This window comes from Cynocephalus volans, chromosome 3 (genome assembly GCF_027409185.1).
Source record: "Cynocephalus volans isolate mCynVol1 chromosome 3, mCynVol1.pri, whole genome shotgun sequence".
In the NCBI taxonomy this organism is placed as follows: domain Eukaryota; kingdom Metazoa; phylum Chordata; class Mammalia; order Dermoptera; family Cynocephalidae; genus Cynocephalus; species Cynocephalus volans.
In genome coordinates, this window is record NC_084462.1 from 86,113,840 (window position 1) to 86,320,562 (window position 206,723).

Sequence of the window (206,723 nt, forward strand, 5' to 3'; positions counted from 1 at the left end):
TTAGGCATATCTTTTCATCCTACGCAGAACATTTCATTTTGACTTTTATGAAAATTTCAATTCATATAATTTATATAAACTTTTTTAATGTGGAAACCTTTTACTTCCACACTCAACTTTGGGGACTCTGCCTTCTGTTCTCCAGCTCCTCCCCCACTCTGTCTTCTTTTTGTTTGATTTTTTTTTTTTTTTTTGCTTCAAATGGTATCTGGCTGTTTGGTCTATGTGGAAGCATAGGAGTCTATATCGTTACTCTAAATTTGCTCTGCTGAATGCTGTATTTTATAATGCAATAATGGTGTTTTTCTTCTAATTTCTCAGTTAACCACTCTTAATCCTTTATAATTACTAATATTTGACAATTGTTTAAATAAAAGGAACTTAATAATGAAACAAATAGTTGATAAAACTGGCCCAGGGAAGCTGGCATGTTAGCTACCTGGGAGAGCATGGTACTAATATTACCAAGGTCAAGGGTTCGTATCCCCTTATTGGCCAGCTGCCAAAAAAAAGATTGGCCCAGTGACAAGCTGTCAAGATGAGCTGAATTCTGGTAAATAATTTTAAGTAATTATGATGAGCTCAGTGAATTAGGCTTTATGACAATTAGAATAATTTACATGATGGGTAAAATATGAAAATTTCGATATTTGCTTCTATAGATGTCACTTTAATAAAATCAATTTTATCTAGTTAGTAAGAACTTTAACAGACTTTATTGGGACAAATTTACTGCTCTTTTAAAGAATTTTTCCTACAAGTCGTAATGCTATAACATGATAATTATCAATAGCCTGAGATGATACTATTTTTCTCTTCGTCTTTGACTTGCACAGAGCCTCCCCTCTTTTTGATTCAGGAATCCTTTCTGAATCTTGCTTCCATTTGTATACCTGCTTTCCTATGATCCCAAATCATAGTAGATGGTGCCTTGAACATAGCACCTGCACTTAAAGGCTGCCTAGCACTCTGAGGAAAGCTTGCTGATTACCTTCCTTCTCCACCCACCCCAAAAGACAGAAGAGCAACAAAATCAGTAATGTGTTCATTTGTAATTTTGAGGATTAGTTATATACAAATCTATTTGTAATGAGGGCGAGTAGGCTATTCCACAATATGTATGCTCATTGTAGGATTGATTTAAGAATTTTTTTAAAATCCCAAAGTAGAATATTATAGCTAGTCTTTTGTTTTTTTCATGACTATTTGCAAACTATCACCATTAAATTCATACATCAAAATTAATCTGAAAGATCAGAGACCATGTTATTCCTGACCATGATAGGACTCCTCCTGTAGTTTGGGACAAGTGACATATTTGCTTGAGTTTCAGTTTGTAAAATATAATGTTAATATTTAACCTACCTCAAAACTTGTTGAGGATTTGTGAAATGCTGAGGAAGTGCTCAAAATAAAATATTGTTGTCTTTTTTTAAAAAGTAAATTTCCTCATTTAAGCCAACCTGCCTTTTGTAAAGTCAGTGCTTAAAAATCTCAGGATTTTCCATTAGGAAAGACCTGTCATTAAGGATTTGTAGATATAATTGCTTAGCCTCCATTCTTGGTGCTTGGGATAGAGAGGTTTTAGATTTTGCCTCAAAGCTCAGTTTATTGAAAACGTTTTGCAGGCTGTTTGATCATTGCTTGAATAAAGATTTTAAGATCATTTAGATGAGCTTAATTGTCCATTTCTATGATTCCAAAGATGTGGTTTGAGAAATGGCTCATTTTAACCATCATCCAGTTCATCATAAATTAATGTTGGAGTAAAGCAAACTTGGGGATAAAAAATACTTCATGAAAACTGGCTAAAGTCAAGTAAATTACCCATTTTGTGTCTACTAGCTCTTTTGATAGTAGGGGTTTGAGAAACATTTCATTCTTGAGGGCTGCATCTAACTATATTATAGTTCTTGGCAAGTAAGAATTGTTGGATTATTTTTGACAGATTGGAAGGAGCATGTTTGTAGTCTACAAATTGTTCAATAATCTCACGCTGCTGACCTAAAAATATGTCTTAACTATTCTACAAGGCAAGCCTAATAAGGCCTCTATGTTTATTACTTGCAACAGTAGTTGCTCTTTCTACTTCATGTAACAAAAGTGTACCTCTAAATATTTATGGATACTTTTTACTAAATCGGACTTATATTCTTTCTCAATCTAAATTAACGAAGTCATATCAAAGCTGAAATTAGTATCTTCTAAAATTGGTGTTTGGTGTTCAGGAGCAGTTAGCCTATGGGAAGAGCACTTCTGAGTAGTAACTAAAGCAATTTCTTTGGTGGCCTTTTCACATTCCCCAACATTCAACATATTTTCTTCCACTTTTCATTTTCCTTCTTTTACCTCATTTTGCCCTCCTCTCCACGCACCCATCCCTGCAATTATTTAAGCCTACCTATGGCACCCATCAACTGGTGTTTAGGGCTGTGCCTCAATTTAGGACACATTTTTAATTCTCTAAAACATTGTCCTAATCTGGATGACTAATTTGAGCCACTGTCCCAACTCTGTCAGCATGCACTGCCAGTCTTCCCCTTATCTCTTCTCCCCTGGATTCCCTACCACACCTTATAAAATTGGGATCAAAGAAATCTCACTCTGATTGTTAATCTAAGCGTAAAAACGCCAATTTTAATACTGTTTTGCTAGTTTCAGCCTTCTAGGCAGTTAGGCCTATAGGTTTTATTCTGCAAATCACTGGTGGTCATGATAGCCATTAATGTATGTTTGTGTTATGTTATTTATCAACTTAAATAGTTGGAAGAAAACATCTTATTCTTTTAATATTATGCCCTCAAATCTATTATTGCATCTCCAGCATTGTGGTGCAATAGGGACACTTCACCTATATTAAAAAGGGCCAAAAGTAAATGCCTTTTTTTGTTAAACATGTCTATAGAGTTGGCAGTTAATGCTGAAATTTGTCAAACAGCCCTTCCAAAATTATACTTGTGAAATATACAAAAATAATAATAAATTGATTTACCTAATTTCTATTGAAGTAATTTGTGGTTTTGTCTTCTTTAAGTGTTACATTGTTTTTCAGTATATTTTCTGAAGTGAATCCCTTTAGATTTCAGGTACTACTAGATGCAGAAAGAATTTGACTATTGTAGTCTTAGATTTTGTTTTAATTTAAATAATGTGTGTTAGTGAAATTCTAGCAGTTTTAACTTTTTTATATGTAAAGACTTTGTAATTAAGGTAAAATTAAATGTTTACAGATTGTGGGTCTTTTCCAAATCATGTATGAAATATTCTAGTACAGTGCTGTTGGATGTAGAAAGATGGATGAGACAACAACTTATATTCTGAGAAATGAAACATATATGTGTGTATATCATTTAATACAAGGAAGAAAATATTACATTCTAAGAGAGGTAGAAATAAAATTCCAGGAAGTCTAGGGGAATGAATTATTCAACTTAAGGGTTAAATAGGATGAGTGGTAGATCAGGGAAGAGTTTTAGAGCTGACTGAGAGATTAGTTTCTGTAGGTATGGATGAGGGTAAAGGCAGGAAGAAGAGCATTTTAAGCAGAGGGAATGTTATTTTTAAAAAGGCAAGGAGTTGGGGAAAATGTAGACCTGTATAAGAAAGTTTGGTTGGAGAACATGGCATGTGCTATGGTTTGAATGTGTCTGCTAAAGTTCATGTGTTGGAAACTTAATCCCCAATGCAACGGTGTTACAAGTCAGGACCTCTAAAAGGTGATTAGGTCATGACGGCTCTGCCCTCATAAATGGATTAGCACCGTTATCTCAGGAGTGGGATCCTGATAAAAGAATGAGTTCAGCCCCTTTCCCTTGTCTGTCTCTCCTGTGCTCTTCCTTTCCACCTAAATGGGATGGCACAGCAAGAAGGCTCTCACCAGATACTGGACTTCCCAGCCTCTAGAACCATGAGAAATAAGTCTGTTCTTTATAAATTACCCAGTCTCAGGTATTCTATAATAGCACCACAAAACAGACTAACACCGCATGTGAAGGAACTCTTGATTTTTCTCCCTTAAATCTACTTTTTCCTCCAGTTTTTAAAACAATAAATGATACCACCATTCATTCACCCACTCAGGTACTCAAACCAACCTTGAAGTCATTGATTTCTCCCTTTAACAGGCAGTGACCAACATCCACCAAAATATACAGAATTTGTCAGTTTCTCTCCACTGATGGCACCATACCCAGAGCCACTAATATTTCTTACCCTGGACAACTTGTATAGCTCCTAACATTACTCCACTCCTGCTTCCTCATTCACATCCTGTGTGCCTTCCTCCCCCACTTCCATTCTTAATGTAGTAGCCACAGTGATTTTTTAGAAATATAAATTATATCATCTAACCTCTTAAACCCTTGAAGCTCATTGCTGCCCCTATTCAACAGTTAAACACTTTTCCTACTTAATAGTTTGTCTAGCTCTTTTTCATTCTCAGCTCAACTTTTAACTTCCTTAGAGGAAGGTCTTATTATTGTATCCTTAGCACCCAGCAATGGCTTATACATACTCAAATACTCGTTGAATGAATTATGTGAAATGTAATATTGGGTTGAAAATGTAAGTGGGAAACCAGCTTAAGGACTTGGACGCAAGGAGATTTGGTTCTGGGTATATGCCCTTATATTCAATGTGTCTGTGAATAAGGACATGTCAAAGATGTTTGCTGTCATAAACCACACATCAATGAAATTGGTATACCTCATTTTCCACGGTAAGGACATGTTTAGTGTTCAGTGCTTCTCTGCTCTTTTTTGTGATCATAACCTTGTGAGCATTCTGTGTCTGATTTCCAAGGCTACTTCCTGCCCCATTACCAACAACCAAATAAGATAGGCTAATTAATCCTTGTTTTTCTCTTCTAAATCTATACAAGCTAATAGTTCTAATAACTTTGTAAGTGTGAGTTGCCGGTTGTTTGAATTATTGTAGAAATCATTTTAGAACAGCTGTATTTTAATAGGATACAGACCTAAGGCAGAGACACCAATGGGCAGCTTTCTGCCACCACAACTGTAAGTTATAGAACACTGACCTTATATATTTTCCTTGATTGTCAACTACTTTAATATCAATATTATGAGAAGTTGCAGTCACTACGAATGTGCTTGCTAAAAGAAAGACTAAAAATACGTTTTTTTTTAAATTGGCAGACAATTACTACTGATTATAAGACATTTGACTTGACTACCTATATATATGTTAGGTCTATGGCTCAAGTGTTGCCAACCAGGATAATTTAAGATGGCCTCATACATATATATATATATATAAAATATCATACCTACCAAGTTTATATTCTCATATGTTTATATGTAAACTTTAAAGAACTATTCATTATACTTGTTTCACATTTTGTATCTCCTGGATATAGCGTTACAATATTGACAGCTGATTGCAATATATTGGAGTTCCCCTGGGAGATCAGTTCTACATGTGTCAGAAGTAAAGGGAGGAAAAAGTTTCAATGAAAGATAGCAGTGTGGAGTAGCAGAGCAGTGAGAAGAGTGGGGCCCGAGGAAAGTTCAGTAGATTTGCAAGTCGGTATCACTGATCATTTGGAGAGCAATTTCAGTAGAGAAGGTGTGTATGGGCATGGGGCAGAGGAATATAAGGAATAACAAGCAACTAAAGATAAATTAGTGGTGAGGATACAGTTCTCTTGAGAGATTCTGTGGCATATATGACAGAAGGTTTTGGTTGAAAGAAGTTTTTCGTTTTGGTTTTGCTTTTAAATGTAGGAAAAAAATCTGAATATGGTTATAGTTATAGGCAAAACAAAAAGAATGAAAGAAAAACCAAAGATGCATTGTAGGCAAGATGGTAAGAGCTGCAATGGAGATCATCCTTGGCATGTCTTTCAAAGACTCAGCAGGTGAGTAACTAGAGGTCAGGGATGAAAAGGGACACTGAACGAACTTCATCCTTCCCATAGGAGAGAGGGTGGTGAGTCATCTTCCAGGAGGTATGAGGGGAAGAAGGAGGTTTGAGAAGTGTGCTGATGGTTCAGAAAGATCTTTACAACTTTGTAAAAGCACACACGTTAACAAAGATCCAAAAAGGATCTCAGAATTTAAAAGTGATTTCTATGGGATCATTGCTTAAATTCATAATTTTTTTAAATGAATGGAGCAAATGCCATGAAGTAGGGGACTCAACTATAGGATTAAAAAAATGGAAAAAAACAGAACTGGAACTGGGTTCTAAATTAAATTTCTATTAGACTTCTTTTCCTGCTCCTTTCATCTTTTTAATCAAAATTATACTTGCCTGTGACATACAAGTAGACATACTTGTGAAGTCAAGTAGTAGAGAAGGACATAGTGAAAAGTCAAGAGTCAGAAAATACACCTCATTGCCACCAAGTTTAGCTCCCAAGAGGGAGAACTACTCAGAAGTTTCAAGCAACTTTGTGGTTTTTCTGGTGTTTGTCTCCATATCTCTCAGTATTTTAAATAACTTTCTTGTTCTCTTCCTTTAATTTTAGACATAAATTAATGGCTTTCCAGACTGATAGGGGAGGACTTAGCTCACAACACATCTCCTTTCCTCTCTCCCACCTTCCTTCTAGTATTATAATATCACTACTTTTGATTCCTTGATAGGCTTCTTTTATAATGTTTAATAATACAGTTTCACCTTTATTTCTTATTCCATCAGCTATAGGCAGTGTTTCTTGGCTCTCTACTGTGTAAGATGGCAATATTAACACTCTTATACTTCCCTTTGACTCTCTTCCCTTCCCTCAATTTTTGTCATCTGATTTTACAATTACACTGTCAAAGCTGATAATATTTGCACTCTATTTTATAATCATAATTAGTAGCCCACTCAGCTTTATCTATAGGTTGATTTAGTTTGCTGCAGATCGCAGTTTATACTACAATTACATTTCCATATGTGGTTTTTTGTTTTTTCTAGTGTTTCTAATTATTTTTCCTCTTGTACTTTTGGCCTCTTTCATACCCCAAATTATTTTAATATCTTCTATCATATCAAGGATCTGTAGAGTCTTCCTTTTGCTCTAGAAAACTCTCCACCAGAAGCCACTTCTCCCTTGCTTCAGTCTGAACTTTGTGCTTTCTTAAAGGCACAGTTGTCATCTTAGGACTTGACTGCTTTCCTGAACTGAATCCATTATTTAATGGATTCCACGTATGGAAGCCATTGCTTTTTGCCTTCATCTTAGGTCAGGTTCCCTAGAAGAAGTGGAAGCTCTTTATTTCTTTCTTTTTTTTTTTATTTTAAAAAAGATGACCGGTAAGGGGATCTCAACCCTTGGCTTGGTGTTGTCAGCACCACGCTCAGCCAGTGAGCAAACCGGCCATCCCTATATAGGATCCGAACCCGTGGCCTTGGTGTTATCAGCACCGCACTCTACCGAGTGAGCCACGGGCCGGCCCGAAAGCTCTTTATTTCTTAAAAAATTCTTTAGTTGACTGGTTAGCTCAGTTGGTTAGAGCACAATGTTATAACACCAAGGTCAAGGGTTCAGATCCCTATACTGGCCAGCCACACACACACAAACACACATACACAAATCCTCTGATAGTTATATGCATATAAATATCTTTCCCCAATCTGTGGTGTGTGCTGTCTTAGCTGGTGATATCTGTTATATTCCTACTTATATTTTAGAACTTAAACATCACTCTTCCTCCACATCATGTTAATTGTTCCAGCCTCTGAGACACAACAAGGATTTCTACATAACACTGTTTTCGTACTTAATTGCAATGCATTGTAAGTAGCTTCATTCAATTAACCTCCCTTACAGAACAAGTATCTAATTATTTTGCCCTAGCAGTTATCCCAGTGCCTGGCCATATTAAGTACCCAATAAATATATTCTGAAAGAAACTGTACTCCTGAAATTATAGCCATCACCGTTCACTCCTGCTATAATGGTCAGGGTTCTTAAATCATAAATACATAATTCTGGGTCATTTAAGCATAAAAGGGATTTATCAAAAGATATTAGACCACTTAAAATTGTTGAAAGCTGGGAAACAATCTTGATATAAATCTTCCAGGAGCAACCCAGAAGCATGGTATAGTAATGACCAAATAATGAAAACTGCTGCTGCTGCTGCTGCTACTGTTGTCGCCAAAAATTGAAAACCAGGAGAAGGACTTTGATTTAACCATTGTTGTCACCAAAACTTGCCCACCTCTGCTGCTACACTCATTGGCAAATGGAAGTTCTGGGGAGAGCCTGTTTCCTCACATTTTCTCACTTCCAAATCCTAAGTCTTGTGCAGATAAATCTGATTGTTAGAGCTTACTTCATATGACTGCATCTGAACTGTGGAAGAGGTGGGAAATTGAGTCCTGATTGTTCTATCAGGAAACAGGAGCAATGCAGAAATTGTCCCAAAATATAGGAAAGATGACAGGTAAACACAAATATGATAGATGTCATTATACCTCCCTATATGCTTCTTCAATACAACACACAATGTTGTCAACTACTTTAGTGTGTGAGAACTTCAGAGAGTTATAAGTATCTAGTATCTCCTTATTCATTTTGATTTTGACATGTCTTAAGTCATTAAAAGGGGCTCTTAAACTATATTTCCAGGTAGTGTGCCCCAATATATCAATACATTCTTACAGTCTTAATATTTGAGTTACTCATCTTTTCTGGCTGACCCCTAAGTTCATTTTGTTCCTCATCAAAAATGCTCTTTCTGAAGTCACTCAATTGTCAATTCAGCTTCCATTAGAGTATCCTGCAACATGACAGAATCGGGCAGTCCAGGACAGGGAGTGAATATGCAGAGAGAGGTAGGACTGAAAATTTGATTAATAATATCTTAAAATTGTATTGCACAGTCCAGTTTTCAATGCACTTTCTCATTTATCTCATTTGAACCCCTCCGCAACAATACACATAAAAGTTGTCCTGTCTTTGCTGATTAAAAAAGATAGGCTCAGGTTTCTCACTATTGGAATGAGAGTTTACAAAAGGCAAAGCGGGGAGGTTAGAATCTTCCATATAGTAATTAATTAGAGTTGGAGACATTAGTATGAACTCATATTTAGCTTAATATAGACACAGGTGGCTACATATAGAAATATTTACAGATATGTGTGCACACACAGGTTAGTATACATACATTGTTTCCTTGCTCTGTAGCTGCAAGGGCTTGGAAGCAACAATACCCCAGTAGCAATGAAGCCCAAATCTTGGTTTCTAAAACTGTTCTCCAGTGGAAGGAACCAGGCTGCTTGGAGAAAAGGTTGATTCTAGGTCTGGGGAAGGAAATATACAAGACGAGCCTGGAGCATTTTGTAGTGCTAGAAAGTGAAGAAGTGTTCCAAAACAACACAACACACATTGACGGGGGTATGTCAAAGGGAAACAGGAGCCAAATGGAAGAGCTCCCAATGGCAAAAGTGTCAATAATTTGAGAAGCAAAATAAAATAACATTGGATTATAACCAAAAGTATAAGTATCCCTGGGTCTACACTGATGTAAGTAAATGAATGAATGAATAGATGGGGAGAGATGAGACAAATCTCCCATGAAAAAGAATTTCAAATAATTTATGTAGATACTTCATCCTCAAAGAGGTGGAGCATAACTCCCCACTCTTTAGGTGTGGGCTACATATAGTGACTTCATTCAAAAGAGTACAATATGGAAAAGGGGGGTTTATCTGCTAAGGCTGCAATAACAAAGTACCATGAACTGGCTGGCTTAACAACAGAAACTTATTTTCTCACATTCTGTAGGCTAAAAGTCTGAGGTCAGCAAAGTTGCTTTCTTCTGAGGCTTCTCTACTTGGCTTATAATTCTTTTTTTCTTCCTTCCTTCCTCTTCTTTCTTTCTTTTTTTTGTTTTTTTTTGTTTTTGTTTTTGTTTTTGTTTTTGTTTTTGGTTGGCTGGCCAGCACAGGGAACTGAACCCTTGACCTTGGTGTTACAAGGTGGCACTCTAACCAACTGAGCTCACTGGCCAGCCTTCTTTGGCTTATAGATGGCCATTTTCTTCCTATGTTGTCACATGGTCTTCCTTCTGTATATGTCTGTTTCCTAATTCTCAGATACTGGGAGATAGGACTACAACACAAATTTTTGGGGTAATTCAATTCAGCCCATAGTAGGGGGGAGAAAAAATAACTTTATAGTGGAGAAACCTGATAAACACTACCTGAGCCAGGTGATCAACGTCAATATCCACAGTGGTAAGTAGTGATAATATGAACCTTGATATGATGTGATAAAAATGGCACTTTTCCTCAGGGTCTTCCTCACAAAAACCTATTACCCTAGTCTAATCAGGGTAATCCCAATTGAGAGACATTCTACAAAGTAACTGGCCTGAACTCCACAAAATTGTTATCCAAAACTAAATCTAAGAAACTGTCAGCTAGGAAGATCCTGATGAGATATGATGGCTAAATGTAATGTAGTATCTTGGATGGGATTCTGGAAGAAAAAAAAGGACATTAGGTTAAAAACTAAGGAAATCTGAATAAAGTATGTATTCTGGTTAATGATAATGTTCAATATTGGTTGATTAATTGAAACAAGTGTACCATATTAACATAAGATGTTAATAATAGAGGATACTGGTTGCTAAGTGCTATGGATTGAAATGTCCCCCAAAACTCATTGAAGCTTCATCCCCATTGTAACAGTGTTGAAAATTCAAACAGTATTCTCAGAGAGTAGGAAATCAGACTGTGGCAATGTGGAAAGGTGGTGACCTTAAGAGGTGATTGGATTGTGATGACTGTGCCCTCGTGAATGGATTAATCCATTCATGGAGTAATGGGTTAATGGTTTCATGGGTTATCAGGGAGTGGTTCCAATGGCTTTATAAGGAAAGCAACTGAGCACCTTAACTTTCCTGCTCATGCCATGCTCACCATGTGACACCCTGCATTGCCACAGGACTCTGTAGAGAGCACCCACCAAGGTGATCTTGATCACCTGGCTCAGGCAGTGTTTATCAGGTTTCTCCACTGTAAAGTTATTTTTTCTCCTCCCTGCTATGGGCTGAATTGAATTACCCCAAAAATGCACGTTGTAGTCCTATCCCCCAGTACCTGAGAATGTGAATGTATTTGGAGATAGGGTGTTTAAAGAGATAATTCAGTTTAAAATGAGGTCAACTGGACCTTAATCCAATATGGCTGGTATTCTTACAAGAAGAGATTAGGAATCTCTTCACCGCATGTACCCCCTGGACTGTGGACTTCACAGACTTCAAAACCGTAAGAAGTAAGCCTCTTTTCTTTATACATGACCCAGTTTCAGGTATTCTATTATAAACAACAGAAAACAGACTAATTCACAAAGCATATGGGAATTCTCTTTATTATCTTTGCAATTTTTCTATAAATCTAAAACTGTTCTAAAATAAAAAGTTTATTTAAAAAAAGAAAAAGCTCACATTGGCTAGGTGGCTTTCCCCAGGCTAGGGACTGGAGTCCAAGTCATTTGAATCTAAGTTGTCATCACTACTCAAGAGCTTCCACTACTACCATATGGAAGGCAGATGTGTGTTTGCAGTTGTAGGTATAGGCTGAGAGGGGCTAGCAAGTACTATAAAATTAAGTACTTCAGGAAGATCAAGGCAATATAAAGCAGGTAAGTGCTAGGAATTTGGGCAGAAAATATTTCAAGATCCAGAAAAATCAACTGATTGAAGAAATCAGGTGCCATAGAGCTAGGCATAGAGATGCAGAAGCTGTTCAAATAGCAGAGTCAGGACATAGGCTAGAAGACTGGGAAACAAAGAACCAGAGATCAGACAGATAGTTTAGGAGACATAAGATTAGAATCTAGAATTAGAGTAATGGGTATTGGGAATAAAAATAATAGTAATGAAAATAATTTACATTTACAATAGAGTTTACATTAAACATTTTCACATATTTCATTTGATCTTGAATTAAGTTTTGTACCTGTTGAGTTAACTACCTCCTTGCCCATGGTTGCCTTAAAGTGGGGCTAGGGCTAAGTTCACAGGTGAGGGGGAGCTAGGAAAACTGGCTGAAGCTGGGGAAGTGAAGCGGTGGGGAGCCAAGCAGGTCTTGATGCTTGCCTTCTGTCTTTCGAAAGTCTTTTAGGTCAGCCTTACCCTATTCTTGATGTTTTTCTGCTTCATAGCTTAGCTCCCTCATGCTGTTCCTCTACATGTCCTTTCATCATGAATGACCTCCCATCCATATCACCATTTGGACCTCTCACTGAGCTATTTGGAGTTCTTCCCCACCCACCCAAATGTCATCTATGTCCAGTACCTAGTCCTCTGAAACATTAAGTATAAGGATATGTAAAAGCCAAGTAATATACTATAAACAGTAACACTGTATTTTGCTGCTGTCTTTAGACTTGGGCCAATCTTACCGAATTAGCATTACTACTTTATGTGACCATGCAGCATGGACTGACTCTTCCCCTACCCCTGAAGCCACCCATTGCAGTGAGCTCCCCCAGGCCAGAGACCATATTTCATTCATCTCTATATCTTTACTAAATGCTGGCACATAATAGGCCCTCAATCAAGAAAAAAAATTTTTTTCAATTTGAATACAGCAGTGACCATCCTACTTCAAATTACTGGTTTCCCCACATCCTCTCTTCTCTGTTTAGTTTTTCTACATTGCACATTGTTATGGGTTGAACTGTGTTACCTCAAAAGATACTGAAGTCCTAACCCACAGTACCTATGAATGTGACCTTATTTGGAAATAGGGTCTTTGCAGATGATCAAGTTAAGATGAAGTCATAGGGCCAGCCTGTGGCTCACTTGGGAGAGTGTGGTGCTGATAACACCAAGGCCACAGGTTCGGATCCCTATATAGGGATGGCCGGTTAGCTCACTTGGGAGAGCGTGGTGCTGATAACACCAAGTCAAGGGTTAAGATCCCCTTACCGGTCATCTTTAAAAAAATAATAATAATAATAAAATAAAAATAATAAAAAATAATAAAAATATATATAAAAATTTTTTAAAATTAAAAATTAAAAAATATAAATAAATAAATAAATAAATAAAAATAAAAAAGATAAAGTCATTAGGGTGGGCCCTAATCCAATATGTTTGTGTCCTTATAAAAAGAGGAAATTTGGACATAGACACACACACACAGGGAGAATGTCATGTGAAGATGAGGGCAGAAATTGGGGTAATACAGCAGAAGCCAAGGAATGAATGCCAAATGCCTAAGAGTGCCAGCAAACCACCCGAGGCCAGGACAGAGGCATGGAACAGATTCTCCCTCACAATCCTCAGAAGCAACCAACCCTGCCAACATACTGATCTCCAACTTCTAGCCTCCAGAACTATGAGATAGTAATAAACTTCTGTTGCTTAAGCACAGTTTATGGTACTTTATTATGGCAGCCTTAGCATATTAATGCACATACTTACCATCTTGACCCTCTAACTTTATAATTGTCTGTCTCCCTCACTAGAATGTAAGCACCATGAGGTCAGAGATTTTTGTCTGTTTTGTTCACACATGAATCCTCAGCATTGTAGAACAGTGTCTGGCACATCACAGCTCTCAATATTGGTTGAAAAAAGCAATATCCTGAATACTTTGGAGGAAAGGGATTTCTACATAAACTTGGAATAGTTTTCATTTGAAAACAACTTACATGAAAATGTTTTCAATTACAAAGCAGTGATTGAGAATTTATTGATTTAAAATAAAATATACAATGTCCTCTGGCTACTCTTTGAGAGGGTGATCCTAAACAGTTGGAAGCTGGATCTATTGCAGGTTTCTATACTTTGCTCATGACAAAGTGCTTGGGACTGTGATATACACGTGTAAAGCAGAGGAGGCCATCCATCAGGGCTTCCCGTTGCTTCTTCTGGCTTTTAAATCTGCTCTTTTTCTGAATGAAGTAAGCTAAGGTCAAGAGTAGAAAACCCTTCTCCTCATCAACCTCACTACCTTCATCTTACTACCCCAAATATTTGAGTGATTGAATGCATGTGTTCAAGATTTTTTTTTTTTTTTTTTTTGGCAGCTGGTTAACTAAGCCCTTGACCTTGGTGTTACAAGACTGTGCTTTAACCAACTGAGCTAACAGGCCAGTCCCAGGAATTTTATGAGAATAATTCCAGTTTATTTTTCTCCCTGTGATTAAAAAAAAAAAAAGTATTTATATATATAAGAACTTCCAGTTTTTCAGTTTATTTCCTCAGCATACTCAGCATTTCTCAACAGTCCTAAGAGGTGTCATCTGAAGGGTGAGAAAACAGGAAAGAGCAGTTACCACCTTATACAAGGCACGAAGAAACTGCAAGTGGTAGAAGCCAGGGTTCCTAAATCTCAATCCAATGCTTTTTCTGTTCTGCAGGTTTTCTCTTTCTGTGCACATGTTTTCTCTCTCTCTCTTTCTCTCTTATTTTTTTTAAGATGACCGGTAAGGGGATCTTAACCCTCAACTTGGTGGTGTCAGCACCACACTCTCCGAAGTGAGCTACCTGGCCATCCCTATATAGGATCTGAACCCATGGCCTTGGTGTTATCAGCACCACACTCTCCTGAGTGAGCCACGGGCCAGCCCTACACATGTTTTCTCTTTTTATGCCTGGGCGAAGAAAGGGTGGGACCCAGAAACGTGAAAGAAGTTTGGTTTTAGAATGGGAAGGAACAGAGACAATTCAGAAGGGCTTTGCCATTCCCTCCAGCATTTCTGAGGAGACTGTGCGCCAGGGAGCAAGAGAAGGAGAGGTCTGAGTTCCAGGGAGTGAAACCTGGCGCATTTCCCTTTCAGTGAATGGTCTTCTTTCAAATACACATGCCAGGCACATGCACAACCAGGGGTCCCAGATGATGGTCTTGATAGAAACGGCCCCAGATTCCCATGACAGGCACTGGGCACTACTTATAGTTCAAAAAAATAAATGAGAGATGAGCACACTAAAAAGAGGCTGGAATAAATACACACACTCATATATAGATTATCCAACCAGTGGTGGGGAGGAGATATAGGGTGAAGAGAGCATGGAGCTGGGGGTGGAAAGAACATTTTCTTGAGCCTGATGTGCAAGGATATCCGTGAGGAGAGTGAGGGTTTTGACCTTTTGATACAGAGTTAAATTGCAGCTACTCACTTTCCACATAATTCCACCGCCAGCTTCAGGTGGCACCATGGATCTGACAATCACCAGGGGGGAAAACAGGATGGGAAAGAGGGCTGGGACAGAGAGAAATTGCACCTCTGCAAACGCCCAGGTGTAGGAAAAGAGGTGCCTGGGCTCTCCCCTGGGGGCATCTTGTTTTAAGGCTCCCTTAAATTTCCGTAGCTTAGAACCAGCACCTACCCTCTGGCTTCAGGAGACAACCCTGCTGCCTACTCCGAGATGTTCGGAGTGACCTTGGTGAACTTTCACCTCAAATTTTTGGTCCTGCACTGCCCAGATTCCAGGTCACTACTGTTAATAGGATCTTCTGGAGTTCTAGGTTATTCTTCATACTTTCAAGAAGACTTGCCCTCAATCCTCTCACTAGAAATGCTTGGAAGGACAGGAGAAGCAGCCTGGAGGCTCCCAGTCGTTTACCTGGACGCAGTAACAGCCCCTGCTATCGCCGCCCCTCCCTCGGGGGCTGGAATCTTCTGCACTGTCCAGCGCTCGCTTGGGCTGGGGGTGTCCAGGACGGGTGTCTGGGGCAGGTCTCCGTGCCTGGTCAGCGCGGGAGGCGGCGGCGGCGCTGGCTGGCGGGCTGACGACCTCGGTGCCCGCAGCCGATGGGAGGCAGCGTGAGCCCGAGAGAGCCCGGAGCAGCCTCGGTGGCAGCGCTGGAGCGCAGCCTCCTCCCGCTCCCACAATGCACAGGGCGGCGGCGGCGGCGGCGGCGGCGGCATCGCTGGCCGCCCAGGGCGTTGCGGCGGCGGCGATACCGAGGACCCTAGGCGCGCTCAGCGGCCGCGGCTGCTCGCGGCGAGCCCAGGAGCGATGGCGAGGCCCCCGCGGGTCGCCCGCGCCTGAGGGCCCCGCCCCGCCACGCCCGGTGCGGCCCGCCCTGCCCGGCCCTGCCCTGCTCCCTGCGGGCGGCTGCCTGGGCGCTTCCGAGTCGGCGCGGGCGGCCGCCCAGGCGAGGTGAGGCCTCGGCTCAGGCGGGGGTCGTCGGCGCGCCGGGCCCCGCCATGGCCGTGTCCGAGCTCTACACAAAGGTACGACGCCCCGCGGGCCCGCGCCGTGGGAAGGGCGCCGCCGGCCGTCGGGCTGGGGAGGGGGCGGGAGCGCGAGGGCCCGGACGGACAAGCACCATTCCCTTCCGCGCGTTTCAGAACCCCCGGCCCTGCCCGCCCGGCCGCCCGCCCGCCGCGGCATCTTCCTCTTTCGGGTGGTGGATGAGGCGGCTGAGGGAGGCCAGTCTCGGGGTCTCCATGCCCCCTGCCACGTTTCTCGAGCTGGGGGCAGACGGGTCTCTGAGTGGAGAGAGGGCCCGCGTGAATTTGGTAGGGTGGGCCTGGACCAGGATTGCCTAGCCCTCCTACTCGGTTTAGGGAAAATCCTGGCTGGTGGGACATGCTTGATGTGGTAGATCCGTTGGTCCCTCTCGTGGGGACACGCGCTTAAAATACCGCCTTGTGTTGGTATGCGGCGCCGCTTTTACCGTCAGCCAACCTTTCTGTGAGGTTATTGTGGAATCCTGCAAACAGTGGCCAGCCGATTTTCACCTTCAGCTGCCCGGTTTCTGATTGCTGCCCTGGGGTGGTGAGCCCCTCGGAAAGATACTGCCGGAAAAATGCGAGCTGATTCACGGGTTGAGGTGGTTGGTACACATTTGTCGCTGGGGGTTTGCAACCTGCGTGCAATCCCTTAGAGGCTTGTTAGGCTCCATGTCTTCATCATCCTCTGTGGCGAGCCTTTTCCTTCTGGGTTTAGCTTAAGGAAAGTGGCAACCTTTTCTTTCTTAAACTGACAGCAATATTTTCTGGATCTTGTAATCTCTGAATGCAGTATTTTGGAGACCTGTCCCTTTGCAGACTGTTCTGAAAAATGTGTCTTGGGCAGTGTGTGGTGCTCTTTGTGAACATGTGTAATCATATAAATTCAAACGGAGGTAGGTGTTTCCAGTTGACAGAATTGCCTTAAGTTTTCAAGTTCACATTCCAGCAAAATCTCCATTTAGGATCATGAAGTCATTGCTTCCATAGGTGACCCAAGTTAAGACCAGGGCCCAAGTTGCCGCATGTTATAGAGGAAAGAGATTTGGACTCGGCATTAAGAGACCTGAATTCTAGCTGGGACATTTTTGCGTAATAACTCTGTGACCTTGGACAAGTCACTTAACCTCTTTGGTTCAGTTTCCTCATCTGTAAATGGAGTTAATTATACCTGCCCTACATCCCTTACAAGCTGTTGTGAGGATCACAATTAACAGTAGTTGTGAAAACTTTTTATAACCTTTACATTTCCCTACAAATATGAGGTATATGATTCATTTATTTAACCATGAAATGAGGCACTTGCGTGAATCATTCTCTGGGATCTCTTTCTAGCCCCAGATTCTAGGACTGCAAAGTCGGAACTTCTCTCTGAACCTGGTAATTTCTTTAGGCAAGTAGATCTCTAAGGTATGAATGAGTACAACTGGAAACTAAAAGTTACTTGATTAACAAACACTTATATCGTGTTCTGTTTTACAAATTTTAACTCATTTAATCCTCGTAATGAAAATATGATGTAAAATCTAAGAAATAGTCATTTTCACATAAAGAGGTATCAGTCTGTAAAGATTTCTTAGTTACTTTGTTCAGGCCCTCTCCCTCCAACTCTTCTCTTGGTGAGCAGTGCATCTTTGAGCTGCCTGACTAATAGCAGGCTGCTTAACTAGGGACTGATTGGATAATAAATTGCTGTTGGATTTTGGATCCGCTTTTTCCCCCCAAGATAATCTGGGAGATAAAAAATGAAATGATACTGTAATCTTTAAATTGTAAGGTTGTGAGCTTTGCTCCCAGCTTTATCACATCTGTTTTAAAATTCACTTTTTAATCATTTTAAAGACAGCTGGTTTAGACATCAAGAAAGAAAAAAAAAACTGGTTTATACATAAAGTTGGGGTTTAAGCTGCCTTCTCCTAAATACACTTATGCCTGAGAATAGTCTGGTCACTTGGCTATTTGTTGGCAAATTCTTTTTGTGAATGGGCCTTTGCTTAATGACAGGCAGAAATATTTATTGAGCATTCTGTGTGTCAGGTACTCTGCTTAATGTTGAGAGGTTCTAACAATCAACAAGACACATTCCTTTCCCTCAAGGGGCATGCAGTCTGCTTCTTATATTCATGACCCACACTGAATGAATCTCCAAGGGCATTAACAACCAGCAGACAGCTGGTATGGTATTTATTAATAGAAGTTAGGGAATGGGTTGGGACATGGGGAAAGTTGGAATGATTCCAGAGATTAAAGTTGAGGTAGTCATTATTAGGGGATGAGGAAATCATTAGAAGCAATATCAGAGGATAAAAACATGGATCTTTCCTTTGCAGAGGATTACAGAGAAGGAAGTTATGGGGTAGATTACAAGGAAAGATGTATTAACGACATGCCATAATTATTGTATTCAACATTGTGGTTAAATCTGAAAAGTGCCCTCTTAAAAAATGTCATTGAGAGCTTAAAGGCAGATTTTGATGTGTGATACAGATCAGCTTCTATTACAATGAAGGGCAAGAGACTGTTCAATTTCTTCTTTTTAGCTAGAATGATAATGGTTTTGTTGCAGTAGTTTAGCAGGGCTTCCATTTTGTAAATTTTTCCAGCAGTATAAACATTTTAAGGGCAATAGCTAGGTCCCTGGGATATAACATTTCTGGAAACTAACATTTTGGTTAAAACGTGTTTGTTGGGTTTTTTTAAATAACAGCTATATTGAGATATAATTCACATACTATACAATTCTCCAATTTAAAGTGTATAATTCAATGGTTTTTTGTATATTTACAGAGTTGTGGTTGATTTGTTATTAGGTCCACCTGTCTTGTTCCCAAAGAATTGAAGGCAGCTGTGATATCTCATTGCTTTTGATTTTGAAAATATTTGCTAGTCTTGACTTGCCATTGGAAATCTGTATTATAACGTCACCCAAAGGTGCTTTCAGCAAGTACAAAGGATTCAGCATTTGTGGAGCAGGGGTTAGCTGTTAGATCTAGAAAGATCACCAGCAGCAATGTAATGAATGACGTGCTTGTCCTCCTCACATGAGGTTCCCAGACAGCATGGGTAGCACCATTAATGCTGTGGAATGGCCGAGGTTACCTGAAGCTGTTTAATTAGGAGGTCCGCATTGTGTGTTAAGATGCTGAGTATTGTAACAATAATAAATGCAAATAAAAACAGTGCAAAAATAATAATCTAAAACCCCATGTTTGCACAGCCATATAAACTTTCCTAGATGAAACTGCTGATTAGGCCAGTAGATTGTACAGTTGTAACCTTCCTTTCCCACTGTATTCCCTCATACCTACTGAAGCCACATGGCCTAGATTTTTTTTCTGGGATAGTTCCATTTTTATATTCTATGCCATTGTCCCTTCAAACCATCAGTCCTGGAAATTCTAATATTTTCATGTTGAAACTACATTTCTCAGACTGCTTCCAGCATCTTAAAACAGAACAGAAATCTCATCTTTAGTCATATGACTTAATTTGGAGTTTGGCAAGCACATTCGCCGTCGTCAAGTCTCCTGTTACACATCTTCCATTTGTATTTCCTCCTGCTGACACTATGCCTGTTAATGGCACTGCTATTCTAATCTTTCAGGTTGGAAACCTCAGCATCCTTTTTCTTGTCTTTCACATTCTACTTCTTTTATACCAATGCTAACTTCACTTGGCATCCAGCCGACAGTTCAGATTCTGAACCCCCCATGAGCACTTTTTCCCTGTCTTAATGACCCATCCACATTTCTATCTTATTATAGTTGTTTGTGTTTATGTTTATCACTCCCACCATACCATGAGCCCCCTGAGATGCTGTTTTGGTCATTTCCTGTAGAGCCTAGCAATGTCTTACACAGAATAGGTGCTTATTGAATATTTGTTGAATGAATGAATGAACAGTGGAGGGACAAATTGAAAATAATGGTTTGGGATACTTAATCCACTTGTAGTAATGAAGCAGGGTATAAAGAAGTGGTTAAACAAGCAAACACATTTTCAGGCATGTTGAAAGGATGAGTAATAGGAGAACTGGGAGCCAGGGAGACCAAGGAGACTGCTTCAGGAAACAGAATGTGAAGTCTGATCTGAGGCATGGGCAGAACATGTGGGAAAGAAGGGGACAAATATGAGAGACAGGTCTCTGAGATGGATTAGATATAGGATGGAAAGGAGAGGGAATAGGATAAGATAATGCCAGTAGCTCCAGCCTTGGAAAGTGAAAGTTAATTTCTATTTCATCATGAATTTTTATTGCAGATTCTGTGGAACTTGAAAGCTACTCAGAAATACTTCTTTAAACTGCTTGAGCAAAGCAGAATGCCAATGATTTCCTCTTGAAATTCATTACTATCTCTAGTAAGTGTGAAAATTCTGTGTATTGCCCAGTGGTTAAGAGTACAAAAAGGTTCTAACTCTAATGAGAGTTGCTACTGCCAGATAAAATAGTTTAAATCTTCCTGGTGCTTGTAGCTTTTTAAAGTAAGGGAAAACTGGAGGAAGCTCTATGAATGGGGTTCCAAGGATTTAATTACAACCTCATGGAAGGAGTGATGGGAATGCTAACATTTGTACTGTATAGGAGAATACAGGAGAGGAGAGATGATTCCCCTCCGAAGGTAATTTGGCTTCTCTGTTTTCCATTTTATGATGAATTTTTCCTTCATTGGGAGAATTTAGGGGTAGTGGCCCACTTGAGGATAAAGTCAGATTTATTTGTCTCCAGGCAATTCCTAGTGAAGTGCACTGTGTTAGTGGAAGAACAAACTTCTGACTGATCTATAGAGTAAGGACTACCCCTAGGCAAAATATTGCATGGGCAGCTCCAGTTCTCCCACCCACCCTAATAGGCCTGTTCTCCATCCCACAGTGGTCTTTCCAGACTTTTTCCATTTGTCTGCCTGGGGAGTTTGTCTCTCCTTTCCTTCTGGCACCCCCCACCCCTGCCCTCCCTATTTCTCATCAGCTATATTGAGGTATAATTTACATGCAATAAAATTCACTCATTTAAAGTGTACATTTTGATGTGTTTTGACAAATATATTCTGTCATGTAACCACCACCACAAACAAGATATGGAACATTTCTATCACCCCCAGAAATTCCTTTGTGCTTAGCTGCTTCTCTTCTCCAACTTATTCAAAGTGTTTATCAGAGTTGCACTTGCCTGTTAGGGCAGAGAAAGAGTTTTTTTGTTTTTTTCAAAATGACTGTTATGGTTCCACCTTAGCCCAACCAATAGAGACTTAATGCAAACATCTGGCCTTGGATGTCACTCTTGTGGAGTTTCCTTTTCAGTGGGAGGTGGGAGCAGATGGAAAAGGAGTTCAGGTGATTTATTTGATCTTTCTTTACACACTTGCCACTTTGCCTTTATCAGTGATATTTGCCTTTGATGCCTTGTTTCCCTAGGTCTTTAGTGTGTTTAAATGCCCTTTGGTAAATTTTACCCTTTAATAGTTTTTCTTCCCCATCTATCTTGGTTATCATGTCAGTCTGAGTTTGTGCCGATACAGCTACATTTTGCAGAAACTTATCCCTGGCTCTTCATGCCTCAGGAACTCTCCATTACCCTTCTAAGCTCACCTCCCTCACGGTTCTCCTTAACTAGCATTAAACATCTCCTTGTACAACAGGAGTTTGGCAAGCACATTCGCCGTCGTCAAGTCTCCTGTTACACATCTTCCATTTGTATTTCCTCCTGCTGACACTATGCCTGTTAATGGCACTGCTTTTGGCCAGTTGTAGAACTTAGTGGTGAGATAATGATGTTTTGATTTCAAGATATAATGGCTCCAAACTTGATTGAAATCAAAGGAGAAGGGTGTTATACTTTCTAAGTGTTCACAAGGACCATCTATTTCCTTTGGTCTGATATGCTGTGCTGCTGTGGCCAAAAATGTAAGAAAAATGCTGAACTGAAGAGAGACTGGACACAAAAAAAGATAAGTTTTGTCTGTTCTTGTTCAGTTATACAAAAACATGCATTGTCCTGGCCAGGAATCCTGAATGTGTAGTTGGGGTTTCTACTTCTTGGCAAATACACACTGAAACTAAAGAAATTTCAGAATAGGAGAAATAAAATGATCAGGACAGTGCAGAGGGTAGAAGGATTAGTTCTAGGGGAGAACTCTAGTTCTAGGTGGCCAGTTAGCTCTGTTGGTTAGAGCATGGTACTGATAACACCAAGGTCCAGCGTTGTTCAATCCCTGTACCCGCCAGCCACACATACACACACCAAAAAAAAAAAAAAAAGAAGGATGAAGGTAAGCTGGGAATGGTGGAATATTTACATTAAGCATAGTAGAATCTCAGTTTAGTAGGGATACTTGTTAGATCTTGAAATAAATAAATGTTTGTCATTTTATTTATTTATTTATTTTTTTGTCTTTTTGTGACCGGTAAGGGGATCGCAACCCTTGGTGTGGTGTCGCCCGCACCACGCTCAGCCAGGGAGCTCACCGGCCATTCCTATATTGGATACGAACCCGTGGCGGGAGCGCCGCTGCGCTCCCAAGTGCTGCACTCTCCCAAGTGCGCCACGGGGCCGGCCCAATGTTTGTCATTTTAAATGAATTTCCACCTTTTTTTTTTTTTTTGGTGGCTGACTAGCCATCATGGTGATCTCTACTCTTAACCTTGGTGTTACAAGGTGGTGCTCTAACCAGCTGGGCTAACTGGCCAGCCCCCTGAATTTCCACTTTAAACATTAAGTTTTACATTTATGAAACATATTACTACCAAGTTATGATATCAGCTGAGATATAGTATGTAAATAGAAAGGGCCTGGGTAATTCATGGATGACAGTTCTGACACACCAACTTACCAAACCTCTCTTTGACAGTGTTAAACAGTTTACCAGCTGGAACTGATTTATAGAAGTAACAGAAATCCATCTCAAAGCCAGAAAGAGTTTTGTTTTATTATATGGCCTAAAAGTCTAGGCATGGCTGGATTCAAGGCTCAAATGTGGTCTTTGGGGCTGTCTGTTACTGACTCTTGTGTGCTGTCTGACATTGGTTTTATCCTCAGGACAGCTCTTTTAGGAATGAAAAGATGGTCCATGGCACTTGCAGACCACATGATCTTATAGCTCTGGGCCTGAGGGAAGAGAGCCTGATGAAGGAATTCTGGTTGCCCTTGCTTGGAGTCATGTGCCCTCTCTTTCATTATGCCCTGTAGGCAGTCAGGGAAGAATACCATTAGTGGTCAAGTCTATGCTCACCCCAGAGGCTGGGGGAGGACAGAGCACCCTAATTGATAGTCCCAGTCTGACCTCGTGAGATGGCTGACGGCTGTTGCCCATCAGAAGGAATAACACTGTGTAGACAGGATGAAACAACTACTCCCAATCAATGTCTGCTGTGAATAGGTCACCAAAAATGACAGTGATTGAATTCTGCCCCTACTCTTCTGATATTTGAGCACAAGAATGGAAGAGTTGTGAATGACCAGGAGAACATTAGGTATCTTTCTTCTAGAGAATCATTTTGAATTAAAAGAGAAAAGAGAGAAAAAAAAAGCCGTGGAGAATCCATACAAGCAACTGTTACTAATAGCACATCAGAGATTGAAGATTTGAAAATTATTTTTTATTCAGTCTTCATTAATTAGGTGACTATGAATCCTGTGTCACCTTTCCTGCTGATCTTTTTCTGCCGTATTTTCTCAGCATTTTATTTCTCCTTATTTTCTTCACTTCCTTGCTTATTCTCTTTCCTTGTTTTCACCCAGAAAAGATTTATGGTACATAAATCTTTGCTTGAATTGCTTGTGTGACCCAGAGATATCACACAATTTCTTGTTCACTCTTTTTGTCTATGTCATCCCTTGTTGTGTTCTATCTTCTGCTGCTCTCTTCCTTCTGTCTTGTCATCTTCTTTATCCCCCTTCTATTTTATTTTTTGTATCTACCTTTTATGCTCTGTTGTGATTTGTTACATCCAAATTATACACCCATATCCATATCTGTAAAGGAATAAAATAAATTGTTGTAGAGTGAATTATTTAGTAACTTAGATTGAGGAGGGTAATTAAGTAAAAAGATTGAGGAGGATTTTCACTTCCTTAAATCCATGTACTTTGCTTTGTTGCCATGCCTTGAATCTGACATTGCGATAGGAAGTTATTTTGTATGAGTTTGCATAAATTTTCTGTGTATATAAGCATGTGTGTGTTTCAAACAATTAAACACTTTTGTGTTGTACTAGTTTTTAGACTAGTGAGACTAGACTAGTTAGACCTTGGTTTTTCAACTTACCATATTGGAGTACATACAAAAAGATGACTAGCTATTCCTTTAAAGATATGACCTCACTTTATGACATTTTTGTACCAGTATTTAAACAACATTTACACAGGATTGATCTCTATATGCTCAAGCTGAGAAGAATCTTACTTCTAATTTGACAAGCAGCATGCTGAGGTTGGGAGCAGAATTTCTGGAGATGTTTTCCATAAAATCAGGGAAATGTGTATCTTAATAATAAGAAATTTGGCTCAAAACCTGGATTAAATTTTCATCAATTCAGAATGTATGTTTCTTATTTTAAAAGTGAAGAAGTGACCCCCCCCCAGAGTTAAAATTGCATTTTAGCTCACTCTTACTGTTTATTTTTCATCCTACACCAGTATTTCTCGACCTCTGCACTGTTGATAGTAGGCTGGATAATTCTTTTGTGGGAGGCTCATCCTGTGTATTTTAGAATGTTTAGCCAAATTCCCGATCTTTATCCACTAGATCTGGTAGGACCCGCCACCTCCAGTTGTTACAACCAATATTGTCTCCAGACATTACCAAATGTCCCCCAGTGGGCAAAATAGCACTTCCCCTTGAAAACTCTACCCTAGACCTAGACTTAGACTAAGGCAAGAAAAGGTAGGAAAAAGTTGAAAATAGAAAGAGGGATTAACTGGAGAATTTTTTTAAAAAGTTGACTTATAAGCAATATTTTTTCTGGTTATGAAATGATACGGTATAGACAACTTGAAAAATATGGAAACATAAAGGAAGAAAGTTAATATAAACTAATTATACTACCCAGAGATAATCATTGTCAGCTGTTGATTTACTTCCTTAGGTCTTTTATTTATATATATAATGGTAATGATTTTTTAAGTTAATTTATATTGTGAGAATTTTTGTATAAACAGATAGTCACTGAAAATATTTTTAATTGCTGTATAATATTTCTTCATCTGTATGTACCAGAGTTTATTTACTGCTGAGCATTTTTCATTATCAGAATTACTGTACTCTGATGAACATCTTTGTACATAAATCTTTGCTTGAATTAGTCAGTTTTAGAATCCAAGTCTCCCTGGCCAGAATTGGCATTTGTATTTATGCAGGGTATGGCATTCACATTCATTTCATTTTAAAAATAGCACTTTTTATGTGCATTGCCTCAGGGCTAGGGTGACCAGATGTCTCATTCTGGGAGATGCTTTTTGCCATTAAGTACCTTTATTCTGTTTTGAGAAATCGTCTTAGAATAGAAATACATGAATTTATTTTTAAAATTTAACCTTTTGGAAATCTAAATTGTTTTCTTTTTCTGACCATTTTCATCATTGTTTCTCTTTCTCACTGTTTCTTCTTGATCTTGGATGAATCTCTGCTAGAGAGAATTAATTGAATTAGAAATAATTTTTAAAACCTAAAAAAACCATAAATCTTTTATCTTAAGAGTATAAATGATATCATTTTAACTTGAAAACTACCTAATAATATGGTATCATTTAATTGTAGACATGTCCTCCAAATTAGAATGAACTAACATTTGTCTGGAGGAGTCCAAGGGTATATTTGTTTTCAGGGGGCAGTTGAGAATCTGAGAGTTCTTCAGCATCAACTGTCTGCCTTAAATCAACTAGAATGGAGCAAAATGCACCCAATGCTAAAGGTAGCACCCTAAAATGGAATCTTCTAAAGCACTCAGAAGGTGTCTTGGAGTTTATGATGCCTTCAGTTTATGATGGATCACTGTGTACAGCAGCCCTCCCTAAGGACTTGGATCACAGTGGTAGCCACAAACCTGGAAGAGGTTGATTGTGTGGGGCTTCAGATATTAAAGGTATAGGAAACTGGGTTGAAGCCTTAGCATCCTTGAAAGTTTCTTTGCTTTTCTTCCTCCACTAAAACCTTGATTTTTACCTTATTTAGTTGTCATTTATTTTCTTCTAAAAACTGTGGCTTGGGAAAATGCATGACTCCATGGCAGTATAATTATCAAATAATGATGATTAATATTTAGTGAGGCCTCATTGCAGGCCAGACACTGTTCTGAGGGCTTTGTTGCAACTGTTTCCTTCCTTGGCTTCTACTGTTCCCAGTTTGAAAGAGAGGCAGTGCATCATCACAGTCAAGGGCATGGACTCTAACTTCCTTAACTTTGGTGTTCATCTGAATCACCTAGGAATCTTGTTAAAATGAAGGTTAAAACTCAGGTCAGTGGTGGGGCCCAAGACTCTTCATTTCTAACAATTCCCAGATGATGCCTGTGCTACTGGATTGAGGACCCCATCTTGAGGAGTGAGGCTGTAACACACAGGTTCTTCATGACCTGCCTTTACCCTGGGCCTGCCTTATCTCTCATGTTTCCTTCCTGGCATTCAGGTAATCATTTTAAGTCAACAGCTCATCAGATTTACCTTCTTCTTGATTGCCAGCATTCCCCTTGCCTTGCTTTCTCTACTCTTTGTCCATGAATTAGTTCTTCTGGACCTCAGTGTGGCTAAGATGTTCCTTCTGTATGTTCACATAGCCCAGTCTGTTTACCTCTGTCCTAACACTGACAACACCACATTGCAGTTGTCTATCTACCTCCCCAGTGCTTCTCTGAGACCCTCAAGGACAGGGAAAATACCTCGTGTTTTAATGACAACTTTATTGAGATAAAATTCATATACCATACAATTCATTATATAAACTGTATAATTAAATAGTTGTTATTTGTTTTTTGACTCAGCATCTAGTGTTTGGTATGTGGTAAGTACCAAGTCAGTGACAGAATGAATAAATGAATTAAATGATATTGACATATCATTGGAAAGTTTTCTTCAGATCTTCCTCTTCATATCTGTATTTCTGGGGTTTAACATTTCAGCATTCAAATCATCTTATTTATTCATCAATAACTCTTCATAAGCTTCCTCCCTTTCACCCCTCTTCTTGGCACCAGGGAAAGGAACCACTTTATTCTTCTTTTGGCCATCTTTTAGTGCATCATTATAGATCACTTTCCTTAGTTCTTCAGTGCTTCTGGTTGTTCTCTTTTTCTATCCACGCTGTGATGAGCAGTACTGAACCAAAGCACAGATCTCAACATGTTGCTCTCTAGCTCAAAACCCTTGACTGGTACCCATCCCTTCCTTCCCCACCCTAATTATCTATACAAAATTAACTTAGCCTGGCATTCAAGACCGTGATCTTTTAGTAACCATAGTCTCTTGACTTGATCTTTCTTAACACTAGGGTTTCTCAAACGTCAGTGTATGAAGCAGTCATCTGGAATGCTTTTTAAAAAGCAGATTTCTGGGTCTTGCCTCCAGATATTCTGAACCAGAGCCCCAGGAATCTGCATTTTATTTATTTATTTATAACCAATTTTATTAGGGGTTCTGATGCAGGTAGTCTGTGGAATCCCACTCTGAGACACTGAACTAACCTTTCCCCTTGAGCATGTGTTCAAGCTTTGCTTGACCCTGTTCACCACACACCCTCTTCCCAGGATCTCTCACCTGGTAAGTGCTCAATAAAAGTTAGTAGAATTGAGTTATCTACAGTATTTAGGGGTGGTGGTGACTCTTTAAAATTGTAAGGTGATATGAGTGTAGACATATTGTCAGCTACAGTTTTTGTTTTTTGTTTTCCTGACTATCCTTAATGTTTCACTTTTAATAGAATATGTAAGAAGACTGGCACATGGTAGTGACCCAGTAATTCTTTTTGCTATTTTTAAAGGCAACTGGAAAAACTGCCTTACTTATATTAAAACATAATTAAGAGTCTCCTATGGCAAAAGATGTTCTATTACATTTACTAATAATAGGTGTGAAATAGTATAGGAAATGACTCGCAAAATTACTTTGGTAGCTATTTAACTTTTTTATAAAAAGCTGTTAAAAAGTATAAAAATAATAAGTGTCCAGTGAAGAATCTTGAAAAATTCAGAAATGCCGGAGAAAAAATTGCATGTACTCTCACTATCCTTAGATATTCTTAATATTTTGAAATATGTCCTTTTACTCTTTTTTTCAGTGTGTGTATTTTCTTCAGCAAAATGGTTTATTTTATGCATACTATTTTGTAGCAAGATTTTTTCTCTAAGTAGTAGATTGTGAAGATTTTCCATGCCAATACATATTCTTCTACAATATGATTTTTAATGGCTCCAGAGTATTATACTACATGAATTAGTCATATGTTACTCAACCAGTCCCCTATGATAAGTACTTCTAATTTTTTGACAGTTTACATTTAAACTGGAGAAGCAAAAGCCTTTGTGTTCCTTTAAAAAGAAATCAGTTGTTATTGTTAATGAATTTGACTGAAATTGCAAAACATCACATTTTTCTACAATGACAATGTTAGTACAAAAACTCGGTGATTATGATACCAATGTTAAGAAGATTAATCAGGTTAGAGCTTAGAAGACTAAAAACCACAGGAACATCAACGTACTTGTTAATAAATCTTTAAATATAATTACATATTTGGGATCTCAGAGTGTGCCAGCAACAAGAGCTTACTAGAAGGAAATTGTCCAGACTGTAGAGGTAGATAGATCAAGATTGTTAATCAGTAGACCAGGCAAATCAAGCTGTAGGCGAGCTCCAACTTGAGAGGAGAAAGGATCCCTTCCTTCTCCAATATTCTGGAAACCACATAGCTAGATGAATTGTATTATAATTTACACATTCTCATGTTAACCGAGGAGACTATCCCTGACTAATAAATGCCACTCAGAATTTGTCAAGCCCCTCCATCCATATTTAATGGCAGGATAGCCTGGTTGCTCAGAAGTTGTTGGCTTTAGAAATGGAAAGGTTGACTTAGGCTGAAGGGAGGAGAAATATAGCAGAGGCAGTTATTCAAAAAAAAAAAAAAAACACATGTATTGAATCAAGAGAAGTAATGTGGGAAATAATCTTTGATACATAAGACTGAGATCTTGAAAGCTCTGAAAAGGAGTTATTGAATTACTACATTTCAAATAAGCGCCCTGGTTTGCAAATACCATAACTGAATTTTTTTTATGATGAGTTTACAACTGAAATGTGTCTGTGAAGCTGGCCAGGGATCTTAAGGGGCCCAGTTCTTCAGAAGATGTCTACTTTGCATGGGGCAGAGGTGGCATCTCCTTGGGTTCAAGAGTTTTCTGAGTCTGTGTCAGGACCAGTGCCTTAGTCTCAGGAAAGTTAGAATAAACTATATGGAAATTGCTTCCTCAGCCACTGCCCACAGGAGTCATCAAGGTCCAGTTTGTCTTTTGGAGCTGAGCCTCTGCTGTGGTGTGTTTAAGCAAGATCTGGACAAAACATGTAGAGTACAATGTAACTGGTTAAAATGAGGATTGGGATGTCTCATCTGAGTTCATAAAAAAATCTAACTGATGGGGACATTTAAAAGAAAGTGCCTATTTAGCAAATCTGTAAACCTTAATTGTAATCTGTGCTATTCTGTACCTTAGACCTAGAGTTTTAAAATAATTTTGTTAGGTTAAACATCTCCTGTATTCTTATTCTACTTATCTATTTGTTATTTTTCAGGATTTTCTAAGGTAACTATCATAGACTATGGTGAAAGTTAATAAATCTGAATGAGTAGAGGTCAAATTAAGTATTTAAAAAAATATATATAGGTGATATAGGTGAAATAGATGGAGTAGTTCATTAAATATGATTCCAGCTTGAAAATGACTTCAACTGGGCAGCAGTTAAGGTTTTGTTAGTCTGAAATTATGTAGATTGATTTTATTAAGAATGTGGTGTATAAGTACACAAATAGAGTCTCAGCCAGAGCACTGGAACTGCTTCTGTGGATGCTTTTCATTTTAGTCAACTTAATTCCTTAAGTAGCCAGTTGTTCTTTGGTTTTTATTCTTCACTGCCATAGCAGTGACATCAGATGCAGCTGGAGCTTAAAACAGAAGAGTTATGTTAATTAATTCCAGTGAAACAAAAACTGCCTCAAATAATTAATGGAATAACAGTCTCATTAAAAGACCTTAAGCTTTTTTCTGCCCGTTTTTTTCCCCAAGAGACTAGAGAAGGAGAATGGCATAGATTGTTCATTTGAGAGGATTTTAAACTATTGATCCTTTTTACAGTCTTCATCTGATGGTTCTGACTTCAACAGGAATCATTCAGGCCATGTAGTGATTTTCTCTTATTTCCTCTTGAGGCTGCTCTCTGTTTGTCTTTGGTGACAGTTTTTGAGAAAGCAGTACATGAACTTTGACTTGTCAGAATCTAAAAATGGTGTGTATGTTATTGTTTTATTTACAGCTGTCATATTTTATTTTAAATGCAGTTGACCTAGCAAGCAAACATTTGTAGGTACAGTAGGGTGGCAAACACCAGATAGGATTGCCTGCTGCATTATTGGTGCAAGGAAGAGGTTTCGTATATTCCCATCACTATTTTCTTTAGCTAATCATGCTGTCTGTCAGCTGATCTTGCTATCATGGATTCTGTTTTGTTTTTTTCTTCCAAATAGTTAAAGAAAGATGAATTATTGGGCAGAGTTAGCCAGAGTTAGGGAAAAGCAGGTGGAGAGACAAGTAGGAAGATTCTTCCCTTCATGTGATCATTGATCACCTTGTTTTCCAACCCAACATGAGGACACTGCCTTTGAGCAAACAAAGGAATTTAATCCACTTCTAACTTTAATAATAGATGAGAGTAGGAGGAAATTAATGTATAACCTATGGTTTGCAGTTTTTGGCAAATAAAAAGGTATGGATTTTATCATATTGTTGAAAATATGATCAGGATCTTACATCTGTTCAGGAGCTACATTTCTGGGAGAGTAATAATAGAGATGTAAAGAAAAAAGTTTTTTTTAAAAAAAGAGAGACATAACAACTAAAAAAATTAAAAGCTGAAGAAAGGGCAGTTTGAGACTGGAAATTTGGGTATAATTATCCAAATGGGTGTTATCAGCTATGTGTGGGGCAAACAGGGTTAATGTCCTGGGGAGGGAAACAGCCCAATAACTCAGAGAACCAATGGCATGCCTACAAATAATACTGGCCAGTGTGCTATAGATGTAGCAAACTCAGAGTAGATTAAATAGAGGAGGGATTAGAACACATAGGACTAATATAGATGTATAGTTATGTTTCTACTTTTGTTGTTCGTACATTGTGTTGCAGTGTCTTTTTTTGGTGGTTTGTTTTGTCAGGTTAGTAGTAATTTTTATCTAAGCTTTTCTAAAACTGGCTATAAAATCTATCTGGATTATCTGACTCTAGGTTTTTGAAAGATGTGATGGAAAGAGCTTTGCCACATTAGGATTTGCGTGAACCAGATATACTGTGAAAAGGAAGTAGGGAAAGACTTTATAATTTATAAACAAGAGTTAAACTTTATGAATTTGAATGATTAAATGACAGATACATGAAATGAATAGGAAATACCAAGGAGAGCATATAAAACAACAAACAGTAATGTGATACAGTTAAGACCATGATTTCTAAAGTTAGGTTGAGTTTCCACTTGTGTGACTTTAAGCAAATTAGTGAATGTACTTATCTCATAGGGCAGCTGAGAGATTAGAGATATATGTATGTAAAGCCCAGTACTTGGCACATCGTAATGGAGTCCATTAATTTTAACTCTTAGGTAAGTATTATTGGCTTATCTATTTTAAATGATTTGTAAAAATCTGTTTCCTTATTAAAAAAATCATAGCCCTAAGGGAGGTTTCGGTAATGGGCCACAATAATCAACCACATTGTATATTGACAAAAATAAATAAATAAGTAAATAAATAGATAGATAAATAGATAGATAGTGGAAATTAAAAATCATAGCCCTAGATAGATCTCTACTGATCATACTCTTAAAGCTTCTGGAGGTTTCAGGATGTGAGTTATGCACATTAATACAATTTTCCATTCACTCTAGATATGGTTTGGTTAGAGATACTCTTTCAGTTATAATTTATCTGCAACTCAGCATTGTCAGTATTATCTGAAATAGCTGTAGCTTCCATTCCAGTCTTTTTCATCTATATTCATCAGCAGCATTCTCAACCTTTTTTCTGCCAGACAAAGGAACTGTATTCTAAACCAGGGCTCTTAAAGGTCCTGCACTCAGTTATGATTAGCATAACTAGCATTTTATGTATGATATAGATATGTGTTATAAACTGTTGGTTGAATCCCAAAAGCCAGTCCCAGCCCCTTTTCTCTTGCCACTACAGAGGTTTGAAAGACAAATATGCCTTTTTCTAACTTCCCTTGAAATTAAGACTAGCTATATGATTCAGTTCTGGCTAATGTGACACAACTAGAAATCTTCTGGAGGGCCTCTACAAGGAAAAAATTGCTTCTCTAGCAAAAGGAACAGAAGCAAGAGAACAGTTTGGATGCTCTTCTTTCTTCCATCTTTAAGTGTGGAATATGATGTGTGGAGTGGTTGCAGCCAAGTTGCAATCATGAGGCAGCAAGCCTGAGAATGAAAAGCTAACCAGCTAAGGTGGTAGAGTAGAAAGATAGAGTCTGGGTTCTTAATGACAGTTTTGAGCTTCCAGAATAACCCTGAAATAACCTTCTCTGGATATCTTGGAAAGCACACAATTAAAGTCCAAATAGTTTAAGCTACTTAATCAGACTTTTCTGTTCCTTGTAGCTGAAGGCATTCCTAACTTAAACAAGATGTGGCAGCTTTAATGTGAATAAAATTAATATAAAATTGGAGGATTTGTTGAATTTATAGAGTGTTATTTATGCACAGAACAAGTACAGGCAACATAGGAATACGAAGGAATTCAGGAGGTAAAAGATGAATTCTAGTCATGATTTGAACATTGCAAAGCATGGCCATTAATATAACATAATCCAGTCCTACTCATAATTTCTAGGTTCTCTGGCTTTCTCCTGAGTCCTTCTCTACTATACTTATGGCTTTTTGAAGTCTTGCTTTCCTCAGGCTTAGCAACCTGAACATGACAGAGGCAAGGATTGAAGTTTCAATAATATGGGAAAAGCTGGGTATGAATAAGAGCGAGTGAGTGGATAACATCAGTTAAAGGATGTGTGTGTAGAGGCTGTACCAGTCTTCTAGCCAAGGTTGTTCCTAGGATATCCAGTTTATGGTAGCTGCATGTTCTTGAATTTCAATAGGGAAAGAGGAGAACAAGGTATTCATAAGACCAAGAAGGAGAAAGAGCAGCAGCAGTTGAAGGCCTAGAAAATTTTCTTGCAAGCATTAAAAGCCTCTTCAACTTTGGGGTTTACTGCCACCTGGTCTACCAACTCTTATGTGAAGTTTATGGTAAAGCCATGCCAACCACATGCTTAACCCAACCCTGTTAGATTATTTAATGATAACATGTTTGGTAAGTTTGTCCATTTGGTGTGGAAATTTAAAGTAGAGATAGGCAAGGAAAGGAATAGAGATGAGAAGATACAGAGGACTCTTGTGGAAAAAAAGGAGTTAGGAAAATAAGAAAATTTGACCATATCAGGAGATGAATGGGCTAATTACATTTTTCACTTAAATTGTTCTTACTTAAATTTTCTCATTTGCTGATACTCAAAGGCAATGTCTCATTTACATATTTTAAAGTTAATCATAAAGAAGACACTAGTTCGTTGTGTAACTGAAGAAATAAATCAAAATATTGTTTGCCAATGGCATAATGAGAAAACTATACTTTATATGGAAGCTGACACATGCAAACCCTATGCATGTTTACCTGGTTTTTATATTTGTCAGTTGCGCTGTTAGCCTCTCTGTTACCTCACTAAAGTTTTGGAAATGGCTAGCCTTACTGATCAGACGTTTCTGTAGATGCAGCATGGGTAGAAGAGATGTTATTTCTAGTTCAGAATGGGGAAGTGAGTTTGTAAATGCAGCATAGGTAAATATGAGAGAGCAGCACCATTAAAGATTTAGATCTCATGTACGATGATACAGAGTGATTACAAGCTCCATTTTCTTTTCTCTCTTCACCGTTCAATATTAGATCCTGAAGTACTTTTGATTTTATTAGAATCTATTTTGTCTTACATTTTGTGAATTTAAAAAAAAATTAGTTTATGTGTATAGATACTATACTGACTGCTATTTTTAAAAGATAATTAACAGCATCTCATATTGATCTGAATAGATGTCCACGATATATTATTAAGTAGAAAAAAAGTGGAATGCAGTATATATGTGTATTAGTCCTTTTTGTGTTGCTATAACAGAAATACCTGAGACTGGGTGATTTATAAAGAAAAGCAAAATTTATTGCTTACAGTTTCTGAGGCTGGAAAGCACAAAGTCCATCTAGTGGTGGTGACAGTGACCCAGGGGTCTCACATTGCAAGATGGTGGGAGCAGAGAGAGCAAGAAAGAAGACTTCTCATTCACTCTCTTTTCAGATCCCTCAGAACCACACTCCTGACCACCATTTTTAATCCATTCCATAAGGCATGATCCTGCAATTTAATCATCTTTTCAAGGCTCCACCTTTCAATTATCATAATAGTATTTCCCACCCTCTTAACAGTCACAGTGGGACCAAGTTTCTAATGCATAAAACTTGGGGACACAATTCAATCTTCAGTGAGTTTTGGGGGGACATAGTTCAGTCCACTACAATATGTATGTGGGGTGTGTGTGTGTGTGTGTGTGCGCCTATGTTTGTGGAAGAGTTTATAGTAGTCTGTTATGATAGAGTGATAGACTGTTTAAAAGAGTTTTTTTCCTAGGGGGTGAGATTATGGGAGACTTTCACTTTCTAATTATCCATTTCTACAATATTTGGATTTTTATAATCAGCATACATTTCTTTTATATTCAGAAAAAAAACAAATATATTCTTTCCTTTTTTTAAGTAGTGTAAACAAAGATGTTTCAAGGGCCGGCCCGTGGCTCACTCGGTAGAGTGCGGTGCTGATAACACCAAGGCCACGGGTTCGGATCCTATATAGGGATGGCCGGTTTGCTCACTGGCTGAGTGTGGTGCTGACAACACCAAGCCAAGGGTTGAGATCCCCTTACCAGTCATCTTTTAAAAAAAAAACAAAAACAAAGATGTTTCAGAGACATTTTTGAGTTTAAAAAAGTTTCCTGACTATGTGTTTAATATATACAATATATTAAAATATTTTGTAATATATTTAAAGCACTGTTTGATGCTTTCAGAACTGAGATGCCTTCTGATCTCTTCTTGGTGTTGGGATTATCAACATGGATTAGGCATGAACAAAGAATGTTTTTCAGGAGAGGGGAGAGAGAGGAGAAGGCTGCCTGTATAGCCTGTTGTGTAGGGTACTAAGAGAGGCTACAGATAAAAGAAAATCCATAAAAAATTCCTATAACTCAACAACAAAAAAACCAAACAACCCTATTAAAAAATGGGCAAAGGACTTGAATATACGTTTCTCCAAAGAAGATATACAAATGGCCGATAAGCACATGAAAAAATGCTCAACATCATTAATCATTAGGGAAATGCAAATCAAACCCACGAGATACCATTTCACACCCATTCTGATGCCTACTATTAGAAAAACAGAAAATATGGAGAAATTGGAATCCTTTTACACTGTTGATGGGAATGTAAAATGGTGAAGCCACTATGGAAAACAATGTAACAGTTCCTCCAAAAATTAAACACAGAATTACCATATGATTAAGCAATCCCACTTTGGGGTATATACCCAAAAGAATTGAAAGCAGAGTCTCAGAGAGATATTTGTAACTCATGTTCATAGCGGCATTATTCACAGTAGCCAAAGAGTAGAAGCAACCCATGTGTCCATCAATGTATAAACAAAATGTGGTACATTCATATGACGGAATATTATGCAGCCTCAAAAAGGAAGGATTATCTGATATATGCTGCAACATGGATGAACTTTGCTGAGTTAAATAATCTAGTCACAAAAAGACAAATACTATATGATTCCACTTATATTAGGTACCTAGAGTAGTCAGATTCACAGAGACAGAAAGTAGAATAGTGGTTGCCAGCAGCTGAGGGAAGGAGAAAATGGGGAGTAGTTGTTTAAATGGGTAAAGAGTTCAGTTTTGGAAGATGAAAAATTCTGTGGATAGGTAGTGGTGATAGTTTCACAACAATGTGAAAGTACTTAATACCACCACTGAACTGTACACTTAAAAATGGTTAGGATGGTAAATATGTTATGTGTATTTTACCACTATTAAAAATAGTAATCGAAAAAAAGAAAATCCATTAATGCCTCAGAATCTTCCTTTCTAAAACTTTTCCTGGGCATCCTCTTTGCAAGTTGTTATTTTAAGAGCATAAATACTTTTAGTGATCATAAATGCCGTGTATGGTGAACCAAGAACAGTCCTTTCTTAAGTGATAATGAAATAGCTAGCTGGAAGACACATCTGGGAATTGGGGATAGAGGAAAAGCTGCTTCAGGAGTAAAAAGGGCAAAGAAAAAAGGAGATAAGTTACATCGTAATTTTTCAGTTACATCATAATTTTGCCCTGGCTCAGCCCATGATGGAGTTTGGATGTGTTGTCCCCTCCAAAACTCATGTGGAAATTTGATCTCCAATGTGGCAGTGTTGGAAACTGATTGAGTTATGGGGGCAGATCCCTCATGAATAGATTAATGCTCTCCCCGAGGGAGTAGGGGTAGTGAGTTCTCACTCTATTAGTTCCCATGAGAGCTGATTGTTTAAAGGACCCTGGCACCTCCTCTCTCTCTCTCGCTTCCTCTCGCCATGTGATCTGCTTGTACCCACCGGCTGCCTGCCACTTTCTGCCATGAGTGGAAGCAGCCTGAGGCCCGTGCCAGATGCAGCTGTCCCAGAATCGTAGGCCAAATAAACCTCTTTTCCTTATAAATTACCCAGTCTCAGGTAATTCTGTTATAGCAATACAAAATGGACTAAAACAGCCCACAAAGCCTAGAATCCAATCATATGTCTAGTATTTTTTAAAATCTTAAATATCTTAGTTTTGATATGCTTTATGGAATTCCAGATTACTTTCCTGAGCCAGCAAGACATTTGTAGAGAGTCATCAAGTCTTTACCAATGCATTTCCATCAGGAGTTAATATGGGTGAGTATTTACTTAATAATCTTGGTATAGGACTGGTATTTCTAAACATCAAATGAAGAAAAACCATGAAGGAAAAAATTGACAAGAATATAAACAATTTCAACTCCTCTACAACAACAGAATACAATAAATGACATTAACAGGTAATCTGACAGAACAGGAAAACATTTTCAATTCTCTGGTTATGGACTCAATATCAATATATGATAAAGTAATGAAATCAATAAGAAAAAATAACACCCTAATAGAAAAATAGGCAGTTCACAAAAGAAGAAACTTAAATAGTCTGTAAACATTATGAAGGTGTTCAACTTCATTAGTAACCTAAGAAATGCAAATCAAATTGATGATTTTTTTTTAATCAATCAAATATTTTAAAAAATTGTGCCTGTTATTTAGGGAAGTAAACACTATCATAAACTGCTAGTGGGAGTAAAATTGGTTCAATCTTTCAATAGGACAGTTTGGCAATATATGTATTAAAAGTCTTAGAGTTTTTCACACCCTTTAAGCCAACAGTCATACTTTTAAGAATTTATTTTAAGGAAATAAGCATGAATGAATACTACAAGGATGATCATTTCAGTGCTGTGGAATAGTGTGTCTAATTGGAGAAAATGTAGATGTTCAACAATAAGGAGTTGTTTATATAGATTATGCCTGTACAAAAATAGTGGCTTATAATTTTATTAGTCTTTTCAAAGAATCAGTTTTTGGCTTTGTTGATTTTTCTTTGTTATACAATTATTATCTAATTTGTTGATTACTTATATGTTTATCTTTGTTATTTTCTTCTATTTTGTTTGAGTTTAATTTGCTATTCTTTTTCTAGCTTCTTGGGATGAATGCTCAGACATTAATTTTCAGCCTTCCTTTTCAAATAACCGTGTGTGTGTGTGTGTGTGTGTGTGTGTGTGTGTGTGTGTGTGTGTGTGTGTGTGTGTGTGTGTGTGTGTGTGTGTGTGTGTGTGTGTGTGTGTGTGTGTGTGTGTGTGTGTGTGTGTGTGTGTGTGTGTGTGTGTGTGTGTGTGTGTGTGTGAAATAAACCCCTAAACAGCTTTCCATTTTTAAGGTTGGCCTACTTTATCCTAAATCATAGATTTAAGGATATAAATTTCCCTCAAAACACCACTTTGGCTGTATTCCTCAGGTTTTGATATGTTGAATTTTTATTATCATCGAGTTATTTATTCTAGTTTCCCTTAAAACTTCTTCTTTGACTCATTAGTATTTAGAAATATGTTGCTTAATTTCCAAAAATTTGGCAATTTTCTATTTATCTTTCTGCTTTCTATTTCTAGCATAATTTCATTGTCAACAATTGAATATACTCTGTTGTCTGTGTATATTCTCTAAAATTTGTTGAGACTTGCCTTTCCAACACCTTATTTCATCTGATAACAGATGCTTTTATGTTTTTTTCCTCTTTGTTTTTGATTTTCAGCAGTTTTACTATGATATGCCTAAATTTGGTTTCTTTTTATTTATTCTGTTTGGGTCCATAGAGCTTCTTGAATCTATGGCTTAACATTATTTCATCAGTTCTGGAAACTTTTTGGCCAGTATCTCTTCAAATATTAGTTCTCCCCTATTCTTTCTCCTTCCCTTCTGGAACTAAATTAAATATAAGACTATTTCACTTTTTTCCATATGTCTCTGATCCTCTTTTCTCTATTACTTTATTTTTTCTATTTTTGATTGAGTATGGTTATTTTCTACTGACCTATCTTTCATCTCACAAATTCTCCCTTCTACTGTGTCTAATCCATTTACTGAATTCTTTATTTTAGTTACTCTGTTTTTCAGTTCTAAAGGCTCTATTTGGTTTTTTAAAAACATTCAAGTTCTCTGGTAATATTATCAATCTATTTGTATATTTTAAAATATATTAATCAATTACTTTGAAGTCTGTGTTTGATCACTCCACTGTCTGGGTCACCTGTGGATTCTTTTCTATTCTCTATTTATTCCCTTGATTTTTGGTCATTTAGTCCTTTTTTCCTGGCATGCCTAGTAATTTTTGATTGAATGGAGTACACTCTATATGAAAAATTGCAGGGGCTCTGGATGACATCTGCTTCCAGAAATGATTTAACTTTCTTCTGGCAGCTGGACAGATAACCTTCTCCAGTGAGAGATTGTGGCATTTCACTGTGTTTCAGGCTTTGTAATGGCTAGTCAATTTCCAGTTTGTCCTTAATCTTACCTTATAATGTTTTAGGGATCCCAACTGAAAGGCTGGGGTATATTCACCAGACCTCTCTTCCTGGCTCTGAACTCCAATTTTTGTTTTCTTAGCACTTGAGCTGCAAACATTTCTACTTTGCTGTTTAGCTTCTTAGTGTTGCTTTCTGTTCAGTTTCTTAGCCACTTTCCCTGCACATCTACAATTTAGAAACTTATCAAGTGCTCAAAGGGGAAATTATATCCAACCAGGACCATCTCTTTTTCTCCAAGGTCTTAGCCTCTCCAATCTTGGAATTCAGAGCTACTGATGCAGCCAGTTTTTGTCTTCTTAGACCAGTGAGACTACCACAAGTTCTGCATCAAACTCTTTACCAGCCTCCACTTCCCATAAGGTGAACTGGCAAATGACCTGAGGAGAAGATGTAGCAGCAAATAGTCTTACAGGCTAACTTCAGTGCATTTCCCTTCTCTGGGATCTTGGTCTCTCAAATCATGGTTCTTTTGTTGCCTTTAATCTGTTGGGGTTTTTAAAAAATTATATCTAGCTTTCATAGCTGTTCTCAGTGAGAATGTTAGTCTGATACTCTATCACATCTAGAACCAGAAGTCCTTTGTTGAGCTATTTCGTAAGTGTCCATTTAAGTATTTATCTTATTTAGATGCAGTAATTATTTAGATCATTTAATGTAAACTTTCTTTTGAATTATTTTAAGGAACCTTTCTGGTAGGTAAAGTTACAGTTTATGAAAACCTTATTATAGATATCAATCATTCTAAAAATGCATAACCATTTGTGTGTGCGTGCGTGCGTGCGTGTGTGTGAGAAACACCTAAACAGCTTTCCATTTTTAAGGTTGGCCTACTTTATCCTAATATTTTTGAAATATTCACATTTTTGTTGGTCGTGTGGCATACACAATAAAAACCTAGTTTGGGCTAGTATTCCATTTATGATCTGTTTAAGAAAGCAGTTTTTAAATTTTTTATAATATTTCTTAGAAAAAATTTGTTTAAATTTATCTCAGAAATAGTTTAAATTTTTTAAAATTTGTGTAAATTTAAAAATAATGAAACATTAGCTATACATATAATTTTCCATAACTAAGTTTTCTGTATACTAGTAGTTATTCCTCTTAAGGAAGTTTATTTTTCCATTATTTGGTGTGAATCTTTCTAAACTATGTTATTAAAGATAGGGTGTAATTTATTTTTTATTTGGAAAACACAGAAGACTCGTGTGAAGAATTTAAAAAACAAAACAAAAAATTACCCTCCAAAGATAACCATTGCTAATTGTAAGTACTATGCTGCACTGCCTAGATCCATTTATCAGGACTTTCCAGCTCCATCTTCCCAGCTGCTACAAGGTTACTGGGAATTCTCTCAGCTTAAAAAACTGTTTTACCCAAGGTTACACCTACATCCAATGACTAGTTGATGCACAGGCCTGGCACCCTTGTGCCAACTCAGGACAATGCTGAAGAGCCATCCCAGATTTACAGCTCCTTTGGGGTTAACTGGGGGAGGAGTTGCATTCTCCTCAAATTGTGTATTGAATACAATTTAAACTTTTCTGAGTGATGGGTCATCAATAGTGGAATGGGACAGTGAAGCCCTCATAATCTACTAAGGTGTTATGGGATATTTGCCCATATACTAAATTACCTCAGGTCAAAATTTTTGGAGGGCCTACTTTCTTTATTACTAGGCCATAAACTCTTACTTTTTGCTGTATTTTTACAGTTTCTCTAGTTCCCTGTATTTTTACAGCTTCTCTTCTTCAGCAGCAGATACCATTTGGAAGGTTGTTCTAGATTGTAATGAACCTTCTTTAATTTCCAGCCATTTTGTATGAATCAACATCTTCTCTCACCTCAGCCACAGTGGCCGGCCCAGGGGTAGCAACCTGATCATTCTATGTTCATTTCCTGGGACTTTTCCATAGGAGGAAGCTTACTCCCTATTGTTAGATCTGTAAACTTGAAGCTTAGGTGCTGTGCTCTAGACATCTATCACCAGCCATGTAGTCCAGAAAGTTGAGGATGCAGAGATGAGAAAACGAGAGGGACTGATTAGCTGTCTAAGCCCGGCTTCCAGTCCTGCCCAAAGCCTTTGTTCTTGGGCTTTGTGAAGAGACCCATCTCTTTTTTTTTTTTTAATTACTTATTTTTGATTGATACATTAATATGTACTTGTACATATTTATGAGATACAATTTGATGTTTCAATATATATATATGTTGTATACTGATCAGATCAAGGTATTTAGTGAATCCAGCCCTGTATGCATTTATCATTTCATTATGGTGAGAACATGTAAAAGCCTGAAAAAAAAGAGAGACCCATGACTTTATAATCCTCCTTGCTTGCTTAAGTTAACTAAAGTGAGTTTATGCTACTTAGGACAACATTAATTTTCTGCCTTTAGATGAACTTGGAAACTGTGTGATAGATAAAATTGTAAAGTAAGACTAGTGGTAGAGTTTTTTAATGAAAACAAGGAGTTCCCCACCAAGTAAAGCTTTAGTGCATACAAGGGCTTTGTGCCTTCTCTTTTGACCACTGAGAGGCCATTTTTGCTTATTCTTTTATTTATTTATTTTAATTGACGAGTAAAAATTGTATGTGTTTATGGTATACAAGATGATGTTTTGATATATGTATACATTTTGGAATAGCTAAATCAATCTATTTAACATATGCATTACCTCACATACTTATTTTTTTGTGGTGAGGACACAAAATCTACTCTTTTAGCAATTTTCAAGTATACAATATGTTGTTATTAACTGTAGTCATCATGATGTACAATATACAATAGATCTGTTGAATGTATTCTTCCTGTCTAACTGAAATTTTGTATTCTTTGGCAACTTCTCCCCAGTCTCCCCAGCCTCCCACCCCAGACTCTGGTAATCACCATTTTACCATCTGTTTCTATGAGTTTGACTTTTTTACACTCCACATATAAGTGAGATGTGCATATTTGTCTTTCTGTGCCTGGCTTATTTTACTTAACATAATCTCCTCCAAGTTTTATCCATGTTGTCACAAATGACAGGATTTCCTTCTTTTTTAAGGCCGAATAATATTTTATTGTGTATATATATATGACATTTTCTTTATCCATTCATCTGTTGATGAACACTTAGGTTTGCTTTTTATTCTTAATCGTGTTCTGATGGTTGAATTTTAGCCAATTTTAAGTCAATTTAATTTTTTTTAGTACTTTAGGATTAAATATGTTTTTGGTACATATATCTCGAGAATGACTGATTACTTGTTAACGCTGGAACTTGTAAATAGCATAAAGAAAAGTAATTTGCTAATTGGATATTGTTGAGAATTACGTTATTGTCAACCTTCTACATTTATCATAAAGTCCCTGCAATAGTTGATTTCCTAGATATTGAAGTGCTCAGATAGATAAATTCAGCAAAATCGTTAACACTTGCCCAGCGCTTGGCACCTACCACCTAGATAACAAATAACAATACATTCTTCCTTCTATTTAATCAGAGTGTTATCTTGAAAAGAGCTCTATAACTAAATACCTTAGTATATTTGTAACCCATCACTAAACGATTTCCATTGGTGGGAAAGATCTGTGGATTTTAGTGTAGAACCAAGAAAATCCTTGGTCCTTTGTACATCTGTAGCCGTTGTTCTGGTCACCAGCCAAAGATTTCATCTTGGTTTTGGTCATATTGGATAAGAGAGTGTGGATGGATTAGTGAAAAGCCATTCTCACTAATAGGGAATGTTTTATTGATGATGCATTATTAATACCTTTTGTTTGGAGAACGAAGATGGCACCATTCAGTGATAAACATGTGTTTTATTCACATAATTGAGGGAAGATGTTTGTGTCTGTATTGCTGTTTGATCTGGTCCTACCCTTCTCATTCTTTTCTGTGTATTACAAATTGAACTAACATATTGTGGAGTGAGTGTTAGAGACAGGGGCCAAGCAGTGAAGCTTTTTATGCTGGTAGTTCACCCTTGGGCTTTTAGTTGGTTTTTGGTTTTGGGTTTTTTTTCCATTTTTGTATGATACAGGCTAAAACATGGTTTCATATTCGTGTTTCAAATACTTTATTATTAAATACAGATTGTAGTTTCAAAAGAAAGGATATACTTTTGCTCATATTTCTCCTACTTCCTTCAAGTCTCCTTTATATCCCACCTAAGTAAACAGTTTTTTGTGTGTGTGGCTGGTAAAGGGATCTGGACCCTTGACCTTGGTGTTATAACACTGTAAACCAAAATTTAAGGTTGTCTGTTGAGGTTGTGCAGCAGTGTCTCAGAATGCTTAATATCTCTAGTGTTTGGAACTTGATGTCATGGTTTTAGTCATGCTAAGGCTAATGTCTTTTAGAGTGAAATATTATAGTATGAACATGTACCAGTGCTAAAAAACACGTTTTTGAAACGGGAGAGACATTCGCCATTCTTTGTTAATGTGCTGTGCAAAAGAGTGGTTACATATTTATTTTATAGCTCAGCATTCTGATTTGGAATGTTGTATAGATTAAGATATTTAGCCAACCACTTAATCTGTGGCTACAATTATTTTCAAACTTCTGGCTCTGAGATATAGTTTGCCTTGGATAAAAAGCTACCTATTCTATCTCTGTCTCACAGAACATGTTAACTGACTCTTGAGTGTCAAGGTTCAAAGCTTTTTACACACATGGCCTGGGACAACCTTTCTTCCCCCAGGCCTTGGTAGCGGTCCAAGGGTTCTATAAGCTCTAGTTCTCATCCCCCAAACTATAGGCCCTGTTGATTCACAGCCTAAACACTAGTTCTGAGTTTTCTCCTCTGATTAAAAACAAACAAAACTTTTTATTATGAAAAAATCTAAAACACATACTGATTTACAAAGAACAGTACAATAAATTCCCATGTACCTACGCCCCAGCTTGAACAATATTGATTCATGGCCAATCTGATGTCATCTATACCCTTATCTACTTTTGCCCTCCCGTATTATTTTGAAGCAAATCCCAGAGATACTGTCATTTCATTCCAAATATTTCAGTATGTGTCTGTACAGAAAGGAACTGCCCTAGGAGCTCTCACTGCTGTCCTCTGAAAGGCCTGTTTACAAGCTTGGTCCTTTGCCGGAACCTGGGAACCCGTATTTTGAGAGGGTTCTCACCACCCTAGCTGGTAGTGTAAACTTTGTGTGCAAACCACGAAGTTTATGCTGAACACCTGCTTTCCTTCTAGGTGTTTGGAATTTTGGTATGTGCTACACAGAGTGTACCTATGTAACCAGCCCCCAATAAAAACTTCGGGCTTTGAGTCTTAGTGAGCTTCTCTGGGAGACAACATTGTCATAACTCATTGCTGGGGGAATTAAGCCCATCCTGTGTGACTCTACTGGTAGAGAACTCTTGGAAGCTTGTATCTGGTTTCCTCTAGACTTCACCCCATGCTCCTTTTCCTTTTTCTGATTTTGCTATGTTATACTCTGGTTTCTCTTCAGATTGTATAAATCTTTCGCCTTTTCCTTTTCCTTTTTCTGATTTTGCTATGTATCCTTTTGCTGTAATAAATCTTAGCCATGAGTACTGTTATATGCTGAGTCTTGTGAGCCCTCTTAACAAATCACAGAATGTGGGAGCAGTCTTGGAGATCCCTGACAGAGTATCTCTAACATAAGCACTTAAAAAAAAATCTCTCACTGTGTATATAGAGTGATAGATGCATATAACCACAATATCCTTATCATACCTAAAAATGTTTATAATTTCTTAATATCATCAAATATCAAGTCATTGTTTGCACTTCCAATTGTCTCATAAATGTTATAATCTTTTTTACAGTTTGTTCAAATCAAGGTTCAGATATTACTACTAGTTCATACTTCTTTTGAGTCTCTCAATCTATAGGTTTTCTCTCTCTCTCTCTTTTTTTTTCTTGAAATTTGTTTTGTTGAAGAAACTGAGTCATTTTTCCTGATTCTGGTTTTTGCTGATTATATCTCCATGGTGTAGTTTCGCGTGTTGCTCCGTAAATCAGTAGTTGGATCTAGAGGCTCCTCATGTGAGTTTTTGAAAGCCCATGCCTTCATGTATCCTGAGGATATGCTTTAATTTCCATTTGATTAATGTTTGCCAAGCACATTAATGTACTTGGATAAAAGATATTCTAACAATAAATATCTTTGCTTTTATTAGCATGAGACTAGATCTCTTGACACTTGGAGCTTGACTCATCGTACTTTAGAGAATCCAATCAAAAGTACACGGCTTAGTGTTCATTACCTGCCTTTTAGATACTTAACCCTGGCAGAGATCCCTCAGCGAAACCTGGCTGTAATTATCTGGTGTTTGTACAGTGCCATTGTGACCAGATATTATGTTGGTGGAAATGTAGGTCTTTTTTTACTGCCATATTATTTTTTCAATACTGTAAAAACTTAAATAGAAAAAATCAGAACCCTACTAAAAACTGTGGACCCCAACATGCATTAATTTGCTGTGCAACAAAATCCTTCAATACCTCAGTAAATAAAGTTCTAATTAATGACTTACTAAGTTCCTCTTTTTTTAAAAAAAAGAAAAGATGACTGGTAAGGGGATCTTAACCCTTGACCAGGTGTTGTCAGCACCACTCTCCCAATTGAGCTAACCGGCCATCCGTATATAGTGATCCGAACCCATGGCCTTGGTGTTATCAGCACCACACTCTCCCAAGTGAGCCACTGGCCAGTCCTTAAGTTCCTCTTAATTCAACTCTATAGGAAGAATTGAACAACAAAAGTCCAATGTGCTTTTTATAGGTCATCTCTGGAGATGAGCCTTTTTTTCCCTGTTTTTCTTTTTTGTTTTTTTATTGTACGTATTTGTGGGTATAGTGTGTTGTTTCAGTACATGCCTGTACTGCACAATGATTCACTTAGGGTAGATAACATAGTTTTGTACCAGTTAATCCACCACTTCTCCTGTCTCCCAACCCCGCACCCCTCCTGGCCTCTGGTAACCATTATTCTATTCTCTATGCCTATGAGAACCACTTTTTTTTAGATTCTGCATATGAGTGAGGTCATGTGGTATTTGTCTTTCTGTGCCTCACTTACTTCACTGAACATGATGTTTTCCAGTTCCATCCATGTTGCTGCACATGATAGGATGTCATTTCTTTTTATAGCTAAATGGTAGTCCATTGTGTATATATACCACATTTTTTTTTGTCTTTTGTGATTGAGTGGTTTTCTCTAGCAGTGTATTTGAATTTCTCACTATTTATTTTTAGTATATCTTTTAAAAGTTTTTGTGTTATGGTTACTGTGAGGCTTAAAAAACATGTTATAGTTATAACAAATTATGTTAGATGAATAACAACTCTGACATCTAAGAAAAAAGAAAGAACCAAAGCCAACTCTACACTTTGGTGTCATTCCCCCTGACTTTTTGACATTTTGTTGTTTCAAGTTACATCTTTTAATATTGCCTATCTCTTATTTGGTTGAATTTGTTGTTGTCTTGTTAGGTTTGTCCTTTAAGTCCTCATACAAAGGATGTAAGCAGTTTATTCACTCTGCCTTATGATACTGGAATATTCTGAAGTTGTCTGTGATCTTACTTTACTAATGAGTTATGTACCTTCAAATGTTTTCTTGCTGCTCCTTAATGTCATCTTTTTTCAGATTGAAGAACTCTCTTTAGCATTTCTTGTAAGGCAGGTCTAGTGTTGAATTCCCTTAGCTTTTGTTTGTCTAGGAGTCTTTATTTCTCCTTCATATTTGGAGGTTAGTTTTGCTGGATAGAGAATTCTTGGCCAATAGCTTTCCTTCAGCACTCTGAATATATCATCTCATTCTTTTCTGGCCTGTAGGGTTTCTACTGGGAAATCCACTGGAAGATGTATTGGGGTTTTGTTGAATATTATGTTTCTTTTCTCTAGCTGCTTTCAATATCCTTTCTTTGTCTTTGGTTTTTGATAATTTGATTATGATGTGCCTTGAGGTGTTCCTCCTTGGATTGAATTTGGTGACCTTTGAGTTTCCTGTACCTGGATTCTGTTGTCTGTCTCCATACTTGGGAAAATTTCAGCCACTATTTCTTTTAATGTGCTTTTTACATCTCTTCCTTTTTCTTCTCTTTCAGGTATGTCAATTATGCGGAGGTTATTTTGCTTCAGGGAGTCCTATATTTGGTGTATTTCTGTTTCATTTTTTCTTATTCCCTTTTTCTTTTTGCTCCTCTGATTTGATAACTTCATGTGTTTTATCTTCAAGCTCACTGATTCTTTCCTCAGTTTGATTAAGTCTGCTGGAGCTTTCTATCACATTTTTCAATTCAGATAATGTATTCTTTATTTCTAGGATTTCTGTTTGTTTTAATTGATTCAGTTCCTTTGTCAATTTTCTCATTCTGGTCCTGGATTGTTTTCCAGAATTCATTTAATTTTCTATCTGTATTTTTTTTTGTGACTCCCTGAACATCTTTAAGAGATTATTCTGAATTCTCTGTTAGACATTCCATAAATCTGCTGTTCCTCTGGGTTCATTGCTGGTGCTTGTTTGTTGCCTTTTTTTTTTTTTTTCTTTTTTTTTTTTCTTTTTTTTCTTTTTGTGGGAACAGAAGTTTGTTGCCTTTGATGATGTTATATTTCTCTGTTTTATGCTGATGCCTGGGCATTTCAGGAGACTGCTACATATTCTATGTTTTATAGGTGTTCTTTGCTGCTGTTAAGACTTTTACTGGTTAATATCAGAGCTTTGTCTCTTTTCTTTGTTTTGTTTGTTTGTTTGTTTCAGTTCTATGTTGGATTATTAACTACCACCACCACTTAAACGCTGCACTGCAACTAATTTGTTGCCCTTTGGTTATTTCCAAAATTTGGAGAAATTCCTATGGGGACCAGCACATGAACCTTGTGGTTGAGCTAAATTGCTGCTTTGCTGCTGATTATCTGGGAAAGGCTTTTTGTGTGGCTCAAATTTTAATTGTTGGCCCTTTAATCACTTCTGGGTCTTGTGAGGCTGAATACACCTGGGCTGTGTGGAAATTCTGTCCCGGGACTAAGTCTTTCCCTCTCGATGACTCACCGGCCTCTTGGTGGCTCCTGTCTTCAGTTGGCCCCTTGCTTCTATGTGGGTCCACGGGAAGGGCTTGTATGGTGAGCACCAAGGCCTTCTTCTCCCCTGCAGATTCCAAGCAACTTCACACAAAGGGCACAAGCTATGGCTTTTGTCAACTCCTGCTCCATGTGCTAGTCTCTTCCTGCCCCTCACCAGGCCGGCCCTGAAACAGCTGGGCCTCGAAATAGTTGAATCAGTCCCTCTCTCGAAGAGGCTCTTCCTGCCTTCGCAAAATCTATGGGTTTCTCCTCCTTTTCCCCCGAGCTCCAGTGGACCCAGGTTGGCAGTCTTTGCTTTTTAATAGTTGTTGATATGCCTTTTGAAATGACTGAATGAGTGGGCATTTATTAAACATTTATAATATAGATGTACACTTTTAAAAATTTTTATTTTTAATTGTTAAAGTACACATGACATAAAATTTACAACTTAACTATTTTTAAGTGTACAGTTCAGTAGTTTAAGTACATTTATATTGTTGTACAATCAATCTCCAGAACTCTCTTCATATTGAAGAACTATAACTCCTTACTCATTAAACAATTCATTACTCATTAAACAACCATTTTCCTCTTCCCTCAGCTGCTGGCAACCACTATTTTACTTTCTGTCTCAATGGACTTGACTCCTCTAGGTACCTCATATAAGTAGAATCATACAGTATTTGTCTTTTTGTGACTGGCTTATTTCACTTAATGTCCTCAAGGTTCATTCATCCAAGTTATAGCGTATGTTAGAATTTCCCTCCTTTTTAACACTGAATAATATTCTGTTGTATGACTGTACCACCTTTTGTTTATCTGTTAATTCATTGATGGACATATGCGTTGCTTCCACTCTTTGGCTTCTGTAAACATGGGTTACAAATATCTCTTTGAGGCCCTGCTTTCAATTATTTGGGATATATACCCAGAAGTGAGATTGCTGAATCATATAGTAATTCTATGTTTAGTTTTTTTGAGTACTTACCATACTGTTTTCCATAGTGTCTGCACCATTTTACATTACTTTCAATGGTGCACAAGGGTTTCAGTTTCTCTACATTCTCTTCAACATTTGGTCCTTTCTGGTTTTTTGATAATAGGCATCCTAATGGGTCTGAAATGATATCTCATTGTTGTTTTGATTAATGATGTTGAGCATCTTTTCATGGGCTTATTGGCCATTTGTATATCTTTGGAGAAATGTCTATTCAAGTCCTTTGCACATTGTTTTTAACAGGGTTGTTTTTGTTGTTGCTGAACTGTAGAAATTCTTTATATATTCTGGATATTAATCTTTATCAGATATGTGATTTGCAAATATTACCTCCTATTCCATGGGATGCCTTTTCAGTCTGTTTATTGTATCCTTTGATGCGCAGAAGTTTTAAATTTATCTAACTTTTTCTTTTACTGCTTGTGCTTTTGGTGTCATATCCAAGAAATCATTGCTAAATGCAACATCATGAAGCTTTTCCCCTATGTTTTCTAGTGAGTCTATAGTTTTAGCTCTTATATTTAGGTCTTTGATTTATTTTGAGTTAATTTTTCTATGAAGTGTAATGAAGGGCTATCTTCAGTTTCTACAGTTACACTTTTGCACTTTGGTTTAATAATGTGTGAACACACCATCTAGAAGGTGTGGGAGGGCTCTAATGTCAGTTATGCTTGCTGTGGAAACCTTGCCTTCATACTTTTTCCCATTGGGCAGTTGTTACTGATCTACCTTATCTTTCCCCAAAGAATCTTTCTAAATTTTAAGAAGGTAAGAGAAATTGTTAAATATTGCTTATTAGTTATTAAGTGTTAATTATTTATACTTTTCAGTTTATATTCTTAAACTTTTTATTACGAAAAGTTTTCAAACATACACAAAGTAAATAGTAAAACAAACCCCCAAGCTCACAGCTTCAACAAATAGCCTTCTGCACATCTTGCTTCATCTATTCCTTTCTCAACTTTTTTTCTTTCTGAAGGATTTTAAGGTGAATGCCAGTCATTTTATCATTTCACTCATATTTATATGTTTAAGGTAAAGATAGAGATTTCTGATCAAATATATATTATGTCAGAGTACGTTTTTCTATGTACTTTATAGTAGAGTACTTATATAATCAATATGTATTGTTTTAAACCCTAGTACTAGGACCAATAGCATAATTTTGATATTTGAAATTGGTTTAGAATTTTATAATTTTGCATGTTTGCTTTATGGCGTTTCTTTGATCATGTCTATAACTGATATGCTGTGTATGCCACACGAATCCAAATCCCAATTATAACATTTGCTCTCCTCAGAAAATATGAACTGTTTTACAACCCTCCACATTAGAATGTAGTTCCCAAGAACTCATTTACAGACATCAGCTATATATATTTATAAATTGCTTAGAATAAGAACCCACAGGAAAGATTACAGAAATATGCTTCTGGTTTTTTACTCTTTTCCTTTGTCTTTTGATTCCTGGTGGATACTATATCACAAGAGCATGTAACTGATCCATAATTTTTTCAACCCCTTAACTTTTTTATTTCTTCCTGAAGAATTTAATAAAGTTCAATAAAGTAGAGGAAGTTTTTGCTGTAGAAGTACTACATGGAAGTTAAGAATTTGCAAATACATGACCACTGTAATGAGAAATAATCAGAGGCTTCATCCCTCATCCTAGGTTATGAAGTTTTCTTCTCTTAGTCACAGTCGTGCGTCACTTAATGATGGGGACACATTCTGAGAAATGCGTCACTAGGCATTTTTGTTGTGTGCAAACATCATAGAGTGTACTTACACAAGCCTAGATGGTACAGCCTGCCTACTACACACCTAGGCTATATGATATAGCCTATGGCTTCTAGGCTACAAACCTGTATAGCATGTTACTGTACTGAATACTGTAGACAATTGTAACACAATGGTAATTATTAATGTACCTAAACATAGAAAAAGTACAGTACAAATATTGGTATTATAATCCTATGGGACCACTGTCATACATGTGGTCCATTGTTGAGCAAAATGTTATTATGCAGTACATGACTATTTATATTATTATCCAGTGCTGCTGGAACCCAAAGGGTGGGCTCTCAGTAGATCATCTCAGCAGGCTGTTTGAAGTAGAGCTGTTTGGTAATGAGAGGAAGAATTGTTTGGTAAGGGGAGCGGGGATTGGGAAGCTCTTGCCATACAAGTAAGCTGGTTTCTTCAATCAGCCAAGAATGATGGTCAAGAACAATGCAAACCTGAAACCAGGAAAAGTCAGTGTGAAACCCATTTTAGCACACTGGTCCATAGGTAAATAGTTTTGTGTCATATGACCTATTTATCCTCTCTGAGAGACCCTAAATTTTTATTATTGAGGTAAAAACTTATATTACAGAGTCTTCTAAAAGATATATAAGAAGTATTCATACATAACTCAAACACTAATTCATTACTTTCTTAAGAAAGCCCATGCTGACATTTCAAAGTCTGCTTCACCTGTATGCCTAAGGCATGTGTGTATCTTTTTGGGGAATCTCATACAGAACCTCAGTTATAAGCATCTGATGACACTAATGGGCATGATGGTGCTCAGGTATGTATGCTTGTCCTTTAGAATTGGACACTGTCTTAGTCCATTTTCTATTGCTATAACTGAATACCTGAGACTTGGTAATTTATAAATGTGTCACTAGGAAATATTTTCCTACAGTTGTAGAAAAGAAATTTTCCTACAGTTCTGGAGGCTGAGAAGTTCAAGATCAGGTGGCAGCACCTGGTCAGCTTCTGGTGAGGGCCTCATGCTGTCTCATATCATGGCGGAAGGCATCACAGGGCAAGAGGGGCACAGGAGAGAAGCCACACCAGCTTTTATAGCAGACCCACTCTCATGATAACTAACCCACTCCTGTGATAACCCATTAATCCATTAATTCAAGAATGGATTAATCTATTCATGAAGGGCTGTGCCCTCCTGACCCAATCACGTCTTATTACTATTACACTAGGGATTAATTCTCAACATGAGTTTCAGAGGGGACAAACATTCACATCATAGCAGCCCTCATTCCTCTTAACCTTTCAATGAAGCAACAATGGAGAAAGCGTAGTGCTGTTTTTCTTTGTAACATCGTCCTTATTTTTCTCTGCCTATATGTCATTTCCTTTCCCTTGTTCCTCTTTTTGAAGAATTTTACATGACAATTTTTTAAAAAAATCTGCAAAAGGCTTTTGTTTGTTTCCAACTGGGAAAGACCGATTCTTGGAATTTACTAATGGGTGAAAATAAAGCTACCAATTTTAAAAGATTGCCTGTCTGAGAGTAACATTTGAACTGAGTTGAATAAAAAAGATAGAGTATAGTGGAGAGAGAATGAAAGCTGGGACCAGACATTCTTGGGCCAAATCCTGGTTCTACTAGTTAACTAGCCATGCCATCTTGGCCAAGCTACTTTGACTCTCCCAACCTCAGTTTTTTCATCTATAAAACAGAGGTCCTTAGGATTAAAATGGGCTTGGTTCTTTGACTTCCTTTTGACGTTGATCAGGAAGAGAGGCCTGGACCTGGCAATCAGAGAACAGGCTATGCTGTCACACCCCTTGTCCCCCAACCCATTTTAACTGCAGAACCTTGCTCATAAGAGGGACTTGGTTAATACATGTGGAATTAGAATTTGATTGGAAATGAATAAGAAAAATATAGAAGACGAATGTGATTTAAACAGTTCGTAAAAATGAGAAACTATTTACCATGGAAATGTTGATAGACCTGTGTCCTCATGACTGTTTGTTTATGGTGATAATTAGCAACTTAAAATAATTTTTTGTAGTTGTTTAATGCCAGGCACTTGAAATCGTTTCTGAGGTTTAGCCTGACAGATTTGCCATAGTGTTTTTTGTTTTATTTTTTGGCTGCTGGCCTGTACAGGGATCGAACTCTTGGACCTTGGTGTTGTTAGCACTATGCTCTACTCAACTGAGCTAACTGGCCTGCCCATCATAGTATTTTTAAAGGAGCAACATTCCGAGCTGACAAGTAGATTTACTTTACATTAAAGGAAGAATTTCAGAAATTTAATCATTTAGCATGTGTATTAGTCCATTTTTGTGTTGCTGTAACAGGATACCCAAGACTAGGTAATTATAAAGAAAAGAGGTTTTTTGGCTCACAATTCTGGGACAGCTGCATCTGGCACCGGCCTCAGGCTGCCTCTACTCATGGCTAAAAGTGGCAGGGCAGCCAGCAGATGCAAGGAGATCACATGGTGAATGAGGAAGTGAGAGAGAGAGGAGGGGGAGGTGCCAGGCCCCTTTTAACAACCAGTTTTCACAGAAAGAATAGAGCTAGAACTCACTCACCTCACCTACCTCGCAGGGCATTAATGTATTATTCATGATGGAGTCAGTTCCCCTGTGATCCAAACACCTTCCAGTAGGCCCCACTTCCCAACACTGCCACATTTCAACGTGAGATTTGGAGGTCCAGTCAAACTGTAGCAGCATTAATATTTAGTATTACCATAATGCTAAAAAACAGGGCAACAATCTTGTCTTTTCTGTTGTGGAGTTTTTTTCTACCAATAGTTTGTGTGTTATTTTTTTTTAACAATCTGTCTAAAACCCATTCTTCTTCCTGGCTATGATGTGTAAAATTATATTAGTATAGTAGAAACATGTACTATAGTTTCTATACAAGATAAATCTAAAAACAGAAAAGTATAAAGATTATGCTGATTTGTTTTTCTTTTTATTTCATTTCAGTAACATCGGTCAGTACTACATAGGGTAAGGATTCTAAAAAGAGACTTTGTAATCCTAGAATTCAGTATCTCATGATCTGATCAGAGGTCTCATGTACAGATCAGCTGACTTTTTAAACAGGCTACTTAACTTGTGTGACAGAAAACTTGAACTCTCTGGGAGTCTAATTAATTGTAACTTTGATTCCGATAGTTTTTGTTTATATTCTACTTTATTCAAATTCAATACCCTAAAATATTTTTTGACATTACAAATATTCATCACCTGATAATGTTTTCTCACATAATGAACTCTTTATTTCTTTTAAAGATTAATGTTCTGTCATTTACAGATAATTAGTTGAGAAAGAGTAATATAAAGTGTCAGGAACTTCAGTATCAGTTGAAGATTTATCAGAAATGGAAATCCTAGGGCCAGCCTGTGGCTCACTTGGGAGAGTGTGGTGCTACTGATAACACCAAGGCCACTGGTTTGGATCCTATATAGGGATGGCCAGTTAGCTCACTTGGGAGAGTGTAGTGTTGACAACACCAAGTCAAGGGTTAAGATCCCCTTACCGGTCATCTTATAAAAAAAAAGAAAGAAAGAAATGGAAATCACTTGTAGTGACTGAGGTACTTCCTAGCTATGAAAAGTTCTGTAATCATTCAACTTTGCCCCTCTGTTTTTATATAATCACTCAAAGGAACAGACCGTTCATTTGGTTAAAAAAGACAATATTGAAATCAGAAAATATTTGAGGGAATAAGGAAATACCTGCAAGTTTTGGTTTTGTCTATAAAGTTGTTTTGTTAATTTAAGATCATAAAAATGCACTGTCTTCCTTAGTATCTGATATAATGATCACCTTGGAAGATCTGCAAAAGCCTGTGAAGACTGAAACAGAGTTCAGGGTTAAAGTTACTGTTGATTTCACCTTTGCCCTGTCTTTTTCTGTTAATAAAAAAAACTAGGAGGGCAAAATGTTTTTCCCCTGAATATCCAGTGTACCCTCCCTGGCTGCTGAAACAGATCCACATTTCTTACTTTCTAAAACAAAAAAAGTTGGGGGAAGAAAGGGGCCGGACAGTTAGCTAAGTTGGTTAGAGAATGGTGTTATAACACCAAGGTCAGGGGTTCAGATACCCATACTGGCAAACCACCAAAAAAAAAGGGGGGGGGGGTGTTTGTGTGTGTGTGTTTTCTCCCATACTACCCAGCTAGCCAGTTCTAGTTCTTTGCGTTTTAATTTACATACACTTTTAAGGAAAATGTAAAGTGTAAAAGCAAGGCTCACCTATAAAATGTTCAGCTTGCTACAATTATCGTTAAATACTTTGCTTCTGCTTATATAGTCATTCAGTGAATAAATCTAGTCACTTTAATTTTTCTTAAAATGAGGCCCCAAAGATTAGTTACCTCTTTCCCTGGCCCACTTGTTCACATGTCAGAATTCAGCAATTCCAGTGTCCACTAACAAATGTTTGAAAAGAGATAAAGAAAGTGGTCTCCCTAGTTCTGACTTCCTAAGGAGGCTTCCAGAGCCCCCATTACTGGATGCTTCCTTATTTGGAGGGAGGCTCCTTGCAGTTGCTTTAAGAAGGGATTGATGCTGCCAGAAGCAAGTGACTGTGACATTACCTGAATAGACCAGACTATTTTTCCAAATCACTGTGTTCTAATAATAGAAGTTCAAAAACCACAATTAGGGCTGCGATAAGGGTGTGGATACAGCCATAAGCTAGGAAAAAGTTCATCTAGTTTTTGGATGGACCTTCAAATCCTTGCTTTGGTGTCTTTTAAGATCTCATTTGCTCAGTTAAAATGCCTCAGTCCCTAGAATGTTGGAGAGAGGGACAGATGATTTTCTAAATTATGGGATTGGAATGGATGAGGAAAGAATACTGAGTGCTGAGAATGGATTTTTCAGGAATGTCTAGGTATGTCCTGGCTGCTAAAGGCCTTGCATCCATACTTTTATATTGCAAAGTCTCTACTACCACTCGGATGTCACTTTTTCCATTCCCTATTCCTTAAACATCTGCTAAGGCGTTGCTGCCATCAGTGTATTGTAAGTGAATTCACAGGGCTTGCCATATTCACCGTCCCTTCTAAGGGTAATTTGAACTTCCTTGCCACCCTGGGCCCCTTCTGAGAAACCAAATGACCCAGCCAAACTGACTGGGTTAAGGCCAAACTGACTGGACCAAGGGAGGCCCAGACCCAAGGATGGCTCACTCACAGGCTGGCAAGGACCTTTTTGATGTGGCCTGGTCTCAAAAGGTCGGTTTAAACAGAGGTAGTAGTATTTAACTGAGCCTTTCCAATGTTCTGTTTTGGGACTTGCAACTGAGGCGTATAGAAAAGATAACCCAGAGAACAGTGGTATAGACGTTGATAGTATAATGACCCTATTAGCAGTAGAACATCAGAAAGGCCACAGATTTCTACTGCTGAGCTTCCTGGGCCTGCCTTGGAACTAACACTGTGCTTCAGTTTTTGCCTCTGTGAGACATGGCCCTTTCCTGGTTACTTATCCTTTTGTTTCCCCTATATTCTTAATATATGCCCTGCTCATCCTTCACCTGAGTGAGCTTAAGTGAGTATCAGCCCCCTGCAATCACAGGAGACCTTAGATACTTGGAGAAGCCAGGAACAGGTAGGTGGTCGAGGAGCATCAGGTGCCAGAGGCACAATTTAGGGCCGAGGGATTAGTAACCTGGGCCTCAGGCTCCCAGCTTTACCTGCTACAACTTATATACTGATGGACCAGTTTCACTTTTTTTTTTTTAAATAGGCTTTATTTTTTAGAGCAGTTTTAGGTTCTCAGCAAAATTGAGCAGAAGTACTGAGAGTTCTCATAGGTCCCTGCCCTCCCCTCACAGTTTCACTTTTTATTTAAAGAAAAAAAGAGGGGCCGGCCCGTGGCTCACTCGGGAGAGTGTGGTGCTGATAACACCAAGGCCACGGGTTCGGATCCATATAGGGATGGCCGGTTTAGCTCACTGGCTGAGCTTGGTGCAGACAACACCAAGCCAAGGGGTGAGATCCCCTTACCGGTCATCTTTTAGAAAAAAAAAAAAGAAAGAAAAGAAAAAAGAGGACACATCATGAACAGAAAATCAGTGCTAGAGATATCAGAAGGATCAATTTCACCTTGCTGTTTTTGATGTGAGTGTAGAGAAAAGTGTTTAGAATTTACAGCCAGTAGTTATGGGGTTGACCTCCCTTATTAACCTCATTGCTTCTGTTTTCTTATACTTATTGAAAACGTACTCTGGCCCAGAATTCTTGTGTGTTTCAGTAGGTTCCATATGGAGTTAGAGTATGGGTCATGTTGACTTCTCTTTCTCCCACCATGGGGTATCCTCTTCCCTCTTCAGCAGCAGCAAAGGACTCAAGCCCACTCACAAAAAACAACCACCTGAAATAGTAGTTCTACTCCCTCCTAGTTCAGGGTTTCTTTCATTTGATGCCACGAAGAAGGACAGGTAGAGTCACAGATACTTGGTTTATTTATATTGATTGTATCTAGGCCAGTGGGAGAAAAAAAGAGATGGTTGCTATGTACAAGAAGTTCTCAAGCTCACAGACCCTGAATTTCCCACTTTTATCTTTCTGCATATAGTCTTAGGCTGTATCTTCTATGCAGACACCACCCCAGCTCTTCTCTCTCTTGTGGTCACAAGGATATCAAAACTGTCCAGCCACTTCCTCTTTATTATGCCTGAGTCTCATGCTGAGTGAGCCATGTTCTTGCTGACTGAGTCATGTTCTTATAATTCTGATGTAAAATAATACCGATTATATTCCATTTCTACTAACAAAGTGGACATACCAAATAGGCCCAACATGCATAACCACATGCTTATATCTTTTCCTTAATGAAAGCTCTAGCCAATTCTTTCATCAACAAGTATTTATTGAGTACCTACTGCATGCCAGTCTTTTCATGATCTGAGCTCTGGGGATCTTTCTGGCTGCTGCTCATTGTTTTTGCTACAGTGATTCTAAATTACTAGGTGTTCCTCACATCTTCATGCCTTTACTCATGTCTCTGTCTGGAACATGCATCCTTCATTTGCCTGACTAACTTCCATTCGTCCTTCTAGCCCTAGTCCAGGTGTCCCCTTTTTCAGGAAGCCATAGTGTATTCTATCCCTTTGCCCAAGCTGGGTGAGGTTTGCCTCCACTGGGCTCCGATGGCACCTCATGCATACCTCCATCAGAACTCTTACCTCATCATATTGACAATTCTGTTTGTGTCCATGTCATCAGCAGACTGTTGAGGGGAGGGACAACATCTTACTCATTTTTGTTTCTGCAGTGCTTAGAATAGTACAAGGAATAGAATATTCATGTAATAAGCACTTGTGGAGACAATCAATTATGGTATAAAGTCAAATAGAAAATCTTGTAGAATCTTTAGGCAACCTGTGGTTGTGTTAAACAATATTTTTTCATTCCTAGAGACCTTTTACCCGGATCTCCAGCAAGGACATGCCTAGCATCTGCTGCAGCAATACAATGACTTGTATGTCAGTCATGAGTTATGGGCATACTACCTAGTTTTTACTGTACATGGGCTGACTGGGATTTTGGAATGTGGATAAATGCACTTGAACCTAATGCTAGTCCCAACCTCTGAAGTCAGTCAGCGAGCAAGATTATAATGACTCTTAAAATGATGAGTATATACAGTGTGGTCCAGCACATGACCAAATGCTATGACTCTTGCAGACCCCCTAGTACCCTAAGAGGATGGGCATATAGGAACCCAACCATAAGCCTAGCTGTCAGCGCAGGTGTATCCCACAATCTAGATCTGTCCAACTGTGCATATGCTTTATCCCAGGATCTAGACCTCTGCCTGGCATAAGAGTCAGTATTCAGTAAATACTTGTTGAGTGAATAAATACATTTGGATAAATGGGTTTAGCTATATGTAAAGAAAGCTATGGTTTCGCACTTTGTAGCTCTGTAGATTTTGAGTTTGCTGGAGGCACAGCTAAGGGTTGAAGCTAGGGGAGATGATGCCGAAGAAAATATTCTCTCCTGGGACAACTCCTTATACCACAGTCTCCAATGCTAACTCTGTCTAGGAAAAGAGACTTGGGAAACCAAGTTGTGAAATAGTATAATGGAATTTTAGTTGAGTCCTGATTTTGCTTTTCACTTGCCATTTGTGCAGCTGTACAATTTCTTACAGATCTATTAGGTTTGATTATGAGGGGAAAGGGAAGCCGGAAAGATCCTCAGTGCTCAGGATTCAAGGCAAGCTGGGTTTCGTGCAGAGTCTGGGCTGAGGCAGTCTTGCTCTTGGAGCTTTAGTTTCCTTGTAAGAGAGGTGTTTGGACCAGATCGTCTTTAAGCTTTCTTCTCATTCTGTGATTTCACACTCTAAACAATTGTGGGGTTTGAAATAGTTAGGGGTTTTCCTAAATTTGACAGGTGTTTCCTAGGCGGATTCAAAATTAAATATAAACAGATCAATTGTAGGTGATGTTGTTGAGGTTCCTCGGGTTTTAGCTAAAGACTTTGTAGTTGTTTGGCAGTGAAGTTTCCATGGTGATTCATATTTAGTTCTTATTTGTTCCTTCACACATGAAAAACCAAACAGACATATCGTAGAAAATTAAAGGAATTTCTTTGTAAGTTTATTGAGATATAATTGACAAATAAAAATTGTGTATATTCAAGGTGTACATCGTGATGCTGGGTGGGGATCTCTCTGTCTTCTCTTTTGCCACAGTGATTCTAAACTACTCGTTATTCCTCACATCTTCATGCCTTTACTCATGTTTCTGTCTGGAACGTTCATCCTTTATTTGCCTGACTTCTGTTTGTCCTTCTGTCTCCAGTGTTCATCAAGAGATGAATGGATCAAGAAAATGTGGTATATATAAACAATGAAATACTATTCAGCCATAAGAAAGAATTTGAAATACTGTCATTTGCGGCAACATGGATGAGCTTAAGGGACATTATGTTACATTATGTTAAGTGAAATAAGCCAGGCACAGAAGGATAAATCCTGCATGTTCTCAGTCATATGTGGAAGCTAAGAAAGTTGATCACATAGAAAGAAAGAGCAGAATTGTTAACAGAGACTGGGAAGGGTAAGAGGTAGGGGAGATAGGGAGAAGTTGGTTAACCTTCAAGTAGTTTCCAATTTTTCAGTTTTACAAACAATGCTGCAGTACATCTTTTGAAATAATTATTTGTATTTTTGAATATCTCATGGGAAAGATTCCTAGAGATGGGCTTCCTGAGTCAAGGATATGCATATTTTTTAAATGTTTGGCTTTATTACAACAATAGCACTTACTCCTCAAAAAATATAAAGTATGGAAATGCATAAAGTACAAAATTGAAAGTTTCAGGGCTGACCTATGGCTCACTCAGGAGAATGTGGTGCTGATAACACCAAAGCCAAGGGTTCTGATCCCTATATAGGGATGGCCAGTTAGCTCACTTGGGAGAGCATGGTGCTGACAACAAGTCAAGGGTTAAGATTCCCTTACTGGTCATCTTTTAAAAAAAAAAAATTGAAAGTTTCTCCTTCTGCTAGTTTGGTATGTATTCCTGAAATATACATTTTACATTGTACAAGAAATTACCAAATTTCTCTTTTAAAATGTTGTGCCCGTTTATCCTATCACCAGCATATGAAAATGCCTGATTGTCCCCTTTTCCCAACACAGCTTATTTTTCAATCTTTTAAATCTTTTCAAGTCCAATATGTAAAATTTTAATATTATAAATTTTCATTTGTTTAATTATTGAGATTGGACATCTTTCTTATTTTAATGTTTTTTAGTGATGCTTCTGTTAGTTGCCATTTTTGGTTTTTGTGTATTTGCTGCTGAGTTGTTTATCTTTTTCTTCATACATTAAGAAGATTTGTTTTTTACAGATATATTTTTTGTCAGTATGTATTTTGATTTTGTTTTTGATATATTTTGTCACCCAGAAGTTTTTAATTTTTCTTTAAAGTCTTTTGAGCCAACCTCTCTTCCAAATATAAGGCCTAGTTCAACTTTCAAAGCTGCTTTTCCCAGGTAAAATTCAGCTAAAAGGACATTTTTAAAAAGGCATGAGGGGATGTCTCCATAAGAAAGCAGCATGGAACCCAAAGTTTAACATTTCCTTTCAGAATAGACCAACAGGGTTCTTTTGCTTAAGGTGACTCAATCAGCCAGCAAGGCCTCCTGCTCATTTGCCCTCACCAAGCCAGCTCATTATGGAGTCCTCTTATCACCTCTGCCCTGACTTTACTCCTAAGGCTTTTGTGTCCTTCTTCAATCTAGAAAGATAAAGAATAAACTTTTTATCTGGTGGAAGCTGAGAAAGCTAAGAAGCACCTGAAGCGGGCAACATGGACTTATTCACTATATAAATAAGAACACAGGGGCATCTTTTGAAGCTTCAAAGGAGTAATTGTAAGTCAAATAAAAGGAAGTACTTTTTACACAGTGAGTAGCCGATTATCCCAGATACAGACTGAAAATAAAGTAAGTTTAGAGTAGCTTTTATGAAGACTAGAGTGAGTTAACAAAACAGAGAATTTCTTTTGTATGAAGCATGCTAAAATACCAAGGAAAATGTGTGTAATAGAAGCTTAAATAACTAAGAAAATCATTGAAAAAAATTAGTATGGGGAAACTATGAAGTTTTATAATAAAAAATGAGAGCAATAGTAGATGTGATTATTTCGTAATATTTTAAATTTTTTGTTTTGTTTATATTAAGAAAAAATACATAAATTCATGGATTTTTTTTTTTTTTTTGAAAAGCCACTCTAGAGGTATGAAAGGAAATAATGTCCTTCCTCAGTCCTTACAGACAGAATGAAATTTTTATTTCCAGAGAATTTATTTTGATCTGCTAGAAGGATGTGGTCAAACCACTGCCATCTTGACATCTGGGGAAAGGCTGAGGCACAAAGTCTTCTAGAACCTCTGCTTGCTTGTGCTGCATTTCTCTTTCAAAATAGTCTCTCAGCATATACAATTGAAGTAATTCTTGCTCAGGCCAAATGCCCTTTAGATTATGAACTATGACATTTTTACAACCTAAAACAGTCTGACAATCAATTTTGATATTTTTGTTATGATCCCTACTGTCCTGTCAGTTCCTCTCAGTCCTACTGAGAACCACCAGCCACTCAATTTGGATGATCCTCTCTATCAATCAGTCATACCATTTAACCCCTTAGGGCTGTCCTAGTTGAAGAAAGCAGAGTGTACACTTGGTCTCACTAGGAGTTTGGGAATTTCTGAATCAGAATTTCATAACCTCAGGCCGGCCCATGGCTCACTCAGGAGATTGTGGTGCTGATAACACCAAGGCCACAGGTTCGGATCCCATATAGGGATGGCCAGTTAGCTCACTGGGTGAGTGTGGTGCTGACAACACCAAATTAAGGGTTAAGATCCCCTTACCGGTCATCTTTTAAAAAAAAAAAAAGAATTTCGTAACCTCAATATCTAATTATTTCCGTTTCTTGGTTCTCTGGTAATTGTCTCACCATGATCAAGGTGTGCACATGGCCAGCAGCTGGCTTGGGTCTAATACCACTTCTGTGGACTCCTCTTCCTTTAGAGTGACTCTGGGGGCACCTGCCTCCTTGGTACTTAGCATGCATCTAGTTGTGCTTTCAACATATCAAATGAACACTGCAGCCACATATTACTGTCCTAACTTGTATATACTTTTAAAATATTAATGCTACAGAGTAGGAATTGTGGATTTTGTTCAAATGGTTTTTTATGGGGATCAAAAGACTACCCAAGCTATGGGCAGAGGGATAGGCAACATATAAGATATAAATATGAATAAGTTTTACTAACCTGGAGACACATTATGTTTACGCATGTTCTGTTCATCACCTTCAAATCAATCTCTTATTGTGAAATACTGTTTCATTTGAGCAAGCTAGCCTTGTAGTTTTAAACTTGACTTACTGTTTTTCACTCATGCTTGTAGTTGATAGCTAATTAAATTATTTTAAATTCCCTTCTGTGTCTTCTTCCATGACTGGCTTTTGTTTTTATGATTGCACTTCTTCACACTTCAAATCCATGGAAGTTCTGTGGCTTCTAAAGTCTCATTCATTCATATACTCAACAGAAAGCTCATGAGCATCTACTCTGCTAAGCACCGGTTCAGGTATGGAGTGATGCCAATGGATAAACCACAGGTCTTGTCCTCAAGGAGATTACAGTTTCATCAGAGAGAAAGGCCTGTGAAAAGATAATAATGATAAAATATGTCAAGTTCTTAGATAGCGATAAAAACCAGATGTTTTGGAAGCTCTAAGCAGGAGCCCATACCTTAACTTGGTGGTTAAGGAAGGCTTTCTGGAGGTGATAACACTTAAACTGAGTTTTAAAAATGGTGCTGTAGATTGGATGCCCCCATACCTCACCCCCAGCCTCACTGAAGCTTAATTCCCATTGTACCTTTTGAGGGTGAGAAATCCTATTATGGTAACTGAAAGGTGAGGCCTTGAAGAGATGATGAGATTGTAGGACCATGCCGCAGTGAATGGATTAAAAATGGTGGTCACGGGCGTGGTTTGGAAGACTTTAAAAAGAGAGTAAATGAAGAGGTTAGTCTCTCTCTGCTCTGCCATTTTCTGCCATGTGAGACCCCTGGGTCACTGTCACTACCACCAAGGCCTTCACCAGTTGTATTCCCTAGACTTTGGACTTCCTAGCCTCTGAAACTGTAAGCAATAAATTTTGTTTTCTTATAAATTATCCAGTTCCATGTATTTTGTTATAGGCAACGGAAATGGACTAATACAAATGGGTTGTTTTATTTTTTTAATTCTGCCTTATTTAAGAAAGGCTATGAGTTACTTTTAAACAAAAGTTTAAAGAGTAGAAGAAAAGAGAAGAAAATTTTGGAGACGTAAAATAGAGTCAGAGGTGAAGCTAAGAACAATGTGTGCCATAATGGTTTCCTGTATTTACTCATTTCTCATATGCACATTAGGAATGCATCTTATCATTGACAGTGTCTTAGATTTAATGAAATAGAACATTCATAATAGATAATTATTGTGTACTTTTTATAGATCAGACACTATGTTGAGCCCTGGGCATCAGTTTTGAGCAAAACAGACATGGTTCCTGTCTTCATGGTTTTTACAGTGAAGGGAAAGTACAGCATTATGTGAGAAAACATAATGGGGGGCTTGATTTAAATGGAGAGGTCAGGGAAGGTCTTTCCGAGTAACAAATATTCAAGCTTGAGATGTAAAGTGTGAAAGATAAGCAGGAATCAATCAGAAAATGAGTGAACTAGGGGTTCTAGGCCAAGAGAAAGCACAAAAGTCTTGAGGCTTGAGGTAGCATGGATTGTTTAAGCAGTTAAAGGAAAACCAGTGCAGATGGCCCTTGGTGGGGTGGAGAGAGGGATTAAGCACTGGGGTGGTGGGGAGTGTCGTGAGATGAGGCTGCTTCTTCAAAACTCTCTGAAGGCAGGTGCCAAAAAATGCAAAGCTCTAGAGGTTATGTAAAGTTTTACCCGAAATTATTAAAGGATTTTAAGCAAGGGTAAGAAATCATCAAATTTTTCCATTTCGAAAGATTACTCTGGCTACTGAATAGAGAAGCGGGGAGGGAAACTCAATAGAGAGCTATTTGCAGCATCAGGGTGGGTAATGGCTAAGACTTGCGTTGTGGCTGTGGAGATGGAGAGAGGGGAACCAAATCTAGCTATATATTGTGGGTAGGACTTAGTGATGGATTTGATATAGGGGTAAAGGAGAGGGTAGTACTAAGAATTAGTGTTTTCCCAAAGCAACTAACTAGCCGGCTAGAAGTATTTGTCTGTTACTGAGATGGAGATGCTGCAGGAAGGACAGATTTAAACAGAGGTGGGAGAAGATTTTTGTTTTGGACTTGTTAAGTTTAAGATGCTTATGAGACGTCTAAATAGACATCTTAGGGCTGGCCGATTAGCTCACTTGGTTAGAGCATGGTGCTGATAACACCTAGGTCAAGAGTTCGGATTCCTGTACCAGCCAGCTGCCAAAAAAAAAAAGCAGATATCTTAGGCAGTAATATGGGTTCAGGGGTCTGGAGTTCAATGGAAAGGTCTGGGCTAGAGATTTGGGAAAAAATTGTTATTTAAATAAATGAGAGTGAATGGGATACAGTGTAAATATAAAAGTAATAGTTCCATCTAATCATCATAATGTTAATGAAAATAGTTAACACTTATTGACTGCCTTCTATGTGTTCTAGTAATTCTGTATGATAGGTATTATGACTACTCTCATTGTATAGGAAAGCCACAGAGCTAGTAAGAAGCAAAACCCAGAAAATCTGGTCTTAAAGCCTGAATTCTTAATACCACATTAGAAGAGAAGAGAGACTTAGTTTAGAGGTCTGGGCAATTCTAATATTTACAGGTTGGATAGAGAAGGCAGAGCTGGCTTGGGAAACTAAAAGGAGTGATTTGAGAGGTAAGAAGGAACCATGAGAATGGGGTGTCTCAGAAGCCAGGCAGAGTGTTTCAGATAGGTTGCAAGATCAGTGGTCAAATGCTGCTGAATGATTGGCCCTTAGTGGACACATAGGCATTACATTGGTGATGAGGATAGAGAAAGGGGAAAGGAATAGAGAAAGACAGTGTGAATAAAAGAGTTAGATATGGAGGAACCAGCTGCTGTGTGACTTTGTTAGAGGGTTGAGTACAAGGCCAGGTTTGGTGAGAGATGAGACTGGAGAAACTGGCAGGGGCCAGATCACAAAAGACCTGTAAGGTGCCCCAGGTTAGCAACAGACTGTGATCTCAGCCTAGAAGTGTCTGTCCCCAAAGCTGGGAGCAACACAAAGGGAACTAGGTGTTATAAATGAAAGAGAACTACATATTAATACCTGCCTATTATTTACCAGGCACTGTTTTGGGCACCTTATCTATGTTGTCTCATATACTGTATGTGTTCTTTGATGTTTAATTTCATGATTCCTTACAATTTATCATGTTGAGACATTTTATTAAAAAAAAAAAAAAAATTACCCATGACTTCTTTCAGCACTGAATCATTTATCGGGGTGGTAGATACTCTTTATGTGGAAGGAAGACATCTATACACAGCGGTCTGTATGTATTTCAGATGACCCTCTTTTTATACTCTTCTCTGAACTGCGAGTAAGTGTTGCAAATGGTAGGAAAGTGTGAGTTGTTTTACTTAATTGGGCAACTGTGGTCACAATCGGAAGAAAGTGGTTTGATTGGTTTGTGTTTGTCTTACTCTTCCTTATATATTCTAAGCATTTTGAAGTCAGAAATCATCCTGGGTTTGAATCCTGCCTCTGTCATTTATTAGCTGAGTGGCTTTGGGACAAGTTATTTAATCTCTTTCAGACCTTTTTTTTGAATGAGGGACTTCTCTAACAATTATAAACTACTGCAAGAATTAAGTAAAGGAAAGGAAAGTTAGGACTTTTCTTCATCCTAATCAAAGCCTTGTGATGAAAATGATCAGTATGGTTCCTTTCTTTGTTGGCAATTCTGTTTTACCTTTTTTTTTTTTTTTTTTTTTTTTTTGTCTTTTTGTGACCGGCCGCACCGCTCTCAGCCAGTGAGCACACCGGCCATCCTTATATAGGATCCGAACCTGCGGCGGGAGCATTGCCGCGCTCCCAGCACCGCACTCTCCCAAGTGCGCCACAGGGTCGGCCCCTGTTTTACCTTTGATTATTTACTTATTTATAATTTTTTAATTTATTCTGAAATACCACTAGCTAATTGTAGACGGAAATAGTAATTTCTCTTGATGTGCATATTAACACTGTTCTAGTAAAGTGAGACCTAGTTCCAAAAATAATCTTTACAGGAATACTAAAGAACTGTAGTGCCCAAAAATATTCATTCCAAAGCTCTGCTATCTCACATACAATTCTAGAGAAATAAAGTTATTTAATTTTTGCTACTTAGTGGTGATAAAACATACCCATTAATTTGCAAGTTCTTGTTTTCTTCATAAATTTTAAATAATTTTAATATCTGCTAGAAGCTGACTTGAACCTCATTTACTTTTAAACCATGCACATTTCACAGTGCATGTGAGGTAACTTCAAGAGTTTCCAAAAAGTTAAAAATTTTAAATCAGTTCTTTTATTTTGTTCATCTATAAAAGTTGATGAACCTGGAATTATTCGTTTATTAAAATTTTAGTCCTTCGCATCCTCAGATTGTGTTTTGCTGTTTTTCCCTAACTTTGCTTTTGGCAGAGCCTCCTGCAGTCAGAGCTCTTTTGAATACTCCAGGATGGATGCCAGGCTGATTGCTGTGGCTTTGACACATTGTCTTGGGTGAGACATTCTTAAGTTTCGCCTGATGACATGGACCAGCTTAATAGCTGTTTCCATTAGGATATCAAGAGGAACAATTTTGGGGTGAGTGAGGGGAGTTTCTTCATAACGAAATCTACTATTTTAACAAGGGGAAAGTGGTGGCTAGGAAGGAATGTATGGCTTTTATTTATTTATTTATTTTTTTATTTTATTTATTTATTTATTTATTTTTTTCTTTAAAAGATGACCGGTAAGGGGATTTTAACCCTTAACTTGGTGTTGTCAGCACCACGCTCAGCCAGTGAGCAACCGGCCATCCCTATATGGGATCCGAACCCGTGGCCTTGGGGTTATCAGCACCACACTCTCCCGAGTGAGCCACGGGCCGGCCCGGAATGTATGGCTTTTAGAGAAGACATTTGAACCCCATCTCTATCACATTTTAAGGTCTAAGCCTCAATATCTGTTCACATGAGCTAGTCATGAGATTATTGTGATATTTGAATTCGATTATACATGTAAAATACCTGGGTCTCTGCTGGTACACAGAAAGTGCTCAATAGATGTTACCTGTTATTACTTACAAACCTTTGATAAGTCCTGTCAAGCAGAGTTGGTTGTTATCAGCAGCATTTCTGTAAAGTTGAGGCAGGGCACAGGACATGTCTGTTCCTTCACAGTCCAGATTGTGCCTTGTGTTCAACACCCCCCACCCCCATTTTGGTGTGACCCCTCACTTTAATGTAGACCCTCTGGCTTTCCTTTCTTGCCATTTATTTCCCTCTTTGCTGCTCAAGGAGATTGCTGGTGGAGGTGGTGGTAGCAAAATTTGTTTGTCTTCTGAGTGAGGAATCTGTGGCAGAGTGGGGGTGGGGACTGAATCTCTGTTGTGGAGGTGAGGCATAGCTTCCACTCTGAACACACACATTATAAAGGGTTAGAGGTCTGGGTTTGTGTGGATGGAGAGAAAAGGATGTTTAATTCATTTTCTGCTCCCTACATGCCTGCATCTTCTGCCTTCTGTCACATCAGCATTTCCTGCATAACTCAATGGTTGAATGCTTCATGCATCTTTCTCTATTTCTGGATATTACAGAGCCTTTCAGAAAATTTTGGGAGGATTTGGCAAGACCAGTAATTCATTTAGTCTACATTCATGGAGTATAATGTCTGAAGCCAAGAACATTTATATAAGAAAAGTTTATTGAGAAATTATTATAGGCCCTGTGTTAAGTGCTAAAGAGACAGAATGAAAAAGATCCAGCCTTCTTCTCAAGCAGCTTACGTCTCTGGAGATAGGCACCCAAGTCATCACTTAGTGGGATAAGGATTCTAGCAGAAGATTGTGTGAGGTAATGGAAACATTAAAAATGAAGTGCTGAGGAGTTCTGGTCAAGATGGCAGAATAGACGGTCCTCAACATCACTCCCACAAATCAATCAATTTACAACTATAAAAATGTAACAACAGCCAAGCTGGGGCCGCTGGACCTCAAGGAAAGAGGAGGAGAGACCTATAGAGTTCATGAAGGGGGAGAAGCCACAATGAAAGAAAGAAAAAACTGCTTGGAGCATTTTGGGCCACAGCCACTTTAAGGCTGGAGCGGATAAGTGCATGGACCAGGAGCTGGCAGAGGCTGCAGCCATGCCCTTCGGATAGAGTTGCTTGGAGGTGGCAGGGGAGAAGAGGGCCTTGGTGGCCCCCAGGCCAGCAAGACCACTAATAGGGTTCCTGTGGAACCATGCAGGAGTGAGGAGCCAGAACAGCTGAAAAAGAGGAGCCATTTAGAGGCTGGTGAGTCACCACAAGGGACCGGTGCAGGGCCCATCTCATGGGAAGTGTTTGGAGCATGGGCAGTGGGGGAGATGGGCCCACCAGGAGAACACTAGGACACAGCAAAGACAGCCTATCCGTCCTCCTATCAGTGTAGGACCACTCAAAGGAGACTGGTCAGGAATGCAGAATTGCATGGGGTGTAGTTTGATGAAAAAACTCAGGCCCAGATCAGAGATTTTATACAACCCAGGTGCACCCAGTCTCTGGAGAGCTGGAAGTACCTATAAGGTCAACCATTAAACCCTGAGCTGCACAAAAAGTCTTCCCTAGGGAAACAGCAGCAAAGCAGCAATTTAGCTCAACAATGCAGCTCAAGTACTGCTTCCCACAGGAAGTTCCCCCATTTTAGAAGTAAGCAAAGAACAAAACATTAGTTCTGGCCCAGGCACACTGCCAGCGCCTCAGGGCCCACCTGGGGACCTGAGGCTTGGAGCCAGGGACTGGACCCTACTCCCACATCCAGGCATGCTGCTAGTGCCTCAGGGCCCTGCCTGGGGTATGGAGCCAGGGACTGGACCCCCTCCTCCCGCTCACAACCAGGCACACCACCAGCGCCTCAGGGCCCCACCTGGGGCCCAGGGTATGGAGCCAGGGACTGGACCGTCCTCATAACCAGGCACACCACCAGCACCAAGGAGCATGCCAAAAACATCACCTCCATGTGGGTGGCCCACCACAGCTACCACAGTAACCAAGGCTGCCACAAAAGTGGCTAGATGTCACAACCACCACGCAGATGTTCTACCAGCCACTGGAGTGCATTAACACAAGGAGAGTCACCAGACGAGACCAAAGAAAAGAATAGGATGTGTCTCTCCACAGGTCCATTTCAGAGTGACAGAGGTGCATCTGCTCTATGATAATATTGGGGGACCTGAACACACCTTTCAGCATTGGACAGATCATCTAAGCAACAGATCAACAGAATAAATATTACTATTTCAGAGGGAGAGAAGAAATCTAGGGTTATCAGTGGTGGTGAGGGGAGGGAGAAGGGGATAGGGAGAGATTGGACAAGGGGCATAAAGAATAAGTACAATTTGTAGCAATATACATACTAGTAATATTGATTTGATCAACATATGTTGACACTGAATCCCCAAAATATGTGTAATCAATTATGATTCAATTAAAAATAAATAAATAAATACAATACAGTATAATAAAATAAAATAAAAAGAGAATGAAGTGCCAAATGATGAGAAGAAGTCAGGAAAGGCTTCCTAGAAGAGGTGGCACTTAAACACAGATAGGAAGGATAAATGGGAATCAACTGGCTAGAAAGGGATGGGATTATGTTCCAGATGGAAGAAATAGCTAAAGCAAATGTGCGGAAGTATGAGACAGCACACCTTGTTCAGGGTACAGCAAACCCATAGTTTGGCATGACAAGAATAGTAGTGGTGAGTGAAAATGGGGGGAAAATGAAATGTTTAAGAATATATTCCTTTGAGGGGTTTTAATAGTATTAATAATGTTCTATTTCCAAATCTAAAAGGTATGTGGGAGTTAATTAACAAATACTTAAATTTTTTAATTTGTTATATTTTTAACAAATATTTGTTGTGTGTATATCTATATACACACATATATAGTCTCTTGCATGTATGACATATAAGAAATTAAAAAATAAAGTATACAATTACTAAGAGTTCCAATTTTCTAGATTTCCTAATTTCTTTAATATTTTTTGTTTCGTTTACTCTGGAAAGCCCATTATATGCTTTCAGAGAAGTAGTTCCTGGACTTTTTACACCAAAAACATGCCATAAGGGTTATGTGAATTACTTAGTAACCATAGAGTATTGATGTTAATGTCAGGTGTCAGAAGAGAGGGAGGTCATGACAACTTAGGATTTCTCTCCTGCTTCAGTTTGCAACCCATGGGGACACTTACTTTTTATAATAGGCTTGTTTGAATTGTCACATAAAGCATTCTCTTTTGCAAGCTTTTACAGTGGGATATCAAAAGCCAACCAAGGCAGATTCCAAGTCACCAAGCTGCTTGTGATTTAATAGGGAAGCTGGGAAAGACGTGTATATGTACTATATGAAGCTAATAATGTATGTGGGAGTTTGGAGGAGAAGAGAGAATCACTTGGGGCTGATTCTCTGGGTTTCCAGGGCTGGTCAATTCACTTTGTTATTGCTGTCAGTCTTCCTCCCCAAGTGTCTGAGGCATCAGAAACAACTGCTTTTGGTGGCCACACCTCAGAGTTCCTTGAACGACAAAGTGCAAGTTAGTAAAGCTTCCAGTGAGTCATCTGCATTGTGTAGGATACAAAAAGAAAGATGACTGGTGCCTCATTAAGCATGCAAGGATGGGTGGAACCCCTGAGAAGGAGTAAAGGCCTTGCTGGGTGAGCTGGCCCTGTTTGGTGTCCCTCTCTGGCTTGTACTAGTGCAAGCATGTCCCCAGAATCCTTTTTTCCAGTGCTCTTCCACTACACTGTCAGAATTGCCTCATCACTGCCAGGCAGGCCTCACTGAATTATATTGTGGAAGGACAGATGGCTTTTATTTTCCTTGCAATTTAAATCCATACTAGCATTATTTTCTCAGAATTTAACTATTACAAAATTTAGCCCATCTCCATTTTGTCCTTACTCTCATTTCTAATCAAGTGGTTCTTTTGAATTGTCACAAATCTTTGATATATGTTTACATTTTAATTTTATCTATTTTAAGTTTTTTCTCATTTCTTCATCTCCTAGTTTTTTTTTTCTTTCTTTAATCACAGCACCTCAAATCCCAAACCCTTGCTTTTACTTCTCCTATTAGTTCCTAAATCATTGTTTACTCTTTCTTTGTCTATTACTTCATGTCTTTTTTTTTTTTTTTTTTGGCATTTAGGGGGATCTGAGCTCGTGACCTTGGTGTTAGTATATTGTTTCTTTTGACAGTTTTTTACTGAAACACAAGTGACTATACATTTGTGAGTATATTGTTTCCTTTTTACTATTTTATTTTTGGTATATGATCTTTTTATTGTTTTATTTTCTTAAAACATTTTTATTTTATTTTGTCCCTTGCTTTTATTTTTACTTTACTTTTTAAAACCTTTTTACTATGAAAAATTTAATACATATTCAATAAATCTGACTACAGCAATCAGCAACTCATGGCCAATCTTATCTTATTTGTAAACTCCCCCCCGCCACTTTCTTCTTTCCCCCTGGATTATTTTGAGTAAATCCCAGTATCATAGCATTCATCTATATATATTTCAGTATGTGTTTCTAAAAGATAAGAACTCTTTATAAAAGGTATAACTGCAGTAAATAATCACATTTTAAGAATAAGTTATAATTCCTTAATATAATCAAACATTAAACATGTTTAAATTTCTCCAATTCTCTCCCCCTTCCTTTTTCTTTCTTACAATTGATTTGTTTATATCAGGATCCAAATAAGTTCTGCTTGTTGCATTGGTTGCTATGTCAGCTGTCTGTTAAATTTCTTTTAATCTATAGGTTCCTCCTTCATCTAATTTTTTTCCCTTTACCCCATAAAGTTTCCCAGTCTTTTTATTTGCTGGCTCCATCTAGTAGTGTCATTTAACATGTTCCACTGTCCTTGCATTTCCTGATGATTGGTTGCTGGATCCTGAGGCTTAGTCCCACTCAGGTTAGATTTAGCTTTGTTATAGGCATCGGGAGAAAAAACACCCTTGGAGACCGATATAGAAAAAGAGAAAAAGATTTTTATTTCCAGCAGCTGGGACCGCACCAGCCAATTCAAGGTGCAGCCATGAGCCGTTTTTACTTTCAGTTTTTAAAGCTGCAAGCATGGCAATTTGGTCACCCGATTACCGCGCTAGGAGTTATTAGCCAATGCAAGCAAGCCAACAGTACATAAGCTAATTTTGTAGTTAGCATGGCTCCTCCCAGCCCCTCCCACATTTTCCTGCCTAACTTTCACACAATGGAGGGGCTATCTTAAGTGGCATCCGTCCTTTTAGAAAGAGGGAATTACTTCAGCTTCAGAGGTATATGTTCTTACTGTAGGAGGCCCATTATGTCTGATTGTCTCTCTGTGACATTAGCAGACATTGATGATCATTTACTCCTAGATGATCATTACTAGATCCATTATTTCAAGAGGGCTTTGCAAAATACCGTATTCTAATTATTTCATTCCCTCTTTATTTACTAGCTGGGATATTTCAATAGACAGAAATGTTTCCTCCTTAGCTATTTATGGTTACCCTGAAGAACAAGTCATATATGAAAGACAGGATAAATTTTTGACTTTTTCCTTTTACTTACTTGTTTTAGAAAAATGAATTGTTACCCTGTCGTCTTCCAAAGAGACATAGAGTTCGTTTGCTTTTGTTTCATTGTCATTTTGGCTTTTTGTGGTGGTAAGATTTAGTTTCTTTCTCTTTCTCATTTGCATTTTTGTTCTGTCAGTGGGTTTTGTTCTTTCTAGTGTATTTGGGGTATGATTACTCTTTTTCAGATTCCAGATGCAGGACTCCCTTGAGGATTTCTTGCAGTCTGGTGGTGAACTCCCATAGTTTTTGTTTGTCTGGAAAATATTTCTCTGTCATTTCTGAGGGACAGCCTTTCTGGGTATAGTATTCTTGGCTGGCAGTTTTTTCTTTTAGAATTTTAAATACTAAAATACTAAAAGAAAGTACATCCCATTTTCTTCTGGCCTGTACAGTTTCTGTTGAGGAGTCTGGTGTTAATCTGATAGGGGCTCCCTTACAGATGACTTGACACTTTTCTCTTGCTTCTTTTAAGATTCTCTCTTTGCCAGTTTGACTATGATGTATCATGGAGAAGATCTTTTTGGGTTGAATCTGTCTGGGGATCTTTGAGCCTCCAGGGTCTGAAGGTCTGTGTCTCTCCCTATACCTAGGAAGTTTTCTGTTATTATTTCATTGGCTAGGTTTTTCATGCCTTTCCCTTCTCCTCCCCTTCTGGAACACCCATGACTCAGATGTTTGCACTTAAGGTTGTCTGCTAGCTCTTTTAGAGTTTCTTCATTTTTTAAAATTATTTTTTTCCTTTTTTTTTTTGTCCATCTGGGTTATTTTGAAAAGACCATCTTCAAAATGAGAAGCTCTTTCTTCTGCTCATCCTAGCCTGCTGCTTAAGCTCTCAGTTGCATTTTTTGTTTCATTGAGTGAATCTTTCAGTTCTGTGAGTTCTGCTACATTCTTTTTTAAGGAATTAATCTCTTTATAAATTTCCTCCTTCATATCCCAGATTTTTTTTCTTACTTCATTATGTTGCCTAACTGAGTCTTCTTGTATCTCAGTGAGTTTCCTTAAGATTGTTGATCAGAATTCCTTTTCAGTCATTTCAAGGGTTTCCTTTTCGGTAGGCTCTGGTATTTGAGAATTACTGTGTTCTTTTGGTGGTGTCATATTTTCTTGGATTTTCATATTTTTACTATCTCTACATTGATGTCTGGTCATGTGGTGGAGCAGTTGCTGCTGCTTTTACTCTGAAGTGAGCTTTGAGGAGGGAGATGCCCTCTTCTTTTTCTGGTCTTCGCTGATGACTCTCCTTGTGTCACTGTAGTTGAGTGGCAGGCTGCCTGCATGGTGGCTGTGGCTACTACTGTGGCAGTGAGCTGCTACTGGGGCAGTCATGGCTGTGGTGGTAGCTGTGGTGGGCCACCACATGGAAGTGGTGTTTTCGGCATGCCCCTTGCTTGCTTCCAGGCGGGGAGTACTGCCCTTGGCTCCTTACCTGCTTCCAGGCAGTGGGGGGCTGCCCTCGGCTCCTGCCTAGGACCCTAGGAGTCTTAATCTCTCTTCTCTAAGTCTCTGACTAATGCCCCATTTCAACCACACTTTGTGACCTTAAGCCCTGGTGTGGCTCTGGGGAAAATCATGAGCCAAGCCTATAGAGTTTGTCTTTGCTACCTTTCATCTCAATTGTCATATCTTTTCTTTCCCTTGCCCTACCTTGGTCTTAAAATCAACTGTTATGTGCTGCCCACCAAATGGTGGCAAGGAACTTGGCCAACCTTAGAGGGAATTTAAGGATGGCTTTAAAGAAGTATATAGTCTATAGTGGTACATAGTGGGAGGTGATAGATCCATAAATAAATAAAAGTAAGGTCTTAAAAGTAAGGATGTGTAAGTGAGATATTTGAGGGACTCTCACAAGGTAACGGAAAACTACAGCTAGAGTAGTGTGAGTAGAAAAGAGGGAATGAGAGCATTGCAAGAAATCCTGACTCTTAGTTAGCTAACCATGACAGAGCTGAGGTCCATGACAGAGGTCCTTCCCTCACCTTGCTGGGGGCTGTGTCCAGTTTGATTCACTTTGGCCAGGGTTATCTTTTCCTAATTGCTGTTGTTTCACCAGGAAGCCCCTCAGCAGACTTAGTGGGCAAAGGTCCACCCTGTTAGTAATTCCTGCCTGACTCTTACTGTTGTGTCCCATTTCTAGTTTTCTCACCAGATCTAGGGCCTTTGTCTTCTTTCCTTCCTTCCCCCAGTCTTCATACTTGATGGACAATTTTAGTGCTGTTCTTCAGGGCTGCCATGTATATTTGCTTTGGGGCATGGGGGAAGAGTGGGAGGTAGGGTCTGAGGTGACAGAGGCAATAGGAAGGGGCATGTTAGGTTGAGATTTCCCTCTGTTTCAGCACCTAAGGTATATGCCCCTAAATTGACCCAATTCTGGTATAGTTGTTTCTGCAGTCACTGAACTCTTTAAGGGTTAAGATGGGAAAGAACCACAAAAAGGCAGTGGTAATAATAGACTGGTTTCTGACCTATTTCTTTTTGGATACTTTCCCAAGAGATAGAGCTAACATAAAGGGGAAGTTGGTTATTGGGTGTTGTCTGGTGTTTAAATATCTTACCTCTGGTGAATGCAAGGGCCTTAGCCTCCCTCTGCTTATCTGGAAGGGTTGTTAACATCTAGCTCTTGGAAATTTAACCTTTGGCAAGGTACCTACTTGTTGCAAAATGCTTTTGGAAATCTGAGCTAGAGCTTACCCACTGACAAAGGCTTTCTAGATTTAGTTTTAAAGTCTTCTCATGTTTAGGTGCAGTCATGCTTCTGCAAACTCACTTGGACACATTTTGCTTTTTCGTGTTTTCATCAGTCAAGGCAGTAGGTCATTTAATGACTCTGAACCTAATATACTTATATATCTTTTCTAGAACCAGTAAATCCTTCCAGAGAAAATTATAAAAATGTTGGCTTTGTAAAGTGAGCCTCAGACTGAGAGCAGTTGGTACATGGACGTATTTATTGAATGAGTAAGATTTTAGTCATACGAATAGATATTACTCTGTTTATAGACTGTGTATCTGGGGAAAAAGTTATAAAATAAATTTCAGTAATATATTTGATGTGTGACATTAGGAATCACTTCCTATGGATAAAACAATAACAGTACCACACTGTGCTTATATACAGAGCAAAAGTTTATATGGGTCTAACAGTAAGAATAAAATAAAGCAATTGGGTGAGTTTTTCACCATACTATTTATATTCAATTTAAGAAGATGTCTTTTATTCTGAGCTTCTCTCAACAAATAGTTACTAAGCACCAGCTGTGTGTCAGGTACTGTTGTAACACTGGATATAATGTTGAAGAGCACAGACACAGAGCATATGTTCTCATAGGGAAAGAGAGATAACAAATAAGTAGACGAATAATAACATAACAGTACATAATTTCAGATAGTAACAAGAGCTCTGAATAAAATAGAGAACAGTAATGGTAGTTGGGAGTGATTATAGCTAGAAAGATGTGGGAAGGCCTCTCTGAAGAAATTTACATCTGAGCTAAAATCTAAATAGTGAGAAGGAGGCAGGCATGAGAAGATCTGAGAGAACTACATTGCAGGCAGAGGGAATAGCAAAGGCAAAGGCTCTGGAGACATGAACAAACCTGTGTTCCTGAAGAACTAAAATAAGGCCTGTGTGACTCCAGCTCAGAGATAGGAAGGGGTAGGAAAAGACAGACCTTGAAGGCGCTTGTAAGACCATCGTAAGTGATTTGGATGTTACTGTAATGATTATTTTTCCCATGTTGTAGTGTTAAAATGTCCTTTGTTTTATAAAATGATGGTGATATTTGATTGTAGATTTGTATTTAAATATCATGCCTCTGATAAGTGTAAAGGCCTTAGCCTCCCACTATTTATCTCTAAGTACTGTTAACACTTACTGGTTTTGTAATCTTACTTGGCAAAACTAAAAGTTGGTAGCTTTATGGCAGTCCCCAAACTTTTTTTTTTTTTTTTAATTTTACCAGACCTGAAATTCAGTAGTTAGAGATTACTACACTATAATACAGCAGCTTCCCAATAGGAAGCTTAAAAATCTTCATTAGTAAAGAGGTTAAGGTAATATCTAGGACAGTAGCATTCTGACATGTTTTTCTTTCAGGAGATATTTAATTTAAATTCTCTAGAATCTCAGATCTTCCTCTACTTTCCTTCACACTTTCTTTTCACTCTCCTTCTCCCATCTTTAAGGCCATCACTAGATCATATAAATTTCTCTTTCACTTGGAAATGGCCATATTACAAGCTTTTAGAACATCTTTGTGCCCAGTACTTAGAATATCTGTTGCATTATCACAGTTCAGCAGGAAGTAGCCCCATATGTAACATAGTCAAATCCAAATGTTCCTAAAGCTTGAAGCTCCAAGTGGATTAGCACCCTGGTCATTATAAAAAATGAAATCTAGAAGGAAATTTACATGAAATAAGTGTACAGATACAGGCCAGAGACCAGGTTCAGTCTGCCCCATGTCAGCCATGATTGTCTTCCCTTTGCCAACTGACTCTAGCATGTCCTGTTTTCATATGTGGTCTGTTCGTGATAACGGGCATTAAAGGTTTCATGTGCACGTTTTCAAGGAAAATTCCTTCCTGGAGATGCCAGTCATAAAACACTTCTTCAATGAGGTGTTTTGAAGGATTCGTTAATGTTAGTATATTTTGTTCTTTTTCTTCAAAATGGACCATGTAATCATCTGGATTAAATCCAGAGAACATCTAGTTGGGCTAAAGAGTTGCCGCTTTAGGAACAAACCCCTGATGATTACCATGCCTCTTTTCATGGTATTGAACTCACGAGAGCCAAGCTTATTACTGGCCAAACGTACCATTTTTACTGTTTTCCACTCATCTTGATAGAATAATGAAGGCGAAATACTAAATAACAATTTTTTTTCAACTTTTAAAAAAAATTTTTATTATTTTTTTTTAACTTTTATTTTGTCGATATACATTGTGGTTGATTATTGTTGCCCCTTACCAAAACCTTTTTCAACTTTTTTATTAGCAAAACAGAACTCTTTCTTCAAAGAAAACTCCAGACACCCAGTATGTAAAATAGCTGTGGCTCCAAGCCACAAGCTTACTCCTCTTCTCCCCTCCATAGTGGCTCCTGAGGTGTATCTGAGAAATAAGAGGCTGTACAGAGCACAGGATGAAAACCACAGTCAAAAATTCAGATTGTAAACCCTGCCATGAAAAAAATAGCTTTGCTGCCTAAACTCGCAGACCTACCCCACCGGAGCTTCAAAAATAGGTTTTATACATATATTATTACCTAAAATTACATTTTCAGATGGTATTTACTATATAAAGCAAAGTCAAGCTTTAATTATAGCTATTTTTTCAGAACACACTTTTTGGGAATGGTAAGTACTACTGGGGCAAAAACACTTTTTGTTTACTAATTTAAAAAGTAAATTTTATATTGGCCAAGGTCTCTTTTTTTGTAAATTGTTTAATTATAAATAAAGTCATGATATGTTTTATGTATCATTGTAAAGTAATTGATATGCTAGTTTAATTTTTTTTCTTTTTGTCTTCTAGTTTGCCAGGGTTTGGATACCTGATCCTGAGGAGGTTTGGAAGTCAGCAGAGCTGCTCAAAGATTATAAGCCAGGAGATAAAGTTCTCCTGCTTCACCTCGAAGAGGGAGAGGTAAGAATTTCCCTTTTATATCTTGTCATTGGCCTAAAGTAAAGTAAGTTCAAAAGTGTAAGTTTATTGTGACTTATTTAAGCCCTATTGGAATTTTAAACTAATCTCCTATTTTTACTCACTAAATTGATAAAAATGGTAAACTCAGTTTTCTATCCTAATAGTTGTCAGTGACATGTTAGTGAAAATAACAGACACTTTAAAAATCCATTATTTTGTTCTATGAATTTATTATGATTATCAGGTTTAAATTTACATTTAATCCTTCCCCAAATATCTGGATTTTGTTTAGGCTAGCATTAAAATTATTTCATATTAACTAAGAAAACATCATCTAAGGCACCAGCCTAATTAAGATTTGATATTTGCTACCACCAATCATTTATAAATATTTACTAAGAAGCTGTTATATATGAAGCACTTTGCTAGTGACCAGAAAAGCTTAAAACCAATTGTATGTCTATACTTTTCTGTCTGCATTCACTGTATGAAAGAACTTGTCTTAGTTCTACCCTTTTTAATCTCCCCTCTACATTTGACAGAGAATGTTATACTCTTTTCTTAAAAACTTTTGTGACATTAATTTCCTATAAAGAATCTGTAGTCTAGGTCTGGCCGGTTAGCTCAGTTGTTTAGAACATGGTGTTATGCCACCAAGGTCAAGGGTTTGGATCCCCATACTGGCCAAATAACAACAACAACAAAGAATTTGTACTCTAGCCAGGGAAACTAGATATAAATACATGAAAATTTAAATAAAATACAGGAGATAAAGAGTAGTTCAATAGCATGATTCTAAAGATGTCAAAAGATAAATATGTGATAAACTACCGAATAAGTAACACTATCCTAACAGTTAACATGTATTGAGTACTTTCTATGTGCCAGGCATGGTTCTGGATGCTTTGCATGTTATATAACTCATTTAATCCTCACAACAATGCTATGAGATAGGGCGTTATTTTTCTCATTTTACAGATGAGAAAACTGAGGCTCAGAGAGTTTAAATGACTTGCTCAGGGTTTCATAGGTATTAAGGAATCAAGCTGTGATTTGAAGCTAGGAAATTTGCCTTCATGGTGAGTACTCATAACCACTCTGCTATACTACGAGGACAATAAGGACTTTAGGATCCTAATACAGGGAAATATTATAGGCTGCTTTGACAGGGAAGGCTTCAAGGAGGAAGAAGAATTTTTTTTTTTTTTTTTTAAAGATGACCGGTAAGGGGATCTTAACCCTTGAATTGATGTTGTCAGCACCACGCTCAGCCAGTGAGCTAACCGGCCATCCCTATATGGGATCCGAACCTGTGGCCTTGGTGTTATCAGCACCGCACTCTCCCGAGTGAGCCACGGGCCGGCCCCTTTTTTTTTTTTTTGGAGGAAGAAGAATTTTGACGGAGTCCTCAAAGCTAGATAGAATTTGAATTCATAAAGAGAAAAGGGTAGACCCTGTGAGGATTGGAATGTGTTATGGAGATAGTGAATATCACATTTACTGGAGTGGAGATTTAGAAAGGTGTGTATTTTAATTCAACAAATAGATGTTAAGGTACCTCGTATGTACTATGTTAAGAGGTGGCTAAAGGTATGATCTTTGATGTCACTGTCAGATAAGAAAGATGGACATACAAATAGTGCAGCACATGTTATAATTAAAATATAAGTTAGAAACAAAAGTAGAAGAGAGGAATGAGTAGTCAGCAGCTTATTGAAGGTGAGGGGTCAGGGAGGCACTGTCTAAAAAATGAGTAGACGAGGGGGAGTGCATTTTAGGGATCTGGGAAAGATGTTCAAAGGCAAGGAGGCATACAAAATAGTGTGTGTTTTGGGAACCACACAAGTTCTGTGTTGTTGGGATGGGAAATGAGAATACAGTATTGGCAAGAAGATGGGGGTGGAAACCAGATCACAGAGGGCCTTCATGCTAAACTCTTGGACTTCAACTGGTATGCTTATGGGAGTGCTTGTAGTGTTTTTAAACAGGAATGGTGCCAGGTTTGTGTTTTAGAGAGAACTCACTGGCAGCAGTATGGAGGACAGATTTCAGGAGAGCAAAACTTAGACGAAGAGACTAGCTGGGAATAAGGCAGGGAAGAAGTAGGCCAGATTGGGAGGGGCTTGAATGCCAAACTGAGGAATGAACTTATTCAACATTTATTAGTCATCTGCTCTGCATTAGGTACAATGTTAGGCACTTGGGGCAGTATTTTCTCATGTTAACGATATTATCACTACTTTCCAAATAAGGAAGCCAAGGCTTAGAGACATTAAGTAGTAAAAGCTTGAGGTCACATAGCCAGAAAGTGGCTTTGGGGATTTGAAGTGGGATTTGAACACAGAATTTTTTACTCTAGGGTAAGTGAAAGGAAGTGAGCCGAGATGCCGGGTACTATTCAAGCTTTATTGAAGAAAGAAATCTGCCGGACTGTCCTTAAAATGAAGGACAGCCCCAACAATGGGTTTGCGAGAGTTTATATTAGCTTTTGGGCATGAAATGTAGTTGGGGGAGGGACCATTAGGTGGAGAACTGCACCAATGCGGAAGCCGGAAAGTTGTTTCTAAGTCAGGAGTCTTCTCGTAAAGGGAAGGGGGAAGGGCTGGGTGCTAGAGTGGAAGACGAGGCCAGCGGCTGGTGCTTATTGTGTGCACAATGGTGCCAGCCACGTCCAAAATCCATCAGTAAGTGTTTATTCTACTTGACCACAGTGGATTTTTGCAAATAGTTTAAAAAGTAGATGGCTCCAAGATAGACATTTGACAAATAGCTGTGCTTAGTTTTTTAAATAGTTTTAGATTTACAGAAGTTACAAAGACAACAGAGTTCCCATATACCCTTCACCCAGCTTCCCCTAATTTTAACACCTTACATGGCCAATATACAGTAATCAAAACTAGGACATTAACATTGCTATAACTAAACTACAGACTTTGTTTAGATTTCACCAGTTTTTCTAATACTTTTTTTTGTTTGTTTCAATACTGGGTCCCACTCTGCATTTTAATTGTCCTGCCTCCTTAGTCTCTTCCAACTTGTGACAGTTCCTCAGTCTTTCTTTGCCTTTTATAACCATGGTACTTTTTAAGTGTTGGTCAAGGTTTTGTAGAATGTCCCATCATGCTCTTTCCTTATGATTAAATTAAGGTTATCACTTTTGGGGAAGAGTGATGTTACTCACTTATAAATTAAAAACTTTTGGTTCAGTAACTGGGTAAAAAAGGTGTAGGCTATGACTTCTCAAGCTATATTAGCAAAAATTGTTAATACAAGTTAATGTGCCTAATGAAAAAGAAGTTTCTCTTTATTGTTTGCATTTCCACCAGTTTCTGTGATATTGGAAGGTGCCAAGAGAAGAATGCATTTAATAGCTGAGATGCAAATCAAGAATATGAAATAAGCGAAGTGCATGGGCCTGTTTCGCCTTCATTGCCATAATTTATCCAGATGCTATGTCTTGTGCATTTTCAGGATTTGGAATACCGTCTAGATCCAGACACCAAGGAGCTGCCTCATTTACGAAACCCTGACATACTTGTTGGTGAAAATGACCTCACAGCCCTCAGCTATCTTCATGAGCCTGCTGTGCTCCATAATCTCAGAGTACGCTTTATTGATTCCAAACTTATTTATACATATTGTGGTAAGTATGCCTTGCTGTCTGAGTGGACTGTGAACTCTTTTCTCAAATGGACATAGCCATGATAATATTGTGCATGGGGAAAGCAGGCTGTGGTTGGATTTTTTTTTAAAGACAAAATCACTTCAGAGTTATCAAAAAGATTTACCTGTATTCATTAGCCAAGTTGCATGTCACGCTGAATAAACTCATTTGTGAACTTATATAATTTTGCTCAAGATGAAAAGGACTGGCCTATCTTTTGTTATTTTTTCTTCCCCCACAGAAGTCATATGTCAGATTCAATGTCAAATTCACCAGTTATTTTCATCTCTTACAAAAACTACTTCATGAAGAATAGATGTCGGGGCCGGCCCGTGGCTCACTCGGGAGAGTGCGGTGCTAATAACACCAAGGCCCCGGGTTCGGATCCCATATACGGATGGCCAGTTCGCTCACTGGGTGAGCATGGTGCTGACAACACCAAGTCAAGGGTTAAGATCCCCTTACCGGTCATCTTTAAAAAAAAAAAGAAAAAGAATAGATGTCCACGGACTTAGCTTTGGAGGAGGTTCAAGAAGTTTAGTGTTGTCTTTTTCTCAGTTACTTAGAAATGCAGGATTGACTTGACTTGTGGTAGCTCTTCTTGCTTGCTGCTGCCTGCCTGGGCCCCTGTTCATTGTAGTATTAGCTGCCAGCAACCCAGCTTATGATGCTTTCTATCTCTCTTAGAAATGAAGCATACACACGGGTGTATGTTTGTGTTCCTTTGCTCCCTTTCCATCTTTCCTTCTTTTGTCTTTCTCTCTCTTTATTTTGTTCTTATCCTTTATTTTATTCCTGTTCTCTGGCTCTTTTTCTCTCCACTGACTTCTTATCTTTCTTTCACTGATCATTCTCTCCTCTGAAGATCAGATGTGGATTTCCGTTTATTTCCATCTAAGATCATTTGCTTAGTGTTCCCAACTCAGTGCTCATCATTTCTTCATTACTCTTCCATTTTGGACATGAGGAAACACCTTTTCTTCTTAAAAGAATTTTCATCTTTTATATCCTTGGTATTAACTCTTCTTCTTCCCTATTAACTGAATATTTATTTTTCTCAATTTTTGTTTTTGTTCAATTTATTTTTTTCTTGCACACATGTGACTTTTCACTGAAACCTTCCCATTCTACTCTATCTTAATCATAACTATCCTCCTTCCCCTCCTTACTGTCTTCTTCCCTTGCTTTATTTTTCTCCTTTTTCCATACTAGTATCTAACTTATGATATATACGTTTTTTTCCCTTACTTGTTTATTTGTCTGTTTGTTTTCTTTTTCTTTTTTTTTAATTATTATTTTTTTTTACAATCTATGATGTGGTTGTAGAGCAGTTGAGAGGAAGGGAGAGAGGGCAAGGAAATAGGATGGAGGAAGGAGGAGGGGCAGGATTGAGGCCTGTGGCACCCCCTCATTCCCACAGGGGAGACCAGGGGGCTTCCAGTGGTGGCTTGGTCATTGCTGGGCTGGTTGCAGATGTCAGGGGGGGTGGGGCAAAAGCCCTCCCCCCTCACCACCCCAGCTCGGGAACCTGGGGCCCTTCTTGCTGCAGCTCAGTGGTCATCATTGGGGTGGTTGCATGTGTCATGAGGGTGTGACCATTAATTTTTGGATTAAATATTATGAAAATATTTAAAGTTCTAATAACATTTCCACATTATATTAACCAACCTTGTCCAGTTTTTAAATGGTGTTTTAGTTAGAACTACTTATAATGGGTTCAGAAGCAAAAGCTATAATATCTTTTGATCCTTGAACAATTTATTGCTTTAGTATTAACTAAAATTGAAAGGAGGTTTCGTGTTAACTGTGAGTCTCTACCAAATTTGATCTGCCCATTAGGATATTATTGACTTTTATTTTTCATTTTTGTCCCCCTCTCCCAGGTATAGTCCTAGTAGCTATAAATCCTTATGAACAGCTGCCTATTTATGGAGAAGATATTATTAATGCATACAGTGGTCAGAACATGGGCGACATGGATCCACATATCTTTGCAGTAGCTGAAGAAGCTTACAAGCAAATGGCCAGGTTGGTGAAAGCTGTCTTTGTTATTTCATGTGATGATTTCTTCTTTGCTAAGTTACAGATATTTTAAAGAGAATGAATGACAACTTGTAAGTCATTACGAAATAAGCAGCGCCAACCAATTTGTCTGAGATGGCCTGGATTATTATTAAATATTAAAATAATCTCTTGTTTATAAAAGGGCATATAATTTTTAAAAACTGCCTTTATAATCTCATCATAATCCTGTGACTAGGCAAGGACAAATGTTATGTTTTACTAGTGAGAGGATCAAGGTTTAGTAGTATTAAGTGACTTGCCTAATGTCACTAGCCAATGAGTGACAGATCAAAACTGAAAGTCCTAAGTGCTAGAAAAAATCTGTCTTTATGCTAGAAAGTTAAATCTAAAAGAAAGTGTGAACTTTAATATTAGTATTATATGAGAGGGCATCAGTGATCCTGAACAGCATCTGCAAAACGTCTCTGATATTGACCATGAAACTTTAACATTTTGAGGTTGGAGAATGGGGCGAAGGTACTTTCAAGACAATAATAATAATATAATATAATATAGTCAGCCATCTGTATTCATGGGATCCACATTCAGGGATTCAACCAACCAAAATCAAAAATATTCGGGAAAAAAAAAATTGTGTCTGTACTGAACATATACAGACTATTTTCTTGTCATTTTTTCCCTAACCAACATAGTATAACAACTATTTACATAGTATTTACATTGTATTAGATATTATAAGTAATATAGAGATGATTTAAAGTATATGGTGGATATGCATACATTATACACAAATTCTATGCCATTTTAGAGACTTGAGCATCTGTGGATTTTTGGTGTCTGTGGGAGGTCCTAGAAACAATCCCCCACAGATACTGAGGGATGACTGCAATAAAATACAAGGGGTCTTCAAAAAGTTCATGGAAAGATTTGTATTATCTTTTAATTCAATTTTTCCATGAACTTTTTGAAGTACTCTCGTATAATATAATATAATGTAAAACTATGAATGAATACAAAAATATTATATATTTAACTTATAATATTTATTATATTTATTTAATATTATATATCATGTCTACTGCCTACAAGGCAGAACTTGGCGTATTATAAATATGATATGGGAAACCCTCAAGCAATTTATGAAGTGGAGAGAAAACTAATACTTCAGAAGTTTTTATTTTATCCTCTCCAGCCAGGGAGAGTGTTTGTACATGACTGGACCAGTGGACAGTTATTGAACTATTTCAAAGCCCATACAAGTCATTATATCCTTTTAATAATAAAATAATATTAATAATATTTCTAATAGCAGCTAACCGTTATCATGTGCTCTCTCTGTGCAAGGCATTATTTAATTGCTTTCTATTCATTAATTTTATTCTCACAGTACCCTTCTGAGTTTAGCATTATTATCAATCTTCATTTTACAAATGAGAAAACTGAAGCACAGAGAAGTTGTGTAACTTTTCCAAGGTTACATAACTAGGAAGACCAGTTTTCAAATTCAATTAGTCTAACACTTTGAAATATTAACATATTAAATATAAAATGACTAAGCATAGTTTGCCACTATATAACATGCCATATTATGCCAGATTCCGCTTTAAAATAGTAACGAGTGTCTAAAGTTTAAGAAAAGTTACTTTTTAAGCTTGAAATTGAGAAAATTTCATTTATCATTATAATTTTTTCCTTTAAGTTGGCAAAGTCTATCGATATTTGATTTGTATAGTATTGGAGCATTGCTGTACAACTTTGGCACCACTCAGTAGGAATCATATGGAGTTAGACACTAAAAATAATCTCTGAAAAATTTCATACTGCTCAGGAATTATATGACTTCTTTGAAAATACCGTTCTTAAATATGAAAGATTGGCTCTTACCATTTTTGTTACTGGTAATCCATGAATGGTGTTACATTTATATTTTATCCTGAGATTTACTTTGCTTTCCTATCATCCCCCCACCCCCAGTATTATCACCTGTGACTCAGTCACTTAGTGTGATTTGTTAACTGAAGGTTTGTATGTTTTTTTCCTTTGCTCAGTTTTCTTTTTTAGGCAATTTAAAAATACACTTTAATCAGTTATGGTATTATATTTACCATTTATATGAGTAAATCTATACTCAAAATCTTCCATTTACTGAGATGGAGAAGATTGCTGGAAGAGCAGGTCGTGTATGTGTGGGGGATGGGGGAAGGGAGCAAAGGATGGAGTTCCATTTTAGGTCTTTAAGGTAGAAATGGCATTTTAGATATCTATCCTCAAAGCAAAACCGACACTAGTGATTCTTCCCAGGCAGATATATGTCCAGTGATGGTAGGAATAACTGCAATCCTTGGCTCGTGGCTCTTTTCTAAACATGCTCCTCCCAGAGAACAATGACTTTATAAAACAGCTTAATAGAATAGCTTCTTAACTTGAATAGTCCTGTTGACTTATAGAGGAGAAAAACTCAGTGAAGTGCTGTGTCTATTTTTCTTCTCATATTCTTGTTTTACAATTTTGCTAGTCTTTTCTCATGCTGGAACTGATTGTTCTCTATCAGCTAAGTCACAATATTATTTTACTTAAAACATCAGATTTTTGAATTTTGTTTCTTAAAACTAGGTTGTATTGATTGCTTTAATTTGCTGTTTTCTCTCCGTTGTGAATGGTACAGTAAACCAATTTTATTGACTGAGCTTCACTTATGGGTTTTGTTGAAATAAGTTAGTTATATGCAAGTAATCGTGATATAGTGAAAAAGATCTGTACTAGTTTAACCTCTACCAATAACTATTTAAGCTTAAGTCTCCCTGGATCTCAGTTTATTACCTGTAAAATGGAACAATTTCACTATGGTCTAGTTGTGCATTTACAGCATTCTGTGGCATGCACTTGTTATCTTTCTGTTTGGTGGAGACTAATGCATAAGCTTTTTTTTTATTCCTTGTGGAGTGCAGACCATGGTAAGAAGCTATGTAGTAAAGCAGAGGAGCATAGTATACACTTTCCCTAGAAATCAGGAGACGTGGGCTGTAGCAACCCAGCTCTGCTCTACCACAGTAGTCATCAACCTTGGACAAGCTTCTAACCTTATTGTGTTATTGTTTCCCCCAAAGAGGAAAAGATAATGTCTGTCCTTCTTACTTTAGAGGTGAAGGTTATATCAGGTGATAAATACAAAAGCACTTTGGAAAATACTAAGTAATATTCAGTTATGAGCTGTTTCTGTCATCATAGTCATCATCATGTCTACATTTTCTTTTCGTCCACTTTAGCCTCATCTGGTTTTAATATTCCTGACTTTATTTATTGCCAGGCCTTTTCTTGGGGTGGCCCTTTCTTTCATTTGGTTACGTGGTCTCTGAATGCTCCACTCTCCTAAGGTGTGTTAGCCAAGTAGAAGCTGGATGTTACAGATTATAAAATCTCTCCTGTTATCAACTGTGACTCAGCTGCCATGTGGTGCCAAGTATCCTATTTATGCAGATAAGCTTGAATTAATGCATGTTGCCAAATAAGGAAAATTTTATATATTGTATCTAAAAGTGGATTAACATATACTAATTAATAGCTACCATGTTTAGATGCCTACTATGAGCCAAACATGGTGTCAGGCTTGTTACCTCTAATTCTCATTACATCTCTGGGAGCAGACACCATCACCCCTGCTTTATAGGATAAAAAAAAAAAAAAAAAAATGAAAGAAGTAACTTGTTCAGGCCATAATGCTAATAAATGGTGTCTGGGAGCTGACATTTGAAGCCAGCTCTGAGACTTCAAAGCCCTTCTTCTTTTCTTACTTTCAACTATCTGGCTCTATTCTAACAGGTCTGTTCCCTCAAATTAACATTGCATAGTTTTATTTCTGCACCTCTTATTCAGCCTAGAATACCCATCTCCATGCTCCTTTAGCTTCCTAATCTATATTTATCCTTCATGATCCCATTCAAGTTTTACTTTCAGACATCCCAGTTCATAGTAGATGATTTCTCTTCAGAATTCTTTATTATATGGGCCGAGCCCGTGGCGCACTCGGGAGAGTGCGGCGCTGGGAGCGCGGCGACGCTCCTGCTGCGGGTTCGGATCCTATATAGGAATGGCCGGTGCACTCACTGGCTGAGTGCCAGTCACGAAAAAGGCCAAAAAAAAAAAAGAATTCTTTATTATATGAGCTAATCATTTGGGACTTACTGCCAACTATCCGCCCCATAATGTTACAGTAGGAATAAAATACAGTATATATTAGAGCACTACAGTGTGTAAAAGTTACAAACAAATGTAATTGGCTATTTCTGTTATGGCATCATTGTATAGGCTCTGTACTGATAGAATGGAAAACTCAGGCTGACATGAAATGAATGACAGAAATTGAATGATCTCAGCAAGTATCCCTAGGGAACACTTGTTTTCATTTCCTGAAGAGTTTCTCTGCTTCTCTAAAGCACAGCTTTCAACACTGCCAGTACACTCTTACATAGTTAGTATTTATACTTCAAAAATAAAACTAAATATTGTAATTGTGAACTCATTGTCTAGTATCAACTTTAGAGTTTAAGTCTTTTCTTCTTGGGACTAATCAAAAGTAGAAATCAGAAAGATAGAGCAGAGCAGCTTGATTTTGATGAGTTATAATTAAGAAAACTTAGTGTCTCTCTAATAAGAGAAAGCTTGTCAAACCACAGCTTTGGAAGAAAGCATTTTACCACACTAACTGAATATTTTATCTTTTTAATAAAGGATCAAATAAAGGGAGATGATTAATTAGACTGATCATCTACAAAAAAGTAAAACCCTAGATTTTATTTCATGTGCATATGCCCACTTATAAGCTAAAAAAAATTTAGACCTCGGTGCTTGCACACTTTACCAAGGTACATGACAACACCCAGTGGGTAGTTATCAGAAAATTAACATAAACATGGGTGGAAATATTAAATTGTGTTTCATGTTAAGTAGGTCTGAGGCCAACGTTACTTAATTTCCTTGTTAATGACATGGATGTGAATTGAAAGTATGCTCCTTAAGTTTATAGAAGACCAATTGATAGTCTTAGACAATACGAATAGTATTTTGTATGACCATGGTAAACTAGAGAGATTACATATTTTTAAAAGGTAAAGTTCAAAAGGAAAATCAGTAAAAGAATATACTTGATACAAAATGAAACCTTTATAGATATAAGGAAAGGCTGGACAGGTCAAATAGATATGTGGTCACTGATTACCATAAAAGGAAAATAGATTAAAATGTAACACCTATTTCTTTCATCCTTGAATAATTTTTTCCTGGGGTTTTAGGTGCCTATACATAGTATAATTCTCATATTCTTCTTCCCACATAACCTGGTTTTGTCCTATCATATAGAAGTCAATTCAGGCAGCAACTTCTCTAGAAATCCTTTTCTGACATTCCTTCCTCACAGCGTTTGCTAGTTAACATGCCCTTCCTTCATGCTTTCGTAGTATCCTGGGTAGAACTTTTTTTAGTAGCCATTATTCCTCATTGTATTTTATGAGGAATTAAAAGACTGTAGGTTATGACCCTAGAGTCTTTTAATACCATAAAGTGGTTAGTACATTGTTGCTGCTCATTACATATATGTTGAGTGAACGAATGAAGCAGTAGTTTTAGATGGGATCTTTTAGTTCATATTAGAGCCTCAGGAACCACCTTTGACTGAAACAGGTCAGAAGATCCTACCTCTATTCCAAAGCACCCAGAATCCAAGCTATTTAGAATCATTGTAGAGGCCTTTGAGAGGACTGGCCAAGCCAGAAATTATAAACTTTTAGTTCATGCATCCAGAGGGTGCTCCAGATTGATTTGTTCTTGGTGAAGTATGGAGGATCTCTGTCCCTTAACCTGATTTTATCAGGTCCTTGAAGTGATATCTACATCCCAAAAGTAGAAAGAAGGTTCTTGTAATGTAAGAGCAATAACACCCAGAGGATTGTGAATGTTGGCTGATCAGCTAATCAGAATTTCAAGGAAGAACAAATTATTATTTACATACATGTAACAGTCTAAAGCCTACAGGTCAAATGAATAGAAAAAGTGGACCATAAAACTTTTATCCCTCTTTTCTTTGTCTGTGTTCTCCCTATCTCTATCATACTCTTCTTGGATTTCCCTGTGTTATGTCTTTATCTCTTTCTTATGTATTGTCCTCCCTTCTGTGTCTCTGCTTGGGTCCCTACTTCTATCTGTCTCCTGTTCTTACTTGTCCGTTCTTTTTGGCATTTCTTCCACATAGAACTAAAATACATTTTATAGACTGTATGTACTTATTTTACAATGATTTCTCTTTCCTGTTCTTAATTTAAAAACAGGTCAATGGATTAGTTTGCATTTTTCCCCTTTGTAGCCCTTTATTGATTTTGGCTGCCTCTGATTTAGGGGCCCTCCAGAGGGAAAATGTCCATCTCAATTACAGCCATTCAAGACTACTGAGTATCTGTAGAGCTATCCTGTTCTGATTGTCTTTGGTCCCAAGAGTTCACCCAGGATTAGAGTATAGGCTATGGCCAACCCGACATCTGAAAAATCAACCCCACAGTTAGTTTGACTTTTGGATCACAATATTTGAGAATTTGAAAGGACCTTAAATGCCATTTATTCTTAAAGGAGGAGAAAACTATGACCCAGAGACATTATGGAATTCCTCAAAGCCATAAAATTGGTAAATGACAGAGCTAGGACTAGAACCCAGATTCAGAGAAATTTATGTAATAGAAGAGTAGTACTTATTTATATATTGGAGTTATCTACTAAGCATGGTAAAAAAGGGAAGTCTCCACCAGCAAGTTAGGGAAATAAAAGAAACATAAAGGTCCTTTAAAAACATTTAAGGTCTCTTCCCTTCGGTGTGAAACGGCAGGTAAGCTGACGTCCCGCACGAGAGCGTGAGGAAGTCGCTGCGCCACCTTCCTCACTCATACCTGGGGCTGTTTTCTGAGCCCCGGGGCTTTGGGCAAGGAGCCGGCCCGCTCATGACCCCTCAGCGCCTATGGCACGGAGGGGTGCGCCACCGCAGCCTAGGTCCCTCCAGGCGTCTGTGCATCCTACACTTTCCAGCAAGCCTGAAGTGTTTCACATGAACTAATCCTAACCCATCTATTTGCTCATCAAAACAACATATGAAGGAAAGCACCAAAGCTATGATGGTCTGGACTGCAATCAACCATTCTTAATAGGAAATTTTACAGACTTTTAATAAGATAACCTCGGAGGAACCGGCGGCAGCGGTGGCAGCAGAGGAGCCAGCAGCAGCGGCACCCTTGACAGCAGCGGAAGCAGCGCCAGCGGTAGTGACGGCAGCAGCAGCGGAGGAATCGGTGGCAGCAGCAGCGGCGTAAGTGGCGCCGGCAGTAGCGGTGCCAGTGGCAGCAGCGGGGGAAGCGGCACCAGCGGTAACAGCAGCAGCGGCGGGAGCGGGGGGAAGCGGCGACAGTGGAGCCAGCGGCAACAGCAGCAATGGGGGAAGCGGCAGCGGCAGGAGTGACACACTGCAGTACTGCCCCATCACCTAGCAGCCCGGCAGAGTCCAAGCTGATGAGAGAGGTGGCTCCCCGGAGAGGCCCAAGACCCAAGGCAACCACACATGCAAGGCACTAGTGACCAACTGAGTAGTCACTGAGGTAGCCATACCAAATTGGCAACCACAGCAACATCTTAGTCAGTCAATAGTGTCAAACCTGTGGACTGTGAAACCCCCTGCCACAATGAATAAACATCCAAGAAAAGGTACCAGAAATACGAAAAATCAAGAAAGTATACCACCCAAAGATAATAAATCTCAAGCTCTAGATCCTATAGAACAAGAAGCCCTTGAAATGACTGACAAGGAATTTCGAGTGATAATTCTAAGGAAACTGAATGAGATACAAGAAAACTCACCTAGACACATGATGAAACGAGGAAAAGTATACAGGACCTGAAAGAGAAAATGTACAAGGAAATCAATGTCCTGAAAAAAAATGTAGCAGAACTTGCTGAACTGAAGAAGTTATTCAGCGAAATAAAAAACACAATGGAGAGTTTAACCAGCAGGCTTGTGGAAGTTGAAGAGAGAACCTCTGAACTTGAAGATGGGCTGTTTGAAATAACACAAGCAGACAAAAAGAAAGAAAAAAGAATCAAGGCATTGAAGAAAATCTGGGAGAGATATCAGACAACCTTAAGCACTCAAATATCCGAGTCATGGGTATTCCAGAACGGGAGGAAAACGGAGATTCCATGGAAAACATATTCAACAAAATAGTGGCAGAAAACTTCCCAGGTATAGGAAAAATCACAGATCTTCAGATCCAGGAAGCTCAGCGATCTCCAAACGTATTCAACCCAAAAAGGCCTTCTCCAAGACATGTTATAGTCAAATTGGCAAAACTCATAGACAAAGAGAGAATCTTAAAAGCTGCAAGAGAGAAGCGTCAAATCACCTATAAGGGAGCCCCAATCAGGTTAACATCAGACTTTTCATCACGAACCCTAAAAGCTAGAAAGGAATGGGATGATATATTCAAAATACTAAAAGACAAAGATTGCCAGCCAAGAATACTCTACCCTGCAGAGCTATCCTTCCGAAATGAAGGGCAAATAGTATATTTCTCAGACAAAAAAAAACTGCGGGAGTTGACTACCACACGACCACCCTTACAAGAAATCCTCAAGGGAGTACTGAGTTTGGTTCCTGAAAAATAACTACCACTGCCATAAAAACCCAAGAAAAATCAAAACCCACTAGTATAATAAAAATGGCATTCATGAAGAGAAAACAAACAAACAAAAACGCTATCTGCAACCTAAGGAACCAACAAACACAGAAAACAAACAGTAAATCAGAAAGCAAGGAACAAAAGACACCTAAGACAACCAAACAACCAATAAAATACTAGGAATAAATCAACACCTTTCAATAACAACTCTTAATGGAAAAGGCTTAAATTCCCCAATCAAAAGACACAGACTGGCTGACTGGAGTAAAAAGGAGGACCCAACTATATGCTGCCTACAAGAGACCAACCTCACCCATAAAGATTCACATAGACTAAGAGTGAAAGGATGGAAACAGATTTACCATGCAAACAGAAAAGAAAAACGAGCTGGAGTAGCTATTCTTATATCTGACAAAGTAGACTTTAAACTAAAAACCATAAAAAGAGACAATGAGGGACACTACTTAATGATAAAAGGACTGATCCATCAAGAAGACATAACAATCATAAATATGTACACACCCAATGTTGGAGCAGCCAGATGTATAAAACAAACTCTATTAGACCTAAAGAAGGAAATAGACACTAATACCATAATAGCAGGGGACCTGAACACCCCATTGTCAATATTGGACAGATCATCTAGGCAAAAAATCAGCAGAGAAACACAAGATCTAAACAATACTCTAGACCAATTGGACATGGCAGATATCTACAGAACATTCCATCCAACAACCTCAGAATATTCATTCTTCTCAGCAGCACATGGATCATTCTCCAGGATAGATCACATATTAGGTCACAAATCAAGTCTCAACAAATTCAAAAAAATTGGAATTATCCCATGTATTTTCTCAGACCATAATGGATTAAAACTAGAAATCAATAACAAATGAAATTCTGGAAACTATACAAACACATGGAAATTAAACAGCATTCTACTTAATGACATATGGGTCCAAGAAGAAATCAAGCAGGAAATCAAAAAATTTATTGAAACTAATGAAAATAATGATACATCATACCAAAACCTGTGGGATACTGCAAAAGCAGTATTAAGGGGGAAATTTATTGCATTAAATGCTCACCTCAGAAGAATGGAAAGATGGCAAGTGAACAACCTAACACTTCACCTTAAACATCTAGAAAAACAAGAACAATCCAAACCTAAAGTTAGCAGACGGAAAGAAATCATTAAGATCAGAGCAGAACTGAATGAAATTGAAACCCAAAAAACAATTGAAAAGATCAATGAATCAAAAAGTTGGTTTTTTGAAAAGATAAATAAAATTGACAAACCATTAGCATGGCTAACAAAAAAAAAGGAGAGAGAAGATTCAAAAAAAAATTAGAAATGAAAAAGTTGATATTACAACTGATTCATCTGAAATACAAGGAAACATTCGAGACTACTATAAACAACTATACGCCAACAAGTTTGAAACTATGGAGGAAATGGATAAATTTCTGGACACACACAAGCTCCCAAAACTGAGCCATGAAGATGTAGAAAATCTGAACAGACCAATAACAATAAAGTAGATTGAAGCTGTTATCAGAAGGCTCCCAACAAAGAAAAGTCCAGGACCAGATGGATTCACAGCAGAATTTTACCAAACATTCAAAGAGGAATTGGCACCGATTCTTTACAAACTATTCCAAAAGATTGAAACAGAGGCAGATCTCCCACATTCTGTGAAGCACACATCATCCTGATACCAAAACCAGGTAAAGATATAACCAAAAAAGAAAACTACAGGCCGATATCCTTGATGAATATAGATGCAAAAATCCTCACTAAAATACTAGCAAACAGAATACAGCAACACATACGTAAAATTATTCACCATGATCAAGTGGGATTCATCCCAGGGATGCAAGATTGGTTCAACATACGCAAATCAATAAATGTGATACACCATATTAATAAAGTCAAACACAAGGACCATATGATCATCTCTATAGATGCTGAAAAAGCATTTGATAAAATTCAACACTCATTCATGACAAAGACCCTCTATAAGTTAGGTATAGACAGAAAGTATCTCAACATAATCAAAGCCATATATGATAAACCCACTGCCAATATCATCCTGAATGGGGAAAAGCTGAAAGCTTTTCCTTTAGGAACAGGAACTAGACAAGGATGCCCACTCTCACCACTCCTATTCAACATAGTGTTAGAAGTACTAGCCAGAGCAATCAGAGAAGAGAAGGAAGTAAAGGGCATCCAGATTGGAAAAGATGAAGTCAAACTATCCCTGTTTGCAGATGACATGATCCTATATATCGAACAGCCTAAAGCCTCTACAAAAAATCTCTTGGAGGTGATAAATGATTTCAGCACAGTAGCAGAATACAAAATCAACACACAAAAATCAGTAGCATTTCTTTTCTCCAATAGTGAACATGCAGAAAGAGAAATCAAGAAAGCCTGCCTATTTACAATAGCCACCGAAAAAATAAAATACTTAGGAATTGAGTTAACCAAGGATGTGAAAAATCTCTATAATGAGAACTACAAACCACTGCTGAGAGAAATTAGAGAGGATACAAGAAGATGGAAAGATATCCCATTCTCTTGGATTGGAAGAATTAACATAGTGAAAATGTCCATACTACCCAAAGTGATATACAAATTCAATGCAATCCCCATCAAAATTCCAATGACATTTTTCTCAGAAATCGAAAGAACTATCCAGACATTTATATGGAATAACAAAAGACCACGCATAGCCAAAGCAACGCTGAGCAAAAAAAATAAAGCTGGAGGCGTAACACTACCTGACTTTAAGCTATACTACAAAGGTATAATAACCAAAACAATATGGTACTGGCATAAAAACAGACACACTGATCAATGGAATAGAATAGAGAATCCAGTAATCAACCCACACACCTATAGCCATCTGATCTTTGACAAAGGCACCAAGCCTATACACTGGGGAAGAGACTGCCTCTTTAGCAAATGGTGCTGGAAGAACTGGATATCAATATGCAGGAGAATGAAACTAGACCCATACCTTTTACCATACACTAAAATCAACTCAAAATGGATTAAATAATTAAATATACACCCTGAAACAGTAAAACTTCTTAAAGAAAACATAGGAGAAACACTTCAGGAAATAGGACTGGGCACAGACTTCATGAATACGACCCCAAAAGCACGGGCAACCAAAGGAAAAATAAACAAATGGGATTATATCAAACTAAAAAGCTTCTGCACAGCAAAAGAAACAATTAACAAAAAGACAACCAACAGAGTGGGAGAAAATATTTGCAAAATATACATCTGACAAAGGATTAATATCCAGAATATATAAGGAACTCAAACAACTTTACAAGAAAAAAACAAGCAACCCAATTAAAAAATGGGCAAAAGAGCTAAGTAGGCATTTCTCTAAGGAAGATATACAACTGGCCAACAGACATATGAAAGAATGCTCAACATCACTCAGCATCCAGGAAATGCAAATCAAAACTACACTGAGATACCATCTCACCCCAGTTAGGATGGCTAAAATCCAAAAGACTCTGAACGATAAATGCTGACGAGGTTGCGGAGAAAAAGGAACTCTTATACATTGTTGGTGGGACTGCAAAATGGTGCAGCCTCTATGGAAAATGGTATGGAGGTTCCTCAAACAATTGCAGATAGATCTGCCATATGACCCAGCTATCCCACTGCTGGGAATATACCCAGAGGAATGGAAATCATCAAGTTGAAGGTATACCTGTTCCCCAGTGTTCATCCAGCACTCTTTACAATAGCCAAGAGTTGGAACCAGCCCAAATGTCCATTATCGGATGAGTGGATACGGAAAATGTGGTATATCTATACAATGGAATACTACTCAGCTATAAAAACGAATGAAATACTGCCATTTGTAACATGGATGGACCTTGAGAGAATTATATTAAGTGAAACAAGTCAGGCACAGAAAGAGAAATACCACATGTTCTCACTTATTGGTGGGAGCTAAAAATAAATAAATAAATTCACACACACACACACACACACACAAAAAAAAAAACCGGGGTGGGGTGGGGTGGAGAAGACATAACAAATACAATTCCTTGAAGTTGATACGACAAGCAAACAGAAAGGACATTGTTGGGTGTGAGGGGGGAGAGGGAGAAGTGAAGGGGATTTCAGTAATGGGCCACAATAATCAACCACATTGTATATCCACAAAATAAAATTAAGAAAATAAATAAATAAATAAACCATTTAAAAACTGTTGGTCATATGGATCTAGGATCCATGGGTCCTAGAAAAGAAAATATAGTTATCTGTGGCATGTGCTTGACATCACTGTTTGTGTGTATTTATACAAAGTCTGTGTGATTTGTTTGAACAGTCCTTGATTTTATTGCCTTTAATGTTTTTCTTCTTCCCCACGTTTTAAGAAAGGGCTATTACACATGAATTTTTAGATTTTTTGGTACATTTTGTCATTAGCTCTTGAAATAGCCTTTCAAAATCAGTAGAGTTTAAGATAGCATTTTCCATTAAGATTTTCTTTTTCTCAGATTTCTTGGCCTGATTGCTATTGGAAGGAGTGCTCGGGGAATTTTGTCAAGTTAGCTGTCACACAAGGTATCTTGACAGAATCGATCATGCAGGAATTAGGAAGAGTTTATGTTTTTGGTGGCTGGCTGGTATGGGGATCCACACCCTTGACCTTGGTTGTTATAACACTGCACTGTGACCAACTGAGCTAACCGGCCAGCCTGGGAAGAGTTTGTTTTTCTGATCATATTGTGGAAGGGAATCCAAAGACTGCTGATACTGACCCTTGATAAATGTATTGAAAAAGATAAATTCTGAGAGTATTTTAAGTGATTAAATATAAAGGACGTTGGCAACACAATGAGAACTGTTTTTCTGGAGTGACTCATCTTGAAATCAGCCATGAACAAACAGAGGCAATGGGAGTACCCAGTTCAGTCTAGAAATCCAAACAAAAAGGTGAAATAGTGAATGTGAGGTTCAAGAAAGTTTCATAAAAATTGGGATTACATGCAAGCTTGTTCTATAAGAATTAGCCATTTCTTAGTGTCACCTGGGTCCTCCTGATTTTCCCCACAATGTGAAAATCAGAGCGTCAGGAGTAGGCTGCTGTGTACCCAGTACTATAATGTGAATGTACTGAATTAGGCCTGAACTGGGTACTCCCACTATATTTTTCTTATCTTTTTTTTTTTTTTTTTTTTTTTTTTTTGCTGGCTGGCACATGGATTGAACCCGGCCGGACCTTGGTGTTATCAGCACTAAATCCATCTGTAAAATAAGGCAGCATGCTCCTTTATTTCTCAAAGAAGCCAGAACCTTTTCCTTAAAAAAGTTCTAAATTTCTTCTTTGGAAATTTATTGCCAAGTGCTGTTGATGCTACCACTTTGGTGTCTCTCAAATCTGCCTCTTTTGATGCCGACCACCACAATCTTTGTTTAGACTTTTATAATTTTTCATCTGGACCCATGCCACCCTTACTACAAATTGCTGCCAGAGTGATTTTATTAATTGGGTGACATTATTCTCCTGTTTAAAACCCTGCAATGACACTCCATGACCTTTAGGTAAAGTTCAAATTCCTTAACATCTTGTATAAGACCTTTATGATCTCATCCTTGCTAACCTCTTTTTCCAGCCAAACTGAATTATCTGTTCTTTCCCACGTACTTAGGATTCTGAGCCTTCATTTATGTTGTCCTCTTTGCCTTCTTGACTTCCCCATTCCTTGCTTGCTTTTTCCTACTCATCCTTCTATACCTTGCTCAAGTGTCATCTCTAGGGTACTTTCCCTGATCACCACTTCCTCCTCTCAATGCCCTACCACATGTATATATAATGAATTACTGGTATCTTTCCTATTAGACCATCAACTACATGAGGACATGGCTTAGAGCTTATTTAACTTGTCTCTGTAGTGTTTTGCACAATGTTTGGATAAATTTGATAGTCATAATAGGTTTTTTCAAGATCTGAACTATAAGCTTAACCTATGATCTTATAAATATCTTTCTTTATTTCTGTCAAGCAAATCATATAGCTATAGGTTTGTAAAAGGAATTCAATAACCAAGTTCTTGAGAGGGGAAGAGCTGTATGGACTTTCAAAAGTCTAACACATACTCAAAGTAGAAATGCCTTTGTCAAAGAAAATGCCATTTTTCTCTTGTGTGAAAATATGAGTATTCTAAGATACTAGTTATTTTATAACTAGAGGACTATTTGTCTATTAATACGATTTTAGGAAGTAGTACTAGTGTTTGATAAATATTTGTTGGGCAAATAAATCTCTTTTAAAAGGTAAAAAGGTATCTGTAATGGAACAACCTCCCTGTCTTTGTGGCCTTGTAAGATAGTTCTCCTAAAAACCTTTGAGGTCATCTTGTCTCTTTGTAAATTAGGGCACTCATAACACCACTTTTATGTACTTGTTCAACTATTTTGATGAATTAAAGCCCACTGCTAGGTTTGTCTCAGGAAATGGAAATTTTCTGTTTCTCTTCTAGTAGGAATCGTAGCCAAAGTGGAGAGGTTTATTTCTAGGCTAGGTTGCTCATTAAAGTTCTACTCATTTACAATCAGTATACACTTATTGAGCATTTGTGATGTGTCAGGCTCTGGACTAGATGCTGGATATTAGAGATAAAGAAGACATAGGCTCTCAACATCAAAGAAATGGTAGTCTTGGAGGCACATTCATCCTTAAGAGTTTTTGCGTCACTGTGTGAATGAATTAAAGATGTAATATTAGATAGTCTTCGAGTTCTGAGAAGATTAGTACTAGGTAAATACTAGATGGACTCCATAGCCTTTTTTTCCTCCTGAAAAAAAAGGTTCATTTTGAGGTTTTACTGTACTGCTGGTATGCAATACATATTTAGATATGCATTCTTGTTATAAATCTTTTAACGTAATAGTAATTGGTGTGCTATCACAGTATCTTCTGACATGAGTTGTGGCTTGACATATTTGAGTGAAACCCTCCAGCAAATGTACTATTTCTTCTCTAGTGATAAGGATATTCTAGTAGGAGCTAGAGTTTGTGGAGGATACCACTTTATAGACCGTTAGCTAGTAGACAGTTTGAAATACTTTAAATGCTTTTGTAATTTTAATTAAAAATTTCTTTTAAATTCCTTTGCTATGACTCCAAAGAATATTTTTTTTATCTTCTGAGGTGGATGATAATAGTACTGTAAGATATCAAAGTAATTCTCTAGGAATGAAATAATATGTTTGAGATATGTATGCACAAAAAAATTGAGACCCTGTATCACAGAGTCATTCTTAGATGTAGTGCTCTCTAATTTAATGCTTGACATCCTCTTTTCCCTCTCTGTTCATATAAGTTTATAAGTAGATATTCTTATTAGGAAGAACCATTCTTAGGTTCCTTTCCACGTCGTTGCATGTAATAACTAGCAGAAACTCATTGTGCCTCATCAATGAGAACAGAGGGGAAATAATGTTAATCACATCCCAAAGTGGGCATACTGGCAGTTACTCTTCTTTGTTTTACAGGGATGAACGAAATCAGTCCATCATTGTAAGTGGAGAGTCTGGGGCAGGCAAAACAGTTTCAGCTAAGTATGCCATGCGATACTTTGCAACTGTGAGTGGTTCTGCCAGTGAGGCCAATGTTGAAGAGAAGGTCTTAGCCTCCAACCCCATCATGGAGGTAAGACAGCAGCATCCTCAACCTTCTTACCATATTCTCTTCTTAAGAAACATGCTCAAAAAATTGATTGTTACAACACGTGTTGGGAAGTCTGGGGTCACCCAGCCTCTAAAATTAGGAAAATACTTTCTACATGTTAGTAAGAGATCTAGGAAAAGTGAAAATTCAGTAAGATAGACATTCTGAGTAAAGGCCAGCTATCGAGAAATTGACATTAGCCCATAATCCTGCATTTTTAACTTACCAACTGAATTGATGCTTCTAAATACCAGGCAGCAGTACTTCATTTTCCCAGATTTCTTTCTCATTTCTTAATTGACTCATATCTATTGTTCCTTGTATCAGAAGCACAGGTTACTCATTTCCCCCAAGTCCTGAGTTCTTATTAATGCTCCTTCCAAAACATAGGATTCACTGTGCTCAAGCATGAATGAGTTTCATTATTCCTTTGCCCACAATTCATTTTATATGCTTAGTCCAACCCATTTATCTGTAAATTTTAATTTTTTCCAGGTTTGAACTGTAAACTTAACTTATGATCTTATAGACATCTTTCTTTTTGTTTCTGTCAAGCACATCACATAGCTATAGGTTTGTAAAAGAAATGCAATTAACTGTAAGTTCTTAAGAGGGGACGAGCTATGAAAGGATGGACTTTCAAAAGTCAAATACATATTTAAAGCAGAAATGCCTTTGCCAAAGAAAATGGAACTAGTTGTGTGAGAATTTGAGTATTTTAAGATTTGAAACTAGGGAATATTTGTCTATTAATATCATTTTAGGAAATTTATAGTATTATAAGAAGTTCCATTAAATGGAGAAAAATAAGTTTAATTAAATGGAGAGAAGTTAGTTTGGACATGCAGAAACAAACCTACCTTGTTGAAAATTCAAATCAGCATTTTTTATTCCTGTCTTTTTCCTTTGTCAAGCTTTATTTGTCACCTAAACACAGATGGAGTTAAAACTGGCCTGATGAACCTGTGGTATAACTGCTTTTTGCAATAATCTGTCCAGAGGTAACTGTGCCTGGTTTGCAGTGCTGTGTGAGACTTTAAAACAGAATGCTGTGACCTTTTCTCTATAGGACTGCCCTCTAGAGCAGCAGGACTTCTGTTCTTGGGATTGAAAGACAAGATATGCTGGGGAAGTCTCTTGAGAGGCCTACTGCTGGGCGTGCTATGGAAAGAAAACTGGAAAGGTTTTCTGAAATAGCATGGACAGGAAGAAACAGATGTTTGTGACAAAAGAGAGTAGTGAAGGTTTTAAGCAAATACTAAGATTTTGAAAGAATTTAAGCTATAGATATAGTGATGGATGCCACTGGGGAAATACAATCTATGGAACCAATTTTAGTTTTAGGTCAGAAAACAATAGGACTTTGCTTCCTACCACGGTTTTCACTGGTTTGGGTTATGATAACAAATTCTTGGTATTTGGCAACAGTTCAGTTCATTCTAGTCTCTAATGGTAGAATATGCCAAAGTTTTGATTATGATGGCATTAGGGAGTCCCAGCTCTTCTAGACTCGGACCTTATAATACTAAGATTTGAAGTTTTTGTGAGGATAATTTGTCTCTAATGAACCTTGTAGAATTTGTCAAAAGTAGAATGAACTATTTTATGACTTTTTCAAAAACAGCTGCATTCATTTTTCTACAACACAGATTTGAGTTGTGTTAGTAGGAATTATATTAAAAATTTGGAATGACCATAGATACTACTTTTTAATATGCAGTTGTAAGGAATTTTCCATTTGCTGGGATGAACAGAAAAAAGATGAAGGGATCAGTTTATACTTAGCTACTTCGTTCTATGTTATTGTTTAGTCTACACGAATTTGGATTAAGAAAACTTTGGTAGAGTTAAAGAACTAATTTTCAACAACTACAAAAGAGGTCATCTCAATTTGAAAGACTAAAGTGGAATTTGGAGCTTAAAAATGATGACAAAAGGTTTATAGTTACTGGAAGAAAACAGGTAAAATATGGAATTTGTAGCCTAGAAAATTTGTAGCTTTAAACCTGCTTCAAGACTGTGTTTCTATATCCTAGCCCCTTACTGTGATGTCAAGAAAGGGATGTCCAGGTCCCCAGTGATATGATGAAAGTCCTCATTGGATAATGAGCATCCTACATGGTTAACATCACACATAGTGGCTAAAGCGATTTGCACATTATCCTTTAGAAAGAAAGTTTCTCATCCTCCACATAGGCTCCTTTTGTGAAATATGAATGATGTAGAGAGGAGTGGTTCTTTTTGCTCTATTTTATCCACTTTATTTTTCTTGGAAATTCTTATCAGAAGGTGGGGATGGGGGGGTTCTTGGGGCACGCTAGATCTTAATAGTTCTTTTTTATTTTCAATAACCATAGTTAAAGACATTCATCTCTATTTAGTAAAGAAAAGTAACTCATGCAGTATTTCACTAAAATAATAGTAAAATTAAGATCACAATATTTCTCCTTTCCTTTAGCAATTTCTTACTGATTGAAATGAAAATAGCATTAGGGACTCTGTCATGAATACAGTACTGGTTGAGCATGCCTAATCCAAAAACCCAAAATCCAAACTGCTCCAAAATCTGAAGCTTTTTGAGCGTTGATGTAACATTCAAATGCTCATTGGAGCATTTCAGATTTTAGATTTTCAGAATAGGGGTGCTCAACCAGTGTGTATTCTATAAATATTCTAAAATAACGCATCTAGAAATACTTTTGGTCCCAAGCATTTCGGATAAGGTATGCTCAACCTGTATTTATAAGGCAGAGGGAGCAACTAGGGGATGGACAAAAGCTAGTATTTATATATAAAACTTTCTTTCCGTATCAGGTTCAGGGTTTAGAATCATATGATTTTATTTCCAAAAAGAACCCTAGAGCTCATCCATCCTAATCAATTTATACTTGGAGACACTAATGCTTCTCAGACTGATTAAATGATGGCAAATTGGTAGTTGGACCTGGTCTAATACCCAGTTCTTCAGACTTCTATTTCACTCACTCCTTCTACCATTCTTTGCTCTGTGTTTAAATACATTTTACTCAAAGACAAAAGGGGCTGTTTCAATCCTAGCCTATTCACTGCATCTTCTCACAGAACGAAGTATTCTTTTGGCAAGTTGGCCACTCTTGACTCCTAGTCTACGTAGAAGGGGGAAAGATGACATGTGAAAGGTGGGATAAGAATTGGAGAAGGAGAAGAAGCTGTGGACCAGCCTTCTGCTACTTGCTTACTTACTGGCAGGGAAGTATGTAGGACTAGTAAGGAGTCAATAAATATTACTGCTGCTGCTACTTCTACTGCATGTAACCTTTCATCTGCTCCTTGACAGAATATAGTGTGTTGAGAGAAAATTCTGCATTTATAATTAATTTTTTCCTAAACAAAATAAAAATAGTGTGACTGTATGGAGACTTTTTGTTATGTGTGTTATGGTTTTTATAATATCATGATAGGTAATATCTTATTAAATGTTTGTATAGTTAAATTATCTCAGGCTCTGTTAGAGCACTCTGTAATTTTGCTGGGAATATATCTTCCACTTTTTCTTATTTAAAAAGCATTTAAGGGCAGGCCCATGGCTCACTTGGGAGAGTGGTGCTGATAACACCAAGGCCACGGGTTCATATCTCTGTATAGGGATAGCCAGTTCGCCACTTGGGAGAGCGTGGTGCTGACAACACCAAGTCAAGGGTTAAGATCCCTTTACCTGTCATCTTTAAAAAAAAAAAAAAAAAAAGCATTTAAAGTGTTAATCTAAAATATAGCAGTGTCCTCATTTCCAAAACAAAATAGGATGATATCTGCCCTCCACTTGAGAAAGTGAAAGTACATTTTCTTTGACTGATCAGAGAATCTAATGTATTGACTTTTGTGGCTATGTTACTACTGTTTTCATCACTTATATTTGTACTGCAATTTTAAAATTCCAGAATATTTTCACATCTTTATCTCTGATATGGTTTCTATATACTAATCCTAACACAGGCTTTGCACAAGTGAAGATATTAATCTTATATGAAGTTACCTTATTAAACATATAATATATGCACTGTGTTAACACTTTTCTAACTATACTTTTTTTTTTTTTTTGCTTTGTTTGAAAGGAAAATTTATATGAGCATGTTACCTAAATCAGAAAGAACACATATGTCATTTAAAGTTTTAAGGTTATATAAAAAATTTAGCAAAAAGTTACATTCTCTGCATTTTGTAGCAGTTGTTCTGCAAGTTAGGTACAACTACCAAAATCCAAAACCAAATTTTATTTGCTCTGGCTTCTTAAAATGGTGTTTAAATTGACAGGGTAATACTAATACTCTGCTAATAAGCAGTCCTACTGGACCTTTGTTGACACAGGATAAGATGATAGAAGCTTCTGGCTAAAGAGACCCTGAATACCAGAGCATTATTTCCAGGAAAATATTAATTTGTTTGAACCATCTTATTTATATAAAACAGACAAGGTTTTTTTCAGATATGAAAACCTTGATGCTGCTTGACTAACAAGGCTCATGCCTTGGCAACTTCTAACCCCATTTGATCTCTTTCTTTGCTGGCATGAATGCATATATTCAGATACCCCAAATGGTGTGTGAAAATCTCCCAGCTGCTAGGCTCACCTTTGCTGTTTCTTAAAATCATTTTTGTGAGAATAGCAAGACAAATAAGAACTATTAGTATATATCTGTGTGGTTGTGCTGGGGGGAAAGCATATATCTGTGCCTGTAGGGACAGAATTGGTTCTGTTCTTAAAATAATTCATTTTAAGGAGTTGTGTTCTACTCAGTCCTTTCCCTCCCTGAACAAACTCTGTAAATGTCATGCCGTGAATTGTACTTCTAAAATCTTATTTTCTCCCTTGCTTCTTAGTCAATTGGAAATGCTAAAACAACCAGGAATGATAATAGCAGCCGTTTTGGGAAGTATATTGAGATTGGTTTTGATAAGAGATATCGAATCATTGGTGCCAATATGAGAACTTACCTTTTAGAGAAATCCAGAGTGGTGTTCCAGGTAAGCCAGACACATACACATATATTCTTGTGTTAGATTGCCATTTAATTGCAGAGCCCATACTTGCTGGTATGCATTTTATTCTTAGATACTCTTGAGCATATTATGACAATATTGCTACAAACCGTAATTGGATTGAAGCATGCAAAATGATACCTGTCAGAGGCAGGGGAATACCTCTGAGAATAATAGTCTTTGGGATTGGGCACTGATGTAGGTTTAATGGCTTTGACTCTTCCTTATGGATGCTTAGTTAAGAAGAGGTGCTATTAGTTTAGATGTGTTACTCATATTTTCCAATTGATAGGGAGGGCATTGATCTATGCCTTCAGTAACTTACATTTTGAACTCAGTTCAAACAACAACAAAAAATTATCCTTGTCTACTTTTCTTCCTTCGTCTCCTCTCTTAGAATATGACATTATTTAGATCGAATACTGAGAGTTAAAAAAATCTTCACAACCCAGTTTTGAATTGTCAAAAAACAAATTCAGTTGATGCATCTGTTTAGGGTTTGCATTCACACATGCTCTTGGTCCTTGTTGATCTGAAAGTGTGAAATTCTGTACATCTACAACACTTGCAGGCATATATTTACATATTTACAGGCATACTAAGGAAGTGTGGATTTATCATTGGAAAACTCCCAGTATAGGGTTCCTGATAACCCACTGCATACCTCATGCTGTGAGATCTGGGGTTGCATCTACCCCTTAATTGTATGCCCACTCCATCGAGGTTCAAATACCCCAGCATTGCCATGTAGCATGGTCAATTTCCATTGTCTAAGTCTGCTGTGACTTTGAAAGTGTCTGGGACATATAGAAAGTCATGAGTTTGGGCAGCCTGCAGCTACCTTGGCTTTGACTTTAGGGTTGTGTCTGGTTTGTGGCCACCTAAAATATAGTAATTAATTTATATAATAAGGGTAATAGTCACTCTCCTCCATTGTTCTAATATCTAGGTACAGACAGAGCATTGTTAATATACACAGACACTTCTATAGGTTTTTTGAAAAGCATCAGATTTTTTTTTTTTAATTTTATTTTGTCGATATACATTGTGGCTAATTATTGCTCCCCATCACCAAAACCTCCCTCCCTTCTCCCTCCCCCCTCCCTGAAAAGCATCAGATTTAGTAGCCAGAAGAAAGAATGGGTGAGATGTAGGTAGATTTAAGAGAGAATTGAGTCCAAATAGTAGAAATTTGATTGATAGGTGAGTAAGTAAAGTTGAAATGGACAGGAAAAACGGTCCTTGTTTAGTATGTTGGCCAAAGGCTATTAGTGCTTAATACAAAATGTTAAGGCCTAATCCTTATCGTCCTGTCTAGAGACATTGAAGCAATTCTAGCTGTTTCCCAGTCCCCAGGACTGTAGGATATTGAGTATGTTTGGTATGTCAAAATGAATCATGCAGTAAAAAAAAGAAGACTTGATATTGTCCTTTTTGTACAGAGATGACCAACTATTTCTGTAGACCCACCTGCTTTTCTAGTTTCTGAGTACTGAATCATCTGATCTCTTGCCTAATCATGCTTGAGATCATTTGTGTATTTATAAGTTTTTCAGTGTCTTTTGTTCTTAAAAGTTTTCTTTACCAGACATCAGCTTCCTTTGGGCATCAAACCTGACCTTGTTCTTAGGAGTACTATTCTTTATCAACTAAATACACTGCAAAATTCAAGGATATGATGATAGAGTATTAGGATTCAATTTTGTTTGAACAATATTATTGCAACTGTATTTTTGAGGTATGTATATATGGAAAAAGACTTTCAGGAGGTGCTGAAATTTGGCCTTATAGTTGTAAGTAATTTATTTTTTATATTTTATAAAAGTTATTGGTTTTAAAATGTATAATCTAAAACAGTATAGATGATATAGCGCATTTGTGGATTTCTTACAAACAACCACAGTAGATGGTCCACTCTAAAATATTTTCAAAGATGGGATTATTCTTTTCCAGTCAAAGTGCTAGGAAGACCATGAATCTAAGAGATACCATTAGAAAAAAAGTATTGAATATTGCAAAGAAATGGTTTTAGCTTCTCCCTAAAGCACTGGTCTCTTAAGTCTCATAAATCAAGCTGTTCACTAATTCAAAAAGCATTACTATTAGGTATTTTATATTGCATGTGACCAACACATGTACACTCATCCATATGCACATAGACTATATAAATCATAATGCTTAATACTAACTAAAAAAATTAGGAAATTTGGGAAAGGACAATTTATTTCACTAAATGATATAATTAAATATTAAATTTTTATTTTATGATAGAATTTTCTGATTTTTAGATTAAAATGTTGCAATTGAAAACTCTTCTTGTTTCAAAGGCAGAAGAGGAGAGAAACTATCATATCTTCTATCAGCTTTGTGCCTCAGCAAAGTTACCCGAATTTAAAATGCTGCGATTAGGTATGAATATGGTGTTATATTTATTGTGCTGATACTGTTTTCCGTTCATTTCCAAGTTCCTAAACTTACTTGTTAAAATGGAGCTTATCTCATACTGAAATATTTATGGATAATATGATAAAAAGTCTCCAGTTGGCTTGAAAACAACCCATAGGGTGGGGAAGGAGTGAGTGGCTCTGTAAATGGAACAAGACTGGCCTTGAGGTGATACTTATTTAAGATGGGTGATGAGTACATAGGGGTTCATTATACTAGCCTCTCTACTTTTGGATATGTTTGAAATTTGCCTTGATTAAAAGAAAAAAAATTGAAAGGAGTTTATCAGATGGAGGCCTGGAGGTTTCTGATGAGGGGAGTAAACTGTTTGAGGAAATTATCATAGCATGTAGATTGGAATAAAACCTTTAGGGAAGGACTGTTCATTTCACCAGTTAAGATAAATAAACTATAAATATTTCACTCCATTTATTTATTTATTTATTTTTAAATTTATTTTATTTATTGAATCAAAATCGATTATACGTTTTTTGAGGGTTGAACATTGAGATATGTTGATCAAATCAATATTACTAGCATATATATTGTTACAGATCATAATTATTCTTTATGCCCCTTGTCCAATCTCTCCCCTCCCCCCTTAATTACCCTAGATTTCTTCTCTCATTCTGAAAGAATAATGGTTATTCTGTTAAACTGTTGCCTAGATGATCTGTCCAATGCTGAGAGGTGTGATCAGGTCCCCCAATATTATCGTAGAGCAGATGCTTCTTCTGTCACTCTGAAACAGGCTTTGTGGAGACAGGCATCCTCTTTTCTTTATCTCTGCTGGTGACTCTCCTTGTGTGAATGCACTCCAGTGGTTGATGGACCATCCGCATAGTTGTTGTGGTGTCTAGCTGCTTTTGCAGCAGCTATAGTTATTGTGGTGGCTGTGGTGGGCCACCCACATGGAGGTGATGTTTTTGGCATGCTCCTTGGTGCTGGCAGTGTGCCTGGTTGTGGGGTGTGTCTGGTCCCCTTCTCTATGCCTCTGGTCCCCAGACGGGCCCTGAGGCACTGGCACTCTGTGCCTGGATGTAGGAGGGGGGTACAGTCCCCTTCTCCGTGCCTCGGGTCACCAGGTGGGCCCCAAGGTGCTCACACAGTGTGCCTGGTTGTGGGAGGGGGTTACGGTCCCTTTCTCCATGCCTCGGGTCCCCAGGCGGGCCCTGACGCACTGGCTTAGTGTGCTTGGTTGTGGGAGGGGGGTCTGCTCCCCTTTTCCAAGCCCTGGGTCACCAAGCAGGCCCCAAGGCACTGGCATAGTGTGCCTGGTTGTGGGAGGGGGGTCTGGTCCCCTTCTCCATGCCCCAGGTCACCAAGCAGGCCCCAAGGCACTGGCACAGTGTGCCTGCTTGTGGGAGGGGGGTCCTGCCCCCTTCTCCATGCCCTGGGTCACCAGGTGGGCCCTGAGGTACTGGTGCGGTGTGTCTAGTTGTTGGAGGGGGGTCTGGTCCCTTTCTCCATGCCCTGGGTCACTGGGTGTGCCCTGAGCTGCTGGTGTGGCATGCCTGGTTGTGGGAGGGGGTCCAGTCCCTGGCTGCATGCTTTGTGTGGCTGGGCAGGCCCCAAGGCACTGGCTCGGTGTGCCTGGTTGTGGGAGGGGAATCTAGTACCCTTCTCCATGCCTCAGGTCCCTGAGCAGGCCCCAAGGCACTGGCATCGTTTGCCAGGATGTGGGAGTGGGGTCCGATCCCGGCTCCAAGCCTCTGGTTCCCAGGCAGGCCCCAAGGTGCTGGTGGTATGCCTAGGCCAGAACTAGTTTTTTGTCCTTTGCTTACTTCTAACACGGGGGAACTTCCTGTGGGAACCAGTACTTGAGCTGTGTGGTTTAGCTAAATTGCTGCTTTGCTGCTTTTTCCCTAGGGAAGGCTTTACGCAGCTTAGGGCTTAATGGTTGACCTTATAGGTACTTCTGGCACTCCAGAGACCCGGTGGATCTGTGTTATGTAGAAACTCTGATCTGGGCCTGAGTTTTTTCATCAAACTGCACCCCATGCAATTCTGCATTCCTGACCAGTCTCCTCTGAGTGGTCCTGTGCTGATTGCGGGGGCAAGTCAGCTGTCCTTGCTGTGTCTTAGTGTTCTCTTGGGCACGTCTCCCCCACCGCACATACTCAAAACACTTCCCATGGGGCGGGCCCTGGGGCGGGCCCTGCGCCGGTCCCTTGCGATGACTCACAGACCTCTGAATGGTTCCCTTTTTTCAGCTGTTCTGGCTCCTTACTCCTATGTGGGTCCACGGGAACCCTATTAGTGTTCTTGTTGTCCTGGGGGCCACCAAGGCCCTCTTCTCCCCTGCTGCCTCCAAGTAACTCCATCTGAAGGACACAGCTGCAGCTTCTGCCGGCTCCTGCTCCATGCGCTCAGCAGCTCAAGCCTTAAAGCAGCCGCAGCCCAAGATGCTTAGAGCAGTTTTTTCTTTCTCTTATCGAGGTTTCTCCTGCCTTCATAAACTCAGTAGGTCTCTCCTCCTCTTCCCCTGAGCTCCAGCAGTCCCAGCTTGGCTGATGCTACATTTTTATAGTTGTAAATTGATTGATTTGTGGGAGAGAGTTGACGCTGGGAACTGTCTATTCTGCCATCTTGACTGGAAGTCACACTCCATTATTTAATTTTGAGTTTTATATTAAAATAAAATTGAAAACACATGTAAACTCCAGATCCTGTACACCTAGCTGTGCTATCACTCTCTTTTATTCAGAGTGGACATAAAAGTGGAAGCAAGACTTTTTCATAGACTGAAAAACTTTTTTTTTTTTTTTCATTTCAGGAAATGCAGGTAACTTTCATTACACGAAGCAAGGTGGCAGTCCTGTGATTGAAGGAGTGGATGATGCAAAGGAGATGGCACACACCAGGCAGGCCTGCACTTTGCTAGGTAATGTCATTTTATTCTTGAGCTCTTATGAGTAATAGCTTTTAGACTCAATCAACCTTTGGAATATTGGCTTGGCTTTGTGTTAAGTGGTGAGTATTGCTGGGAGATTTAACATTCCTTATAGAACACATTTATACAGCAAATAGGCATGAGGTTTCTTTTTGGGGTGTGGGAACTGTTCTAAAATCAGATTGCAGTAATGGTTGCACAACTTTGTAAATTTACTTAAAATAATTGAATTGCACACTTAAAATGGGTGATTTTTATGGTATGCAAACTATTCCTCAATAAAGCTGTTTAAAAAAACACATTTGGGGCATTAGGGGAGGTAGGACTAACTATAATTCTTTGCTTACATTTTTACTAAAATCAGAAACCTAAAGCTAAATGAAATTGTTTCCTGTACAAGCTTACATTTTGTGGGGGTTTTCATTTGTATGTTTGTTTTCAGGGTATTTTTGTTTCTGGGAAATGTGCTGAGCTGGCATGGTGACAGAACATTTTATTATATGTAGTTTATTCTAACTTTTTTTTTTTTTAAGTTGACCTGTAAGGGGATCTTAACCCTTAACTTGGTGTTGTCAGCACCACGCTGTCCCAAGTGAGCCACGAGCTGGCCCTTATTCTAACATTTTTTAAATAGTTCATATGTCACTATCTTGTTTCCAGGGTTTAAAAAATGTTCAGTGGACATGTGGATAAATTAATCTTTAGAACTGTAGTCTACAACTTTTAGAGATGAATTTTGTCTTTTAAAAACCTCAGAATATAAATAACTCTAAAATTATATGTTGGTATTTTGAGGAGTACCCTCAGGTAAATTAATTTGAAAGCATTGCTAATCATTGTGTGGTCCAGGACCACTGTGGAGCCTGCTAGAAATGCAGAATCTCAGACCTCTTCTCAGACCTGCTGAATCAGAATCTGCATTTCAACAAGATTCATTGGTAGTTCATGTGTGTATTAACGTTTGAAAAACACTAGAAAACACTTCTAGGACTAAATCTGTTTGTAAATAGAAAATTGTGAATTTGAAAAAACCATGATGCAAGAGAGGGCAAAAATATTCATTATAAAGTCAACTCTCAATTACTTGGTATAAGTTTACATATTTTAAAATAATTTTACTACTTCTACTTGCATATAATTATATCTAATATTCTGATAATTCTTACCTTACTGAAAAATGAAGCCAGATCTGATAAAAGCCAGAGGCTGTCCAGCTTTCTCTTCCTGCCTTATCCTTTAGGTCCTGCTCTAATGCTACATTTGGACACATCAGGCTGAGGTACAATACCAGCCTAAACACTTCTGTCTTGGGTTCTCTTTGACTTGTATTTGCTCTGTAATTAGAAGAAGTAATTAAATTATCTGACTTAAAACAGCCTTATTGGGCTACCACTTGCATTTGGAGTAGAGATAAATAGAAATGGTAATAATGTTAATAAAATACTAAGTCCAGTGTGACAGTGATGACAATCATTTGTTTATCACTTACCATGTGTCACATAATGTGTTAAGTATGCTAGGTGTGTTCTCTCTCTTAATCTTCACAAACACCCTTTGAGGTAGTCGCTATTATCCCCATATCTCAAATGAGAAAATGGAAGCATAGAAGGAAGGGTGAGTTTACCTGCCCATGTGAGCTAGTAGATCAGTAGCAGAGGCACACCAGTCACACTCCATAGCCATGTAGCCCCCATGATGCTAAACTACCTAATGTGTTAATGTCAATGAAGATGAAAGTGTTATTATCTATGACACAACGTCTGGTAGTATTCATGAATTCACAATAGGCCTAAAATGATCTGCTATAATTGTTTAGTTGATGTTCTGAAATTAATCACTTGTTCATTTACTCTGTTGTTTCAGGAATTAGTGAATCTTATCAAATGGGAATTTTCCGAATACTTGCTGGCATCCTTCACTTAGGCAATGTTGGATTTACATCTCGAGATTCAGATAGCTGCACAATACCTGTAAGTTCAGAATAAGCTTAGTGTGATGGTAGTTGAATTGCATTTTAGTTTTGTTGATTCTTTATAGAAGCAATATATTTGAAATCTCTCTATTAACATTGTCAGAGAGATAATTATCAAAGAGATACATTATCCAAAGGAAAATCTTGAGCTGAAAATAGAGAAAAATGGATTCTGCTCCCTGTTACACAGTGTATGTGTGTGTGTGTGTGTGTGTGTGTGTGTGTGAGAGAGAGAGAGAGAGAGAGAGAATGAGAGAGAGAGAACTTGATACATATCTGATCTCTATAAAAGAGGCAGGAAATATTAGATATAAAAGTTGGATCAGTGAGCCTAGAGAGAAAAGTTCATTTGGCCCATGACATAAGTACCAAGAATTGGTAACTTTATGTCTTCAGCTGTGGGAATGTAATATGGTTTAAATATTATTGAAGAAACCATTAACAGTGGTTCCTCCTGGGAAGAGTAACTAGATGGTGGGCAGTAGGGGCATAAGAAATTGACTTATCCCTTTTAATCTTATTGTATATGGTACAGTATATGCATATCTATCATCTAGTAAAATGTATAAATTCTCTCTCTCCTCCCCACATATGTATATATATACCATCTCTCTCAAGAGAGATGAGGGATCTTTGAGGGATAATGTCATCCCCCTACTTAAATCCTTCAAGACTCCCGACTGCCTTCAGGAACAGGTCAAACACCTTACTTGGCATGACATGGAAGGCCCTTCATGATCTACCATGGACTTCCTATTCAGCCTATCTCTCACTATTTCTCACACTCTGTATTCCAGCCATTAACATGCCAAGCTGCCGCTCTCCTGCCTTTGCTCAGATTCTCTCTGCTGGGATAGGTTGATTTCTGTATTAGTCCATTTTTGTTGCTTATAACAAAATACATGGAACTGGGTAATTTATAAAGAAAATGAAACTTATCACTTACAATTTCTGAGGCTGGGAAGTCCAAAGTCCATCTGGTGGTGGCAACAGTGACCCAGGGGTCTCACATTGCAAGATGGTGGAAGCAGAGAGAGCAAAGAGAGAGAGCTTCTCATTCACTTTCTTTTTAAGCCCTCAGAACCATGCCCCTGACCACCATTTTTAATCCATTCACTACAGCATGGTCCTACAATCCAATCACCTCTTCAAGGCTCCACCTTTCGATTACCATAATAGGATTTCCCATGCTCTTAACAGTCCCAGTGGGGGCTAAGTTTCTAATACGTAAAACTTGGGGGACACAATTCAAGCTTCAGGGAGTTTGGGGGGTACATAATTCAATCCACTACAATTGCTTTTCTTCTCTGGTCAGCTCTTATTCACTTCTAACATGCAGATCTCATAGTATCTCTTCTAATATACATCCTACCCCTTCTGATTTCCTTTATTGTAGCTCAAATTACACATTCTGTAAAGGTCTCTCTTGCTTGTCTTTATCCACTGAGATTTGAGGTCATTGTGGATGGAACCATATTATTTTAACATTCTTAAGGCCTTAATTTAGATTGTTTTTTATTCAACTCATTCTTGATTGCCTTTTTTCTCTGGATCTATATAGCCCCTCGTGTAAAAACAGATTTCCTACTCCTGTGAGAAAAGAATCTATTTTCTGCCTTTTCTGTATGTAGTAGTTTTGTGCTACATTGGATGCGTGAGATATAAAATAAATGACTTTATGATTTGAAGAGAAACCCTGTATTATGAATGATTTATTAGTCAAAGGACCAAGAGCTAAGATGGGCAGGGAATCTGATTTACAGAAAGCTTGATCTTCATGATTTCTTTTATGGATATTTGATGTGTATTTTCCTATGTCATGGATCCTAATTTTAGATGCATGATTTCTGCCCCCAGCCTCTTCTCCTAATGTCAGTTTTTTAAAAGCAAAACAATAATTCTGATTTAAACACTAATTTCTTCTAAGGAAACATTACTAGGCTTTTTTTAAAAAACCAGCTTTGTTGAGATATAGTTCACCATACCCATTTAAAGTATACCATACCCATTAAAGTATACCATACCCATACATTTAGAGTATACAGTTAAATGATATTTAGTATATTTACAGATAGGTGCAACCAGCACCACAGTCAGTGTAAAATATTTTTATTACCTCAGAAAGAAACCCTGTACCCTTTGCCTGTTACTCCCTTACACCCCTATTTCCCCAGCCCTAAGCAAGTGAATCTATTTTCTGCCTCTATGGATTAGCCTATTCTGGACATTTCATATAAATTGAGTCATATAAAATGAGGTCTTTCGTGACTAACTTCTTTCAGATTCCATCCATGTTATAGCATGTATCAGTACTTCATTCTTTTTTTTGGCTGAATAATAGTCTATTGTATGGAGATACCACATTTTGTTTATCCATTGATTGGTTGATGGACATTTGGGTTGTTTCAACTTTTGGCTATTATGAATAATACTACTCTGGACATTAGTGTCCAGACTGGCTCTCTTTAAAATGAACTCATTGATTTTTGCATTTCTGTCTCCGCCAATGTGACCTTTCTCCAAATGTCAGGATTCTCCTAATCGAGAAAGTCATCATTAATGTTAAATATTAATATATCACTTCACTGAAAGTCTTTCCTAAAATTTCAGTTTACTGTTTTCCTATTTGAGATGTCTAGAATGATTATCTTGGAGGAAGAGTGCTTATAGTCCATGGAACTTGTCTAGAAGTTACTTCCATCTAGTTCCTATTGAAATTTTGTAACCTTTTTTTAACCAGCACTTGTCAGTTTTGTTGATTTGATGATAACTGTGAGTACTACAGTTTCAGTATTTGGGATAGGTGGAAACTAAATGAGCTTTATAGGTTACTGGTAAAACAACATCTCTTTTTGATAGTTCTGCCCCACCTTGGGGCATTTGCTGAACCCAATGACCTTGAACTTCGGTTTTCATAGCCAAGGTGGGGTGCAGAAGACAAAAATAAAGCCCAGAACTCATGTAAACAGGGAATCAAAAAGGAGAACCCCTGCCTAAAGCTGACACCCTAAACGGGGAACTAGTAGTAAACTTGCCCACCACCCACTCTAAGAGTATAAAGAAATGTTAGTCTGACCAACACCTTGGTGCTAAGTGGAGGAGGAAAAATAGTTCCCTGAAAGTTTATGACAATAAACTGACCCTCACACATATTCCTAGCCTGATTTTATAGTTCCTGGATGGTCCCAAAAAGCCATGTACAGAAAACTTGACTTAAATTTATCCTGGGCTGGTAGTACCCAAGGTGCCCAACAGAAGCAAATGCAAATCTACTTTAGAGGATCCACCTTCAATCTAGGTCTCAAGAGGTCCTGTGGGAAAAGTTACAAGAAATATTGGCTCACAGTCAAAAATCACAAGTCCCATGATGAAACAAACTAGAAGGATCTAGGAAAAACAATAAATAGAGTCAAGCCTACTAAGAATGTCAAAAGAAATTAACAGCAGACTTGACACAACTGAAGAGAAAACTGATAAGCTAGAAGGTGAATGTGAAGAAATTACCCAAAATGCAAGACAGGGATCAGAGATGGAGCACTTGAAACAATAGTTAAGAGGGGGAAAGGATAGAGTAATAAAGTCTAATTTCAATCTAATGAGAATTCCTAGAGAAGAAAAAGAATGAGACAGATAGAATATTCAAAGAAATAATTACTAAGAAATTGAGAACTTGTGAAAATAACATTAAACCACAGACTCTGAGTCAAAAAAATCCCAGTCAGGATAAACAAAAAGAAATCTACCCCTGAGTACATCATAATGATACCAGAGAAAGAGAGAAAATCTTAAAACAGAGAAATAAGACAAATTGCCCTTGAAGAAATAGCAGTTAATCTGCTCACTCACTTCCCAACTGCAACAATAAGAACCGGAAAACAGTGGAATAATATCCTCAGTGTGCTTAGAGTGAAAACTATTAACTTAGAATTGTATGTTCAGTTAAAATATCTTGGGAAAATTTGTCACCACTAAGCTCTCACTAAAGGAAACATTAAAGGATATAGTTTAGGTGGAAGGAAAATGATTCCAGATAGAAGATCTAAGATGCAAGAAGAAATGGTGAACTAAGAAGCTAGTAAAATATGGGCAAATGTAGATCAAATTTAATTAATTAAAACAATAATAATGAATAGTGTATTGGACTGGAAAAAGATAGAACTCCTGACAAGATACTTATTAATTATAAAGGGAAAGATAGTTATTTTTAGAGTGGAGAATTCTGGCAGACATTTCCTTAACCAAGAGATCACAGTCAACATTACCAGCAATGGGGCCAGTCAATATCACATAATTTTTAATATGACACACTGAGGAGACTGCAACATCACTTCTCTGGTAAGCAACATCATACGAACTGAAATTGAGGGACTCTTCAAAAATGTAAGGGTCACGAAAGACAAAAAAGAGTAAAGAACTGTTCAGATTAGAAGAGATGAATGAGACATGGTAAATAAATTCATATCCAGATTGGATCCCGAACCATTAAATTTTCTTCTTTTTTTCATAGAGGTCATTATTAGGTCAGTCGGCAAAAAATTGAATTAGATCTGCAGGTTTGATAATAGGGTTTTATCATTGCTAATTTTTAAATTTTGTTCATTACATTGTAATTATGTAAGATAATATCCTTGGTTTTCAGAAAATGTGCATTGGGATACTTAGGGCAACCAGAGCATTGTGTTTGCAATTTACTCACACAAGTTTCTGAAAAAATAATGTGTATGTATATGTATGTAAAAAAGTGAGACAGAAAGAAAATGATAAAAAGCAAATGTGCTAAAATTAGTATTTAGGGAATCTGGGTGAGGGGAATTCTTTGCATTATTCTTGCAACTTTTTCATTAGTCTAAAGTTAGTTCAAAATAAAAAGTTTAAAAAAGTGAATCATCAGTCCCCCCAACCCCCACTCCAAAAAAAGTAGAACTGAAATATTTCGTAGCAAAGCACATAGATTAGGGTGATTGGAGTTAGTGTTATTTATTTAATTATATTAAGTTAATTATGCTGATTAATACTTCTATTATAAAAAATAGAAACAGAAAGTAAACCTTTAAAAATAGTAGAGAGGAAAATGGGCTGAAAAAAAATATAGCAAGAAAGGGGGAGGGGAAAAACTTAGGAAAGGTGGAACAAATAAAAGCGCAAAATAAGATAGAAATAAATAATTTAAAATGGGTTAAATGCTCCAGTAAAAATACATGGGTTATTTGACTGATTAAAAAATTTAGATCTAAGCTTTTGAAAGAAGTATTTCTAAAAGGTAGAGGTAACAGAAAGTTTGAAAATAAAAGGTTTAGAAAAGACATACCGTACTAGCTAGAATAAAAGTGGCAGAGCTATGTTGATATTGGACAAAATAGACTTTGAGGCCAAAAGCAGTACTAGAGAAAAAAGAGTCACTTTGTAATAATAAAATTTTATTCATTAGGAAGTCCTAAACTTGTATGTACTTAATGACATAGCCTCAAAATGTATAAAGCAAAAATCAACAAAAATTTCAAGAAGAAATAGACAAATCTATTGTAGGGAGGTTATTGACTTCTCTCAGTGATTGATAGGTGAAGAAGTCTGAAAGTGAGTAAAGTTGTGGAAAATTTGAACCAAACAGTTAACACCCTTGATCTAATAGAACAACATAGTAACAACATTCAAATAGAATATGTTTACAGAGTGCTGATATATAGCTTTATATATTATAAAGGAGTTATATATATAGAAGTTCTTTAAGAGAGTTGAGCTAGATTGTTAGTGATGGTGCTAATTTCTATCTGAAGTGGTTTCTTGGGAGGAGGGGGGATGAAGGAAGGAAGAGCTGAGTAAGAAGGGATATGAGGTATGAGGGTGGCAGGGGACCCAGGTTCTAATGCCAACTCTGACATAAATTGGCCATGTGATTTTTGATAAGCTATTTGTTCAATTGGATCTTATTTCCTCATTTTTCAATTAGAGACAACAATGTTCACCTTGCCTATTCCCCAAGAATGTTACCAGATTCAATTGATACATGTGAGTGAAGATGTTGAAAAACATAATGCAGTAACATGGATTGCATTAAATGAGTATGGAACAGATATTCATGCAAGGCCCATGGAAGGCATTCTAAGAGATACAAGGGCATGAAAATCATTAGAGTTTCTAATTAAAGAAGTCATACAAATAACTACAAAGTTATCTGCTTAAAACTGTTCAGTGGCCTCTTACTGCTCTCAGGATAAAGGCCAGCCATGGTGTACCCTTTGCCTATCTCTATGGATTCATCTAATAGGTAACTTCAAAAAGTAAAAAAAAATAGAATTAAAAGATAAAAATAAAAAATATAAACTTTATTTCTCAACATAAACTCCATCAAGTTCAAGACTCTTTTATAAGTGATGATACCAGTGATTTAGTCCATCCCCAAATACTGAGGGTCCTAGGAATTTAACCATTTCAGTACAGTCTTTTTTACAATCATAACTGAGGGAAATGAGTGCCCTTTAAATATTTTTTAAGATTAGGAAGCAAAAAGAAGTCAGAAGGAGCCAAATCAGGACTGTAAAGTGGATGCCTAATGATTTCCCATCAAATCTCTTGCTAAATTGTGCTTGTTTGATGAGAAGAATGACCAGGAACATTATCATGGTGGAGAAGGACTGTCTGGGGAACATTTCCTGGGCATTTTTCTGCTAAAGCTTTGGCTGACTTTCTCAAAATAGTCTCATAATGAGTAGATGTTACCATTCATTGGCCCTCCAAAAAGTCAATGAGCAAAATGCCTTGAGCATCTTAAAATACTGTTGCCACGATCTTTGCTCTTGACTGGTCAACTTTTGCTTTGACTGGACCACTTCCACCTCTTGGTAGCCATTGCTTTGATTGTGCTTTGTCTTCAGGGTTGTACTGGTAAAGCCATGTGTCATCTTCTGTTATGGTTCTTCAAAGAAATGCTTCAAGATCTTGATCCTGGTTGTTTAAAATTTACATTGAAAGCTCTGCTGTCCTCTGCAGCTGATCCGGGTACAACTATTTTAGCACCCATGGAGTGGAAAGTTTGCCCAACTAATTTTTCACTCAGAATTGTGTAAGCTGAACCAGTTGAAATGTCTGTGGTGTTGGCTATTGTTTCTACTGTTAATTGTCAGTCTTCCTCAGTTTCCTCAGTTCGGGCACAAACAAGATTAACTTGTTTCCCTGCAAATTGATGTGGATGGTCAGCTGCCACAGGCTTTATCTTCAACGTTGTAATGCCCCTTCTTAAAACAAATTATCCATTTGTAAACTGTTAATTGGGAGGGGGGTGTTGTTACATAAACTTTTTGTAAATCATCAGTGATTTCACCATTCTTTGCTCAAGCTTCACCATAAATTTAATATTTGTTCTTGCTTCGATTTTTAGCAGAATTCCTGTTGCTCTGATAAAGGCTCTTTTCAAACTGATGTTTTATCCTTCTTAGTGTTTCCAACTAAATCCTATTTGGGCATATTATACCAAGTTAGTACACGTTTTCATTGGTGCAAAAAAATTTTGCAGTCCATGCATAGTTTTTTTGTTTTTTTTTTAAAGATGACCAGTAAGGGGATCTAAACCCTTGACTTGGTGTTGTCAGCACCATGCTCAGCCAGTGAGCGAACCGGCCATCCGTATATAGGATCCGAACCCGGGGCCTTGGTGTTATCAGCACCGCACTCTCCCAAGTGAGCCACGGGCAGGCCCCATGCATAGTTTTTTTCATAATACTTATTTTCCATGAACTTTTTTTTTTTTGACCGGTAAGGGGATCACAACCCTCAGCTTGGTGTTGTCTGAACCATGCTCAGCCAGTGAGCGCACCGGCCATCCCTATATAGGATCTAAACCCGCGGCCATGGCGCTGCCAGTGCCACACTCTGCCGAGTGAGCCACAGGGCCGGCCCTTACCATGAACTTTTTGAAGACCTCTCATACATTTTCCCCTTCACTCAGCTTCAATCCCTCCTGTTGGTGGTTTCTCTCCCACAGTAGAATCTTTTAACCAACTATTCCCTCGACTTGGAAAACCCTTTCTCACCCAGTCAGCACCTTCCATTTCTTCAGATCTCAATTCCATTTCTCAAGACAACTGTCTCCTGCCTCCCTGGATAAAGCACAGTCCTCTCATATGGACTCTTAGCATAGTGTCCTTTTTCTTTGTAGTATTTTACGTTTTAGGGAGCAATCATTTGCTTAAGATTCATTTCCTCTAGTGACTGTAAGCTCTAGGAGGTCAGGGACCATGTCCATTTTTATTTACTGGCACATAATAGTTACTCAGTAAACACAGGGGTACTTTTAAAAGTTCATGGAAAAATAGAATTAAAAGATAATACAAATCTTTCCATGAACTTTTTGAAGTACGCTTGTATTTGTTGACTGATTTTCTGATTGAATGTGGATGTGCCTTAAGAGAGATACAAATACAATAGAGTTACAAAGGAAAAGGTAATTTTGAAATGAGCCCTAAAAGAGACTGCAAAATGCTGCCTAGATGCTAATTTAATGGATGATTGAGATTATTATCTCTGATCAACTTTTAGTGATCTTGGTGTTCATTATAACAAAGAAATTGCTGAGTTTCGTTTGTTTTCTTTTTTAACATTTTTCAGGAAATTCTTACTTGATTGATCTGATCATAAGAAATAACCCATTCTCTTTTGGCAGCCCAAGCATGAACCTCTCAGCATCTTCTGTGACCTCATGGGTGTGGACTATGAGGAGATGTGTCACTGGCTCTGCCATCGGAAGCTGGCTACTGCCACAGAGACATACATCAAGCCCATCTCCAAGTTACAGGCCACTAATGCCCGTGATGCTTTGGCCAAGCACATCTATGCCAAGCTCTTCAACTGGATTGTAGATCATGTTAATCAGGCTCTCCATTCTGCTGTCAAACAGCACTCTTTTATTGGTGTACTGGACATTTATGGGTAAGTATATTTGACTTACTGGTCTACTGGAGAGCTTTTCTTTCTAGAGATTACCTAGTAACTGTAGGTGGATAGTTGATTCTGTCTCCTACTGGTAAAGAGAATGGACATCCTGCTTTTCACAGTTCAAAAGTACCTTGATGACAGTGATGTAGTTGCATGTTGCTTAAAATTTCACTAAAACTAAAAAAAAAAAAAAAAAAAATCTGGAGCTAATTTACCAAGCTAGTAGATGGAATTAATTGATTTTCAGACTCTCATGTGGTAAATTATCACTGAATTTCTAAAATTCTTATTTCACTTGCTATTTACCTTCTCTGGATACCCTTCTTTAACTGTTTAAAACCTTTGTTTGATAACTAATTTTTCATTCTCTGGTTCCTTTTTTTAAAAGAACCTATGGGAACTCTATTTCTATTACCCTTCTAAGTATGTGTGACACTGTGAGTCTGTAAGTTGACAAGAGCAATGGCTTTATCATAATTCTGTTGTTCCTCATTTGTGGATTAATGAGACCTTAAAAACTCATAGTGTTGAATACCTCTGCATGCTGCGGGCCTTAAAAAAAATCTCTCTGCTCCTTGGCTGATGCTCATTTACTAGGTACATATTCCCTGTTACTGACTTACAAACCTTTAACTTCACTGACATGGAAAGAAAGTTTCACCATGTTGGAGAATTTCCCATTTCTTTCTTCCTAATGTTCACCTTTTGAATATTTTTTAAAAAGCTATTCCTTTTCTCACCTTTTCATATTATTTTTTTATAGATTTGAAACATTTGAGATAAATAGTTTTGAACAGTTTTGCATAAATTATGCAAATGAAAAACTACAGCAACAATTCAACATGGTAAGAATTTTCTTTAAAATATTCTGCTGTAAATTATTCTGTTGAATTTCTAGTCTTTTTTTAAAGCCTGGTGATGAATTATAATTATTATATGAGGTTTAGAATAACTAAACTGCTGAGGAACTGATGATTAATAAATGATGCATCATTAGAAAAATGTTTTATGGTCCAGATGGAATTCAAGGTCATCTTTGAATTGCTGTCTGAGAGTAATGAAAATTTGGGGTAATTAAATAGCGTGAGAGTAGCAGGAAGTATGTTAGGTAGAAGCATAGGGAATATGAAGCTTTGAGCCCAGGGATTCCTTCAGTTGGTTATTCTGAAGCTAATTGTGGAGTTATAACTATCTTAATGCTTATTTGCTGTATTAGCAAGATGTCAGAACTAAAAATCAGAACTTCACATATTCTCTTTTCAACAGGTTGCTACATTTAGTGAGACAATGGCAATGGGAATATTCTGAATGGTTCTTGTGAAGTAGTAATGTAAACTATCTTAGAGTATTACCATGGTGATGGGAAATTTGGAGGTGCTTAAAAAAATGAGGGGCAGATGATTGTAATAGTGAAGGTCACAGACCCCAGAGGTGAACTGCCTGGGTTGGAATCCTTCTCTGTATTAATTATCTTGGGGACCATGGGCAAATTAATTGACCTCCCTGGGCCTTAACTTTCTCTTCTGTAAAATGGAGATACTAATAGTACCTGCTGCATATGGTTTTATGGATTAAATGAGCTGGAATATGTAAAGTGCTGATCATGTGCCAGGCACAGTTTTAAGTGCAAGATTGGGGGTGGTTATTATTGATGAAAAAGGATATTAAAAATTAGTCACCTGTAGAAATTGGAAGACAGAGGAGAAAAGAGCTGATAGGCAGGAAAGACACCCTTAATATCCTCATCTTATAGAGAAAGAGGTCAAATGGTATGGTCTATATTTGATGAACAAAAAATAGAAGTTTAAAGATATTATTTTAAGTTGCAAAGTTGAAAAGGATCTAAAAATAGTAATATTGGGCGGATAGCATAGGAGCAGCAGAGAGGTGGTATATGTGAATTTAGCCTCATCTATCTTATCACAAAATGAATAGATAATGTTTTATTGATAAATAAGAAAGTAGCTGATAAGCATATTCTTTAGAAATATGTAAATAAATATCAGAAGAAATAGCTAAGAGAATTACAAGTGGTTTGCCTCTAGGCAGTGAGCCAGGGGTTGTGGAGGGATGGGGCAAGGGATTGTTGCATGTCATTATAAAACCTTTTAGACTGTTTGATTTTTTAAAATATTGTATTTGCTTTGATAAAAATTTGAGCCATCTTTATTTAGCAAATTAATCTGCTTAGCATAGTGAAATAATGTAAAGGTGATTTTAAAACCTTAGGCTTATGACTATTTCTGTGTTAATATGATTGATGTATTTTTCATCTCTGCATAAGGAATATTAATAAAAACCAATCAGAAATGAAATTAAGCATTCTCATTTCTCAAGGTTTTTCTGAGTTTCTTAACATTTTAATCAATGCCCCAGCATTCTGCTCTTTCCCAGTATATTTTGGCACAAAATGACTGGAAATAAAAGGAACCAGTGCCAGCCGCATTGGGGACTGGCTAGTTTTTCTATTTCTCAGGGGCCTCGTGTCTCTGCCTGTGTGTTTTGATCTCTCTTGTTTCTCTTTCTTTTTTCTGCTGTCTCTATCCACCTGTTTCTTCCCTCTCTCTTCACACACACCTCTGTCTCATATTGTATGTTAGCCCCTCTCTGCATAACTACCCCACTCCCTCCTACTATCAGATAGCATATTCTTTCCTTCTAATCTGTATATATTTTCTCTACCTCAGGGATTCTACTTCCTCACTCTTTAGACTTCCTATGAACCAGCAGTGATTGGAGTGCTCTTCCCATCCACTTATCTCGCTTAGCTCTCTCATTCATCTTGGCTTCTTTCAGCTTCAGCTCCCACAGCTAACTGCCTGATTGTTTCATTTCTCCCAGTTCAGAAACCTGAGAGAGAGAAGCTGATTAACCTTGTTCACTTTTTTCATCAGAGGTCCCTAGCAATCAAGTGCCCTCATATACTCACACTTGCTTTATTTAATCAGCTATGACTAGGAACATGGAGTCTCACAGTAAGAGACTTGGCTGCATAGGGCTGCTCCCTGAGCTGGGGCAGTTGGCATGAGAAACTGATTGGCATATTTAGTGCTTGGAGGCATTACTGTATTGACTAAGGATCTCTTGCCATATTGAACCTCGTGCCCACATTCTTTGACAATTGAGCATTCAAAATTTCTGAGACCTCATGGACTTTTCCAAACTAGGTATAGAGACATGTGAGAAATAAGCTCTATTTAAAGTCTAGAGCAGTGCTTCTGTTGTCAGTGTGGAGACTGCATATAAATTAATGAAATTTTTAAAAGCCAGAGCTCATTGTTTTGGAAGATATTGGTACCATCCATGAGGGCATCCTGCTGACATATGTGCCCTATTTGCCTACTCACTAATCAAAAGAACAGAAGAAATTTTCTTTTTAATTAGCATGATATAAATATTCATACGATGACCATTTTTTCACTAATGCTTATTACAGCTGATTAGACTGTAAATGCTGCAAATGAGCCAAGAGTAGCATTACAAGAAGTATAGAATAAAGTGGGAAAGTTCCAGGTGTGTGAGGAGAGTAAGTACTGGAAATCTCAGTGGCATCTAAGTCTCTCTCTCTCTCTCTCTCTCTCTTTTTTTATTCAAAACATTTTAACATTTACTGGTACATATTAGTGGGGTACAGTGTGTTGTTTCAGTACATGCATGTGTTGCACAGTGATTCACTTAAGGTAGATAACATAATTTTACCCATTAGTCCACCACTTCTCCTCCCATCCTCCTGGCCTTGCACATATGAGTGATATCAGGCACTATATGTCTTTTTGTGTCTGACTTTACTTCACTTAATATGATGTTTTCTAGTTCCATCCATGTTGCAAATGATAGGATATCATTTTTTAATGGGTGAGTAGTATTCCACTGCATTTATATACCAGTTTTTTTATCCATTCATCTGTTGATGTATAATTAGGTTGATTCCATCCCTTGGCTATTGTGAGTCGTGCTGTGATGAACATGGGAGTGCACGTGTCTTTTTGATATATTGATTTCATTTCTTTTGTGTATATACCCAGTAGTGGGATAGCTGGGTCATAGGGTTAGATCTATTTTCAGTTATGTGAGGAACCTGCATACTGTTTTCCACAGTGGTTCTACCAGTTTACACTCCCACCAGCAATGTAGAAGAGTTCCTTTTTTTACTCATCCTCTCCAGCATTTGTTATTTTTTTGTCTTGTTGGTAATAGCCATTCTTACTGGACTGAGATGATATCTCATTGTGGTTTTAATTTACATTTTCCTGATAATTAGTGACATTGAGCACTTTTTCATGTGCCTGTTGGCCATTTGTATGTCTTCTTTTAAGAAGTGTCTGTACTGGTCATTTGCCTGTTTTTTAATTAGGTTATTGTTTTTTTTTTTTGCTGTTAAGTTCCTTATATATTCTGGATATTAGCCCCTTGTCTGATGTGTAGTTTGCAAATACTTTCTCCCATTCTGTAAGTTGTCTCTTCACTTTGTTGATAGTGGCCCTTGCTGTGCAGAAGCTTTTAAGTTTGATGTAGTCCCATTTGTATATTTTTGCTTTAGTTGCCTGTGCCTTTGTAGTCTCTCTCAAAAAAGCACTGCCCACTCCCATTTTATGTAGCATTTCCCCTATGTTTTCCTCTAGTAGTTTCATAGTTTGGGGTCTTAAATTAAGGTGTTTGATCCATTTTGAGTTGATTTTTGTGTGTGGTGAGAGATAGGGGTCTAGAAGATATCCGCGTGTAGATATCCAGTTTTCTCAGCACCATTTGTTGAAGAGACTATTCTTTCCCCACTGTATATTTTTGTCACCTTTGTTGAAAATCAGTTATCTGTAAATGCATGGTTTTATTTTGGGACTCTCTCTTCTGTTATATTGGTCAATTTGTTTGTTTTTATGACAATACCATGCTGTTTGGATTACTATAGCTTTATAGCATATTTTGAAGTCAGGAAGGGTGGCATCTAAGTTTCATGGGGCTTGGGGCCCTAGAAAATATGTGCTATTAGGTCATAGCCACAAAGGACTAATCTTCCCTGAAAAATAGCAAGATGTGTGAGAGGACCAAAGGAAACAGAAGAAACAAGTAGAGGAAAGCAGAAACCCCTAAGTAGTAGATATTAGCATCTAGAGACTAGAAGTTGTTGGTGTCAAGCTGTATTATCTGGGGCAGCGGCCTGAAGCAGAAACAGCAGCAGTGGTTGGATTACCCTTCCCATCTTGACTAGCTTAGCTCCCACTCATCTTCAGAGCTCAGATCACACAGTCCTACCTCAGGGAAGCTTATCCTGACCACTCTGTATCCAAACTAGATGAGGATTCTTGCTTCCATAGCTTGCATCATTTTCCTTTGTAATATTATTACAGTTTGTAATTAAATTCTTTGTGATTATTTGATATCTGTCTGCTTCTCCCACTAGTTTCCAGACTCCATGAGGGCAGAGTCCATGTCTTTGTTGTTGACCATGTGTAGTGATGGGCACATAGTAATCAGTACATATTTTAGCTTTAAATGAGTGAATGAAGATTAGAAGCAATGGTGAGGACAGGGGCTGAAGCCTTTAGCAGAAATAGCAATGGATTGGTAGTGGTTGCAGCTGTTTGCACACTCCAGAAAAGTGAACCATAGATCCCCTGATTGTGGAGAATAATCAAGGCAGACACAGAAGACCAACTGTTGTCTAATTCTGAGGCACATGAATTTCAGCACCATTCTCCTTAGGAGAACTACTTTGTTATGCTGAAAGCATTGCCCAGTACTCTTCAGTAGTCTGGGGGGCATCCACTCTGCATAGTTGTTTAATACCAGGTAAGGCATTCCTGTGTTCCATGTTATTAGCAGCACTGTGCAATAATTTATGACGCTAAAAGTGTATAGTGCAGTTTTGGAAATATACATAATCAAAAAATCACAAAAACTCCTACATTTGTCAGCTATTTAAAACATTTACATACCTAGATTTACTTGTTCACCAAGAATCCTCTACAGCCAGATTTTAATGTCTGTAGTTTTTATTTGCTTTCTCTGTGTAAACCATGCTTCTCCCATAAGATTTTTGTTGCTGGAAGCCATGGACTATCTCGAATTCTGTTGGTATCCTCCTAATGTTTTATGTAAACATTGTTTCTTGAGTACAATCTTTATGATAATGATCCAGTAATGATTGCTTTTTTATTTTCATTTAAGCATGTCTTTAAATTAGAACAAGAAGAATATATGAAGGAGCAAATTCCATGGACACTCATAGATTTTTATGATAATCAGCCTTGTATTAATCTTATAGAATCTAAACTGGGTGTTCTAGATTTACTGGATGAGGAATGCAAGGTAAGTATGATTTTCTGGTATACTTCATCTATCAAAATAGATGTATCAAGTTCAGAAGATAAGTGGGTTCAAGCAGAAATTCATTAGTATACCATGAGCTGTCATTGTGGCAACAATTGAGGGTCACTCTAACTTTCATTTTGAAGAGCCATTAGACCCCAAGGATTCTAATTACAAGTTAAGCTAGGAAAATTTCCCTTCTCTTTGCAGCTGATTCTAAATTATGTGAAAAACTGACATTAGATATTATTACTACCAATTTTAGCCACTGTTGTTTTCAATTTGCTTATATTTAGTACTTCTTGTTCAATGGTAGGATATATTTAAAGAAATGCAAGCAATTGTGCAAAAGATATTTTGAATAGTTCTAAATAGCCATAATTTTTAAATTAATTAATTATTCTTTATTACTGTCATAAAGGATAGGGATGGAGCTTTAGCTTTAATAGTTGAAGATGTAGCATGTTGGAAAAAATATTTGATCTCCAGCTTTGCCACTAACTGAGTAATCTTAGGCAAATAATCTATCTTTTCTCTTAATTTCTCTTTAGTTTATATGCCATGTTACAAGCTATCACAGGTTGATTCTTCTAGGTATCCAGATATCCTACAGTATTAATGCATGTAGGGCTTACCGGTTAGCTCAGTTGGTTAGAGCATGGTGCTGGTAACACCAGTGTCCAGGGTACAATCCTTGTACCCAGCCAACTACAAACACACACACACAAAAGAATGCATGTAATGAAAAGGTGTTTAACCTCATTTGAGACTTAAAAAAATGCAAAGCCAAGGGAAAATGGCATACAACTTTTTACCTATCAAATAGGCAAGTTTGAACTTGTTATGATTCATTTGATAATAGTAAATGAATACTGCACATATACTCTTGACGAAGGGTGTGAATTTATATAATATATTTTAGAGGAAATTTAACAACATTTATCAGAATTATAAATACATATACCCTTTGATCCAGGAGTGGCACTGTTGGGAATCAACCTATGAATGTTCTTACAAAAGTATCCAAAGTATATACATATAAGAAGAAAACAGTGGCCATTTTCATAATAACAAAAAATCAGTAACAACCTAGTGGCCATAAATAAAAGAATGCTATTATTAAGAAAAATTTAAAAATGCAAGGAGTGTATAGAATGATCCCATTCATCTACCTGCCTTAAAAGACAGGGAAAGATAATGAAGGTGGGAGAAATGGTGAGAGGAGGCTACTCTCCATTTTATACCTTTCTGAATTATATAAATATTTCACTATGTGCAAATGTAACCTTTATTTAGCAAAATTTTTAAAACGTATGTTACAGCCATGATATTCCATCTTTAACTTGTGAGGCTTCTGTTGTTTTAAAAGCAGATCAAAGATTTATGTAATGACTCCTGGCAGAGGCTGATTGAGTCACCCAAAGTTGGGCTGGGTTGCTTATGGGAAGGGCTCCATCATGCTCCTCATTAGTAATTAGTTTTTGACCTCTAAGAGAGAAATGTAGAAGGAATCAGTTCCTAAATTGTACATAAAAGTTGTTGGGTAAAGCCTCAAAATGGTCTCTTTGCAGCTGATGCATCAGCAGAGTCTCCATATTCACCTTGTTTTCTTTTTTTCTTTCTTTAATTTCCCTTAATGTAGATGCCAAAAGGCACAGATGACACTTGGGCCCAAAAATTGTACAACACACATTTGAACAAATGTGCGCTCTTTGAAAAGCCCCGTCTGTCAAACAAAGCTTTCATCATCCAGCATTTTGCTGACAAAGTAAGGAAGCTTTATATCTTTTTTCTTTTTGAATACTTAGGTTAAACGAAGAAAAAAAAATCAATAGGTAAGGGGTATCTTTTTTTTTTTGCTTGTGCTTGCATTCTTTAGGGCCTTAATAGGAAAAGCAATCTTCAGCATTGGCCTGTTGGTTTTCTCTTCCTTTCATATATATATATGAAACAAATATGGGTCTACAATCCTCTATCTATATCATTCTGAAATCCCGGAAACTCTTAGAACCAAAAGTATTTGTATACCTCATTTAGTGGCTAACTATGATCTCTTAACCTGAACTAACATGAGGTTATTTATAGTCTTTATCCTAGTTAGGCTGGATATTTACATATTTCAATGTAGAAATATTAATGTGTTTGATTAAAGATTGCTGCTTTAGACTCTGCTAGAGGTATTTAAAAATGGTATATGTACATACTACATCTCTAAACACCTGAAAAATCTGAGTGTTTCTAGTTATTCTAAAGCATAGCTGATCCCAAGGGTTTCAGAATAGAGATATGGACTTCTGTTACCCTCTGTGATTGATTCACGGGGTCTCTACTAACAAGGCGTGCTGACTTGTGGCTTCACAAATTCTGTGGTATACTTAGCAAATCAGGAGCCATGAGACTGTATTTCAAGGAAGTTGTGGGATAGGCTTCTGGGGTGAGCTTCCTAGAGTCCCCTTCGGGGATTGAGGACTTCCTGAGTCTGCTTTAATCCTGTTTTGGGAATAACTGTAGGTAGGGCGAGCCCCTTGAGTGGCAGATGGAGGAAGTTGCTGGGGTTTTAGAAGAGAAGTAGTTCATTCTCAAGTAGTTCCACTTTACCAAGTAATGCACTATTTCCCCAGCCTCCACCTCCATCCACTGTCAGCTTTTCACCTCTGCCCAACAGACAGCCATTTGTTACTTCTGCTGCTCTCTCCCGCTTTAATGTCTTCTCTCCCAAGAAGAAACTTAACTCTGCTGCATGTTGAACTAGATTAGAAGGAGATATGTTGGGTTATCCTTGGAAGAGCTCTCTTTGGCCAGCATGAGAAAATAGGATCAACTTCTTATGAGTCTGTATACCCATGAATTGGGAAGATATTTTAGACCACAGTTAATCAGCACTACCACTGTTCCAGAGGAAAAACAATATTTAAAAGTTTTATTCTGGAGTTAACATACTCCTTACCAGGAGTGGTACTGGTTTCTTAGAAAAGATTGCTGATACTGCTTTGCTGAGAGCTGGTTATATAGCCTGAGCCTAAGTATTGTTGTTGATGATAATATCTATTCAAAAGTTTTATCAGTTAAGGAGATATTTTTCCATGTATTTTCAGGTGGAATACCAGTGTGAAGGCTTTCTGGAAAAGAATAAAGACACTGTTTTTGAAGAACAAATTAAAGTTCTTAAATCAAGCAAGGTAACCATGGATAGGCTTACTCTAATTAGGATATTTTCAGTAAAATGTTACTTATTTAAGCATTAGCTTTTTAACAATAATAATTTTTTTCTAATGAAATCAGTCTTTTAGCTTTTAATTTATCAGATATGTAATACTACATGTTAGGTCCTGTTTTAAATGCCTTACAAATGTTAACTCATCTAATCCTTATAATGATGTGGTATTATCATTATTCTCATTTTACAGTTGAGGCAACTGAGGCACAAATACTTCGTGGCTAGTGAGTTTTCAAGCCAAATTAAAACCTAGGTTATCTTTCTCAGAGTCTGTGCTCTTAACCACTGTACAAAGTTTTCTTTCAGTTTTATGTGAAATTATTGCCTCCACAGTGGTTCTAGACTTTATTGTGCCTTTGTGAGTGACTATAAGAGAAAGTTCTTCTGCTATTTCACTGAAGGGATGTGCTCGAAACATGGCCCTATGCACTCCATCCAGATGGAGATTGACCTCTGGGTCATCATTGAGTGCAGTTCCAGGTGTGACCCAAAGCACTTCAAAATTATTTTTCTTAGGCATAGATACTAGAAACACAACTTTCCAGTGGGAAAAGAATATTTCAGTTGCCAGAAAACTATGATGGCTCCACCACATTGATTGTTGGGTGGATTCACACCTCTGCCTACAGAAAGGATGGGGAGGGAAATGTGGCTCCTGCTCTTTACACAGGGAGCAAACCAGGAAGCCAGTTACTTATTTCAGCCAAATGAATATTCAGATATTCAATTAAGAAGTAGAAATCTTCATGTGAACACTTCTAGATTACTAACTGGCACTCTTTGTATTTCTGGTTTATTCTAAGAGAATCCTTTTAACTTCAGTGGAATAGTATATAAACATTTTCTTTTCTTCCTTTCTTTTGGAATAAAAACTTACTTTCAATTACTAGGGTAATATTAAGATCGCGTAAAGATCAAATTTCAGTTTTAACCTTCAGAACACAATGAGTCAAAGTGTTTATAGAAAAAGTCATTTTTTTCCTTAAACAGGCACTAGGCATTAATGCTTTATATTGGCGTGTAGGAGAAAATTCTCACAGTGCCAATCCCTAGTATTATTTAAATATTTTGATTATTTTGATTTATGAATAGTGATAAGAACTATGAAATTCTAGTGTTATACTTTGCTAAAATAATTTAGCTTAAATAGAACATTCACAGATTCTTATTCTCAAGGCACACATAATCAGTTGGGTCTTTATTCTGACTTAATTTTCCTGATTGGCTAGTATGTCCTTAATCATCAAAAGTTAGCTATGCTTTCTAATGAATCATTTGGAGTGACTGCCAGTCTGTGTAGCATTGTTGCAGTTGTAGGGGGGACAGTGTGTGATTTACCTAATATAGCTTAAAGGCTTTCCCTGCTTTGCAGAAACCCAACTGGGGGTATAAACTTTATAATTTCTCTGTAACCTGATAGGAAGCAAGTATAACAGGGTTAATTTGTTCTCTTGGAAGTACTAGTATTAAAAGATTAATATTTGTGTTATGTATTTTGAAAAGAATTCTTTGTGTGTTAATACAGTGGGGGTCTGTTTGTGTTTTGTCTTTTTTTGAAGCCTAGCCAAACTTACAACTTGAAAAGGAATTAAAAACTTAACAGAAGGTATATTAATTTATGTTTTTCCACCATAAAGAAATCTGTTGCCACATCTCTTATCAGGAAGTACATAAATGAATTGCTACTCAACTAAATACTAGTAAATTTCAACTCTACCAACTACCATTAAAATAAGTTTTAACCCCCACTTTCTATATTGCTGATTGATGAGGAGAAGCACAGTTTAACTACTGAGTTTATGCCTCAGATCTCTCATCTATAAAATAGAATCATGATAGTATCTACTTTATGGCATTGTTATAAGAATTAAATAGGTTGTATTAAGCCCTTAGAACAGTGCTTCATGTATGAAAACTTCTTGGGGAATAATGGTGGTGGTAGTGGTGTTTATTTACCACATCTTCATGAGGTTATTACTTGGATTCTACTGTTTTCTTTTATGCTGTTTACTAGACATATAAGTTCAGTCTTAAGCAATCCACATCTCTGTCTTAAGAACAGAGAGATAGATCAAAGAAACAAGATGTAATGTCCAGGCAAGTATACTTATCTCTCTATTTATCTACCTATCTTTAAAGCTGGCATTCCAGTCAGCAGGGAATGGATAAGTTTTTTAATTAACAATTTAAGAAAATTGGAGACCAGGTAAATGAGACAGATAGAGGTTCCTGCACTTATGAAGTTAGGTAATAACCACTTAATCAAATAGTGAGATAATATCACATCATAAAGTAGTAAATTTTGTAAAGAAAGTGAAACAGTACCAAGCTAGAGAGTGACTAAGCTGTCGCAGGGGTGAGGTGCTACATTAGCTGGGGTAGTCAGAGAAGGCCTCCCTAAGAAAATGACATTTAGGCTGAAACCTGAAAATGGGAAACAGCAAAGCAAGGGGAAGAGCAAGTGAGGAGAGCTGAGACTGAATAGGTGGTTGTGTTCGAGGTCCAAAAGAAGGCCAGTGTGGCTAGAGCATGGTAGGTGAATAGGACATGAAGGATGAGTGGAATGGGGCCACTTCCTAGAGGGAGGGCCTTGCAAACTTGATAAAGGATCTGGATATTTTCCCTGTTGTAGTGGAAAGTCGGGAAGGTTTTCAGTTGAAGATGATATGCTGCTGTGTGGAGATATATTTGGGGTGGGTGGAGATTGGCAGTAGTAATGTAGAGGAAAGAGCATGGACTGAAATACTTAGATTGTAGCAGTGGAGATGGCATACAATTTGTGGGTTGAGTTGACAGGTCTTGTTGATGGATTGGACATGGAAAGTGAGAGAAAGGGAGAAACTGAGGCTGACTTCTGAATTTTTCGCCTGAGGTACTACATGGATGGTGGTGCCATTTATTGAGGTGAAGACTAGTAGATCAGACTGTGGGGGAAAGATTCAAGAGTTCTGTTTTAGACATGTTTTGCTTGAGATGGCAATTAGATAGCCAAGTGAACATGTCATATAGGAAGTTGGAAATGAAGTCAGCAGGTCTGGGAAAATCAGAGCAGCCAATAGAGACTTGGTAGTCCTTAAAATTAGATGGTATTTAAAGCTATGAGCCTGAATGAGATTGCCTAGTGACAACATGTAGATAAAAAAGAGTAGAGCTGACGCCAGAGTCTATAGGCATTCCAACTTTTAAAGGCTGGCCAGAGGAGGAGTCAGGAAAGAAGTCTGGGGAAAATGGCTGTGAAGAGGCAGGAACACTGACTAAAGAAGAAATTATGGAACAGTTTTGATACAGCAATTTAAAATGTACTCTTTTATGGCTGGCCTGTTAGCTCACTTGATTAGAGTGCGGTGCTGATAACATCAAGGTCAAGGGTTTGGATACCTGTAGTGGTCAGCCATCAGATAGATGATAGATAGATAGACAGACAGACAGACAGATAGATAGATAGAGACAGACAGACAGGTGAAATGTACTTTTTTTTTTTTTTTTTAGGAAAAGTCAATCTGTGTGGAGAAGAAGCCACACACACACACGTGTGTGTGTGTACGTGTGTATATGTATATATTCTGAACTCTGAAACTAAGCTGTTTTCTGGTAGATATTGTAGATATTAAATTAAATTTTAGTACCTACTGGTGAATGTGATATTGCAGCTCAGCTCTATTCACCATTTCACACAGAAGAGGAAGACAAAGTTTAGACAACTGCTAATATAGAGCCAGCAGTTTGTTTGGTAATAAGATATTAAAGATAAGATTGAGGAGTACATGGCCTATCTTGAATAGCCTAGCATTAATTGGTAGTTGCAAATATAACTTGACTTATAGGATTGATTTTACTTATAAGGGATGTGGCACTGTTGTAAAGGTATGTACATATATCAAGGTGTTGCTGAGGATGAGTTTGACGTCTCTTCTGTTTCATAAAATTTCTCCCAAACACATTGTCTAATAACATTCACCCACTTATTAAGTACCAGACCTTTTAACAGTCTTTCATATTGCTAACCTGATAGAATATGAAATTGATTACAGGAATCATGCAATCAAGTTATAAATCCCTTGAAGACAAATATAAGAGCTTACGAGATAAGGGCAGGGGTTTTTTTTACTTCTTTTTCCTACAGTACAAATTATTTTCTAAAAATTATTAATTCGTGATTTTTTTTAATCTTATAATATTGTAGAACTAGTTCATGACACACTTCCTGCTGAGATTTTCAGTGATATTTTTGAGTTAGTGCTCTGCACTTGAGTTAGCGGGTAGAGAGATGAAACAGGTGAGTAAGCACTTGATAACGTGCAAACTTGGACTAGTGTTTTTGTCCACCTGTTGATAAACCATTTGGTGGAAGTGGGGTAATAAGATAGAACTTTCAAGTAATATTTTGCTCATAAAATAATTACAGTTCAAAACCAGTGATGTGTTTAAAGTGGCCATTTCCTTTGGATTAGGTTTTAAAGTCTGGGTACAATAGTGTTGATTTTGTTTTCCCCTAAACATGATTATAGAATTATTACATATTCCATCTATATTTTTGTAACATTTATCTCACTTTTCTCTCATATTTTTGGCTCCTAACACAGATTTTTATTATTCTTGGAATGTGACTCTGACAGGGTTACTTAGGGAAGAGAGTCACTATTTATTGAAAATCCTCATAATGTTTCTTCTGAGGTTTACATTGAAGTTTGGGCTTAGAGTGTAGTTTCCTTTTACTATTTCTGATTCAGTTTAAGATGCTACCAGAACTATTTCAAGATGATGAGAAAACCATCAGTCCAACCTCAGCCACTTCTTCAGGGCGCATGCCCCTCACCCGCATTCCTGCAAAGCCCACCAAAGGCAGGCCAGGCCAGACAGCCAAAGAGCACAAGAAAACAGTGGGACACCAGGTGAGTTCCAGGAGTCAGCTGCTGCTGCGCTCCTTCCCCTCTGGCTCACCTGAAGCCTCAGGTCTTCCTCCTTCAGCCTCCCAGGAGAGATCCTCAGGTGAGGAGAGGCTAGAGCTTCCACTGTTGGGAGCATGTAACACCATCCACTCATACTTCTTTCCACCCAGCTTTAGACCCGTCATTCTGTGTAAGCCTTTCTCAAAGTAATTTTCCCCACATCTTAGTTCTTCTAGTGCATATTATCTCTCTCAGATCACTGCTGTATTTGTTCTGTTCTCTAGTTCTTGTGTCTCTGGATTTGTACAGAGCATCAGTGAGCTCCTTCAGTGTGAGAACAGTGCCCTCTTATTTCTTTCATGTCTTAGACTCTGTGGGGAGTGTGAACGTTACACACATGCTTAGGGCCTGAACAAGGGGTGGGGGCTTTGGATGGGAGACTGAGTGCTAGTCAGCTTGTTTTCCTGTGCATGGGACATTGTGCCCCAAGTAGATAGGAACAGGGCCTGACACAGGTCCACAGCCTCTATTCCTGATCCCATGTCCCTAATGGTAAGCCCTCTCTGGCTGTCCTCCCATTCTCCCACTCATTTTCTATACTCTTTTAAGTCATCTGCTACTTTTTTCAACAAAATTTCTAACTTTATTAATATTCATATTATTCTTCTGGGTTTTTTTGGGGGGGGGGCAGCTGGCTGGTATGGGATCCGAGCCCTTGACCTTGGTAGCACCATGCTCTAACCGAGTGGGCTAACCAGCCAGTCTAAATGGCCTTAAAGTGAGGTTATATTGTTAGTCACATATGACTGAGCTCACAACAGGAAGCTACAGAAACCTATATTAAAAAGGAGTGGGAAGAGGTGTGGGAGGAGAGCAAATGTATATTTAGCAGAGTAAGCATGTAAATGGTAAAGTTTAGGCAAATTTTAACCAAAAGTCCTAGCATTCTTGTTTAATAGCAGCTCTCTTTCTGAAGATGGGTCAAGTTTTTAGGTGGCAAGTTATCTCTGTTAGTGTCATAAAAAGAGAATTGTAAGTTGTTTTACATCATCTTTGGCTTTTGACAAAACATTGATGCCCCTTTTCGTCCTTTTTCATGCAGTTCCGAAACTCCCTTCACCTGCTTATGGAGACCCTCAATGCCACTACCCCTCACTATGTGCGCTGTATTAAGCCTAATGACTTCAAGTTCCCATTCACGTAAGTATTTCTCAACTACTGAATAAAAAAGTGTCCATATCTCATAAGGATTGTCAACCCAACATAAAGAATAAAATACTTAAGTAAATCTTCATATCTTAGAGTGGAAAACTATTAGTTAATAGAATTTTTTCAGTTTTTGTTCCCTTTTGAGAATGTGAGAACGAATTAACAGTTAAGCTTTCTGAGAATTTGAAAAGTTTAGGTAAGCCAAGCATTTCTAGTTCCACTTTCTGTTTTGACTTTACCTCAGTTCAAGATCTTTCTGGCTTTTTGTCAATTTGGGATAAAGCTGCTTAGCGAAGGCTTACCTGCTACTTTTCAACTGTTGAAAATCAGAAAATTTCTACTCTTACCAACATTTCATTCAACTTCAAATACCATGTATGAGGGGAGAATGAATCTTTTTGGAGGTTTTTTCCAAAACGGAAATATTTCTCTAATTTTTTTTTTGTGTGTGTGTGACCGGCCGCACCGCGCTCAGCCAGTGAGCGCACCGGTCATTCCTATATAGGATCCAAACCCGCGGCAGGAGCGCTGCTGCGCTCCCAGTGCTGCACTCTCCCGAGTGCCCCACGGGGTCGGCCCTCTAATTTTAAAAATAATACATGTACATTGTAAACACAATTTTCAGGAAATAAAGAATAGTATAAAAATAAATGAAAAAGCATCCATCATACCCAGAGAGAGAACTGGTATAACCTGGCATAGATTATTCTTAACTAACCAACATCCCTTCCTTTCTTCCCTGCTGTACATGGTAGGGGTGCAAGGGGAGGTGGAACAGCTAACAAAGGGGAGGGGCTCATGCTCTAATTGTTGTTTTGTCTCTGCTTTTAACTTAATAGATGTGGACCCTTTCTGTATTAGTAAATAAATAACCACATCATCATTTTAATGGCTGAAGAGTATCCCATTGTTATAGACATACCATAATTTATTTAATTTATTCCCTATTGATAGCCATTTAGGTAATGCTGTAATAAACATCTTTTGCCAAAAATTTCCTTAGGATAATATACTTCTAGAAGTGAACTTTGTGGGTCAAAGACCAGGCACTTTTACTAAAGGTTGTAATAACTCCCATTCCCACTCCACAGTGTGAGTGCTGGTACCCCTGCTCCCCTGCCAGTCCTCCTCTGTGGAGATTCTGCCTTAGACTGGAGGGCATTTCTAAAAGATTGCCATCCTTCTATCCTCCTCATCATCCAGAAGCCCTCTCTGGAGGAAGTGAGAAGCAGGAAGAAGTTCCCATGCCCTGGGCTGCCCTCTTGGGCAGCCATAAGCACCATGACCTTCCATCAGCCAACCCCATCTCCCACCAATGGAACACCTGAGAAGATAGCACAGGACAAGGCTTAGATGGATCGCTCAGAGCTTAACTGTGGGAGTAATAGGAGTGGTCACTTGGTGGGAGGGAGACCTTTCTACTTATTCTTTTAGCGTCAATTTAACTTTAAGATGCAATGTGCTTAGAGTGAAATAAATATATAATGTAATATAAAATCAAAACATTTCTCATTGATGGAGACACTATAAATGCTTAGCATGTGCACATTAAATAGCTTCTAGAACACCAATAATTTTTATAAAAAATTAACTTGTCCTTCCTGTTAGAGAAATCTCCATGGCTGGCCAGCCTTTATTCCAGGGAAGCTAGGTGTGATGAGCTAATAAATTCTCAGAACTTCTAGTCAGGCCAAGCCATTTGATGAGTATGGGCAAAGTGCAGAGGAATTTTGTGTTGTTTTTAATATGTTCAATAGACTTTCTTATCAGCTTGTGGTCTGAACCATAGGTAATGTTTATGGCTCTTTATTTTTACTGCTAATTGTCTCCTCCACACTCTCATGGAATTTTCCATTTTGATCACTGCTCCAACTTTTGAATGCTTTCTTTTCTGATTTATCCTTTGGCTTTTTTAAAAAGAATTTGAAACCTGACTGAGGAGAGTGATTTGTGGCTACAGGTAGGTTCTTGTGCATTAAAGACTTTCATTTTTATGCATAGGTTTGATGAGAAGAGGGCGGTGCAGCAACTGAGAGCGTGCGGTGTCCTGGAAACCATCCGAATTAGCGCGGCGGGTTTCCCCTCACGGTCAGCCTGGCATTTTTCAAATACAGGGAACCTAATGGGAGAGGTTCCTATTTCTTTGAATAAGCTGACATGCTTTTCCTTTTAAAGGTGGACTTACCAAGAATTTTTCAGCCGCTACCGTGTCCTAATGAAGCAAAAAGACGTGCTGAGTGACAGAAAACAAACATGCAAGAATGTGTTAGAGAAACTGATACTGGTGAGAAAGATTTTTCATTTACCTTTATCTGAACAGATATTAGCCAAAAGTTTTGTGGTTCTGACCTTTGGAAGCCCTGGGAACTTCCATGTAAAATATCACTACTCCAGATTATTTGGTGGGGGTGGGGAGCGAGGGAGCACACTGTCTTGGAGGTCGAGGCTCCCTGTGTTTAAGATGTTAAAACTAGAGAGGATGATGGTCCACTATCCAGAAACAGAATTGTGAGACCTGAAGCCAGACTTGAGACACACTCTTTTTAGAATTTGATCATTATTAATAAAAATTTACCTAGTACTTACTTACTTATGGAAGACACCAGGCTAGATGCTCTGTGATTTTTTAAAAAATGTCTTGCACTTAGGTAATATAGTCTATATTGCAAAGTAATGCATTTTAAAGATAAGTATACCTTAATGTCTATATCAGATGCTGAGTGAGTGGGATAAGAAATCAAAGCAAGGCAAAGCCACACCCACCTATGGGAGAGAGGAAAAATTTCATGAAAGAAGTATGTTTTGAGTCAGGCCCTGAAGAATGGGTAAGATTGTATAAAACAGAAGGAGAATATTCTAAGAGGGAGCAAGGCATGAAGAAGTAGGAAGGCATAGGTTTGCTCAGAACACAGTAAAGTAGTTTTTTGCAGTGTAAGATTTTTGTATGGGGCAGTAGAAGTAGAGAAATGCTTAGGAAATGTAGGTTGGCATTACAGAGAGTCCTGCATGCCAGGCCAGAGAGTTCTAAAACTATATTGTGCATCAAAATCACCTGGAGGGCTTGTTAAAACAGATTGCTAGGCCCCACCCCCAGAATTTCTGATTCAGTGGGTCTGGGATGGACCCAATAATTTGCATTTCTAACAAGTTCCCAGTTGATACTGATGCTGTGTGAAGACTACATTTTGAGAACCACTGATCTAGGTCTTGGAGAATTTAAGATTCATGAAAGATTTTTTTAAAAATATTTTCATTTGTTTGATACTAGTCTGAATGGATTACCTCACTTTGAGGTAATTAGTCATAATTAGTAGCTCATAATTACTAACTAAATGTAATACCTTTTCTTTGATAATATTTTTTTCTTTGAAAGAGCTAAGACACTTTCTTAGTAATGTGAAAAAAATATGGTGCTTTTTGAGTTTGGCACAACTCCTTTCTAACCTGGGTTCCAATGGGAATGAAGAGCAGAAAGTAGAGACTGATGCCTGGCCTCTTCACCCAGACCACTCCAGGCCTGGACCCGGGCTTTGGAGGGAATTAGGTGGAAGAGGCCACTAGATGGGGGGTGGTTGACTAGGAAACCACTTTCTAGTTAGGGTTCCTATGTAAACTTTATTGATTTAAGTTGACGTAATTTTATATTTTTTAGATATATGTGGAGGTTTCTGATTTTCTGGTTTTATGTAGGAGATAGGAAATATCTGCTTATAGAGAAAAGTGATTTTCTGTGTATTGGCTTAGAATTTCAGATCCCAGTAGTGATTATTATATGTAAATTCCACTCTTCTTTTGATACAAGAATGGTTAATAATTTGCATACATCTAGATAAGGTAAATCACAATGTGATAGACCAAAATTAGCATGCATAATTGGGTTTACTGCTCAAGTTTGAAAAGTCAATGCTGAAGAATCAATGGACACTATAAATGATTATATGACGGTACTTCAAAAAGTTCACAGAAAGATTTTTAATTCTATTTTTCCACGAACTTTTTGATGTACCCTTGTATTTTTGTGAAATGGGTTTGAAATTTGTAGAAGAATTTTAAACACATTTATAGGGTTTTGTTTGTTTTCAGATACTTTTGATAAAGCCAAGAGATAACTATTTAGAAACTTTTAATGTGAATACCCAGGGATTTTTGTTTTTTAAGTTTTATTTTGTGTGTGTTTCTTCCTGCCTTATTCTTCATGCTGGTGTTTTTGTCCCTTCAGCTTTCTCATGGAATATACAGCCTGATGTAAACGTTACAGCCTGGGTCAGTCAGAGGGAGTGTCAGCATCTCCATTTCCTTGAGATGTTTAAAATACAAACGAGCAAATAATAGCTGCCTATAACTCACAACCAAGTTTTGGGCCTCAGATAATAATTTCAGGTAGAATAATTCTGGAAAATAATTCTTGCACTACAGTTTTCCTTAAAATCCCTTCTATTGCTCAATTTGCGTAGGATCAAAAATCTGGCTCCATTAGTTAATTGTGATATAGCCCAAGTTTTAGCTAATAGATTCATCCCTTTACTGATTCTGCTTTTAGCCATTTTTTTTTTCTCTTTTAAATTTCATTTATATGATCATTATTTCTGAGTATACAATTTCTTCAAAAAATAGGACAAGGACAAATACCAGTTTGGTAAGACAAAGATCTTTTTCCGTGCTGGTCAAGTGGCCTATCTAGAAAAATTGAGGGCAGACAAGCTGAGGGCTGCCTGTATCCGGATCCAGAAGACAATCCGAGGGTGGCTGCTGAGGAAGAAGTACCTACGCATGCGGAAGGCTGCCGTCACTGTGCAGAGATATGTGCGAGGCTACCAGGCTCGATGGTAGGTCTCTTGGGAACCTGTATACTCTTGTGCACGGGCCCCTAAGATTGGGGTGCCCATTTAATTCATTGTTTAACCTGGGACAGTTATGAGTGGACACTCTATCCAAAAAGACAACACCTCATCCCTTCAAGAGCTTAACAAATTAACTCCTAAGACAGCTAAATAGAATAAAATTTCACTTAGCCTTATGAATGATTCAGATTCTTCTTCAAATAATTATAAATTACTGCTTATTCGGGTCCTCAGAATTTTCTTTTTTTTATACTTTCATATGTGGCTTGAAGAAATCATGTGACAATTAAAACAGTCATGAATATGAGCTAGTTAATAATGACTCCTTTGAGGAGTTTTTGAGAGCAATTAACTAAAAAGTCTGGAAGAGAATTACACTTCAGTGTGATTACTTATTGGGATAATTTTAATTTAGACATATAAGTAGAAATAAATTAATGATTAAGAACTTAAACGGATAGATCCAGAAAAGTATGGTACATTAACGATGCATAGATCTAAGAAAGCTGGTGATAAGTAAGCATGGGAATACTCTGTACATGGGTCTGCCATGTAAAGAAGACAGCCTGGAGTAATAAGCCCTGTCTTAGAAAGAATGAACCTTTATGAACTTTCTTTATTGTAAAATTCAGCAATATGGGCCATCCCACTTTTCAGGGTTAGGGAAGGCTCAAATGATATCATGAATGCAAAAATATTTTTGGAAACTATAAATTGCTATACAAATGTAGTTATTAGTAAATATAAATGTTGATTTAATGTGCACATTATTAGAATAATCCAGTGGAGGTGCTACCTACTCATTATGTCTAAGACATTGACACTCTTAAGTTTCCTAAAATGTATTTCTGCATTTTTCTGATTACTGATAATACACCACTATTTTCTCTGACCAGCTACGCTAAGTTTCTACGTAGAACCAAAGCAGCAACCATCATTCAGAAGTACTGGCGCATGTATGTGGTCTACAGGAGGTACAAGATTAGACGAGCTGCCACTATTGTTCTTCAGTCTTATTTGCGTGGCTACTTGGCCAGAAATAGGTATCGCAAGGTGAGGTGTTATTTTCAACTTTGTCTATTCATTCTGTTAACATTAATCAAATTCCATATCTATACAAAGTACATCAGGAACTACTGTGGATGTAGGAACCGTGTGAAGACAACCAACAATTGAAATGTATTTTAAAATGTTAAATAATTACATCTGTTTATTTGCAAGACCACGGGGGAAAAAATTCACCTCCCTTTTTCCCCTTTGTCTATGTAAATGGGAAAAAAAGTGAGTGTGTTAGTTTCCTGTGGCTGCTATAGTAAATTATCACAAACTTGGAGGCTTAAAACAACAGAAATTTATTATCTTGCAGTTCTGGAGGCCAAAAGTTGAAAATTATTATCACTGGGCCAAAGTCAAGGTGTCAGCCATACTACATTCCTTCCAGAAGCTCTAGGGGAGAATCCATTCCTTGCCTCTTCCAGCTTCTGGTGGCTGCAGCATTCCTTGTGCTTATGGCTACATCACTTCAGTTTCTGCCTCCGCCTTCATATTATCTTCTCTGTGTGTCTGATTTCTCTTCTCCTGTCTGTCTCTTATAGGAACAATTATTATGGCATTTAGGTCCCACACATGTAATCCATAATAATCTTCCCATTTCAAAACCCTTAACCTAATCACATCTGTAAAGACCCTTTTTCTAAATAAGTTAACATTTGTAGGTTCTAGTAATTAGGATCTGATATCTTTGGGGCCCATTATTCAGATTATATAAAGACCTTTGAATAGGTAAAATATATGACAGATGGGTAGAAGATTATTCCAAGAACAAGATGACCTTGGAAGAATTTACCATGGTGGAGAGGATTAATGTGGTTAAATTTGTACTCACTGAGATATGATACTCCAGAAGTTTTTGGTAAATAATCTTTATATCTAGCAATAATCAACATGATTCTGTAGATATTGGATCACCAGATTAAACTTAATCATCACCTGTGACAGTTGATGAAAGGTTTTTTTTTTTATCTCATTCGTTTTGGCAGCATTCTGAGTCTGTCCTATAGCAGATACTCCTAATAAGCCAGAAATACGCAATCTGGGTATTAGATCTCTGTGGGAATCACTGTTAGAAGGAACATTAATTCGGGGATTTAGGGGCTGGGTTTCTAATCACAGGTAGTATGTGGGTGTAAACTTGGCCCTATTAGTTTATTTATTTATTTCTTTATTTCACTTTTTTATTTTGAAGTGATTTTAGACAACAAAAAAATTGCAAAACTGATGAACTTTGAATGAGTGTATTTAATAGCTGTGTTTTAAAGAAAATTTGAAGACAACTACTCCAGGTCCTTTCAGTGCTCGTGCCTCCTTTATAGTCTTGTGCTCTTTCTACATAAGCATGATATTTCAGGGAATGGAAAAGCTTTAAACTTGACTTTTCAAATACTCCTAACTAGTTACCTTCCCATTTTCCTCAGTACTGTCCTCAGGTACATGAGAACTGGGTTTTGAGGCCATTGGTTTAGCAGCAGCAGACTCTGGCCAGCTCAGACTCCTACTGTGACTGGACATAGCAGGAGTGTCAGAATAGAGGTTTGCTCCCATGTAGGTCAGTAGTCACCCCATTAGTGCTCCTAGCTGTGTTTAAGGTCCAGGGTTCCCCTTCATGGTGTTTGGGGGAATGGTTTTAAAGGGAGTACATATGTTCTTTAATTTCTCTGACATGCTGATGGAAATGAGATTGAAAATGGATATATACTGTCTCCATTTGAATGAAACTACAGAAATGGACCAGCATTCAGTTACATGGAGAGAAGAAGCAAATGGAATAGGAACATTAGCATTAATAGCTTTGCCACTGTGTTCTGCCTGAGTTTTAAAGTCTGAAAACCTTCAGTTTGCCATCACTGTTACCCAGTTGTTCCTTGTCATGTGGATAAGACAAGGGCCTCCCTCAGGATTGTGATATTTAGTGACAGTCCAGAACGCCCAACCTCACTGCAGCATGATGCAGCAGCTGCACTTAAGGGAAACTGAAGGTTGCCCTGGCATTAGGAGAAAGGCCACAAGGGCAGGCCTGAATTGGCTGAAGGTACCATTAAGGTCTCCTGAACACCTACATTTATTTTGTATTTGATCGTTTCAAATGTAACACTTATTTCTGACATGTATCTTCTAGGATAGCACATTTTTTTAAATAGTTTTTCTTAAGTACATAAACTAAAAGTAGGAAATATTCTTTTAGTTTCTATTTTATAATCTTATTTAACTATCTACTTGAATAGATGGTTTCAGAGATTTGTACATTTTAAAAGTTTGATAGGAGATACATTGTGTCTATTTGTAATAATCACTAACAAGTGCTTAATCAGGTGTTTAACATTTAAACATTATTAATATCATATAAGAGTTATTTCATAATAGTATAGATTCAGAAGAACCTCAAGATCTATCTAGCTTAACCTTTCCTAGAATTTCTTCTCCACCTTTCCCAGAAAATGTTTCTCTGTTTGATGATCTTTGCTGATATGAAGTTCATCTTGTAAGGAAAATTTTGTGTTGTAAGTTTAGGGGAATATCATGATTTTTTTTTTCCAGAAAATGTAACAAAATCAAAAGTAAGGTTAGTTTATTTCACATCTTACTTTTAGCTTGCCTTGTAAATAAAGCCTCATCTCTCCCACCTTTGAATCTCATAAGCATATTCCTGCTACATTGAAACAGCAATGGAAAATCTTAACTAGAATGGGATGCTTTCAAATGGCAAACAATAGTGTCATCTTTTTGTTTTGGGGGGGGGGGGAAGTCAATATATCGGTTTAAAAGTTTACATACCCTAAGTGCTGGCCTCCACAACTAGCTTGCTGGCCATATCCCCTGTCCTCATGCACAAGCCTCGTTCATAGTGAGGTGGTATCAACAGTAAAGATGGTGGTGAATCTTTTATTCTAACAGCGTATAGTTCACAGGGTGCCTGGTTCTGTTAATTTTATAGAGTTACTTTTATAGAGGATCACCCATTGCTAATAGAAACCATACACTAATCAGAAACCTAATGTATTTTTTTTTTCCTTTTAGAATTGTTTTCCTTTTGGTAATCTGGTGCCTTTTATTTAGACAGTTTCTAAGTGTATATTCTGCTAAGTGTATACATATAACATGTGAAGATAACATATATATTTTAATGTTTCTCAAATTGCCTTCTAAAGTCTACTTTTCAAAATAATTTTGTGCCTCTAGATATACATGATATGTATAATCCACATAATGCTTTGTTGTTTCAACTTTTGTGTCTTTCACTTTAGGTAATGTGTGGATTCTCAGCCCAACATAGGTTGATAAAGTTGAACCTTGAGTCTATTGCAGAGTCTGACATCACTTGCCCTTATCCCTTCCTGCAGATACTTCGTGAGCACAAAGCAGTCATTATTCAGAAGTGGGTCCGGGGCTGGCTGGCTCGTGCACACTACAAGAGGAGCATGCATGCCATCATCTATCTTCAGTGCTGCTTCCGGCGGATGATGGCCAAACGTGAGCTGAAGAAGCTCAAAATCGAGGCTCGCTCTGTGGAGCGTTATAAGAAGCTCCACATTGGCATGGAGAACAAGATCATGCAGCTGCAGCGCAAAGTCGACGAGCAGGTATATTTTAAAAAGGAGCCCTGGGCATGTCTGAAGAAATCCACAGGGATTATTATCAATATTGTTTCCCCTTGACTTTACTCTTCAGTGTGAGCAAAAAATACTATAATGACAGTAATGAGCATGGAAATAATGATGAGCTCATAGGTTAGATTACAATTGTACGGACTAAGGCAGGAAATTATTTCTGGGAACACAGTCAAATTTACTAACACTCCAAACCTTTCTGATTGAGAATCATATTGTACTTTATACTGTACAGAGCTCTTTCACCATTATCATTTGTGGTATAAATTCATTCTGCAGATGAGCTTCTTAGTATTGAAATGGCAAACAAAGCAGGACGATGTCCTTGATTCTGAAGAACTTCCAGTCTGTTTGCAGAGATAAAAGTGATTGTTTCGAGATAGGTTCTAAGTAACATTTTAGCACATGCAAATGATGTAAAGGTAATTAAGAATATATAAATGCTAACGAGAGCAAAGAAAAACAGGGATCGAAATGAAATAGAATTCATCAGAAAGATTTTTTGAGTGGGAGGGGGAATTTTGAGGTAGTAAACAAAAATTTGTAAGAAACTTGTGATTTGGGGGCCATTTTATCATTCTTATACATCACTTAGCTAGTACATGATTTTTAGCACTGTGGTGTATTTTCAAAAGCAAGTATAGATTCTCTTATTTCTGGATTAAGAATCAGGAAATTAAGAATTTACTGTGTAAACTCACCAGGTGACTATGAGAAAATCACATCTATGTTGCTCATTATATAAAACAGAATAAATTGTGCCTGTTTTCTTCTCTCTTCATGTCACTGAGAGGGTATTAGTTATTGTAAGTGCTGTGGTGAATATTTTGGTTAGATACTATGTTAATGCTATGATGATGTAGCATGAATGTGATGAATTAGCATCGTTTTCTCAATAAATACATTTGATGAGATGCATATTTACTTATTGTTACTTATGTGTGTGCTTAAAGAACAAAGACTACAAATGCCTCATGGAGAAACTGACCAATCTGGAAGGAATATACAACTCTGAGACTGAGAAACTACGAAATGACTTAGAACGCCTTCAACTAAGTGAAGAGGAAGCTAAGATTGCCACTGGGCGGGTCCTTAGTCTGCAGGAAGAAATTGCCAAGCTCCGGAAAGACCTGGAACAAACTCGGTCAGAGAAAAATTCCATTGAGGAACGGGCAGATAGGTACAAACAAGAAACAGAGCAGGTAGGAACTAATGTCTGTATCCCCATCTACTCTTTACACAAAGGAAATGTGCTGTCTTCTTGATCTGGTGGGCTCAATATTGGTTTTAATTGAAGGAATAATACAAATTTTAATTGGATTACTGTTTATTAGTACTATCTCCCAAGCATTTCTCTCACATAATCAATGAGAGAAGTAAGTCTTTTAGTAGAACCTTTGACTCTGATAAGAATAGAGGCATAGCAGTATTTTAAGAAGAGAATTAATGGCCAAGTACCTGCTATACACTTTTTTTGAAAAATGCGTTGGTCTGGACCGAGGGTTTCTTCAGTAGGGTTAATGTGATTAAGAAGCAAATCAAACAATAAAATGTTAATACCTGTTAGTAGGGATCCTTATGGAAACTGGTATTAAGACTGTGTTAAGAAGTCCAAATGGGAGAAATCCAAATATCTGCACATTGATCACAGCCAAAAGCTGCTATGCAGATAGAATCCTCCTCCCCCAAAATGCTTACAGATTGATCAGTTCTTCAGTAATACAAATATATGTTAACTTATTTCAAAACTTTATTAAGTACAGAAAACATTAAGGTTCTCAAGTAGTAATGAGATGTACCATTGAAACGTCTTTAAAAGTACCTCAACATTAGGAGTACTGGAAAAGAATAATCGATTTTCAAAGATTCTATTGGTATTACCATCTTTAAATAAAAACAGAGTTGACTGTCACCTGTAACTGCTGGCAAGAATCCTCAGATACTTTTTCTGTACTGACTTCTAAATATTAACAGCAGCATATAGTGAAAACCTCAGTAGGAGCTTAGATGTAGTACAGGTAGGATAGTGTGGCTAGTAAAATTGTAATTTTTCCATGATACTCAGAGTCCTAATAAAATAGTTCCTCCCATATCTCTAGCAGATCTGGACTCTATATAGAAATAGCAGGGGGGTGTGGGAGATGACACAATAACCACGACAATTCCTTGATCTTGTTAAGACGAGTGAACAGATATGATGTTGATAGGGGGTGGTGGGGAGAGGGAGGGAGAAAAAGGTGGAATTGGTAAAGGGACACGAAAATCAACTATGTTGTATATTGATAAATTAAAATAATTTTTTTTTAAAGGAAAAAAAAAGGGATACCTTCTGAACTGACTTTTGCTGTGGCACAATGTTGTCTAACATTCCTGGTCTGCAGGGATCCTTAGTCACAGAACCCTCTTTCTCTGTCTCTGAACCCCTGACACCATGAGAGAATTGCCTGCCACCTTTTGCTATTATTAAAACTCTTTGAGAGTTTCTTGAATGTATGCTGAGAGAAATGAATTCAAATTTCACTCATCACAAGCACATATTTTATTCCAAAGATGAACTAAGTAATTATGTACTTTGCAAAGTCACCTATGGTTTTGATTTTTGTTTCCTAGGAATTCTTATCTAGTCAAAACTGGAGAGTTATGGGTCAGTGCTTTTTAAAAAAATCATGGTAAAATATGCATAACAAAATTTATCATTTAATTTACCATTTCACCATTTTTAAGTATATAGTTCTGTGACATTAAGCACATTGACATTGTTGTAAGGTCAAGCCTTTTTTAAACATGAAATAAAAGGACATTCTCAACCTTACAAAACCTGTAAAAGAAGATGAAAGGGAAATTTCTCTTTCTCAAGACAGCAACAAGCATCAGAACGTTTTCACTGAATTTCCTAAACTTAAAAAGCCCTTATATCCTTCTTAACCTCCTTAATCTCTTCACTTGAATCGTGGGTACACGTAAGCTTTGTATTAGGAGGTTGAGCTGAGAAGGTAGTATCATTGCTTCAAGAGCAAATGCTTATTACTAAGTGCCAAGGCAGTTGCCACATGTGCAAGGTATAAAGTAAAACAACCGCCACCACCATCCTTGTCCTCTAGGAACTTCTAGTCAGGAAGACAGAAAAGTAAATCATTTATAAAGGCTGTAAGGAGGTATATACAGGGTCTTGTAGTAGCCCAGAGAAAAGATATCTAATTGGACGGGGTTTCCAGGAAGGCTTTCTGGAGTGGGTAAGGCTTTAGCCAAGTCTGAAGGATGACAAGACTTAACCAGGCAAAGACTTGGGCACAGAGATGGCAGGAGCAAGGAGTGACTGCCGTGTGGTCATTATACTTAGTAATTGGGCTTCCTCTGTCTTCTGCAGCCATTTCAGTTTATTGTTTTATTTTATAGCTGGTATCAAATCTGAAGGAAGAAAATACTTTGTTGAAGCAGGAAAAAGAGGCCCTCAATCACCTTATTGTGGAGCAGGCTAAGGAGATGACAGGTAAGGCTCATGTGAGTCCAAACTATTACAGCCTACCAACCTCACACCAAAGTTTTATAAGTGACATTATTTTATGAATTATAACATTGCTTACAGCTTAAATATTTTTAAAAGTTGAGGCTGTCATCAGTAATTTACAAAGTTCTAGGAGGCAAGAGCTTCAAATATTTTGTTTGAATTAGTTGATGAACTTGTAAATCTGGTTTCTCTGTATAAATGTGAACTCATATTCAATGTCATAGGTAACTTTTTAAAAAATTAATTTGTTCTGCATGTACGATTTATCAGCTATGGCTTATAGGATTCCTATTGACTTAGTAAGAATTATTGAGCTTATATGTATATGTATATGTGTGTAGTCTGTGTGTCTTGTTTTTATTTGTTTATTTTTACTAAACCAATAGATGTTATTTTCCTAAGATCGACCATTCTTTGCCACCAAACTAAAAAATAGAATTCTAATTTTTTTAATAGAGAACTAACTAGATGTGGACATTCATTCTATGTGCTGTTTGTGGGGTAGATTAGAATGGTGATAATTTACAAGGAATCCACATATATAAAAACAAAGAATAAAAAGATATAGATCTAAATACAGTAATTAGTGATGGAAATGGAAGAGATGAAGTGGCATGAGGATATATTATATGAAAATAATCAACAGAATGTTATTTTTGATGTGGTATTCAAAAAAGACAAAAATGCTCTAAAGTTTTAAGATGAGATATGAAAATAATAATAGTGTGTTATTAGTAATAAGGAAAGTGAGGGGGAAAAGTACTAGTTTATGAAGCACATTAATGAAATCAATTTGTAGGGTGTTAAGTTTTGGATGTCACCTAGGGCCTCAGGATGGAGGTGTTTTGAAAGCAAATCCAGATTGAAAATTAGAGAGAAAATAAGAAATGAGCATGAAGGTACCCATTAAAACTATGGTGGTAAGAGAGCCTCTGTGCTTTTCCCCACACTGCCCTTTCTCTCCCAGTTAAAGGGGGTGTTATAAAGGAAAGAGAAGGAAACCTGGAATTGATGACCATAACTAAGGGAAAAGGTGAAGAAAAGAAGCCAGAAAGGAAAATTAAGAGGGGAGGTAGAAAACAGAGTCATTGAAGATCTCGAAAGAAGGCTGCTAGTATGCAGAATGTAGTGGAAGGACCCAGAATGATGAGACTACTTCTAGGAAAATATAAAATGTTATTTGAAATTGAACTGTAAGAACAAAGAATTAACAATGGATTTGCCTAGGGAAAATTTCTTGGTAGCCATGGAGCAGCTTTTGCAAACTGGTGAGAATAAAAGGCAATTTATAGAATTTTTAGAGAGAAGAAATTTTTTCATTCATTCATTTACAAATTATTAAAGCCCTCCTCTAGGAAGCACTGTCGTGGGTCCCAGGGAAGCAGCTATGACAAGACACTTGCAGCTCTTGCCTCGTGGAGCTGACAGAGAAGTGGTGAAATAATAGAAGCAAGCAGGGCAGTTTAAGAGACAGCCACAAAATATAGGGGTAAAATGGAGCATAGTGGCAGGAATCTTCATATTATAAATGTGACTGGCTCACTGAGTTAAAACTTAAAACATATAACTGAGATTTTTTTTTTTTTTTTTTTTTTTGTCTTTTTGTGACGGGCCGCACCGCGCTCAGCCAGTGAGCGCACCGGCCATCCCTATCTATATAGGATCCGAACCCGCGGCGGGAGCGCTGCTGCGCTCCCAGCGCCGCACTCTCCCAAGTACGCCATGGGGTCAGCCCTATAACTGAGATTTGAAGCATTCTTACTTTGCTTTATCTTCAGTCGGGGAGTAATCTCCAATCTTTAGACCATGTCCTAGCCAAATGCAAGCCACTGGCAACAGAGAGGGCAGAGTGGGTTGGGTAAATGGCAAAGTCAGTGTTTCCCCAGCAGCACATGGGAGATGACCAAGAAGTACACAACACAGGTGACCAGGCCTGAGCATTAATAGGTTAGAAACAGGAGAGTAATAGGACAGCAGGAGAGTTCAGAATGCTGGAAAATTGTGAGATAGAACCAAAGGACTGAGATGAGTAGCCAGGTCTACTGAAAAGTCACCAAATATCTTAAATATCTTCAATATCTCTGACTTTTTGAGAGAGTACACTAATTTGGACAAAATAATTTTATTAATAGAATACCACTAGAATAAAAAATATATACGCTAAGTCACTAGACAATGACTAGTGGAAGTTTATCAAGGATGGTGCTGTAAGCAGTGTTATAAACTAGCAGGACTAAGGCTGTAGTACCTGGAAGAATGTAGTAGGTGATTGTAATTACTACTAAGTTATTTCATTTTTTGGTCATACCTTTTCTTTCCCTACAATCACAAAAATACTCTTCATAGAGCGGCCAGAAGTAAAATTTCACGGCAGAAAAACTGTAAGTCAGTGTACATGTTTACACTCTTGCAAACTGTGGAGTCATCCTTGGTATGCATATCCCTCTTCTTTATTTCAGAAACTATGGAGAAGAAGTTAGTAGAAGAAACAAAACAACTGGAACTCGATCTTAATGATGAAAGGCTGAGGTATCAGAACCTTCTGAATGAGTTCAGTCGCCTAGAAGAACGGTATGATGACCTCAAGGAAGAGATGACCCTGATGGTGGTGAGTCAGACACTTTGCTTTTTTTTTTTTTTTTTTTTTTTTTAATGAAAAATTTTAAACATATACAAAAGTAAGTAGAATAGTATAATCAACCTCCATGTACCCCTCACCCAATTCCAAGATGGTCAGCACATCTCTCCCCCCCATTCCACCCCTTCCATCCTGCCTCAGCCAATGCATCAGATTATTTTAGAGCAGAACTCATATAACTTTATTCGTAAGTACTAAAGTAAAGTCAAACACTTTAAGGACTGGACTATAAGATAGTATAAAATCAGTACAGTTGGACTTTGTTTTATGTGAGGGTACATCAAAAAATTCATAGATTGGTATTATCTTGTAATTCCATTTTTCCGTGAACTTTTTGAAGTACCTGCATATATTGAATATCTTAATGTAAAATTTGCATATGAGGCAAATTTTATTAATTGAGTATTTCCTTCATTAGTTTTTATTATAATTTCCAAGAGATATTCCTACAAAAAGAAAATTCAGCCTCCATTTGTACTGAATTATGTATCTCAAGGACTCTTCTGCATTTTTCAGTGTACCTTCCATACTCGTAATAGTTCTGCCCCCACTCCCTGTTCTACTTATCCTGCTATCAGGAGACAAAGAGTTCCCTACAAGTATCAGCCTTAAAGATAACTTAATGGTTCAAATGGTCAGAAATGCTCTGAAATAACTCATATAAAGAGCAAGATAATTAATTCATTATCTGTGGGGTAGGTTATTTGCTTCAAATTTTGCTTCTATCTGGATCTACTGATAAACTTCTTTAAAATGTGACACCAAATCAAAATAAAAGATTGTGGATCACAAAAGAATTGTCCTCATCACCTTGCAGATGAGTAAATAAAGTCTAAAAGAGGTAAAAAGCCAATATAAATCCCACATTAGACCATTATTTCAAATGTCACTACTCTACCCTGATTTATATGTGATAAAGAAAAATTAAAAGTAGGAGTAGGTCACCATTACCCATTACCCTTATAACTGACAAATTTGAAGGCCCCTTGTTAAACTTTGTCTTCCTTGATTGGCATGCCACATTTGGCCCAGTTGAAAACTTTCCTTCTTTACATTCTGTCATTCTTAGTTTTCTCTAGAGTTCTTTTTTTCTCCTTCAATGTTCACGTCCCCCAGACTTCCATTCTTCAGTGTATTTTCTTAACTCCGTTTACTAGATAACCAACATTTATGGTTAATCTGTGTTTCAGCTATGGTTAGAGCTAAGCTTTGTATCCCACTGGATGTTTCTGAGGGCTGCTAGTTACTTGGCATTTTAATAAGTGGCATTGGAAAAGAAATGATTCTGAGATCAAATAAATGTGGTAATCAACCAGTTTAAATAGAGATAAACAAAATTTTTTGGATTCTTTAATAGTATGTGCCTTGTGAATCTCACTTGATCTTAGCCAAAAGGCCGAGAAGCGATTGCCTTGTGAATCTCAGAAAATAAAATGACAGAAGCATGTGCCATGTCTGTCTCACTCTCCGAGCACATTCCAGAAACATCTGTGAGGTTATGGGCCTTTTTAGTCAATGAGGTAGCCATCTCTAGAAAAGACCCTCCAGTAATGGCCATCCCCCAGAAACTTAACATGGCTACTCCTTCCTACTAAGCAAGTCTCTGCCTGCTATCCATTCTGTTCCCAGCAGTGCTCCAGGGGTAGTTCAGCTGCTTGATTTCTTATTTCTCAGCCATTAGTCCTCTCCATTTTATGCCTGTGATTCACTGTCATTTCTCTTGGGTAACAAAATGCTCTCAGGAAGGGAAAAGGAAAAAGCAGAGGAAGGACGATCAGAGCTTGCTTGCTTCCTACTCAGCTCTTCCTTATGTCTCATTGTCTAGTTCTAGATATAATCAAGATCGTAGTCTTTGCAGAGAACACTTGCCAAGAATTGCAGAGAATAAAAAAAATTATTTGACTTATAATTTAGGACAATTAAAATATTAATTCCAATATCTTTTTTTAATGTTTAGATAGAACTTCACAGCTAACAGTTGGATACTTGGCTAATATTTTACTGACACTGTTCTGCAAATGGAATTCTCACTGCTGTAATCCAGTGCTAATGAAGCCTTTTATAATAAATAGACTCCTCAGATGGATGAAGGAAACTTTAGGGAGGGAAATTAATAGACTGCCTCAAGGGCTTCCCATAATCTATGTGATGTATAGGCCAAGGAAAACTAGTGAGTTAATAGTATCACTGATTACCAGGGTCTAAGAGTTGTTGGCCCTAGTACAAGAAGTGTTGTAAAATTTTCCTCTAAAAGCAGTCAATTTTCCAGGGGCAGAGGCAATGAAGAAAAGTCTACCCAAGCCTAAAGAGTTTCAAGCCAGCAGTAAAAAGATGAGGCCAGAGAATCCAGGATTGTGAGGTGCTTAAAGATAAATTAATTTCAGAGTAAGGAGGGAATTCAGCATGTCAACAATGGGGTCACTAGTCTTGGCAAAGGGAAGAAAACATGTTCTGGAAAAGAGGGAATTATGGGGGAAATGATGGATAAGGAGCAGAAGGGGAGTGAGATGCAGATCTTGAAGGAGAACATGATCATCAAGTCAAGTGTATGTCTTTGTAATTGAGTAACATGAACAGGGAAACAGAAACCTAAAAACTTGGAGAACTGAAAGGTCGCCAACAAGGAAGTTGTTGAAATACTGCAGGGTCCTAACAATTATGGCAGCAGCATAATTGAATGTTTTTATGCCAGGCTAAACTCTTTACTTACACACTTTTATTTAATCCACACATAAACCCTGTGAAATAAAAATACTATTTTTTTCTTCCCAATGATGGAACTGAGGCCTGGAGAAGTTGAATAAGGGACAAGTAAGTGGCAGAGTCGGGATTCCTACCCACCTCTCTCTTGTTTCAGACTCAGAGCACTTAACCACTGCCCTGTATCCCAAAAGTTACATTAAATACTAAATAGCAGTATTGCCTCTCTTCATACCTTAAGATATTCATTGTTCAATGATAGATATATGTGGGAAAGTAGGGGTCTCACTTATTTTTAATAAGCTTATTAAAAATCTTTGTCCAGCTGTTTATATGAACCTACCTGTTTTCTTAATGACACAACCATTTTATTAAATAAATGCCATACTGTTATTGTGGGCTTGGGCTGGATACTTTATTATTATTATTATTATTTTTTTTATAAAAGATGACCAGTAAGGAGATCTTAACCCTTGACTTGGTGTTGTCAGCACCATGCTCACCCAGTGAGCCAACCGGCCATCCCTATATGGGATCCGAACCCACGGCCTTGGTGTTATCAGCACCACACTCTCCCTAGTGAGCCACGGGCCGGCCCTTGGGCTGGATACTTTAAATAAGACTACCTGTGTATGTGAACAGAGAGTAAATCTTACTGCCCTTGACTTCATGTATGGTGATTCTCCCCTTTAGTGTGCATCCCAGATTCTGGATAGTTTCAGAAGTTCTGGCATCCTTGGGTCTTCTCTTCACATTGGAGTACAGGTTGGGCTGGCCGCAGAGACTTTTAACTGCCCCTGGATGAGTCTGCTCACTGTAAGCCTGGACGTTAGAAAGAAGGAGGCAAAGAAACTCTTTGTGGCTTCCATTTCTTTTTCTGCAGTTGGGGGAAGGGATAAAGGAAATTGGACAGATCAGAAAGCTCTCTGAGGCCTCTCTGAAGCTCTCAGGATCTGTATCCCTGCAAGATCCAGGCCAGTGAGCCTTTCTATCTCTTCTGCTGGGAGCATCCTAAGAATGAGGGGCACAAACCCAGCTTTTTTATTCCTTCTTCCTTGAAGGTATTCTTAACCCCTTCTCCTACAGGAGGGAAGGGTCTATAATTGCTTAACTTTTCTGTTCCCCACAAGCTTTCTGAACACTAATTTCATAAGTGCCACATTTCATAAAAGTATCACCTGGACTCCCTGAATGAATAACCCAGAGATCTTCACAGGATTCTTGGAGCAGCTTTCTTACCTTTCCTGCACTGCATTCTTCCCTCTGTTTACTCCAGAGATCTAACTCCATGCATAAAAGTGATGCAAATTATAGCCACCTATGTGAACACACATTTCTGACCCACTTTTTTTTTTTTTTTTTAAACCATGAAGTAAAATGGTTATGCATGTCACTAAGTATATTTTATGAACTTTTGGTAAGTTTTATTTGATTGCAATACTAAAGTCAGTACTTGGATGCCAAGATATCATACCTATGCTTCCTCAGTGTGATTGATTACTTGAAGCTTTAGAAACCCAAAGGGCACTCTGCTGATAATCACAGGTGACTTCTATTTGGGCATTTGGTTTTGCAGCTGTTCTTGTCGCACCATGAGGGTGCACCTTGTTCTTTGAGGTGACCCTTTTGTAAGGAATTGGTCAAGACAACATGAAACACATCATTTGGCATCAGTACAAGTCATTGATTGGGGATTAGAGCCAAGTCAAGGTGGACTCTGTCTTAACTACGCCTAGTTTCATTATGTTGTGTTAATTATATCTGGCTGTTTGCCTTGCAGAACATGCCTAAGCCTGGACACAGGAGAACAGACTCCACCCACAGCAGCAATGAGTCTGAATATACATTTAGCTCGGAAATTGCAGAAACTGAAGACATTCCATCAAGGACAGAGGTACATTTTAGACTTCTGTCACTAAAATTAGGATGTGAACATGCTGTGGTTAACAGGGAACACCTCCATTGCAGAGCAGATCCCAGTTGCCCATAAACACAACAGTTTTTGAATCATTTATTCTTCCTAAGTGACTTCTTGATGCTTAATTAGCTGTGTACATACATACTGCATATAATTTTTGTTGATACATATTTTTATTTTAATATTAATGTAATTTTGATGGTGAGATTTTCCTTCTGCAGTGACCTCTTCTATGTTAATTATTCTGTGTACAGAAAATACAATCTATCAGGAATTTATTTCAGACTGAAGTAAATTATAAATGAGTTTAATTCTCGTAAAACACTTGAAACAGCACCTAGTACATAGTAAGTACTCAATAAGTAAATGTTTTTGCTCTAATAAACAGGCTTTCAGTGATCACCTTACAATTCTGACTGGGTGTGGTCAGGATCAGAAAGGTAGAAATTATATAACTGGTAATAGAAAAAGATTGATTATTACAAGTGAAGTTGGACAGGAGAGAGGTACCAAACTAAGACTGTGATTGGCCATGAATTTCTATTTCTAATTATGACTTCCAGGTTTGGGTTTCTTCCTGCAACTACCTTTGTAATGGCCAAGATTACAAATTGCCTCTTCAACACATTTTTTTTAAAAAACTTTTGGCTCCTATGTGTATTATTCCCAAGTAGCTCTTTTAGAATCTGGTACCAGGAAAATACCGGGCCCAGTCTTATTTAGGATTTTTTTTTTTTTAAATAAAGAGGAGTCTTTTAGACTTTTTTTGGAACAGAATTCCAACCTCAGTCATGTGATAGCAGCACATTTGATGTAAAAAAGGAATCAGTGTTTTGCTAGCTTTGCCAAACCTGTGATTCGTTGTTTACAAGTTATGATGGCTATTGCTATTTCTCTCCATTGCTGTTTCTCTCTGGAGAATTCACCCACCAGCTCCACTTGCTTTGCAGCTCTCCCACACTTCCAGCATCTTCATGGGCTGGGTTTACATTGTTTGGGAGCAATTGCTTCTCCCTGCTTGCTCGTGCACCTCTCCTAGTAGCCATCGGCTAATTATCCCAGTTATGCTTCTGCTCACAAGGTTCCTCATCCCTGTCAAACCCAGGGAATGGGTCACCATAACATTCTCAGCTATTGTTAAGAATGATTCCATAATGACCCCCAGGCCTGTAGTGATAATTTGCTAAATAAATTCTTTTATCTTCCTGATTTTCCTCAGATGAGAGACTGGTGTTATTTTTTAGGTCAGTTTCAAAGCTTCACTCTTAGAAAAGTCCCGGTGACTCAATAAGGAAGGGAGGAAAGCAAAACAGAGCCCCAGAAACTTCTCTGAGCCAGATGGCCCAATCGTCCTTGTTTATGTGGTATAGAAAGGACAAATGGCATCTCTTTAATTAGATGTGTCATTAGGGATAAGAATGGCCACCATCGGGAGCACTCTTAAATAACTACCAATCTTTATGCCTCAAGTCATTTTGCATTTGTCAAATGTTATCTTTTGTGTTCTTCTATCTCTTATCTTAATATTCATATCCATGGAATTTTGTTCTTATCTAGCAACCAACTAATTCTTTACGTAATATTAGCTGATATCTAAAGAGTTACCCCATCTATTTTAATAAGAGGATTCCTTTTAAGCAAAAATGCCCGTTCAAGGCTCAAAGAAATGATTTCCAAATGATGAAGACATTTTAGGTACAATGAATAAAGTATTATATTCATTTGTAGAATAAAGGATTCTATTATAGAGTAAAAAAAGATTAAATTAAAATTTTCGGGGACATGTATATCATTAATAAATGAACAAACACTAAAACTATGTAAGATGGATTAAAAAATTAAAAAATAAATTGTAAATAAGCTAAAATATAAGTATTTGTGGGACACATAGAAATGAATTTTATGAATGAAATTCTATAGTAATTTCATATTGAGACAAGATGTTATTTCTGATCTGCTGAGCCAGGACAGACTTTATGGTAAAGATCATACACCTAGATTTTTTCTTTACTGTTGAGCACTACAAAGTAGACAGTAAGAAAAAGTCCAGGTATAATTAGTTTGTGAGCAAGTGACCTTTTCAGCCTATAAATACCCACTCCTTAGTTTAGTTGACTCTTCTTAGGTCTTTTTGAGAATAGAATAACACTGAACTCAGCACTTCTCAGACTTCACAAAAGACAAGGTAGCTAATGAATGTAAAATTCCTGAAAATATGAAAATTATTCATCCTTGTCAAAAGTCAAAGAATACAAATTAAAACAACAATGAAATGCCGCTTTTGGTCTATCAACTGATTAAGAAATTTTTTTTTAATTATAACATTCACTGTTCTAGGCAAGGTGGTGGTTACTGATAGTAGTGAAAATTGGTCTAATTTAACAGACTTAAAAATGTTAATGTTTAGTTATTTATGTACTTGCATGTTTATTTTATTTTAGTAATATTTCAATAGCAAAAATTAGAAACAGTCTCAATGTTCATTAATAAGGTAATAGCTAAGCAAATGATGATGTTCCTGTTTATACAGTTAAATATCATATTACAAATGTGGGAACCAATTGTAGTGCCGTACTAAATTTTAAAAATAATACAAAATGTTAATGAAAATGTTGTTCCAATTCTTTAAATCTATAGATGCTTAGAAAAAACAGGGCAAAATTGTGGGTTTTCTCTGGATATGAGATTATGCCTGTTTTTCTTTTTACTTTTCTTATTTCCTAATTTTTCTATAAATCCTCTTTTGCTTTTATATTAGAAAAACATTCTTTTTTTTATTTTTATTTTTTTAAAAGATGACCGATAAGGGGATCTTAACCCTTGACTTGGTGTTGTCAGCACCACACTCTCCCGAGTGAGCCACAGGCCGGCCGAAAAACATTCTTTTTTTAAAATGGACAGTTGGAAAGATAAGATTTGCTAATCATTTAAGAATTATACTTTGACCATTTAGTTAAATAGATAAGTTATTGTTACCATTCTGTCTTCCCCACCTTCTCTTTCTCTCTCTAAAAAGAGACTCTATTCTCTACATTAAATCTAATGATACAATTATTTCTCTTCTTACCTCATTAAAAGTTAAAACCAAAAGTAAACAAGGTAAAGCAATTATGACACTCTCAGAACTTCTGATGATGGTTAGTTCTTTGCATTTCCTTAGCTTTAATTAGTATACCTTTATTTATCCTAGTAGTTTTCATTGTAATTCTGTTTTGGAACCAATTGACATACTTCTAAAATGCTGCTAGTTTTTCCTTCAGTTTATTAAGTGCTGTATATGTTTTTGGTTTTCAGTTTTCTCTGTCTGATCTCACTATATTTATACTTCCACTTCACCTTTTCAAAAATCATTTTTCCTGATTGCAAATGTAGTGCATGTTCATTGTAAACAATTCAAATATAGAAATGTGCAAAGTAGAAAATGAAACTTCCCATAGTACTTCCCATCCTCCAAGATGGCCATTGATGGCCTAGATTTTTGTATATATGTGCTAGGTATACATTTAAAAAATATATATGTTTGTGATTTTTTAACGATAATGAGATCATAGTATGATTCTGTTCTATAATTTGTGTTGTTCGCTTAATACTTTAGGACATATTTATCTGCTCATATAGATATACTTTATTCTTTTTAACAGCTAAAAAATATTTTGTAGTTTGGCTGTGGTACCATAATTTATTTAAGCAACTCTCCTATTGACTGACATTCAAGTTCTTGCCAAGTTTTTGCAGTTACAAAAAGTGTTACAATGAACATCTTTTTAAATTTGTTTTTGTATGCTTGTGTAAGTATTTATGTACGATTAATTCTTAAACATGGATTAGCTAGGTTAAAGGATATACACATTTAAATTTTAATAAATACAGCTAAACTGCCCTTTTAAAAGGCCTACTTATACTTGCACTAAAATCATATGAGACACTGTTGCTAACAGTGCATTGTCAATTCAGTCTTTGCCAATCTGATAGGGGAGAATTATTACATAACTATTGTTTAATTTGCATTTCTCCAGTTGTTAGCTAGGTTGAGCATGTTTTTTGTATATTCTTTGGATGTCTATATTTCTTCTTCTGTTATGTTTCCCTGTTTTTCTATTGAGCTAGTCATTGTTTTGCTATTGTTTTGTATGTCTTCTGGCTTGTCTTGACCATCTTGTGATTTCTGGGGTATAGGAGCCAAGCGAGAAGAAGGTGCCTCTGGACATGTCGTTGTTCCTCAAGCTCCAGAAGCGGGTCACAGAGCTGGAGCAGGAGAAGCAGGTGATGCAGGATGAGCTGGACCGCAAGGAGGAGCAGGTGCTCCGCAGCAAAGCAAAGGTGTGCAGTGCTGTCCCACTGAGGGCCCAGGGCCAACCAAGGAGCCAAGGCTGGGGCTTTCTGTCCATTTCTGCAGTCTCTTCTGTAATAGGAACTCAGCCCAGAAATACCTTTACCAAACAGCATTTGGTTAAAGTTTTGAGGGCTAACCTGCCTTCGCTGTTTTCTGTAGAGCAAGTAAATATCCTGAGTAAAAATTTGAAAAATTAAAATATAAAGTTTTTTATTTTATTTTCTCCTAGGAAGAAGAAAGACCACAAATTAGAGGTGCAGAACTGGAATATGAGTCACTCAAGGTAATGGAAAGTTTCTGCCCAAGACTTTGAATATCTTGTTCTGGCAAGATGCCTGCTTGGATCCTTTCTTTTTCAGAGAACATCCTTAAGGGCTGGAGTTTGCACCACAGGTCCTAGCTTAAGCCTTTTTCAGGCATTACTCCTAGCCTTGTGTTTTTTCCTTTTATAAATTCTATTTAATATAAGCTAAACTTCAGTCTAAACAGGAACAGGAAAAATAGCTGCCATTTGAGGATGTAGTAAAGGACATGGACTCTAGAGTCAAACTGCCTGGGTTCAAATGCTGCATCCATCACTATGAAAATCTGATTGGGTATGATGAGGCAGACCAAAGTAATGGGAGTGGGAATCTGCTCTCCAGGTCTTATCCTGCCTCATGCAAAATGGACAAATAAGGAAAATTTCTGTAGTATGAATGGAGCCCAGAGTTACAAAGTATTAGATTAGTGGTTCTCAAAATATGGTCCCCACACCCACAGGATCAATATTACTGGTAACCTGTCAGAAATGCAGATTTGCTGGTCCCACAATAATAGACCTATTGAATCAGAATGTCTGGGGGTGGGGCCCAGCAATCTGTGTTTTAGCAAGATGCCCAGGTAATTCTGATGTACATTAACATTTGGGAAACACTATGTCAAAGTAAAGATAGGTATATATTTTCTATTTCAGAAATGCACAATGCAAATCTAATAACCAGTTGGTGGAAGACTGGGGATAGTAGGGAGCATTCATTTTCACATACAAAAAAACCAGATTAATTCATGAAAGATAGGGTTACGTATTCATAAACTAGTAAAAAATGGACTATAAATAATTTTAATATAACATGTTGAAAGGACTGATACAGCACTACAAACCCAAGGTTGCTTCTCCGGGAAGAAACAGTAAAATATTTGATTTTCGTACAAAGTTGTCTCACTTCCACTATCATCAGACCTTGTGTCATGTGCTTAATAAGGCACCATGGTGATTTTACATGCCTGTTTTTAGTGTTTCCCAATGGTACCTCATGGCACTTGTAGTGTCAGTGCCACTATTCTGGGTTCCCATGGCCATTGTTTGAGCACAGCATGAAGAGGGCAGTGCTGACTAATGGCAAGAGTGGCTGGCAGTATGTGAAAGTCTGGAGGGAGTGCAGGGTGTGCACTGTCCATCTGGACGGCTGAGGGCAGAAGCCTTCAGCCTCTTCCTCCACCTCTCAGGGCCCTGCCAGCAACTTCACAAGCATGTTATGTGGTAAAGAATTTTGAAAAATACATTCATTGCTGTCAGTGAAACACTAAAGGGAATTTTATTGGTTTAAACAATGTGGTAACTTTTTTTGATTAGAAGTTAAAAGCCTAAAATTTCAGTGATCTTTCCATTCCGCCTTACAAAGGAAATAAGACACTACTAAAGATTTCAGGGATCTACCCATCTGAACCATTCATTGGAAATATCCTGACCAGCTGGACCCTCAGATTTGCCTTTACATTTTCCTACGAACAAAACCTGGGCCCCTTAGGACTAGCTAAACACACCCCTTAGAACTTAGCAATCTCTCCACGCCTGTAAACACACTCTGGGCAAGCCAGAATAAATTTGACTCTGGAATTTGTGTTGATGAAGCAAACTACCATTAACCTTGCTCAACTCCACTTGGTGTCAGACTTCCTTAATTTGCAGAACAGAGTTCACAGTAGAACCTGGGAAGCCATTCACTAGGGTAGCTCTGGTGATCTTTTCAGCAGATTTCTTCTACCAGCTTGGGAGAAGTTGAGCATTCCAATGTAAAGTTGAGAATGACAGCAATGAATTTTTTCTTTGTCTCTCCATACAGCGTCAAGAACTAGAATCAGAAAACAAAAAACTGAAAAATGAGCTAAATGAGTTACGCAAGGCCCTCAGTGAGAAAAGTGCACCAGAGGTGACCGCTCCAGGTGCACCTGCCTACCGAGTCCTCATGGAGCAGCTGACATCTGTGAGTGAGGAGCTTGATGTCCGCAAGGAGGAAGTCCTTATCTTGAGGTCTCAGCTGGTGAGCCAGAAAGAGGCCATCCAACCCAAGGTGAGCACGAGCATGAGGCTAACGTGGGTGTTTGGGAACTGGCCTCCATTTCTTTTTATCCTTTCTCTCTAATTTATCATGAAGCAAACACTTATGAGCATTTTTAGTCTAATTTTAGGATTCATCTTTTAAAAAGATCCCAGTGTTGGGATTTTTGCTATTTGTAAGACGTCACTAATGCATAGTGAGCAAAAAGCAAGTGAATCCCAAATGGTCATCAAAATTTCATCTCTCACTTATGAGAAAAGGGCTTTTAAAATAATTAATCTTTTTGTAGTAATATGTCCACAGTAAATTTTAATCTAAAATGAAATTTTATTAAATACAAAAATTTATAAATTGTCTTTCTGTGGGGAGGCATTAAATACAGCTTTACAATTACTTGTTGAAAATAGCCTGTTTAATTGGAAAGGTAACATGAAAAGGTTAGAAATGAGATCATTGAGTGGAAGTTACGTGGAGAAGATTTCTCCTCAATTTGTGGAGTTCTGTTTAACTGGAAGTTACGTGGAGAAGATTTCTCCTCAATTTGTGGAGTTCTGTTTAACTGGAAGTTACGTGGAGAAGATTTCTCCTCAATTTGTGGAGTTCTGTTTAACTGGAAGTTACGTGGAGAAGATTTCTCCTCAATTTGTGGAGTTCTGTTTAACAGGGGGAGCTGTCCCAGCTGGGAGGGGCTGTATCCAAGGGATTCAATAGAAAGAACCCCATAATGAAGATATAGATGGCTCTTTGAAGTCCTTCCCTGCTTTCAGGCAATTTGAGACCCAATGCTGCCATATGATGATGAGAAATGGGCCTTTTTGTCATTTGCCATCAGAGGGAATCTGAGTAATCATCTTGAAAGCTTGGCCTGTCTCTCTGCCCATGTACTAGCTGCAGAGCGTAATCAGGAGTTGAGGCAGGGCCGGCCCATGGCTCACTCGGGAGAGTGTGGTGCTGAGGAGTTGAGGCAATCGAGTGTTTCAGCTGCATGGCATGCCACAAAAATATTCGTGGTATATAATAAGCTGGATGCCTGAAAAATCTGAGAGTACTTCTCTTAGAATAGTATTTCTACATACGGTTTTGATACTGTACCTGATATGTATGTTTGGATATGATAAATGCAGTTCACACCTGGCATCAACACTGATCCAAAAAATATCAAATTCCAAAAACAACATATATTACTAATTTGAGGGAAAACAATCCCAAGTAACAAATGGAATTATATAAAGAAATAAAAAGAAAAAAGAAATTTTAAAACAAATCACAAACTCCCTAAGTCTGAGATGAGAAGAGTGCCAGAAGAGGACACCCCATTTTGGCTTGGCCATGCAGGCCTCACCTTCCCTGGGGCTGTCTCAGTGGCTTCCCATGGTCCCACTGTGGCTGGTCCTCAAGAAACAAGTTTCTGCATGCTAACTTAAGCAGAGTCCAAAACCAAGATTCCTTTCTCTGGTTCTCTTGTGACAAACTGGTATTTTAAAAAATTTTTAATTGACAAATAATAATTGTATATATTTATGGAGTACAATGTAGTATTCTCACAAGAAACTTTAGTAAAAATTAAGAGAATGGAAAAGAAAAATGAAGCAAAGGCCATGAAAACAATCCAGCTAACAGAGCACATAGTTCTGGTATCACAAGTTTTCAGTCACCCAGCTCCCATACCCGATGTGACAACTGCTCTCTTGCCCCTAATGGGCTGGCCCTGTCTAACTGAGGTCCCTGTTCGCCTGCCTGCCAGCCTATACATGGTAGCAGTCTTGTTCTCTCCTAGGAAAAATGCCCATGACACTGACTGAGAACTTCCAAACACCCCAGGGCTGTTTGTCCCACTCAATTTCTAGTCAGAGAGACACATCATTTCCCAATGCTTTTACAGGGCAGTGGTGAGTGACACCCTGTGAGTAAAGGGATGATCTGGGCCAGCCAGGTCTAGTTTATTTGCTCCACCTTCAGGGTATTCTGGGAGGCTTCACTTGAACAAATGACTTCCTACTGGGGCATTACTGTAACTCTCACAAATCTAAGGTAAGAATGTCACTCACATACGTTAACAAGATGGTCATTCTCTCACATACTCAAAAATATTTTACAACCAGGAAAACCAAAACAACTCAAAAATAATCTCAAGCATTTCTTCCTGAGACATAAGAGTTGTCATCACATAAATATATATTAATTTCTACTTTGTGCCAGTTTCATGAATTGTAACTCATTTACAAGTTAGTTTTAGGAGAAACATTCACTCATGATTGTTTTTAAGTTAGCTTTTATCTGTTATGATGGGGACTCATTGATGGAATTTATTTATGGAACTGAGGGTTTATTGTTTTGTCCATTTTTTTAATGCTTGCTGACTTGTGATTATCAGGATGATAAGGTAATTATAATTTTTTTTTTCAATTTTTAGTAAATACTTCTATTTAATCCTATCTTTAGTTTACAGATATCCCCTAATATATGCAATTGATGCTTTTTGACCACCAAGTCTATTTTTATATTTACAAACTAATTTCCTGTTTGACTCTTTCCTATTTGGGAAGTCAGTGGGAAAGCAGTGGTTTTGGTAGGTTCCATTGTGGATTGTAGAAGGGTCTCCATGACTTATAATTCATAGTCAGCTCTGTGACTCATTGTAGTAGTTATGGGAGACATCCACAAGTGGGGGATGGAAGTCCTTAACTTGAAGTACTCTCAAAAGCACTTCTTTTCTACCACCTGTGGGCTTCTTGGCTAAAAGTGAGGAGGAGCCTGAGGAGTTGAGCACACCGTTCTTTGCTGCCACTTTTACCTTCCTGAGTATAGAGTCAATAGCTAGAATGAAGAGTGGCTCCTGAGGAGGTTGCAAAGTCATATTTTCACTACCACATCTCATTTCAGCTACTGAGTGATAGATATTGCTGGGATTTTCCTACATGCTGCAACCCTTTCAGAAATTCTGGTCACTGGCTTAGGAGAGACAGACTCTGAGCAGTGAGTCAGCAACTTTCTAATGCTGGTAGTGTGAGTGTGATCCCATCCCCCAACCAGCACTTAGCAAAGGCAGCCAGGAGGAGGAAAGAACTAGCTACTTACTGTCCAAGACAACAGCACACCAAGAAGCCTATATTTCCCTTGAATTAGCTAATTAGATCAAGTTACCTAATTTACTACAAATTCAAAACCACACCAGGTAGGTCCTCAGATATCAGAGCACACTTGTAGTGTTATTTGATATAGAAACTTGGATCTTTCAAGGGTATTACTTTTGGGTCTTAAACGTCTGAGTATATGGCCCTTTATGGAATAGAAAGATTTCCTTTCAGTAAAAGAGAAAAAAATTTTCTGTGAAATATGTACTAAAATATTTATAAAACTTAGCTAAAGAAATGCTGTATGTAGTGTTTATGGGAAAGATTTTTTAGATTTAGTAACATGTAAATTCCTTATTAATAGCTTTTATCAGATATTTTGCCTTCTCAAAGGATGCATTTATAAACTCAGGAAAGGACGGCGTTAGGAGAAAAGCAGTATTGTAGTTTTGTGGGGGGGGGTGTTTTTTTTGGGTTTTTTTCTGAAGGATTTTTTTTATACACACAAATTCAAAAGCAAGCACTTATAAGCTTCTAGTGGGAATTAAAGCTATCTTGGAACTGGCCTCTAAGATCATGGTATTAGAAATGTATTCTATTGAGTCCAGTTCATTGTGAGACCTGACTTTAGAGTAAATGTTGACTAAAGGATCAGACATATTCTATTTAGACAATAGAATGGGCCATTGGGTTCTGAAGTATATTATTTTTTAGAGGCTCTAGAGCAGTGTTTCTTATTGTCCATTCTTGCTCTGGTCTAGAGAGAGAGTAGCTGAGTAGAAAATGACTTAGAAATTACACTGGTTATCAGATTAGGCCAAAAGGGAAAAAGAAAAAGAAAATAAAAACATTCACAAAAGAAGTCCACTTTATGTAAAATCATTAGTAATTCTTACCTGCCAGATGTTTATTTCAAAAGCTTATGTACCATGCTATACTGTTCCAGAGGGAAAAAGAATTGAATAACAGCAGATGGTAGACATTTAAAAGGAGCTAAATCCTTCCCATTTATATATATCTAAAGATGTGAGAAAAAAACTTAATTTTGTTGAAGCATATTGTCTGAACACCACCTTCTTTGTACTGAGTTTTTAATGGAAAAATGAGCTTTATGTCAAACTTTCAGTGTTACATTGGAGTATTTGTTTCATCCTAACTGGTCAAGAAATAGTAGAAAGAACAGCTTTGTACATTCCGTTAAATAATTGCCTGGTTATTTTTCCAATGCTATATATACTATATTATATAGTATATACTTTATACTAAATATGGGTATGTGTATATATGTATACATACACACATACACAAATATATATAAATATATTTTTTTCCACATAATGTAAAATATGCATAGCCCATCAGTGATTTTATTTACACAGCAGTGGTACTCTAGAATCTCACCACCTTTGTGGTAGAGTGTCAGGAGTTCTCAGGAGAGGGACTGAAGCTACCTCATTCTCTTAACCACCTGTAGCAAACTCTCCTCTATGGTTACACGGGGCTGGGGCTAGCACTCTGGTGGGACACATGAACCCCCCTAATTGGGAGAAAGAAGTATGTTATATATAGTTCAGAGCTTTTGAATTGAATCTTAATATAGAAATGTGTCATTTCCCCCTTCAGAATACAATGACAGATTCCACAATACTTTTGGAAGATGTACAAAAAATGAAAGATAAAGGTGAAATAGCGCAAGCATACATTGGTTTGAAAGAAACAAACAGGTATGTTGATCCTTCTTTTATTCATTTCAGTTTACTTGTGTTGATCTTTAGTCTTCAAGCCAGCCTCTTGTGTAGTAAGTCAAAGTGTTTATGAATTGCATTATTAGATATCAACTGACCTTCAAAGGGAATCCAAAGTTTCTAATGTATTCCCAGTTAAAATCTCACTTGTAAGATACTGTTGTTGATGGGAGGTGTCCAGGAAAATGTTCTTTACAGGAAGATATTTTTGTATATGTAGGGTCTGAGCCTTAAGGGCCTGCCTTGAGAATAAAACCACTTGCTCAGTTTGGATTGTCTTGGGTAGTCACTTTCATTTGTTATTCAGGATGGTTATTTTCAAAAGGTTTGTAGGGGCAACTGCAGCTTTCAATAATTGAAAGTTGGTGTGAAGAGAAGTGATGAGGTATCTGGAATCACATCAGTGCTGATCATGTAACTCTAAAAGAGTACCGTGACTTCTGGGATGGGAGAATGAAGGCTCATATCTAGGATTCCCCTTAGCCTTACTACCACTCCCTTCCCAACAGAGTCTTAGTTCTATTGAACTTTGAACTTAAAAGACTACTTGCAAGACCATTTTGAAAGAACATAGCCAGTGATGATCACAGAGAAAAGAATTCTGGAGATAGGTATTATCGGTGTCTAGATCTCTCTATACATAGTAACAGGATTGGTATACATAAATACTTCACAAACTAAAGAACATTGCCATCCAAAAAGTAAGGTACTTCTTATTTTCTTTTATGTGCAAGAGTGGAGAATGCTTATAAAAGTATTTGGTCAAATTTAAATTTTAATTTATGGATTTAAATTATAAATATATCTTATATCTAAGAATGTGTTAGTATAGAAAGAATATTAGACTATTTATCTATCCACTTAGCTATTCAATTACCAGATACTTATTGTGTGCCTTCTTCATGCCAAGCCCTGTGCAACATACTGGGAATAAGCAGTAAGCAACATAAATGTAGTCCCGACTCTCACAGAGGTTATAGGCTGCTGAGTAGACAGTCAAGAGGGTTTGGATTTTATTCCAAAGATAATGGAAGCTGTTGAAAGGTTTTAAGTAGGAGAATATGATGAGATTTGAATTTTAGAAAGCTGGCCCTAGCTGTTATGTCAGAGAATAGATTGCAGTGGAACTAGATTGAAAACATAAAGACTAGTTAAGAGATTATCACCATAATCCAGTGACTGATTATGGTGAACTTGGGCTTGGTTGGTGGCAATTGAGATTGAGAGAAATGGGACATTTTGAAAGATACTTAAGAAGATGAGGTCAGTAATCCTTGTGGTTTATTGGATGTGTGGGCAAGGAATAAGGAAGCCTGAAGAGTGACTCTGAGGTGTCTTCTGCAGATACTTGATTAGATGTGGTGATGCCATTTCATGATCATGGGACTGGGGTGTAGGGAAGTACAGGGTGGAGATGATCAGTAGATTTACACATATTGAATTTAAGGATGCAAGAAGACATCCAAGGAGAGAAATCCATCAGGCAGTTAAATATATAAATCTGTAGCCAGGAGAGATGTGGGCTAAGATAGAAATTGTGAAGTCATCCGAGTGTAATAATACAATCAAAACCATGCAAACAGATGAACTCTATAGGCAGAGATGGTAGATGGAAAATAGAAGAGCACTTGAATTTGTGCTATATAAACATAATAACAACAGTATAGTAGGAGCAAGAACCTAGACTCTGGAGTCAGATAGCCCTGGGCTCCGCTCCTTACAAGCTGTGTAACCTCTAGAAGGTATCTTCTAAGCCTCTGTGTCTTCCTCAGCAACGTGATGAATGCTATATATTGGTTACTGGGAGAACTAAATGAAATAGTACATGTGAAAGGATCTGACACTTAGCAAACACTCAGAAAAAAAATTACTTTTACACCATAGGTAGAAAAAAACTATTATCAACTTTGTCATTATTGTCTTTTTTTTTTTTTTTTTGGTCCTTTCCATGACCGGCACTCAGCCAGTGAGTGCACCGGCCATTCCTATATAGGATCCAAACCCGCGGTGGGAGCGTCGCTGCACTCCCAGCGCCGCACTCTCCCGAGTGCGCCACGGGCTCGGCCCAATAACACATATTTTTAATAACATGTGGCAGATCTCTAATATAAAAGCAGTTTCTCCAGGTCTTAAACTTAGTTTTTGATGCAAAAAAAATTTTTTAAAATCATGTCATAAAACCTGAGTACTTCGGACATACTCTGTTACTCATATATGAATTCTTAAAACAATTTTTTTATTGTTACAAATTGTACTTTGTAACAATACTTTATGCCCCTTGTCCAATCTCTCCCCATCACTCTCTCCCTCCCCGCTCCCAACTCTGATAACCCTAGATTGCTTCTCTCTCTCTGAAAGAGTAATGGTTACTCTCTCGATTTGTTGCCTAGATGATCTGTCCAATGCTGAGAGGTGTGTTCAGGTCCCCCAATATTATCACGGAGCAGATGCTTCTTCTGTCACTCTGAAATGGGTTTTGTGGAAAGAGACATCCTCTTCTTTTCTTTGTCTCTGCTGGTGACTCTTCTTGCATGAATGCACTCCAGTGGTTGGCGGACCATTTGTGTGGTGGTTGTGGTATCTAGCCACTTTTGTAGCAGCCATGGTTATTGTGGTAGCTGCGGTGGGCCACCCACATGGAAGTGATGTTTTTGGCATGCTCCTTGGCACTGGTGGTGTGCCTGGTTGTGGGGTGGGGGGTCTGGTCCCCTGTTCCATGCCTCAGGTCCCCAAGCGGCCCTGAGGCACTGGCATGTGCCTGGGACGGAACAATTTTTTGTCCTTTGCTTACTTTTAAAATGGGGGACTTCCTGTGGGAACCAGTACTTGAGCTGTGTGGTTTAGCTAAATTGCTGCTTTGCTGCTGATTCCCTAGGGAAGGCTTTCTGTGCAGCTCAGGTTTTAATGATTGACCTTATTGGTACTTCCAGCTCTCCAGAGACCTGGTGCACCTGGGTTGTGTAGAAACTCTGATCTGGGTCTGAGTCTTTTCATCAAACTGCACCCCATGCAATTCTGTATTCCTGACCAGTCTCTTCTGAGTGGTCCTTTGCTGATTGGGGTGCCAGTCAGCTGTCCTTGCTGTGCCCCAGTGTTCCCCCGGTGGGCCATCTCCCACACCGCCGGTGCTACAAACACTTCCCATGAGACTGGCTGTGCACAAGTCTCTTGCGATGACTCACCGACCTCTGAGTGGCTCCCTTTTTTCAGTTATTTTGGCTCTTCACTCTTGTGTGGGTCCATGGGAACCCTATTAGCATCTCGCTGGCCTGCAGGCCACTAAGGCCCTCTTTTCCCCTGCTGCCTCCAAGCAACTCCATCGGAAGGGCACAGCTGCGGCTTTTGCCAGCTCCTGCTTGTGCCTCCAGCCTTAAAAGAGCCATGGCACGAAATGGTCGGAGCAGTTTTTTCTTTCTCTTCATCATGGCTTCTCCCGCCTTCATGCACTCTGTAGGTCTCTCCTCTTCCTCTGGGCTCTAGCAGCCCCAGCTTGGCTGTTGTTGCATTTTTATAGTTGTAAATTGGTTGATTTGTGGAGAGAGTGATGCTGGGACTGTCTATTCCGCCATGTTGAGCAGAAACTAAAACAGTTTTAAAATGGGAAATTGGATTTTATTAAACTAAAACAAGTTCCTACCCAGAAGACTTAAAACTTCCTTTTGAAATAGATTGTGAAGACTGCCACACGAAACAATAGCTGAAGTTTTCATTCTATGTATGCGTCATGGTTAGCCTCTAATATAATTCGTGATACATAAGATCACTCTGCTAGCTGAATAAAACATTTAAAACAGAACCTCTCGGGCCGACCCCGTGGCGCACTCGGGGAAGTACAGCGCTGGGAGCGCAGCGATGCTCCCGCCGCGGGTTTGGATCCTATATAGGAATGGCCGGTGCACTCACTGGCTGAGTGCCGGTCACAAAAAAGACAAAAAAAAAAAAAAAAAAAAACAGAACGTCTCAGTTGGTTAGAGAATGGATCCCCATACCAGCCAGCTTGTAAATAAATAAATAAATAGGTAGGTAGGTAGGTAAGTAAGTAAATAAATAAATAAAATGGACCTTCTTTCTCACTTTTTCAGTCATTTCTTGTTTTGCAAGAAAATTAGCTATAAATCTTTAACTATTTTGCTTTAATTTCTACCCATTATGTGTGATGTTACTTTACCCTTTAAAAAAATTTAACAAAAAGTAATTTTGTGGTAATGTCTTAAAGTCATCTGTAGTTAATAAAAACAATCTTATTCACTTAATAAAATATTGAAATCTCATCATGTGCTGCCCTTGACCATCATCATCTCATTACCATCCTGTATCCCTTTGTGTTTTGCATTATTGTTCCTTTTGCATGGAAGATCATCTGCTCTGGATTGCCATGAGTTGAATGAGGATGGAGAGCTGTGGCTGGTTTATGAAGGGTTAAAACAAGCCAACAGGTTATATTTCCTCAAAATGGAATGTTATTAATTTGTTGTTTTTCTTACTAACAGTGGCTTCCTGACTTTAACTCCTGTATGTGCATTGTCTTCCTGGGTAAATTAGTTTTAGTAAAACTTAGAACATTCAGCCAAACACCTTCTTAAAAACCTTTTCCACTAGGAGATACTATCAAAGCTAAAACTGATTGATGGTGAATATAAGAGTTGCTTCCCCTAAGTTAATGATGGTATCTACAGTTCCCTCCAGACACTATAATTTGTGAATCTCTCTCTCTCTAGGAGTTGAAAGAAAAACAAAATCTTTCAACTAGAGCACATACTATTGGGAGAGAGATTAATACTTATTACTTAGCATCTTCTTGTTTGGAATGAAGATCAATCTACAAGATATTTGTGCCTATGGCAAAGTGGTTATATTCTTATATATTAGTTCATGATTTGGCATTCTGTGTGGTTGTTGTGAAATTCAACTTGGTGAAACAGCAAATCAGGAGCGTTTCCTACATTGCTATAGTACAAAATAATTAACCAAACTCAACATGTTAAATACGCTTAAGGGAAAGAAAATAAAATCGAAACAGCAACACCTTCCTAAAACAGGCACTCATCTGCTCTAGCAGTACTTATGTCATAAAAATTTCATTTTAGTGATTAAATTTTAAAAACACTTAATACACTGATTGTTCAAGGGGCTTCTGCTTATTCTGCTTTGTTCTAACCATAGATCATTATCATTAACTTTGGGGTGTTATTGGTTCAAATCCTTTTGAAATTTTGTGATCACTTAAATATTTTTAGTCTGCTATTAACAGTTTGCTTGCAATGGCATTAGTGAGTTTTACCCAGCAATTGGCAGCCGAGGGGATTAGAATAAAAGAATGTCTTTTCTTTCTTCATGTTAGTTAATTCTTAACCATAATGTTTTGTGTTTGGAAAGGGAATGAATATAGAAGTGGGGGCTCATAGTAAAGGGAGGATGTTCTGACTCTCTGGTGTTCTCACTGCCAATACCCTAGTCTACTCTATGGGTGCAGCTGATGCTATATGTTTGCTTAGAGAAGCAGTAACCACTTTGTTGGTCCTATGAATGTTTACATTCTAAAACACTGTCTTCAAACCACTTCTCATGAACAAAAATGAATCTTTCAAAGGTTTTCCAAACCACTTCTCATAAGTAAAACCCTGTGGTGTTAGGATTCTGTTACTGATAGGAAGTTTATAAGGAGAGAGAAGATGGCAAATTAAAAAAATATGTGTGTATATATTTATATATGAAATTTCAGAACTGTCTGGATTTGGATAAATCTTTATAGATTTCACAGTACTCCAGCCCTTCTGTCCTTCAGAGATAAGAGTACAATATTAAAATGGAATCCTGGTCTCACCCTCTGCCTGGAATTGGTAACTGTAATTCTTAAAGGCATATTTAATTAGATTGGGAGTTTGTAATCTTGCCCTTTACAATACAGAGTTATTTTGTGGCAAGAAGGTACTGTCTTTGCTAACGTAAATGCTAGTTTGTAAATCTAGTAAGCCAGATTAAAGCTATGTCTTTTAATTATTATTATTATTATTATTTTAGTCATCATTTCTTATGAACCTTTCAAAATAGCTAAAACTCTCCTGTTTTTCAGTGCCTCTGAGAAATTTATACAATTCAGAAAGACACAAATGTGAGAATATTCATTTCCATTTCTGGTCCTTGTTTGAGTTTTTTGACTTTAATCAAGTCAGAAGATACATGGATGCTAAAGAGCATCTATCTGCTTTTCCTACTCTTGGAAGTGAGCAGGAAACCTTGTGCCTTTTAGGCAGGAACTTGGGGTGTCATCTCCCCTTCCTACCTGTGTGGCTTCTCCGCAGACTCCTGGAATCCCAGCTCCAGTCACAGAAGAGGAGCCATGAGAACGAGGCTGAGGCCCTCCGCGGGGAGATCCAGAGCCTGAAGGAGGAGAACAACCGACAGCAGCAGCTGCTGGCCCAGAACCTGCAGCTGCCCCCAGAGGCCCGGATCGAGGCCAGCCTGCAGCATGAGATAACCCGGCTCACCAACGAAAACCTGGTAAGGAGAGATGCCCAGGCCTCACGCTCCTCAGCAGGCCATGCCTAGCCCAACCAGACATCCTGGTTTCTTTTTGATCAAACACAGCTTTTCTTTGCTGGGAAAAAGTCACCACCCCACACTTGTTACCCTCTTACTCTAGCAAAGACAGAGTAAGGAAAATACAAATATGTTGGTAGAGATGAAAAAAGCAAGTGCATAGGTTGTGTTTCTCACAGAATGCTCATGAGCATCTGAGCATTCTCAGACCTAACCTGGAAGGTGTGGGAGGTAGCCATCCAGCTGCGTGCTGGGCTTTTGGTAGCCTAAGACTCAGGTGATCTGCTTCCTCTTATTCAGCTGCAGATTCTTTGCCATTCCACAAGGTGTTCTGTGGATTGTCACAACAGAAACTGGGGACAAGTTTTGTTTACCTTTGGTCTCCAAGCAGCCACTGAAGCCATCCCAGCCTCCACGTCCCAGACAAGTGGGGTTAGAGTTGAGGTCAAAGAAGGTGGTTGGTATGGCTTGACGTTGACATGGGTTGACATTGGATGGAGCTCCCAGGTCAGGGAGGAGGGGTATCAAGATTCAGGTTTACACATTTTTATTCTTCTAAACAGAAGTTGTATGATAAGGGAGATTTTTTTTTCCCCTTGCCAGATTTCTGAGCCCTGGCATGGAGTCCAAGTTTTTTCTTTTCCTTTTTTCTTGTTTCTTTTATTTTTTTACCAAAAATATTTTCTAAAATATTTCTTTCTCAGTCACATAACTTTTATAACAGATTTATTATTTTTCAAATCTATGTAAGTTTGACAAACATTTATTATATTAAAGATAATTGAAAAGTTATAATTCCATGTTTCTATATAAAATTTATATCATAGTGTCAGCCTGATTTTGAGAAAAGTTGTTTAGGACTAGTGGTGATTTATGTCTTTTTTTTCTTTTTTTTTTTTTCAGTTAAGGTTTTTAATGACTATTTGAATTCTCTGTGAAGATACAATAGTCTGAATCATTCCTCCATTACTCCATTAGTGATCATTTACATTACAGATAGTTTTCTAGTGTTATTTATTCATCCACCTCTTACATGAATTAGAAGCAAAACCCAAAGGTAGTCTTTTAAAGACAGTCTTTCTTTCTACATGAGGCTTCATTGTGGGAATGGGAAAAGAGGGTGAGGGCAGTATTTGGACTTTTTCCAAAGTGACTGAAATCTCACTAATTTGTGGACAAAATTTTATGAATTGTGAAATGTACTAGAAATGTCGTTTTGTTACTCTAAAGTATATTGTTACTTAAATTAAACTAACAATGCTTTGGTGACTAAGTATTGATAAATATACTGAATTATATAATAATGATTGATCAGCATACAAATTCTGTGCTTTTAAGTGATTATTTTAAAATACAAGGTGAAACCATGAAATAAAAGATGCTTCTGATCAAAAATTTCCTTTACAACCTTTGGCAAATTTTCATAGCTAATACAAAAATAAACTAAGCTCCCACGTTCTAAGCTAATAGAGTCTAGTTAATGAGTTTGTTGTGGGAAAATCTTTTGTAAATCAGCCGCTTCTTCTGCTATTATACTGACTACTAACTCAGGAGAATGGATTCAAACTTAAGAACGTGAAGTGATGTACTTTTTCAAAATCATTGTGGTTCTCTATTTTAATTGTGCATTTCTTTAGGAAACACTTGAGCAGAGTATTAAAGCAGCAGTAGACCTTGGCTTAGTGTTCTTGGGAACTGCACCTCACATAACATCTACCCACCCACCTACCCTCACCCAACACAAACACAAAAATGATTTTTCTCCCTCCTCCAGTGAACAGCCTCCACAGGCCTCCCCCATGCTGTCTTTCAGGGAAGGAAGGCACCCAGCTCTTCATCAGCTTCTCCAACTTCAAACGAGAGTGCTAACATTGCCATAATTCTCACTTTCATTTTACGTGCCTTCCCTACTCTTATCACTGCTGCTGGCAGCAAAAAAGGTGCAGCAACTTGTAAGCATCATATGTGGGAGATGCTGAACTAGGAACAAAAGGGCAGAAGGTTTGAGGAGTGAAATGACAGCCTTACCTGGGCAATGTGAACAACTGCCCTGTTTACCTGCTAAATAAATGATGGCATCCTAGCCATAGCCTGTTTCCTTTGATTGTATAAAAAATCTGTATATATATAATTAGAATCATCTATGCTGGAAAGATAGGAAGATAATGGCAGGTGACAAATCAGAGCCTTTGAGTAAATGTAGTTTCATTATTTGTGTTTTTAAATATCTGTAAATTAATTTTGCTGAGAGATAGCATTCCCCTCAAGACACAGAGAAAAACAAATATCCATTGTGCCTGTTTTTTCAGTATTTTGAGGAATTATATGCAGATGACCCTAAGAAGTATCAATCATATCGGATTTCACTTTACAAACGGATGATTGTATGTAAAATCATAGTGCTTTTCCCTTGTCTTCCTTGCTACTTCTGCCCTCTGTAACTGAAGAGCACACTGCTGCCTGCCCCTGCCCAGGAGGCTGTTCGAAAACTTTCACAAACCTGTTTCTCCCCACAGCTGTCTTTTAGCCAGTGGTGTCACCTCTATCAGCGTCCTGCGTCCATTGTCATGTTCGATTTGTTATTAACACTAGGCTTACAGTGTGATGGAAGCAAAATGTGATTTGAAAGATCAAGTAAAATCCAAGAAGCATAACATAATGCTTTGAAATGTTAGCAACTATTCCCTTTGAATCATTGGCCTAGTATCTAAATCTACTCCTGTCTAGACTGGAAAACGAATATTTGTATTTGTAATCACTTTTCTTCACCATCACTGGAATAACAGCCACAGACGTCACTGAGTCAGTTCCCTTCTAAGCTCTTTCTGAGTCTGCTGTTGTCCTCTTTCTTCTTAATTATTGAGTTTTTAACTATGCCTGTCATTGGAGAGAATTTTTGTTAAATAGAGAGCCAATAATCACAGGCTTTTTTTACCCTCCTCTTTAAATATACTGCTTTTGTTTTAATGTTTTCGTAATTACTCCTTTTTTTCTATATAAGCAAAATTATATCACCTGCAAGATTTTATGGGTGTCTTATGTCACCTGCCACTTTGGTCATAGGTCAGCAGACCACCTCTTTGTCCTGCTGTCTATGATTATTTTTTCAACCTACCTTTTAATTCTTAAAACTTCTTAACTTATCTTCAGTTTGAGGGCAATTTTAGCATATTCAAAGGGTGGGTCTCATAGAGACAGTGCTTCACATACATGGAGCATCAGTTCCTACCTGAGCTCAACCATCCTTAAATCTTCCCACAAAACTTTTTCTGCATTCATCAAAATTTATTTTTGCCTAGTTCCCTTTAAAAGAAAGCATTCCACTGGAATAATAATACATTTTTATAAGCATTCAACTTTTTACCCACAAAGAGTCTACTAGAAAAGACTCCACAGTGAGCCTGCTATCCATCACGCTGTAAAGGATTTTACTGCATTGTATATTTTAACATTTTGGCTTTTATTGTAGCTGCATTTCCCATGCCTGCCAGTTTTAGCCAGGTGGTGGCTCCACCAGTGAGCTTTTCTGGAGCTTTTATGTAAAACTAACAGTGACAGTGCTGTTTCTGTGATTTTTGTGTCTACTTTCCATCATTGTGTTTTAGAAGACCTGTTTTGATCTTGCTGTTATATTTTTCATTTTGATTTTAGGATTTGATGGAACAACTTGAAAAACAAGATAAGACGGTCCGAAAACTGAAAAAACAACTGAAAGTATTTGCGAAAAAAATTGGTGAACTAGAAGGTATTTAAACATGTTTTTAAGACAGTTGCCAAATCTTGGTTTTGTGTTGCTATGCTAATGGCCTCATAGAGGTTGTATGCGAATATTAAGGATATTAACAAAAATGATTTTTAGCAAACCTGACCTATGCTGAGTGGAAATTTCCATTTCTCGGTGAGGAAAATGTTCTTTTTGTGGTAGTAATAATTTACAAAGGGAGAGAATTAATTCAGCAAACATCTAATGAATATCTTCTATATGCCAAGCACTGTGCTAGGCGGTATAGCATAGAGGTTAAGAGCATAGATTCTGAGGCAAGCTTCCTGGGTTCAAATCCTAGCTCTTTCACTTATTATACGTATGATCCTGGGCAAGTTACCGAACCTCTCTATGCATCAGTTTTCCCACCTGTTAAATGGGAATGATAATGGTATCTATCTGACATGGTTTATAAGGATTGAATGAGTTAATATGTATAATGCATTAAAAATAGTTTCTGACACACAATAAACACTACATTCAACTTAGTTATTAGTATTACTCTTATTCTCATCATTAGGTATACCAAGATGATTAAAACAGTCTTTGTCCTCAAAGAACTCACAATCTAATGGAGAAAAAAAGAGAAGTAAATAAGAAAAACATGAATTATGATTATAAATAAATAAGATGTCTTAAAACATCTCATGATTTCTATATGATTGTGGAAAATTCCTGGAAATATAATTAAATATCCGTTGCTGTTATTATTATTATATACAATATGAATCTTGTCTTATGGATTAGTGTGTTTGTTCATTCAATATGTACTTAAGTTCCTGCTAGGCACAGTAGTAAGTGCCAGGGATCTAGCAGTAGAGAGGACTAAAGGCAAATTCTAAACTTACTCCAACAACACAGTCACTTCTGAAGAGATTTTAGAGATGCTCTTTGGAATTGCCTTCAAACCTATGCAAACTATTATCATTTTGACTCAGCCTGACTACCCATCTTATTCTCAAAGTCACCATGCATAATTTTTGCTTGGTTCAGAGGGTGAAGATTCCCCATCACTGGGGATGTTCAAAAGAATCTACTGTGATTAACTCTAAGAGTGCTTTTCATTCCTCCAATATGCCAGGCTCTGTCATAACTGTCCCTTCTGTTTAGTCTTTCTGCTTCTCCTCATCAAGTCCTGCTCATCCTTTGAGACCACAGTGATATGTCACAACCTCAAGAGCAGCCTTTCCTGATCACCCAGACAGACCTTTTGGCTCTGTGCACTACAATTTGGCTCACATCTTTTGTGGTTTTTACTATGTTATATTTTTAGCAGTTTTTCTGTTTGGATTACTGGCTTCCATAATAGACTATGAGCTTCCTGAGCGGAGGAACCACCTATTGTTTCTCCTTGTTTTCACAGTACTTAGCATAGTGTCTGACCTATCATAGTCATCCTATAAATGTTTTTTGGTGAATAAGTTTCAGAAACATTTAGAAAATGGCAACATGGATGTTTACTTTGAAGAGGATATTACTCCCTTGGATATACAAATACTGAAATATTTGTTTAGAAATCAGAAGGATTACTGTGCAGTCATATTTTATATACAGTCCTCTAGCATTACATGATTTATATATTACCTTAAAACTTTTGAACCTCCAAATCACACACTCACACATGCTATAATGTCTATTGGCAGAACTTAAAAATCTTTATTCAGCAAACTTTCTGCACTAATTATATCATGAGAGAATAATCAGACAGCAGAGTATTTACTTGAAAGAAACTTATTTTAAGGGTATTGACTTGTGAGATTAACTCCAAATGTTTCCTTTGCCATACTTTAGTAAATTTTGATAAATAGAAAAGCCATTTATTATTTTAAGTTTTTAATCCACTTCCTTTGATATGTATATTTTTTAATTGAAGAGATAGGTTAGAATTTTCAAGGTGTTACTAATTTTAAGCAGTTTTCAATCAGAAATCAACCTCATCAGTTAAACTATCCTGACAACTATAAAGTTATTAGTAGCATTTGATAATAGCAAAAAACAAAAAATATATTATAATAATTCTTAAGTTGTATTTGAGTTAAGTGATACATATCTAAAGGATAAAATGAAATAGATTTTATATGACTGGGACACTTGCTGAATGCAGTATCCCTGCCCCTTTCCTCAATTCAGGAATAAAGATGACAAGCTCTTCTAACACTTTTCTCTCCGTTCCCATATCCCATTATACAGAAAATACTGGCAACTTTGTGCAACATAGCACCTTCCAATAACTAAAAGTTTTCTTATATATTTCTTTAAATTTGTTATAACACACTTAAATACTTTTTTAAGATAGCACAATTCTTGCCTCCTCCTATGAGTTACCTTTAGTTAAGGAGACTTTTTAGAAGCTAACAATGACTTTTTTAAAAAATGCCAACATGTATAATTTTTAGCAGAAATTGTGTAGCTACTTGGAGAGTGTTTCAAAATTTGATCTGCTTCATGCTGTATTTTAATCCAGGAGTGGGTGTTCCATCTCACTTTTCATAGTCAGGAAATTTAGACCTGAAAAGATTCTAGAAATCAGTTAATTATTTCATAAGAGAAAAAAACTAAGGCCCAAAAACCATAAGTGACTTACCCAAGATCCCAGTTAGATGGCAGGACTAGAATGCAAGCCTTCTGAGGACCACTGATCCCTCTCCTTTGTGCCATATTGTCCAACAGAATTTCTCTACTTAATAGGAATTTGTCTGTCTGTCTGAATTAAACCTGAGATCAAGATCTTCCTGGTGCCAAAGTGAGGAAGAGTAAATTTTTTAAAAATCTTCCCAATTTCCTTTTTTATTTTCCCCAGGATAAAAAGGTTCAGGAATATTTTTCCCTCAAGTTTATAAAGAATCTAGACAATGGAAATAGAAATTGCTTCAGGACTTCTAGAAGCATGTCTGTTTAGGTGGAGCATTGGACTAAATGACCATCTCAATCCATTTGTGCTGCTGTAACAAAATACCTAAGACTGAGTAATTTATGAAGAGCAGAAATTTATTTCTCACAGTTTTGGAGGATAGAAGTCCAAGATCAGGGTGCCAGCAGGTTCAGTGTCTGGTTGGGGACTGGTCTCTACTTCCAAGATGGTGCCTTGTTGCAGCATCCTTGATAGGGGATGAACGCTGTGTACTCACACAGCAGAAGGGAGGGAAGGGCAAAAGGCCTAGCTAGTTCTCTCTAGCCCTTTTGTGAGGCACTAATCCCATCCATGAGGACAGAACCCTCATGGCCTAGTCACCTCCTATAGACCCCACCTCTTAATACTGTTGCATTGGGGATTAAGTTTCAACATGAATTTTGAAGGAGATGCAAATATTCAAACCATAGCAACCACCCAGTTCTCTTTAGTGTTTGAAAACTGGGGTGGTGTCCTGGCTTATTTTTTTCAGGCTTTATATTTTCCTGATGCTACATAAAGGTTGACATTTTATTTTTGTTAGTAGATAATTTTGCTTAATCAATCAAGGTTTTGTGATTTATATCACATGAAACACATTTATATAGAGCTGACATCTATATTTCCTCTGTGAGTTTTTGTAAAGAATTAAGTCTCTGTGGAGAATTCAAAGTCAAAGATAAGTATTTTAATGAGAGTAAGGCAAATTTTGTCTGACATTTTTGTACAGAACCAAAAATAAAGTGGTTAGAGATTTTGCAAAAGGAAAGTGAAGGTTTCTTTTAAAACATGAGCTCTCTTAGTAAAATATTCATCATTTTATAAATTCTGAGGTGTGCAGTGTTTCACATTTTAACATCCCTGAAACTGGGGTGTGTCTTAAAGTTGTTGATGAGTTATAGTTTAATTGGAAGTCTTTTTCCTTTTTTAGTGTTATATAAAATCGAATATCTCATAATCAATGGCATCTTAGATTTGATAAAATCAGTTGGTTTAAAACACCCTCATTGACGTGGAGTCCAAATATGTACATTTATTGATAAATCTAATATGTTGAATTTTTTCCTCCCAGTTTCCCCTTCCCTCTCTGTGGCTTTAAGTGACTAGTAACATAGATGGCAGGAATTTTATTACTTTGTTTTTTATATGCAGCAGCAAGTTCATGAGCTATGGAGGACCACTATGTGCTGCTTCAGAGGTTCTCATGGTGTTGTGTTTAAACTGACTCCAGAAATAATTTATGTAAAACTACACAGTCTGAGTCTCCTCTTCAATAGAGGAATGCAATTTACAGTTAGTCCTATGGCTTTCAGACTGCATCAGGCGTAGGAAACACCAGATAATGGGAGATGGCCATAGCCCTGATCTGTCCAATCACAATCTGATCACTCTTTAGATATCATAGTGTTGATGGATGGTGGTGACTTTACCTCAACCAGACTTTCAGCTCTGATAGTCCCAGTGTGTGATGCTACAGCGTGAGTGGACAGTGTATCACCAGGCTCGGTGCCACATGAGCAAGCGCACTGGCAGGTATTGGTGTTCTCTGTGATAACCTCTTCCTGTGGAACTGGCCTCTCTGAACTAACACAGGAAATTGCTCAGAGTGACACAAGAAACACTACTGATCCCTCGTGGAGTCAGCAACATTAAACTCCCCAATGTTTTTGCATCTAATCTGCGTTTTGTTTGAGACTTAATCTGTGTTTAAATTGATTCCTTAGCCGCCTCCCTTCCTATAAATAAAAGGATAAAAAACATGCTTACTAGCATATATTTCTACAGTCCCCACAATAACTCCTATGTTCCCTTACCTTTCCTTGCGTTTCCTGTTCAGTTATCAATTTTGAGGTGAATCGGAGAATTTTTTTTTACTCTTATCTTAATTCTTCTCTAGCTGCTGCATTAACAGTTGTGACCATTTTTAACATGTGAAGGAGTTGTTAACCAGTGGTTGTACCTTAATGGTTGCAAATTCATGGTAGGAGTTTTAGCATTCTGTGAAAACAAACGAAAAACAATAATATTTAGGATATCATATTAAATAGAGGTGTTTTATCTGCTCATGATTTCTTTGGGAATGAGGGGTGGCAGGAGAAAGTCAGGTCTTTGCCTTATGAGGCCTTTCTGAAAAATAATACATTTTTCACACCAATTGGTGTGGAGAAACACTATGCTACCAGCTATCTTGATATGGTTCAAACTGATTGTAATGATACACTCAAAGTAAATGTTTCTTGGCTTTAATAACTAGATTCAGAGAGCTTGCTACCCCTTTGTAGAATGTTGTTTTTTCCTTTTGTGAGTGAAAGTCTAAATGTATTTAACCATTTCTGATTGGTATCAATTAGTGAACAGATAGGTTAAACCACTTACTTTTGGGACATTTAGTCTTATTACAAAGTAAACTTTATTACAAATTTTTTTTTTTTTTTTTTTTTTTTTTTTTTTTTTAAAGATGACCGGCAAGGGGATCTTAACCCTTGATTTGGTGTTGTCAGCACCACGCTCACCCAATGAGCCAACCGGCCATCCCTATATGGGATCCGAACCCACGGCCTTGGTGTTATCAGCACCGCACTCTCCCGAGTGAGCCACGGGCCGGCCCACCAAAAAAAAATTTTTTTAAGGTTTTTAGTCAGGTAAGTTTATTTGATGTCAATAGTAGTAAGGCACTAGTGACCGTCAGAGGAACGTCACCCTATTTTGCCATCTATCCACCCAATTTTAGCAGAAAAACTATTTTAAGAGGAGAAAATTAAGTGGCAACTATGGCAAATTTCTGTTGTTATAGAGGTCATTTAAAAGTGTAGAAACAGGCAGCTCTCTCATCTTTTCTACCTGAAAACATTTTCTTCTTTTTGTTTCCCATGAAGTGGGCCAAATGGAGAACATATCCCCGGGACAGATCATAGATGAACCCATCCGTCCAGTCAACATTCCCAGGAAAGAAAAGGATTTCCAAGGAATGCTGGAATACAAGAAGGAGGATGAGCAAAAACTTGTTAAGAACCTGATTCTGGGCAAGTAGTTTCTTTTCTTTTCTTTTTTTTTTTTTTTTCTTTTTGGCAGCTGGATAGTAGAGGGATTGAATCCTGTACTTTGGTGTTATCAGTGCCATGTTCTAACCATTTAAGCTATCCAGCCAGCCTGGGGCAAGTATTTTCTGCATGGGTAAATGTCTTTCTGGTACATATGTCAATGGTGAGAAACACTAGTAACTAATTTTTGAAATATTCAACACTGAAGTTTCTTTAGTCATCATTACATACTGTGCATTATAATGCTGTAGTAGCGTCCTGCCAACACCATGCGTTATCAGCCACACTGCAGGGAAACATGCCTAAGACCCACCTATAAGGATAGTTTGAGGCCAGGCTTCTCTATAAGCTGAGAACCTTTTGAAAAGTACTGATATCTACCCCAGACAAATTAAATCACATCTCTAGGGAGAAGAACCTGGCCATGTGTAGCACTTTTTTAAAAACCTCTTAAGGGATTTTCAAATGTAACCACAGTTGAACACCACTGCTCTAGGCCATTTAGTTCCTGAATTTCTATTTTTTCTTACTTCCCTAGAAAGATTTATGATTAAATATGTAGAGGACAAAAGTTCAATAATAGGAAAGAAACAAAAGAGTAAAGGAAAATATTCTAGCAAAGGAAGGAAGGGACAGCACAAATGAGATGAGTGGAAAAAGAATTTCAGAACAGCATAAGGCCTTTAAGATGGATGTGAGTCCACCAGCTCTGCAAGAAGAAGTTTTAGGGAGTAATGATAAATGACTAGAGTGTGTACATACCCATAAGTTATGAACCAAAAAACCTAAAAACTTCTCCTTTTAGCCTTGGCATAGCATTTTTTCCTCCATTTGCCAGGGTGACAGCAGTATGATTGAAAGTTATACCTGATTTAACATTCATAGGATTTATGGCATTAAACTTGGTGCTATATATAGGTGTAGAGTTGCAGAAGTTTCAACGTGATCTTCATTTAGCAAAAATGTTTCAGGAGCCACTGGTTTTAAAGCATAGCATTAACAAAGATTCATCAATTCAACAAATACTTCCTGAAGTCCTCCCATGTGCCAGGCATTTTCTAGGTATTTGTAATGGACACTGTAAAGTCCCTATTCTCATAGAGCTTACGTTCCAGTGGGGAGAAATAGAAAAAACAAAATAAAATAAATGTATAATGGAGTAAAAAGAATAAAGAGTGAAAGCAGGTATACTGGTGAAGTGAAGGCAACTGCCTGAGCAGAGATGCCAGGAAGGCAGTTGATAGAGACACTGGGGTTCAAGGGAAAAGTCAGGGCAGGAGATATAAATTTGGGAGTTGGCATTGTGTAGACATGTCCTCACACTCAAGAATTTCTCAACGTAATAAGCTATTAAAATACTGTTTTTTATATGACCTATTTACCTTGAATGATTGAACTCTTACATGACAACTGTGTTTTTAATCTCACAAAGCATGCCTCACGAAAACTTTCAATGTTATATAAGATTATTTTTCCTTTTTTCTTTTTTCAGAACTGAAGCCACGTGGTGTAGCAGTCAATTTGATTCCAGGGTTACCCGCATATATCCTGTTCATGTGCGTTCGGCATGCTGACTATCTGAATGATGATCAGAAAGTAAGGTCATTGCTAACGTCAACAATTAACAGCATCAAAAAAGTATTAAAGGTCAGTTCATGCTCAACAAAATGCTCATAATGAATGTTAATGACGACAGAATCTGCACAGAGGTGCTTTTCATTCCTTAAACTTGAGCTAACTTTCTAGTTATGAACACTTTCCAGTTTTAATTGAAAACTTCCATTGTAGGAAATGTTCTTTGTTGTAACATGTCTATATGCCTTCTTTCAAAACAGGGCTCAGGTTGAATGGTAAACAAAATTAACTTGATATAATTGCACTTAATTGTGGAGTAAATTAAATTTTTCATTGACAGAAATAGTCTCTGTTGAAGTCTTACTTGGAACTGAATTTAAAATATTTAGTAGAGTTCATATATACAGGGCATATGATGCTGTAGTTAAAATAGATGTTAAATAAGCTCTGTGATATGTGGCTCACTCACATAAAAAGATGTCTAATGTAGCATTAAAATTTTTTTTTCAACTTTTCTTCCTTTTATTCTCCAATTCATTCCATAATTTTCCTTGTTACTTAAAATGCCCAGTTCCATGTGAGAAGCAACACATAGATGCTAATCAGAGAGGAAAGACTTTAAAAAGGCAGCAAATTATATAACTGAGCAGAAAGCGCTACATAATTTGGTAATCAGTGAGTCACCTTGCATAATCCTCCTCTTGACTCTAAAGAAAGAGTGAACATCATACTTAGTTTTAACTCAAGTGTTTCTGTGAGGAACTAAGATAATGTGCTTTTAGATACTTTGCTTTCTGATTATCTTACTTAACAGGAACTTTTAGGATGAAGATAAGTAGATAGTTATGGACTCTCTCAAATCTAAGATATCTTTCATGAATTTTTTTTTAATTGTTGTAAAATATGCATAACATAAAATTTACCATTTTAACCATTTTAAGCATACAGTTATATGGCATTAAATATATTCACACTGTTCTACAACCACCACCACCATCTACCTCTAGAACTTTTTCATTCTCCCCAACTGAAACTCTGTACCCATTAACCACTAACTCCTCATTCCTCCCTCCTCCCAGCCCCTGGTTGTAAACTTCTGACAAATGCTTGTTCTCAGTTAGTCCCTATTGTGCAGAGATTTTGTGTAGTTACATTCTACAATGATTACTAAAGTGTGGAGTTTATGAAAATTTAACATTTAAAAATTGATGAATATCTTCTGAATATATAACTCATTTAGTTTTTGGTGTATTGATGCTATGTTGTACTTAGATAGACTACAAGTTTTGCTACTACTTAGCTCCTAGAAAAACCAACAAAACCAAATGATAAAGTTTTTTCCCTCCCATCTTAATTGCAAGAAGACATTTATCTAGTTTGACTAATTATTCTAACAAATTTTTTTTTTTTTTAAAGATGACTGGTAAGGGGATCTTAACCCTTGACTTGGTGTTATCAGCACCACACTCTCCCAAGTGAGCCATGGGCCAGCACTTAATCTATCAAATTTTTTAAAGATTAAAAAAGAGAGGCTACTAGAACCATTTGATACCTTTTAAAATTGATGTGTATTTGTCTCACATCAGGTTTTGAACTGAAGTATTTTTTTTTTGCATTTCTTTCTTGATTTTAGCAACTGGTTTTGACATGGGCTCCAAAGCAGCATAAATTAGCCAAAGATATATGGATAATCCATGTAGTTTGTAGCTCATAGATCATTTTTATCTAATAAATCAAAAACTGTAAGTAGCTTTGAGTCCCTCTTAATTATTTTCCCTATGAGATAAAGAACTAACACTGATTTATTGTTTAATTTTGACCAAATACAGTTTGTTCATTTTAAAAACATTATTTGGGCAAACTTGATCTAGTAACTTCTTGAGTAGAGTTAGCATTGTTTTAAATTATTTTTAATTTCCAAAGAAGTAAATGATCTTTTATTTTGAAGTAGCATAGAGTATTTCATTTTATTGAGGACAGAGGGCACCCTTAGTGTTCATGCTGAAAGAAATTGTATTTGTAGAATTAATTTGTTTAATAGTAGCCTAGCAAAGGCTGCAGCCCACCAATAAGACAGATGCTGAATTACTTCTGGAATGAAGTCTTCTCCTTAGGTTTTAATAAACTTTATCTAGTAATTCTTTAGTATAGGTATAATTATAAGCTTCCAGCTGAGGCTGTTCAGAGGATCTGTGCAGTTGTCTAGACTTGTCTAGACAACAATGAAGACTGTCTAGATAGACTTGTCTAGACATCAGTGAAGACTGTCTAGATAAGTGCTTCAGTGACCGCCCCCACAGGCCAGCATTGTCTCCCAATCTGTACTGATTGTCAGCTCAGTCCAGAGCCTCCACTAGGAGCAGTTATAAGCAAAATTGTGGAAGGGGTAAAATTATTTGTAGTCTAATATGCACTTAAGCCATAGGATGATTTTCTGTGTTTGGGAGTGTCATAAAATTTATTTACTTTCTGGCAATCCTCCTAAAACTGGAAGACAGTATAGCTAGGTCTTTCAGATATTTACCTAGTGGTGAAGACAAGACCTGAGCTCAATTACCCTGTCTCAGCTAAAAAGACTAAATTAAGTTTGATATCCTCTAGGATTTTTTTTTTTAAATTTTTTTAGGAAAATATTCTCCAAAATTTAAGGGCTTTAGTTTGTTTTGTACTTGCTTAAAGAGGTAAATTTTATTTATGTAAAAAATGATATAAGAAATCCATCTTTCTCCATGATGTTTCCAGCTCCTAGTGCACCTTACTATATAAAGCCACTACCGAAGAATCAAGGCAGGTATTCTCAAACAACTTCTAAGAATTCAGGTTTTGTTGTGATGTAGTAGAGCTATTAGAATATATGATATCATGCAAAAAGTAAAGAAAAAGGAGTTTCTAAGATTAAAGCATAGCCATTCCTGGGTAAACTATTTGGGTTTTCTTACATAAGGTTTTCTGGGAAAAAGTACAGGCAAACATTGATGTTTTTGTGACTTCCCATATCCAAACTAGTTAATGATTTAGTTCACAAAATTACAGTCCTCCCAAATATGTCTACTATTCAACCCCCAGGAAACATTCCCAACCTCTACATCGTTTTTTACACCTTGCGTCTTCTCTTCCCTGCCACCGTGGCCCAGTCCTGGTGAAGAGCCAACCAGCTTCCCCCCAACTATACTGCTCAACGCAGGATTCCTCCCTCCCTATTCTGATTCACTGCTCAGAAATATCTTAGGGTTGACAAAATTTTTAATCTAATCTGGGTTTGAGTGCTTCAAACTCTTTTTTCTATTCTTTATTACAATATTGGTTATTCCCTTTTCTGCTTTTAGTTCTTTCTGATGCCCTTCATTAACTCCAGGGGAACTGAGTTTGGGTCAACTGTGGCTTGGTGAATTTTTTTCTTCTTAAAGGGACAGCTGAGTTAAGTGGCACTAACTTAATTTTCTAATGGCAAGAAAATGAATGCCAAGCAAAGTAATAACCAGCCAATGAATCCAGTGGTTGAAATTCTGCTAGCAATGATGTAAGACTTCACAACTGCAATGTGATTTACTTTTATAATTGTTTATAATGGTAACTGAAAGAAATAGGCCTTCTGGTATCTTCGGTTTTTTGCAGGTTGTTATTTCTCTAAGGAAAAGGCAAATTTAGATTTATTCTCTCTTTCAGAAAAGAGGTGATGATTTTGAAACTGTCTCCTTCTGGCTCTCTAACACATGCCGCTTTTTGCACTGTTTGAAGCAGTACAGTGGAGAAGAGGTGAGAAAACCTTGATTATAAAACCAGCATGCTATACTTTTTCTGACCTTTATTACGGAAAATTTTAAAGCCCAAAATATTTAACCATGTTTTTTAGAAACCTGAATTCAGAGGTGGCTTGGAGTTTATCACTTTGTTTGATGTTCTTTATCTATGAAACAGTAAATTGGAGAGTGATGTAGTTTCTTTCTTCTGAGAGTTTTTATTACGGGAAAGCACAGCAAAAACAAAATAAGCATTGGTTAATGGATATTTACCAGAAGTGAAACTTTCTGTCATTATGTTGAGGCGGGCTTTTTAAGAACTAATATTGGAGTATTGAACTATTTAAGGAAATTAATCAATTTCAGCTTGCCACAGTACATTAGAGGTGATCAAAGATAGAACATGATCAAAGATCGTGTCTCTTTTGATTTGTCCAAAAATCTGTATTGCTTTTGTTTGTAGTAATGTGTTCACTAGTTGATAGAGTTCAACATACTTAAAAAGTATGTAAAATATTAAAAATTACTATTTATTAAGAGCTGTTTAGTATGTTTCAGACAGCACTTACTATACATTATGTTATTTATGTTATTTCTTATAAACCTCTGTGAAATAGGAATTATAACCCAGTTTTACAGATGATGAAACTGAAGCTCAGTGAAGCTCATCGACTTGCCAAAACTCTTTTGGCCATAAAGAGCAATGTTGGGATTCTGGGTCTGCCTACCTCCCAGAGCCTCTGGCCTACCACACTGCCCTCCTGCATCCCCATCCCTTGCCAAGAGGGTAGGCAAAGAGGCTGATTAGTAGTACTCTCTGAGCACCCAGAGGTAGGGGACTGTCCTGTCAAATGATGGAAAATACAAAGATAGGTAAGACATGGTCCCTGAAAAGGTGGGACTGATAGACCAGAATCCCCCACAGGGGCCATTAACTACGTCCTGTCAATTCCCACTCTTAGACCATTTAAGTAGGTGGTAGGGAGGCAGATGCTTGACCATGGGCAGGATCCATCAAGTAAGCCATTACCTTTGTCAGGCAATGTCTGGTGATCAGCATGTTAAAATGCAAAGTGACTGAAAAAAGTACCTGCCTGTACAGTTAGCTTACCATTTTCACAAATACCACCAGAAGATTCCATTCTAAGCTCTGACTGAAAATCATGTTGTATATACCATATAATATAGTAAAGGGACATTTACTGTTTACTCACCAGTCTGTGTAGAATTCAGTCTATTTCAAGAAAATTATGTATGCCCTTTGGGTGTAGTATTTATGAATAGGACCATATTTAATGAACTGAAGTTAAGAGATTAGTACTTTAGATAATTTAGAGTTTGGCGATAAACCTGCTGTTTCATAAATGAAACAGTCATTTGGTTTTTTTAGTTAAGTTCTCTCAACTTGTTTCATTGGACTTGCTATAGAAAGGCTTAAAAGCTAGGTTGCCAAGTTTGATGTTACTCAAAAGCTAGTAAGAAGTGGAAGGAGGAATGATGGAAGCAAACAAACACACACCAGCATTTGAGAGTGATTGTCTTGGCATTTTTGTGTGGGATGGATGGAAGTCCCTTGGAGAGAGGAAAAAGGAGCATGAAAGTGCTGATCAGACTGGAGATAGTTAAACAGACAGAAGAGACATTTTACTTCATATGTATTAACTTTGCATTATTACTCTAGGGCTTTATGAAACACAACACATCTCGCCAGAATGAACACTGCCTCACCAATTTTGACCTGGCTGAGTATCGGCAAGTGCTGAGTGACTTGGCCATTCAGATCTATCAGCAGCTCGTGCGGGTGTTGGAGAACATCCTTCAGCCAATGATTGGTAAGGTCAGGGCATGGCTGAGCATCATGGTCCATCTGCTTCATGTGCCCTTCAGTAAATGACCAGCCACTGGCTTGGGCATCTGTTCACAGGGAGAATATGAAGTAGTAAGACACAGGCCTAAAATTAGCTGAGGAATCCCAGAAACCCAGCCATGGCTAATGGGAGGCATCATAATCACTGCTTCTATGTGGTTCAAAAAGCAGTATCTGGTTCCTCTCCCCAGTGTTTAATGCCTGTCTCTTAAGATTGGGTTATGCTTATATCCAGCAATAGACTTCATTCCTTGTCCAGTTTTTGAAATCACTTTAAGCTTTGGACTAGGACAGTACTGCAAAGGGCTTCCTGGGGGCCCATCTAAAACCAAGTAGGCTGGGCAAGGTTGGGGGTAGGTTGCACTTTGTTTTACAGACACAGTGAAGTGTCTGGGAAGGTACTATGGCAAAGAGAACAGGTCTCACAGGTTTGTCTGGACACTCTATGCTGAGTTGTGCATCTCATGGCCCTTAAGGAATTCTTAAAGGCAATTTGGTTTAAAGTAGTAGTTTCTCATTGGCCAAGTAGCTGAGCTGGGGGGGGGGGGGGGGTCCTATTTCTGTGTATTCAGCTAAATGTACGATTCTATCTACCTCTCTTTATATATGTACACTCATTTTGGGTGTTTATATACTGTGCTACCTATAATTCCTTTGGCATGTGTAGCATGTATGAATAGGAATTAGGAGTTATCTACGAGTTGCGGGCTGCTAATTTTGAATGCATTGAATTTAAAACAAATTTTTTGAGTTACCAAACACTGTTATCTTGTGGAAAATTAACAGCAGGCTTTCAAGGTACTCCCAGGTACCCTTTCTTTCCCCACCCATGTGTTCCCCACATTTCCACCACCTTATCTCCCTTCTATGGGCTCTTACTATTCCATTTTCTTTCGTAGGCCACAGTTAACCAGTTAGAAACATAAAAGACTGAGGAAGCCATGGGAGATGGCAAGGATTTCTTCAGTTGTCCCCTAAAAAGTTATGAATTTAAAGCAGCCTAGGTCAGCTAAACTATAGGAGGTAATACACATGCAAAGGTCAGTTTCAGTCAATCTTTCTTCTACTCATGCCTATTTTTATTGGCTAAACAAGAAATTTGACTCTAATATGTTCCACTCTAAATCACTACCACCATCTTCCAGTCATTTAACAGCAACAATGACAAACGTTTTAAGTCAGTATGAGGTTCTGGGGGAGATGTGTTTAGCACAAGGAGACATGAAATGAACCAGGCATGGCCTTTGCTCTCAAGGGGCTCCCAGTCAGGGAATGAGCATCTCTAAAGCATTCTAGGGGAGGCATAAGCCAAATGCTATGAGAGCCCAATAGGGGGAGCAGCAGTAATACAGAAGAGAAGACTAAGTCCTGAGAGACTGAGGCTAGCCCAAGATCTGCTATTTTGGGAAGCCCAGGACAATGAAAGGCTCCAGCCCCACTCTTCTGCCCTCTCCCAAGTCTTCTCCAAGACCATTGCCCAGTGTGCTGCCTTTCTTACTATTTGTTTCCCTCTGGAGCTCAAATATCATGGAGAATACTTCTATTACCCCTAACTGCTACCTATCTCTAAAAAAACCACCCAAAACACTAGAGGCTTGTGCTATCACAAGGCTACTGCTTATTTTAGAAAATATACCATTAAGGTTACTTAATTTCTTTGCGGTAAAGAATTATTTCTTCATTAAAGTTTAAAATCCAGAAGTCCTTTTATGGTGAAGTTCCTTTTCCCTCTATTTTGATACTCAGATCATTTTCCTAAATTGAACGTATGTATGTGTGTGTGCACACACACGCATGTGTACACATGTGCCAGGTTTTCTTCCAGTTCTTCTCTTCTAACAATTGAAATACTCTTGCAGTCTCAGGCATGCTGGAGCATGAAACGATTCAGGGCGTGTCTGGGGTGAAGCCCACAGGGCTAAGAAAGCGAACCTCCAGTATTGCCGACGAGGGCACCTACACACTGGACTCCATCCTCCGCCAACTTAACTCCTTCCACTCAGTCATGTGTCAGCATGGCATGGACCCAGAGCTGGTCAAGCAGGTGGTCAAGCAGATGTTCTACATTGTGGGGGCCATCACCCTAAACAACCTCCTCCTGCGGAAGGACATGTGCTCCTGGAGTAAAGGCATGCAGATTAGGTGAGCAGATGCCAATACCTGTGGCGGCTTCTTTCCTCTGCCCTACTGGCCTGCCGGGATTGGGGAGAGCTGATGACTTGTTTGCAGTCAGTGCACCTGATGTCTGGTGCCGTGCGGTCAAGCAGTAGGGGAAGAACTGGCACAGAAGCACTTTCTTTTGCCTGGCTGGACTTCTCCAGATCTCCTTCGTTACCACTCCTCAGCTGTGCCTTGTCAGCAGGTTCCTCTCATTACTTGATAAGAAATCCTGCTCCACTGTAAAGCTAACTTATTTAAAGAGTGGAAAGATGATGCAAAAATACTCAAAGTTGAAATAGCTGCTGCTTCTTTTGTCTGTGTTTTAATTGTACAATAAGAAAGTATTGAATTATAATGAAGATTTGTAATGTATGATTGCTCTTAGATTTGTAATGTATGTTTGGCATAGGTATAAAAAATACCTTTTTATACCTATGCCAACAAGACCAGGTCTAATAGATCTCTTACTAACTCTTGAAATATACCCCCTCTGTATTTTAAAAAAAGCTGCACTCTATTTAATGCTCAATTGCACCTCAGCATAACCTCATTATCATAATAGAATTGATTTTTTTTGCAAATACTCATTTTATTTATTTTTTTAATTTTCTACAGATATACTCACCAGTTCAATCTGGGAAGCCACAAAAACAGACAAAATGCAGGGATTTTTTTCTTTTTAATCCTAGTGCAGACCAAGAAAATACTTATTTTAGAGCAGCTAGAATATTCACCAAGGGAGGAGGAGGAGAAAAGGGGTTTCTCCTGCAAAAGTCTTTAGTTACTCAATCTCAGAAAACCTTAGTGTTCTTTTCAAATGGTCCATTCTGGCCCACATCTAATTGTAGTTAACTTTAAGAAGACAAATGCCTTGGGGCTGGACGTGGCTCACTTGGGAGAGTGCGGTGCTGATAACACCAAACCCACGGGTTCGGATTCCTATATAGGGATGGCCAGTTAGCTCACTTCAGAGAGCGTGGTGCTGACAACACCAAGTCAAGGGTTAAGATCCCCTTTATATAGGGGGGATCCCCTATATATAGGTCATCTTTATATAGGGAGGGAAAAAAAGAAGATAATGCCTTACACTCAGGTAGGAGAACTTATTTCTCTGTAAGCTTTGCTTATAAATGTGAAGTCATGCATCTTAATATCATAATGGCTCCATTTGCCTGATTATTAAGTTCTGATTGTATGTTCATTTACCTCAGTTTACTTTGAGAACTGCTGTCACTTAAAACCTCATTGTCTGTGTAGTTTCTTTGTCTCTCTTCCTATTTGGAGTCTTTGTCCCTTTGTCCAAGGGCCCTCCCTTTCTCCTTCCTTCTCTGAGCTTCCTCAGGGCACTATCTCCATCATCCAGGCTCCTCCTCAAAGTATAATGGGCGATCTGGTTATCCAGTTACCCAATGTGGAGTTTGCCTTAAGGAAGAGAGAGCACTTAAAAGATTATCAAGTCTCACCTTGCAAAAGGAATCCAGCTCTGAAATTGTAAGAGAAGCTATAAAGTGTTTTCTGGTCAGCTGTTCAATAAGGACAGAGCCATATTAAATATTCTATTTTGTTTATTAGTAAGTCTTATAAGTTTTGCTATAATGATTTCATTTCTATCTGTCATTAAGGAGAATTATATTCTCTTATCATTTAATCTTATATAATTATGATTATAAACCTCATGACTATTTATGATAGATTTTTAGCACAGCTGATGAGATTTAAGAAAAGTGAACAAAAATACTCCCTGTCATTTTAACTGAAAATCGTGACAAGGCCACATACACAAAATTAAGACATTTATGACAACATTCAGCAAATTTGCATTCTCTCTCTCTCTTTTTTTTGGCATAGGTACAATGTCAGTCAACTGGAGGAATGGCTACGTGACAAAAATCTGATGAACAGTGGGGCTAAAGAAACCCTGGAACCTCTCATTCAGGCTGCTCAGCTTTTGCAAGTGAAAAAGAAAACAGATGATGATGCAGAAGCCATTTGTTCCATGTGCAATGCTTTAACTACTGCCCAGGTAAAGCAACTTTCCCTGTTATGAAATAATTTAACATTCATCAAAGGTGATCTTTAGGGAAGTAAAGAAGTCTTCTGGTTACTGCTTTTGTCTCTGAGCTGACTTAATCTGTGTCAGAGAAGACACAGATCTTATACAGATCTTGAAGAAAGGATATTTTGCCAGAAATTAATACATTTCAGTGCTAGTTACAGTCATCTATAGTCAAAACTCAGCAAATATTTATTGAGTGTTTACAGTGTTCTACATAATGTTGCAGGGACTAGGATACAACCATAAACAAAAGAAAGTCCCTGCTTTCATGGGGTATGCACTCTATGGACTTTATAGTCCATATAATTTTAATATTATTTGGTAAGTGAATGATTCTTCAGACTTATTTTTTAAAGACAGATTTATTCTTGTTTCTTCAATTCAACAAATGACTAATTGAGCTCCTATCTCAAGGTACCATATTTGTTGCTGGGGGAGATACTTCAATAAATAAGGAAAAATCCCTGCCTTTAAGGATCCTACAGTTTTTTGTTATTTTAATTTATCAGTATACAGTGTAGTTGGTATTCATGTCCCTTTACCAATTCCTCCTTTTCCCCTTCCCTTCCCTCCTCCCCTCCATCAACATCATATCTGTTCACTGTTCAAGGAATTGTTCATTGTTGTGCCTTCTTTTTCTCCCCCCCCCCTTTAATTTTTTTGTGTATTTATTTATTTATTTTTATTAGCTCCCACACATAAGTGAGAACATGCAATATTTCTCTTTCTATACCTGGCTTATTTCACTTAGTATAATTTTCTCCAAGTCCATCCATGTTGCTGCAAACAGTAGTATTTCATTTTTTTTTTTATAGCAGAGTAGTATTCCATTGTGTAGATATACCACATTTTTCTTATCCATTCATTCAATGATGGGCATTTAGGCTAGTTCCAACTCTTGGCTATTGTAAATGGTGCTGCAGTAAACATGGGAGTACAGGTATCCCTTCAACATGATGATTTCCATTCCTCTGGGTGTATACCCAGCAGTGGAATAGCTGGGTCATATGGTAGATCTCTCTGTAATTGTTTGAGAAACCTCCATACCATTTTCCATAAAGGCTGCACCATTTTGTAGTACCACTAACAGTGTAGGAGGGTTCCTTTTTCTCTGCATCGTCACCATCATTTGTCATTCTCAGTCTTTTGGATATTAGCCAAGAGACCTTACAGTTTAGTAGGGAAGACAGAGATGTATGTATCCAGCTGACTCTACCATAGCAGATCTAGCAAATTCTGTAGGTCTAAGGGAAGTGCTGAAGGGTGATAACTGGCTTTGTTCAGACGGTTTCATTAAGCTGGGCATTGATTTAAGGAAGCAAGAGGATAGGAAGGGCATTTGAGGACAGTGGCAACAGCATGAATCAGGACAGAGGCATGAACATGCCCTTTTTCCTTTGCCCAGTTATTTTCTGTACTGACTCTTGTACTTTCTTAATGTTTTCACGTATCTCATAACAGAAATCTTCAGTTGTGCCCAGTACAATGAAAACTCAGTCAGTAGATAATTAGAAGTAAGGTGTGTAGCGTTTTAATGCTGAGTTCATATTTACATATATTCTTACTAAGGGTAAAGCAGAATCATGTTATTCAGTAATGGTCTTGAGATTTTTCTCCTCATTTCTGCCAAGAATAGAAAGTAAGAATGCTTTGGGGGAAACCTAACTTCATACAAGTTTTCTGTCATCCATCTTTTAAAGAAGATATTTTAATATATTTTACTTTATATTTAAAAATTTCATAGAATGAGGTAGACCTATAATTCATTTATTTGGCAAATTTTGGTTAACGAAGTAGTCCTACTTTTTAAAGTTCTGATACTTGCCTCTGAAGGACTGATTCCTGATTCAGTTTGTCACTCACAGACCTGATAAACATGCCCACTTTCTAATTCACATTTCTCTGGTGCTTAATTTATCTTTGTCTATAGATCACCACTGTGTCCTACATTCAATTTTTATTTTTATTTTATTTTATTTTAATCAATTTAAATTGAAATAGCCACACATGGCTGGTGACTACTATTGTATTGGACAGCACAGCTTTATACAATACCTTCAAAATGAAAATATCTTTGTATCTTATATAGACAATGATTTATTTTCATTTAAAAAAAGATGATCTTTTTACAAAAGGAATTAATTTGACATTTTTTTAAGGAAGTTCATACCCTCTAATTAATTGGTTGATTTCTTTAGAGGCCTTTGTTGTTATTTATGTTATACATTTATAATAACATCTTTTATAAAAATATGATTTTAAAAAAGACCATTCAAAAGAAATAATTCTATCATTTTTAATATGGCCAGATATATATTTTTATATGGAGAGGGCAAGTTGCAGAATAGTATTAATAGAATGAACCCCATTTGTATAAAAATAACATAAGCCAGAATATGTTTAGAACGTAACTGGATGGATACACAGGACATGGTTAGCAATTGCCACTTTGGGAGACTGGGAGGGTGGGAGTGGGGCACTTTTATTTTTTTATGTTGTATTCTTTTGCACTGTTGGAATGGTTTTCTAAGTATATATTGCATCTTAAAATACTATGCAAGTATTACATTAATACCTTCTTCTTGTAAAATTCCAAATAATAAAGGTAAATGTGCCCTTCAGACCAGCTCCTTCTTCCCTCTTGTTCCAACCCACCTGTAGAGCCATGGCTAATGTGTAGAATCCTGTTGCAGACTATGCCAAATGTGGTGCTCTTAATCCTGCCTCCACTATGCCAATTGTAAAGCTACTTTACCCTGCTGGTAATCCTGTACTGACTGGGCCATTTGCTGAGCTAGGGCTAGGTCTGGAGCTCCCAGACCCCTCAAGCCCATTCACAGACTGGGTCACAAACCCTTCATACGCCAGGCTGGGTCACCAGACCCCTTCACGCAGGTCTGTGAGCTAGGTAACTGGCCAAAAGGTCCTTGGAGCCATAGGTTGGAAAACATAGCCATGCAGGGCAGATGCCCGCTGACCTGCTTCACTAAATCTCTCTCTCTCTCTCTCTCTCTCTCTCTTTGAAGAACACAAGAATAGCAACAAAACTAAAAAGATACATTGGTGCTCCTGCGCACTAACTCCACACACACACAGTTTGCTTACAAAGGATGTGCTAAAACCACACTCAACTGGACCCAAGGCGAGGGCCCTGACCAAACTATTCTATTTTCCCAACTCTACCCCTAAGTAGAATTGAAAACTGTATGTACAGATCCTTTTAATTTTCCAGATTATAGGTACTCAGTGTCTAATTGTTAATATACCAAAAACTTTAATCATTTCATTTCTCACAGATTGTCAAAGTGTTGAATTTGTATACTCCAGTTAATGAGTTTGAAGAAAGAGTCTCTGTATCATTTATTCGTACTATACAGGTAAGAGCTCCTGGCTTTCTTCTTCTGATTCATCAACACAGTCTTTTGAATGAAAATTTTACGATTTATTGAAGGGTAATGTGTTTTTATCTTTTATTATATTATCTTGTTTAAATTGCATTATCTTTTTGATAAGAGTTTATTGGGAAAATAAAGCAATTTTGAAACAAAGATAAACATTTTTCATTAGTTGAGAATTTTGTGGTAGAAATTGACAGGAAAAAATCTTACAGATTCAAAGAACTGATACTCTGTCTCTCTCTTTTCTTAATCTTCTCAGATGCGTTTACGAGACAGGAAAGACTCTCCTCAGCTGCTCATGGATGCTAAACACATCTTTCCTGTCACCTTTCCTTTTAACCCATCCTCCCTCGCGTTGGAAACCATCCAGATTCCAGCCAGTCTGGGCCTGGGATTCATTTCACGGGTCTGAATGTGATGTCCAGGCAAACATTGACAGTACATTTCTTGCCTCAGATAAGAACCCATTATTTCCAGTGAGCTACTGAAAATACACTTTTAAACAGAAAGTACTGACTATATCCTAAACAAGAGGTTATTAACTGGAAATCTCCTTAGAATACTATCACCACTTTGGAAAGAAAACTAGGCTCCTTTGTGCTGTGTTACCTTTATAGCAACACTCATCCTTGACCAGTCAGGTATTCTGAGTTTACATGCAGATGAATGATGGAAGGGAGGGAGGAAGGAAGGAAGGAAAGGAGGAAAAACACGTGTCTTCAGCTGCCAGCATTTATTTTAAAATCCTTATCACTGCATTTAAATGGTGTAAAAAACACAAATTCCATGTACAAGCAGTTAGGAAGGCACCAACAAAGACCTTCCTCTATGCTAAACAGAAGAATTGAAAGAAAAATCACAATTGAGTACATATCATATCAGTTGAGGAATCAATTATGTTGACAGTGTCAAACTGGATCAAAGAAATAAACTGGCAATATGTAAAGTAATTGGTCAAGTTAACTTCCTTATTTTTGTCAGTATGATATAGAGATATTAAAAGAATGTTGGTTTGCTGTGAAGCATAGATGTCCATTTGTACTGTAGTTTACTGAGCATTTCAAATTGCTACATACTGTGTTCTTTAAAATGTAAGCGATATTCTTATTAGGCAGTACAATGAGCCTCTCTTACCAACTCTGTTTACAATTCAATCAGATCACAGTTTTAACTGGATTATATGCAAATATCTACACATTCACCTGCACAAGTAGCAGACACTGGGAAGTCATGTAGTAATATGATAAAATGCTTGACACTTAGGGGTAGGATTAGACAAAGTGGCTATTATTGATGTCATTATTTATTCAGGATGTATTACATTGATGTGCTCATTAAGTTTCCCTGGATGGATATTGCATCAGGGTACAGTGTTCTGTGAAGTGACTTATTTTTATGTTACCAGATCAGATTCCTGCAGTGCTTATTTTCAACCTTGACAGGTTTTCTTTCTTCTTAATTTATTAAGAATTAATCTCAGTCACTATCTAGAAAGGATTGTCAGAATATTCGTGATTCAGGTTTTGAAACTTTGATTATTCTATAAATTATGCAAAAGAAGATATGTAATAAATATTTATGGTTCAGTTTTTTTAAACTTTGCAACTTCTCTAAATGTTCTCAGATACCACTGGATACATTAAAAAACATCAAATTAGAAATGTTTTAGGAGATTGTTGAATTTTGGAGAGGTTCGATAAGACCCAGATTCTTGGTTCAATAAGACCCAGATTCTGTAAGTTTTCATTCAGAAATTCTAATTAAACATATTCTCCATTTTTCCTAGAAACTTTATACAGTAAATCCTGCAGTTTGTGTAAAAAGCAAATTCTTAGCTTTTATTAGAAACGCTGGTTCTGAATTACAATCATAGATTTATATAATTTAACTGGTAGATTGTCTATAAAAATGATATATCTTATTTAAATATGTGCAATATTATTTATGGAAGTCAGTTTCAAATCAGTGATAAAGATGGTTATTAAAAGATAAATACTGTTTGTTAGCTTATTTGGGCCTTCATTTCCTTGTTTATAAAATAAGAGCGTTGGACAGCTGATTCTAAAGGTCCCTTCCAGGTCTAAAATTCTGTCCTCTCAGCACTTGGATCCTAGAGGAAAGAACTGCAGTTATGCAGTTAGTCCATCCTCTGCTGGAAAGACCTGTGTGTGGTGCCTGTCAGTCCCTTAGGATTAATAAATATAAAACCACAAGTTTGTATGGCCATAACCTTTCTTAAATGTACATGATTTATGTATAGTCAACCCTCTGCATCCATGGATTGTGCATCTGTGGATTCAACCAACCATGGATCAAAAATATTTGGGAAAAAAAATTGCATCTTTACTAAACAGGTACAGGCTTTTTTTTCTTGTTATTATTCCCTGAACAATACAACAACTGTTTACATAGCATTGACATTGTATTTGGTATTATAAGGAATTTAAAGATGACTTAAAGTACACAGGAGGATGTGCATAGGTTATATGCAAATACTATGCCATTTGATATAAGGGACTTGAGCATCTGTGGATTTTGGTATCTGGAGGAGGTCCTAGAACCAATACCCCACAATTACCAAGGAGTGACTGTACATGCTTTTAGAAAGTCCTACTATATTTGTATTATTTGAAAGTTAATTAATTTAAATAATTTTTTTATTATTCACTGCTTTATTCGGTTTGAATTCATTTCTTTGCAATGTCAACCAAAAACACTACTAATTCAATCAGATCATCTCAGTTTTCTCTGGTTGTCAATGTGGTTTTCAGTGAACAGTTAACTCTTTCTTATAACCATTTGGTTAGTACTGCATGTGTCAGTCTAATAGCATAGATGGGACATGGGTTGGGAAGTTGCCAAGAAAATGCAACCAGGGTGTAGGCTGTCCACCTCAGCCCTGGAAATCCTCCTAGACCGCCCCCCTGGCTTAGTGCTGTGTAGCATGACCCATGCACACCCTGAATCTTCTCAGGTCTTCAAGATCATGTGTAGCTCCCTCTGCCACAGCAGCCCGTTTTCTTATTCTGGAAAGCTCAGTGTCCTGAAGGCTGTCTGGTCTGGACCTCTTTCTCTTTTCTCTACCCTGTCTTTCTGCTGTGAAGTGTGGAAGCTGCTGTCCACACCTGGGCTAGAGCTCCCTCCACTGCCCTGTGCAGTTTCTCCTGTTCCAGTGGTGGTGGCACAAAGATTCTGCTATTCTGGGACTCCAACTCCCTCCAGAACCCCAGAATTAACTTCTGTTGGGGCCCTGAATTAACTTCTTTTGGTGGCCTGAAGTTTTTTAATCGTGACAAGAATACCTACAACCAGGGAGCCCCAAGACCCAGTAAATGACTCTGTGTACTACTTTCTTGATGCAAAAAGATTCTGCTGACTATGGGTGTCCTTTGGCCAGTCTGAGGACTGCTCACCCTCCCCCCATCATCCATACTTTCTCACCTAGCTTCAGACATAGCCCTGCCGCCCTTCCCCCTTCCCATTTATCCGTCCATTCTTCCCCTTCTCTCAGCCCATCGCCTGCTGTTTGACTGTGTATTGAAGTAGGTGGATGGGGTCAATCCTCAGTTGCCTCCACTGGCCTTCCTGGTGGCTCACCTTCAGGCCACTGTTTGTACAAGTTCGTGTTCTCATTCTCTGCAATACGTTCTTTAACATTATCACTAATTGGCTTTTTTCATAATTCCTCTATGTCACACAATAGGAATTCAAAGGAAGAAATCTAGAAGGCCACAACAGTTCTTTGTCTTAATAGTCCCCTCCCCGTAACCTCAGTACAGACGTACCTCACACGCTTGCATGCAAAGCTGAAAAATTAGAAGCAGTTTCCCTTCTTGCAGTTTTTCTTAAGTTAAGGCTTTGATCTGCCTGAGAGTAACTCTGAAAGGGGGGAAGGTGAATATGGGATAAAATCCAAAAAATGTAGCTTCATGATTCCTATGGAAGTTCTGAAAATTTCCCATGTACCTGACATTTCTTTCATTAGGTACAAAAGCACAAAAATATATTCCAAAGCCAACTGATAGGAGATTTGGGGATTTGTGTCAGTTTGAATTATTTGCTTCGTTATTCCTTCATTTTAATGGATAATTGAGAGTTGGCTCTTTCTAGGTGAGTAATTAGGTGTAATATAGACCAGATCTTTTAACAACATAATGGGAGAGCTGTGAAAGTATTTTATGAGAATTTCGGTGTAGTGATTGTTGTGAGAAATTACTTTCCTGGTAACCCTAGGAAAATTGGAATCTGCGACCATTCTGAGAAGTCCTCACACAATGTCACAATGTCTCTCTCTCTCTCTCTCTCTCTCTCTCTCTCTCTCTCTCTCACACACACACACACACACACACACACACAGAGTGACCCATTCACAGTGTTCCTCAGAAGGCATAATCAAGGATCCTCTAAGTAATGTCAACTGCTTAGGATAAAACAGAAAACAAGAATTAGTGCATGACGCTTATGTGGTCCTGTTGAAAGTAGTGCATAAACAGTACCTGTGCCTGGCTCTGCTTCCTCCAGTGCTCTTCCTCCGTGGTACCTCATTTCATCCTCACAGCAGCATGGATGATAGATAGGGTAGCTTCTACAATCATTTGCTGATGATAACTTGGGTTAGAGATGAAGTCGCACAGGCCTCCAGTGGTTCTGCTGTCCCACACGGCAGTGGCAGTGTCGGCACATGCAAGGGAGGAAACAAAAGAGTCGTGAGGTTGTATTTTGTTCCTCCTGTTACCCATGGGGTGCCGGGGCCAGTAAGTGCTGCTCTTTTTCTTTATCAGAGTTGGCACCTGGCATTTGGGAACTGAGTAAGTGCTGAGTACCAAGTTATCTGTTCTGACAAGACAGAGTGCCCAGTGCCTAGTGGAGTTTTTTTGTCATAGTTACCTGCTCTAACGAGGCTCATCTTTTATCGTGAATCAGTGCTCACTAGGAAGGTACAATGCTCTGTGTTTAGGCATTAGTTAGTAGCAGACTGTCTCAGTCAAAAAGACAGGAAGCAATGAAAGGCTCTCTAAAGTTAAGAGGAAGGTCACTGTCTACACACCCCTCAGAGTCCCTTTTAGAGCCATCAGGTGAGCTGCCCAGCCTATTGAGCACCTGCAGCCGCAGGCCACCTTCCCCAATTTAGGTTCTTGGCACAGAGGAGCCCAGGCCACTGGGTAGCTTCTGAGGCTGTCCACTGGGAAGTCTGTATACAAGGCAGTGTGTGTTTGGACACTACAGTGTTTGCATGCTGCAGAAGTTGACTTTGGAGCTAGGAGATGTGCTGTGTGCATGCACGTTAAGAGAGGCTCTCTGTATTGCGTGGCCTCTGTTCACAGATAAGTGCTTTGTAATTTGTTCTCAGGCTGTGCTGTAAGGGCCGCCTTAACCCTTGCTCCCTTCCCTTCTAGAGCTGCCTTAAGTTCTCTAGAACTTTTCCTCTGTAAGGGATATCTTGCCCTGTTTCTCAAGGCTTTGTGAGGGTTTTGATTGGGTGTGT

At 37.8% G+C, this 206,723-nt stretch overlaps 1 protein-coding gene and 1 pseudogene across 5 annotated transcripts; one reads left to right on the top strand and one right to left on the bottom strand.

Moving 5' to 3' along the window:
- Nucleotides 1–16,077: 16,077 nt before the first annotated feature.
- On the top strand, nt 16,078–203,084 carry MYO5A (myosin VA). 5 transcript variants are annotated; one of them, XM_063088963.1, is made up of 41 exons: nt 16,078–16,156; nt 79,375–79,485; nt 82,957–83,128; nt 85,033–85,177; nt 101,417–101,573; nt 106,449–106,592; nt 108,896–109,016; nt 111,829–111,936; nt 113,809–113,915; nt 122,574–122,839; nt 123,609–123,690; nt 129,011–129,151; nt 130,794–130,919; nt 132,247–132,330; nt 137,099–137,260; nt 138,360–138,457; nt 140,468–140,554; nt 140,642–140,750; nt 143,081–143,292; nt 144,204–144,360; nt 147,705–147,944; nt 148,925–149,173; nt 151,368–151,461; nt 153,939–154,087; nt 158,598–158,711; nt 162,912–163,055; nt 163,298–163,351; nt 165,174–165,401; nt 170,087–170,187; nt 174,564–174,644; nt 176,511–176,709; nt 179,058–179,132; nt 180,400–180,493; nt 186,278–186,424; nt 187,935–188,089; nt 191,684–191,773; nt 193,439–193,589; nt 195,484–195,766; nt 197,633–197,807; nt 201,137–201,217; nt 201,498–203,084. In XM_063088963.1, the coding sequence occupies exons 1-41, from the start codon at nt 16,130–16,132 to the stop codon at nt 201,648–201,650; spliced, it is 5,673 nt and encodes a 1,890-aa protein (XP_062945033.1). In that variant the 5' UTR covers nt 16,078–16,129; the 3' UTR covers nt 201,651–203,084. The 5 variants fall into 5 exon arrangements, 4 of the variants coding, with proteins under 4 accessions (XP_062945033.1, XP_062945035.1, XP_062945036.1 ...); XM_063088965.1 differs by having other exon boundaries at nt 108,935–109,016; XM_063088966.1 differs by lacking the exon at nt 179,058–179,132.
- On the bottom strand, nt 196,398–196,518 carry LOC134374409 (small nucleolar RNA SNORA31; annotated as a pseudogene).
- Nucleotides 203,085–206,723: the final 3,639 nt, after the last annotated feature.

What these genes read in the sequence shown, in the direction of transcription:
- MYO5A (XM_063088963.1), top strand. Translation starts at nt 16,130, where the DNA reads ATGGCCGTGTCCGAGCTCTACACAAAG. An exon ending in GGTTTGAAAGAAACAAACAG is followed by an intron (nt 170,188 to 174,563) that starts GTATGTTGATCC and finishes TTTGCATGGAAG; the next exon opens with ATCATCTGCTCTGGATTGCC. An exon ending in AAAAATTGGTGAACTAGAAG is followed by an intron (nt 180,494 to 186,277) that starts GTATTTAAACAT and finishes TTTCCCATGAAG; the next exon opens with TGGGCCAAATGGAGAACATA.